This window comes from Ovis aries, chromosome 4 (assembly GCF_016772045.2).
Source record: "Ovis aries strain OAR_USU_Benz2616 breed Rambouillet chromosome 4, ARS-UI_Ramb_v3.0, whole genome shotgun sequence".
In the NCBI taxonomy this organism is placed as follows: Eukaryota; Metazoa; Chordata; class Mammalia; order Artiodactyla; family Bovidae; genus Ovis; species Ovis aries.
Window position 1 is genome coordinate 95,467,007 of NC_056057.1, and position 214,474 is coordinate 95,681,480.

At 40.5% G+C, this 214,474-nt stretch overlaps 4 protein-coding genes, 2 long non-coding RNA genes and 1 other non-coding gene across 12 annotated transcripts; 5 read left to right on the top strand and 2 right to left on the bottom strand.

Annotated features, from left to right (window-relative positions):
* Positions 1-33,078: 33,078 nt before the first annotated feature.
* Positions 33,079-48,738, bottom strand: ZC3HC1 (zinc finger C3HC-type containing 1). Its single transcript, XM_004008059.5, has 10 exons — positions 48,583-48,738; positions 46,615-46,726; positions 43,150-43,300; positions 42,524-42,607; positions 39,775-39,902; positions 38,319-38,473; positions 37,102-37,345; positions 36,560-36,772; positions 35,913-36,119; positions 33,079-33,518 (listed from the first exon to the last, which is right to left on the bottom strand). The coding sequence occupies exons 1-10, from the start codon at positions 48,726-48,728 to the stop codon at positions 33,450-33,452; spliced, it is 1,509 nt and encodes a 502-aa protein (XP_004008108.1). The 5' UTR covers positions 48,729-48,738; the 3' UTR covers positions 33,079-33,449.
* A 25,377-nt stretch (positions 48,739-74,115) lies between these two features.
* On the top strand, positions 74,116-135,504 carry KLHDC10 (kelch domain containing 10). Of its 3 annotated transcripts, XM_015095384.4 has the most exons (10): positions 74,116-74,336; positions 106,227-106,313; positions 121,581-121,802; positions 123,168-123,322; positions 124,460-124,608; positions 126,209-126,293; positions 127,097-127,163; positions 127,798-127,845; positions 129,647-129,786; positions 130,399-135,504. In XM_015095384.4, the coding sequence occupies exons 1-10, from the start codon at positions 74,171-74,173 to the stop codon at positions 130,606-130,608; spliced, it is 1,329 nt and encodes a 442-aa protein (XP_014950870.2). In that variant the 5' UTR covers positions 74,116-74,170; the 3' UTR covers positions 130,609-135,504. The 3 variants fall into 3 exon arrangements, with proteins under 3 accessions (XP_014950870.2, XP_042104759.1, XP_042104761.1); XM_042248825.2 differs by lacking the exon at positions 106,227-106,313; XM_042248827.2 differs by lacking the exon at positions 74,116-74,336 and having other exon boundaries at positions 106,263-114,359.
* A 3,189-nt stretch (positions 135,505-138,693) lies between these two features.
* Positions 138,694-143,331, top strand: LOC114114613 (uncharacterized). The gene is made up of 2 exons (XR_003589246.3): positions 138,694-138,750; positions 139,137-143,331. It is a non-coding gene; the product is annotated as an uncharacterized LOC114114613 (long non-coding RNA).
* On the top strand, positions 142,887-142,993 carry LOC114114685 (U6 spliceosomal RNA). Its single transcript, XR_003589302.1, has one exon. It is a non-coding gene; the product is annotated as a U6 spliceosomal RNA (small nuclear RNA).
* A 15,600-nt stretch (positions 143,332-158,931) lies between the features above and the next one.
* Positions 158,932-186,361, bottom strand: TMEM209 (transmembrane protein 209). 4 transcript variants are annotated; one of them, XM_012177137.4, is made up of 16 exons: positions 186,331-186,361; positions 185,685-185,744; positions 185,236-185,372; positions 185,037-185,095; positions 184,079-184,210; positions 183,187-183,425; positions 181,929-182,130; positions 174,784-174,959; positions 173,911-173,982; positions 171,676-171,772; positions 168,909-169,034; positions 167,036-167,133; positions 165,883-165,997; positions 165,683-165,780; positions 164,006-164,079; positions 158,932-160,674 (listed from the first exon to the last, which is right to left on the bottom strand). In XM_012177137.4, the coding sequence occupies exons 3-16, from the start codon at positions 185,370-185,372 to the stop codon at positions 160,614-160,616; spliced, it is 1,686 nt and encodes a 561-aa protein (XP_012032527.1). In that variant the 5' UTR covers positions 185,685-185,744; positions 186,331-186,361; the 3' UTR covers positions 158,932-160,613. The 4 variants fall into 4 exon arrangements, with proteins under 4 accessions (XP_012032527.1, XP_012032528.1, XP_004008110.1 ...); XM_012177138.4 differs by lacking the exon at positions 186,331-186,361 and adding an exon at positions 186,167-186,198; XM_004008061.5 differs by lacking the exon at positions 185,685-185,744.
* Positions 160,672-167,042, top strand: LOC132659705 (uncharacterized). Its single transcript, XR_009600434.1, has 2 exons — positions 160,672-160,980; positions 166,792-167,042. It is a non-coding gene; the product is annotated as an uncharacterized LOC132659705 (long non-coding RNA).
* Positions 186,362-188,902: 2,541 nt separating the features above from the next.
* SSMEM1 (serine rich single-pass membrane protein 1) lies at positions 188,903-196,324 on the top strand. The gene is made up of 3 exons (XM_004008062.3): positions 188,903-189,085; positions 193,375-193,429; positions 195,837-196,324. Exons 1-3 carry the CDS (start codon positions 188,903-188,905, stop codon positions 196,322-196,324), a joined length of 726 nt encoding a protein of 241 aa, XP_004008111.2.
* Positions 196,325-214,474: the final 18,150 nt, after the last annotated feature.

Below are 214,474 nucleotides of genomic sequence, written 5' to 3' on the forward strand. Positions count from 1 at the left end.
TAAAAGACGCTTACTCCTTGGAAGAAAAGTTATGACCAAGCTAGATAGTATATTCAAAAGCAGAGACATTACTTTACCGACTAAGGTCCGTCTAGCAAAGGCTATGGTTTTTCCTGTGGTCATGCATGGATGTGAGAGTTGGACTGTGAAGAAGGCTGAGCGCTGAAGAATAGATGCTTTTGAACTGTGGTGTTGGAGAAGACTCTTGAGAGTCCCTTGGACTGCAAGGAGATCCAACCAGTCCATTCTGAAGGAGATCAGCCCTGGGATTTCTTTGGAAGGAATGATGCTAAAGCTGAAGCTCCAGTACTTTGGCCACCTCATGCGAAGAGTTGACTCATTGGAAAAGACTCTGATGCTGAGAGAGATTGGGGGCAGGAGGAGAAGGGGATGACCGAGGATGAGATGGCTGGATGGCATCACTGACTCGATGGACATGAGTCTGAGTGAACTCCGGGAGTTGGTGATGGACAGGGAGGCCTGGCATGCTGCGATTCATGGGGTCCCAAAGAGTCAGACACGACTGAGCGACTGAACTGAATGAACTGATTGTATGGTGGCCAGTTTTGCGCTCCTACCAACAATACTGCCACAAACATCCCTGCACACATCTTCTGCAAGCACATGAGTTTCTTTGGGAGCACACCTAGGAGAGGGATTGCTGGGCCACAGGATACGGACACACCCAACTTGATGAAGTAAGGTTAATTTCCAAAGTGGCCGCAGCAATGTGACAATGGGACTTTACCTTTTTTATTCTGTGTATGACTGCTTTATGCTCACTGTTTAAGAAAGAGAATATAAAGACATTTTATTAGTGAAAAAAAGAAAAACAGCAGATGAAGCAGGCAGAGAGACGACACCAGACGTCCCTTCCAGCCTGACATCTGTGAGGCCATGCCTTTTGCCTGATGCTGGATGCACAGCCCTGAGTTCTGAGAGACTGGGGTCTGCTCCCCACACTCTCCCCTGCTCCCTGCCTAGGCAGAAGTGATGTGAATGAGACGGAGGGGGATGTGAACAGCTGGCACATGAAATTTACCTTCCTGGAGGACCAGCACACACATTTCTCAAAGGACCCAAGCATATGCCTTTTTCTCCTTCAAACTCTGCAAATTCTCCTCCAGTAGGAAAGCTCAAAACTCCAGGTCCTCACCCACAAGGATCCTTGGACTGGCTTCCATTTTTGGAGTTTTCCCATCCTCCTTGGAAGAAAACACCCATGCGGTTTTTACTGGGCTTTCTGCTCTTGTGACATCAGAGACAATAGCCAGAATGCAGTCCACCCCAGTGATGACTCAGGCACGTGGTGATAATCTTCATTCAACTCCCTCTTCAGGTAGATAGACTGAGGCAGAAAGGGAGGAGAGGAGGGAAGGGAAGGTCTTGCTGGAGGTAGTGCAATCCTACTTCTTACCGCTGCTGGAACACAGCCAGCTTATTTACACTCCCAGGCCTCTGCAGTCCCTTTCAGAGTTCCGATGCTCTGAATCCTGGGTTTTGCTGCTGGCTCCTTCCTTTCAACTGGAAATCAGCTGACACATCTTCTCAGAGAGGCCTCGCCCGACCTCCTGGTCTAACCCTGTCACCTTCAACCCTTACCTCCATCGCTGTTTATCACATCAGGCTGCTTTTGGGGCTTTCCCGATGGTCCAGTGGTTGAGAATCCAGCTTGCAATTCAGGAGACGTGGGTTTGATCCCTGATGGGGGAACTAGGATCTCAGATGCTGTAGAGCAGTAACTAAGCCCATGCACCAAAACTAGAGACTCCGAGTGCCAAAACAAAAAGTCCCACATGACGCCAGGAAGATCCTGAGTGCCTCAACCAAGGCTCGATGAAGTCAAGTAAATAATAAAGGAATAAAAATGTTAGAAAAGTCTGCTCTCCTTTTCTGCAGAGCACTTCGTAGCAGGCACTGCTAACTACCTCCCCAAGGCTTATTTCTCCTTCCACCTTGCCCACAGAGCTCTGACTTGTTCAGGTGATAATTCCTGCCCTCACTCTCATCTCAGACTTGTGTTCACGTGTGTTCAGTCATGTCTGATTCTTTGCGACCCCATGGACTGCAAGGATCCTCTGTCCATGAGATTTTCCAGGCAAGGATATTGGAGTGGGTTGCCATTTCCTTCTCTAGGGGATCTTCCCCACCCAGGGATCGAACCTGAGTCTTCTGAATCTCCTGCATTGGCATGCAGATTCTTTACCACTGATCCGCTTAGGAAGCCCTCTCATCTCAGGAGTAAATCCTAATTCATCTAAGCCAATTACACTGCTTCCCATCCCATTGCCAGTGCTTGGTTTGGGACTGAGCACAGGATGACATTCTGGCCAATGAAATGTGAGGGGCGTCTACAGGGAGCTGCTGGAAAATGCTTTATTTTTCTGCAGGGGAGACACATGGCTTGGAAGAGTTTCTCTTTCCTTCCGGGGAGTGTTGTCCTGAGTGTGATGCCTGGAAATTTACCAGCCAGCTTACAACCCTGTGAGGAGCTGAGGGCCAGGCAGAGAGACAGAGCTGAAGGATGAAAGGGATAAAGGCTCTGAGCCCCTGCATTTTTCAAGCCCGAAGCTGTCTGACCTCAGCTGCTCTTGTTGGGTGGGTGTATTAGTCTGTCAGGGCTGCCATAATAAAGTAACACAGACTGGGTGGCTTAAACAAATGGGAATTTATTTTCTCACAGCTCTGGAGGCTTGAAGCCTGAGATCAAAGTGTCAGCAGGGTTGGTCCTTCTGAGGCCTCTCTCCTTGACTTGCAGACAGTGCCTTGTCTCTGTGTCCTCACGTGGGCTTCCCCTGCACTTGTCTGTCCCAATCTCCTCCACTGATAAAGACACCAGTCACATGGGATCAGGACCTGCCCCAGAGACCTCATTTTAGCTCAGTCAGTCATCTCTTTAAAGGCCTTACCTCTAAATACAGTCACATTCTGAGGTGCTGGGGGTTAGGATTTGGGGCAGGGGCCAATTCAGTCCCTAACAGTAGGGTAAGAAGGCACCCTTATTTTTTTTTTTTAAGATTTTTTAATGTGGATTGTTTTTCAAGTCTTTATCAAGTTGGTTACAATACTGTTTCTATTTTATGTTTTTGGTTTTTTGGCCACAAGGCATGTGGTATCTTAGCCCTTCAACAGGGATCGAGCCCCACCCTCTGCATTAGAAGGTGAAGTCTTCCCCTCCAGGGAAGTTCCAGAAATCACCCTTATTGTTTAAGCCCGGTCCTTTGAGATGGTCCTTTGGGATCTTCTGTTACTTATGCTGGAGAACAACCTGATTTAATGATTGCCTGACATTATCTTGCTTACGTATTTGCTCATTTATTATTGACTGTCTCTCTCACTAGGATGTCAGCTTCATGAGGGTAGGGACCCAGCCTGGCCTGTTCAATGCTGGATCCCTGGTTCATAGAATCATGTCTGGCTTAGAAAAGCCTCTCAAGCTACACTCATGGTACACGTGAATCAGACAAGGCCACCTCTCCTGACTCTGTCACTCTTGTCAATCACCCTCATGTTTTATATTTAAAAAGTAGAGTCTGATATGCAGGAAATGCCAGTCCTAGGCAATCAGGAAGTTCTTCATGTTGGAGACCTGGTGTCTGCACAATCTCAACAGAAAACCTTACTTTTTAGAGAGGCAGAAATCATATGTGGGTCCAGTCAGGGGTTTCCAGTTTCAGTCAAACAAGGAAGTGAGGATCAAAGAGAACCTGATGGATGCAGGCACTGACTCTGGTGTGAATCAGAATCACCTGGAACCTTGTTTCAATAATTCAGACGCCTGGCTCCACCGCTGAGACTCTGATTTAATGGGTTAACCATGGGGCCCAGGCCTCTGAATTGTTAACAAGCCACCCAAGTGATTTTAACAAGCCACCTGTGTTTTGAGAACGACCTGCCTTGGACCTGTGGGAGGAGTCTGAATTGAGGAAGATGGCTAGATTCAACTGCCCTGAGGCCTGGAGCCGGGAGGGACAGAGGCCTGGGAGATGGTGGCCAGTCTCTGTTCAGGTACAGTTGCACCAGATCAAGCATGAAGAGCAAGCAGTCAGGCTTCACCGGTAGCTCAGTGGTAAAGAATCCACCTCCCGCTGCAGGAGACATGGGTTCCATCCCTGATCTGGAAAGATCCCACAGGCCTCGGAGCAACTAAGCCTCAGCACCACAACTACTGAATCCGTTCTCTAGAGCCCGGGAGCCGTGACTGCTGAAACCCTCTTGCCCAGAGCCCATGCTCTGCCAGCAAGAGGAACCACCGCAGTGAGAAGCCCCTGAACGGCAACAAAGAGTAGCCCCCGCTCTCCCGCAGCTAGAGTAGAGCACTTGCAGCAACGAAGGCCCAGCACAGCCAAAAATAAATAAAATTACTAAAAGAAAAAAGAGGAAACCATCACCGCAGTTTAGGACCCGCACCCTCCAAGAGGAAGCTGAACATTTGACCTTTCACCCTGGGCTGTGACCTTTATGGTCATTTCTGGTCATTTCTGGGAGAAAAGATGGCTGTGCTGTGAACTTTACGGTCATTTCTGGGAGAAAAGATGGACGTGGCCTGAGTTGCTATAAGTTCTGCTGTGGCTGGGGAGAATGTTCAGAAAAGGAGATAGTCTGGCCTACTGCAAGTGTCTAAAAATAGAGCCAAGCCATTGAGAAGCCACCTGGTTAGGGACCCAGAGGCCCTTCCAGGTGATGGAGAGGCCTCTGAGGCATTGCAGAGACAACAGAGAGGCCTTGGAGGCAAGGAGTCCTCTGGAAGTCACAGCTCCCTTTCCACACTGCCTCTGGCAGTGCCCATCACGTCAGGCAGCTTCACCACTTGACCCCAAGAAAAAGCCACTCTCCTCCAGAGCAGCCAGCCAGGCTGGCAGGGTTCGGTCTCACTGCTGTGAGTTGGGCCCCAGTGGTCCTTGGGAGGGTCCCCTGGCACACCAGGAGGGCTTTGTTTTCAGTCCTAATAGGATGGGCCCCATGGAATAGCTGAAGCAAGTGCTTAAAACAGAGGGCCCTGTTTCCTGCTCCCACGCTGCCCCTGGCTCACCCTGCTTTCAGCCCCACCTGCTGTCGGCCTGCCAGGGAGCAGACAGCTGACTGCACCTGGGCAGAAGGGGAGACATCATTGCAGCGAAAGTACCCGAGACGGAAGGAGCTTAAGTAGATGTGTATGTCAGAAAACAGAGTTCTTGGAGGCGTGGCTGTGAGTGTGTGTGTATGCACGCATACATGCACTTTATCCTGGAGTAAGTTTTTATTGAGTGTGTACCACGTTGATGAGGAGGAAATGGCAACCCACTCCAGTATTCTTGCCTGGAAAATCCCATGGACAGAGGAGCCTGATGGGCTACAGTCCATGGGGTTTCAAAGAGTTGAACATGACAGCATGCACACACACACTATGTTGATAGTTCCACGCTAGGAACCATTTGAGTCCTCAAAGAGCATGCCTGGTCCCTACTCCTGAAGAACTAACAACGGAAATCACCCGTTCACTTACTGAGCCTGACTGTGTGCCAGGCACCATTCTCAGTGTCTGACAATGTCCTAACTCATTTCTTTTTCACAGCTATCTTCTGCAGTGGTTACAAGGTAGTCTCAATTATTATTACTCCTATTCTAAAGATGACACTGGGGTAGAGAGAGACTAAGCTATTTGCCCTGGGTCACAACTTGCAAGGGATTGAGCTGGGATTTGAACTGGCACCTGGGCCTGGGCCATCACCCTGGCACTAAATTGTCCTCAAGGTGGTTGCCACAGCCTGGGGGCTAGGAAGATGCTGCTTAAGGCCCCTTCCTCCTCCTGGGAGTTCATGAAGTAATGAGATTGGTTTTGGTATAAAAATAGAGCCATAGGCTCTCAAGTTTAAAGGGAACTCAAATGTTGCGGCATGGACGACCCAGCCATTCTCTGAAGCTTCGTGTCCAAGTAAGTCTCACCCTTTCCCCTTTGGAAGCGATGCTGTCATGGCTCCAAACATTCTTGGCTTTCCAGTTTTGGAGTTGCTTCCAGATGCAGTTTTTGAGCATGACAAGAAGTCTCCAGAGAGTTATATTAAAAAAAAACAAAACAAAACAAAAAATTTTTTTTTCCTCAAACACAGCGTTATTCCCTACTTTATCGTACAAATTATTTCCCAGACTTAACTCTGAATACCTTTGAACTATCTCTGAAAGTCAGATCTGCTGTAAACTGTTCAGGGCTTTGCCACCACTGAGGTTACTCAAAAGAAGACACCAGAGGCTCTAAAAGCTATTTCATGGGAAAAGTTAAACAAAATCAAACCCTCTGAGCAGTGGCAGCTTGGTTAGAGGTGGGCAGGAAGGTATCGTCTCCTGCTGGGACCGTTGGAGGAGGTCTGGATGCCTCAAATACCCTTGCTGGTTAGAAAATCAATCTCACTGCCTTATGGTCATCTTTCGTCCACTCCTAGCAGACTAGGTTGTCTGCTCTGTAGGCACATGTCCATTTTGCCCACTAGTGTTGTTCCAGCACCTAGCACAATGCCTGATATACAGTAGATAATCAATAAATGCTTGTCAGATGAATGAATGAATTGATGCACCAAGTAATAATAGGAGTTGGGCTTCCCTGGTGGCTCAGAGGTTAAAGCGTCTGCCTCCAATGTGGGAGACCCGGGTTTGATCCCTGGGTCGGGAAGATCCCTTGGAGAAGGAAATGGCAATCCACTCCAGTATTCTTGCCTGGAGAATTCCATGGACGGAGAAGCCTAGTAGGTTACAGTCCATGGGGTCGCAAAGAGTCGGACACGACTGAGCGACTTCACCTCCACCTCACCTAACCAGCAAGCAAGATTGTAGGCAGTGTATGTCTGTCGGGTATCATCAGAATTTGGAGATGGTTACCTTCCCAGAGAAATGAAAAAGAACACACTTGCCAGATGCAAAAGTATTTCCCCTCAAAGTGGCTTCAGGGGTTCAGTGTGTTGCTGATGAAGATTCGGGAAGCCCTGAGGGCCATTCAAGGGTGTACTATCAGATTTAGAACTAAAAGGGCTTATAAGTGAATTAATAATTTTGTAATTTGGTTAAGGGCTTCCCAGGTGGCTCAGTGGTGGAAATGTGGGTTTGATCCCTGGGTCAGAAAGATCCCCTGGAGAAGAAAACAGAAACCCACTTCAGTATTCTTGCCTGGGAAATCTCATGGACAGAGGAGCCCAGTGCGCTACAGTCCACGGAGTCACAAAAGAGTCAGACATGACTTAGCGACTAAAGAACGATGATAACTTGGCTAAAGACAGAATGGGCAACAGAGTGCAGGTGTGGGGAAATCCACCTGCAATTTGGAAAACAAAGGCAGTTGAAGGGCAAAAAACTAGTTGGTGTGATCTCTAGTGAAGGATCCCAGGGAAATTGTTTTTCAAGGAGGCTTTCTGAGCATGTGCATCTGACAGTCTAGTTGAGTTTCTAGGGCATTGACTTGACGAGTCTATTTTCCTAAGCATGATCAACTCCAGAGGCATTGATAATGTCATACTATTGGATCCATGTGGTCCAGCCATGGTGAGCTCCAAACTGTTGCCACCTTCTCGCTTTGACATCTGTTAAGTTTTAACAAAGGCAGAAATATGAGAGATAATATTTATTTATTAACATTTATTTATTATTATAAATGTTAACAGCTAACAAATGTTAAGCATTTATATATGCCAAGTATTGTTCTAAGCATTTGGGAAGGGCTAAATTGTGGTAAAATACACATAAAATAAAATTTTCCATTTTAACCATTTTTAAGTTTACAATTTAGTGCTTCCCAGGTGGCGCTAGTGGTAAAGACCCCACCTGCCAATGCAGGAGACGTAAGAGACGTGGGTTCAATCCCTGGGTTGGGAAGATCCTCTGGAAAAGGTCATGGCAACCCACTCCAGTATCCTTGCCTAGAGAAGCCCATAGACCAAGGAGCCTGGCGAGCTACACAGTCCATGGGATCTCGAAGAGTCGGACATGACTGAAGCGACTTACCATGCGCCATTAATTACTTTCACAGTGTTGTTCCCTATTCATTTTCAAAAGTTTTTCATCTTCCCAAACAGAAATTCTATGTCCGTTAAATAGTAACTCCCCGTTTCTCCTTCCTGGAATCTCTATTCTACTTTTCCATCTCTGCAAATTTGCCTGGTCCAGGTACCTCCCATAAGAGGAATCATACAATATTTTTCCTTTTGTATCTATGTCTTTCACTTAGCATAATTTTTTGAGGTTTATACATATTATAAGAATTTCAGTCCTTTTTAAGGCTGAATAATATTCCATTGTATGTGATATCATATTTTGTCTATCCATTCATTAACCGAAGGATGTTTGGGTTGTTCCAACCTTTCGATCACCGTGAGAATGCTGCTACAGACTTTGATGTGCAGGTATCTGTTCAAGTCCCTGCCTTTAATTCTTTTGGGTACACATCTAGAAATAGATTTGCTGGATCATATAGCCATGCTATGTTTATAAGTACTTATTTATTTACCGGCTGTGCTGCAAGGCATGCAGGATTTTAGTTCCCTGACCAGGGATCAAAGCCGTGACCCCAGGAGTGGAAGTGCCAAGTCTTTACCACTGGACCATCAGGGAAGTCCTACTTTTTACCTAGTGAAGTAAAGTGAAAGTCACTCAGTCATGTTTGACTCTTTGTGACCCCATGGACTATAGAGGCCATGGAATTCTCCAGGCCAGAATATTGGAGTGGGTAGCCTTTCCCTTCTCCAGGGATCTTCCCAACCCAGGGATCAAACCCAGGTCTCCCGCAATGCAGACAGATTCTTTACCAGCTGAGCCACCAGGGAAGCCCAAGAATACTGGAGTGGGTATCCTATCCCTTCTCCAGCAGATCTTCCTGACCCAAGAATTGAACCAGGGTCGCCTGCATTGCAGGTGGATTTTTTACCAACTGAGCTATCAGGGAAGCCCACTTTTTACATAATAAGTCAATTACTCATCACATCAAATCCTATAAAGTGAATCATATTAATATCTTCATCTGATGGATGGAGGCACAGAGAAGTTGGGTAACTTACTCAAGGTCAAACAGCTAAGAAATGGTAGTCAGGATTTCAACTAGGGGTGCTCTAGATTTTGTGCTCTAGAGCCCACATTCTTTTTTTTTTTTTTTTCCCTCCATAGTTCACATTCTTAATTACTTTGGCAGAGCCAAGATGTTGCAAGATGATAAGTGAGCAAGAAATAAATAAGCACATTGCAGGCAGAGAATACCATAGAATACCATAGGAGTCCAGAGCCGGTGAGGTTTGTGAGCTGAATGAATTTACAAAGGTTGTTGATGCCGGACTGAGAAAACCCTAGTCCCATTACCTAATGGTGAGTTGTTGAAGAATATTGAGAATGACAGTGGCTTGATAAAAGCAATTTGGAGTGATTCATCTGGCAACAATGTGTGCAAGACGAGTTAGGCCTGGTAAAGTCTGGAGGCAGAGCTGTTCTGAACAGCAATCTAGACAGGATGCCAAGAGGGCCTGGGCCAGGGGAGGGCAGTATGCGTGGGAAGGAAACCTGGGGGGCTGTGAGAGATGCAGGAAGAACGAGACAACAGGGTTTGGGGACTGATCAACAGTGATGAGAGAGAAGGAGATACCAAACATCAAAGGTGACTCAGGTTTCCAGCCCGAGTGACGGGGATAATTATGATGACACTGTTGGAACACCGGAAATGACCTTGTTCATGTGAGGTTTAAGGTGACAACAGGACATCCAAATGGAAACGTCCCGGCGGCTGTTGGAAATGAAGGCAAAGAGCAGAGCAAAATGTCTGTGCTAGCGAAAGAAAAATTGGGGAAAAAATCTTCCTATAAAGCAAACAAAGAGGAGCTTGTCAGGGGAGGATCTCTGGGGCCCCCACTCGCAGCTCCAAAGCTCTCTGGCCCCTGTTTGCCAGATTCTCACATGCTGTCAGCCAGTTGCGGGGTTGAGCCCTCCCTGGCCTGACAGGTTGCAAAAATTTTCCTTTTCTCTTTAGTTCAGAAGGACAAGGTTCAATTTTTTATACCAAACACTTCGTAAGATGGTGGTTATACAGCGGTCCCCAACCTTTTTGGCACCAGGGACCAATTTCATGAAAGACGATTTTCCCACGAACTGGAGGGTGGGGTGGGAGGGATGGTTTTGAGATGATTCAAGCGCATTACATTTACTGGCCACTTTATTTCTAATTTAATGCTGCTGCTGAATGGACAGGAGATACCGGTTTGCAGCCCAAAGATTAGGGACCCCTAGGTTAGAAGGTTTGGAGCCACATCTATCCAAAACACAAACAAAAACTAACCCTTGTCATAGTAAAAACTGGTTCAGGCAAGAATGGTCATGGATGCTAAACAGGGGAGGGGCTTTGATAAGACACATATGGATACTTATATGTCGCAAACTATGTTCCCACTATCGTTTAGTCGCTAAGCTCTGTCTTGTTTAGTTGTATAGTCACTAAGTTCTGTCTGACTCTTTTGCAACCCCATGGACGATAGCCTACCAGGCCTCTCTGTCCATGGGGTTTCCTAGGCAAGAGTACTAGAGTGGGTTGCCATTTCCTTCTCCACTAATTACATATTAATTACAAAAGATTATTACAAAATTAATAACCATTGGGTAGAGAAACCATATGACACCTTAACCAAGTGATCAAAACTAGGGGCAAAAAGGTATCATGGCTTCCCTGTGGTACCCTGAGAAGGATACCTCATCATATATAAATATTTAATGTCACATATAATTCCAGTCATAAATATATTGCTGTTGTTCAGTTGTTAAGCTGTGTCTCGCTCTGTGACCCTATGAACTGCAGCACCCCCTATGAAGACAAGCACACCTCGTCCTTCACTATCTTCCTGGAGTTTGCGTAAACTTATGTCCGTTGTGTTGATGATGCCATCCAACCATCTCATCCTCTGTTGTCCCCGTCTCCTCCTGCCTTCAATCTTTCCCAGCATCAAGGTCTTTTCTGATGAGTCTGCTCTTCACATCAGGTGGCCAAAGTATTGGAGCTTCAGCATCTGTCCTTCCAATGAATATTCAGGGTTGATTTCCTTTAGGGTGGACTGGTGTGATCTCTTTTCAGTCCAAGGGGCTTTCAAGAGTCTTCCCCAGCACCACAATTCGAAAGTGTCAGTTCTTCGGTGCTCAGCCTTCTTTATGGTCCAACTCTCACATCCACACATGACTACTGGAAAAAACAGTCTGAGTCTAATCATGAGAAAACATTCAGTTCAGTTCAGAATCAGGAGGAAACACTAGACAAACCAAATTGAGGGACATTCTATAAAATAACTAGTCTGTTAAAAAGGGCAATGACATCATGAAAGATTTTTAAAAGCTGAGAAATCAAAATTAAAAAAGATTGAACATATGACAGTTATTCATCCTGAATTAGATCTTGTGCTAGGAAAAAAAGAAAATAAACTTTAAAGGACATCATTGAGACTATTGACAAAATTAGGATATGGACTGTGGCATAAATAAAAGTATTGTATCAGTGTAAATACCCCTGAATTTGATAACGGGACCATGAACAAGAATATGCATGTTCTTAGGAAATACACTGACAAAGTAGAGGTCTAAAGTATAAAGGGACGTGAATACGTGGTCCATTTTACTATAATCCAGAAAACAAGTGTGTGCATGCACACACACAAAAACGTTTAAAAATTAGTGACCGAAAGTAGATAGATGTTTTCTTTACTAATACTGCAACTTTCCTGAAGGTAATCATATCTCAAAATAAAGTCAAAACAACAGCCACGCCTGACTTGAGCCGGCTTAAACAAGAAGGTAGTTTACCATCTCAGGTAACAGCAGGTCCTGTGGTAGGGCAGGCTGCAGGTTAGTGGTCCAGGGACCCCACCCATCAGAGCATTTTGGTGCTTCTTGTCTCTCCATCCTGCAGCCTTCAGCACAGACTTTGTCCTCAGGTGGCCGCAAATGGTCGCAGCAGCTCTGGGACTAACCAGCTGTCTGCAGCAAGGAAAGAGCTGGTTCCTCACTATGGCTCTCTTTCACTCGCTCACTATTCCCTCCTTTCTACTCAAACACCTTGCAACAGTACTTAACTCTACCCCTTTTGTAGCACCCTTTCCATTGTCAGTTTTTCCACCCCTACTGGATTATTTCTATCAGCAAAAAGACTTTTGATAATATCTTTTTCTTGCAACAAAACACAAGCAGAGTTCCTATCTGGCTACCACTCCAATACTCTATAGCAAAACCCCATCATGGTGTTGCACGAGTGCGTGTGTGCTAAGTCACTGTCGTATCCAACTCTTTGCGACCCTACGGACTGTAGCCCCACCAGGCTCCTCTGTCCATGGGATTCTCCAAGCAAGGATACTGAAGTGGGTTTCCATGCCCTCCTCTAGGGGATCTTCCCGACCCAGATATTGAACCGGCATCTCTCACATCTCCTGCGTTGGTAGGTGGGTTCTTTACCACTAGCGCCACCTGGGAAGCCTCATTATGGCGCTACCTATCGCTGTCTCCATTTCTCATCTCCCCCAGTGTTCTTTCTCCTCCCTTCTAATCAGGATTTTGCCCCCATCACTCTGCTGAAACCACAACCTCCAGCTTGCCAAAGCCATGACCAATTCTTGGTCCGCATCTTATTCAAATGGTCAGGAGCACCCAACCCTGTTGATCATTCCCTCCTTAAAACTCCCCCATCACCTGTCTTTCAGGACACACTCTCTTGAAGTCTGTGTCTCGTCCCCTCTTATCTCTTGACTTTTAAACAATCAGAGTTCCCAGAGCTCAATTCCATGATTCTTCTAGGTGACTTCCTTCAGGCCCATGATTAAATACCAAGTGTACTGTGATGACCTCCAAGTTTACAACCTCTTGTAAAAGGTTTCCAGCTCTTCCTGGAGTTCCAGATTCCTGTGATGAATTTTTTTCTTTTTTTTATTATTATGGAATAATGCAAATATGTAGAACAGTGAACCCCATGGTCCTCAGTGCTCTCATACTGTCTTGCTATGGATTTCTAATGAGCATCTCAAAGTTATCTATGATCAAATGAAAACTCTTGGGAATTCCCTGACAGTCCAGGGATTAGAGTTCCAGTCTTTCACTGCTGGGGGCATGGGTTCGATTCCTGGTTGGGGAATTCAGATCCCACATGCCATGGGATGTGGCAACAACAACAACAGCAACAACCCTGACTTTCCCCCAGATATGCTCCTTTATCAGTCTTCTCCTCTCTGTGAGCTCAGACCCAAATCATGATTGTCATCTTTGTTGAATGAAGGGTAAGCAAAGACCATAAAGAATTCTCAGATACCCACCTTGTAAAATCTCAGCCCTGAAGCCAATCAGGGCTGCACACACAGCTCTGCCCACAGGATAAGTACACACCCTCCATAGACTTGAGGCTGTAGAGCCCTGACCTTCCAATGCTGGGGGCGGACGCACAAGCCAAGCCCCGGATCCACGAAAAGCTGAGACCTTTTGGGAAGGAAGAAGGGAAATAGGTGCTGGGTGGATGATGACTAGTCCGCTATTCCCCAATGAAACAAAATAAGAACAGAGGGCAAAAAATCAGTTCTAGTTTTTATATCTATCTTTATCTTTAGATATGGGGCTTCCCTGGTGGCTCAGTGGTAAAGAAACTGCCTGCCACTGCAAGAGACACGGGTTCAATCCTTGGATCAGGAAAATCCCCTGGAGAAGGGAATGGCATTCCTACTCCGGTGTTCTTGCCTGGGAAATCCCAAGGATGGAGAAGCCTGGCGGACTACAGTTCATGGGGTCACAAAAGAGTCAGACACAACTTATCGACAAAACAACAACAATATCTATAGATATATACATACACATACATATCGGGGCAAGTCTTTATCTGTAAAACAACATTCATATAATATCTTAACTCAAATCTCATAACACTGTGATAAAGGTGAAAGCACAATTAACGTCTGAATTTTATAGATGTAGAAACTGAATTTCAGAGAGGCAAAATGATATGCCTACTGTGGCAAAGCTAATAGGGGCAGAATTGGAACTAAACCCCAGATTTTGCGAATTCACATCTGTTGCTCCCCTCCCCCGTACCCTGAAATATATACCAGTTGGGCGGGTTGTTCACCGTATAAACAGTTCACGGTCTGCTAGAAAGACTTCATATGGACCAGCAGTAGCCCTGGCCCTATGCTGTATTATTATAACTAAAAAAATTTTTATGTATATATAAAGCTTTATGTTTTACAAGGAGTTTTTAAAATGAATTTTTTTAAAATTCCCTGTTGTAGTGTTGTAATATAAAGAATGCAAAGTAAAACACATATGGTAGAAAAAGTGTAGCGCTCTGAGTTGAACAGGCCCTGGTTGGAGTCTTCACTCCCTTTCCTGACTCTGAAGTTCTCACTTTTCTTATCTGTAAAAGGAAGGTGAGACTACATATAAATTCTATGGAGGTTTTGGAGGGTCAGATGAGACAGCTGTACATGTTAGGGTTTTGTGAATGGTAAAACTCATTACAAGGTTAGTTACCCTTATTTTAATTAAAAAAAAAAAAAAAACACTTGCACATAAATTCTCTCACTTGCCTGTGCCATGTTGAGACCATGAGAAGCTATAGAAGTGTACCTGTGTGCTCAGTCATGCCCGAGTCTTTGCGATCCCATGGACTGTAATCCACCAGGCTCCTCTGTCCATGGAATTTTCCAGGGTGCCATTTCCTACTCCAGGAGATATTCCTGAGCCGGGGATTGAACCCACATCTCTACACTGGCAGGCGGATTCTTTACCACTGCGCTACCTGGGAAGCCCTGATTGCAGAAGTGTATGTTATATCAAAAATTTTCATAATGTTACCAAAGTCAGGCCATATACTTGCTGGGACGCATGGTTCCCCTCTTCATTTCTCAGCCTAAACGTAGCCCCAAATTTCCCCTTTCCAGTGCTCAGGTAATTTTCCCTTCCACTTCCTAGATGCCTCTGTCCTCTTCTCATCAGCAGAAGGGGAAATCTTGTCTTCAGACCCCTTCCAAAGGACCGGAAGGGGACCTCTCAATCCTACACCAGGGCTGCAATACAAAGTTCTGCCTTCAAACACCAACGCCAACCGCAAAGTCCATTTACACAGTAAATCCTTCCTGAGCACTTTGTGTCAGTCCCTGGGGATAAACACTGGGGAAGAGCCATGGGGCAGAGGGTAGGTGAAGCTGCTGAGAAGTTCTGAGAGACCTGCGTGATCTTCTACGTGGTTTCACATCTTTCAACACTCAACACACGCCTTGTCTTGTCTATCCCTCCTGCCCTTACATAATGTTGAGCCCTATTGCAACTCAGTCCTGAGATTTTTCAGAGCCCAGGGGAAAAATCAAAACCAATTTCTCGCTGGAAAGCTATTCCTGTATACGTTGAGGGCACCATTTTTTGTTTCAGAAAAAAGCACTAAAATTAATCCTACAGGGTCTTCTCTGGTAGTCCAGTGGCTAAGATGTCACACTCCTAATGCAGGGAGCGAGGGTTCGATCCCTGAGTTCGCATGCCACAACTAAGATCCAGCATAGCAAAAGAAGGAAAAAGAAATTGAATTTGATCTTTCAGAAATAGAAACATTAAGAACAACTTCTGAAATGGAGCTGTTTTGTGTCCTGATTCCAGGAAGCTACAATGGGCTTTGGGTGCTAAAGGAAGAGGTCGGAGGGAGGATCCCAGCAGAGAGAAGGCGGGCTGACAGGTGGGTGTCCCTCCCTACGATCCTTGGTCTAGGATTAGGCCCTCGTGGTTGGAGAGAGAGAACCAGAAGCTAACCAAACCGATAACAAAGGGTGTTAAGACTGGACCACGCGCTGCAGCTTCAGGGTGTACCGACAATGTTGGGGAGACACAGAGACAAGGAACCCAGCCTCTCGGGGTGCCCGAAGCATGGCAGCTTTGGCTCCCTCAAGTGACTTTGAGCTGTGTGAGGTCGGCTGGCGGCAGCCGAAGCCAGAGACACAGAGCTTGATGGAAGATGCCCTGGGACAGACTGGCTCGTGGACATGTGTGAAGCACTCTCTTGGGATACCCCAAAAGATCTGAGGATTCTGGGTGTCACTAATTTCCGGCTTGGGCAATCAACAGGGCCAAACATCAGAATTCCCTCAGAGGCTTGTCTTACTTGGCCGAGGATGGGCCCAAAACCTGGACTCGGTGAGCTGTTCCACAGAGTTGGCGTCAAGTCTGGCTTTCATGGCGGTCTGTCGGCCTCTGTGGCTTGCTTCTGGCTCAGCGAGCAGCGGCTCCAAGGCCCGCATGGCCTGGGAGCCCAGCCATCGTGTTCCTCAGTTGGCAGGCCCAGCACTGACTGCAGGCCTGCGGGCCTCCAGAAGCTGCAGGGAGAGAATGATCCCTACCCAGGGCACCACCTGACTCTCTTCTCTCTTCCAACCCGCAGCCCCAGAGCTGCACAGCCTCAGAGCTGCACAGCCCCAGAGCTGTTTCTCAGGGCTCTCCTCTGGTCCTTGACTTTGCACCATCATCTCTCACTTCTGCTCTTCCCCTGTTCTTGATGCAGCTGTCCCCCACCTGCTGTCCCCTACCCCTCCGGTGGTAGCACTTCCGATCCCCAAATCAAGTCCTTATGTAACCCTCCAGACTCCTTTGTCTATGGGATTTCCAAGGCAAGAATACTGGAGTGGGTTGCCATTTCCTACTCCAGGGATCGAACTCACGTCTCCTGTGTCTCCTGCATTGGCAGGTGGATTCTTTACCACCGAGCCAGTCAGGAAGCCTTTCATTTTCTAAGAAACTTGCAACTAGTCGATGTAAAAATTCTGGAGATCTAATGCACAGTGTAATGATTATAGTCAATAATACTGTGTTATATACTTAAAACTGCTGAGAGACTAGATCTTAATTATTATTAGTTATTCTCACCACATAAAAAGAAATGATAATTAATTACATGAAGGGAGGGAAGGTGTTAACTAACTCAAATGTGGTAACTGTTTCACAGCATATAAATGTATCAAATCAACACAGTGTACTCCTTAAACTTCCACAGTGTTACATGTCAATTATTTATCAATTTAAAAAGTATATTGGATTTGATAAAGCTGATAATTATTGACTAAGATTTGATGGAAATAAAGTATGAAGAAAAGAAAAAATACATAGATCAAAATTTTTTGAGGATTAAGACATAGTTCATGATCCTTTAATTCTTAAGAATTCATAATTCTTTAGAAGAGTCAGTATACATTAAAATTTTGGACATATCAGAGAGAAGAAATAGAAAAGTTACTTAATGAGATTTCAGAGGAAATTAAGGATCTATGTGAAGGAAATAGTTTTGAACAGCAAAATAAAGATATGTGAACCTGAGTTGAACAAGAGAAGTGAGTTTCAGTGTAGCATACAAGTCTCAATTTGAAAAAGAAATGGAATGTGAGCACACATGGACTCACCCACACATAGAATGGGGAGAGGAGGAATTTACAGTGTATTCTACATAGCCCTTAGCATTTCAAATGTTTAATTACAGTTTTTAATTTTTATATAGTTTCAAGTATCTAAAAAGCTGTAATAAAATCAATAATACCACACATTTTAAATAACGGAGGACATGTCAAGGTATGTTCTCCAATTTAAAGCTGCTGGAGACCATTGCTACAGTACCATGTGCTGCCAGTTTAATATTTTTGAAGAGGACACCTTGTGGAAAATCTCTCCGCATACCTTGTTAAATTGAAGCATATTCTAAAATTGCAAGTTGAATTGTTAATAAAAAGAAAATAAAACTGCTATCATTTGAAACTAAAAAAGAGAAGAGAAAGAAAAAAGAAAGAAGATGGAGGTTGGTATTTGTTTGGTCTTTACACATATTTATTTATGGGGAAGGATACAATGGCCTGATATATCTGGAGCCCCATAGCTATAGGGACACTTCTTTCAACATGCTGGAACATGTATGACTTTTCCTCAAGATTTGCGAGATATAATAGGATAACCCCAATAGCATACATGCGTGCGTGCTCGGTCATGTCCCCTCTCTGCGACCCCATGGACCCCACCAGGCTCCTCTGTCCATAGGACTCTTCAGGTGAAAATACTGGAGTGGGTTGCCATGCCCTCCTCCAGGGGATCTTCCTAACCCAAGGTTTGACCCTGCATCTCCTGCATTGCAGGCAGGTTCTTTACCACTGAGCCACCAGGGAAGCCCAACCACAATAACATTCCAAGAGTATCAAATAAATTTAAATCTATTGACAATGTTACCCATCTCCCAAAGACATGGGACTATGAAAGAAATGGTAAGAAGGGCATACCATGGCTAGAAAATTCCTTTGTATACATTATTCCGGGCCAGATGTATTACCTTTTCCAAGGTCCTGAGGCCAAAGTCTTTGGGAACAATTTTTATTCTTATTGACTCAATTTTGTTTCTTTTGGACATAGACCGTCACTGGCTCCAACTCTAATTTTGAATAGACAACTCCTGACCCGGATTCTTAATCATAGATGTCCTGTTTGGCATCTGATCTTTAAAAAGTTAGTGAATGAGCCGTGAGTTCAATGTTTGTTCTGTAATGGGATAGGTAAAATAAGAGACTCATCTGCTTCTCCAATAATAAAATAAAATTTAAAATAGAGACTCACCTGATTTTTTTTTAAATTCTATTTGAACTAAAAGAACAAAACAAAAGTGTGCCTATTTGTCTCCCCCCTTCCCCAACCTCCACCTCCGGCAACCACCAATCTGTTCCCTGTATCTGTGAACTTAGTTTTTTACTTTATTTATTTAGATTCCACATGTAAGAGTAATAATATGGTATTTGTCTTTCTCTGTCTGACTTACTTCACTTTTAGCATAGCGCCCTCAAGATCCATCCATGCTATCACTAATGGCAAGATTTCATTCATTTTAATGGCTGAATAATATTCTATTGTATATGAAAAAATATATATATATACTACAATTTCTTTATCTATTCATCCATCTATGGACACAGGTGGCTTCCATATTTTGACTATTGCTGCAATGAACGTGGTGTGGCAGGGGTATATATCTTTTCAAATTGGTGTTTTTGTTTTCTTCGGATAAATACCCAGAACTGGAACTGCTGGATAGTATAGTAGCCCTATTTCTAATTTTTATGAGGAAACTCCCTACTATTTTCCATATTGTCCATAGTGGCTGCATCAATTTACATTCCCACCAACAGTATACAAATGTTCCCTTTTCTCCACATCCTTGCCAATACTTGCTATTTCTTATCTTTTTGATAACAGCCATTCTGACAGTGTGAGGTGGTATCTCACTGTGATTTTGATTGGCATTTTCCTGATGATTAATGATGTAGAGCATCGGTTCATGTACATGCTGACCATCTGTATGTCTTCTTTGGAAAAATGTCTATTCAGACCTACTGTCCAATTTTTTAATTGGATTATTTAAGTGTTTTGCTATTGAGTTGTAAGTGTTTTGAATATTCATCTCTTCTCAGAAACATGATTTGCACATTTTTTTTTCCCATTCAGTAGGCTGCCTTGGAAGAATGCGGACTAAGCTGATGGTATTCAAGCCTGAGTTCTGTCCTTGAGTTTCTTGTTCCTGTTTGAACTCTCACAGGTGATTCCATTGTACTCCTTTACCTCCAGGAAGTTGGCCTCGCTTCTCTCTCTCATGTGCTGTGCTGTGCTTAGTTGCTGCCGTGTCCGACTCTTTGCAACCTCATAGCCCGCCAGGCTCCTCTGTTCATGGCAATTTGCCGGGCAAGAATACTAGAATGAGTTGCCATGCCCTCCTCCAGGGGATCTTCCCGACCCAGGGATCGAACCCAGGTCTTCCGCATTGCAGGCGGATACTTTACCATCTGAACCACCAGGGAAGCACACTGACCCAACCCCCCCCCCACCCCCACTGCCTCTCTCTCTCATACCTTTGTTCTAATTGAAGAATTCACTTACACCCTTAACCTTTAATGTTTTCATTCCAGAGAAGTTGACAAGGGAGGCGTAGCATTTTAAGAGATGTCCTCAAATTGTTTGACATTCTTCTCTTTGAAAGGTGGGGATCCTTGTCTTTGGATTTGAATTGACCTTCATCACTTGCTGGTAGCCCACACATTACAGAGGAAGTGATTCTGGATAACATGAAGCTGGTTCAGAACAGACCATGCGGCTTCCGCTCGGTTTTCTGGCTCTGGGGAAGGCCACGATATTCTTTATAAGGCTGTCGAAAAGGTCAGGGCTGGGAGTCACCCCAAGTTGGTAGGCTAACCAGAAAGCCAGTTATTAGAATTGAGTCTTCCCTTCCCACCGGTCTCTCCCTTCCCTCAGGAGACAGTCTGTCACCAGCCTCACTTCCCACAAAACTAGAAAGATGAGGGGCAGTGGGCGGGCAACAGAAATGGAGAAGCTTTAAGGGTTCACAGTTTGCACAGCACGGTGTGTCACTGCCAAGCCTCCAGTTTCCTGGGGGAGCTACAGGAGCAGAGGGGCCCCAGCAACAGCTGCAGCTGTGGGGAGCGAGCCTGACGGAGTCCCCATCTCAGGTCCCCGCAGGCCCAGGGAAGCTGGCATCCTGACCAGCTCTTCGGTTCATGGGGCTTTTTAGCTCTTTCCCGGAGGAGAGCCGCGTTCCTGGGCCGATGAGATTTACTGTCTGGGGGCCTTTTCAGGCTCCTCTTCCCTGGCTGTGCCACAGAGGGTCCCCTCCTCCCCGGCTATGGAAATCACCTCAAGGCAGTAAACTTCTTCCTCCTGGGGCCTCCCGCACACCTTTTCTCTTCCGTCAGCCCTTGTTTCCCTCACCCATTGAGTCAGAGAGAGAACAGGGGAGTTTCATCCTTATTTATTAAATCTTTTGAAAAATATTTTCTAATTCTATTGTAATTTTAAAACTGTGTGTGTGTGTGTGTGTGTGTGTGTGTGTGTGTGAAATACAGTCCCTATTTTATTTCTCATCTTACTTTGGAGAAAACCCAGACCGAACTCATGGGAGGTGACTCAGATCACTGCACAATCTGCGGGGGTGGCCTGGGCAGTGTTGGGGTTTGGCAAACGTGCCTGCCACCCATCTCAGGGCCAGGGACGCCAAGAAGTGGCTCAGTGGTGTTGGGGGTGATGCAGAGGCGAGGAGGAAGCTGCCGCCCCATCTCAGTTTCATCTCAGATCCCTGGAAGCGTTTTTCTGCAGATTCTGGAGCCTCAGCTCTGGTTCTGCTCACCCCAGGACGGGCCCTGGAGTTTTGGCCTGTTGTCAAGCCCCTGTCTAGGCTCTTCAGTCAGTTTGGAGCTGTGTCTCAACTTGCTTTCTGAGGAGAGAACAAGCAGAAAGTGCTGGCACTCGCCAGGGCAGCACGCAGGAGGTGTTCCAGACTCCTGGCAGCCTGCTGGTCCAGCTCCAAGCCCAGGTGGCTACAGGTTACAGGCTGGATGACTCAGGTGAGCTGTGCTGGACAAACAAGCCCGTGTTCTTACCCTGGCAGGACGACGGCTGTAATGAGCTCTCCTGTCATCACTGCACCACCGCCTTCTGAGAGTGGGCTTGCCAGGCCTGGAGCCAGGACCCGAGGAGGCTGGCAGGAATGTGGCTTTCTGGCTCTGTGTCTTCTTGCCCAAGAAGATCCCTGATGCTTCTAGAGCTGGGCTTGGAGCTGAGTCACCAGCACCTGCACTGTCTGATGACGTCACAGAGGCTGCTAGGCTAAGAGCCCTACTCAGAGCACAGACAGTGTGCTGCAGAGACTCCGGTCAGTCTCTTCCTCCTGACCCAATACCTGCTGTTTCAGTGCTCTCTTCCCTGACGAGACCCCAGGTGAACTGGAGGAACTTGGCCAGGTGTTGAGCTGAAGCCAATGGGATGGCTGAGTGGCTGGATATGCAGCTAAGTGCTGTCATAACTGGCTTCCCAGGTGGTGCTACTGGTAAAGAACCCACCTTCCAGTGTAGGAGATGTAAGAGATGCAGGTTCGATCCCTGGGTTGAGACAGTCCCCTGGAGGAGAGCATGGCAACCCACTCCAGTACTCTCGACTGGAAAATCCCATGGACAGAGGAACCTGGTGGGCTATGGTACATGGGGTCACAAAGAGTCAGACACAACTGAAGCAACTTAGCACACACACATGCGTTATCATACCTGCCTTATTTAAATAATACTGGAAAAAAAAAAAAACTAGTATACCTAGCACTTACTACATGCCAGACACTATTCTAAGGACTTCACATATCTCACTTAATTCTCAGACATCCCTGTGACATAGCTACTAGCGTTATCACCTTTTTACAGATGAAGAAACTGAGGAACGGGGTCTTGGCTCAGAAGCACACAGGTAACCAGGGGATCTAGGGTTTGAACCCAGGCTATGGGATCTGCAGGCCGTGCTCTTACCCCCTCTTCTACTTACTGCCTCTTCCCCCGACAGAGGGGCTGTAGCGGGAGAGGACTGATAATGGAGCCTCGAGATTTCTGGTGCAGCCACAATACCCTATATGCAACCTTGGCCCTCTCTCCCCCAACTCTGGCCTTCAGATTCCTCATCGTAGAAGCAGCCGGTGAGGGCAAATAGTCAGCAACTTGCTGTTGTTTTACATGGCACTGTAGAGTTTTAACAGAGACGGAGGTTTGTGACATTGTACAGCAGACAGGGATCAAGACCATCCCCATGGAAAAGAAATGCAAAAAAGCAAAATGGCTGTCTGGGGAGGCCTTACAAATAGCTGTGAAAAGGAGAAAAGCGAAAAGCAAAAGAGAAAAGGAAAGATATTCCCATTTGAATGCAGAGTTCCAAAGAATAGCAAGAAGAGGTAAGAAAGCCTTCCTCAGTGATCAATGCAAAGAAATAGAGGAAAAGAACAGAATGGGAAAGAAGTACAGATCTCATCAAAAAAATTAGAGATACCAAGGGAACATTTCATGCAAAGATGGGCTCAATAAAGGACAGACATGGTATGGACCTAACAGAAGCAGAAGATATTAAGAAGAGGTGGGAAGAATACTCAGAAGAACTGTACAAAAAAGAGCTTCATGACCCAGACAATCACGATGGTGTGATCACTCACCTAGAGCCAGACATCCTGGAATGTGAAGTCAAATGGGCCTTAAAAAGCATCACTACGAACAAAGCTAGTGGAGGTGATGGAATTCCAGTGGAGCTATTTCAAATCCTGAAAGATGATGCTGTGAAAGTGCTGCACTCAATATGCCAGCAAATTTGGAAAACTCAGCAGTGGCCACAGGACTGGAAAAGGTCAGTTTTCATTTCAATCCCAAAGAAAGGCAATGCCAAAGAGTGCTCAAACTACTGCACAATTGTACTCATCTCACACGCTAGTAAGGTAATGCTCAAAATTCTCCAAGCCAGGCTTCAGCAGTATGTGAACCGTGAAATTCTAGATGTTCAAGCTGGTTTTAGAAAAGGCAGAGGAACCAGAGATCAAATTGCCAACATCTGCTGGATCATCAAAAAAGCAAGAGAGTTCCAGAAAAACATCTATTTCTGCTTTATTGACTATGCCAGGGCTTTGACTGTGTGGATCACAATAAACTGTGGAAAATTCTGAAAGAGATGGGAATACAGACCACCTGACCTGCCTCTTGAGAAAGCTATATGCAGGTCAGGAAGCAATAGTTAGAACTGGACATGGAACAACAGACTGGTTCCAAATAGGAAAAGGAGTAGGTCAAGGCTGTATATTGTCACCCTGCTTATTTAACTTCTATGCAGAGTACATCATGAGAAACGCTGGGCTGGAAGAAGCACAAGCTGGAATCAAGGTTGCCAGGAGAAATACCAAAAACCTCAGATATGCAGATGACACCACCCTTATGGCAGAAAGTGAAGAAGAACTAAAGAGCCTCTTGATGAAAGTGAAAGAGGAGAGTGAAAAACTTGGCTTAAAGCTCAACATTCAGAAAACTAAGATCATGGCATCTGGTCCCATCACTTCATGGAAAATAGATGGGGAAACAGTGGAAACAGTGTCAGACTTTATTTTTGGGGGCTCCAAAATCACTGCAGATGGTGATTGCAGCCATGAAGTTAAAAGACACTCCTTGGAAGGAAAGTTATGACAAACCTAGATAGCATATTGAAAAGCAGAGATATTACTTTGCCAAAAAGGTCCATCTAGTCAAGGTTATGGTTTTTTCTGTGGTCATGTATGGATGTGAGAGTTGGACTGTGTAGAAAGCTGAGCGATGAAGAATTGCTGCTTTTGAACTGTGGTGTTGGAGAAGACTCTTGAGGATCCCTTGGACTGCAAGGAGGTCCAACCAGTCCATCCTAAAGGAGATCAGTCCTAGGAGTTAAAGTACTGATGCTGAAGCTGAACTCCAATACTTTGGCCACCTCATGCAGAAGAGTTGACTCATTGGAAAAGACCTTGATGCTGGGAGGGATTGGGGGAGGAGGAGAAGGGGACGACAGAGGATGAGATGGCTGGATGGCATCACCGACTTGATGGACATGAGTTTGAGTGAACTCCAGCAATTGGTGATGGACAGGGAGGCCTGGCATGCTGTGATTCATGGGGTCGCAGAGTCAGACATGACTGAGCGATTGAATTGAACTGAACTGTAGAGTTTTACGGCTCTACCCTACAAGGAACTAGCACAAATTAAACATTCCCCCCCCACCCCACCTCCCCTTCTTCCTCTGGACCCCCCTCTTGGGAAGTGTTTGCTCCTGATTTTCAAGGGCAGCTTCACGGGTGTTTGCAGCTTCAGGGCCTGTTGCCACTCTTGGAGCAAAGCTGCTTCCCCACTCCATTCCTCAGTTTCCCCACTCAGTTGGGCGGAGACAATAACCTTGTTGTGCTCAGTGCTACAGTGAGTCAGGGTTAATTAGCATGAGTCACAGACCTTGGAATCCTCACAAGAAAAGGGTCATCTGCTGGGTTCAGGCTGCTCTGTGGCCCTGGTGACATAGTACTCTGGCCTGTGCTTCTAAGAACACCTCCTCAAAGCTTCATGAGTGGCTTGCCTAACTTTGTGGGCTGGCCCTTGGGTGACCCAGCCCTGAGTCCTGGTGCTGAGATGGAGCACAGAAGGGCTGCCTCATGAGTGCCAATGTTCCCCACCAACGGCTTTATCTTCCCCTGGGTTTCCTCTTGCAGCTGAATTCCCACTCAGTCAGCTTCTTGTCCTTGTTACTTGTCCCCCTAATCCTGGACACAGGGTCCTAACCCTGACCTTAAACTTTTTCACTTCTGTGGCTCCATTTTCTCCCTCTATCTCTGTCTCAGCGCTTTCACTCTGTATTAGCCTACAGTAGAAACAAGATAGCTTCTGCCTTCAAGAAGTTTGGTTAGGAGAAGACCTGTAACAAAATAAGAACAAAGTAGGAATGATGCTGAAAATGAGACTAAGCCGTTTGGAAAAGTAAATGCTGACTGTCCGCCACTGTTTTTCTGCTAGTGATTAGCCATCAAGTACTGAGGCCAGGTCCACGCGGCAGGGAAGTCGGGGTGGACCATGGGCGCCACCTAGTGGCTCCGGAAGGTACTGCTGCATTGCTGCTCAACATCCATGATCTGGACTCTATGTAGATGTCTTCCTGGTCTGATAATTAGGGAAGAGAGATATCCCTTAGTCACTTAGTATCTGACAAGCCGCCTTTCACTTGACATCTAATTTTTTTGTATGTACAGAATAAAGTTTTCACATCGGGTTTCACACCCATTTTTTTCCCATATTAAAGAAGCAGCCACTTCAAGCACACGGATAATCAAGGACATGGCCCAGCTGAAGAGCCTCAGAGCAAAGATGCACCCAGACATGCCAGTGGAAGGAAAGGGGATGATGGACAAAGCTGCCCAAGCCTAGACTGGAAGGATGAAGGAAACAGGGTTCAAGTTGTGATCCTGCTCTGTATACAGAAAAGGTTGGGGGTGGTAGAAGTGGCCATTTCTTTTTAATGTAGTTTTAAAATAATAAAATTTACCATCTGAACCATTTTTGAGAGTAAGAAGTAGTGTTAACTACATGCATATTGTACTGCGTAGATCTTTAGAACTGTTTCTTTTTGCGAAACTAAAATTCTAAACCCTCTGGACAACTCCGTATTTCCCCCTCTCTCCCAGCAGCTGGTCACCATGTTCTGTTTTGTGTTTCTAGGAGTCTGACTCCTTTAGCTGTCTCTTTTAGATGTAGATGGAATCAAGCAGTATTTGTCTTTTTGCAACTGGCTTACTTCTCTTAGGAGAATGTACAAGACTCCTCTATGCTGTAGCGTATGACAGGATTTCCTTCTTTTAAATTTTTATTTATGCTGAAGGTTCCATTACCTATTTTCCACATTTTCTTTATTGATTCATCCTCTGTGGACATTTAGGCTTCCACCTCTTCACTATGGTGAATAATGCTTCGATGAATATGGGTGTGTATCCATTTCCTTTTTAACAGCTATGAAGATACTCAGCTCAGAGAGGATTTGACTAGATTGTGCGCTCAAGTGAAGGCGGGTTGAAGGTGAATAGAGGAAGGCAGGAAAGGAGGGCCCAGCTCCTCTGTTCTTACTACTCTATGATATAGAACAGGTAGCTTTCCTGTTCAGTCTATAAACTGTGTAGAATGATATCCAGTATGAGCCAGTAAATTACCAAGAATCGTTCTTTTTTACATGCTTACAGATAAAATATAAACCAAAACTAGGCAATGTATGTGGCAGCTTTCAAGCTAACACTTCATTGCGTTCTATCTTAATGTTTTCACAATGCTATTAATCGCTTTTATTGTTTCTCACCTACTCTATATCAAATGCAAACAAAAAGTACAGGAGAAACAAAATATAAAAACTTTTATCTATGGCTTAAGAAAAGAACATAAAGTTTACCAGAAATCTTTGCTAGGCCACAGACTACTGGTTACAGAATTATAAAGATGTATTCATTTATTATTTCAAGTCGCTCAGTCATGTCCGACTCTTTGCAACCCCATGGACTATACAGTCCATGGAATTCTCTAGGCCAGAATATCAGAGTGGGTAGCCTATCCCTTCTCCAGCAGGTCTTCCCGACCCAGGAACTGAACCAGGGTCTCCTGCATTGCAGGTGGATTCTTTACTAACTGAGCTATGAGGAAACGGAAACAAACAAAATTTCATTGCACAAACAGTATGTGTGACAAAAAGAATCCAAAGAAAATTATATAATTCTATTTTAATACTTTGACTTTTGATTTTTTCAAGTTTTCTTCTAGACATGGGTATATAAATCACAGTGGAGATATAAGACCTGGCATTATTTTTCATGGATACTGCAAACAACTTTCTATACCAACAGAATAATTACAACTAACATTTTAATAGCTTGAATTATATTCCACAGATTTATACTCTATGTAATCATTCTCCAACTGTTAGATGTTTAGGTTATTGTCAGCTTCTTATTGTAAGTAAGCATGTGTTGAACACCTTTCATATATGTAATTTCTGCTCTTTTGAGCTAGGCTCCTGGTTAGGAGACAAACAGTAGTGTTAGGAACATAGGCTTCGAAGGCTGAGTTAGAAAAGTGCTCGGTTAAACACTAAGCAGAGTTTAGTATGTTTCTGGAGTAACAGCTCTCTGTCGTAGTAGGAAAATCAATTTTCAGAGGCTCTCCTGCTCTAGACTGTTCTTGCCTCCTCTTTCAAGTCTAAGATGCAGCCTCTAGCTACAGTATTTACTTCACTATCACTTCAAAATGGCTCAAAATCCATCCTGCCACCCAAGACTTGTCTCCTCCTATGGTTTTGTTAAGCTGGACAAGATTGGCTAGGAAATGGAGCTGGAGGCTAAAAGTGATTTTGCCTCTGTGATGCTGGCTTCCTCGTGAGAATGGTGAAGGCCCTGAAGATACATCTAGAATTCCTTCCAAATCTACTATTTTATGCTCTAACTTTTACCCTCTGGAGGGCTATTACTGACCTACCTGGAAAACAGTCCATTTTTTTCCTCCCATATCTCACTCTATTGCTAGGTAGCTGACAGAAGTGAGGACAAAAAGCTTAAGAGTATATTAAGGTGGTCTGAATCTTTGGATAATTTTTGGATATACCACCAGTCTCCATGACCTACCAGTCCTCCTCAGAGACTTTCCTACAGGTTCCCCTTTTCCTCTCATCCTAGGCGGCTTTAGTGACATGACAGTCAATTCAAACAGAAGCACTATGAAAAGAAAAACAGTAACCACCACCAACACTTCAGCCAGGAAGCAATGAGAGAAAAGAGAGCATGGGATAAAGATGGAATGATGGCCTTTAATTGAAGGGCTTGGGTGCAGCATTCATTTCCAAAGGTATGGGTCACCCAATCCAGATAACAGCTACACAAAGCCAAAGAAAATCTAAAATAGGAATAAAACTAAAAATAGCAAGGAAAACTGAGGAGGAAGAAGTGTTTGTACTTTTGCCCTTGGTCAAGTTGTACAAGCAGCTGTTTCTGTTCTAAGATGGAACAGGGTGGAAGGGATTTAAAAGCTGGCTCCAATGTAGCCACAACTGGTATAAGAGTTTGATGAGTAAATGAGGAAAGCCCCCAAAGAGAATGTTCCACCTGCTAAGTCTATGCAAGTTGGCTAAAATCTAACAGCCAGGTGACAAATGCGTTTTGGTACTGGTATCCCATTAGTGATTTTAAGATTCTTCTTTCCCCTGTGAGAGTAGGTCTTGATGCTCAGAAAAGGAAAATCTTAAGACTCACTGAGCTGAAAGGTATTCTGAGCTGTGTCATAGTGCAAAGAACAGAGGCTGGGGGACATGGGTTTAAGTGGGGGCTCTGTCACACTCTGTGTTTCCCAGGAGGCACTAGTGGTAAGAACCCACCTGCCAATGCAGGAAATGCAAGACATGTGTGTCCTATCCCTGGATCTGGAAGATCCCCTGGAGGAAGGCGGAGCAGCCCACTCCAGTATTCTTACTTGGAAAATTCCATGGACAGAAGAGCCTGGCAGGCCACAGTCCATAGGGCTGCAAAGAGTCAGACATGACTGAAGCGACTTAGCACACACACACTGTCGCATTCTAGCTGTTCGACAGAGCAAGACATTATTCAATGTCTGAGCGCCAATCTTAACCTGTGAAAAAAACATAATCTACTCAGATGGGAAATGCAACTTGTGTTAGAACAAAACACAGAATCCTAGAGGCCTCAGTGGAGAAAAATAATATAAGGAGAATCTGAAGGCTGGCAGGACTGGCCAAACTAGGAAGTCTGAATAGACTTGAACAGCTGAGGGTCTTCAAGGTACCATCTGCCTTGACCACTGGGACCCAGACTGTAAAAGGTTCTGACCTGGGAGGGAGAGAAGAAGGTATTGGTAGTTCTATTTACCCATGAGAAAGCCAGCAGTAGATAACACAGAGATTATATAGTACCTCTGTAAGCTACCTAGTTTGGCTAGGTATAAGTGGGGAAATTCTTTATAATGATGATTTATAATGCTACCTTTAAGACAGGAAAGTAGCAAAATTGAAAATTTAGGCAATTTCCATCTTTAAAAGGGTTTGCCAAGTGAAATAAATTTTTTTTTTCAAATAAAGAACCAAATAAGGAAAAATGGGTTACCAGAAAGGTCAAACCAAACACTTCTAGAGGAGATTCTTGAGAGTCCCTTGGACTGCAAGGAGATCTAACCAGTCCATCCTGAAGGAGATCAGCCCTGGGATTTCTTTGGAAGGAATGATGCTAAAGCTGAAAACTCCAGTACTTTGGCCACCTCATGAGAAGAGTTGACTCATTGGAAAAGACCCTGAAGCTGGGAGGGATTGGGGGCAGGAGGAGAAGGGGACGACAGAGGATGGAATGGCTGGATGGCATCACTGACTCGATGGACGTGTCTGAGTGAACTCCGGGAGTTGGTGATGGACAGGGAGGCCTGGCGTGCTGCGATTCATGGGGTTGCAAAGAGTCGGATACAACTGACTGACTGACTGAACTGAACTGAACTGAACTGAACCCACAAGAATGAATAATAACTTGAAGTGGTGTCCTAGTGTGTGGAAGAAATAAAATGCTTTGGAAGATGAAGCTTGTAAGTTCACGCTCATCTGTATCAGTCAGCAGTCTCCAGAGAAAAGAGAACCAATAGGATACATATAAAGAAAGAATTACTATGGGATGTGGCTCACATGATCACAGAGACTGAGAAATCCTATTACCAACCACATGCAAGCTTGGAAGCCCAGGAAAGCCAGTGGTGGAGTCCCCAGTCCAGCTCCAAAGGCCCATGAACCAGGAGCCCCAATGTTCCAGCCACAAAGAGAGCAAATTCGCCTTTCCTTAGCCTTTTTGTTCTGCTCAGGCTCTCAGTGGGTGATGCCCACTTGCACTGGTAAGGGTGATCTTCTTTACTGCATTTACCAACTCAAATGCTAATCTATTTTGCAAACACCCTCACAGGCTGATAATATAATATTATCGGAAAATAATATTATTTTTGGCTGTGCTGGATCTTCACTGCGGCGCGTGGGCTCAGTAGCTGTGGTACTTTGGCTTAGTTGCACACATGGTATGTGGGACCTCAGTTCCCCAATCAGATATTGGAACGCTGTCCTCCGCTTGGAAGGCAGATTTGTAACCAGTGGATCACCAAGGAAGTCCCCAGAGATAATGTTTTACCAGCTATCCATTAACTAAACTGACACATAAAATTAATCATCACCCCATCTGAGACCACATACTATTTGAAAGTATACTCATCCAGTCTGGTAGCATATTCACCAGAAACTTGACAGGCAGCCTCAAGCCCTCAGGCATAGGCACACCGTTAAACCAGCTGGCACTGAGTTCCCTGGTGGCCTAGTGGTGAGGTTTCCGGGCTTGCAATGCCATGGCCTGGGCTCAATCCTAACTGGAGAACTGAGATCTCAGTTGGCGATGTGGCACAAACAAGACAAACAAACAGGCTGGCATTAAGGCCCTTGTGAGGTGGTAACGGTGACAGCATCGCTCTCTGCGGCTTTAGAGTCTGCACATTCTGAGCATTTGAAACAATGATCCTTGACTAGCACACTGAATTCTCCTGACCTCTAGAACACCATTTCCAGACAGGTATTTTTACGTAACTGAACTCACAATGTTTAAAAATAAAGCAATTGTCTTCCCTCCGCACCTGAGCTCTCTGCCTTGATCGGGCAGGCCGCAAACCTCAGGGCCACCCATGACTCCTCCCATCTTCTTCCCTCCAAAGGCTGAAGTCACCACTGACATTTCTATCCAAGCACCCATTCCTGTCTCCCTTAGTGCGCGCGCTACACACTCCAGGATTGTCCTCCTAAGCAAACGTCACTTCCCTGCTCAAAACATTCTCCCACAGCTTCTCTCTCCCCGCAGAACTGCCTCAGTGTAACATGAGACTTCAGACTGGCCCAGACTGCATTCTTTCAGCCATTCTCTACTCAGTGCAGAGGTCTTGTCACGGCAGAACACCTGCTCTTTCAGGAACTTAGAAATTCTGCTCCTTTGTTCAATGTTCCTTCAGCCTCAAATATCCTTTTTTCATTAAGCGTCTACCATGTGCAGGGCAGCTTTAAATGTTGAGATGATAAAACAAGACAGACAAGGTCCCTGTTCTCATAGAGCCTACATCTCCAACTCAGCCCAAATCCACACCTTCCCCCAATTTCTCTCCAATTCCATATATTCCATAGATGAGAATTAACTTATTTTATACTGTTTATCACTCTTTGTCTTGTATAACATTTATGTACACATATATCTTCCAGGCTGGACTTGGAAGGTGGAACTTCTTGAGGGTGGAAACCAGGTGATCATGCTTGTGTTATATAAGGGCTTGGACAGTGCCACACACGAGACTTAATGTTTCTTAAATGATATCAAGTCTATCCCAATTTGCTTCCATTTATAATTTTAAAAAATCCCACAAAGCCAAAAATAGTATGGAACTCTATTTTAAAGAAGAGTAAAAACCTTTTTTGGTGGGAGGTATAAATTAAAATTATAATATAAAGACTCAAAAGAAAAACCCAATTATAATCTGAAACTTAGGCTTGTAGTCCATTTGAATACCTTGTGTTAATGACTCAACACTACTCCTTAAGAAATTGTGACCTAGAAGCGATGACCTTCTAGTGAGCAGACTTTTACATAGTCACTAGTTAGCAGATGGCTTCCCATCCTAAGCCAGAAGTCTCATTACTAGAACATTACAAAGCTACCTGTTAACCAGCCTCTAAGGGGACCATGGAGACTGCAGAATGAACCGTCAAGCCATTCATCAGCGCCAAAAGCAAAGGAGTGCCCCTAGGAAAATAACTTGGAGGCAATGTCTACGAGTCTTACCCACTGATGGACGCCTGATTTAAGAGCAAATTCAACACTATGTACCCTCTTTAAAAAGTCAGGATTGAGAAAAATAAGATTTAAAATCTGACATACATGAAAAAAAGGGGGCTGTCCTTTAGACTAAAGAGATTTATGCAACCCATTACTTTTTGAATTGGATACTGCTGTGGACAAATCAAACGTAAAGGACATTTTGGGAACAACTGGGAATTTTGTATATGGACTGAGTATTAGATATTAAGGGTTTATTTTATTGGGTGCAATACATAGAAAAAATTTTTTTGAGAGATATAAAGTTTAGCATGGGTGGAGTATTATATTACATACTATGTTCCTAGAATACTGCAGTATAAAAGAAGTGAGGTATAAAACCAACCTACTGCAGCTACTGAAAGAAAATACGACATTTGGCAGAATACCTAGCTTCCTTCTTGGTCGTTCTCTCTGTGGGTAGTCTATTTAGTTGGGGCAGGTCAGGGTCAACTTCTCCACCTTGGAGACAATGCCCCACCAGCAGTGAAAGAGCCCTGGGGAGCCCCACTCAGGGGAGCCTTGCATGGAGGGGTCTCTTCTGAAGAGCCTGCCTCCCTTTGGCAGCTCTCATTCTTGTTATTATCAAGTGAAGGGAGAAAACCATTAGCTTACCATTCACTATAACGCATGAGGAGGTCTGGTGATGCAGAGAACATTGTCTTGTCTCTGTTCAGGAATACCTCTTCGACTAGAATCACAGATAAACTCCAGGCTTTGCAGCCAATCTGAAAACTAAAATTTTGACTTTGTTTACTGCTCCACTGTAGTAGTTTTCTCAGCTTCAGCTTCCTTTATATCAGCCCATTAGACAAGGAGGAAAATAGCTCTCCAACTGTAAGAATCTTAACAAATGCTTTATTAACACACACTGACATATTCCTGGGACATAAGAGTCTCCAAAACACTGCCCCGACCTCAGACACGAAAACTGCTCAAGGCTGGGGTCCTCTCTGGAGTTTTGGAATCAGGCACTCCTTCACCAGGGCCAGGCTTGCCCTGCCTCTCCTGCCCACATCCCTATGCTGCAAGTAAGTCTCCTCTTGTCAGACGCAGGCGGTGACACACATGTCTTTGCAAGGGCAGGGGCTCCTTGTGATTAAACCAGAAAGGAGAAAACCTTAGCATCAGCTGCTCAAAAAGGAATTTAGGCTTTATTTTTCAAAGCCACTCATTCCACTTCTCTGCAGGAAGGGCTGGGATATCTTCAGGATGAGCACAGAGATTCCCACTGCCGGAATATTCGGAATACCTTTCTTGATTTCTCAGAGAGACTCTGTAGATAGAAAAGTTCATTATTAGAGATTAAATTCCTTTACAGAGACAAAGGGTAATAGCTTTAAGATGCGGTCTGTAGATTTCTCCCACAAAGATCTAGATATGCCTGGGAGTAAATAAAACAAGTTAATTGTATACTGTGCTATACATAAAGTGAAAGTGAAAATCGCTCAGTCATGTCTGACTCTTTGCGACCCCATGCACTATACAGTCCATGGTATTCTCTAGGCCAGAATATCGGAGTGGGTAGCCTTTCCCTTCTCCAAGGGATCTTCCCAATCTAAGGGTCAAACCCAGGTCTCCCGCATTCAAAGCAGATTCTTTACCAGCTGAGCCACAAGGGAAGCCTAAGAATACTGGAGTGGGTAGCTAAAAGCCAGACTAAGAATCAAGAAGCTTGAGTCTGCTGTGACACCACTGCTAACACACTCGGCGCCTCTACAATACGGCTTATGTCCTCCTCCAAGCATCTGTGTGTGTCCTCATCTTTGTCTGAGAGAGAGGATGACACGTGTGACCCGCCATCAGTGCAGCACCACACACTTTGCACTGACTTCTCATCTGCGATGCTGAACCGGCCCTGTGAACAAGGATTCAGATTCATAAGATGCCTAGCTGGTATTCACGAAATAGTCTAAGGCTGAGGAATGAAACAAAGTTAGATGACTCTGAAGAGTTTAAGCTATGACCTTGGCCTTCTCAGCTTCCTGTTTTAGCCAGCAGAGCTAATAATAGGAAGAATCTCACTGCCACTTGATCATGCCTGCGAAGTGATCTGAGATTCTGAGAAATGGTGTTACAGGGAGACAAAACAGTTCACTGAAAGATAAAAGTTCTCAGGGAAGCAGAACACTTGGTTCCCTCTGCCTTGGAGAGTCACAGATGAGCACAGGGTCTCGGTGAGAGCACAAACACATCTAACGAGATAACCCACAAAGTTCCCTCCAGCGTCTGACAGAAGATGACATTTTCACTGTTTCCTTATCCTCTTTGTGGCTGAATGTCTTAATAAAGCTCTAGGAGGGCAAAGTTTGAACTCTTACTCGTGACTGAGGGCAATTTAGTTAATACAGTGACAAAATGGAAAGAAATTTAAGTTGGAAAACAGTGCAAACTTTTTTTCTAGCTTCAAGACCCTTTATAGGAGAGACTCTTAAATTTTGTAATTCCCAGTCACACAGCTGTGGGGAATCTTCGCAGACAAGTTGCAAAAACAGATCTTCAAACTCCTGGAACTCAGGGCCACTTATGAGGCCAAATTTTCCCACTACCAAAAAAAAAAAAAAAAAAAAAAGCCCTGTGGGGTTTCCAGTTAGCATGACAGTGACAGAGGGGAGTTACTTAGAACTGCCATACATTTTTTCATGAGGACCCAGGCAGAGAGAACTCATGTGCAAAGATAGACCTAATCTCTCCCATTTGCAAGGTGGGCCAAAACATTTGTCTTCAGGTAGCTTAACGTATTTCCAAGATTTTAAACTGGAAAAATGCAGGGTTTTTTTTTTTTTTTTGGTAAAAACTTGGAAAACCATCATCTGCATATTTACTAAGGGTAAATGAATGTACATTCTTGAGCTTTTAGCATCACAGCAGCTCCCTCCAGTGGAATCCTGTAACCCTACAAAATCATGAATCTGGGAATGCTTCTGATAAACAGCTGCTGGCAAGTATTATTTTACTTTGTCCTTGGAGGGAACAGAAGTCAGAAATTACTATATTTATATCAAGCAGGTGACATGGCAAATTTGGAAATGAGCCAGCAAAGGAAAGAGAATGCAGTTTTCATGATTCCTTAATGCCCACCGTCCTCTCGCTTCCATCCGTGGCATAGAGCAAATGCTTGAGTTGCTTTCTCAGCTTTCGTGACTGGTTTGCTTTACCCACAAGTGGAACCAGCAGCAGTCATTCGTGTGATGGCAGCTGAGAGTCAGTACACAAGCCTGGGGTCTCGGAACACAGCAAAATAACGCGCCCGCCATGAGGAATGAAGCTGTGCTCGTGGCAGCAGAGCACAGAGCTCCATGCAGACAGCTACTCTAACTGGCCAGGGCTCCAAGTCCAAGAGACAGCAACTCAGACGGAAAAAGCAGCTGCTCTACAACACGAGGCTGAAGCAGCGGCCTGTTACCTCTTGCTGTTTCTCTATCCCTTTTCTACTTCGAGTCATCTAAGTTGAGAAGACAAAGAATTTATCAGAATTTGGTGGAATGCCACATGCTAAACTGCAGAAGGACTGAGCCAGTCCCGTGTTTGTTCTCTAGGATGAACCCAGACTGAGTCCATCTTGACTTGTGAAAAGTGTGGGCAGGCAGGGTCCTAATTATAGGAACAGCCTCTCCTCATCTCATAAACAGCAAGTGCTGCACATGATCAGGGCAACGGCTTATCTCACCGTGGAGTCGGTTTCAGCGGGCTGGTTAGACTGTTTGTGGGCCAAGAGGATGTTCAGCACTGCCTTCCAGCCTGGCTCTGCCGGAGTGCTGGCATCCACCTCCGTGCCACCATTCTCCCTGGTTTCTTTGCTGAGTGTGATGTTTACCCAAGGGCACCAGTCTCTGTGCTGAGACGTGGGATCAAAGAAGCTTCGGGAAGAGGCGTCCTGAGGAAGGAGGCAGAGCAGTCAGTGTTAATGAAGGGCAGACACTGTAAGTCGTCAAATTCAGAATCTCATGATGCTCAAATTTCTAGTTTTATGTTCTCCTTTAAACTCTGCCCATCTACTTCCCTCTCGTAAAAATTCCTTCACTCCCTTTCTGTTAAACCACAACTTACCAGGTCTGTTCCCCTTTGTCACTACTGTCCCTTGGGCTAGACAAATTTATCATGTCTCCAGTAGCCATCCCAAAGAAACAAAAGGCAAAACCCTTAATTTTCACCCCCCTTCTAGTCACCCAACTGTCCCATCTTTAAACTTATTCCCACAGCCTCCTATACCCACAGGAGCAGGCTCAGCTCATGCCTGCTTCTCCACGCTGTATACACGGTGAGGGCTCGCATGCTGCCATGCTCAGGGACCTGCAAGCATGTGGGTGGGCTCACCAAGCTGCTGGAAGAGCAGAGGCGAGCCCGTTTGGCTTTTCGAAGAGGACTAGATGGCACTTCCAGGCCGGCGCTGTCTCCTGTTCCCATACTTCGGGTCACTGGGCGGGTTCTGGTGGCGGGGCCAGCAGCCTCCGGCTCGGGACGGTCCACAGGACTGGAGGAGTCCCCACTCCGAGTTCTAGAGACGATGGGACCTGGGCTCTTTTCAGCCTGGAGGAAAGGGGAGATGTTGGACAATGACATTAATGACTATGGTCTGGAGAAATATTTCTAGAAGTATGTGAAAGCTAACATTTATCTTTTTAACATTTTAAAAACTATAAAAATTTAGTTTCTGAACTGTGTAACTGAACTCTTCAAAAATAACAGATTTCCATACAAAATAATGAATTTAGCATCTCCACTGCAACTAATGAATAAAACCATTCTATGGTATTCTGATCAATCAACCTAAGTTAATTTCCAATTTTCCACCAAGATTTTTGTTAAGAATGATGTTTTTAAAAAGTCCACCCCACACAAGCCAAAGGAGTCTATACCTGCTCTGAGCCTGGGGAAAAGATGGTGTCCTGGCTCCGAGTCACCATCCTGCGAGGAGACTCAGGCACCAGAGGGGAGCGCTCTGGCCGGCCCTCAGATCCCGGGACAGGGGAGCTGGTCAGGCCCAAGGAAGCGTCCAGGTCGGTCATGGATGACTCAATCTGCTGGAAGCCCCAGAGCCCCACCTTCCTCATACACTGTGAACAAGTTATCAGGGAGAGCTGCATGGGTTCCAACAAAGAACTAAGAAAAGAAAAGAAAAGAGAGTGGGTTTTCTCAGAAGGTAATACTGCCAAGGGACTAAACATAATGATTTGTGAGCATGCTTCATCTCATCAAATCTCTGGGCAGTCCAATGGCCTAGGGACCACCTCCTCTCAGGGCCCCTATTCTCCAGTCTCAGGACCTAACTTCATCACCTCTTACGAATTTCCTATAGAAAGATCTAGGGGTCTTAGTGTGCCAACTATGGCAAGATTATTTTAAAGATCAAAGTGTTAAGTCACTCAGTTGTGTCTGACTCTCTGTGATGCCATGGATTGTAACCTGCCAGGCTCCTCTGTCCAAGGGATTCTCCAGGCAAGAATACTGGAATGGATAGGCATTCCCTTCTCCAGGGGATCTTCCCGACCCAGGGATCAAATCCAGATCTTCGGTGTTACAGGCAGATTTTTTACTGTCTGAACCACCAGGGAAGCCCCACTTTAAAGGTATGTTTTATAAATTTCTCATGTCCCTTTTAAAAGTTTTTCCCTATAAAAGAATAGTCCTTAATGTACCAAAGAAAGTATATTTAAAGTAAATCAAAATTGGTCTTAGTCTTCTATCTCAGAAGGATTCTGTGCCAAACTGAGCAGCTGGAATGGAAACACCAAGTTGGGGTCTAGAGGATTCAGCTGGTGCTTCCTTGGTAGATTTCATCAATTAAACTGCTTTTTCCTTTCTAAAACTAGAAAGGAGCTTCACTGCTTACAGGAACACAAATTTCCTACTGGGAAGTGACAGTAAAAGAAACAGTTCAGGTGTGTTCACGAATTCCTGAGTTCTAATTCTGGTTTTGTTGCTAATTCTTACTATCCCTCTTCCGCCCACTTAGGTTTTCTCTGTCACTGCCTTTCTTATACAAATACCACGTGATCTAGAAATGCTAAGAGAAACTGATACACATAGGTATATAGTGTCACCACGGTTTATGTCCCCAGGCACATTCGCTAACCTACACGCCCAGCCACACACGGAGAGAATACAGGCAGTGACATGCACTTGGATGTCTGAGCCTAATTTTGTTGCAGTTTTTCTCTCATCGGTCTGGTGATCCAGTTCATCTTCAAGCAGGTGCAGGAGAAGACTGATCTTGTCTTCTGTCAAGCACTGCAAAGGAACCAACATGAAAGGCTTACACGGATCTCCAACACCATGAACAGAAGCCATAAGGATGCATCTGGATGGTACAAGGCAAAAATCACGGAAAAAATGATAAACACAAAGACAGTTCTCTTCACTCAAGTAGACTTACTTCCAGCAGAGGCTAAGGTATCCACAGGCACTTCCTGACCTGCCCGGGATCTGCTGTGAGAAAGGGAACAGTTTTCCTGGAACTACCTCATCTTCTCTTAGTACCAACTTGTTTTCAAATCACCAACTCCATATTTTCTCTGAAATCTGTAAACTTCAAAACCAAATAATGACTACCACCTATATCTTGTATCTTGTGCTGACACTGCATTTACTTTATTTTTGGATGTGCTGGGTCTTCGTTGCTGCCTGGCCTTCTGTCTAGCTGCTCACTGTGGTGGCTTCTCTTGCTGTGGAGCACGGGCTCCAGGCACGTGGGCTTCAGCTGTTAAGGCATGCAGCCTCACATAGTCGTGGCTCCTGGGTTCTACAGCACAGGCTCAATAGTTGTGGCGCATGGGCTTAACTACTGCACATCATCTGAGATCTCCCTGGACCAGGGATCAAACCTGTGTCTCTTGCATTAGCAGGTGGATTCTTTCCCTCTGAGCCACCAAGGAAGCCCTGAATTTGCTTCTGATACAACAAAAGAGCTTGCCAGAATCTTTACTTTTGTTCTAAGAATAATGCAGAACTATGACAGGGTGAAGAAAACTTGCCTTGGCTAGGGACAAGTGGACATTTATAATAGGCATCAGACGTTCATAGTCTGATGCTAAAATATATAATAGTTTCTCAATTGAAGAAGCAAAATAATAGCTTCTATTTCCTACAGTTACAGTCTGTCTTGATAGAATAATCACAGGATGACAAACGGGACAGTAAATGTTCAGTTTCAAAGTACAGATGGGCCAAAGCATTTCAAAATTTCTATTTACAAGGGAGAAGGGAGTTTATAACTTCTCTAACACTTTTTTTTGGAAAATGGTATGCAATAAGCCATATGAAGCCACATTTCAGTATCTCCTGTTAAGTAGTTTAAGTACAAATTGAGATAAAATTGAATTTATGCCACTTAGAGCATCATATCTAAAAGTGCAAATAGAACTCATTTATTTAAACCCTCAAGTCACCTTTCCAGTAGAGATTGGAAAAGGTCAGTTGAGAGACAAACAAGCAGTTCTCTTCTTAGCTATCTTCATCCTCTGGTCATTAAAGGAAATGCTGCATGCTGGTGACAACTGAAGGCCACTGTATGCTAGCCAAGAAAAACTCACCATAGTTTTTAAGTCCTCTGGCCTCAAGGAAGGAAGCTGGAGGTCCAAGTGACAAAGGCTTTGAAAACGATCTAGGAATTCACTAACAAGAACAGTGGGCTCATCCAATGGCAACATCCCAAATCGATCTGTGGAAACAGTAAACTGAAGATGATATTGGTGCAAATTACTTTTAAAAAGAAAGCATGCATAGAGCAGCAGGGGAAATGTAAAACAGATGATATCTGATGATATTAAGAAACCACCGATTTTTTTTTGGATAGGGCTGTGATGATACTTTTGTGATTGTTTTATTTTTTGGCTGCACTGTGGGGCATGTGGGATCTTAGTTCCCTGACCAGGGATTGAACCTGTACCCCCTGCATTGGGAGTGTGGGGTCTTAACCACTGGACCACCAGGGAAGTCCCTGTGATTATATTTAGAAAGCAGAGTCTCAGGAAAGGTTTCTCAGAAGCAGTCAGGTCTAAGCTGAACTGGAAAGACCAACAACAATGTGTAAAAGTAAAGCCCTAAGGGACAGCATATGTGGGGAATTTTAAACAGTTTCTCAGGCTTGGAACACACTATTCCTGTGGGGAGCCGAGTCGAAGAGAAGGTCAAAGTATAGACAGCAGTCAGGCCATAATTTTATTAATGTATGTTGATGAGAAACTACTGGAAGATTTTTTTAAAGGAAAAATATATTATAGAATATATGCACTAGTTTAGAGACTAAGGGGTTAGCCTAGATGCAAAGAAATAAGCATAGCAGACAGTGGGGTGATCTGAAGTAGTAATCCCTCTAAGATATCAGTGGCACAAGGATGGAGAGAAGGAACATCCATGTGGAATGAAGGAAAATGAACAGAGGCCTGCGGGATCCGATCAAGCACACCAACAGCTGCATAATGGGAGACCCAGAAGAGAGGGAAAGGGGCAGAAACAACATTTGAAGAAATATGACCTGAAAACTTCCCAAATTTGATTAAAAACATTAACCCGTACATCCAAAAGCTCAAAATCTGTGTAAGCAGAGAAAGAGCCACTATGCTAGAGTAAGTAGGAAGTGTACCAAGAATGCAAGCTTGATTAACACCTGTGATGACACGTAACTTGGTGAGAAGGGTGTTCAAGTTACAGTCACACAACAATAATGTAGAAAGAGGGTCTGACAGGAGGCTCTAAAATGAATAAGCCAGTGTTCCCAAAGGGAGAATCAACTAGATAAACACTATTCCTCAGCTCTCAGATTAAAATTAGATGGTTCTACCAATTATAAAGCTTCAAGCCTGCTACATATGACAATATGGATTAATTTCAAAAAAGCTGACTCCCCCTATGAAGGATAGGTTGCAGAATATATACAGAATGACAACATTTATAGAAAAATGTAAAACAAATAAATAGTACCATATATACTGCCTCTAGATACTTGAAAATGTTGTAGATACAGAAACCATGTAAACAAATCATGGTCACTAAATTCACGATAGTGGTTACTGCAGGACAGGGAAGCAGGGAATGAGGCTGGGGAGGACTACACAGCTGTACTTGTAATTCTTCCTGATTAACAGAAAGAATGTAAGGTGAGTGTTTACAAGGGTAGCAAAATGTTAGTGAGGTTGGGTGGTAGATATAGAGATGCTTCTTATATTACTATTTACATTTTTTTTTATACTTGAAACACTAAAATTTTAGAAGTTACTTAAAAAGTTAAAAATAAAACAAAGAGACACTTTCTATCCAAAGAGTTTTGTCTCTGGTCTTGTGAGCCCCCAGAAGGCTGTGCTCAAGGCTTTACTCAATATGCCTCCGAGACCAGCAAAATATAAACAAGTACCACTTGAGACTACGTTTTGGGCTCCTTTGTTCTGAAGAGCTTTGTGCACACACGAGTGGTTTCTGATTGGAGAGAAAGGGCGTACTGCCACAGCTCTTCCACGGGAAGCTCAAGAGGAGCCTGCACCTGGCCTCTCCAAACTCCCTACGGCGTGGGCATCCTTGGCTGACAGCCTTTATTGTTATTGTTTGGTCACCAAGTCACGTCCGACTCTTTTGTGACCCACAGACTGTAGCCTACCAGGTTCCTCTGTTCATGGGATTTTTCTAGGCAAGAATATGGGAGTGACTTGCCATTTCCTCCTCCAGGGGATCTTCCCAACCCAGGGCTTGTCTCTGGAATCTCCTGCATGCAGGTGGGTTCTTTACCACTGGACCACCTGGGAAGCCCCTGTGATACCTTCACTTCAATGCTACCGGTATGCTGTGCTGTTTTACTGTCATAAACTGTAGATTGGTAGTCACTCTCATGTGCAGTCCTGTGAGGCTTCCTTAGCAACTGAACCCTGTTTAACTGCCACCATTAATGCCATTAGTGTACCAGGAAGCCTGGGCAGAACATGGTTTGCTACGGTAAGAAAGGCAGAGAGTTTGAAATCAGATAAAACCACGGTTATGGCTCCTCACTAGTTGGTTTTAAGATCTCTGATTCTCAGTTTCCCTACCTAAGAATCAGATTGATACTCTCTACCTCCCAGGGCCCCTGAAAGGATTAAACAGGATAATGCATGCATGGTTTAATCTCTGTCATGTCAAATGCATTTAATAAAATAATGACATAAGAATAAATTAATGTCAGTGCTTCTTGTAAAGCACAAATAGAAAGGAGAAAAAAGAAACTTTAAAGACTAGATTTTTACAAAGAAATAGACAATACTAGAAATGCAATGACCAAAGAGATGACAATTGGGAAATGCTGGGAATAAGTACCTGGAGAGGGGCTGTCTGGCCAGAAACAGAACTTCTCATGGGCAGTACATAAGGCTTTCTTCAGCTCAGCACATCGTTCCTTATCTGAAACCCACATAGGTAACAATGCCTTAAAAAACACTATTACAGATTCAACATCCAATGGCCAAGAGCCTTTAAGAGTATAGATACAACTAAAAATAAAAATAACTAAGGCAATTTTTAAAGATATGAAATATTAGTAACTGCATCATCTTAATATTTGTCACAAAACAAGTTTTAAATCAAGATTCTAAGACCAGTTAACAAGGAGCTATTATGTATCTTTATAAGGCAGAGCATTCCAAAATGTGAGCCTTCATTAACACCCTGTGTTTCTTAGCCTAAAGTATAAATTTCAGAATCCTAATATAAACATACTGCTGTTTAGTTTCCCAGAATGCATACAGACAGGTTCACTCTAAAGTAGCTGAGCTTTAAAAAAAAGAAATGACTGAAGCTAATAATTAGGGTGAAGAAAATCACAAATTGACCTTGTTATATATAGGACACATTCTTTGATCAAACACAAGTGGCTAGTCTTCAGAAAAGCTAGCATAGATATCTTTTGAACTTGGAGAAAAATGTAATTTGTACTTTATACTTACATCTGTCAAAATCAAAAGCTGGTTGTAAAGTGGCACAGAGGAAAGCCTGACAGCTGGAGCACTTCAGCATATCACACTCAACTGTGACCCAGCCGTATTTTGCACAGACCAGTGGAGACAGCTCAGAGGGCTTGCCTGCCCATTTCAGAGAGTATTCATGTTAAGAAAAACATGAGTACATTAAAATGAACAAGTCAGAAATGAAAACTTTAATTCACTCTTAGTATAGTTAGGAATAAACACATTCAGAGGAAAAGCTATGGGAAGCCCTATATATTTTATATGCTTAAATGTTTTTTATTACCAGTTGTGGGATAGAGTAGAGAAGCCATTCTATTTTGCTTAATATGAAATACTAGGGACTGCCTTGGTGGTCTAGTGTTTGGGAGTCTACCTGCCAATGATGGGGACACAGGTTCGACCCCTGGTCCAAGATCTCACATGCTGTAGAGCAACTAAGCCTGGTCCACAACTACTGAAGCCCGAGTACCCAAGAGCCGATGCTCTGCAATGGAAGCCACCACAATGAAAAGCCTGTGCGCTGCAATGAAGAGTAGCCCCTGCTTGCTACAGCTAGAGAAAGCCTGCATACAGCAGTGAAGACCCAGTGCAGCCACAAATAAATACAATACAATAAAAAAAATGCTAAGGATTTGAAAACACAGTGAAAGTACCCAGATTTGCCTGAGCAATAGGGGATGGTGAAGGTCAAACAACAGAAATATTTATCACTCCTCTGTGCTGCCCTACTTTTACCTTCTGAAAAATAAAGTCAGTAAAATTATTCATTATTCATCCTTGCCCTAAATTTGACTGTTATATACTAATGTGTGTAGGTGGTATGTGTGTCTGAAATAGGCTGAGAGCATTAAGAGCATCTACAAGTATGGGGAAAATAAAATCATTTATTGATCTGTAACATTCAACACTTTTTTTTCTGTTTACCTACAGAGCTCTTGTTTTACAGAGCATATACACACAAAAAGGATAAAACACGAAAGTTGCAGCAAAGTTCTGTATTTTTACAAGGGATATTGGAATTTGAAAACATTTTAATAGCAGCAAAAGAACTGAAGGATAGAAATAGAATCTAGATATAAATGCTAAAGGAGTTTGAATTCTGTAGAATAAAAGAAGGAAACAACAAAATTCTGTGAAGCAATTATTCTTCAATTAAAAACTAAACAAAAATTTTTTTTTTAAGTGAGAGAATCACTTAACTAGCTTAGGTCAAATAAATTATTATCGTATCAAAGTAGTAATCAAATTAAATTCACTGAGAACAAAAAATAACAAAATGAAATAATTTTTAAATGCTGTATCAATATTAGGAATTAATCCAAGGAACAGCAGTACAAGGATGGTTAAAATACTTTCTCTTGCCTGAACAATTCAGTCCTAAAGCCACCAGGGGGTGCAAGGCAGAGGAATAAGCCAGGAGGGTGAGGGGGACAGCTCAGGGCAAGGCGTCAAAGCCGAAGTAAAGAGGGAGTCCACATAGAGGGGGATGTTGGAGCACCCTGGGGTGCTGTAACCAAGTGAGGTGTAAAGAGTATCTACATGGGCCTCCCACTCACCAAATCAGGGGGCACCAGGAATTTCAAAATATATAATAATAGTAATGGATTAAAATCCATTGAATAAAAAAGGAAATCAGGAGACCAAGCTACTACAAACAAGTAAGTTACACACAGTTTGATGAGGAATTATATTTACGTAGTTTCAAAGCATAGTCCCACAAAACAGCTTAATTACAAAGGAGGAAAAAGTTATTTTACAACAGTAAACACCCACTTAATCAACTGACCAAAATGATCATCCAGGTAAAGGGGCATATCAAAAGCATGCGCCACCTGACAGGATGCAACGAGAACACAGCATCACAACTTGCATCTCATCATAACCAAACATCAGACAAATCCAAACTGAGATACGCTCTATAAAATAACTGGCCTATCATTTCCAAAAGTATCAAGGTCATGAAATTCAAAGAAAAACTGAAGATTTTAACTGGATCTTCTTAAGAAGGTTATGATGACTGATGGAATGATTATGATGTGAGGGTTAGACAGTAGTAATTTATTATGTGAATTTCCCAATTTTGATGATTTCATTGTGGTTATGTAAAAGAAAGTCATTGTTTGTGGGAAATATTTGGGAGTCATGAGGTGTCACTTTGGCAACTTACTTTCAAGTACTCAAAAGAAGGTTCTTTGTAACCTGTACAACTTTTCTATTAAGTCTGTAATTGCTTTTAGATTAAAAACACTCTAGCAAATAGAAAGAGAAGGCAATGGCACCCCACTCCATTACTCTTGCCTGGAAAATCCCACGGACTGAGAAGCCTGGTAGGCTGCAGTCCATGGGGTCACTAAGAGTCGGACACGACTGAGCAACTTCACTTTCACTTTTCACTTTCACGCACTGGAGATGGAAATGGCAACCCACTCCAGTGTTCTTGCCTGGAGAAGCCCAGGGACAGCGGAGCCTGGTGGGAGGCCGTCTATGGGGTCGCACAGAGTCAGACATGACTGAAGCAACTTAGCAGCAGCAGCAAATAGAAAACATCAAAAGTGATGTGATGTTGCTTGAGACTAGGTTATAAAAATAATCTAGCTTCTATCTTGCTCTCTCTTGCTTGCTCCCTCTGACTGAAGTCTGCTGCCATGTTGTAACTATTCCTGTGAGAGGCCCATGTAGCTCCAGTCAAAGCCAGTAAAGAACCGAAACCCTCAGTCCAATAGACATGAGGAAATTAATCTTGCCAACAACCACATGAGTGAGCTTAGAAGTAGATCCTTTACTAGTCTAGCCCTGGCCAACACTTTGATGACAGTCTGAGAGAGGCCCTGAACCATAGGACTCAGCTAAGCTGTGCCTAGATTCCTGATCCACAGAAAACGTGAGATAATAAGTGTTTGTGGTTTTAAGCTACTAAGTCTGAGGATAATCTGTTGTGCAACCATGTATAACTTTCAGAGGAAAATCTTGAAAGAGACAGGAAATGTACTGTAGTCTAAAATAATATTAGGTTTGAGCACTAACAGCCTTACACCATAATTCCAGTTCTACCAGTTACTAGTAAATTGACTTTGGGTAAATCAAATAATCTACCTGAACTGTTTCCTCTTTGCAAAAATGAGATTAAGAATACTTATTTTCAGATGTTTAAGATGAAGCTCAAATGTGATAATAAACATGAAAACACTATATACAACATCAGTTATTCCTTTTTCTCTCAAGCTATTAGTTTTCTCTTCTGTGGGGGCGGGGGGGGGAAGATTAGCAGTCAAATGTCCCTTAATATTTTATGATGTTAATTTTCCTAAAAAAATTTTTTTACCAAGTTTAATTCTAAAAATTAAAACATCAGAGTAAGTGGTCTTATTCCTGGGGCGGGGGGGTGGCGGGGGGGGGGTAGATTCAGCAGCAGAACATGCAACTCACACGAACCTAAAAGGATATAGAATACGTTTCCACTCTGCTAAAGAAGGCTTCTTTGCTTGTAGATTCCAACGGAGGTTCTTCTGCTTGGGGTGATCCATTAACTGACTGGAATGTGGCAGATGTGTCCTTCCTAAAATAAAGCGGCAGAACTACTGGTAATCCTTTCAAGGCATCACTTTGCCTAAACATTTTGTATCCGGCTTCTCTGTACATCATAATATCACTCACACCACTCTAGATTTTAAACTTTCTAAATTTCACTTCTCTACTTAACATTTTCAGTAGTTCCACAGAATCCAAATTCTTCAGTCTGGCATTCAAATCTCTTTACAGTTTGGCCATAACTACGTTTCAAGCAATTTCTACTTTACCATGCTCTGCTAATCCTGTACTGGTAAACTGTTTTATCTCACTCTCTGGTCTCTGACAGCACTTTGCATAACTTTTGTAAACACAAAACAAGACTCAAGGCTTCTATCATCAATTATACAACTTGAACCACCTTACAAATTCAACTCTTTTTAACAGCAGAAAATAAGTTTTTATATTTCTACCTAGATTGATACTTGATACCCACTTTTCCCCCAAAGGAACTAATTTGAAAATTTAAATCTAAGTAAAGATTTTTAGGCTATTTCATGAAAAAATTCAAGGAGAAAAAAACAGCAAAACAATTCTTTTATAGTCAATGAAAGGCACTTCAACAGAGCCTGGATAGGGTAAAGGGAGGAACTGCATTAGAAAAAAATAATTTTAATAAAAGTTAAGATTACATCAGGGCATCCCTGGTGGCTCAGCTGGTAAAGAATCCGCCTGCAATGTGGGAGACCTGGGTTCCACCCCTGGGTTGGGAAGATACCCTGGAGAAGGGAACGGCTCCCACTCCAATATTCTGGCCTGGAGAATTCCATGGATGGTATAGTCCATGGGGTCCCAAAGAGTTGGGCATGACTGAACAACTTTCACTTTCAAGATTACATCAATCATTATAACTCAAAGTAATTTATTCTAAGAATCCTTCTGAGAGTCACAGAGAGCCTCAGGGAGGTTGGATCTAGGAAAAAATTCAGAGGATTCAGAAATTTGGATAGAAAAAAGTGACATTTATTTTAGTAACCTCTAACTCCTGGGTTTTTCATTGGAAGGACTGATGCTAAAGCTGAAACTCCAATACTCTGGCCACCTCATGCAAAGAGTTGACTCATTGGAAAAGACTCTGATGCTGGGAGGGATTGAGAGCAGGAGAAGAGAGTCGCAGAGTCGGACACGACTGAGCGACTGAACTGAACTGAACTGAAATGCAGCACTTCTTTCCATTACGAATGAAGATAATTTAAAAAACCACAGTAGCATCAGCAGTATTTGTAAACTTGTCACCATGGAAGTTACAGATATTTTGTCCCCACATTATGGTTATTGCGTATGTTTTGAAATACCGTTTATGCTTAACACTACATCAAAATCACAGTAGACAACATATTTACTACTAAATAATTAAGCGTTTTACTAATGAAGCGTTTTACTGCATCACATTTAAATCTTTTACTTTCTGATAAACCGCATTCCAAAGAAAGTGGTATCCTTTATAACCCTATGCATTTACTTCATGCATTGAAAAATATAACTTTCTGAGGTGTTCATAAACTTTACCAGGCCGCAAAAAGTGTCTAGGACTTTTAAAAGGTTAAGAAGTCCAACCAAGAGAAATTGGGTGCGCATTTTTAGTTAGCGGTCCTCTTTTTTTCCTCCCGCCCCGCTTAAAAAAAAAAAAAAAAAGTCTGCTTAAGGCAAAATTGCGCCCGCGGTGTGGGATCCAGTATCTCCTGAGTACAAGATTAAAGGCGACAAGGCGAAGTAATCCCAGTCTCTTCAAGACCCGGGTCGAAGCCGCCCCCACCGCCTGAGTTACAGACCCAGGTATCCCCTCTGCTCCGAGTCCCCTAAACCCTTTTCAATTTGCCGTCGCCAGACACAGGCTGCACTCACGCTTCGGCGCCTCCCTCTTCTGGGGCAATTCCCTCATCTATCAGCTGCCGGACTTTCTGGGGAGTCCCTTCTGGAGAGCGAACAACCGCACCCCAATTCTTTTCGACCCCCGCAGCAAAGGCAGTCCCCTCACTGGGCGCCGCCATCTTGGTCCGTGTCAGAGTTACTTCCCCGCGGGTGTGAAGGCTCAGGAACTTCCGTTCTGGGCGGTTAAGATCTTTCTTTGGCTTCCCGCTTGTTAGCCCGAGAGACCTGTGGGGCCTCACCGCGGGGCCCAGCGCTTCTTGGCCACATTAGAAGGAAGCAAATTCTCGTTTTAGAGCGAGCTAGGGACTTCTCTGGAGGTCCAGTGGTTAGGACTACGTGTTTCCATCGAAGGGGGCGGGTTCAGATCCCCTGGTCGCAGGAACTAAGATCCCGCGTGATGTGCAGCGTGGCCCGCCCCGCAAAAAAACACGAGATAGACCCTTGCGGAAGGGCTCTGGTTAATCACGAAGTTTAATCGTTTCTTTTATGTACCAGCCGACCTGGGTTGATAGGTTTTTAGAGTTCAACAGGGGTGAGGTACTCAATTTAGTCTTTAGAAAATTAACTGATAAGGTTTAAAAGTTTTAACTCATAGGTTTAAAAAGGTTTAACTCAAGGTTTAAAAGATTTAACTCAAAAGGTTTAAAGTTGTATCTTTTTACCTGTGACAGAATGGCGACTTGAGAGTAAATAATTTCGAATTCTTCTTAGAAACAGTGTTATGGGTGGATTTAGAAGTTTCCAGTATTTGCCATCATTGAACACTTCTTCCCTGCTTTGTCCAAAAAAATATTTAGTGAGGGTGTTCTCCTGACGCTGTCCTCAGCGATGGCAATGACAGCAGTGAATAAAGGAGACATCGTTCTTAGTGGAGTTAGACATTAAAAAAAAAAAAGTTATCGTGAACTTTTGAAATTAAAAGTGCTTCAAAGAAATACCAAGGGTATAAAGGACTTAATTCAGTCCGCAGATTCTTCTGAGAGCATCAGTGCCGGAATTAAAATAGATGAGATGGTGGGAAAGAGAAATACACAGACTCTTAAGAGGAAAAAAAAGACTGATATGACTGAGCAATAGGCAAAGTTGAAAGTGGAACCACTCCGACCCTTCTAGCTCACTTTCTGTGGGCTCCTAACTCCGATAACGTTTCCACCCTCCAGGACTTTCGCCTATGGCTCTAAGTCTTTCCACTGATCGTAACTCCAACACCTGTCGTATTTCTTCTCTCCTTAGCCAGCCACTTCATTGCCAATCATTATTATCATTCCTTTGCAAAATTTGAATGTGGACTGATAGTTAATATTAAAAACTTCTTGTTCCTTTTGTTATATGTGATAGTAGCATTGTGATTTATGGTTTTCAAAAGTCCTTAGGTACATTTGGAGGTATTTAGGGGTGAACTAGAATGATGTCCGGAATTTACTTTAAAATTCTGGATGAAAAGGAAATGTAAGAATAGATGAAAAAAGATGGCAAAATGTTTTGTTTTGTTTTGTTTTCCAAAATGCTTTGAATTGTTGTCTTTGGGTGATAGATGAGGGCTTATTATTCTTTATATTATTGGGTATTTTTGACAATGTCATAGTAAAAAGCAAAATATATAAGTTAAAAAGCATACATTCCCTTGAATGTACTCTCAATTTCTTTGAACCTTTCTTGATTTGTAGTTCTCATTTGGCCAAACCTCAATCACAATAGAATTCAGTGTTCCACCACTCTGCTCTTGAACTCTGTTAGCTGACTATGGTTAAAGAAAAATGAATGACATGCTGATTTGTCTCTCTATTTTCGACCTCAAGTGGGCCCTTAATTTTGCCCAGTAATCATTCTACATTTCCCTAGTGTACCTCCTCGCCTGCCTTCATAGGTGATTTTCACATCTCTTCAAATCCATCCTCCCTGTCTGCTGATGTCCTTATTTCCTATTTCACTAAAAAAACTTAAGCAATCAGAAGAAAACTTTCACAAATTTCCACTCCACATCTACCCACTAGCATATAGAGTACTGAGAATTTTTTTAAGTTCCCGTATTCTCATGGTAGTAGGCTCCCCTGGTGGCTCAGATGGTAAATAATCTGCCTGAAATGCAGGAGATCTGGTCAGGGAAGAGCCCCTGGAGAAGGGAATGGCTACCTACTCCAGTATTCTTACCTGTAGAATTCCAAAGATGGAGGAGCCTGGTGGAATACAGTGCATGAGATCGCAAAAATTCAGATAGGACTGAGCGACTAACATTTTCACTTTTTTTTTCTTTTTTCATTCTCATGGTAGTAGCCAGAAATCAGAACCAGTTTTAAGTTCAATCAATTGATAACTCATCCCAGTGAAGGAGCTTTTGCAAACCTAAAGACAACCCATTGATTCCGAAAATCAGCTAATCACAGGCTCACTTCAATAAACAAGCCACCAAATGCCAACCAATCAATAACAGTCTCACCCAAGTTATCACTTGTAGGGAGAATGTCAACACCCTTAGACCTCTGAAAGGTCACCAATCCCTGAACTCCCCACTTGCTCAAAATCCAGTATAAGAGTAGCAGTTTGTTTTTTTTCTGAGCTTGTGCCACATTGCTTATCAGTTCAGTTCAGTCACTCATTCGTGTCCCACTCTTTGTGACCCCATGAATTGCAGCATGCCAGGCCTCCCTGTCCATCACCAACTCCCGGAGTTCACCCAAAGTTATGTGCATTGAGTTGGTGATGCCATCAAGCCATCTCATCCTCTGTCGTCCCCTTCTCCTCCTGCTCCCAATCCCTCCCAGCACCAGGGTCTTTTCCAATGAGTCAACTCTTCGCATGAGGTGGCCAAAATATTGGAGTTTCAGCTTTAGCATCAGTCTTTCCAATGAACACCCGGGGCTGGTCTCTTTTAGGATGGACTGGTTGGATCTCCTTGCAGTCCAAGGAACTCTCAAGAGTCTTCTCCAACACCACATTTAAAAGCATCAATTCTTTTGCGCTCAGCTTTCTTTATAGTCCAACTCTCATATTCATATATGACTACTGGAAAACCATAGTCTTGACTAGATGAACCTTTGTTGACAAAGTAATGTCTCTGTTTTTTAACATGCTGTCTAGGTTCGCCATAACTTTCCTTCCAAGGAGTAAGCATCTTTTAATTTCATGGCTGCAATCACCATCTGCAGTGATTTTGGAGCCCCCCAAAATAAAGTCAGCCACTGTTTCCACTGTTTCCTCATCTATGTGCCTTGAAGTGATGGGACCGGATGCCATGATCTTAGTTTTCTGAATGTTGAGCTTTAAGCCAACTTTTTCACTCTCCTCTTTCACTTTCATCAAGAGGCTCTTTAGTTCTTCTTCACTTTCTGCCATAAGGATGGTGTCATCTGCATATCTGAGGTTTTTGATATTTCTCCTGGCAATCTTGATTCCAGCTTGTGCTTCATTCAGCCCAGTGTTTCTCATGATGTACTCTGCATATAAGTTAAATAAGCAGGGTGACAGTATACAGCCTTGATGTAATCCTTTTCCTATTTGGAACCAGTCTGTTCCATGTCTAGTTCTAACTTTCTTCCCGACCTGCAAACAGGTTTCTCAAGAGGCTGGTCAGGTGGTCTGGTATTCCCATCTCTTTCAGAATTTTCCACAGTTTATTGTGATCCACACAGTTAAAGGCTCTGGCATAGTCAATAAAGCAGAAATAGATGTTTTTCTGGAACTCTCTTGCTTTTTCATGATCCAGTGGATGTTGGCAATTTGATCTCTGGTTCCTCTGCCTTTTCTAAAACCAGCTTGAACATCTGGAAGTTTACGGTTCATGTATTGCTGAAGCCTGGCTTGGAGAATTTTGAGCATTACTTTACTAGCATGTGAGATGAGTACAATTGTGCGGTAGTTTGAGCATTCTTTGGTATTGCCTTTCTTTGGGATTGTAATGAAAACTGACCTTTTCCAGTCCTGTGGCCACTGCTGAGTTTTCCAAATTTGCTGGCATATTGAGTGCAGCACTTTCACAGCATCATCTTTCAGGATTTGAAATAGCTCCACTGGAATTCCATCACCTCCACTAGCTTTGTTTGTAGTGATGCCTCCTAAGGCCCACTTGACTTGGCATTCCAGGTGTCTGGCTCTAGGTGAGTGATCACACCATCATAATTATCTGGGTTGTGAAGACCCAAAGTGTGTCTGACTCTTTGCGACCCCATGAACTGTAGCCTGCCAGGCTCCTCTGTCCATGAAATTCTCCAGGTAAGAATACTGGAGTGGGTAGCTGTTTCTTTCTCCATGTGATTTTCCCAATCCAGGGATCAAACCCAGGTCTCCCACATTGCAGGCGGATTTTTTACCATCTGAGCCACCAGGGAAGCCCATTTCTACATAAGACCAACCTTATATACTCAACCTAATACTCCTTCCCAAGGGCATCCTGAATCCAGAAATTAGCCAAGACAGATGTTTAAAAGGCCTAACCTCTTCCTAACTCTGGATGATGCTGAAGGGCCATAAGTGTTAGAGTTGTCTGTAGCGGCCCCTGGGGCCTCCCTTAAGACTGGATCCCAGTCCTGCCTCTCCGCCTGCCACCCTGCTTCCTCCCACTCCTTTCCATAGTGTTGTTTCCATGTGCTCTCCCCCAAAACTTGCATCATGCTAATCACCCTCTCAGGGTCAGCTTATCCATTTTTTATGTCCCTGTGAAGTTAACAACTCTGCTGATAGCTCCAGCTGTCACACTGTCTTTGCTGTGGGTTTTTTGGGTGGTGAGAATATACAAAAAATGTATGTGGACAAGCCTATTCTGCTATGTAGGACCTCTCCTCTCAGGGATATGTCAAACATACTACGTTTGCTCATATCATTCTTTCATGAAGTAGAAAAATATACCAAACAGCAAAATTTATATTTTTATTGAAAATTTAGTTTCTATAAAACATGATACTTAATAGGCTTTTAAGTGGGCACACATTTATCAAACATTTTGATGCCTTATGTTGTTGTTCAATTACTAAGCCCGACTCTTTGTGACTTTTTGTCCGATTCTTTGAGACCCCATGGACTGCAGTATGCCAGGCTTCCCTGTCCTTCTCCTCCTGCCCTCAGTCTTTCTCAGCATCAGGGTCTTTTCCAATGAGTCGGCTCTTTGAATCAGGTGGTGATTTCTTATGAGCTACTTTTTATTATTATATAACTAAAAACAAGATTCCCCCTTTAATAAAGTGTACATGTCAGCAGTTTTAAGTGTATTTACATGGTTGTGCAACCATCATCACTATCTGATTCCAGAACATTTCATTACTCCAAAAAGAAACCCTATCCATCTCTATCCATACCCAACAGCAGTTACTTTCCATTTCTCCCTTCCCCCTGTTGCTGCTGGTGCTAAGTCACTTCAGTCGTGTCCGACTCTGTGCTACCCCATAGACGGCAGCCCACCAGGCTCCCCCGTCCCTGGGATTCTCCCAGCCCTTGGCAATCACTGATGAGTCACTATGAGTTTGCCTGTTCTGGACTTTTCATACAAATGAAGTCATACAATATGTTGCTTTTTGTGTCTGGCTTTGTTCACTGAGCATGTTTTCAATGTTCGTCTATGTTATATCATGTATTAGTACTTCATTCTTTTTTATGGCTGAATGATATTGCATTGTAAAGATATATCATATTTTGTTTTTATCTGTTGATAGACATTTGGGTTTGTTTACTCTTTGGGGCTGTTGTGAATAATGCTGCTATGAATATGTACAAGTTTTTGTGTAGATATGTTTTCATTTCTCTTAAATAGAAATCAAGGAGTGAAATTTTGGGGTCATATGTTTAACTGAAAAATATAAGTGGTGGTACCATTTTATAATCCCATTAGCAATGTATGAGTGTTCTAATTTCTCTGCATCCTCCCTGACATTTATTCTTGTCTCTCTTTCTGATTTTAGCTCTCCTTGGGAATGTGGAGTGGTATCTCAGGTGGTTTTGATTTGCATTTCCCTAACAACTAATGATGTTGAGCATCTTTTCATGTTCTTATTGGCCATTTGTGTATCTCCTTTGGAGAAATGTCTATTCAAATCCTTTGCCCATTTTAAAAATTGGGTTGTCTTTTTGTTGTTGAGTTTTAGGAGTGCTTTATGTATTCTTGATATTAAACCCCTATTATGATTTGCAAACATCAATTATTTTCTCCTATTCTGTAGGTTGTCTCTTCACTTTTCTGATAATGTCCTTTGACACATAAACATTTTTAAGTTTTGATGAAATCCTATTTAACTATTTTTTCTTTTATTGCTTATGTTTTGGTGTCATATCTGAGAATGAAGATTCACCTCTGTTTTCTTCTAATAGTTTCATGGTTTTAGCACTTATATGTAGGTCATTGATCCACTGAGGATTAATTTTTGTATATGGTGTGAGTTAAGGGTCTAGCTTGATTCCTTTGCCTGTGGAAATCCAGTTACTGCAGCACCATTTGTTGAAGAGATTATTATTTCCCCTTTGAATGCACTTGACACTCTTGTCAAAAGTTAATTGCCCATAAATGCATAGTTCCCTGCCTCTTTCTAACAGGTATGTTGGCTAGTGTTTTTAATCTCATTTTTACATGGCAATTGTAGTTTGTTTTTATCCAAGGAGACTTTGGTAACATTTTTCTTATATTAAAAGAATTAAACATGACTATATTTTTTCTTTGAGAGAGATTTTTCAGGTTAATCTGAAACTTCACAGATGTATAAAATCAGGAGTCTTACTCCTCTTGCTGTCCAGGTCCCTTTGTCTTTAGGCTGTTGAAATTATCCAAGGTTGAATTCAGGAGAAATTATCTAAAAAGTTGCCAGTGCTTAGAATCAATACCATCATTATTTCTTTATTAACTTTTTATTCTTAAAGTAATATAATCATATTTTAGAACATTCTGAAAGTAGAGATAAGAAGAAAAAATTCCATAATTTCACTCTCCAATACGATAATCATTAGAATTTTCCATCATTTCTCTCTTGCAAACATAGTGTTGATTCCATTTAAGCTAGGGAGTCTGTGAACTTGAATGGTACACTGGGTTGAATAGTGTCCCCCCAAAATTTATGTCCACCTCTAACGTCTGAATGTGACCTTATTTGGAAATGGAATTTTTGCAGGTGGACTTAGTAAAGATGATATCACCCTAGATTTGGGTGTGCCCTCAATCCTATATGGCTGTCCTTACGGATATCCTTATAAGAAGAGGGAAATTTGGACATAGACGCACAGAAAGAGCATCATGTAGCGATGAAGGCAGAGCCTAGAGAGGCACAGCTGCAAGCCGAGGAAGGCAAGGGATTGCCAGCAACCCCACCCGAATGCAGGAGAGAGGCTCAGAACAGGTATTCCTCCAGAGCCTCCAGAAGGAACTGATCCTGTTGATAGCTTGATATCAGATTTCTAGCCTCCAGTGCTTCAGCATTTTGTTCCTCTCCACCACCCTCCCCTCCCGGCACTGCTTGGAAATGCTTGATCTCAGTTCTCCCTCTAGGGGTCGAACCTTTGCCCCATGCAGTGGAACTGCGGAATCTTTACCACTGGACTGCCAGAGAAGTCCCAGGCTTCTAGCCTCCAGAACTGTGAGAAAAAATTAATTTTTGTGTTTTAAGTCCTCTAGTATGTGTTATTTTGTTATGGAGCCTATCAAATTAATATACCAAAAAAACTAATATAGATAGGGCAAAAATACCATTATTTTAAAAATTCTCTAACTGAAAGTTAGCATTTACATCAATTATGTTGTTGTTGTCCAGTCACTAAGTCGAATCTGACTCTTTGCGACCCCATGGACTGCAGCATGTCAGGCCTTCCTGTCCTTCACTATCTCCCAAAGTTTGCTCAAACTCACATCCATTGAGTCACATCCATCTCATCCTCTGTCGTGCCCTTCTCCTCCTGCCTTCAATCTTTCCCAGCATCAGGGTCTTTTCTAATGAGTCAGCTCTTCGCATCACGTGGCCAAAGTGTTGGAGCTTCAGCTTCAGCATCAGTCCTTCCAATGAATATTCAGGGTTGATTTCCTTAAGGATAGACTGGTTTGATTTCCTTGCAGACCAAGGGACTCTCAAGAGTCTTTTCTAGCACTGCAGTTCAAAACCATCAATTCTTCAGTGCTTAGCCCTCTTTATGGTCCAACTCTCATATCTATATTTGACTGCTGGAAAAATCATAGCTTTGACTATACTGACCTCCGTCGGCAAAGTGATGTCTCTGCTTTTTAATGTGCTGTCTAGGTTTGTCATAGCTTTTCTTCCAAGGAGGAAGCATCTTTTAATTTTGTGGCTGCAGTCATCACCTGCAGTGATTTTGGAGCTCAAAAAAATAAAATCTGCCACTGTTTCTACTTTTCCCCCATCTTTTTGCCATGAAGTGATCTGGTCCCATCTATCAATTATAAATGTAAGCAACAAACTACAGTGGTATTAACTGTACTCTGACTTTGTCACCATTACACTTACTGCAAACATCTTGAAGTATTGTTATGCTCTATTTTAAATTATAGTAGTTATTAGATTCCCATTTGACCTTGTTATTTAATGTGTTGATAGGGAGGTACAGGAACTGCTATATCACAAATTTAATTCTTTTAATATTTTGATAGCTACATTTTAGTATAATTGGTTTCTTTGGTCAGAAATTTTGTTTTATGCATTAAAAATATTATTCTATAAAAGTATCCACAGACATCACCAGACTGAAAAAGGTTCAAAACCCCCGATGTAAGTGAAATTTGCAGGGAGAAACCAGAATATTGTCCTGTGAACAAGTCTTTCAGGGAAATGAAAGTCAGTGGGGCTTTTCAACCTACTGTGCAATGCAGTCAACAAGGGTATTCCCAGATCCTCTGAGATCTTGAAAGCTATGTTACTCATTTGGAGAAATTCGCCCTCCCAACCCCTAATATTTTTTTTGAAGAAGAAGAAAAAGATTTTTCAGGTGCTGAAGGCAACTCTAACTTTGCTTGGATTTGTTTGGAATCCTTGGATTTCTTTAACACCTTCTTGTTTGTTTTTGCTGTGTTTGTAAACTTACATTCCAAAAGACAGTGTGCTGATTTGGGGCTTGAAGGTCTTGGCTGTTTTTTTTTTTTCCCACCAAAGGGGACAGAAGAATGGCTGCAGGTTTTAAAAAAAGAATGACCTGTTAATGAATACAAATGTATCCAATATACCCAAGACATTTTGTATAAAAAGAACAAAAGCCATGCAGAAGACATTCTGTAAGGTCCCATTTATGTAAGGAGCTAAAACTAAGGTCTGTCTAGTCAAGGCTATGGTTTTTCCTGTGGTCATGTATGGATGTGAGAGTTGGACTGTGAAGAAGGCTGAGTGCCGAAGAATTGATGCTTTTGAACTGTGGTGTTGGAGAAGACTCTTGAGAGTCCCCTGGACTGCAAGGAGATCCAACCAGTCCATTCTGAAGGAGATCAGCCCTGGGATTTCTTTGGAAGGAATGATGCTAAAGCTGAAGCTCCAGTACTTTGGCCACCTCATGCGAAGAGATGATTCATTGGACAAGACTCTGATGCTGGGAGGGATTGGGGGCAGGAGGAGAAGGGGACGACCCAGGATGAGATGGCATCACTGACTCGATGGATGTGAGTCTGAGTGAACTCCGGGAGTTGGTGATGGACAGGGAGGCCTGGCGTGCTACGATTCATGGGGTCGCAAAGAGTCGGACACGACTGAGCGACTGAACTGAACTGAAAATAGAATAGATGCCAGGGTCCACATGTGCATATATGTCAATACATAGAAAAAAACCTGGAAGGCTAGACATTGAGCTGTTAACAGTCTTTTGGAGTAGGGAGTAGGATTGAGTGGAGGGTAAAGCGAGAGTTTCATATTTTTTATGTCTTCTTCCATTTATTGAAGATTATACAATAAGTTTATATTCATTATTTAAAAATTTTAAGTTTAATTTAAAGACACAGTATAGTTATCCATATAGCTCTTGGGCAATATAGCTATCTTAGAAGTATCTACAACTTCTTATATTTATTATCTTATTTTGCCTCTCTTCAGTTTAGTTCAGTCGCTCAGTCACGTCCGACCTTTGCAACCCCAGGGACTGTAGCACACCAGGCCTCCCTGTCTAACAACAACTCCCAGAGCTTGCTCATACTCATGTCCATTGAGTCGGTGATGCCATTCAACCGTCTCATCTCTGTTGTCCCCTTCTCCTCCCGCCTTCAATCTTTCCCAGCATCAGGGTCTTTTCCGAGTCAGTACTTCACATCAGGTGGCCAAAGTATTGGAGTTTTCAGCTTAAGCATCAGTCCGTCCGATGAATATTCAGGACTGATTTCCTTTAGCATGGACTAACTGACTGGATCTCCTTGCAGTCCAAGGGACTCTCAAGAGTCTTCTCCAACACGACAGGTCAAAAGCATCAATTCTTCAGTGCTCAGCTTTCTTTGTAGTCCAACTCTCACATCTATACATGACTACTGAGAAAACCATAGCTTTGACTAGACAGACCTTTGTTGGCAAAGTGATGTCTCTGCTTTTTAATATGCTGTCTAGGTTGGTCATAGCTTTTCTTCCAAGGAGCAAGCGTCTTTTAATTTCACGGCTGCAGTCACCATTTTAAGTGATTTTGGAGGCCCCCAAAATAAAGTCTGTCACTGTTTCTATTGTTTCCCCATCTATTTGCTATGAAGTGATGGGACTGGATGCCATGAAATTCGTTTTTTGAATATTGAGTTTTAAGCCAGGTTTTTCACTCTCCTCTTTCACTTTCTTCAAGAGGTTCTTTAGTTCTTCTTTGCTTTCTGCCATAAAGGTGGTGTCATCTGTGTATCTGAGGTTATTGATATTTCTCCTGGCAATCTTGATTCCAGCTTGTGCTTCATCCAGCCCAGCATTTCTCATGATGTACTCGGCATATAAGTTAAATAAGCAGGGTAACAATATACAGCCTTGATGTACTCCTTTCCTGATTTGGAACCAGTCTGTTGTTCCATGTCCAGCTCTAACTGTTGCTTCCTGACCTGCATACAGATTTTTCAAGAAGCAGATCAGATGGTCTGGTATTTCCATTTCTTGAAGAATTTTCCACGGTTTATTGTGATCCACACAGTTAAAGGCTTTGGCATAGTCAATAAAGCAGAAGTAGATGTTCTGCTGGAACTCTCTTGCATTTTCAATGATCCAGCAGATGTTGGCAATTTGATCTCTGGTTCCTCTGCCTTTTCTAAAACCAGCTTAAACTTCTGGAATTTCATGGTTCACGTACTGTTGAAACCTGGCTTGGAGAATTTGGGCATTACTTTGCTAGCATGTGAGATGAGTGCAATTGTGTGGTAGTTTGAACATTCTTTGGCATTGCCTTTCTTTGGGATTGGAATGAAAACTGACCTTTTCCAGTCCTGTGGCCACTGCTGAGTTTTCCAAATTTGCTGGCATATTGAGTGCAGCATTTTCACAGCAGCATCTTTTAGGATTTGAAATAGCTCAACTGGAATTCCATCACCTCCACTAGCTTTGTGTGTAGTGATACTTCCCAAAGCCCACTTGACTTGTCATTCCAGGATGTCTGCTCTAGGTGGGTGATCACACCACTGTGGTTATCTGGGTCATGAAGATCTTTTTTGTACTGTCCTTCTGTGTATTCTTGCCACCTCTTCTTAGTATCTTCTGCTTCTATTAGCTCCATACCATTTCTGTCCCATCTTTGTATGAAATGTTGCCTTGGTATCTCTAATTTTCTTGAAGAGATCTCTAGTCTTTCCCATTCTATTGTTTTCCTCTATTTCTTTGCATTGATCACTGAGGAAGGCTTTCTTATCTCTCCTTGCTATTCTTTGGAACTCTGCATTCAAATGGGTATATCTTCCTTTTCTCCTTTGCTTTTCATGTCTCTTCTTTTCACAACTATTTGTAAGGCCTTCTCAGACAACCACTTTGCCTTTTTGAATTTCTTTTTCTTGGGGATGGTCTTGATCACTGCCTTCTGTATAATGTCATGAACCTCTGTCCATAGTTTCTCAGTCACTATCTAGCACATGCAAGCCCTTGAATCTATTTCTCACTTCCACTGTATAATCGTAAGGGATTTGATTTAGGTCATACTTGAATGGTTTAGTGGTTTTCCCTACTTTCTTCAATTTCAGTCTGAATTTGGCAATAAGGAGTTCATGATCTGAGCCACGTTCAGCTCCCAGTCTTGTTCTTGCTAATTGTATAGAGCATGTCCATCTTTGGCTACAAAGAATATAATCAATCTGATTTGGGTATTAACCATGGTGATGGTTTCTGGTGATGACCATGTGTAGAGTCTTCTCTTGTGTTGTTGGAAGAGGGTGTCTACTATGACCAGTGCATTCTCTTGGCAAAACTCTATTAGCCTTCACCCTGCTTCACTTTGTACTCCAAGGCCAATTGCCTGTTACTTCCAGTGTCTCTTGAATTCTTACTTTTGCATTCCAGTCCTCTATGTTGAAAAAGACATCTTTTTTTGGGTGTCAGTTCTAGGTCTCATAAGTCTTCATAGAACCGTTCAACCTCAGCTTCTTCAGCATTACCGGTCGGGGTATAGACTTGGATTACTGTGATATTGAATAGCTTGCTTTGGAAATGAACAGTGATCATTCTGTTGTTTTTGAGATTGCATCTAAGTACTGCATTTTGGACTCTTTTGTTGGCTGTGATAGCTACTCCATTTATTCTATGGGATTCTTGCCCACAGTAGTAGATATAATGGTCATCTGAGTTAAATTCATCCATTCCAGTCCATTTTAGTTCACTGATTCCTAAAATGTCATCTTGCCATCTCCTGTTTGACCACATCCAATTTACCTTGCTTCATGGACCTAACATTCCAGGTTCCTATGCAGTGTTGTTCTAGAAACTAAGATGGTGGAGTAAAAGGATGTGTGCTCATCTTCTCCTGTGAGAACTCCAAAATTCCAACTTGCTGCTGAACAACCATCGACAGGAGAATGCAAGATCCCACCAAAAAAAGATACCCCACATCAAAGGGCAAAGGAGAAACCCCAGCAAGATGGTAGGAGGGGCAAAATCATGTTTAGAATCAAAATTCATACCCTCCAGAGATGCTTGGAGGGCTCAAACCAAACCTTGTGTGCACCAGGTCCCAGAGACCCCACAGAGACTGAGCCAGAACTGTGTTTGAGTGCCTCCTGTGGAGGTACTCATCAGCAGTAGCCTGCTGCAGGGGCAGCAGCTCTGAGTGCAGAAGACCTGGAGACACTGCCTGTGACATAAGCCCTCTTGGAGGAGGTCGTCATTAACCTCACCATAGAGCTGCTGAGCAGATGACCCCCAAACTGCAGAACAATTATACCAAAGAAATGCTCACACTGTTAAGAAAGTTCTAGGACCCACAACAGATTTCCCAAGCTGGGGATCTGGGAAAGGGATTGAGAACCCTTAGGGAATTTGACTTCAGCAGCCAGTGGGATTTGATTACAGAACTTATACATGACTGGAGAAACAGACTCTTGGAGGGCACAAACAAAACCTTGTGTGTACCAGGACCCAGGAGTAAGGAGCAGTGACCCCACAAAAGACTGACCCAGACTTGCCTGTAAGTGTCCAGGAGTCTCCGGTGGAGGTGTGGGTCTGCGGTGGCCTGCTGCAGGGTTGGAGACACTGAGTGTGGCAGTGCATTCATGGGACCTTTTGAGGGAGGTTGCCATAATCTTCATCACCTCCACCATAGTTTGGTCTCAGGTCAAACAACAGTTAGGGAACACAGCCCTGGCCATCAACAGAAAATTGGATTAAACATTTACCGAGAATGGCCTCACCCATCAGAACAAGACCCAGTTTCCCCCACAGTCAGTCTCTCCCATCAGGAAGTTTCCATAAGCTTCTTATCCTTATCCATCAGAGGGCAGACAGAATGAAAACCACAATCACGGAAAAAATTAAGCTGTTCACATGGACCACAGCCTTGTCTAACTCAATGAAACAATGAGCCATGCTGTGTAGGGCCACCCAAGATGGACAGGTCATGGTGGAGAGTTCTGACAAAACATGGTCCACTGGAGAAGGGAATGGCAAACCACTTCAGTGTTCTTGCCTTGAGAACCCCATGAACAGTATGAAGAGGCAAAAAGATATGACACTGAAAGATGAACTCCCCAGGTTGGTAGGTGCCCAATATGCTACTGGAGATAAGTGGAGAAATAACTCCAGAAAGAATGAAGGGATGGAGCCAAAGCAAAAACAACACCCAGTTGTAGATGTGACCAGTGATGGAAGTAAAGTTCGATGCTGTAACGAATAATATTTGCCTCTCTTAGCTGGCCAACTAAAAAGCATTTCTTAATCTACTTTGTGTAGTAAATATCTCATATCTGTTGTTTACTTTATCGTTTGCATCCATTTCTCACAACTCTAGCGACAGTGTATTAATTAGGATTTTACTGACTTCAGGTAACAAACCTAATTTAACTTGAGAAGGAAAATTTGGTAGAACAGTATTTCTTAAAATTGAGTAATGTTCAGTCCATGTTTTTTGTTCTTGTTTCAAACAGAGAAAAAGTCCCCTCCTCAACTTATTGACCAGTTATTTTTATCAGAATGTTACTTAAACACATAAATTATTTAAAGTTCCTTATGCTTATAGTTGTAGAAGGAAATGGCAATGCACTCCAGTACTATTGCCTGGAAAATCCCATGGACAGAGGATGGTAGGCTACAGTCCCTGGGGTTGCAGAGTCGGCGTACTTATAAAATCAGAATACAAATGTAAAGTAAATAGCCATAAACTCAAAACAGTTCATATCGATGAAATGACTCTGATGAATGATGTTGCTTTGCTGAACTACAATCACCAACATTGGAGAAAAGTAGAAAAATATGTCCCAGTGTAGGTTCTCTATTTAATTTGCTTGTATAATTTAGTTTGACTGATATTAACACATGCAGAGAGTGCTTGTTCATGCAAGCCTGTCACATCAAAAATACAAAATGATATTAATAATTTCAATGCTTTGTTTACTTGTTCAGGATCATCTGACTCGATACTTCAGAAATCTGTGCCAGGCAGCATTCCTCAAAGGTCAATTTAATGAGATGTCAGTTCACATCTTTGTAAAAGTGTCTTGTTCCCTTGTAGTCGAGTTAGTGTTTTTTAAATCTGCATTAAATGAGTATATAAGGCAACTGTTCTGGAACTGGGAACAGGAAGTAATATCTGGACTTCAAGTTCAATATTGCCGATGTTAGAAAAAATTGTCCAGTTTTAGCCCAGAACTTTGTATTAGATTATTGAAGGAAGTAAACACTCAAATGACTCATTTGCATAATTAAGAATGATTGACTCTTCAGTTTTTTTAAAAATAATCTTCTACTTTTTATTGGACTTGACTTGCTTTGGGGCTGTGATGTCAGATAGTTAAGAGTGAACATTTACATGTTATATATCAGCCGTGTCCTCATTAGCCTGCAACAATTAAAGTAAGATATTACTGCATTACATTGGGCTTCTCTGGTGGCTCAGATGGTAAAGAATCCACCTGCAATGCAGAAGACCTGGGTTTGATCCCTGGACTAGGAAGATCCCCTGGAGGAGGGCATGCAACCCACTCCTGTATTCTTGCCTGGAGAATCCCCATGGACAGAGGAGCCTGGTGGGCTACAGTCCATGGGGTCACAAAGAGTTGGACACGACTGAGCGACTAAGCACAGCAGAGCATTACAGTATGTCATTTTCCTGATGACAAGTAAAAAACCCAATTTTAAATAACGAATTTTAATTCTGTTCAGCTTTCAGTTACAGAACACCACTACAAAAATATTGTCTTCATAATTCAAGGTTATAAGACCTTGAGGCTCAGCGTTAGAACACTACTGCATTTAAATCATAGCCTAAACAAGAATTCCAATCTCTAGTTATATTGCTTGCAGACATGCATAATGTAAGCTGATAGATCTTTAGTGAGGCAGGTAGAAGATATTTGGGAGTAGAGGTCTTTTCCCTGAGGCTGCTGCCTATAGGCAGGTGCACCTGTAGGGGTAGACCGTCTCCAGGATAAATCCTCAACCCAATTCACTGGAGTGATCTTTGAAAACATAAATCTGATCATGTCACCTCTCTGCTTAAAACCTTCAGTGGCTTCCTGCTCCATTAGGATTCAGTCTAAGCGCTTGGATGAGGCTTACCTTTCCAATGTCATCTCAAGTAGAATTGTTTAACTCCTTCCCCAGTCCAGAAAGAAATCTTGGTTTTACCTTTGCAAAGCCCAACGTAGTTTTTCCAAACCTCAATGGCAAATTCAGGCTTTTACCCACAGAGCTACACAAAGAAACATGAGAGCTTTGAAATTCATTTTGTTTCCTTGTTTTGTTTTAAGTGGGTGTAGGAGAGGGACAAAGAGTCGCCTTCACAATTTGCAGATTGATTTCTGAGACAGGGCTTCTGAGAACCTAAAACTTCGCTAAACATATTAGTTGCCACCTCTAATGTTGATCAAATACCTGCCTGAGAATCATGAGAGGGGAAGGTAAGAGCTGTAGAGTCTACCTGTTCTTCCCCAACAGGCTCTTCAAATGAGAATACTTATAGATAAGGTGTTTTCTTCAACCTCTCCGCATAGCATGTGGGATCCCAGTTCCTGGACCAGAGATCAAACCGGTGGCCTTTGCATTGAAAGTGCAGAGTCTTAACCTCTGGACTGCCAGGGAAGTCCCTTTGTTGTTCACTCACTCAGTCCTGTCTGACTCTTTGTGACCACATGGACTGCAGCACGCCAAACTTCCTTGTCCTTCACCATCTCCCAGTGCTTGCTCAAACTCATGTCCATTGAGTCGGTGATGCCATCCAACTGTCTCATCCTCTGTTGTCCCCTTCTCTTCCTGCCTTCAATCTTTCTCTTCTCTTCCTGCCTTCAATCTTTCTCATCATCAGGGTCTTTTCAAATGAGTCGGCTCTTCACATCAGGGGCCCAAAGTATTGGAGCTTCAGCTTTAGCATCAGTCCTTCCAATGAATATTCAGGATTGATTTCCTTTAGGATGGACTGGTTGGATCTCCTTGCAGTCCAAGGGACTCTCAAGAGTCTTCTGCAACACCACAGTTCAAAAGCATCAGTTCTTCGGTGCTCAGCCTTCCTTATGGTCCAACTCTCACATCCATACATGACTACTGGGAAAATCATAGCTTTGACTATATGGACCTTTGTTGGCAAAGTAATATCTCTGCTTTTTAATATGCTATCTAGGTTTGTCATAGTTTTTCTTCCAAGGAGCAAAGGAAGTCCCTAGATAAGGTGTTTTAAGATTTCCTGGGTCCTTTTCTCCTGTTCATATTTTTATTCTTCTTTTTCCACTGTATTTCATGTAAGACATTCTGGTCATGCGTCATGAAATGTACAGTGTGGGCAATATAGTCAATCACTGTAATATCTTTGAATGGTGACTTATAGTTGTAAAAAAAGAAGTTACTGGTCATAACCCACTAAACTAATTTCATGACTTAATGTCTCAAAAAATACTATAATGATAATACACAAAAGTACTTAGTTCACAAAAGGTGGCCAACAATCGGAAACCCTCTTCTTTCTTTCCCTAGGGCAGTCTTAGCTATAATTTGTACTTGGTTGGGACTTCCCTGGTGGTCCAGTGGCTAAGACTCTGAGCTCCCAGTGTCAGGGAGCTAGATCCCACATGCTACAACTAAGACCCAAAGCAGCCAAATAAATAAATAAAAATTTAAAAAATTTGTACTTTGTGTTTCTATGACATCTATACAATTATGATGTATGTGTGTGTGACCCTTGTATGTGTGCATGCATGCTCTGTCACTCAGCTATGTCTGACTCCTTGCGACCCCATGGACTGTGGCTTGCCAGACTTCTCTGTCCATGGAATTTCCCAGGCAAGAATACTGTAATGGGTTGCCATTTCCTACTCCAGCTTGTATGTGTAAATGCTTATAATTTTTCATAATTAAGTAAACTAAGACTCATTACTTTGGGCTTCTTAGTATCAATGCCCCATTTGATCCCAGGTGGCACAGTGGTAAAGAATCCACCTGCCAGTGCAGGAGATGCAGGTTTGATCCCTGGGTCTGGAAGGTCCCCTGGAGGAAGAAATGAGAACCCACTCCAGTGTTCTTGCCTGGAGAATCCCATGGAGAGAGGAGCCTGGCGGGCTACAGTCCATGGGGTCACGAAAGAGTCAGACACAACTGAACACGCAGTGCATGGTACAATGATGGGTGGTTAGTCACCTTTGCCTATTCACCAAAGAATTCATATGATCCGGCATTATATTTAATCTATGACAATAACCAACAATCCAAGAAGTAAACATTTTTAAAGGATTGCTGTATCATGATTGTTAACGTGGTAATATGACTTTACATTCAGGTGAAACATACTTTTCCATGTACTTTCACATATGCTATTTCATTGATTTCTCACAATAACACTAAGATATTGCTAATACAGAAGATATTACTCTCATTTTGCATGTGATAAAACTGGGGTTCAAAGGATTGCATTTGTTTCCTCAACTCTGGCTGTAGATTAGTAAAATTCAGGGAACTTAAAAATATGGCCATTTACAAAGCAAAAATAGAGATACAGATGTAGAGAACAAATTTATGGATAACAAGAGAGGCGAGGGTGGGGTGAATTAGGAGGCTGGGATTGACACACATACACAATTGATGCAATGCATAAAATAGATAACTAATGAGGACCTACTGTATAGCACAGGGTGACCTACATGGGAAGGAAATACAAAAAAGAGGAGTTATATGTATATGTATAGGTATAGCTGATCCACTTTGCTGTACAGGGGAAGCTAACACAACATTGTAAAGCGACTATATTCCAATAAAAAATAAAATAAGTAACCAAAAAAAAAAAAGAAAAAAAATTTAAAAGTATGGCCAATGTTTGTGTTACAGAGATTCTGATCTAATTGGTCTGAATGGAACCTGAATATCAGTATTTTCCAAAATGGTCTAAGGTTAGTCCAAAATGCAGTCAGTGTTGACAGTCTTTGGGTTTCCCAGTGCAGTGTTGAGTTTAAGACCCCAATATGATAAATAAAACTAGATTTCATATATAGTAAGTACTTGTCACTACTTACCCAGTCCTTTGCTTCCTCACTACATCAAATGTTGTAGTTACGGAATCTCTGCTGGAAAATAATTCTGGAAATTTGTTTGAATCACTGTATGTATTTAACATTATAAAATAATTTTTTGGAAAGTGTTCTCAATGTAGATTTCTTGCTAATTCCGACTGACTTGTTTTCTGATTTGGAATCTGTTGCAAGTTCTTCCTGCATATCATGATCATGGGTAAGCCTCAGGTGAGTAGAGATGGTCCTGCTGCCTGAAGGCATAGAGATGTAATGACGTTGTTTGGTGCCTGAGTTGTGTCCGACTCTTTGCGACCCCATGGACTGTAGCACGCCAGACTTCCCTGTCCTTCACCATCTCCTGGAGTTTGCTCAAACTCATGTTCATTGAGTCTGTGATGTCATCCAACCATCTCATCCTCTGTCCCCACCTTCACTTCCTGCCCACAGTCTTTGCCAGCATCATGTTTTTCTTTTTTCTTTTTAATGAGTTGGCTCTTTGCATCAAGTGCCAAAGGGTTGGAGCTTCAGCTTCAGCATCAGTCCTTCCGATAAACATTCATGGTTGATTTCCTTTAGGATTGATTGTTTTGATCTTGCATACTGATAGTCCAGCCTTAAATGTTTTATTACACATGTCTAAAAAATAAAATAAAAAAATAAAGGAATATTCTTACAGCATCTTGATATCATTATCACACCTACCAAATGTAACATTAATACCCTAATATCCCAAGAAAAAGAAATGCAAAAGGCAAAATGGTTGTCTGAGGAGGTCTTACAAATAGCTATGAAAAGAAGAAAGCAAAAAGCAAAGGAGAAAAGGAAAGATATAAGCATCTGAATGCAGAATTCCAAAGAAAAGCAAGAAGAGATAAGAAAGCCTTCCTCAGTGAACAATGCAAAGACATAGATGAAAACAATAGAATGGGAAAGACTAGAGATCTCTTCAAGAAAATTAGAGATACCAAGGCAACATTTCATACAAAGATGGGCACAATAAAGGACAGAAATGGTATGGACCTAACAGAAGCAGAAGATATTAAGAAGAGGTGGCAAGAATACACAGAAGAACAGTACAAAATAGATCTTCATGACCCAGATAACCACAATGGTGTGATCACCCACCTAGAGCCAGACATCCTGGAATGCCAAGTCAAGTAGGCTTTAGGAAGCATCACTACAAACAAAGCTAGTGGAAGTGATGGAATTCCTGTTGAGCTATTTCAAATCCTAAAAGATACTGCTGTGAAAGTGCTGCACTCATTATGCCAGCAAATTTGGAAAACTCAGCAGTGGCCACAGGACTGGAAAAGGTCAGTTTTCATTCCAATCCCAAAGAAAGGCAATGCCAAAGAATGTTCAAACTACCACACAATTGCACTCATCTCACATGCTAGCAAAGTAATGCCCAAATTCTCCAAGCCAGGTTTCAACAGTACGTGAACCATGAAATTCCAATGTTCAAGCTGGTTTTAGAAAAGGCAGAGGAACCAGAGATCAAATTGCCAACATCTGTTGGATCATTGAAAATGCAAGAGAGTTCCAGAAAAACATCTACTTCTGCTTTATTAACTATGCCAAAGCCTTTAACTGTGTGGATCACAATAAACTGTGGAAAATTCTGAAAGAGATGGAGATACCAAACCACCTGACCTGCCTCTTGAGAAATCTGTATGCAGGTCAGGAAGCAACAGTTAGAGCTGGACATGGAACAACAGACTGGTTCCAAATCAGGAAAGGAGTACATCAAGGCTGTATATTGTCATCCTACTTATTTAACTTATATGATGAGTACATCATGAGAAACGCTGGGCTGGATGAAGCACAAGCTGGAATCAAGATTGCCAGGAGAAATATCAATAACCTCAGATATGCAGATGACACCACCCTTATGGCAGAAAGTGAAGAAGAATGAAAGAGCCTCTTGAGGAGGGTGAAAGAGGAGAGTAAAAAAGTTGGCTCAAAATTCACCATTCAGAAAACTAAAATCATGGCATCTGGTCCTGTCACTTCAAGGCAAACAGATGGGAAACAATGGAAACAGTGAGAGACTTTATTTTGGGGGGCTCCAAAATCACTGGCAGATGGTGACTGCAGCCATGAAATTAAAAGACACTTGCTCCTTGGAAGAAAAGCTATGACCAACCTAGACAGCATATTAAAAAGCAGAGACATCACTTTGGCAACAAAGGTCTGTCTAGTCAAAGCTATGGTTTTCTCAGTAGTCATGTATGGATGTGAGAGTTGGACGATAAAGAAAGCTGAGTGCTGTAGAACTGGTGCTTTTGACCTGTCGTGTTGGAGAAGACTTTTGAGAGTCCCTTGGACAGCAAGGAGATCCAACCAGTGCATCCTAAAGAAAATCAGTCCTGAATATTCATTGGAAGGACTAATGCTGAAGCTGAAACTTCAATACTTTGGCCACTTGATGGGAAGAACTGACTCATTTGAAAAGACCCTGATGCTGGGAAAGACTGAGGGCAGGAGGAGATGGGGATGACAGAGGATGAGATGGTAGGATGGTTTCACCGACTCAATGGACGTCAGTTTGAGTAAACTCCAGGAGTTGGTGATGGACAGGGAGGCCTGGTGTGCTGCAGTCCATGGGGTTGCAAAGAGTCATACACAACTGAATTGAAGCCTCTAATAATCTTTCCAAATCCCAATTTTTCTAGCTGTCCCCCCACTAGTTTTTTAAGGTTGATTTGTTCAAGAGGACCACATACATTTTGTTGTAAATTTCCTTTAATCTGGAATTGTCCTTTGAAGAACTATTTTTTAAAAACCATTTCACAACGGAAAAATTCAAATATACAAAACAAAACAAAACAAAAATGAGAGAATAGTGGGATGAACTCCAAGTACCCATCACCTAGCAACACTCATCCACTCATGGACGGTCTTGTTTAACCTTCATTTGCATCCTCTTTCCCATGCCCCACTTCCTGGCTTATTTTGAAGCAAATCCTAGACATCATAGCATTTTACCTGTACATATTTCAGTCTGCTTCTACAAAAGTTGAGTTACTAAAAAAAAGAGAAACTACAGTACCTAAAAAAAAATATTAACAATGATTCCTGAACATAATCCAATGCCCAAGCATATTTTCCCTTTAAAAATAGTTGGCTTATTCTAATCAAAATGCAAATAAGGCTCAAACACTGCATTTGGCTGATATGTCTCTTTGTTGTTGTTGTTTAATTGCTAAGTTGTGTCTGACTCTTATGATTCCATGGACTGTAGCCTGGCAGTCTCCTCTGTCCATGGGATATTTCCCAGGCAAGAATACTGGAGTGGGTTGCTGTGCCCTCCTCCAGGGGATCTTCCCAACCAGGATCCAACCGAGGTCTCCCGGGTCACTGGCAAATTCTTTACGGTCTGAGCCACCAGGTAGTTAGAGCTAAAACTTTTTATTTTATTCAGTTTTTTTTTTTGGTACAAATATTCACCAACATAATGTCTTGTTTATTTTTGTTATGCTAGCAGCCACTGGTTATCATTGAGTAGGACTATTATAAGGGGTTACCATCCTCTCATTTTTTTTTTATGTTGTTTTTCGTGACATTGACTTACAGACAAGATCAGTCTAGATATTATGGAGACTGTCTCCTTGGATTTATTACATCATTTCACATGCCATTTAACTTGTTACTTTGACCCTTGAAAGTTCCTGTAAACTGGATCAGTTCAGTTCAGTCACTCAGTTGTGTCTGACTCTTTGTGACCCCATGAATCACAGCATGCCAGGCCTCCCTGTCCATCACTAACTCCTAGAGTTCACTCAGACTCACATCCATCGAGTCGGTGATGCCATCCAGCTATCTCATCCTCTGTCATCCCCTTCTCCTCCTGCCCATAGTAGCAGTTAAATCTTCATTAATTCAAGTTAATGTTTTTGGAATGATTACTTCATAAGTGATTTTGTGTACTTCATAGTACATCATTTGAGCAGGTACATATTATTTAGATGCACTTATTTTGAAGGCCCCTCTCCAAATCATGTCTGTATTCATCAGTGTATCCATATTCTACATTAAAAAATTAAACCATAACCATTTTTAAAGACTTTTAAATCAATTTCATAATTTTAAATTTAGTTCAGAATAAAATTTTCATTTTGTTACTGGAATTTTAAATTGATTATTTATGTAACTATATGAGATGGTTTTCAGTTGATTGGTTAATATCACCTTATTTTTGAAGATTCTTTTTTTCCTTTTTATTATGAAGAATTTTAATATATACAAAGATGGGCCAGCTCCCCATCCACTTCTCCCTTCTTGTATTATTAAATTTTTAAGAATGAGATAAAACTCACATACCAGAAAACTCACCCTTTTCAAATGTACAGTTCAGTGGTTTTTAATATATTCACAAAGTTGTGCAGCCAATACCAGTGATTTTTAATATACTAGAGTTATATAACAATCACAAATCTCTTTTTAGTTTATAGGTTTTTTCCCTGCATATCTCTCTTTATTGCTTTCTTTAAAAAATTTTATGTATTTAATTTTTGGCTGCACTGGGTCTTTGCTGCTGTGTGAGAGCTAATCTCTAGTTGTGGTGCGAGGACAGGCTCTAGGTGTCGGGGCTTCAGCAGTTGCAGGGTGTGGGTTTGGTAGGGCAATTGGGCTTAGTTGCCCAGAGGCATGTGGAATCTTACAGAGTAGGGACTGAACCATGTCTGATGCATTGGAAGGCAGATTCTTAACCACAGATTACCAGGGGAATCTCCAAATCTTTTTCCTTTGTAATTTTTGTTGAAGAAATTGCTTTTTTATCCTGTAGAATATTCATAGTCTAGATTTTGCTTTTTGCATCCCTATAGTATTTTTTTTAATGTTTCTCTGGCCTCCATATTTCTTATAAATTGGTAGTTAGATATAGATGTCTGATGGGATTCCAGTTCAATTTTTTTTCTACAAGAGTACAGTCATGTTTCCATTCTAGAGGCATATGTCTCAGCTTTTTGTGATAATGTAGTTGATGCTCAATGGCTTGATCTCTCAGTTCATTAGAAGTTACAAAATGGTGATAGTCTTATCACTCATCATTTATTTCTTGGAATACTCCTATAAAAAGAAAATTTTCTTCTTCTGCTACTTGGTTACTCAGTGGTACAGATTCTTTATAAATATTAACATTTTGTTAATTTTAATATTTTAGAGCCATAGACTTTTCCCCCTCAGATCTCAAACATTTTCATAAGTAGTGCTATCTAATGCTTCATGGGAAAAATTATCTGTCCACGGGGCCTGAAAATGACAAAAGGAGGCGGGGACAGTGAAACTCCAAACATGCACCAAGAGGATACACATCCTCAGATCCAGCAGATTTTCTTTTTTCTCCGCATCAGGTAAGGGTCTCCTGTATGAAAAAAAAAAAAAAAAGTCACCTGATCTAAAAATCTTGAAAAGTTTTGTTTCTCTTGAGGAATTCATATGGTTTTCTCTTACCATTCATAAACATCAGTGAACAATCTATTTTCCTACTTTGCACTGTGCCCAGTTAAGTTCAAAGTCAAAATTTCCATTTAATTTTGGAACAGTAGAATTCCTGACCTCTGTATCTACATTTTTCTTTGATCTTCATCCTCTGTACCTGTTCCTGTCTTCCAGCTGGTTCGAATTTTCTACGAGCAAAAAGGAGTTTGAGCAAAAACATTTACAGTGCCGTCAGTCATCTACTAAAGAACCTTTTTCTTGGCACTCTAATTCTCTGCTGGATGTTATTTAAGAAATCTAACGTAATAAGCTTGAAATGGTTTCTCACTGGGATCTCAATTTGTATTTCTACAGTTATTGGTGAGCTCGAACATCTTCCCACATTTGTTAACCAGGTTTAAAATTGTTCGTTTGCGTGAGACGTGGCTTGTATTGAATTAGGGAGGAATTCGCCAGTGGACTGAAAGACAGGACAAATGAGATCTCATTCTTACATTTAAGCTTTGACTCTGCCTCTTTTCCCCGCGCGCCCCCCCCCCCCCACCCCGTCCCGGTCGAAGAGAGCTCTTTGCAGAACACTGTATTGCCTCAAAATATGTGTATTTCGTCAGCGTCCTGTTTCTGGCTTCAGTGTCTATGGGGGAAGAGCTCCTGAGTCCTGAACACGCCTGGATTCCCGGCTATCGTCGGGACTCTTTCTGCAGGTGTGGCCTCTCTCACTCGGCCTTCGATTGGCCCGCCTGACCCCTCAGGAGTCACCGCGCCGCCGGTTTGCTTAGCGTGGTGGATTCGAGTGATGAGTGGCTGCTTCTGCCTTTCTCCAACCCCCCCCAACTTTTTTCTTTTTTTTAAGCCATAGCTATGGTTACCACGTCTCTCCCCGCCTCCCTCCACCTACCAAGAAGACGACTGGCCATTGGCTATCTGTCACCAAGTTACTCAGTCATTGGCTGCTGATGAGACTGGGCGCTCCCCCTTCCCCGGTCTCCCGGGTCTCTTGAGGAGCCCAGGAAGGAGGCTCCGCTAGTGCCGCCGGGCCACGGGCTGCCGTGACCAGGCTGCGGCAGTCGTTAGCCGGTCATGTCGGCCGCCCAGGGCTGGGACAGGAACCGCCGGAGGGGAGGAGGCGCAGCCGGCGGTGGCGGCGGAGGTAGCGGGGCCGGCGGGGGCAGTGGGGGCAACGGGGGTCGGGGGACTGGTCAGCTCAACCGCTTCGTGCAACTCTCCGGGCGGCCGCACCTGCCAGGTGAGTGGTGGGGCACGGTCCTGACAGCTCGCAGGCGGGGTGGGAAGGTGACTGCTCCCTTTTCTTTTCTCCCTGCCTTTCTTTTCCTTGGGAGGAGCAAAGGCAGGCCCCACGCACAGCAGAACGATGGGGGGCTTAGAGAAAAGGAAAGGTGTCTTTGAGGTCACGGAGGGAACAGGAGCACGGCGGAAAAAAAAAGTATTTTTGGTCTATTGAAAGCTCTGTGCTGAAAGTTGTTGTGTTTTCTTTTCAAAGGAGAGGCCGTCGTCTCATTGACATTCCCAAATGTTTCGCTTACTCGGTTCCCAGTCTCGTCCTCTTCCGCAGTTTGATCTTGTAAAAGAAAGACATTGGCGCCTAGCTGTGGGAAATTATTTTTAAAGAAAGAAAGAGGGAAGAGCATTCCAAGGAATGATTTTTGTAAAAACCACCTCGAGTGTGTAAGATTTAGGCATTCTGAAGCAAGAAAGGAGAAGAAGGGGGTGGGAGGGAGGTGGGTAGGAAACAGAACCAAGAGAATTAGGGAAACTAGTTGAATTATTAATATTTTGGAATATAAATAGAATGGATAGCGTGTATGGATTTTAACGGGAAAAAATGAAAATCAAGAATATCGTTAGTGACAAAATTATGCTGTGTCTACCATATGAAATTCCATGGACAGAGGAACCTGGCAGGCTACAGTCCAGGGGGTCGTGAAAGAGTCGGACCCTACTTGGCGACTAAACACACACCCCCATATGAAAACAGCTTATTGAGAACTGGAAAATGTACCCAGTGTGAATATTTAACGTTTTTGTGTAAATTTACTATCCCTGTGTTCCGATGCCTTGAAAGACAAATCAAATCGATGTGTGTGTGCAGCAAATTTTAAAGAGCTACATTTGTAGGTGAATATTCAGTGTAGAGAATGAAGGTGTACTGCCTAGAATGTCAAATATTATGTTGGGCAAGCTTATTTTTACCATGAAGAGAACTATCAAGAATGTGTGTTAATCATTCACTATGTTTTTTTGTGAATAAGATTGAAGTTGATTTTATCAGTGATTTTGTATTTGTTTAGCTGATGAGTTTTGAGAATGAGGGTGTTTACTACCATGCCTTGTACTAAGTAATAAAAAAAATTATTTGATTAATTTGAAGAGAAAGGGGATTTTGCATACTGAGTGCGACACTTGCTTATGGTTGTGATAAGGTTATTGATTTATGCTAGAAATGCACATTAATCCGTTTATATGCACCATTAAAATTAACTGTGAAGCTGTTTTAGTCAAATATATAATACACCAGGAGTTGGGTTTGAGATGATCATATCAGACTGGGTATTCTAAAACTGCTAAATATGTACTCTTTAACATCAAAAAGGAAAAAGAAATCTTTTTTTTAACCCCAAAGTAATAGCAAAAACTTTCATTTTTGTATATTGACAGGTTAGAAGATACCGAAGACTGTAACTAGTTTGTCCTCTATTACTGCAATCTTAAATCTTTGAGCTTAGATTAATTATACCATAGTTTTCATATTGGCATTCCCAGGCTCCAAGAAACTGGTTGGTGCACTTCCTCACTGCCACCACTTGATGGCAGTGGAAGCCTTGGTTTCTGAAAAGGGGCTTCAGTGTGGAGCTATTTCTGCATTCTCTTTGCACACAAGACCAGTAACAGCCATTTGTCCAGAGGTAAAGATAAACGTGTTTAAACTGTGAAAATTCATGCAATGGGGCCATCAGCTCTTTTTTCTGCTTTCTTTCCCCCTTGACTGGTGTTTCATTCTTTCTTCCCCAAGCAGAAAGCCTCAGTCTTCTCTTGACTCTCAAAAATTGGAAACATCTGATATTTCAATATATACTTTGAAATTCTTTCACACCAATTATTTTTTTTTCTCCCCAAGCATTTCATTTTAAGCCTTACCTCTCCCCTTGATTGAAAGGTTTTATTTTGAGATATTCAACAAGATATTAAGTGAAAGGGAGGGGTAGAAACATCTAGGCTTTTTTATGGCTGACCCTGGAGATTAAAAAATAATAGTAATAATACATCTTTGTAGGTAACTTTCCCCCACTTTTGATTTCTAATCCCATTTAACATTTTTCCTCCTGCTCTACCAAGATTTTCAGGTACCAGGCACTGAGCAACCCTTCTTACTTTTTCGCATATCTACCCTCTATCCAGGGAGCTCTGGTGGCTCAGAGGTAAAGAATCTGCCTGCCAATGCAGGAGATGAGGGTTCAATCCCTGGGTCAGGAAGATCCCCTGGAGGAGGAAATAGCAACCCACTCCAGTGTTCTTGCCTGAAAAATGCCATGAACAAAGGAGCTTGGCGGGCTCCAATTCCATAGGGTCAAAGAATCGTACTCGACTGAGCATGCACACAATACACCCTCCTCCATCCACCAATGAAACAAAAACAGAGCTATCTGGTCTTGGGGTTGTCTCTCTTTCACCGATAGCATCTTTATCCCTGCAGTTATGCAAGCCTGAAACTTGGGCGTCCTCCTTAACGGTTTCCTCTTCCTTGCATTTCTGGTGTAATCAGTCACCAAGTCCTATTTATTTTATTTGTGCCAGTCAATGCAGCCATCATCCCTGCCGTAGGTCTCCTACACTAGCTTTCTAAGCAGTGTTCCTGCTTATACTCTTGCCCTCCAGTTTGTACAACACACTAATCTTTTGCAAGCACAAGTCTGTTTTCATCTCAGCTTACAACCCCTTACTAGCTTTTCATTCCTCTTAAAATAAGGCAGAAATCCTCAACGTGGCCTAAAAGCCACTGAGTTGTCTGGCCCCTCTCTAGCTCTCCAGATAACCCTATATCATGTTGTCTTGTTCTTTGATCTTTTCCCACGATCTTTAGATTGTGCTCACTTCTGCCACAGGACCATTGTACTTGCTATTCCGTCATCTAGCAACCCTCTTAATCCTCATTCTGTTCTCTCTCTCTCTTTTTAAACTTCTCTCCCATTGGATCTCAGCTTGATCACACTGTTTTTCAGAAAAGTCATCTCTGACCTTTTATTTGTTTTCTCCATACACACTAGTAGCCCCATGTGGTTCCATTTGTATGTAATTCTTTGATATGCATGATTTGCTATTTTTTTACATACATTTACACACACATACATCAAATGTATATGTGTATATACATGTATTCATATACAGACACACATATGTATTTTAAAACTCTAATACATTGGCATTATGTGTAAACAGTTAAATTCTTGTGAATGTGATTAATTAGTGTGGTTCAGTTCCGTATTGCCCCATTGACTCTGGACAAATGGATACAATCAGTTTCTTGAACATAAAGATAGTGGACTAGACTTTGCATCTGTGGTAGCAGCACAAATAATGTTTCGTGAAACCTTGTTTGAGCAGCTTCTCATCTTTTTTCTGTCTCCTAAATACAGTAGTGGTTATACATTTGCCCCATAGGCCAAGAAATTCATAGCTTCTTAGACCTGGGTTTCTCCCTACTCATAATCTTTCCATGTGTGCAGTAAAGAACAGGGACAGTGCTCTCACAGTCATAGAGCTCAGGGGCATGGAGATCATGGGGACAGTGGAACCCACGTTATTATTGTGATTTAAGTGTGTAAATTTGAGTGAATGCCATGTGTTACCTAGGGAAACAGTTAAACAATGTTGCTAATATGGGGACTGGAAAACTGACAAAGAAAAAGGAGGAAAAACGTAACAATTGGTAAAGCTGGGTAAAAATAATACTGAAAATATTAACTGAGAATTTTTCTTGTGATATATGTTTATGAATAAGGCACAAATGGTAAAAGGCAAATTTTCCTTCTTCCTTTGACCAATAATTGGCTTCTTTCTCTTGAAGCAACTGATTTTGTATGTATCTTTTCTAGAAAAGTGTGTGAGTGTGTGTGTTGGAGGGAAGAAAAATGGTAGCATTTCTTTGTTTGGATGGGCATTTAAGATGTTTACAGTCTTACTAACACAAAGGATGATACCGTTAATATTTTTGTATGTATATAATTTTGCACATTAGTGAGTCTGTCTTTAGAATAAATTCCTAGAAGTACAATTGCTGGGTGAAAGGATATGTGCTATTTAAATTTTGATAGATATTGTCAATTGCCTTTCATAGAGGTTGTGCCAGATTGTGTTCATTGGTGTTGGAGTTCTGGCTTCCCGTAGCTTTGGTAACAGAGTGGGTTATTAAACTTTTTTTATGTTGCTAATTTAAAAAGGTATATTTTTCTTCATCTTTTCAATAGGTATAAAAACCATACAGCCGTATTTGTTTCCTTTATTTATAACATCTGCTTATATTTCCTATTTACCTGGTTATATTTTTTTCTCTGTTGGAATGTTTAATATTGTTCGTAGGAGCTCTGTTTTACAGAAATTTGTTCCCTGTCTCAGTTATGTGTTGCAGATGCTTGTCACAGTTTCATTTAGCTTTTGACTTTGTTTACAATATATTTTTCAGCAGAAATTAAAATATTTGTGTAGTTTAATTATTAATCTTTTTTTGATTTTAGGTTTTTTGGATCATAAGAAAGGCCTTTCCTATTTCAATATTATTGATATTTCCAATTAAAAGTAAAATTCTTGTTTTTTTTCTTGGTAACTTTATAATTTATTTTTAAGTTAAATGCACTTATTGGTGCAAAATTTAGTTATGTAAAGTATTTAGGTAGGATTTAACTTCACTTTTCTTCTAGGTGGCTACCCAGTTATCACAGTATTGAAATATTATCTATAGGTGTGCTTAGTTTCTATATATAATTTGGTATTTTTACTAGACTTTTATTCTGTTTCATTGATCAGATTACCTATTTACACCTAATGATATCATTCTTTGATTATAATTCTTTCATTCTACTTCTTGGAGTTTTCCTGGATACTCTTTGTTTGTTCTGTATAACACTTAGTTTATTGAGCTCCCTCCCCACATCTTTTGGTATTTTTGTTGATCCTGCATTATATTTGAAGATTGAGTTAGAGATGACTGACTTCTTTTTGAGGTTCAGTCTCCTGTTCAGGAAGAGGGTGTACATTCATTTCTTGTTTTTCAAATTTGTTCTTGTATCCCTTGACAACAATTTAAAGTTTTTTTCATGGAGACCTTTTACATTTCTTTTGTATGTATTCCTGGTATTTTACCTTTTTTTGTTACTATTGTAAATGGGGCTTTTATTGCTGTTATACTTTTATCTTGCTCTTTGAACATGGTAATGCTATTAATTTCTGAGTATTAATTTTGTACTTGGCCACCTTTGGAATCCCAGTACTATCTGTTATGGTTCCCCAGTTGTTTTTCTAAGGTTTTGCAGTTAAATAATATCATTGGGCTTCCCAGGTGGCTCAGAGGTAAAGAATCCACCTGCCAATGCAGGAGACGCAGGTTAGATCTCTAGGTTGGGAAGATCCCCGGGAGGAAGAAATGGCAACCCACTCCAGTATTCTTGCCTGGAAAATTCCATGGGCAGAGGAACTTGGCGGGCTACCATCCACGGGGTCACACAGAGTCAGACATGACTGAGTGATTGCACACAATATTGTTAGCAAATAAAGATAACTTTATCTGCTCTTTTCCAGTTTTTATACTTCTTTCTTTCTTTTGGCAAATCAATTTGGTTAGTACTTTCCAAAAATATTAAACAGTAAAATAGTGGATTTTTGTCTTCCTGACTTAAATGCTAGTTTTTTCATGCTTTCCTATGAAGCCTGACTTTAGGTTAAAGTGTACATACTATGTTAAAGTAGTCAGCTCTTACCATTTTACAAAGATTTTTTAAAATATGGAAGTTAAAAGTTTAGCCTCTGTGGGAATTATGTGATTTTTCTCCTTTGTTTACTATTGTGGTGAGTTGTCCTAATAGATTTACTGTGACTGGACCATCCTTGCTTTCCTAAATCAATTCACTTTGTTATTGTGTATTATTTTATATGTGCTATTGGGTTCTATTTCCTAAACTTTATTTAGAAATTTTGCATCACTCCTCTTAAGCTAAATTGCTTTGTAGTTTTCTTTTATGTATTTTATCTTTATTGGATTATGCCACTTTCATAAAAATAATTTCAAACTTTTATTTTTCTATGCTTTTTTCTCCTCTCTGGTTAAATGGCCTTCGAGTTAAATGTTTGGTTGAATTGCCTGTGAGATTATTGGACCTTGAGTATTTTGGGAGGAGGCTAGCTCTTTGACAGTTATCTCTTTACTTCTATGATAATTTGACTGCTTATCATTTATATCTTTGTGAGGAAGCTTTGCCAATTTGTATTATCCTACAAAACAATCTGAGTCACCCACTTTTTCAAATTATTTGGGTAACATGAGCAAGGTACTCTTTTATGATTAAAAAAAAAATTTCCTGTGTCTGTGACTACGCTGTCATTTTACTCATTATCACTTCTTGTTTAGTATATGTGAGGCCTTGCCCTTTTGTTGTTTGCAACCAAGTCTTGGATTTTTAAAAAAATTAGTTCTATTATTTTCTCTTTTCTTACTTATATTTTTCTCTCACTGTTTTAAATCCTTCCTTTAGTTTTTGTTATGTTTATTTTGTGGCTGTTTTCCTGTCTTCTTCTGTGGAATCCTTAATGTTCTTTTCATTCTTGTGTTGTGTATGTTTGTGTGTGGGCTTAGTCATATCTGACTCTTTGTGACCCCATAGACTGTAGCCCGCCAGGATTCTCTGTCCACAGAGAATCCAGGATTTTCCAGGCAAGAATACTGGAGTGGGTTGCCATTTCCTTCCCCAGGGGAATCTCCCTGACCCAGGGATTGAACCTTCATCTCCTGCATTGGCAGGCAGATTCTTTACCGCTGCATCACCTGGGTGTTAAATTTTGAGTTTTCTTCTGAACAGTACTTGAGATGTGTCTTGTAAGTTATAGGTTTCTTGTGTTTACTTTCTGAATATTTTTGTAGTTCAATTTTTGATTTATTTTCTTTAGCACAAGAGTAGTTAATCCTCTTAAACGTTAACATATCCATTTATATGGCTTTAGTAGTGTTATTGAGATTTAATTCACATACTGTACAGTTCACTATTTAAAGTGTGCAATTCAGTGATTTTTAGTATACTCAGACTTGTGGAATTATTACCACAGTCAATTTTAGAACATTTTCATCCCCTCAAGAAGAAGCCCTATGTCCCTTAAGTCGTCCCTCCCTCATCTTCCTGCTCCTCTTCTCCCCCACTCACTAAGTAACCATAATCTACTTTCTTTCTCTGTATATTTCCCTGTTACGGACTTCTTCCTATGAGTGGAACCATAGTCTTTTTGACTGTCATCTTTCACTTTCCATACTGTTTTAAGTTTATTAATTTGATGCAGATATCAGCACTTCATTCCTTTTTCTGGCTAAATAATATTCCACTGTATGACTAGATCACATTTTGTTTATCCATTAATTGACATATAGATTGTTTTTCACTTTTTGGCTGTTGTAAATAAACATTTGTGTGTAGATCTCTGTGTGGACATATGTTTGCATTTCTCTTAGGTACATGCCTAAGTAGGATTTCCCTGGTGGTGCAGTGATAAAGGGAGAAGGCGATGGCACCCACTCCAGCACTCTCGCCTGGAAAATCCCATGGACGGAGGAGCCTGGTGGGCTGCAGTCCATGGGGTCTCGAAGAGTCGGACACGACTGAGTGGCTTCACTTTCACTTTTCACTTTCATGCATTGGAGAAGGAAATGGCAACCCACTCCAGTGTTCTTGCCTGGAGAATCCCAGGGACGTGGGAGCCTGGTGGGCTGCCGTCTATGGGGTCGCACAGAGTTGGACATGACTGAAGCGACTTAGCAGCAGCAGCAGCAGTGGGTATGAAGTGGCATCTCATTGTACTTTTTGACTTGCATTTCCCTCAGGACTAATGATGTCGAGCATCTTTCCTTGTTTTTCCCTTTTCTCTCCTCATTTCTAGTTTTTTTTCTTTTAAGGTATGATTGACATTGTTTATCTTTTCATATACTTGTTGGCTAATTGTATGTCTTTGGAGAAATGTCTATTAGATCCTTTGCTCAGTTTTTAATTGGATTGTCTTTATTATTGAATGGTAAGAACTCTTTATACATTTTAGCTCTCTCTACATTCCAACACCCCCGCCAGGTAGGCCTAACATAATCTCAAAGTTCCTTTATTTATTTATTTATTTTTACTTTACAATATTGTATTGGTTTTGCCATACATCAACATGAATCTGCCATGGGTGTACACGTGTTCCCTATCCTGAACCCCCCTCCCACCTCCCTCCCCATACCATCCCTTTGGGTCATCCCCGTGCACCAGCCCGGAGGATCCTGTATCATGTGTCGAACCTGGACTGACAGTTTGTTTCACATATATTATACATGTTTCAATGCCATTCTCCCAAATCATCCCACTCTCGCCCTCTCCCACAGAGTCCAAAAGACTGTTCTATACATTGTGTCTCTTTTGCTGTCTTGCATACAGTGTTATCCTTACCATCTTTCTAATTTCCATGTATATGCATTAGTATTGCATATACTAATCCTGTATTGGTGTTTTTCTTTCTGGCTTACTTCCCTCTGATAATAGGCTCCAGTTTCATCCACCTCATTAGAACTGATTCAAATGTATTCTTTTTAATGGCTGAGTAATACTCCATTGTGTATATGTACCACAGCCTCTCTCTACATTTTATATTTTATGTATTTCAAGTCCTTTGTCAGATATATGATCTGCAAATATTTTCCCTGTTCTGTGGTTGTCTTATCAGTTTCTTAATTGTGCTCTTTGAAGCATAAAAGTTTTAAATTTTGGTGAAGACCTGTTTATCTTACTGTTGTTATTTATTTATTTGCTTTTGCTTTTGTTGTCATGTCTAAGAATCTTTTACCAAATCCAGGGTCGTGAAGACCTGTGTTTTTTCTAAGAATTTTATAGTTTTGCTCTAACATTAATGCATGTGGTAAAGGTTATCTTAATTGACTGTCCTGTTGAAAAGACTGTGCTTTCCGCCATTGAATAGTCTTGGCATTCTTGTTGAAAACCAGTCAACCTTAAACATATATAGGCTTATTTATGGACTTTTAATTCTATTCCATTAATCTATGTGTCTGTCCTTGTGCCAGTGCCATAGTGCCTCAATTACTGCTGCTTTGGACCTAGTTTTGAAATCAGAAAATGTGAGTTCTCCTGCTTTTTTTTTTTTCAGGTTTGTTTTGGCTATTTTGGGTCCCTGCAATTCCATATAAATTTGAGAATCAACTTGTCAATTTGTAGGAAGAACTCAGCTGGGGTTCTCATAGGGATTGCCATCTGCACATCAGTTTGAAGATGTCATCATCTTTTAATGTTGTATTCTAATCCCTGAACATGGGATATTTTCCCATTTATTTGGATCTTCTTTAATTCTTTCAACAGTGTGTTGTGGTTTCCAGAGTTTGTTTATATTGATGTCTCGCTTGCCTTTCCAGAGTTTGTTTCTATTGATGCCTCGCTTGCCTTTCTCAAGCAAGGAAGTGCAGTCCGGTGCTTCACTTTACTTTCAGCAGTGTCTGTGCTCCTCTGTATTAGTTACAGGGAAGAGTTCATTTCTGCATTGGTTTCATTTTTGTTCCTTCCATTTCTTTTCTGTTCTCTGCCTGCTGATATTTTGTCTCTGTTATCTTGTCTTCTTCAAGTTAGAATTACTTGTCTTTTCTGCCCCTGAGGCAGCATTAATTTTGGTAAAGCTTATTGTCTTCTATTTCCTACCACCACTGTAAAAGGAATACAAGCTCTCATAGTGGCATTATTATAAAAGCCAGTATATGGAAACAGCTTAAGTGTCCATCAACAGATTAATAAATAAAGAAGATGTGGTGTATATATACAATGGAATACTATTCAGTCATAAAAAAGAATGAGGTTTGGCTATTTGCAGTGACATGGGTGGACTTGGAAGGCACTTTGCTAGGTGAAATAAGTCAGACAAAGACAAATACTGTATGATATTGCTTACATGTGGAATCTAAAAACACAACAATCTAGTGAATAGAGCAAAAAAAAAGAAGCAAGCTCACGGACATAGAGAACAAGCTGGTAGTTACCCGTGGGGTGAAGGAGTAGGGAGGGGCAACACAGGGATAGGAGACTAAGAGGCACAAAATATTAGGTAGAAAATAAGCTGCAAGGATATATTATACAACCTATGGAATATAACAAACTGTAAATGAAATATAATCTTTAAAATTGTAGATCACTATATTATACATCTGTAAAATACAAAATACTGTATATCAGCTATACTTCAATTTTTAAAAAAGGAATACAGCTCATTATTAAAATTTGGAAAATATTAAAAACTTGAAGCAAGGAGAAAATCATCTATAGTAATTCCATTTGATACTTGTGTCCGCATTTTGATATTTTGCTTTTTTAGTTCTTTATCAGTGAATTGTGTTTTATTTAATATTGTGTAAATCATTACATACTACTAGTGGCAACTTGGGATTCTGTTAAACCTGTTCTGTATTTAAATGTTTTCTCTTATTTTACCAAGTAGACTCTGTTTCTCCTCAATTTATCATACAAATAACTGTTTAGATTTTTTTCTAGCTGATGTACTATTTTACTTCTTTTCTTCACAGCCAAGGTTTTGGAAGAAAAGACTCAATTGTTTCTTTTTTTCCTCTTCAGTCTATTGCATGTCTCACTTCTGCCCCCATTGTTCTACTCAAGTCTTCTTGCTAAGGTAATAATTCATTAACCGCCAAATTCATTAGCTATCTCTTAGTCTTCATCCTACCCAGTTGCTCTAGATTTTGATTTTGACTAGCCCCTTTACTAAAGCCTGGGAATATATAACTAGACACAGTCTGTATTCCTAAAGAGCTCTTAGTTACCCTTTTTATCGCTTGAATTTCTCATTAGTTTTTCTTTATCTAGTGCTTAATATTGATATCCAAGAGTATATCTGTTTGTTTCCCTCCTCATTCTTATATTTTCCCCTGGGTGATATCATTAATATCCTGACAACATATAAATCTATCTCTAGACCAGAGCTCTTTTCCTGGCCTGTTTGCCAGTGGCTACTAGACAGTGCCACTCAGGTGACTAATGAGTGCCTTAAATTCAGCTTGTCTGAAAACAATTTCATTATCTTTCCTGCCAAACCTGTCTTGCTTCTATGTTCCTTATTCTGATTAATTCAATGGCTACCTCATCAATTTAGTGAATCAGGCCAGAAATCTGAGAATCACATTAGATTCCTTTCTTATGCTCACCCCTTGTACAGTTGGTCACAAAGTCTTGCCAATTTTTCCTCTTTACTCTAATAATTTTTCTGACCTTTTCTACCACTACAGCCTCACCACTTATGTCTTTCATTTTATATTTCAGCAATAGAACTATTTGCAGTTAGTTGCTTTAAATTCTTAGAAGTTAGGTTGGGAGGGAGAAATTTTTTAAGTTGCAATTTCTTGCAGTACCACACTGTGTCATGATTCTGCACATAACCATTTTTTTCTTAGACTGCCATTTCCTAAATCCCTTCTAAGACCCACCCAAGTATACGTTACATAGCTTTTTTTCTGTTCGCTCTTTTAATACAAATAGATTACTTATATACTGGGTAGTTACTGTGTGTCTGGCTCTGTTCAGGGTGTTTTACAAATATTAATTCATTTAATCCTCATAACTTTCTCATTCCCTTCTGTGATGAAGAACTGAGGCTTATAGAGAAGCTGCAGAACCTGCACGAAAGGCATATAGCTAATGAATGTCAGAGGTGGGGTTCAGACCGTCTCTTAGACTCAGAGTCCATGCTGTTGTGCCTCTTCTTTGTGCCATCACCTTCTTTTGTTTATACAAAGGATCACAGTACTTATATTGAATTACTTTGCAAGTATTTGTTTTCGAACTTATCTAACTATGGGCTTTTTTTTAAAAATTGGAAGACAATTGCTTTGCAATATTGTATTAGCTTCTGCCTTACAATGTGGATCAGCTGTTAGTATACATACATATATCTCCTCCCTCTTGAGCCTCCTTGCCACCCCCTCCTCATCCTACCCCTCTATATTGTCACAAAGCACTGGGGACTGAGCTCCCTGTGTAACTATGGGCTTCTTAAAGGGAAAAATAATGTCTTATTCTCTGTCACCTTCCAGAGGACGAGAACACTGCCCCATTTATAGCAGACTTTTCATAAATATTTATTGAATGAATTAGTAATTGTCAATATCTATAGTTACTCAGGCAGAGAGTTGAGTTTAGGTTATTTTACATTACATAAGGCTAAATAAACTTTTTAACCTAGGAATTTAGCACATACAGCTTTTGTATGGCTTTTCCAAGTACAGTTTTATGTCTAATCTTATCAGTGGTTGTTATATCCTTCTGTCTTTTCCTCGATTCCACCCCTTCCTGCCTTTTCAGACTTTTCAGAATATTTACATTTCTACCACTTATCTGTCTTCTGACCCTTTCTGTTGATCAAGTCATCCCTTTAGCATTTGACCTTGCTCAAGTTTTTTTTTTTTTTCTTTTAGTTCTACCAGTTTATTGCTACCAACCTGTCACCCTCCACCCTCATGCACACATGCTCAGGCCTGTGACCCCATGGACTGTAGCCCGCCAGGCTCCTCTGTCCGTGGAATTCTGCAGGCAAGAATACTGGAGTGGGTTGCCATTTCCTTCTCCAGACCTTACTCAAGTTTTATCTTTCTGGTCTTCAGAGCCAAGTTCATGAAAATATTGACTAGAGTTGAGGTCTTCATTGCCACATCTCCCCCTCTTTTTTTTGAAGTAGCTCTTGTTAAAGTCACAGGTGACTTACGTGTTATCAATCAAGTGATGTTTTTCAGTTTCCACCTTACCTGATCTCTCTTGATTTTGAAACATTCTTTTTCCTTTGCTTCTCTGGCATCAGCTCTGGTTTTCTTTTTGTGTCCGGCCTCTCATACTAAGTCTTATTGTTGATCCTTCTTCTACCAGGCCTTTAAGGAATTGGAGTTCTCAAGTCTTGGTCCCATGCCTCTGCCCTTCTTTTTTCAAATTATTTTAGGTATTTTTTCCCCCAAATCCATGGTGTTCATTTTTCAGTTATATATGAAGAAATCAGGCCACTTTGTAATTCTGCCTAAATCACTCTTGAGGGCCAAATACCTGCCTTCGTCATGTCTCCACTTACATGGCATTTACCCCTCAAGTTCAGCATGTCTAAAACGGAATTTGTGACGTTCCTTTATTCTAAGCAGGGGAACTATTGGACAGTTTTAAGCAAGGCAGTATGTGATGTGATTTACAATTTTTTGTGTATGTGTGATTTACATTTTTTAAAGCTTCCTGTAACTGTCAGGTGGAGAATGGATTGTGGGAAATGGTAAAAGTGAAGCATAAAGGCTATTTAGAAAAATACTGCAATAGTCTCCTAAAAAGATGGTAGTGGCTTGGAGCAAGATATAGTTGTATAAGTGGTGAGAAAAATTAAGTATGAGATATATTTTGAAAATAGTATGAACAGGATTTATTGTGAGATATGAAGGAAAGAGAAGAATCAGGATGACTTCAAAGTTTTTGTCTTAAGCAACTGGATGGATGATGGTGTCATTAAATGTGATGGAGCAGACTGAGACAAGAAGGATTGTGGAAGTCAGTCGAGAGTTCTCTTTTGGCTGTGTTAAGCTTGACATGCCTATTTGACATCGAAGTAGAGGATATAAGGTAAACAATCCCCATATATAATCAAATCAAGGGAGAGGTAGAGGCTCAGGATATAAATTTTGGAATTATTAGCATGCAGATGGTACTTACAGTCACTGTGGAAAATTCTAAAAGAGATGGGAATACCAGACCACCTTACCTCTCTTCTGAGAAACCTGTATGCAACAGTTAGAACCGGACATGAACAAAAAAAAAAAAAAAAAGCCAGACATGGAACAATGGACTTGTTCAAAATTGGAAATGGAGTACGTCAAGGCTGTATATTGTCACCCTGCTTATTTAACTTATTTGCAGAGTACATCATGCAAAACGCCAGGCTGGATGAAGCATAAGCTGGAATCAAGATTACCAGGAGAAATATCAACAACCTCAGATATGCAAGATATGCAAGTGATACCACTTCAGTGGCAGACAGTGAAGAGAAACTAAAGAGTCTCTTGATGAAGGTGAAACAGGAGAGTAAAAAAGCTGGCTTAAAACTCAACATTCAAAAAATTAAGATCATGGCATCTGGTCACATCACTTCATGGCAAATAGATGGAGAAAACAATGGAAACAGTGACAGATTTTATTTACTTGGGCTCCAAAATCACTGAACAATGACTGCAGCCTTGAAATTAAAGACTCTTGTTCCTTTGAAGAAAAGCTATGACAAACCTAGACAGTGCATTAAAAAGCAGAGACATCACTTTGCTAACAAAGATCTGTACACCCAAAGCTGTGGTTTTTCTGGTAGTCATATACAGATGTGAGAGCTGGACCATAAGGAAGGCTGGGCATTAAAGAATTAGCTTTTGAATTGTGGTGCTGGAGAAGACCGTTGAGAGTCCCTTGGACAGCAAGGAGATCAAACCAGTCATTCCTAAAGGAAATCAGTCCTGAATATTCATTGGAAGGACTGATGCTGAAGCTGAAGCTCCAACACTTTGGCCACGTGATGCTAAGAGCCGACTCATTAGAAAAGACTCTGATGCTGGGAAAGACTGAAGGCAGGAGGAGAAGGGGGCAACAGAGGATGAGATAGTTGGATGACATTACCTACTCAGTGGACATGAATTTGAGCAAACTCCGGGAGATAGTGAAGGATAGGGAAGCCTGGCATGCCGCAGTCCATGAGTCGCAGGGAGTCAGACATGAGTTATCGACCAAACAACAGATGCGGTTGAAGGTTCAGTTTGTATATTGACCTTGAGCTTTTTTAAGATCTTTTTTTTTAAACAAAACAAAACAGTCTTTAGTGTTTTTGAACACCCAGATCATTAGACTGTTACCAGTATCTATACTGGGCAAACTTGTAGAACACATAAAAAAGTTATGCTCACTTACATATGTAAATATGATTTCTTATTATTGAACTCAACCTTACCTGCCTGTCATTTTTTAAAAATTATTTTTGTTAAACTGAAAAACACTCTATAAGCCTGATAAAATAGTATACAAGGGAGACCAAATCTCCCTTCTCCTTAGATCACTAATTCTCCAGTTTCTCCCCAGAGGTATCACATCTGTTAGTTTTTAGTGTATCTTTCCAGAATTAAAATTTACATATGTATACATATAGGTATGGGGTTTCCCTGATAGCTCAGTAGATAAAGAATGCACCTGCAATCAGGAGACCCTGGTTCCATTCCTGGGTCAGGAAGATCCGCTGGGCAAGGGATAGGCTCCCTACTGTAATATTCTTGGGCTTCCCTTGTAGCTCAGCTGGTAAAGAATCTGCTTGCAATGCGGGAGACCTGGGTTCGATCCCTGGGTTGGGAAGATCCCCTGGAGAAGGAAAAGGCTACCCACTCCAGTATTCTGGCCTGGAGAATTCCATGCAGTGTATAGTCCATGAGGTTGCAAAGAGTCGGACATGGCTGAGTGACTTTCACTTTCACTTCACATATAGACATGTTATCTTTATTTTTGGACAAATTAGAGTCAATACATAAAGAATACCTGGAGTACATATTCTTTCTGTACCTGTCTTTTTAAATTTTTACTAAAAATATGTTGTAGGAATTGTTCTATATTAGCATATTTAGATTGATCTGATTCTTCTTCATGGCTGAAAGTATTGCATTGTATGGATGTATGGTAATTTACCAGCTACACAGTTTTTTTAAAGAAAATTTACTGGAGTATAGTTGATTTTCAATGTTGTGTTAGTTTCAAGGTATACAGCAAAGTGCCAGCCACACAATTGATAGATATTTACATTTTTCTGGTCTTTTACTCTTTAAAAAGATTGTGTAATGCATGTGGTAAATATTGCTGACTTGCCCTTCACTATCTGTGTTTTTAAAGTTTTCTTTAAAGTTATAGAATTTTAAAACTCACACTGATAGTTACCTCTTTACCTTACTCAACTTTCTCATCCAGCTAGTCTTAGCCCTTGTGTTTTATCCACATATAGTAACTATTATTAGCTAAGAATTTTTATAAACATTTACTCATAACCTAATGAGGAATAGGTAGTGTCACTGTTCCCTTTGCATAGAGAAAGAAACTGAGGCCCAGAGGGTAACACCTTTTCTAAGGCCATATAATTCACAAGGGACAGAACCCTTATGATTTGGATACAGGCAATGTGGTTCCAGTGTCCATGTTTTTAACTACTGTGCTGTCCTCGTCTCTGTTGCCTGTCTTTCCCAGTAGTGCCATAGTTCAGCTGTTGATTGCCTCAAATGTGACTTTATTAAGACAGGGAAAGGCTTCCCTAGTGGCTCAGTGGTAAAGAATCTGACTGCCAAGCAGGAGATGCAGGTACAGTCTATGTGTTGAGAAGATCTCCTGGAGAAGGAAATGGCAACCCACTCCAGTGTTCTTGCCTGGGAAATATGGACAGAGGAGCCTGGTAGGCTGCGGTCTCTGGGGTCGCTAAAGAGTTGGACACAACTTAGCAACTAAGAAAACAAATAGACAAAACAAATACAGGTATTCCCCACTTTTCCAAGTTTACTATACACCACTTTTAAGAAAGTCCTATGTTAGTGTCTGTTTTCACTAACTGAAAGAAATTGGAAGAGGATTGTCACTTTTATGATAAAGTAAAAATATGGGTTCAACATTTGTTTTGCAGTGAGCTGGTACAGAGGCAGCACACACCCCAAGCAGTGTGAGTGGCCCTTCCAGGCTCCTTCCCTGGAAACTACACTCAGCATCTCAGCATCAAGACACCATAGCTTTGCACTGTGTCTGTGAGCATCTGGGTTTTATCAGGATTTATTTTGTACCTCAGTTAGCACAGAGGTAATTAAGGTAATTGCTTCTTCACATAACACCATTTTGCTTAGGAAAGGTTTCATTGGGAACACTCTACTTTAGGATAACAGGGGAAACCTGTAATGTTTTTGTCACTCTCAGTCTTCCTTTTCTATTTCATTCTACATACTGAAACAAGATTAATCTCCCCAAAGCGTAACTTTGATTATTGCTTCCCAGATCAAAATCCTTAGTAGCTTCCTGCTGCATTTAAAATTCAGCTCTAGCTCATGCTCTTCTTTTTCATATGTGCTATACTGTCAGTCAGTTTTCTCCAAGCCTTATCTAAGGTGTGATTGTTGAGTTGTCTAAAGACTCCAATGAAATTAGAAGTAATTAAGCCAAAAAAAAAAAAAAAAAAAAAAGATGAGGTAAACAGTCATTGGAGTTGAATGGTGCTTTTTTAGAAAAGTTGTTTCCCTTTTTACTCAGTGTCTCTTGCCATATGGTTTCTCCAGCAAACTATCAACCCAGTTAATTTGAATCAGATGTGTAATTGATCAAACCAAGGCTTAGCTGCAAACATCTTGGTGTCACATAAAATAATTTCCTTAAAACACACAGAAGTACGCAAACTTGATGCAGGAATGTGAATTTTCTAATGTGAATTGAAAAGGACAGAGGAGAAGCCCCAGCAAGACGGTAGGAGGGGCAAAATTGTGTTTAGAATCAAACCCCAGGCCCACCAGAGACTCTCAGAGGGCTCTAACAAAACCTGGTGCACACAGGGAGACCCCACAGAGCCTGAGCCAGAGCTGCTTGTGAGTGAGTGAGTGTCTCCTGTGGAGGTATGGGTCAGCAGTGGCCTGCCGCAGGGGCAGGGATGCTGAGTGCACCAGACCTGGGTGTGGCAGGAGCCCTCTTGGGTGAGGTCGCCATTAACCCCATCATAGAGCCACCAGAACTTACGCAGGACTGGGGAAACAGACTCTTGGAGGGCACAAACAGAACCTTGTGTGCACCAGGACCTGGGAGACGGGAGTAGTGACCCCATAAGAGACTGACCCGGACTTTCCTGTAAGTGTCTAGGAGTCTCCCTTGGAGGCGTTGGTCTGCGGTGGCCTCCTGCAGTGTTGGAGGCCTGCTGCAAGGTTGAGTGTGGCAGTGCATGCATGGGACCTTTTGGAGGAGGTCACTATTATCTTCATTATCTCCACCATAGTTTGGTCTCAGGTCAAACAACAGTTAGGAAACACAGCCCTGCCCATCAACAGAAAATTGGATTAAACATTTATTGAGAATGGCCCCACCCTTCAGAACAAGACCCATTTTCCCCCAGGTCTCTCCCAACAGGAAGCTTCCATAAGCTTCTTATCCTTATCCATCAGAGGGCAGACAGAATGAAAACCACAATCACAGAAAACTAATCGAACTGCTCATGTGGACCACACCCCTGTCTAACTCAATGAAACAATCAGCCATGCTGTGTAGTGCCACCCAAGATGGACAGGTCATGGTGGAGAGTTCTGACAAAATGTGGTCCACCAACGAAGGGAATGGCAAACCACTTCAGTATTCTTGCCTCGAGAACCCCATGAACAGTAAGAAAAGGCAAAAAATATGACACTGAAAGATGAACTCCCCAGGTAGGTAGGTGCCCAGTATGCTGCGGGAGAAAAATGGAGAAATAACTCCAGAAAGAATGAAGAGATGGAGCCAAAGCAAAAACAACGCCCAGTTGTAGATGGGACTGGTGATGGAAGTAAAGTCTGATGCTGTAAAGAACAATATTGCATACAAACCTGGAATCAAGGTAAATTGGAAGTGGTCAAATAGGAGACGGCAAGAGTAAACATTGACATTTTAGGAATCAGTGAACTAAAATGGACTGGAATGGATGAATTTAACTCAGATGACCTTTATATCTGCTACTGTGGGCAAGAATCCCTTAGAAGAAATGGAGTAGCCTTAATAGTCAACAAAAGTCCAAAATGCAGTACTTGGATGCAATCTCAAAAATGACGGAGTGATCTCTGTTCGTTTCCAAGGCAAACCATTCATTATCACAATAATCCAAGTCTGTGCCCCAACCAGTAATGCTGAAGAAGCTGAAGTTGAACAGTTCTGTGAAGACCTACAAGACCTTCTAGAACTAACACCCAAAAAAGATGTTCTTTTCATTAGAGGGGACTGGAATGCAAAAGTAGGAAGTCAAGAGATAATCGGGAATAACAGGCAAATTTGGCCTTGGAGTACAAAATGAAGCAGGGCGAAGGCTAACAGAGTTTTGCCAAGAACGCACTGGTCATAGCAAACACCCTCTTCTAACAACACAAGAGAAGATCCTACACATGGACATCACCAGATGGTCAGTGCCAAAATCAGATTGATTATGTTCTTTGCAGCCAAAGATGGAGAAGCTCTATACGGTCAGCAAAAACAAGACTGGGACCTGACTGTGGCTCAGATAATGAACTCCTTATTACAAAATTCAGACTTAAATTGAAGAAAGTAGGGAAAACTACTAGACCATCCAGGTATGACCTAAATCAAATCTCTTACAATTTTACAGTGCAAGTGACAAATAGACTCAAGAGATTAGATCTGATAGACAGAATGCCTGAAGAACTGTGGACAGAGGTTCATGTCATTGTACAGAAGGCAGTGATCAAGACCATCCCCAAGAAAAAGAAATTCAAAAAGGTCAAATGGTTGTCTGAGGAGGCCTTACAAATAGCTGTGAAAAGAAGAGAGGCTAAAGGCAAAGGAGAAAATGAAAGATATACCAGAGTTCCAAAGAATAGCAGGGAGAGATAAGAAAGCCTTCCTCAGTGATCAGTGCAAAGACATAGAGGAAAACAATAGAATGGGAAAGACTAGAGATCTCTTCAAGGAAATTAGAGATACCAAGGCAACATTTCATACAAAGATGGGCACAATAAAGGACAGAAATGGTATGGACCTAACAGAAGCAGAAGATATTAAGAAGAGGTGGCAAGAATACACAGAAGAACTGTACAAAAAAGAGTTTCATGACCCAGATAACCACAATGGTGTGATTACCTACCTAGAGCCAGACATCCTGGAATGCCAAGACAAGTGGGCCTTAGGAAGCATCACTACACACAAAGCTAGTGGAGGTGATGGAATTCCTGTTGAGCTATTTCAAATCCTAAAAGATGATGCTGTGAAAGTGCTACACTCAATATGCCAGCAAATTTGGAAAACTCAGCAGTGGCCACAGGACTGGAAAAGGTCAGTTTTCATTCCAATCGCAGAAAAAGGCAATGCCAAAGAATGTTCAAACTACCACACAATTGCACTCATCTCACACGCTAGCAAAGTAATGCCCCAATTCTCCAAGCTAGGCTTCAACAGTATGTAAACCATGAACTTCCAGATGTTCAAGCTGGATTTAGAAAAGGCAGGGACACCAGAGATCAAATTGCTAACATCCATTGGATCATTGAAAAAGCAAGAGAGTTCCAGCAAAACATCTACTTCTGCCTTATTGGCTACTTCCAAAGCCTTTGACTGTGTGGATCACAACAAACTGTGGAAAATTCTTCAACAGATGGGTATACCAGACCACCTGACTTGCCTCCTGAGAAATCTGTATGCAGGTCAAGAAGCAACAGTTAGAACTGAACATGGAACAACAGACTGGTTCCAAATTGGGAAAGGAGTACATCAAGGCTGAATATTGTCACCCTGCTTATTTAACTTATATGCAGAATATATCATGCGAAATGCTGGGCTGGATGAAGCACAAGCTGGAATCAAGATTGCTGGGAGAAATATCAATTATCTCAGATATGCAGATGACACCACCCTTATGGCAGAAAGCTAAGAAGAACTAAAGAGCCTCTTGATGAGAGTGAAAGAGGAGAGTGAAAAAGCTGGCTTAAAACTCAACATTCAGAAAATGAAGATCATGGCATCCAGTCCCATCACTTCATGGCAAATAGATGGGGAAACAATGGAAACAGAGAGCCTCACTGTTTTGGTCTCCAAAATCACTGCAGATGGTGACTGCAGCCATGAAATTAAAAGATGCTTGCTCCTTGGAAGAAAAGCTATGACCAACCTAGACAGCATGTTAAAAAGTGGAGACATTACTTTGCCGTCTGTCTAGTCAAAGCTATGGTTTTTCCAGTGGTCATGTATGGATGTGAGAGTTGGACTATAAAGAAAGCTGAGCACTGATGAATTGATGCTTTTGAATTGTGGTGTTGGAGAAGACTCTTGAGAGTCCCTTGGACTGCAAGGAGATCCAACCAGTCCATCCTAAAGGAAATCAGTCCTGAATATTCATTGGAAGGACTGATGCTTAAGCTGAAACTCCAGTACTTTGGCCACCTGATGCAAAGAACTGACTCATTGGAGAAGACCCTGATGCTGGAAAAGACTGAAGACAGGAGGAGAAGGGGACGACAGAGGATGAGATGGTTGAATGGCATCACCGACTCAGTGGACGTGAGTTTGAGCAAGCTCTGAGGGTTGGTGATGGACAGGAAGCCTGGTCTGCTGCAGTCCATGAGGTCGCAAGGAGTCAGGATACGACTGAGTGACTGAAATGAATGTGAATTGGGTACCTTAGAAAGAGGTAATGTCTTTAGCTTTAAATACTATGCATATACAAAGGAAAACATTGAGGAAAGCATTCAAGGAGAAAAATAACTTCTCAAAGCTGTAACAAAATCTTTTCTATTCAGTTTTGATTTTAAGTCCAAAATTTATCTGTGCATTTTTAGAAAGAATACTTAAGTGCAAGTGTTCTTGTGAAATGTTACTTTTTGTAATTTTTGTTTCTAAGAAAAGAATATATTTCTGAATATAATGCTTCATGCAAATATCTTATTAGAAATCATGTATTTTGGCCATATTCATATCTGGTATTTTTTTAGTGTTGCATTTAAGATATTGGCTCTCTGCTTATTACATAACAGGATTATTACCAATTTTTCAGATAGTTTGTTTCTAAATATCAAATTTTAAGTTTTTAAAAAATCCAGTGTTAAAAAATTAATTATTTAATGAATATTTTGTTGCTTTTGGCCAGATTTAGTCCACCACAAGCTCTCATTGCCATTGGTCACTCTAGATCTTTTCTTGGAAGACACTGCATTTACCAATAGAAAATGGTGACTTGAGAGAAAGCAAAGTTAATTCATAGAAAACAGTGTGTCTTCACTTTCAAAACTGATCACTTTTCTAGTTTTAATCAAACAATGAATAGCAAAAATAATAAATGGCATTTCTGGGTACACTTGTTTGACTGTTGGAATTTCTGAATTTCCTTCTCCTTAGGAGTTCCTCAGCTTCACTTGAGAAATAGCATGGACTCTGTGTCTGTAAGGAGCTACCCGTCTTCAGTGTTCCTTAAAGGAGGGAGGTTGCAAAAGTTTAGGTCAGCAGGCTTTGTCAAAATGATTTGATTTAAAAATCTGGTTTTCATATTTAGTCTGCTAACATCTATACTCATAGAGTACGTAGTCTTTTTTCTCTCTCTCTCTCAGAAATGTTTTTAGGGAAAGAGGTTATTCTCTGTAAATTCAAGTTACAGAGTACAAGAAATCCAGGAGCAAGTAAAGACCAAACAGTGTAGTCTAGCTCTTGGGTGAATTATTACTATAAATTTTCATTTCAGTATAATTAGGATTCAGATATGTAGTTGTTAGCAAAGAAGCTAATCAGATTATTTTTTAGGGTTGTAGAAAAATATTTGATATGCTTGATACAGATCCTTTTGCTATAGACAGGCACACATCAACACGACTTTGTAAATCAACTATACTTTAATTAAAAAAAAGCCACATTAACATAGATAAGGAATAAAAAAAAGTTTTAAAATGACTTTTAATTTTTCCCTTTTCCCCTACTCTAAAACGCCTTAGAATCATAAAATATTAAAATTGAAAAAGACCTTGGAAGTCATCTTGCTTTATCTTCTATCCAGTGTGGAAACCTTTTCACAATAGCTCTAATTTTTTTTTAAAAAAATCTCTATTTAAAGAGATCTGCTTATTTTGATCTCTTCAGTTAATGGGTTCCCTATTTGCAGAGAGAGCTGTCAGATTATATGTTGTCTTTAACTGTTACAGAGATTTGCCTTAAATTCAGCTGCAACTTTGAGTTTCTCCCAGTTATGTTTTCTGGTAGAATACTACCCTTTGAAGACAGTTATAATATTCTGCGTCTAAAGTTTTTCAGTTGTATCTTCTGGTAGAATATGGAATAAATCCATTCCTTCTTCCTTTAACTACCCTTTGAAAACAATTGTAACTTTCTGGGTCTAAATTCTTTTTAATTTTTTAACTTGGGGGGTCTATACATTCACAAGTCTGTGGATAGTCTTCAGAGGATTATATCATATGTAAAGTTGTGAACATATATGTGCATTTTCCTGGGAAGAGCCATAATTTTTATTAGTCTCAGTGGAACCCAATTCCCTACCAAAGTTAATGTACCAGACCTACTGGAATGGACCTGGTAATCTGCTTTTTGTTTTTATATTTTTTAATAAGCTTGCAGTGAACCATCTAGTCCAGCATCTCAGGAACCATTGCACTGGGTAAGTTCTAAGATTAAAGCCTTTCTGATTCTGTTGAAAATGGTAGAATCTTTAGAGCTTTGGAGATCATCTAGTATACATATAGTTGGTGATGTGCTTATAGTTATATCTTTCCTATCAAAAGATTAAACTGGTCCAAAAGGGTGGGTTTTTATTTAAAACTTTATTTCAAAGTCTTGGGAGCCTGTGATGATGTTATTTTAAATTAGAAGTGTTCCTAGAATTTTTGTTTGTTAGATCCGGGTATAGTATTTCAATCTAACAGAAGTTTATGAATTACGGTACTTTGTGATTAATTTTTAATCTGTAAAAATTTTAGCCTCTTTTATTTTTACTATTTCTAAGGAAGGATAGTATCATTTATGAACACTGGTTTCATGGCTACCTTTTGGAACAGTTTAGTTACAGCTCCCCCTGTGCTCCCTCCCTCCTCTGAAGACAAAACTACTCATCCAACGAGCCCAATTTTTTTCAGTAAAGTAGTACTTGAATAACTAATAATATAAACTGAAATGACAAAGAATAGCTTAAGATTTGAAGATTTCTCTCAGTGTGCTGTGATTATTTTTATAGAATAAAATAAATCTATGATAGGCCTACCTTTTGCTACATGTGTTAGAGGGGTAATGTCAGAAGAGCAAAGAGACTAAAGTGAAAGCAAACAGAAAAATGAAGCATGGCAAGGGAAATGAGTATGTTTTAATGACCAATAGAAATGGCAAGCAACGAAAAGGCGAGAACCAGCAATTTTCATTCATTTACCATTTATTTATAGAGTTGGCTTATAAGCAGATACATGTGAAAATGGGAGCATTTAAAATAAATAAGGAATGTGGTTAAAAGACAGCAGATATAACATCTGATGTCTGGGGGAACAAATAGATGCTTTTGCCTCAATATTGTTAGCTCCCTAAAGATACATTTCCTTTGCCTGTATCTGGGAAGTTCACTAGAAACCAGCAAGCAGTCAACAGCTGCTTGCACGCTGCTTGAAGGCCCAAAAAGAGTCAGAGTGAGCTGCAAGTTGCCAGCACAGTTGCTCTTCACAGTGTTTGACTCCCAAAACCTAACGGATGGAAAGTATTAACAGTTACTCCAGTAGTTGGGAATGGCTTGCCATGGTTTTATTCTTAATTAAGTGGCAGTATAATGATGCAGTTAGCTTTCTCTATCCATGAGTTCCACATCCATGGATTCAGCCAACCTCGGATCAAAAATATTTGGGGAAAATAAAAAGTTCGAAATAGCAAACACTGAATCTGCTTCACTCTGGCAACTATTTACAGATAATTTACATTGTAAAACTACTTACATAGCATTTACATTGTATTAGGTATTATCAATCTAGAGAGGATTTGAAGTATACAGGAAGATGTGTGAGTAGGTTGTATGCCTACTTAAGCCTTAACCATTTTATAGAATAAGGGAGTTGAACATCCTTGGATTTTGGTATCTGTAAGGGGTCCTGGAACCAATCCCCAGTTGATATTGAGGAATGACTATATAATGGAGAATCTTGGGAGAGGAGAGTAACTTGTTTAAGGAGTTGGGAGAGTGTACCTTTGGTTGAGAATTACTGCCTCAGTATTCATTCATTCATTTAACAAGTATTTATCAAGTGCCTCTATTACACATACTTTTTTCAGGTGCCAAGTTGAATTGTGGTTATGAGCATTATTGACTGCATGGGTTTGAATCCCGGAGTTTTTACTTACTTACTTAGCTAAGTGACCTTGGGCAAATTACTTAATCTCTCTGTGTCTTAGTTTCCTCATCTGTAAATTTGGGATCATAATTTTTGTCTGTCTCTGAGTTGTGGTAAGGACTAAATGAGTTCTTGGAAGAGTATTTTTATTAAGGAATACAGTTGTTTTCACACACACACACACACACAGACATATATACACACACATAATGCATGACTAAACCGGAACACAGCACAGGATAGCACTGTAACTCATAGTTTGGTTTGTATTAATTTATACACTGCTTTGTTTCAAAAAGGATTTGAGGCAGAACCAAAGCCTCCTAAGAAATACTCTGTACCCAGGCAGCACAGCAGAATCGATACACGTTCAGATCTTATTTTGAAAGGCAAAGACAGATGTTTAAAATTGAATGTATGTACATGCTGGGAATAGAGTGTATACTCAGTAAATGTCATTTCTGTTACGTTTAAAAGGAAGTAATTTACTTAACAAGTTGGTCACTGTCAGCCCAAAGTGTACCACGGCACAGGTAGACATAGTTCTGTGAGTACCTTAGGAGTAGAGTGCAGGCTGAACTTTAGCTCCCATTTATCCACTTGGCATGGAGTTCTCATGCAGTAAGCAGTCTGCACAACCATGCAGTGATTCTGAATACTGTATTAATTTGCTTCTCTTTTGAAATTCGTTATAAATATTGAATTGTATGAGGCAGTAGGACCATATCATCTAAACTAGAATTCTTAGATCGAGTTCTCTGTCAATAGTTCTGATTGTTAAAATATTCATTCTTGTTTCTGATATGTCATTTTGAATGCAGTCTGCTCCATATCAACATAGTTAGGTTTTTCTTCTTCATTCTGGTTTTTATTTTTCATACTTTTTACCTTGGAATATTGTAAATTTGCATGCAGTTGTAAGGAATAATTCAGAGAGATCCATATACCCTTCATCCAGTTTCCCAGATGATAATATCTTGTTGCTATCACATAGTAACACAACCAGGAAATTGACATTGATACCATCAACTCACTTCACTCAGATTTCCTTAGTTTTACATGCACTAATTCATGTGTGTGTCTATGCACGTGCTTTGAGTTCTGTGTAATTTTGTCACGTGTGGATTTTCATGGCCACCTAGTCAAGATACGGCACAGATCCATTTACAAGGGCCCCTCATGTACAGGCACAGCCACCTTTCCTGGCAAACCTCTGGCACCCACTAGTCTGTCCTCCATCTCTGTATAGTTTCATCATTTCAGTTATGTTATAGAAGTGGAATCATGTAACCTTTTTTTTTCCCATGTATCCTTTTGATGCTGGCTTTTTTTATTCAGCATAATTCCCTTGAGAGCCATCCAAGTTGTTGCCCCCATCAATAGTTGATTGGTACTGAGTAGTCTGCCATGGTATAGACAGAACCACAGTTTGTTTACCCATTCTGATTCATTGGAAAGTTGGTCAGGTTTTGATCTGTGAACATTTATGGACAAGTTTTTGTGTAAGCGTAAGTTATTTTTTTTCTCCCAGTTTGCTTGGTGTTTAATTTTATCAAATGCTTTTTCTGCATTTATTGAGATGATTGTATAGTTTTTCCTCTTTATTCTGTTTTTGTGGTAAATTATACTGATTTTTGAATTTTTTATCGGTCTCACATTTTGGGGACAAATTTCACTTAGTCATGATGTGTTATCCTCTGTATGTAATTTTGATTTGATAATATTTTGTTTAGAATTTTTGTGCCTGTGTTTCTAAAAGATGTTGACCTTAATGATTCTTAATATCTTTATCAGACTTTGATATGAGGGTTCTACTAGTCTCATAAATGAGATTCTCTATTCTCTATACGCATTTGTGTCTGCCTTAAATGTTTGGAATGAAGCCATCTTAAAATTTTTACATAATACTTAAGTTTATATTTTTCATCAATATCTATATTAGTCACCCTCTGTATCTTTTTTTTTTTAACCATTCATGAACTTACCCTTCTCCCAACCCTTCTTTTTACCCTTACAGTTATTTCTGTCAGTATCACCTGAGAGTATACTTTTGAATGTTAGTAAGCTTTTGTTTTACTAAAACACTTATTTAGTAAGTCAGTACTTCTCTGCTTACTCTTTTCTTTTACTTTGATGATTATTACTGAATTTTTAAAAAATTCTAGATATATATCTTTGAGTAATTCTTTCACTAGAACTCTTGAGAGAAGCAAAAATTTTGTGTCTTTGTGCATTCAAAAATGTCTTGGGAGGGACTTCCCTGGTGGTCCTTAAACCTCCATGTTTCCTCTGCATGTGTTATGGGTCTGATCCCTGGTTGGGGAACTAAGATCCCACAAGATATGTGGTACAGCCAAAAAAAATAATAAAAAAATTTTAAGAATGTCTTAATTTCACTCTCACAATTGAGTGAGAGTTTGAGTTGATACAGATTTCTAGTTTTGAAAGTATATCTAGTTGTCCCAGGACCATTTGTTGAAAAGATCATGCTTTTCTCATTGAGTAATCTTGTCACCCTTGTCAAGTCAATTGACCAGATGTATATGGATTTACTTGTAGACTCTTTTAATTCTGTCCCATTAATACACATGTCTATCCTTATGCCAGTACTACAGTTTTGAATACTATGTCTTTGCAGTAAGCTTTGACTCCAGGAAGTATGTCTGCCAGTTCATTTCTTTTTCAAGATTGTTTTGGTTTTATGAGTTCCTTGTGTTTCCATATGAAGTTTCATATTAGCTTGTCTGTTTCTGCAAAAAAAAGCAGGTGGAATTTTTATAATAATTGCTCAATTTCCTTTTATATCTTATTAAAATGCTTCCCACCTCTTTTTGCTTCTATACTGTATTCAGGTGAATTTCTTTGGCTCCATCTTTTAAACTAGTAACTTAATTTGTTCTTTTTTTTATCCTTAATTAATTTTTTTGTTAGTTAAATGATCAAAATTTAATTTCTAAAAGTTCCAATTTATCTCTTCTTAAATAAATGTATTGCTGTCTGATATATCTCAGGATAGTAATTTTACCTAATCTAAGGTCTTACTCTGTTTAATTTGTTAGCTCTTTCTTTGGGTGTGAGTTCTTTTTGTAACATTAATACCTTTTTCATGTTTGAGTCTTGGTTTTGTGCTCACTCATCTTTCTTTGAGAGTCCTTGTTAGCCTTCCTGTGAATGTTACATCTGTTCACTGCAGCGAGTCTCCACTGACTGTGGGTAGAGATGGAATACACAATTGCCAGTCTTCTCCAATGTCTGTCCCCTTTTTCCTAGGATTTAATATCCACCCAGAGCTCTGTCCTGTCTTTTTGATCCAAGTGTTTGCATACTCATTGTTCCTACCTGGGGAGTGACACCTTTCTAGTTTGATGCCATTGTTCTCATCTGGAAGCAACGACTCCTAACCAGTTATGCTGAAATTCTGTAAATTATTTCTGTTCTTTCTGCTTTCACCTTTGGGCTTATTTAGTTAACTCTGAGGGCTGTTCAGATCACTTGCAATAGCCCTCTACTCTGGGTGTGTAGGACTGTGATAAACCTCCTTTAAGCTGATTCTATCCCTTTTTCATTTTTCAGTGATTGACTAAGACCATTTCTTGTTCTTTTTTGATTATGTATTTTTTTAAATGGCTTTTGTGTTATTTGTGAGGTTTTGGGGAGAGGGGAGTTGCTTGCAATGTGCTCAGCCTACTGTCTTGATTATTGATGACTACATCATATTTATTGTACAATAAATAAACAGGAAAAACTTAAAAGCTAGCCAAAAATAAAATCTTGATGAAATGATTGGAAAATTATGGTTTTTGTTTTGAAGAGTAGAAGCAATCACAAATGAAGATTGACACTCATATATATAAAAATTAAAGCTTCAATGAACAAAATTTCAGGAATATGTTTACTTGAAATCGGAAAGATATATTTGGTATGTTGCTGACTTCTCATTTTATCTGCTCTTTGGCTAAAGGAAGAAAACAAGGCTTCTGAAGTTAGTGCCTACTTCGCCTGAATAACCCTCTGCAGAGTCAATATTAGCCTGTACCTTTGACAGACTTATGTTGGTTGCTGACAGAGAAGCACGCCAAAGATGTATGACAAATTCTGAAAAAACATCAAAAAGAATTTTTGATTACAACTTTGGTTCAGTAATTTTCAGTATTACTCCCTCACTGTTATCTAAATTTGTTTTATATTTTTCCACTATAAAATAATGTATGTCTTAGAAGTTTGGGATAATACAAAAGGAGTGATAATCCTCAACCTGAATCATAACCACTGTTAGCACTTTGATATGTTTCTTTATGGTATTTTCTTACTGCTTCAGAAAAAATTAGTAATATGGTATTGTTTTTCTTCTAGTCCAAAAGTAATACCTACTCAATGAGAAAGCTTGGAAAATAGAGACAGCACTAGGAAAAGAAAACAAAATTGCTCTTAATAACTGCCCAAAGATAACCACAATTAAAATCTGATGTATATCCTGCCTGAATTTTTCATGACTATATATACTTTTTTCTTTGTTAATATGGTATAATACGCTACTGCTATTTTGTACCTGTACCTTTCATTTGCGATATATTGTGAATGTCTTCTCATGTTAGTAAATACTCTTGTATGTATTTTTTAGTGGTGCGTAGAATGTGAATATATTTAAGTATGTTTACTTAGCATACTTACTTAACCATCTCCCTATGATTGGAATCTGAAAGTGTTTCAGATTTTTTACCATTATAAATAATACCGTAGTATCTTTGTCCATACATCTTTCCATGCATATATAATTGTTTCTTTAGGAATAAATTCCTAGAAGTGGAATAGCTGGGTCAAAGGGTATGTACATTTCAATGCTTTTGATACATAAAGATGTCAAATTTTAAGCTAATCACTTGTTACATTTTGTCTCGTATTGCTATCTAATTGTTTTATGTGTTTGTCTTGTCTCCCTAATTAGAATATAAGCTCCTTGAGGGCAAGGGAAGTTTCTTATGCATCTTATGTATCCTTTGATAGTGTGGTTTTACAATGTTGGACTTATGAGTGATCGACAAGTATTGTATTGATTTAAAGCTGTGGTTCTCCAATCTTTGGATGCCATAAACCTATAACTTTAAAAATATGTATCTATTTGGGGATACAAACAGGCTTGCAAAATTTCTGTTTTTCCAAGAAAGAATATTAAAAAACAAAATCAGCTACCATTTTTTATCACCTTCATCTCACAAAAGAATATTTAATAACAAGTTGCTAATTTCTGAAAAAAGGATAGATTTTTAAATGGAACATTTTAGCATTTAAAAAACTCACTGCCTTGTCCATATTTTTCTTATTTTGTGTTGTTCTGGTAAATCTTTACCTTAGCCCAGCAGTGGTCCATAGGCCAACATTTGGGAACTACTGATTTAAAAGACTTAGAGGATTAACAGATAAACTCTGCAAAATAAATAATTATTTCCTTTGCCCACACGTCTGTTTCCTCCACAATATTAAGTATATATGTACAGGTAATGCCATTTCATTACGCAGAATTTGTATATCTCTACATACAAGTGCTGCATCTAAGATATTTCCAGCTGCCAAAATAAAAAACTATATGCTTTCTAAGGAATTTGAGACAGGTTAAGTGTGATGAGGTAGAAAGAAGGCATGTATTAAGAGTCAGACTGCCCAGGCTTGACTCCTGGCTTTGGCATTAAGTCACTTATTGTTGTTTTTTTTTTTAGCTTCCTTACTTATAAATTAAAATGATAATGTCTACCTTGAAGTGTTTTTATTGCCCCTGTTATAGCAGTTACCTCACTGTAATGTAATTATTTGTTTAGGCATCTGCCTTCCTCAGAAGACCCTGAGTTCTTGAGGCTAGGAGTCATAGCCTCCTCTGGCTGCTGTGGAGCCTAGCCTGGGGCTCACAGCAGAGCAGGTGCTTAATGAAATGACTGTTGAATCCGTACAGGCTTATTGTGGGGATCAAATGAGATAACATGTATAGGAGCTCTTTGTAAACTTTAAATTCAATACTAATGTTAATTGTTTTTATTGCCTATAAGAGCTATCTTTGGGACCTATCAAAACTTTGAGAAGAGACAAAATTATCCCATTAACACTTTGCATTTTCTTCTATATTATAAGAAAACAAGTTTTAATCGGGATTAATGTGCAGTTAATTTGCTTCCTGTGAAGATAGAAAATTTTCCTTATTTTTCTCCCCCCACAGTGGAATGGTCAAATGTTAAATGTTTGTTTTATTCGTTTGCTATCATAAAATTTTAATTTAGCGAGTTCAGCTTATTTCATATTTAAAGAATGATGCCCATTGCTTTATCCTGTTAACCATAAAACTGATAAAAGAATTACCAAACCCAGAAGAGAACAGGAGCCTACGTTATATCAAATTAGTTTTAGTAAGAGCTCCCTTTTTAACATTAACTGACTTTTAAAAATGTCATCGTTTCTGATCTGTTTATAAAGCTCCTGGTAAATTTTTGCCACAAGATGGCATTGGTGATTATTGAATGCATGTTCTATTGAGCCAGAATTTTGAAAAATGGTGCACATAATTGTTCATATTCTTTTTGGGATGAATTGAAAACCTTCATCACTGCTTATATATTAATTTGATTTTGTTTTGACTTCCAAAACAGGGTTAAATGCTACTTTACATCATTTCTTTGTATTCAAGTATTGTTTTGTTTCCTGTTTTTCTGTCTTTTTAACTACAGTTGCTATGTATTATTTGCCATGTGTTATATGTGTCTGACTTATTGCTGATAATTGTGGTAACAGGTAAGAAGAAAATACGATGGGACCCAGTTAGGAGGCGCTTCATTCAGTCCTGTCCCATCATAAGGATCCCTAACAGGTTTTTGAGAGGTGGGTGATAACTAGCAAGAGATATGTGCTTCGTATGGGTTAAAGGGAGCTTTGAATTTTTTAAACTCAAAACTCTGATTTTTAAAAATTGTCTGAACAGCTAAAATTGGATTAAGGAAAGTCTAGAATTTTAATTTTAAACCTGTATTTCATATTGAGCACTGTTGGAATTGTAATTATAAGTTTTGGGAAGTTAGAATCACTTCATGTGTATTAGATGGTAGAAATAAAATCATCTCACTGATATCAGTGTTATTCCCCTGTAAATATATTAAAAAGAACTTTGAATAATTTATAAAATAAGGGTATGGGAAATACTTTTCTAAATATGATTTTAAGGAAGAAATACAATTTATATGACTGTTAATTTGTATGTCAGAAGCCATTAATAAAAAGATAAAAGGGGGAAATATTTGTAACAAATGGTTAGTATCATGAATATATAAAGAGCTCTTACAAATCAATAGTTTAAAAACAAATACCCATTGGAAAAATAGGCAAAAGAACATGAACAATTAATAAAAAATAATAAAAAGCTCAATAAATATGAGCAGATGTTTCACTATTGTTATAAACATAACTGAAATAATAAGATTTTTTGCCTGTTAGGTCAGCGAAGACTAAAAATAAAAGTACTCAGTGTTGCAATGGTATGGGGAAATCCAAACTCATATACTGAAGGAAGTACAAATTTAACACCGCCTTTCTGGATTTAATTTGGCAGTATGTATCAAAAGCCTTAAAAATGTTCACATCCTTTGACCTAGTAACCTTACTTTTAGGTTTCATTCTTTCTGGTTTTTTTTTTTCAATAAAACATATTCCTGCTGAAAAAAAGAAAATCTCAGAAGAGGGTTGAAAACTCTGGTTCACACTGTTTTTCTAGATATAACAAAATTCTCAGACAAACATTCTTAATATTATAATTTAGACCTTATTTAAAAGCCAATTTATCTAGTTTTGACTAAAGAGGTTATTTTTAAAAAAAGTCTAGAAAAAAGTCCTGCGGCAGCTAAAGATGTTTCCTGTTTCTAGTGCCTAATCTATTTTTAGCAGCCAAGCTCCAGATCATGAAAAAATAAATAGGTCAAGATAAGATACGGAGGGTGCTATGCTACCTTTTTTAAGAATTCTCTTTTTCTTTTCTTTTGTTTTTTGGCTGCACTGCATGGCTTGTGGGATTTTAGTTCCCCGACCAGGGATTGAACCTGGGCCATGGAAGTGAAGGCACCTAGTCATAACCACTGGACCACCAGGGAATTCCTGCTATGCTATCTTCTAGCAAAAATAATTGTATTAATAGAAACTAAGAAGTAATTTTAGTGTTATGTGACCCCAAAAAACCCACAAAAAACCATTGTGTACATGTGGCCAAGCAGTACATCTAATTCTATAACATAATTTTTCTTTTTCCTATTTAAAAGATTAAAATGCTAATTTATTGATTTATAATGAGAAAGCTAACTTGGGCTGACTAAACTTAAGTATAATTAAGCAATTATGTAATTAGGATATAAAATTCAATATAATATTAATTTTGTACAAATATAAACATAAAAAAACAGAGGAAATGGTGAAATAACATTTTGTCTGGTTGGCGGGATTTTATTTTCTTTCGTATATTCTCTCTTTTCCAATGTTTTAATCACAGAAAAAAGAGATTAGTACAGGTAAGTTTCATACCTTTGGTTATTTTTGTAAGCCGTAAATTGCCTCAAAAAATGGCTGAGGAAGATGGACTGACTGTGCTGAGAAGATTGAGGGGACTAAACTCAGCACCAGCAACATCAGGACCCCCCAGTGGCCGCCCCTGACGCAGGGCCTTGTCTTATTTCTCACCTTTGACCTGTTTGTAGTGTTTGATCTGTTGACCACCTGCACCTTCTTAAATTTTTCTCTCTTTTTGGGGTTATACTTTGATGTACAATCTGAGATGTTTTCTTCCAACCTCTTTGATTGTTCATTCCGTTTCCTATACTAGCTTCTTCTCTTCCTGCTCACTAAAGATCGGTATTACTCCAACGTTCTGTCCTCTCCATTATCTCCTTCTGTTATCTCATCAGATTTCACAGACTTAACTAACCTTGTTCGTTCATTCATGCTTTCATTCTTTCAGTATTTTTTGATTGCCTCCTGGGTAACAGGTTCTGTGCTATCTCAGTCATCTAGATACTAGAGAATCAGGTAAAGACATAATTACAGAATAATTTGAACGTGTAATTCTTTGTGGTAAATGTCCTGATGAGGTAGTATGGTGTGGGAGCGCAAGAAGAGGTACCTGACTGAACATGTGGGAAGGACAGAGGAAGGGAAGTCATCAGGATGCCTTTTCAGAAGAGATACACGAGCAGTCTGAGTAGGTGTTAACAGGGCAGGGTTGGAACATCTCACCTCATGGGGACCAAGCAGCTTGAGTAGAGGCAGTTAGGCAGAACAGAGTACGGTCTTTCAGAGGAACTGTAGGAAGTTGAGCAGAGTGGGAAAGAGTGTGGATAGAAGCTGGAGAGGGTCCAGATCAAGTTGGGCACCGTCCCTGAGGAGTTTTTAGGATCAGTTTATTTAACTAGCAAAGAGATTTAATTGGAAGATCAGTTACAAGGTTGCTAGAGTTATCAAGGTGAGAAATGATGGAGATTTCAACTAAGGTAGTTATATATAGTAGGACTAGAGAGTAGGTAATGGATTTAAAATGTAATGAAGTGGAATTAGATGAGCTTTAGTGACCACTTGAAGAGGAGGAGGGAAAAGCCAAGAAAGCGTCAGCTTTCTGTGTGGACCATTTTCTCTTTACCAGGTGTTGTATTAGATGGATGGAAGGGCAGGTTGAGGGAAAGGATAATAAATTCAGTTTAAACTTCCCAAACCAATAAAAGCATGTCCTTGGACACTCAGTCTAAGAGTTATTTCTAGGGAAACCTCTTTGGAAGCCTGCCTCTTTGTTTTGATTGCACCCTCTGTGTAGCTGCCTGTATCATAATACTGATCACACTGAGTTACAGTCATGTGTTTACTTGTTTTGTGCCTGCCGTAGACTGTAAGCTCTGTAAGGGCAGGGACAGTGGAACACTGCCTTTCATTTCTTTATCTTCAGTTTGTAGCACAGTGCATGTGGTAGGTGTATCACGTGTATTTGAGTTGAATTTGTTATTTGTAAAGCTGCTGTCAAGAGAATAGGATGGGACTAAAATTTTAGTACATTTTTTACTTCCTTCTGGTGATAGTGACAGCAAACTAATGAGTTGCTGAGAATATGAAAATGCAGTTTAGTGTTTCCTTAGTTTTTTTTTTTTTTTTTTAAGTTATCTATACTCTTGAAATTGCCACTTTTAAGCCTCTCATTTTGGGACTCCTACACATTACCTCTTTTGATTCTGATGAAACAGTTTTATGGTACTCATTTTCTGTCACTAGATTCCTTCACTAGATCCTGTATCTTTTCTAAAAGATATTTTCTACCCATGTAAAAAGTAGTGTGAAAACAATATCAGTGTAGTGAAGACTGTGTTTTCATTGCAAAATGATGGTCTGATTATACCCATGTCCTCTCCCATACTTCTGACATATTACTGAAAATTATAAAACAGACATATAAAAAAGAATGAATCATAATTGTATTGAAAAACAGTAAAGGGAGGCTTTGAAGCCAGATTACTCTTGTCTGAATCCAGGCTCTGGCTTTTACCAACTGTGTGACTTTGGGCAAGTTGCTTATTCTTTCTTCTTTTTTTAACCTCAATTTCCTCATCTGCAAAATTAGGATGATGATAATGATACCAGCTTCCTAGGGTTGCTGTGAGTATCAAGAGAGGTAATATGTGCAAAGCACTCAAGAGCTTTTACGTTCAGCCAGTATCGACTTAATGGTAGCTGCTGTCATTCTTGCTATTGTTATAATACCAGAAAATTGGTGGAATTTCAGGGTAATAGAAAACAGTTGGAATTATAATGATTGAGAAACCAGAACAGAATAAAATGTAACCCCAAGTAGGTACTCCTGCTGCATGCTGAAAGAGAATTGCTTAATGGAACTTCTTTCCTGAAACTCTAAGCCTAGAACCAGCAGGTGTAGGAGGAAGGAGAAGGTTGGGGGAAAATGGAACATCAGGGCAAATAATTAAGAGACTGCCTTCAAAACTTTTATTTCCTCTACTTCTTCTCTCCCTCCCTGGCAATGGCTTTGTTATTGTTGTTGTTTAGTCACATAACTAAACATAACTCTTTGCCACCCCGTGGACTATAGCCTGCCAGGTTCTTCTGTCCATGGGATTTCCCAAGAAAAAAATACTGGAGTGGGTTGCCATTTCCTTTTCCAGGGGACCTTCCCCACCCTGGGATCAAACCGGCACCTCCTGCATTGGCAGGCAGATTCTTTACCATTGAGCCAGCGAGGAAGAGCAGTGGCTTTTGCTCTGAGGACAGTTCTTCAAGCAAAGTAGGGGGTTTGTTGGAGAGGGGATTGAGCAGACAGTGGACCTGGGATTGGAGAGTGTGAACGCAAAGCAGAGCTTTAGGTAGTGGATCTCCACAACAGATTGGATGAGGTGGATGGAATGTGGGAGAAGAAAGTGAGCACCACTGAAGACTGAGGTATGTTAAATGACTGTACCATCAAAATATTTTGGAAAAACTGTTTTTTTTTCCTCCACTTCTAAAGAGAAACCTGTCTGTGAGTATACCACGTACCTGCAGAGACCCACAGTCAAACATCTCCCATTTGGAAGTTTGGAGACAGAGTAATACAACTGTAGAAGAAATCTGTTATTTTGAAGAGCAGACTCATTGGAAAAGACCCTGATGCTGAGAAAGATGTAGAAGGCAAAAGGAGAAGGGGGTGGCAGAGGATGAGATGGGTAGATAGCATCACCAACTCAATGGACATGAATTTGAGCAAACTCTGGGAAATAGTAGAGGGCAGAGGAACCTGGAGCGCTGCTGAACCTGGGATGCTCAGTTGGGTCACAAAGAGTCAGACACTACTGAGCGACTGGACAACAACAAAACCTGAAAAAAGATTAGTAAGCTGAATAAATGAAACAGCTGACTGTGGAAATAGAGATACCAAGGAAACAGAATGGAACTTGAGGAAGTTCTGATCACAGCAAGTTCCCTCAGAATCAAGAGAAAATTGGGTTTACAAATAAAAATATAACTGCTGTGCAGAAAAAAAGGAGTGGTTAAAGATTTAGCTCCAATTGAAATTTGATTGCTGAAATAAAATGCAGTTAGTTAAATAGTACACAGCTGCTGCTGCTGCTAAGTCACTTCAGTTGTGTCTGACTCTGTGTGACCCCATAGACGGCAGCCCACCAGGCTCCCCCGTCCCTGGGATTCTCCAGGCAAGAACACTGGAGTGGGTTGCCATTTCTTTCTCCAATGCATGAAACTGAAAAGTGAAAGTGAGGTCGTTCAGTTGTGTCCAACTCAAATAGTACACAGACTTAAGACCAATTTTTACAAAACTAAAGTAGGGGAAATTTACAGACCGTAAAGCAACAGGACAAAAAGAGAAAGTACATGAGGAAAATTATGCTATTAGGATAGATCTAAGTGATCCAGTATTCATTTTATAGAGGTACATATGGAAAGACAGTGAAAGAGAAAATATAAAGAATTAAAGAATATTTCCCTATGCTGAAGAAAGACTGAATCTTCAAGTATAAAGAGCCTACCAGGGAACAAGCTAGAGAAATGTAAAAGCGAAAAGCATCTATCTGTACATTACTGAGCTACTTATGATTCCAAAGATGGAAAACAGGCTACATAGAAAGACTTAAGATTAAGAATCAGACTGGTTTGGGATATAATATAGTTTTCTAGAAAATTAGTGCCTTCAGTGTTCTGAGGGAAAATTATTTTGAACACAGAACTGTACCCAGCCTCACTAATATTTGAATGTTTAAATAGGGGTCAAAATACTCTGAAAGTATGGGAAACACCTTTTTTGAGAAAATTACTTGAAGAGGTATTCCCAGTAAAATGGAAAACAAATCCAAGAAAGGGGAAGATTTGGGCACAAGAAGTGGTGATGTGCAAAAAACACAGTAAAACTTTAGAGTTACATTGAAATACAGGGACTGTGAAACCTGGTATAATTGATAACAAAAGATTTCTAAATATACAGAATAATAAAAAATATATATGCATGTGTATGTATGTATGTGTGTGTGTGTGTGTATATATATATGAAATATTCTCTAACATTTCAGATGATTTAAATAAACTAGGGAGAAAGTAAAACTGTACTAAAGATCTTATAATTTTTTGTTTTAGGATTTATAGGTATAATGTATGCTTATTAAAATTTAATATGGAAATATATAGGGTGAAAAATGAATGTCCGTATCTCAAGCATATATAACAAATTTGTACAAATCAATCAGAAAAAGACATCTCAGTACAAGAATGTATAAAAGGCTGGAGCAGGCACTTCCTGAAAGGATTAATCCAGTTGGCCAGTAAACAAGAAAAGGTGCTCTACCTCATTAGTAATGAGATAAATGCATATTAAAACCATGGTGAATTAGGTCTACAAGAATGCTAAATTTAAAAGACTGAAGACATTAATACTAAATAATTTGTAAACAGGCCTTATCTAGTAAAGATTTTCGTAGCTTATGACTTCAGAAATTCCATTTCTACATTTACAGCCAACAAATATAGATCTCTATACACCTGAAAACATGTACGGAAGTGTTTATAGCAACATTAAGAACCACTGATTTGAACAAGCCAAATGTCCATTCACGCAACATAGACTGGGTAAATTGTGGTATGTATTCATACAAAGACATACACTATTTGGCAGTGGAAATGAACAGACCACCTCTAAGCCCAGCAACATGGATGTATCTCAGAAACACAATAGTGAATGAAAGATCCCAGAAAGAAAACATGCTGTATTATTCTATACAAATACACATTAAAACTAGGCCAAAATAAACAGGACTGTTTAGAGGTTCATACTTAGGTATAATCAGGCTGTTAAAAGAAAGCAAGTTTTATGATTGCTGTAAAATGTTAGGAAATAGATTTTCTCTAAAAGTGAAGCCAGTGGGATGGAGAGAGTTGTAATCAAAAGGGGCAGGTAAGGGGGGCATCTGTGTGCTGGCAATATTCTATTTTTGGACCTAGATGATGGTTCCATGTTACCTTTCTGATAAATTTGTTAAACTATACATTTATAATTATGTATGTCTTATATTTGACATGTCTATACATGTCTTTTATTTCTCAATAAAAGAACTTAAAAAAGCAAGATGCCATTTCACATCTTTACTCCTCACCTTATTCCCCTTCCCAGAAGTAACCACCGTTAATAGCCAAGTTTCTTTCCAGGCCTCGTTTACTCTTAGTATTGTTATAGAAATACAAACTCATGGGTTTTTAAAGAATATTAGGGGGTAATAGTATGTAGCTCAACTGAGGAAAAAAGAAACCTTGATTATTTCAGTAAGATTAGGTAAGTGGGAAAATGGAACAGTAAGAAAGAATGACAGATTTTTAAAAAACTGTGTGTATATATATATATGTATGTATATATGTATATAAGATGGCAGGGGTAATATAAAGAAAATCAAGATCAAATTGGGTTTATCTGTGGAACATAGTACTTTAAAAGGTTAAAAGAAACAATTTGATTTTTCTGTTAATCAACACATTTAATAAAATTTGATACTCTGTATTCATTTTATTAAAATCCATCAAACTATACTCTCATGATATCTGCCCTTTTCTATATATACATTTTAATAATGACTATTTTAAATCATACTCATTCCTGGTTATGATATCTGCCCTTTTCTATATATACATTTTAATAAGACTTTTAAATCAAAAAAATCTGTAGACATCCAGGAATAAAAGAAAGTTTGTTTTATTGATAGACTATATAAGAAACCAATTGCAAATTTCATATATAATGGTGAAACATTACCAGTATCCTCTGAAAAAGTGAAAACCAAGACAGAAGTGCCCATTGTCATCTCCACCATTCAACCTTGTTCTGAAGGTTTCAGCCAATACAATAAAAGATGGAGGGAAAAAAAGGTATGTATATTAGAAAGAGCTGCAAATTGCCATTAATAACAGGATGATTATCTACTATAAAATTCAAGATAATTAATGATAACTAATACTAGAATTTAGAAAATTAGTTAGATAAAATTTAGACTTTAAAGATGAATTACTTTCTTGTATATTAACAATTGCCTGAGGGCTTTCCTGGTGGCTCAGACAGTAAAGAATCCACCTGAAATGTGGGAGACCTGGGTTCTATCCCTGGGTTGGGAAGATCCCCTGGAGAAGGAAATAGCAACCCACTCCAGTATTCTTGCCTGGGAAATCCCATGGACAGAGGAGCCTGGTGGGCTACAGACCATATATTAACCAATTAAAAAATCAAACCAGTCAATCCTAAAGGCAATCAGTCCTGAATACTCATTGGAAGGACTGATGCTGAAGCTGAAGCTCTAATACTTTGGCCACCTGATGTGAAGAACTCACTGGAAAAGACCCTGATGCTGGGCAAGATCGAAGCAGGAGGAGAAGGGGATGACAGGATGAGATGGTTGGATGGCATCACCAACTCAATGGACATGAGTTTGAGCAAGCTCCCGGAGTTGGTGATGGACAGAGGAGCCTGGTGTGCTGCAGTTCTTGAGGTTGCAGAGTCGGACATGACTGAGCAACTGAACTGAATTAAAAAATAGAAGATGTCTATTTACAGTTGTACAGAAAATTTTAACATACGTAGGAAAGAAAACAAGAAAACAATGAAAACATACTGATGATACAAAAAGATGAGGATAAATGGCTAGAGATTATATTCTTTTTATATAATTTCAGACTTACAGAACAGTTAAAAGAATGATAAAGTTTTCCTGTATTCTTTACCTGGATCCCGCAGATGTTAACATTTGATCACATTTGCTTTATCCTGCTCCCTCTTTCTTTTTCTTCTCTCTTCTCCCCTCTCTATCTGTAATACATATGTATATACATTTTGTTTTTCTGTTTGAATCATTTGAGATTGAGCTGCAGACACAATACTCCTTTACCCCTAAATATTTTGGTGTCTGTTCCTGGAAAACAGATACTCTCTTATGTAATTGCAGAACAAGTATTAAAACTGAGAAATTAACACTATAAATAATGGGCTGAATTAACACTATTATCAGATTTACAGACCTCATTTTGGATTTTGTCAGTTCTTCCAAAAATGTCCTTTATAGTAAAATAAAATCCCCGATCACGTGTTGCATTCAGTTCTCATGTATCTTTAGCCTTAATGTTGATATTCTTGAACAGTACAGGCTAGTCATATTGTAATATGTCCTTCAGTTTGGGTTTCTCTCGTATTTTTTCATGATTACATTCAGCGTATACATTTGGGGCTGAAATACCAACTGAAGTAATATTGTGTTCATTTCATTGCATGTGGTGTTAATTTATCCCATTACTGGTGATCACCTGGATACGATGGTATCTGCCCAAGGGGCCTCACAGATTTTAACATACTGATTCTAAAACCCAGTGTAAGAGTACATGGAGAAAAGTAGCTGAGAAGTTTTGAAAAAGAGTAACAGCAGGGAATTTGTCCCATTAGATGTTAAGATACTTCAGAGTTGTCGTAATTAAAACAGTGTAGTAATGGTACAGGTATTAATAAATAGCAGGACTGAACAGAGCCCAGAAACCCAGGCCAGTATGTAGTGACAGCTATCACAAGTACGCTTTGCTCAGCACTTGAAACGAACTCATGGCAGCACCAGTGTCTATCAGACCAAGTTTTTTATTGCTGCCAATTTAGACTTAAGATTACTCTGCTCTTAGAGGCCAGATCTTATATATAAGTCTTACACAGGGTATGGAAGCCCTGCAGTACGAGACACTTACATAACCAAGAATACTGTGTGCTGCTGTTAATGGATGGCCTTTGCCTGAGCAGTTTGGACTCTGGGAGTAGTAAAAAGGCCTGCCTACCAGTCAGGGGTGGGAGCCAGCTGGCACAGTCCAGGCTTCCAAGTGTACAACAGAAGACCCGTCTTCTCAGATAAAGGTAATGGTAGGCTTTATATTTGGAAAGAAGTAACCAGTTAAATTGGTTGGATGTCATCACGGACTCAATGGACATGAGTTTGAGCAAGCTCTGGGAGATGGTGAAGGACAGGGAAGCCTGGTGTGCTGCAGTCCATGGTGTCATAAAGAGTTGGACACGACTGAACACAACTGCAACCAGTTAAACTGAATTCATCCTTTAAGCTATATATTTATAACTAGTTAATGCTTTTAGAAGTAAAGGTCTTAATTTTTTTTTTAATGACTTTACCACAAATGTTTCATAGCACATCAAGAGGTGGCTTCATCTTGTAAGTGATAGGCTTATTAAGCTAAAATATTATATTCTGTTTACAAGTTTTTGCATTTAAGAGTGTGTGGAGTCTTTATGTTGATTGTATGCATTCTTAAAGAGCAATAGATTTTGTGTCCATGGTGATTAGACCTGGATATTGAGATTTTCCTAATTCTACTCTAGAACTTGTCAGTGTAGTATTCAATAAAGACTAAGGGTAATGGTACAGTTGGACATTACTGAAGTGACTTGGCATGCACACACTACTCTAGCTTCAAAGACAGCTTTTCAGTTCAGTGTTGGAGGGATAGCTTTCCATAAGGGGTTCAGGGACAACAGCCTATCCATTTTGTGAGAAATATTAGTGCCCTACCTCATAAAATATACAAAAATATGTTTTGAATGTATTCAGGTTCTGAATATGAAAAACCAAAACTAAAAAATTATTAGAAATGAAAATAGTAATCTTATAATTATGCTTTCCAGGTAGCACAGTAGTAAAAGAATCCTGCCTGCCAGTGCAAGAGATGCAGGTTTAATCCCTGGCTCAAGAAGATCCCTGGAGTAGGAAATGGCAACCCACTCCAGTATTCTTGCCTGGAAAATTCCACGGACAGAGGAGCCTGGTGGGCTACAGTCCATGGGATCGTAAAGAGTCAGATGCGACTCGACAGGAGCACAAGGGCACGAGGAATCTTACAATGTAAGATGTAAAGCAAATGAGCCTTTTGTTGCTGTTGTTGCAAAGGAGGAGCCTTAAAAGATTGAGAGATTCAATTGTACAAAAACTTCCATATGTTAAAAAATACCATAAACAAAATTAAAAGACCAGAGTAGGCTGAAAGAAAGAAATAGAATAAATAATTTCTGCAAATCTGTGAGAAGACAATACAGTAGATAAGAAAGTAGACAAAGGATATATGATCAGGCAGTTCCCCAAAGAAGAAGTACAAATGGGCTGATAATCAGGGAAATGCAAACTGGTCTGATACCCATCAGATTGGGCTTCCCTGGTGGCTTAGAGGGTAAAGTGTCTGCCCGCAATGCGGGAGACCCGGGTTCAGTCCCTGAGTCGGGAGGATCCCCTGGAGAAGGAAATGGCACCCCACTCCAGTACTCTTGCCTGGAAAATCCCATGGATGGAGGAGCCTGGGAGGATGCAGTCCACGGGGGTCACAAAGAGTCGGAACCGACTGGGCGACTTCACTTTCACCCATCAGATTGGCACAAACTAAAAAGGTTGAAGAGGGCATGAAGAAATAAGCACTTCTATACACTATTGCTGGGTGTATACATTGTTTCAGTCTTGAAAAGCAGTTGTAACCCTGTTGTAACCCAGTTGTAACCCTGTTGCATCTGTGACAACTTCAAGTGTATAGTTCCTTTGACCCCAGACCCAAAGTAATCTTTAGTTACTGACTAGAGAGAAAGAATAGTTAGCTCCTCACTCCCAACCCTAGGACTTCTTGAGGGGATGTTTAATGTTTATCAAACATCGATCAGATGTTCCTAACTCAGCAGTTTAGTTTGCATAGATAATGGCATTATTCACAGAAGCCAGCAATTGAACTAGACCAGTGCTTTTGATATAAATATTACGTGAGCCACGAAATTTTAATTTTTCTAGTAGCCTTATGAAAAAAGTAAAAAACAGGTGACATTAATCTTAATTTTTATTTGATCAGGAGATCAAAAATATCACTTAACCTATATTCAGATATAAAAATTAGTAACTTTACATTCATTTTTGGATACTAAGTCTGTTAAATCCAGGGAGTATTTGACAGTTAAAACATAACTCAGTCTGGACTAGCCTCATTTCAGATGCTTGACAGTCGTATGTGGCTAGTGGGCACCGTGTTGGACAGCACAGGGCTAACTCTGAGCCCAGAGGACAGAAAGGAACGATCTTACCATTGTATCCTTAGCACCTAGTGCAGTAACTGCCATATAGCAGGCGCCCAATAATATTTTTGGCTCAATGAATACATGGAAAAATATAAAGTCATCTTTTCATTGACTTCTCAACCTTTAATCATATAAGTTATATTTGTCTCAAAAATAGTTGGCAGTAAACATAAAATGGAATGACTTCTCTACTGTGCATTTAGAGAAAATCCTGGAATATACTATATGTCTTTTCATATCTGCTCAAAAGCAGTTTCACAAATTTCTGTTGGTTCCAGGTAATCAAGCAAATGACACTATAGAGAATCTTAGAGTTCCTATCTGTTGACCGTAGTAACTCTGTTGAGTTTTTTTTCATTAAATTTTTCTTGCTAATTCTTATAAGCATTTATGTTTTAAGAAGACCATTGCATAATCCAATCCCTCTCCCCTAAATTGAATCTCATTCTAAGTAAAGTATCAAAGTCCTCTGAGAGCTGTATGCTGTTCTGATCAACCCTGTTACTGTTAACTTTGACCTGAAGTTAATATCAATGAGATGTCCAGTGTCTGTTATACATCTCTGTTTTAGATGTTGTGGTGATACAGAAATAATTGCTATATGTGATTTTTGCCCTTTATTTGGAGAAGAAAAATAAATATTAATGAAATGAATAGAGAAAATTTAAAATTTGTAAATTTGTTCAGTAGTGCCTGTGTTCCTTAGGCCTGGTAATAGAAAGGTAAATACAAATACGTTCTGTTTCCCTCAAATAGTTTATTGCCTCCTGCTGCTGCTGCTGCTGCTAAGTCACTTCAGTCGTGTCTGACTCTGTGCGACCCCATAGACAGAAGCCCAACAGGCTCCCTTGTCTCTGGGATTCTTCAGGCAAGAACTCTGGAGTGGGTTGCCATTTCCTGCTCCAATGCATGAAAGTGAAAAGTGAAAGTGAAGCCGCTCAGTCATGTCTAACTCTTAGCGACCCCATGGACTGCAGCCTACCAGGCTCCTCCATCCATGGGATTTTCCAGGCAAAAGATTGCCTCCTAGGAAGATACATATATTAACCAATAAACATAGTTTAACAAAATAGCAAGTATAATCTGTGAAGTACAGAAATAATATTCCTTCATACAAAAGCAGGCTGAGACTCAGTGAGGGCCAGTGACTTGCTCAAGGAAGTAGTTAGAACCTGGATTCAAATCTAGATATTTATAGAAGTTATCGCTTTTCCTTCCACACCACATTTTCTGCTTCAAGATTTTTAGAAATAGAAATTTAGCTCTTGAGATAAATCATAGCTCATGAGTAAACTCCAAACTGACTATAGTTTGTGTAATATTATATTTATTATGTACTTACCTAGTTACGGTGTAGTCATCTTATTAATTGTCCACGTCTATCCTGATATTTGAGTGGTGTGGTACTGAACAGTAAGGGCCACAAGTTTTCTTTTTTTTGACCGTGCCACACAGCTTGCAGTATCTCAGTTTCCTGACCAGGGATTGAACCTGGGCCATGGCAGTGAAAGCCCAGGATCTTAACCACTAGGCCACCAGGGAACTCCCAGGGCCATAGAGTTTTATTGATGAGAGAGCTGTATGGACTGAGCCCTGAGGTCTTGCCACACCAGACATTGAAGGCTAGGTAGACCAGGTCAAGGGCTAAAGGAAGGACTCGGCTTTCCAAGCAGAGAGCAGACTTAAATAGGCAGGAGTGTGAAGGAGCATGGAAGGCTCTGAATTGCTGTTTGAGAACTTCTCAGGACCTACAGGTTGGACTTGAGTGATTCGATGACGTGGTTTGTTCATTTGGCTTTTAGTTTTTCTAGATCTGTGCAGTTTCATTTCAGTTCTTGTTTCAAAGCATACCATAGGAAGTAGGATTTTGATTAAAAAAAAAAATGTGAGGCCTGTACTAGGCTGGTAATGTTTATATAACAGTGTTTATTAGATGTCTAGCATTGTCATAAATACTAATGTTATACTAGTATCCATTCGTAATATATAAAAGTAGATAAGTCTTTAGGATAACAGACAACCTAGTACCTTACTCCATCCAGTGTGTATTTAATCATCTTTGGTTCTATAGCTATGTAAGGATTTGTGTAGACTGGTACAAAAATTGTAAGGATAGAAGAAATAATATAAATTTGGGGTTTTTTTACTCTAAAATAATCGAAGTAACTTCTAGTGAACTAGTTGATAATTTAAACTTCAGAGAGCTTGCAAATACAGATTGTAGAAACAGATTTTTTTTTTTTTTTTGCATGGTTTGTGGGATCTTAGTTTCCCAGTTAGGGATGGAACCTGGGGCCCCGGCAGTGAAAGTACTGAATCCAGACCACTGGACCACCAGGGAATTCCCTGAAATAGCTTTTCCTAATAAAGTTCTTAATAGGGTGAAAGATGCTCTTTAAGATAAGTACAGGGATATTCTTTGTTAACTACCATAATATCTGGAGTGGTGTTTAAATTCTAAACTTTGCTATAACTCTTTGAAAGCCAGTTTTCTTTTTAAGTGTATAATTATATATTGTAGAAAAATCACAGGTTTTATGTATGTGTATTTTTATTTATACATGACTCATTCACATTTGTGATTATATTTATGTAGTTCTCTAATACTTCCAGTTTAATTTAGTTGGCCTGTGTTTTTCCTCCTCTAAGAAAATAGAAAATTCGTCCTTTTAGCTTTTGTATTTTTAAACCTTTCCTCCTCCTTTTCTTGAAAAATTCCGTTACCAGCCATTTTCTCAAGTTTATGATGCTGTTTTGCCTCCCATGGGAAAAATCCTTTTACAGTTATCAAAATTTGAAAATAGTTCTATGAAATAGAAATGGAGACTAGCTCCTTAAAATCCTAAGTAGTATGTGTGAACATAAAAAATAACCTAGTTTAAAAAAAGTGCATCCACATCATAAATTTTCCCTGATTACCTTTTAAAGATCAAATGCTTGTTACCAAATTTTGTGTGTGCTTTTAATCTGCTGGGCCACCTGTGGAAAACTGTCCTCTTCTCTCCTAGGCCACAGACCTCCACCAGCACGAAGTGGACATCGTTGTGTGGCAGATAATACCAATCTGTATGTGTTTGGAGGTTATAACCCAGATTATGATGAATCAGGAGGGCCAGATAATGAAGACTATCCTCTCTTCAGGGAGCTTTGGAGGTATCATTTTGCTACAGGAGTATGGCACCAGATGGGCACAGATGGCTACATGCCCCGAGAATTGGCATCTATGTCACGTGAGTGCAAGCAGTTCTGAACTTTGGGCTTTATGAAATATCCAAGAGGTCTGGTTCAATGTTAGGTGTTTTTCTTGTTCATGATTTTTAAGAATATTAAATCATAATAGTAATATGATTAAGCCCTGTTAATGGGTAGACTCACTATGATAACACTATAGCATTGTATTCAGAATAAATTGTGAGTTGGATCATCCTGAGTTTGAATTTAGCTGTATGTCACGTACTTGCCTAATGATTTTTCGCTTCTAGTTCCTTACCCATAAAATGGGATTAATATCTCAGAGGGTACAACATAAAGTATCATATATCAGCTTGGCAAAATGTAGTAGAAGATCAACAAATGGGGTTTACAGCTGTTGAGCAAAGTGCTTCACACATGGTATCTGTTTAGTCCTCACAGCATCTTTATGGTGCCAACACTGGAATTCTTGCCATTGTACAGATGAGGAGATTGAGGCTTTAGAGAGGCCCTGAGGACAGTGGCTGTGAGTGTAGGGTCTGGAGCCAGACTGCCTGGGATTGAACCCTAGCTTGGCAAGGTTCTTTTTAGAAAACCTTCAACAAGTATTTAAACCTTTCACCACTTTCTATTTCATCATCTATAAAAATGAAGAAGAGAATAATAGTTCCTACCTCATAGGGTTGTTGGAAAGATTAATTTAAAAAGATTAAATAACTTTCCTGAGGTCACATGAGACTTAAAACCCAGCTTTCACTGTCTCTAGAGCTCCTGCTGTTGACTCTAACACTATCAATTGAAGAACTGGTTTAAAAAAAAAAAATCATTGAAATGATACAGTAGCTGTATTTTCAGAATATTTGCCATAAGAGAAAGAATATACAAGTGTATTTGATGACAGGAACAGAAAGTTGCCAGCAGGATATTCATGTTCTTTTTATCAGGTGTAGGATTAAGATGACAGAAACTATAATTTAACATGTAGAGATCATTCCCCTGGAAAAAAACAGAATGATCCTTTTATCCCTTCATCCTGAGTCCCACTGGGTCTTTGCTAAGGCAAAGATGAGCCTTCATTTTCTTCTGCTCTACTGTGTACTTGAACTGTGTTAAGCAGCAGTGGTGGATTGTAGTTCATATCATTCTGTATTGTTATATACAATGTTTCATGAATTCCACAACTGTGCATTGAATACATGTCACGTATCAGAGTGAGCCATGTGATGTAGTGTGAATTAGAGCTTTTTCTGTAGAACTTACAGTAGTTATATGTCAGTGGTTTGAGCTATTTTCTGAAAGCATTAAAGCAGACATTTTTTAGTTTTTCCGATATCCTGGGTTAATGTGGGAGTACCATGCAAGTAGCCAGTACGGAAATGAAATTCATGCTTCTTCTTTCCCAGTTGTGCTGCATGGAAACAACCTATTAGTGTTTGGAGGTACTGGCATCCCATTTGGTGAGAGCAATGGCAATGACGTCCACGTCTGCAACGTGAAATATAAGAGATGGGCTTTGCTCAGCTGTCGGGGGAAGAAACCCAGTCGTATATATGGACAGGTACCAATCTATGGCCAGTCATGGTGGATGAGTTTGTTCAGGTTCTTTCGTTCCAGGAACAACGTCAGAATATTTATATTACCACCAACTTTTTAAACAGAAAATAAATCCATTGTTACTATTTGATTTTTCAGTTCCAGTGTGAAGTTTTAAATCTGGTTGCTTGCCGCCTTCTTTCCGTTCTTTTACCCCCTCTTTTTTCTTTTTTTTTCCCTACTCCAACTTTTAGGATCAATGATCTAGACCTATATGGAAGTTTCCTAAATGTCAGGACCTCACTTACCCTCAGTGAGAGATTGGGCTATATATATAGTCCAAGTCCTGTCGTCTTTACAGTGATTTGATGCTTTGAAGAGCTTTCTAACCTAAGTTTAGAGTAGATGATCCCTGCACTTGGTTAAGAGACTTTTATACAGATCTTGGCTAAAACACATATTACACAGAAATTAGCTTCCAGTTAGGTTCTAGTACTTCAGACCTTAGGTTTGAAAAGTTATATACAAAAAGGTAGGAAGCAACTCATCATACATCAGAGACCCTTTGAGAATAATGGGCTAAGCTTAAAACAGCCAAAGCAATGGCTTCTTTCTCAACTAGCTGGCATTGATATTGATATGTAGCTTCTGGACTGTGTGTAGAAGCACATACTGGATGACTGTATCCCACCACAGGTTTAAACGCTAAGAAGTGACTATAGCAAAAGCCAAACTTACATTGAGAAGAGTCTGGTGGAACATGTCAAGTTTTGAGAACTTTCTTACTTTAGGGATCCTGGGGTCTTATTTTCATATCTGCTCCTTTTTCTTAAAGACATTTTTCTCTAGACTGCTTAAAAAGTGAAGCAGCTTTCAGTGGAAATGCTCATGTCCGTGATCTGTAAATTCTTTGGTTAGCTAAGACCCCTAAGGAGCCCTTTGCCCATCTAGACAGAACTTGCTTTCCAGTTGAGCAAAAGTTATTTTTCTAAAAACAATCTCTGTGTTTTCTAAAATTTTTAATCCTTTAAGGGTCTGATTTTTAGAAGATTAAAAAGTACAAGAAAACTTCATAAAACTTGATTTGGGGGTATCTAATAAGTTTACATTCTTTAATCATGTGTTAACGAGGCAGTCTTGTGCACATCTCCTCATTATCCAGGCTATGGCTATCATCAATGGTTCCCTTTATGTATTTGGAGGGACAACTGGCTATATTTACAGCACAGACCTGCACAAATTAGATCTCAATACCAGAGAGTGGACACAATTGAAACCAAACAACCTATCCTGTGATCTACCAGAAGAGAGGTGAGATTCTAGAATTGAAGCATATTCTTTCTTGCTAAGATTTTACTTTTTTTTAGAATATTGGCAGTATGGTTTGAAGAAGCCCTTTGCCCTGGTTGAAATAGCTGACTGGCTATTAGATCCCTGTTCAGCATTAAAGAAGGGTTTTCTGGTGAGGAAATGATGTTTCCCTCTGAACTATAGCATTTTTTTCACGTTATTTCCTTTTATGCTTCAGTTTTCCTGCATTAAGAAAGTAGTAGCCCTTAAAAAAAAAAAAAACCCAGTGGTAACAGTTGTAACTAAATTTCATATTACCAAAACAACAGTTACTTTCTAGTTACTTTTTGATTTGCCTTCTTAACTTGCATATTAGGATTCTTTGGCTCCCTTGCTTAATAACCTGTCCCCAGGAAGGACACAGTGCCTTGCTCATGTGGTACTCAGTGAATGTTGATTGAATGGGTGGTTGGATGGATGGAAGAAAGGGAGGGAAGATTGGGTATTTTAAGTGCTCTATTAAACACTCAGACATCACATGATTCTCTTTAGTTACCTTTTAGTAGCAGTCCTAAATAAACTATCTTTCATTTTTCCTTCCTAACAGCAATTGCCTGTTCTTAGAAATAAACTCACCAGAAAACTTAAAGAGGTGGTTTTCTTTTTCCCTCTCTAGTTTAAAAGCAAAGACAGTAAATAATTTTTTATTTACTGTTAGACTATTTGTTGGCTTTTTAAAAATGGCATATGGGTGCTAAGGAAGATTTATCTCTGTTGTAGTATCTTAGTGCTCTGATCATTGCAGAACTACCACAGGAGGACGTGGGAGGTGGCTTGGTACAGGGAATAATTTTGATGTAATATATTTTATCAGCACCAAGGCCTCAGGAAAGGAGAAACTAGATTAAGTTTTCAAAGTATTTTCACATAGTTGCCTTCTTTGAGTAATTTTATGGATATATTATAAATTGTTTCAGCTTTTAGCTAAACTATTTGGATGAAAGTTCTGGTAGATGTTTCATATTATATTCACAGCTTTATGTAGCATGATTTTTCCTGATAATCTGTGTATCTCTTAAATAAGCAACTTAATTTGAAAACCCATAGTCTAGACTTTCTGATTAAATGTAGGCAGATCACTTTTTAAAACTCTGTAATATTTTCCCCCCTTATACAGTTACCACAAAAAGATTATAGAAAATCTAGAAGATACAAATAAGCAAAATGAAGAAAATAAAAAAATAAAATCTAAACTCAGGGATAACTAGGGTTAACATTTTACGTGTATCCTTATAGTCATTTTTCTGAGCATTATTTGTATATCTATAAATTTTTAGTAGGCTTATAACCTATCTGCTCTTATCTAACTGATTTTTTTCAGTCAATGACGTGAAAAGAAGTTTTCAGATATTAACATTCTCTGTGTCTGCATTCTTATTGGTTGCATACTAATCCATTTTTTATATTGTATAATTTATTTAACCAATTCATTATTATTAGACACTTGAGTCATTTCCAGTAATTTATTATTATAAATAATGATGCAGTAAAAGTCTTGCAGCCAATTCTTATGTAGGTCATTTCCCCCTTAATTATAAATGTATTTATTGTATATTTTCAGGTACAGACATGAAATTGCACATGATGGGCAGAGGATTTACATCTTGGGAGGTGGTACTTCTTGGACAGCTTATTCCTTAAACAAGGTACATTAAAAAGGAGAGAGAGAGGAAGAGGGCCAGAGGAAAGGCATTGTTACACTGAGCATAATAAGTAACAGTCCTGTTATGGTAGACATTTTAATTTTCAAGCAGGTTGTTTATGAAGACCTATTTGTGTTGGATGCTCTTTATAATATAAGGTTGAACTCTGTGCCCCTAATATGCTTTCCCATTGACAGTTGTGTAACCACAACCACAACCAGTTGCTCAAATGGAGCAACTAATTAGAATTGGAATCAGGATTCTCAGAATGTCACATTGCTCTCATTGTCAGTACTGTGTATCTAAAATGAACAGGCATGTTTAGGACGACACATCACTAACCTTAGAAAGCTGAGCTCTGAAGGGCTTCTGTTCATCCATCCCTGTGGCATTTCTAAATCCACATGTCCCAGAGGAAGTCTATAGGCCTCAGAGCTCCTGGTCTGCTTTGGAATCTTAATGGTCCTTTCCAAGTTTTGTCAAAACTGTGTTCTCATATTTATTTACAAACAGTTGCTTTTTTCTGTTATAAAAATGATATATGTTTATCACAGAAAATGTGGAAGCAGCGGAATTCCAACTTTCTTCCTCATTTTTTTCTATGACTTAAAAATAATAAAATTATGTGTGTGCTTAACTTTCAACTGCTTCACCTAATGTTTTGCTTTATATTAGAATTAGGAGAGATCAGAGAATAGCAAAGGAGAAGCAGCATTTTCAACCAGGAATATGTTTGTACAGGCTTGTGAAAAATCCAGTTTTCGGGCTAAAGTTATTTGTGTGTCTTCTTATTTTCTGTCTCCAAGATTCATGCATACAACCTTGAAACGAATGCATGGGAGGAAATTGCAACAAAACCCCATGAAAAAATAGGTAAATTTAAAATATTGATTCATTTATCTTTAACAAATGTACTTTACAGTTGGTTCTGAAAGTGAAATAGTGATTTTATTGCATTATATGACAAGAAAAATATCTGTTGAACTGGTATTAGAGATTACTTATGGGACTTCCCTGGCAGTTCAGTGGTTAAGACTCGTGTTTTCACTGCAGGGGACATGAGTTTGATCCCTGGTTGGGGAACTAAGAAAAAGAAAGAAAGAAATTACTTGTATTCCTTAGCCCAATTATTCTTCCTCAGCAGCTGAGCAAAGACTTTTAATGGGGATTGCTGAATTCTGTGGCAGAGGGAAATCTGGGTAGGATAAGAAGTAGGCACTTAAATCAAGATGTACCTGTCTTTTTGTGGGTAAAAGGGCTTGAGACCCACTAGTAACTGGTAACTGTTGCCCACTGCCACCTCACTTTATTTTGCTGACGTCTTAACATTATATCATTATGATGGAACTTCTGATGGCTTTATTTGAGTGTGAAATAAGGGAGGATTGGAAAGACTAGTCAGTGTTTGCTTAATGCAACAAAGGGATTGTTTTAAATAACTTATTCATAGTTTGTCTTTTGCTGTATCTTATGAATAATGGAATTTCCATGTTTATATGTTTGGCAGGTTTTCCTGCAGCCCGGAGATGTCACAGTTGTGTTCAAATAAAAAATGGTAAGGATTTCAAATAGCATGCTGGTTCCATTTTTGTAATTGTATATTCTGAGAATATCTTATTTCTTAATGATAACCCTAAAAGAGTCATAGCATACCTTTGGGGAGAGTCTATTTCTTGTAGTTTATACTTAAAGGGAAATCCATAAAGTTATGCTTCTCTTAGGAATTTTCATAAAGTAAACTAATGTGCTTAGGTTCCTTCTTATCAGAGAACTCAAAAATAAGCGATAAGTAAGCTTTTCTATACCACCTAATCTTTCAGCACTGTACCTTAACAGATGTCTGTGGTTATTATGAGTAACACTAATAATCCTGACATACAATAGAGACCTTGGTAGACATTGTATTAACATTGTAATAACTCCTTCAGAGTGTTATTTCTTAAAGTTTATTCTGTTCTCTGTCTGATGCCAAATAGAACTCTTAGCTCATTCTTTGGCCATATTACAACACAGGCATTGTATGGCTTCAGAAAGCAGCTGCAGCTACTTTATCTAAGTGTGATAAATGACTCTTCTTTGGACAACCTTCCTGTCTTTTAATTTACAGTTTATTTTATAGTTGGTTATACTGCCTTAAAGTTTTGGAGAGGAAGAAGGTGTGTATAAATGAGTTTGATAGCCTATATCCTTTTAGCAACTTAGTTCAGATTTTACTAGGATTATGCTGCCATCTCTAGTACAGAGGTGCTTTTTATTATGCTTTTGCTCTTTGGGCAAGATTTATAGATAGTGGCATTGTTCAGCTTTGCCTCTCTAAAAATGGAACCATACTTTTTTTTGAATCCTAGCCAAAAATGTTTCTAGTGTATTTTATAGTTTAATTAGGTATTGGCTTAAACTTGATCTAGACCTGAGTTAAGACAAGGGTTCATTTGGTTCTTTGAATCCAGGCACCATAGAAGCTGAACTCAGCTGTAGTTCTGAGCATTTAGTTTGAAGTTTCACATAGCCTTTGTTACATGTTGTATACTTGGTTATAACTGATTTTACAAAAACAAACAGAAAAATAACAGCGATTTAAAAAAATTTTTTTTTGGGGGGGGGAAGGTTTTTTTCCTGACATTAATAACTAGCACAGATCAACATGGGCTTCAGACTGTTCTCTTTGGGCTGAAGAAAGCTTGGAAAAACCTCTGTGCCCCAAACTGAACATTGCAGGCTAGTTGTCTACATAGAGAATGTTTGTCTCTATGGGCAGATAAATGTCCGTCCTTTTAGGGACATTATTTAAAAGAAGGGTTTGCAAACTGGTAGCCTGCAGTTGTGTTTTGTTTGGCTCATGTGTGTATTACAGTTTTTGAATTAGTGGCCAATACTTAAAAATCAAGAAGTATTGTTTTTCAAAAAAAATCTGAATTTCCAACTTCTCTTACAAAATTGGAAGGTCTGGCCATGACTGACCTTAAGTCCTGCGTAGCTCCATCAGCTGGAGCTGCATCACCATCTTCCCCATTAGAGCAAGTGCACTCCTGTTTGTTACCTGGCTTATCTATTTTCCCTGAACCTTCTTGCTCATTCACTTCCTATGCCTGGCACCTGAACGTGTTTGAATTGAAGAACCTGGACATGAAGCATCCTCAGAGGCTTGCATCCTTAGCCCTAGAAAAAATCCAAACACTGAGTTCAGACTCTAGTGAGGGACAATGCAGCAGAATGAGCAGCCCACCAGCTGAAGTTCCCTATGGTATGGGAACTGGACTGGCCCCATGTCAGCTAGCCATGAGAGCTATGATAGGACATGCTGTCACCGTGGCTTTTTTCCTTTGCCTGATTTTGGTTTTCTCTTCCACTGATAGATGTGTTTATTTGTGGGGGCTATAATGGAGAAGTGATCCTGGGAGATATCTGGAAGCTGAATCTGCAGACTTTTCAATGGGTTAAGCTCCCAGCTACCATGCCGGAGCCAGTTTACTTTCACTGTGCAGCTGTTACACCAGTAAGTTTTCATTTTCTTATCTTCTTTATGTAGTTGCAGATGATAAGGAAATACTTTTAGGGATAGAGCAAGAAAAAAAGATGTCTGATATTAGCAAAGCTTGGATTAAGAATGTGCTTTTAAAACCTTTCTTCCAAAGCTAGTTCTTCCTCTGAGAAAAAGGGAGAAAATCCATCATGTACCAGCTTAAAAGAGCTGCATAAAATGTAAAAGAAATGCTGCATGTGGTATTCAGGCCCTGACAGTAATATCAAAGATGTTTCCTGGGAGGGCAGAATAATTTTACCCCAAAAATGCTGTGTTATTGAAGATTCTCCTAGCTTCTTGAATGCTAAGAGCTTTATTTTAATCTCTGTATTTTTATCTTTGGCATGATGGGTACTTAATATAATCTTAGTTTAACGATGTCAAAGTTGTTGAAGTAAAAGTAATCTCTAGTTTTTCCCTTAGTAACTCATTCATTATATAAATCTTTCTTGATCTCTGCACTGTGTTGGTATCAGTGAGAAATTTTTGATTTCACTTCATTCAGTTCAGCTATGAAATTTTTTTGCCGAATTTTCAGCTTAAGTATCTGTCATTTATCCTCTTTTGACTGCCATTTGTTCATAGGCTGGTTGCATGTACATTCATGGAGGAGTGGTGAACATCCACGAAAATAAACGGACTGGGTCATTGTTTAAGATCTGGCTGGTGGTTCCTAGCCTGCTGGAACTGGCGTGGGAGAAGCTGCTTGCGGCCTTCCCCAACCTAGCAAACCTCTCCCGAACACAGCTTCTGCACCTTGGACTCACACAGGGACTCATCGAGCGCTTGAAATGAGGATTACTGGACTGTTCATTGATACTGGAAATGTTAATTTAAAGAGACTCCTTTATTTATGGGCAGTGTAGAATGTGCTACAGAGAGAATTGGTTACCCTGATCAAGGCCTTATTCAGAAAATACATCAGATGCCTTTCTGTAAATTGTTTTAAGTTTATGGAATCTCACTTTCCCTTGTGCTTTTTTCTTTGCTTCTCTCCCTTCTGCCCCAGTACACACGCATACTCACATACTCCCTCTTCCCTGATGGAAGTTGAGGGAGAGTCTGAAAGTACCTTCATAACATTATGAATCAAGATAAGATAAAAAAAATGTTAAAGGAACTCTCAACATATGACCATGTCAGGCATTGCCCTATAAATTAAGTCAACATCGTCAATAAAAACAAAAATTAAAAAAAGTAAATCCAGCAACAATGAGAAGCAGCATTGGGGATAGAACAAGAAGGCTAACCTTGAGAATCCTGCAGATTATAGGGAAAGCTCAGTGTTTAACTTGCTGTTTTCAAAGGTACATCTAATTGAGTAGCTGGATCTAATGGCAGCAGTGGTTGGTATCTTGCAGCCTAGATACCCAAACGTATCCTTTAACTTACTTTAGAGGATAGTTAAGCAGCTCATAACCCATCTTTTAACTTGCTTTAGAGGAAAGTTAAGCAGCTCAACAACTCTCAATCAGTGATTTCTTTTCTTATCCTTCTGGTGCCAGCAGTGGTTAGAGTTGACTTGTCTAAAGACTTCATCGTGTGTGGTGGTTGTGCTGTTTGTTGTTGCTCTTAGAAATTATGGCATGAGAACATTTCAAATCAAGAAACTTGTGGTCAAAGTTCTTCATTCTGGGCAGTTTTTAAATTCTCTGCCTGTTAATGGTTTCAGGTATCTTTTTGACTCCATCATGGGGAACTGCAGACCCTAAACATATAAAGTTCACGAGAGGCCAGAGAAGAGTAGGGCAGGGAGGGCTTCTGCTCTTGGGCTGTGAGCTTTGGCTGTCATGCTGGCCATTTCCTTTTAGAATGTTTCTTTTCTCACTCTGGGCCATGCACTTACCATATTCTCAGGCAATGGGTTCTATCTCTAGAAAACCAATCGGCCCTTGATTTTTCTCTTAGCTTTTTGCCTCGTTTTCTGTCTGCTTTAATGTGCATGGTGCTGTAATTGCCTATTAATTGGATAAAAGGTCTTGGGGAAAAGCCACAAGTCATTCTTCCTGAAGACCTAAGTATCATTTTAAAAACTAGCATGCGGAAGAAAAGGAACTGAGAATCATTCACTTCTTTGGTGTGAAGTTTTAGTTCTGGTTTGTTTTATATTGTATTTTAATTTTAAAACAGAAATGACTTAAATTTTCACTTGCTTTGCCATCAGTGACCTACTGAGACACAAGCAGTTGGAAGTCCTTATGTGCATGAAAGGTGCTAAAGGTGTGCAGGCGGGCACAGTGCTGATCATCCCGTTGGTTACATCACAACAGGAGACTCAGACAGACTGGGGACATATTTTTCCTTTAAGTGCCTCTTTTTCACTTAGCTTTTAAGATTATTCTTGTTTTTCCTTCATCTCAGAAGGGAATCTCTTAGGCTCATGTGTGGATTTAAAATCACCTTTGAGTTGTAGCTGAAAAGTTACTATCTATTGTTTGGTTCTGGGAAAGAGAAAAATATGGCCTCTGGACTTGGACTCCTAACTTCTAGGCCTTATTATAATCTCCCAACCATGTGGGATTGAGTTCATGGAGCCTGTGTTCTGAAGGGTCTTATCATCTTTCATCTGTGAGTTTGGGTCCTTTTCGGGGTTGAAGGGGTAGGGGAGAGGAGGAAAGGAGCGATTCCTCTGGAGGCCTCACCCCCACATTGCCATGACCGGTCTGGCCTTTTAACCTCTTACCACCCACTGGTAGGCTTGTTCCTGTGAGGAGCTCTCTCCAGACCAAGTCAGTCTGAGCAGCTCTGTTAGTTCAAAACAAAGCTTTGTTGCATGATTCCAGTCTAGTCTCTGGATATTTGGCTGGGGGGAGACTATCCATAAATAAGTCACACTACTCAGGGTGGCAGAAAGATCTTTGTCATGGATTCATAGGGACCAAAGACTGAATGCTCAGCCTCTGTGCTTATCCTTCCATAGTCTTGGGATATAAGCAGGTCTCTACTTCTGCGACACCAGAGAGCTAAAAGAGAGACTGGTTCAATCCACACTTGCTAGCCTCCTTTTTAAAGCCTTCTGAAGGCAGTCTTCTTTGATGTGGACTTCGGGGGCCTGACAGCCAAGACCTTGTGTGTGACATTTTCATAAAAGTACATACCCTTGGTCTAAAGTGTCTTCTTTTAATATAACACTAGTGAAAATGATGTAGTATGATCAGCTCTGAGCGCTATAGAACCACACAGGTGCACATGTTCTGGATGCCAAATGAGACTGTGTGTATGATGACTTAAATGTAGATGACTAGAGTTTTATATAGGGGATCACCAGGCGTTTAGTATATCTATAACCAGCACTCTGAATGCCTGACACTGTTACTTGATTTAGGAAAATTTATGCCTGCTGCTTCTCTGCCTCTTTGAGGTACTCCCAGCCATCTTACTGCAGTCCTATGAGTTTAAGTGCAATATATAGAAACACATATGGATATATACAGATTATATATAGGGTGTGACTGTAAAGCAGGTAGACTACTTTTTTGTATCTGTCTTGGGGAAGCCAGCTTACTACATTAGAGTTAAAATTATACCAGAAATTTGAGATGTGATTGGCTGACTTAGGCCAACTCTTGGCAAACCTGGATTTCAAGTCCAGTGTCTCCTTACTCCAGCTATTAGAGATTTACTGTTTCTTGGTCTTATTAGCACTGAGACTTTTCCCCAGTCATCTTTGTACTCAATCTCATGTTTGCATATCTTCTTAAATTTCCTTGCCCAGGAACAAGGACGTCTACCTGTAATAAGTTTTTTAAATGGAGAATTAAAACCTAATATTTAATACTATCAGTTCTCCCATGTATATACTAATTTATCTGTGAATGTAATACTTTATTACATGAAGAAAATGATGACTTTCTTCATGTAATAAAGTATTTTCCATATTCTGGAAAATCTATAAACCAATATAGAATAGATTGAAATTTTAACTGTTTTTCAGGAGCCAAACTGAAACCCTTTCTACTGGCAGAATCTTCTTTTTTCAGGGCCCTGGAACATGATATAAAAATTTGCTCTAAACTATTCATGTCCAATACGTAACTAATTTAAAAATATAATAATAAACATTAACATTTCTAAGCAAAAGGTATATTAACAGTGACCTTTGGTTACCCAGAGTAACCAGATTAAAGCACAGATAATTGAAATCCATAGATAATCAGTGTTTCAACTTTCCTATCAAACAATTGATTCATTTATAGTTCTTCCTTCTCCCTACCCCTTTCCCATAAGTACCTCATTTTCAGTGGAGTAGGGCTAATGTGTAGTTAGAAATGGAAAAGCAGGAATCCCAGAGGGGCTAGAAACCAGCGAACATGAAAACAGCTTGATTAGCTGTAATTGGTCAACAAGATGACAGCTGTTAATACTGAGTTTAGATATCACTCTTTGCTCTTCTGCTTTGGCATAGTCTCCTGCCCTGAGTTCTAGGCTGTCTCTCCTGTAACCACCAAAGAACTCTTAGCACATATTAGAAGAAAAAGCTGTGTATGATGCACAAGAAATCCCATCATTTGAATACATTTCTTTGGCTCTCTTTGCAAACACTTGCTTTTCCACTGTTCTTGAAGGAAACTTCATTTTCCTTAGGAGATACCTTTTCCAGCCATTCAGCTTGGCTTGTAGGGAAGGTTAAATTACCCTTTAAGACTATGTTGGTCTTAATTCTCTAAAACCAGTTTGTTTTTATGTGTCTTACAGATGTTTTTAGAAGGCGGAATAGGTTATTGAATTGTCTACCTTCCAGCACTCTGATGTAGCACAATAAGCCATTTTCCTTCTTCTTCATTGTTCTAGCATTGAGCTCCAGGATGGATGAGGGTTTATGGTCCTAAGATCATAAGCTTCCAAAACCAGTCACCATTGGCTTCAATTGCTTAAGTTCCCCAAATGCCTTGGGGCTCCAGGGCCTTGGCAGGGCCTGAGGTAGGTTTGGTAGAGTTCCGTGACCTCTGTGCGTCGCCGCCAGCTCATGCCCAGCAGTGGTGTTTCCCCTCTAAGGTCATTAGATTCGTTGGAAAGTGACTTCTTCCCTCATCTGCTGTTAAGAAAAAAAGTTTTGAATTGTGCTTCAAAAAGTGGTACCATCTTTTTAGTATAATTTAAATGTTTTTATCTTTTTTTCTTCTTTACTTTTTTAAGTTTTGAAAAGGACCTGCTTAGTCACTGTACAGGGTGAGTCAGAGGCAGTTTCACCAAGCTGTAGTAATTGCTGTTTTAATAGTTGCACATTTAGAATACAAAGGAGGCATCAGAAACACACTGACTTTCTCTAAAGCCACTTCCTTGTACACAGAGTCTGAGCAGGGACAGCACCAGGCATCTCCCTCTAGTGGCACTTGCCAGTGAGGCTTTCAGTGGAAGGACATGGGCACAAAAGGGAACCCCCCACTCAGCAGTCTCGAGAACGAGCCTGGGCTTGGCTCTTGGTACAGGGTATGCTTAGGCCACACACGATGCTCGCCTTACCTTAAAGCTATTTGCCACAGTCCTGTTAAATAGTGTGGAAGTCCTTTTGCAGTCTGGTGTGCATGCCATGTGATCAGGACAGCTTTTCCACCTTACCTGGTTTCCTAAGAGCAGGTAGGAAATATAGTGAATTTACCCTAAAATGTCCAATCTGTATTTATGTATCTTGTCAGTGTTTTGCTGTTGGTTTTCTAAAACAATCTGATCAATAAATCTTACCCAGATCTATTTGGTTCAAGGCCACCTTGATTGTCTGATGGTAATGTGATGCTCTGATGGTAATATGATTGTCTGATGGTAATGTGAGCTCACCTGTATAACCTAAGCATCAGTCCCACCTGCCGCCACCACGTCCTTTGCCACCCACAGGGACAGCTTTTCTCTGTAATATCTGTGTGTCTTCCCCCTTTCATGCCCACAGGCACTGTGTGTGCCTTCTCTCTGCCCCTGTTCTCGAACTCCTGGACACACATAGTCCCTTCAACACGACTCGGCTCCCTCCAGGACATCAGCAAGGGAGTGACTGCGGGGCAAATCATATTCCCTTTTACTGTCTCATCCCATATATTCCCCAGATCACTGCTAGACAAGTTTATATGGATGTACCAAGACTTTTGAAGGGTTGGAGAAGCTACAGGGAATTCAGAGGAAAAATGTGCATCTTTATGTACAGTCACAACTGTCTTTATGTTTCAAGGGAAAAACCACTGGTTTCTAAGCATGAGGCATGACTGGTAAAAACAGAGATTCCTAGGTCCAAATCCCAAAGATTGTTTTTGTAGGTGAGTTACTTTAACAAACTCCTTAGTTGATTGCATTTTAGCTGATCAGCGACATTTGGGGATCCCTGTCCCACAGCTGAGCTAACTGCCTGGTGCTGGCTGAGATGACCAGGAGACTGCTGTACCTTACTTGCCACCATCACGCTTATTTGCCCAACAAGGAACTAGAGCAAAGACCAGAATGAATGCTTCCGAAAACTTTCCCTGTTAGAACTGAGTGCACAGGTGGCAGATTGGCCACCCACGTTTATCTCCTCTCCCTCTTGGTAAACCACTAGTGATAATAGTAAAATAGTCCTAGTTTTCTTTTCCCTAAGATGGGGCTAATAACTATAACCCATCTCTTGATATTACTGTGTGGCTTAAACCTGTGTGTAAAGTGCTCAGAATGATGTTCGGCACATAATAAGCATTATTAGGTTACTCTCTAGAGATGATGGAATAAGAAGTAAAGGTGAAGTACCTTTACTTATTAAAATTATAAAGATAACCCAGTAAAGAAACTAAATAGAGGAAGCTGAGGTAGTAGAGAGAGTAAGTGTTGGAAGAGAGAGAAATCCTCATTTTCCATGTCAGGAAGGAAATACATAGAAAAGCTAAAAATAATCAGGGAAGCATATTAGAAATGTAAAGAAGAAACGGGGCTTCCCTGGTGGCTCAGTGGTAAAGAATATGCCTGCCAATGCAGGAGACACGGGTTCAATCCCATGGGAAGATCCTACATGCTGCAAAGCAACTAAGCCCATGTACTACAACTCCTAAGCCTGTGCTGTAGAGCTGGGGAGCCACAACTGCTGAAGTCCTTGAACTCTAGAGTTCATGCTCCACAGAAGAAAGCCACTACAGTGAGAAGCCCTATGCCCCACACCTAGAGAAAATGCTGTGCAGCAACCAAGACCCAGCACAGCCTAAATAAATAAATTTTAAAAAAGAAGAAACGGAGGGAAAAAACAGATGAACGAGCTAGCAACTGTAAGAGAGTTTGGGAGATAAGATGGGCTGCAGAGGGAGCTGCTGTTTCCTTAAGTGTGTGTTCTTGGTTTTTGGTGTTTTTTTTTTTTTCTTCTTTATAATGCAGAATCCTGTGCAGCTCTTTCAATTTAGTTCTTCAAGATACTGTAACTCTGGGTCCCTTCTGGCCAAGTCTGTTTGTAAATGACTGGATGATTGAAAGGATGGAGAAGTCTTACCCCCCTTTCACAGACTGTGAAACCAAGACAAGCCAACTTATGTGATTTGCCAAGAGAGTTACCCAGACCTGCAAAGCCCAGAAAAAGGGCGCCCTGCCTACAGTTCCGAGAGGTTTTCTGTAAGAACTGTCATCCACCAGGCAGGGCCTGGCTGCAGACAGCAGGTCATGACCAAGAAAATCCTAGCGGAAGGGCATCTGGAGAACCATTTCCCCCCACCCCCACCTCCTGGGGGTGGGCCGTTTGGGGCCGTGAAGCCCTGGCACTGGAGTTACACCTCAGGATGCAGGATAACCCACATGCCCCCTCCACTCCAGGACTGAGATTCCAGCCGCCCTGCCATCCTGGCTTTTCCCCATTGGGCAGGGTTGGGGATGCCCGCTGCACACACACTGGGCAGTGTTACTCTGTGAGCAGCAAGATGGCCTGGTGGGGACTTCCCTGGTGGTCCAATGGTTAAGACTCCGAGCTTCCAATGCAGGGGGTACAGATTCAGTCCCAAGTTGGGGAATTGAGACGCTGCAACCCAATGCTGCGGCCAAAAAAAATTAAAGGTGGCCTGGTGCTCAACTCGGGCATCCTGAAGAGCTGTCTGGGTGGCTCCCCTGCCAATTACCCCCTCTTCCCCTCAGCAGAAACGAAGCCAACGGAGCTCCCCTAGAGGAGGCAATCGCCTCCTGGTGAGCCATGCAGTAGAGAATATGGCCCTGCCTTCAGGGAGCTTCCATCTGGGGTGGGTGGAATGGGGCTGATGTAAATATGAACTATTTTACGTTTTACATAGAAAAGCTAGATAAAACCTAGGAACCTACTGAATGTTCAGGAAGCTAGAAAGCGCCAGTGAGGACGAATGTTATTATAACGGACCAGAGCGTATCAAATGTTGTTATAACGAACCTGACACGGACAAAACCCACCTTCTGGAGTCTTCTAGAAGGAAGGAACAAGGGGAACCTGGAAGCAGAGGTGCGGAATGCGAGAAAGGAGAGCCAGGTGAGGCAGATCAAGAGGAGCTGGGCAAATAGTTTGGCTTTTATTTAAGAGCAAGTGAGACGCTTTTAAGCCAGGGGGATGCTTCTGGCTTCCCCAGGGAGGGCGCGAAAGGAAGCAGTACTCTGTTGGGAGGTCACGGCACTGGTCCATGCAGGGTAAGGACGCTTCCGGCGGCCAGGGCAGGCACACCGGTCAGGGCTGGATTTCAGTTCTCCTCCCTTCCTACCCTCAGCAGGGCGCCCCTATCTAGCTCTGATCAGAGGCCGGGGAGGCCGGGGAGAGGAGCCTCGGACCCTCTCCACTAACGCTACCGGAAGGCCCAGAGTTTACCAACGCAGCCCACCAGGCCTGGCCGAGCGGCTCCCGGGATTGGAAAGGGGCGGGGGAGAGGGAGTGGGGACCACTCTGAACCGGAATGATCTGGTTTAGAGCAGGCTGGCTTTCTCTCCTCCCTCCGCCCTCCCTCCCCTTCCGCCGCAGGCTGGTTTTTGCCGCAGTCCCTTACCAAGGTAAACAGAGAGGAGGGGAGGCGGGAGGAATGCTCTGTTTCCATGGCAACCCTGAGGGCCGTCGATAATGGCGCTCTCGGGTATGTGAGCGTGACTTCTGGGGGAAGGAAAGGCTCACTAGAAAAGCCACGGGGAGGAAGGCCGGCTCCACCACGCACCCGGTTGGGGTGGGGGGGATTGTTCTGGAACGTGGTGTGGGCCTGGAGGAGGGGAGGAGAAGAGGCAGGAGTTGGGCCCTCTCGGGGGGAAGAGGCAGATAAGCCAGAGGGCAGGGGACACACACAGCTATGGCGCTGTCACGCATCCTCACACCCAGAGCTGAACAGAAAACAGCTGCCAGAGCTCTCCTAGCCTCCCCGGATTCACACTTCGCTATTCCTTTCCAGAAAGAGCCTTTCGTGGGGCAGCTCAGCAGAGGGGCAGTCACAGATGCGATCGCAGGCCCAAAGACAAGAGTTTGTCTGAAACGAACAGCCTGAGCGGGAGAGCTAGGGGGACAGACACTGCGTTCCCTGCCCTGCTCCCCTCAGAAGCTTTCCTGGGCTCTTCCTGTCCCTCCTTCAGACCCCGGGAAGGATTTAATGCCTCAATGTGGCGTCATGACTGGAAAAGTCATCCTTTTGTTGAAGGGGTGAGAGTAATGAAATAACAGGCTAACTTCCACACAGGACTTCGGGTGTGGGGGTCACAGAGGAGTGCCCCCCTCTCCCCTCAGGCCTCCAGAGGACGGGGACTGCCTTTCACCGTGCCTCGCTCCAGCTGCTGACCGGAGCCCGCCCTCACAGTGTTCCGCCCTCAGGAGCAACGTGAGGGCATCCTTAACCGCTTCGCCTTCACCAGAGGAGTCGGCCCAGCAGCTCCTGGGAACGGACTTTCTTATCTCGCACCTGCATGCGCAGGGATGGGAGAAAAATCCCCGACAGAGGGAGCTTGTAGGTGGTAAACTGCCTGCCCCAGTGAAGCAGAAGGAACCTGCTCAGAGGCGAGGCCTGCCCTAGTGACACTACAGGGGGAGCCGCAGGGAGAGGCCCTCTAACCTCAGTTTCCTCAGGTACATGGAGAATCCTGGCAGCGGGGCTTCAGAGCCCAGGAAACGCTGCTCCCCTCGCCCGTCCCCTCATGCTCTCCAGCCCAAACCCTTTTCTTAGCCTGGGCTGTGGTCTGCCTGCCGATAGACACCTTCAGGGCAGGCCAGAACCCCAGGGGACCACGGGAACAAGACGGAGATGCTTTCTTCCTTTAAACACCCGAGTGGCAAGTTTACTCAGCTCTTTCCATGGCCCGTGGATTCCAGACTTCTCTGACTCAACTCCTGCCACCCTCTTCCAGCCACAGCACCTCCTTGCTGTTCCTCGACCAGTCAGGCATGCTCCTGTGTCAGGGCCTTGGCACTGGAAGTTTCCCCTCTGCTTGGAAGGCTCTTCCTTCCAGTTTCCACATGGCTCAGCCTCTCACCTCCTTCGGTTCTTTATTCAAATGTCATCTTCTAATTAAAACTGTAGACTGCCACCCACACTAGTAGTCCCTATCCTCTTCTGAAAGCATGGAACACCATCTTACTTAGTATTTATCTTATTTATTGTCCAACTTCTCTATTAAGGGTATCATCTCTGGATACGGATACTGGCAGGAATCATCTCTGCCATGTTCTTGTTCTGTTTCCCCCAACAGCCTAGAGCAGAGCCTTACATGCAGTAGGTTACTCAATATACACTGATGGATGGATGGATGGGCTGATGGATGAATAAATGAGGCCACAGGTTCAGCGTGCTCAGTTGTGTCCAACTCTTTGAGACCCTATGGACTGTAGCCTGCCAAGCTCCTCCGTCCATGGGATTCTCCAGGCAAGAATACTGGAGTGGGTTGCCATTCCCTTCTCCAGGGGATTCTCAACCCAGGGATCGAACCTGCGTCTCTTGTGTCTCCTGCATTGGCAGGTGGATTCTTTGCCACTGGTAAAGAAGTGGGAAGCCTGATACAGGTTCAGTGTGTTTTGTCTTTCAGCTGTTCTCAAAACAAGTAAAAGTTGTTTTGCATGCAGCCTGAGAAGGGACTGGCAATGTGACGTCTAACACTCTCCTGGTAAGGCACATATGGGATGCTCAGGATTTACTACAAAAAAGAAGGAAAACTAGCTTTTAAAAAAAATTGAAGATTGACACTGCTATTTCTACCAGGCCTGAGAGCCTCTGCAGGCTTTAAAATTCCTTCTGTGGGGCAGCGTTGATGGAACCTGGAGTCCAGGAGCCTGCCCACTGGGTGGAGTAAAGCATGGTGGAGGGCAGTAGCTAAGGTGTGCTCTCTGCTCCCTCCCCAGGCCTAGGAGTTTTGGGGATTGCTCAGGGTGGGCAGCCATGAGGCAGCTCTCTGTGGGCTTTGAGCCCAAATGGGACACCAAGAAACTCAGCGGGTGCACTGAGAGAAAATGCAAGAAAGGCGGTGGAGGGGGTGAGGAGAGTGGGGGGAGCGACCACTCTTAGAACACTAGTTCTTCTCTCCTGCTGGAGCCCTGACACCTGCAACTGTGGGTTCCACATGTCCCTCTGGTTCATGAGGCTGCCTGTGTACTGCTCACTGACTCACTGATGCCAAGTCCCCTGATGGTAACCAGCAACAGAAGGTTCTAACAATCCATCAGTCAAACTCCCACTTGTGGCGTGAGTCACCTTCAATTTCCTGCTGCCCGCCTCTTTCCTGATTGACCTGATAAATTCGGGACAGCTTTTATTGCTTTCGGCAAAAAACAAAAAAACTGCTATTAAGATTTACAGAGCCAAAAGCTGGTACAATGTAATCTTCAGAGTAATTTACACAGTGAGTTTCAGAAGACGAGAAGTTAGCATTTCAGAGGTAATTTCATAAAGAGGATGATCAGATTAATCACTGTGTCAATTTAATAGTGGTGTCTAAAATAATTAATTAGCTTTCTTGGAGTCAGCAGTGCGAAAAGGGACTCTAAAAGATATAAAAACGTCTGTGTCAGACAGTAAGTGTGTTTTGGGCAATAGATCTTGAGAAAATTCTCACTGGTGGAATGTCTGGCATGGCTTCTGTGCAAGAGAGACAGATGGGAAAGAGAAAAGCTCTGAGAGTGCCCGGGTTCCCTGAAACCCTCTGGTGGAGAATTGTCTGTGCTTGTTGAATGCAGGCTGACCTGCCACGTGTAGAACTGTCCAGTGACACCTGGAAAATGCGTCTCACCACGCTGCAGGTTGACAGGCTGCTCTGATGGGAGAGCAGGTGTGAGTGGCAGTCTGCTTGTGAAATTACCTGTGAGACTCTGAGATGGAATAAAATCCGCTTGGCCGGGGCTAGTTATAAACACTGTCTGAATGGCTCCATAGCAACGTAGCACTCAACCAGCTGCCACATGTTGGAGCAAGGCTGTGTCCTCAGCAGGCATTATGGGTTGCACTGTGGCTCCGAAAAAAAAGATATGTTGCAGTCCTAACTTGTAGTACCTCAGAAAGTGACCATATTCAATGATAGGGTCTTTACAGAGGTAAATTAAAATGAAATCATTAGGATGGGTCCTACCTAATCCAACATGACTGGTGTGTTTAGAAAAAGGGGAAATTTGAATGGACACACGGAGAACAGCATGTGAATGTGAAGGCAGAAACAGGAGATACATCTGCAAGCTAAGGAACACCAAAGATTACCAGCCAACCACCAGAGCTAGGAGAGAGGTATGAACCCTGTCAAATCTTGATCCAGAACGGGTAGCCTCCAGAGCTATGTGAAAATTTCTGTTGAAGTCACCAGGTTTGAGGTATGTTGTTATGACTGACCTACAGAACTACTTCCATGGGGGCACTGTAGAGGCTTTGTGTCATCAAGACTTAGGTGTTATTGTCCTTAATGTTTCTGTGCTTTTTGTTTTTTACAAGATTATCTTTTTTTTTGGAGCAGTTTAAGGTTTACAGCAAAACAGAGAAAGGTACAGAGATTTTCCATATACTCCCTGCCTCTACACAGCCACAGCTTCTTCCGCTATTAACGTCCCCCACCAGAGGGGTACTTTTGTTGCAAAGGATGACACGTCACAAGCAGGCATAATTCAGTTTTCCTTAGGGTTCACTCTTGTATGTATTTTATTAAATAATACTTTTTAAAAATTAAAGATACATATTACAGTGCTTGCTTCAGCAGCACATATACTAAAATTTGAATGATGCTGAGACTATTAGCATGGCCCCTGCTCAAGGATGACATGCAAATTTGTGAAGTGTTTCATATTAAAAAAAAAGATACATGTTACATGTATCTATCATCACAGTATCATACAAAATAATGTCACTGCCCTAAAAATCTTTTGTGCATTACCAATGCACCTCCCCTTCCCTCATCCCCTGGCAACCACTGATATTTTCACTGTCTACATGGTTTTGCTTTTCCAGAATGTCATAGTTGGGGTAATGCAGAATGTAGCCTTTTCAGATTGGCTTCTTTCACTTGGTTTCCTCCATGTCTTTTCATAGTGTGATGGCTCATTTAAGTGCTGAATAATACTCCTCTATCTGGATATACTACAGTTTATCTATTATGTTTTTTCTTAAAAAAATTTTTTTTCAACACCAACTCAGGGCTGAGTAGTAGGTATTGGACAAATCTGAGTAATAAGTATAAGAGTATTCTCTATACTTTCTCTTAAAGGATTAAAAAAGACGACTCAGTGTCTTTTTACTGGCATGGGGAGTGCTGAGCCTTGGGTCATGTGATTTCCTCCTGTGGAGAGCCTGCCCTGAAAAGGACAAGCTAGCGGCTGAGTGGGCCCTGACGCCCTGGTTGCACCTGGACCCAGCTGGCCAGGCCCCGGGGGTTAGTTATATGAGCTTTAAACCAAACATGACTTTGAGTCTTCATGATTCTATTTAGAATGTGATCTTCCGGACCTTGCTTTCCTCCTCTCTGAAATGAGAGAAACTGCCCTCCAAAGGTTATGAGACCCTAGCCCAAGAAGGAAAAAGAGTGACCTGTAAAGTGCCAGTGTCAGCAGGTATCTGATTAGATTCTTCCTGGGTGGTTGATGTCATACTTTACAGCCTGGGAGGAGCTCTGGTCCCAGCCTCAGGAGCCGCACCATCTACCCAGCTGCCGCCCCATTCCCACCTCAAGCCCTTGCTGACCTCATGAGGCTCTCTCTCCGGGGTTTGCTTCTCATGCTTCAGGAAGCAAGCTCTTCCTCACCACCACTTCTTCCCACCACAGTCAGGCCACCCCAACCTCTGTAGCTCAAGCTGCTCCCTGGGAGGATGACTGACGGTCAGTTCCTTCAGAAAGGGCATGAGTGGCCGGGACGCTGACAACCTCCAGGGCCGGCTTGTGGTGTCCTACCAGTCAAAGGCGGCAAAGCTTCCAGGGCTGAAGAAAGGAGTCTGAGGGGCAGTGAGGTGAGAGGGCAAGCTGGCCAAGCGGCGCAAGGCTGCAGTGTGTCCTTCAGTGGGGAGATGTCCCCCAGACTGCCGTATCACCTACAACTCTTTTGGGAGAGAAGAGCCCAGCCCCTTCCTTACGGTAGTGCTTCCAAGAGCAGAGCCTGAGCCTCAGCCGGAGTTTCAATCCTGCCTTCTTCCTGCTCCCCTAGCCTCTTCTTTCCAGGGACAAGGTGGGGCAGGGGCTAGTCAGCCATAGCTGAGGTTTGGGGTTGGGGGGGCATGGGAGTTTAGGGGCGGCCTCCCAGTCTCCAAATTCAGGCTTCCTGTCAGTGGTTCCTCAAAAAAGGAACACTCCTTCCTGCTCCTGCCTCGACGGTCACCACTGGGAAGATTGTTCTTTCCTTCACAGATTTAGCTGTAAGTTCCCCCAATGACAGCAGGATGACCTCTAGAAGAGGCCTGGGAAATCCTGGACTTGGACTTGAGGAAAAAATTCACCCCTTTTCTTGTCTTTTCAACCAGTGTTGTTGACTTCCTGCTTTTTAAGACTTTTCCACATTTCTTCCCTGGGAGCCCTCCTGTGGTGCCATAAGCCCTTCCCAAAGATGCCATGTTGGAACTGTGGACCTGGAACAGGGCATGGAGGAGGGCTGGGGTGGGGTGGGGGCAGTGGGGTACAGGACGCAGATGATACTTTAGATATAAGCTGTTTGGGACCATAGCTTATCTTTGGGTAAACTTGGATCCTAAAGTGTTGCAGTCACTCACTTTTCCCCGGGAGGGAAGTCAAACTCAGATTGTGCCATCCATTTCCCTCACATTCTGGCAAGGTCACTGGAAGGGCCAGCTGGCAGCTTTCTTGTTATTGTAACTATTTAACTCTTAAACGTTCTACTGATTAAAGTCATTAAATCTCAAGATACCAGATAGAAGCCAAGTAATAGAGCCCTTCTGGTTTCCTTTTCATGAGGTCAGGATTGGGAGAGGACTCAGATAGGACAGATGATGGAGACGCTGTTGGCTAGGTGCCCTGGTGTTCGTTGTCCAGAGGGCTTGGTGAGCCATGAATGACTTTCACAGCTCTTCCCTGTAGGGAGTGTTGTCAGTCTCTATTTTCCAGAAAGCTCTCATAATAGTTTCTGTATGACTTTGGGCTTCACAGGCTTCAGTTAAAAATCTGACTCGGTTAAGAAACCTGCCCAAGGCCACTTAGCTGGTAAGCAGGGGAGTTGGAGCTCTGAATGCAAAACCTAAATGCTTTTGCTATAACGTGAGTTAATCTCCAGCTGAAGCTGAAGTTCCAATACTTTGGCCACCTGATGCAAAGAGCTGACTCATTGGAAAAGACCCTGATGCTGGGAAGGATTGAAGACAGGAGGAGAGGCGACGACAGAGGATGAGATGGTTGAATGGCATCAGTCACTGACTCAATGGACAGGAGCTTGAGCAAGCTTGGGGAGATGGTGAAGGCCACGGAAACCTGACGTGCTGTAGTCCATGGGGTCACAGAGTCAGATACAACTAAGTGACTAAACAACAACAGATTGGGGAGAGGGAGGCTAAGAGCCTGTCAAGACACTTGACCCTGAAAACCTCGAATTCCTCCTGCTCTCCCAGAGGGTTGCCTGGCATATAATCCTGGAGGGGGGCACTGAGGCTGTGCTGCACCCTCCCCCAAATCCTGCTACCTGGGGGTCTAATGGTGGGGTGCAGCTTCAGGTCCTGCTCCCTGCAGAAGAGCTCCTGGCAGCCCACCAGCAGTGGGCGTGCCGAACCCTGCTCTCCACCCAGGGTGTGTCGCCTAAGGATGGCCACCTGCTGCCCTGCCCCAGCTGCATCCACATCTGCTCTAGGTCTGTCAGGAGTTGCTTCCTCTCCAACATTCATCTAATGAAGAGGGTTGGGGGGCGCAGACCAAGGTGCTGAGGGGACAGCACAGGGAAGAGGACCCCCATGGCCTCTTAAGAGTCTCTCCTGCCCTCTTTTTATTTCATAAACGGTTTAGTACTAGCTGTGTACACAGTCCCACATTAGACACACATGCCACACCACAGAAAAGTTACACACCACACCACACACACCCCTCTACATACACCACATGAAATACATACCCCCTACAGATCCCAGATATACTAGGGTCCTAGATATACTAGGACCATTCACCCCTGTCCCAGCCTCTAATCCAAGCCACACACCACACCACACACACCTCTCCACATATACCACACAAAATACACAACACATACATACCACATATACTAGGGCACGCACATGAACACACACACACCCCAAATATACCAGGGACACACATACACACCCCCCTAAATATACCAGGGGGACACACACACATTCACACACACACTCCAAATATACCAGGGACACACACCCCAAATACACCAGGGGCACACACACCTCACATATACGAAGGACTGACACAGGGAGACAGCCAGCCAGCTGCACACACATACACACACACACACACGGACCGACACAGGGAGACAGCCAGCCACACACACACACACACAAGGACCGACACAGGGAGACACACACACACACACACACACACACACGTGCGCGCGCGCCATTCCCCCCTGTCCCGGCCTCTGGGCGAGGCTGGGGAGTTGGCCCCCCCACGCCGGTGACGCACGAGGCAGCAGCACGAGGCCCGCTCGGCGGCTCGCTCGCTCTGTCTTTGGAGAGAAAGCACGTCACTGTCTGGAGCGGCGGGCCTGTTGTTCCGTCCCAAGCTAAGCCTTGGGAGGGCCTCTTACCTCACAGCCGAGATGTATTGATCTCATTTTGCAGACAGAGAAAATGGAGGCGGGGAATGTGAGCGGAAGGTGAAAGCAGCTTCAGAAGCCCCAGCCTCAGAACGGTCCATGCCTCCGCGAGGGACGCGGAAGGAGGGAGAGGACACGCAGGGCCGCGTGCGGGGTCGAGCCCGGGACAGAGTCCGGCCCTCGCCTCCTCCTCCTGGACGCCCACCCCACCCCCACCCCTCCTCAGCAAGGGCAGAGAAGCTTCTGGCAGCAGAGGGGCGAGCATCAGTGACCAGGCCAGGGTGTGAAGAACTCCCTGGTCCTCGAGGAGACATTGGCACGGCTTCAGAAGTGCGCTCGGCCCTGCGTTTCTGAACAGCCCCTCCCCGTGGGCTCCCTGTCCCCCACCGCCCCCCCCCCGCCCCGGCCTCAGCTCTCCATGCTCCCCAACTTTGATGAGCCCCCATAAGCAGAGCCCGGGGGGCGGGGCCATCGGCTCTTAAAAGGGAATTCTAGAAACCGGGCCGCACGACGTTCATCTTCAGGGGCTGTGGGGACCCGGGAACCGGGCGATGAGGGGCCACTCACAGCTCTGCAGCCTCCGGGGAAGAGCAATAGTGGGGTTTCTTTACCGCAACTCCCCAGGGCGCCAGAAACCTAGTGGACACAGGCCTAGCAGTCGTGGAGAGGCGGGGTCTGCCCGCGGTGATGTGGCCACGATCACCAGCACCTCGGTGTGTGTTAGACCTGGATGCTCTCTCCTTCACCCACGGGGTGCAGATTCTGTCCTCTGGGCCAGAGTGGTGCTGGGAGGGAGCCTCGGGGGGAGTTCTGCCTCCCTCGAGCTCTTCAGAAACCCCGAATCCTTAAAGTGTGGAGGGGAAGGGGGCGCGGGGGAGGGACATCAGGCCTGCTCACTGGGACGGTGTCTGAGGCCAGCGAGGACGCCCAGAGGCAAAGATGCCCGCGGACTCTGGATCCCAGCCAGGAGCCAGGTGGCCATCAGACCCCAGGCTCCAGGCCCCACCTCGCGAGGCCCCGCAGGAAGCCTGGCACCTCTCCCGGAGCCTGCTGGGCTGCCTGCCACCACGTCTGCACCCGGGAGAGCCCGCAGCCTGCACACGCTGCCCTGGGGACTGGACGCGTGACTCAATCCCTGCTTTGCTAATCACTCCACTCTCCTCCCTCTCGCGTCTCGCACAGCCTTCCTTCCCCTGGAGAAAAGCGTGCCCATCTGATAACTCGCGCGCCTGCTCTCCGTGACGCACTCATCTGTCCCTGCCCCTGCTTCTGCTCTGCGCAGCCCCCACGCTGCCCTCCCCAGCTTGCTGCCTCCTGCTCCAGCCTCCGCCAGGATGACTGTCTGTCTGCCCATACCTCACCCCGGCGAGTGTCCGTCAGGGTGGGCCCTCTGCTGTGTCAGGCAGCCCTCCTGTAACCTCTCTGCCCACTTAGAGGGGCACAGACCCACCGCCAGGGGATATCTGAGGAGGGAGTCTGGGAGCGCAGTGGCCAAGCTCTTCCTTCTCAGGCCAGCCACTCAGCCTTTCCATGACTAGCAGTACTTCCCTAAAGGGAATCAAGAACAAGGTGACTTTCTGGTTGATTTTTTTCTCTGCTTTGACCAGAGGTGGGAAGAGGAGTCTAGCCCAAGTAAGCAATGGGAGGTCTCAAGACTGTCCAGTGTGCCTGTGACCTGACACCACAGAGCCTGCCTGATGGGAAAAGTGACCCCCTCCCGCAATGCAGTCAGGGCTCCCAGGGGACACAGTGTGGGGGGGCAGACTTCTAGAGTGGACTCTGGTACCAGCACCCAGCCGCACCCCAGGCACTCACAGATCCTTTCTGAAAGTAGTAAAAGTGAAAGTCAGACTCTTTGCAACCCTATGGACAGTCCATGGAATTCTCCAGGCCAGAACACTGGAGTGGGTAGCCTTTCCCTTCTCCAGGGGATCTTCCCAACCCAGGGATTGAACCCAGGTCTCCTGCATTGCAGGCGGATTCTTTACCAACTGAGCTATAAGGGAAGCCCCAAGATCCTCTCTGGGCTTCTGTAAAATCAAACAGTCCAACTGTTTGATTCCCAGGGCCGTTTCAGAGCCATGACAAAGGAAAAAAAAAAAACCTCCCCTAAAAGCTGAAGCAGGCTGAAAAGCCAACATTACTTGCCTCTGGGTTTCATGATATATAACAACTCCTTTCTTTTGTTAAAGGCTAAATACAGAAATGACTTCACAGGCCTGTGACCTGGGTAGTCATACAGAACCCCACACTTTGAACAGCCCTGTGTTGGGTTTAATGCTCTGTTGTGGCTGTCTTAAAAGTCTTGATAAGTTTTGTGCAAGGGCCCCATATTTTTATTTTACACTGGATCCAGCAATTGTGATGCTGATGTGGCTACACATACTTAGAATGTTGGTCAAGGAGAACCATGGACAAGTCTGCAGTGTTTTTTGTTTTATAGAATTGTGGCATCTGGAATACAGAAATGTTGGACAGTTCCTCATTTTCAGTTCCCCGAGCAAGGTGGAGAGGGTGAGGCAATTAAGGAAGCACTTGATGAGAGTTAAATTGTTCAAGGGAACCAGGAGTTCTGCATCCACAGTTACTGTTCTTGGAGTTAGGTGCAGCCAGGGCTCTGGAGATTGATTCAGACATCTCCTGCAGGGAAAGACTACTACTGTTGTCTGATACCCATTATCTGCTTCTTCTGTAGTGCTAGGATTATTAGCTGGCCATGGCCAGGAAAAAAAAATAACTTTCCCCAGATTCTTTTGCAGTTAGTTATGTTTGTGTGATGTTTTTTGTGGTCATGCCATGCAGCATATGGGATTTTAGTTTCCCAACGAGAGATTAAACCTGTGCCCCCTGTATTGGAAGCACGGAGTCCCAACCACTGGGCCTCCAGGGAAGTCCTGTCCATGTGATTAAGTGCTGGTCAGTGCGATGTGTGTGCGACCACCCCACTGGTATGTGTTTTTACTTCTGTAACATCGCAGAAAAGCTTGAAACTTTTAGACTAGGATCTGAAGAAAAAACACATGCTATTAGTTGTTATCATTTCACAGTAGAAATTTATTTAGGAGTGAATTGATAAATGTGGTGTGTGCTCAGTTGCTCAGTCATGTCTAAATCTTCTCAACTCCAAGGACTGTAGCCTGTCAGACTCCTCTGTCCATGAGAATTCTGAGACAAGAATACTGGAGTGGGTTGCCATTTCCTACTCCAGGGGATCTTCCTGACCCAGAGATCCAACTTGCATCTCCTGCATTGGCAGGCAGATTCTTTACCACTGCACCACCTGGGAAGCCTAACTGATACATAGGTGCCCTTTAGTATATAGTTCCTCAAACAGGAAGATGAGACTAGCATTCCATCTCTAAGAGGATGCTAGTGGGGGGAGCAGATAATAAGTAAAATCTCAGGTATGTGCAATGAAGAAGAACTGAGCATGTGGGGTATGGGGATGGTAAGTGCCAGGGATGTAATTTCAAGGGTAACATGAAAGGGTCTGAGGAGGTGATTTTTGAGGAGAGGGCTTAGTGAAGACAGGGACGAGCTGTTACAGATAGCTGGGATAAGAACATTTGAGGGAAAGGGATACAGTCATATTGTTCTGCCAAACGTGGAAGTCTCTTGAGAATCAGACTTGTATTTCCAACTATCGGTTGTCATCTCCATCTCGATGTCCCATTAACATCTCAGACTCAACATGTTTAAGATTTCTCTTCTGCTCCAAACCAGTTCCTCTTCCTCTGTTTCTGTTGGTGCCACTATCTTCATATCATAATAACCTAAACTGAAATGTTGGCATTGTGTGCCTCAGATTACCAAGTTGTGACCATTTTTCTTCTACAAATGCTCTCCAGTCTTCTCTGCCACCCCTGGCATCCAGACCCTAGCTTACTGCAGCAGCCTCCTCGCAGGTCTCCGTGCCTGTAGTTGCTCCAGCTTCTGTCCATCCTCAAGACTGTGCTCAGTCATCTTCCTGCAGCACCACCTTGGCTTCCTCTGCTCAGAAAGCTTCAGAATCTCTACAAATAAAGTCCTCAGTCCTTAGCCTAGTAACTAGGGTCCACCTTTCCTTCGGGTCCCATCTTCCCATGCTCTTCTAAGTACATCTTTATTTGGATTCTTTGCAGTTTTCCAAAGACAGCCCTTCCTCTCCTGTCTTCATGTCTTGATTCCTTCTGCTTCTTCCTCCTCCTGGAATTCGATTGCCACCTTTCTCATGAAGCCTTTCCTCAGCTCCTTGCTCAGCAGAGCTTTTTCATCCTTTGACCTACAGGATCCTCTTTGTGTCACTTTTTTTCTCGGGACTTTTGTGATTGTAAAAGGAATACAACATTGAGAAAAGTTCTGAAAATGGAAAAACAATCATCCATATTCCTATTTTGACAAGTTGATTTCACATTTGGCTATTTTTTCTAGTTCTGGTGATCTGCATGCATATTTTTACAAAATTGTAATCATAGTAGACATACAATTCTGATTTGTTTTCACTTCCACCCAACATTCCCCCTATCTTTCCACAGTCTTTCCAAAGTTGTAGGAGTTTTAAAAAGAGGTCAAAATAAGTCTGTAAGTGTCTTGGAGAAGGGAATCGCAACCTACTCCAGTATTCTTGCCTGGAAAACCCCATGGACAGAGGAGCCTGGTGGGCTACAGTCCATGGGGTCGCAAAAGTTGGACACAGCTTAGTGACTAAACCACCACCTCCAAGTGTCTTACAGAGTTGATGTACTATAATTTGTAAGACCATCTATCACTGACATTTGATGGGTTTTGTTATAGCCGAGTTAGTAATAGACTAGAAAGCTATTTCAAAGTAAAAAGGAAATCTTAAGGCTTCTATTCCTAGCACCTAGCTAACTACTTCAATCAGTATTTATTGGGTGGATGGATAAATAAACAAATGCACACAGTGAACATCCTTAGACATAACTTTTTTTTCTGTTGAATATTTTCCCAGCCAAAGAGTGCTAAAAGAGCATTAACATCTTATATAAAATATTTTAATACAAAATCAACATTTTGGGGGGCTTTGCACATTGTGAAGTGAAAGTATTAGTTGCTCAGTCATATTCAACTCTTTGCGACCCCATGGACTGTAGCCCACCAGGCTCCTCTGTCCTTGGGATTTTCTAGGCAAGAATATTGGAGTGGGTTGCTATTCCCCTCTCCAGGGGATCTTCCTGACCCAGGTCTCCTGCATTGCAGGCAGATTCTTTACCGTTTGAGCTACCTGGGAAGCCCTTGCACATTGTGGCAGATTGTATTTTTCAAAAATGGTCATATCGATATATGTCCCATCCCACATGCTATGATGTGGGATATCCTTCCATTGAGAGGTGGAATCTATTTTCTTGCCCTTTAAAACCATTCATTTTTTTTTATACCTGTGTTAATTAACAGAATCAGTTCAGTTCAGTTGCTCAGTTATGTCAGACTCTTTGCAACCCCATGGACTACAGCACTCCAGACTTCCCTGTCCATCACCAACTCATGGAGCCTACTCAAACTCATGTTCATCATGTCAGTGATACCATCCAACAATCTCATCAACAGAGTACAGTGGAAGAAACACGGAACTTTCAAGCCCAGGTTATAATAATAGGCTCTGTCTCTATCTCCCCCTCTTTCTTAAGACACTTGCTCTTGGAATTCATCCACTATGTTATAAGGAAACCCAAGCCACATGTAGAGGCCACATGTGGGCTTTGTGCCTGCATTCCCAGTGATGTCCCCAGTCAATACCCAGAATCAACCACTGAACGTGGGAGTGAGCAGCCTTCAGATGATTCAGTCATCCAGCCCCATACACTGTGGAGAAGAGAGAAACCATCCCCATTGTACCCTATCTGAATTCCTGATCCACAGAGAGAGCTACCAATGATTATTGTTTGGGGGTAATTTGTTATGCAGCAGAAGTGGCTGAAACACACACATAGTTAATCCCATGTTGTTCTGAAAGATTTGTAGTAATTTGCATGTTCACCATAACCTCATGAGCCCCAATGTGTGGCCTCTTTGTGGGCATTGATCTCAAAGTCTGCAAATCTCCTCTCTGGTTCTCATCTGTAGGCTCCTTGAGGGGATACATCACTGCATTTTTATTCTCAGTTCTTAGCAGGCACTTGGTAAATGTTTATCCATTTGTACATTTGTTAGAAGTATACGTAACTAGGGTATGCATTGTCCTGGCCAGGAAGCACAGAGTCTGATGGTGTAGTAGACTGAAGCTATCTTGGTTTCCTCATTAGAGAAAGCAGATTCCAGAGAAGCAGCTCAGAGAACACATGCTGCGGTCCAATTACACACAGGCTTGGAGGAAACTATACAGTGTGTCAGGGAACGGGATAATGGTATCCACTCTGATAATGGATCGGAGTGTTCCCAGCCCTGAAACCTTACAGCCACTCCCAATACAGCTCCAGCTGTAAGGGATTGCACGATGCCACCAATTTTGCTTTCTAATGAGAAACTACTATCTGTGTAACTAGATAAATATCTGGATGGTATTTCTCCCACCGCCATGCCTACTCTTTACTACTGAATCAATTTTCATAGAGCCCAGCACAAAGGAATGCATGGAAATGTAGAGCTGGCCCTCCGCCTTTCCTTCTACAAGTTTAGATCCACTGCCAGTTGCCAGGTTCTTGCTTCCTTTCTTCTCTGCCATACTTTGACTCTCCGGCCAGAGAGCTCTCCCTACGTCCTCTCCCTTGAAACTGTTCAGTTGTACCTATGTTGATCGACAGAATGCAGTGGAAGAAACACAGAACTTTCAAGCCCAGACTGTAAAAAGTAATATGCTCTGCCTCTACCTACTCCCCTTTTTCTCAGGATACTTGCCCTTGGCATTCAGCCACTGTGTTATGAGGAAGCCCAGGTCACATGTAGAGGCCACATGTGGGCCTTCTGCCCGCATTCCCAATGATGGTCTTTAGCATAGAAAGCACACTCATAAAAAAATTCTAGTTGAAAAAAAAAAGATTGCTTTTCAAGTGAATTCTGTCTACTTAACCTGTGTTAATTCAACAAATATTTACTGAACACCTGACGTGCACCTGCCCTCAAGAACGATAAGGAAGTCACAGTCTAACAGAAGCTTCATCATTCATAGGAGTTCTGTCCAATCAATATTTTCCTTGAGTACTTGTTCTAGCATAGCCCCACTATTACAGGAGCCAGGTCAGGGTCAAGAGGTCAAGTCAGCCTGGGATTGGTTGAGTGGAGAGGTAGGATGTGTGGGAAAATAAGATTTGTGAGGTGGGAAAAAGAGGACAGTGAAAAAAACTTGATTCAAACTCAACATTCAAAAAGCTAAGATCATGGCATCCGGTCCCATCACTTCATGGTGAATAGATGGGGAAACAATGGAAACTGACAGGCTATTTTCTTGGGCTCCAAGATCTCTGTGGATGGTGACTACAGTCATGAGATTAAAAGACACTTGCTCCTTGGAAGAAAAACAATGACAGACCTAGACAATGTATTAAAAAGCAGAGACATTACTTTGCCTACAAAGGTCCATATAGTCAAAGTTATGATTTTTTTTCCAGTAGTCATGTATGGATATGAAAGCTGGAAATGAGCTCTTTGACGCATATGAGCAACAAATAATTGATGCCTTCAAACTGTGGTGCTGGAGAAAACTCTTGAGAGTCCCCTTGAACAGCACAGAGATCAAACCAGTCAATCCTAAAGAAAATCAACCCTGAATATTCACTGGAAGGACTGATGATGAAGCCAAAGCTCCAGTACTTTGGCCACCTGATGCAAAGAGCTAACTCATTGGAAAAGACCCTGATGCTGGGAAAGATTGAAGGCAGGAGGAGAAGGGGAAAACAGAGGATGAGATGGTTGGATGGCATCACTGACTCAATGGACATGAATTTGAGCAGGGAGATGGTGATAGACTGGGAAGCCAGGTGTGCTGGAGTCCCTGGGGTCGCAAAGAGTTGGACACAACTGAGAGACTGAACAACAGTGAGGTGGGAAAAAGTAGCAACTTACATACAGTAGTTTCAATGAAAAATCATTTCTCTGGCTACACAGAAAAAAAAACCCTAGTGTTTTATTGAAGAGACACTGTATTTTAGGATGTGGACTTTGCCTCCAGGTTCTATCCAAGGCACTTGGTCTAAGTGGAGTCTAACCACCACTTTAAGGCAATGAACTCCAGGAATTCTCTAGATGGCGTAAAAAAACTTTAAAGAATTCATGCAGAGCATTTAACTGGAAGCAGAGCATTGTAGTGAATTTATTTTTAATGTTGGTTAACTAACTTGAGATGGAAGCCGTAAAACACCTTTTCAAACCACCAGGTCTGGGGACTGATGGCTTTAGTACAGACTCCCTTCTGCCAAGTCTCACTTTGACAAGTTAACGGGACTACTCCTCTGCCCCTCAGGGTGTCCAGTGGATGATACCCTCCCCATTAGGAACAAAAGGGGCCTTTCTTTGGAGTTGCAGCTCAGCCAGTTAATGCTTATATTCCCGGCCAAAACTATCACAGAGCTCCTGGTTCCAGTCTACACACCATGTGTTTGAGGAAGAATCATGCCTGGCTTTGACTCCTGAAAAAACAAATTTTGCCCCCAACAGAGCAGATTGCCACCTTCTGACTTTCCTCCTGTGGGATGCAGTTCATGAAAGCAGAGTCTGATTCAGGGTTGTTTTTTTTTCCTTCTAGTTTAGAAATGGTAAAGGAGGGAGACAGTGTTTTCTTGGTAGACCAGAAACCCCAACCTTCAAGATACAAGGGCAGTACTGTCTCTGATTGGGGAATGGCCAGGTCTGGGGTCAGGGAAGAAAATAGGAAGTAGGAGGCAGATACGGCTGGGCTAGGAGAGTAGGGGTGGGTGTGAGTGTGTCAAGGCATGAAGATCTATATACATTTCAGCACAGTCCAAGAATGAGAGGGTTGCTTTACAATGCCAAAGAGCCGTTTCCTAGTTTTATATTAACGTTATTCTGAAAGACTTATTTAAAACAAAAACAAACTTATTTGGCCATGCCAGGTCTTAGTTGAGGAATGTGGGATCTTCTATCTTCATTGCAGCATGTGGGATCTAGTGCCCTGACTAGGGATTGAACTCGGGCTCCCTGCATTGGGAGCATGGAGTCTCAGCCACTGGACCACCAGGAAGTCCCCTGAAAGGCTTTTTAAGTCCATTTTTTCCCTTACCCTAAAGCACACTGTCATCCATTATTTTCATTCAGCTTCTCAGTGATCACTGAGGTATGAATATCTTTCTTATGCCCAGAAATCAGTGTAAAAGGTTAACTGCCCTGCCCCAACAGTGACAGAGCTCAGTCCTCCCAAGTCTCAGCTGGTTCAAGCCAGTGGCTCTTCTAGCCAGATGGACTGTGGAATATTCAGTTTGCTTTGGGGGCATGAAAGGATTTAGTTATAACTACATTTCATCCTTAGCAGTGGCTGCGATTGTTTGCATGTTGACTTTGCTGTGTAATATCTCTGGGGTCACTGCTGTCTGGGGTAAACAGGATTCTGGGCACACATGAGGTTCTCCATACCTATACTGCCATACTGGACTCTTCTTCCTAAGGCCGACTGAGGTGCCACCCTCCATAGAATCCATAACCTATTCCCTGGGCCAGCACAGTTCATTTGGTGTGGAAATGGAATTACTGATAACCATTCAGGGATCAAATTAGAGACATGGCTCAGAGCTAATGCCTAACAATCCTGCAGTCTCAGCACAAAGCCACTGGCATACACAGTGAGACGTGGCAATGTCACTGGGGCCTAGGAAGCACAGGTGCTGATTGTGCAACCTGCTCTCACTCCAAGTGGCCAACCACCGGTTCCCTCTGCCCCTTCCCAGATCCTTCCCAAAAGGCTTTTTGCTAGAGATCCCAGCCCTCTGCTGCTTGGCCGTCTCTATAACCTGAGGAGTGCTGTGACTGAAGCCACCTGGACAGATGGTTGGGCCAGCTGACCTCTCCCAGCTCCTCACAGTGGACCCTGTAGCATCTGGGCCAATATGCTGCTGCTAAGTGCATCGACCTCACCCCAGGTCATTAAGGAAGATTCCCAAGAGTACAAGGAATTGGCTGTGTATTTTCCTAACGCCTACACTTTTTAGGCAGTGTCCCCGCTGCAGCTCTTCAGGCCTGGGAAATGTTTCCTCCTTCTTAGTGTTACAGGCTTCCCTGGTGGCTGAAATGGTAAGAGTCCACCTGCAATGCAGGAGACTGTGGGTTTGATCCCTGGGTCAGGAAGATCCCTTGGAGAAGAAAATGGCAACCCACTCCAGTATTCTTGCCTGGAGAATTCCATGGACAGAAGAGCCTAGCAGGCTACAGTCTAGCTGCAAAAGGAAAGCCAGTGATTCTTGCTGCTCAAAAGACATCCTTTAAAAAGAACTCAAGCCTTTCCCAAAAGGTAGCTTTAGCCATCGTCAAACTCTTCCTTAACAGCAGCACAGCTCAGACTAGTAGAACACTAGTCTTTCATGAGAATGAAACAAGCTATGAGAACCCACCAACACTATAAGTCACTTCTGGATTCACTTATATGGCTGCTGAGTGCCAAAAAAAGGGGGGAAGACCTAATCACTTTGGAGGAGAAATTAATGCCAGCTGCAGTGGTCAGGATCAACTCCCCAAAATAGTGGGTTTAATTAGAGCAAAGTTTCAAGGGAAGGGCAGAGGGGGAGGAGACATCCCCAGAGATCAGGAAGAGGAGGTACATGTGCAGAGAGCCCAGCAAGGAGCAGCCTACACTGGCTAAAGCCAAGGATCCAGGTGGATAAGGCTAGCCTGGGGCCATATTGTGGAGGGCTTTAAATGTCAGGCCAAGCAATTTACCGGAACGAAACCGATCAAACAAGTGTTTTAGGAAGATGAATTTGAAGAGGACGTGCAGGATAAATTGGAAAATCTGGAAGCATGGCAACAATTAGGAAGCTGTAAGATTAATTAGGCTGTTGTAGTAGTCCTATGTGAGTTGATAAGGATATAAATGAGCATAGTGGCAGCAGAGATGGAAAGAGACAGCTGCAAGAGACATTGTTAAGAAAGAATGGATGAGATTGCTGCCTGATTGGACCGGGGACCCAGGGAGCTCAAGGAATCAAGATGAAAGCAGAGTTTTGAGCATGGGCGACTGGTAGGACAATGAACAAAGAAAGGGATGTGAGAAGAGGGAGCTGTTTCAGTACATATGAATCCAGTGCCACACATGAAGAATGTGCAGGATATCCAAGTGGAAATGTCTAACAGGTCACAGGAAATTTAACACTAGAGCTCAGGAGAGACAGTTATGGTTGGTGATGAACTTGGGAATCAAGTGCAGAGTAAGTCATAGAATGAATGAGACCTTTAAGGAAAAGCATAAACAGTGAGACAGAGGACCAAAGCCTGACCTTTAAGGAATGTCCGCATTCAAAGGATTTATATATATATATTTTACAAAGCTGAGTTTAGAAGTGTCAACTATATACATGCTGCTTGTCTTCACCACTGAAATATCAGTTCAAAGTGTGTATCTGTTTGAGAAAGCCAAGCAACACAGTATTTTTATGTCACAGTAGGAACTAAATTATAAACACCTAAACATGCTTCTAAAACAAATCTGGCTGAAGAAAAGGCTGATATTCATAAAGAAGAAAGAATGATACAGTGAACATAATCTAAAAGATTAGTGTATTTGACCCCATAAGGATGAGTCAAGTGAAGAAAAATTTGTGAGAAATATACTATAAATAACATTTAGAGAAAAGATTATTTACTCATTTTAACAGAAGTACCAAAAAATTTACCGCATTTGCAATGCAGTGTCTTCTTGAAGTGTGAGGTCAAACTAATTCATTAAAATATTTTTAATAAAAGCTATAGTAAGTATATGTTGGCTGAAACATTTGTGAAGACAAATTAATATATGAAAGCTACCCAGAGTATAGTAACCCATACCACCCTTAGTAGGCAAACAAAATCTTTCCTTTTTTAAAAGTACCATTACTTTATGTGAAATATTTACTGTATGTTGCATTTTTGACACATAAACTTTAATATAAGAAATGACATATTATCTTTTATTTTTTATAATTGTGAAGTAGATACACAAACTTTTGAAGTGGTAGACTTAGATTGTAAAATGTTCTTATATTTAACATGCTTAATTGGTATTTTATCCTAACAAATTTAGCACATATCAAAAGCAGTTATAAGATAGAAACCTCCTTTCTTTTGGACATCTGACTTTTTAAAAACAGGAACAAGATTTACAAATTATACAAAAGCAGCAGCATATATAACACCGACATGGAGTTTTTGAGAAGATACTGGTTTCCCAGGTAAAGCAGTCTCTAATATGTCAACCCAGAAAACATATACAGATGCTAGCTAGCCTTAGATATACTACTTATACATTTAAAAAAAAAAGATGGAGAGTCAAGCAAAACTTACAAATTTGGTAATTTCCTACTTTCCAGATATTTTGAACACATCTAAGAAATTTAAACAGATAAGATAGAATATGATCTTAAAGAAGGGAACTCAATATTAGGGAATAGTGAAACTGAGTTATTAAAACCAAGGCAATTGTTTTCTTGATGTCTTCAGTCTCTTCACTAAGACCTAAATAGTTTAATTCTATCAGCTAAATTTAACCCAAGTTGACTTTTTATTTTTCTGTTTAGTTTACGGTCTTTTAGTCACATCAAGTCTTTGATGTAATTTTACGCTCACAGCACATTACAATTCAGACAAGGTGTGTTTCAAGTGCTTAATAGCCTTCGGTGGCTGCTGTAATTGAACAGCTCAGGTGTAAAGAGACATAAAGAGATACATGTGCACATGTGATTTCAAACCACTTCTTGGTGATAAGAAGCTAAGTTGACAGGTACCAGGAGAGGTAACAGTCAGAGGGTCTGGGGGACTTGGGTGGCGGTGGTGGGAATGGAAAGGGGATGGGGAGGGGATAGTCCCCTGGGAAAGCAACGTTTAGGCAGAACTTAGAAGGGTGCTGAGGAGGGTCAGAAAGACCAAGGGTGGGGCAGGAATGTCTCAGGCAGTGGGAGTGCGTGGGAGCCACTGAGAGGGCCAGTCTGGCTGGGGCAGGGAAGGAGAGAGGCAAGGCAAGACTAGAGTGGAAGGGGTTGAGGGCATCACAGAGAAGACCATGCAGCATTTTTCAATCCATGTTCAAAAACTGTGAACTTCATAGAGAGCTGACCTTTTAAACATTAATACCATCAAATCTCTTTCAATAATATTTTAAAAATACACATGAATTAACATTATTTAGAAGTTTATCTCATTTCTTTACATCTGGGCCTTGGGCTGATTTGCCAAACACTGGGGAAATATAGACATTAAAAAAAATGAGCAATTTGCTTGTTTCTTTTTAATTATTTATACTAAATAATTCAATTGAAAAAACAATTTTGTGGGGAACAATACGGTGAATGATTCTTATTTGGCGGTTACAATGAAGAAGGACTCAAATTAATTAAGGGGTAACCACACTGTTTTGTGTCAACAAAAATCTGAAGGGTTGTAGTTTTTTCTGAAATGATAAAAAATTGAAGGTAATTTTTCTTGGTGTAGAATATGTTTCACACTAGCTATTTTCTGTTACATCTAAAGAGTTTGTAACATACACATAGTATCTTATTTCAGAAGAGGCAGTGACTCAGATGCTTAGATTCAACTTCTGATTCAGTCAAATGAAGTCCAAATGTTTGGAATTAAATTATCCACTCTCTCCAAAAATCCACAAAATATTCACACCAGAGAGGCCAAGATTAACTCTCCTAAAAAAAGAAAAAAAAAAAAAATTAGTGAAATTGATTGCCAAGCATTTAAGGTATTCCCCCCCCCCGCCCCAAATAACAGGAGTCTTTACAAGGAATACAAGTTTAATTGACATTTAGTGCTTTTCTGCAATCAGTTATGTTATACATGGTTTATCAGATGAATTCTAGTAACAGTTATTACTTTCTTACCTGTGCTTAAAACCCAAATTTAGAACAAATGGTTTATGGAGTGTTGAAAATTAATTCTTCAGTGGAACTCAAGAACTACTATAACAGATGGAGTTAACAGGACAATTTTAGCAAGTAAGTAAAAGTGTCAATTAAATTTTTAAAAATGGAGATTTAGAGATGCTAGGCCTTTTAGAGAACTTTACATATTTGATTTCAATTAGGAGTTTTCTAATTATTTGGGATGCTTCAGTAAATACAGGTATTACTAATATAGCTTAAATTAAGCCTTACTGCATATAATATAAAGAAAAATCTACTCCCTAGAGTAATACAACTGTATTCAAAGTAAGAGGGAAGGAGAAGAGCGCCAAAAGAGAACAGTGACTCATCCAACAGGATGACAAAGGAGAACTACACATCTCCACTATCTGGAGCTAGAAGAGTTTTAAGTGGTTGCTTTTGGGAGGTGGGCTTGGGGAATACTGGGAATGCCTTATTTCTGTCATGAAATTTTAGCACACTGTGACTTTTAAAATTATGAGTTTGTATTACTTTTAATAAAAAAAATTTTAAATATACCAAAAATGCCCTTCAAAAAGGGTAATTTCATCAACTGTGTTTTTTCTCCATACCCTCAACAACATGGCAAATGAGAAATTTCAGTATGATAGGGGAAAAAAAAAATTACAATTATAATGCTTTGTCTCAGTTTGTCACTTAGTTTCAAACTTTATGGTGTCTTTTGCTAAACAGGACACTTTACTGTGCAGTCAATTCTGTCTAGATTTTTTTCCTTCTTGGAAGTAAAACATTCATATCATTCTAGCAACTGCACAAATACATGGCACTGAATTGGTAATGCATTTGTATCAATCTGCTGTATTATGGGCATGATTCCAAGTGGACTATATTTGAGCCACTTGCTTATTTCCTTTATGACACAGGAGGGCAGTTTTTAACATTTGGTTGTTCTACAATGTATTAAAAAGATCAATCATATTTTAAAAGCTAGTAATTTCAGTTTTTTCCCCCTGGATTAAAAAAAATCAAATAAATAAAAAACAGATTTAGTTTAAAATGTTTCACTTATGTTTCCATATATAAGGGGCTCATTCAGAGAAAATAAGCACTTTAAGAACTGTATCAATTCTTTTGGGCCTCTGAGTAAATCACTGTCCCACTAAGTACTTTAAACTATGGCATTCAACACAAACTTGTATCAGTTATCAATTTAGATTTTTAGAGGAAAAGATAAATTTTCAGTTAAAATATTCACTATTTAAAATACTGCTAAATTAATTCCCCACTTCAAAAGAGCCTTCCAGAAACACTTTTAAATGAAGAATTACAAAGCCATAGCACATCCCATCTTTCTAATATATGTGTATCTATAACCAAATGCTGCTAGAAAATTTAGGGAAAAAAGTCTATTTATTGACACAGAAAAATATCCAAGCTACACCATAAGATTAAAAGGCAGCTCACAAGGTAATATGTTTGGGTACAATATATTTTTAAACAATATGAAAAAGAAAAACAGAATCAACTTTCCCCATAAAGTAACTGGAAAAACATACACTTCAAACTGAACCCAGTGGATACCTTGAAGGAGTGGCATTGAGAGAGAGTTGATCAGAGGGGAGTTTTCAATTTCTAGTTTATACACTGCTGTACTGTTTAAATATTTCTATATTGAGCATGCATTATTTTTGTAATTAAAAAATAAAAGAACCATGGTAGCAGAGATGCCTGACAAAAGTGAGTTTCCTATTTAATCTTTCTTACATTAAAAAAATACATGCTATAGGAAGCTGATAAATTTCTTAGAAAGCTGTTTATCAATTTCAGTTTATGTCCTAAAATCTTTGCATCTAATATGTTAAATTAAAGATAGGAAAAAAAAAAAAAAGATAGGAATTTGTCTTTCTCCAGTGCAGTGCTGTCCAACAGAAAGATTAATATATAACCTTAAAAACTAAACAGTAAAAAGAAACAGGTGAAAATAATTTTATACTTCATTTAACTCAGTATATCCAACATATTATTTCAACATGTAATCAATACACAAAATTATTAAAGAGATATTTCACTTTATGATTTGATACTAGGTCTTTAAATTCTAGTCTACATATTTCACACTGTAGTGCGTGTGCACATGCTCAGCTGTGTCTGACTCTTCGCAACCCCATGGACTGCTGCCCTCCAGGCACCTCTGTCCATGAAATTTCCCAGCAAGAATACTGGAGTGGGTTGCCATTTCCTCCTCCAGGGGACCTTTTACATTGACAGCCCATGTCAGTCTAGACTAGTCATGTTTCAAATGCTCAATGCCACACACATGTGGCTGGTGGCTGCTGTGTGGGACAGTGCCGTTCTAAACCTGTATTAAATAGGACACATAAATAGAACTGAACAGAAACACGCAGATCAGAGCTGAACAGACTGATGCTTTCTACTCAGCTCTTTCCTTGTCATTTTTTTTAGCCTCAGGTTACTTAGTGCAGGCAGAGATGCACCCAGAACCCAGATTCTCAGACTTCCAGCCCATGCATTACCAGATTTACCCAGCATTAGCTGGGGTCCATTTACTTCACATACTGTTTTAAAGCGCTGAAATTTCAAATCACCAAAATGACAAGACAGCAATTTTGAGTTTACTGTAACAGTATGTGATCTTCATTACTAAGTATTTAGAAGACACAAAGTAAATAATTTCAACTGACCATTTTTCCATTCCAATTAACAGTATTATGGAATGGGTGCTGACTCAGTCTCTTTGGAAGTGTAAATATTTTGTAGAAGGCTCTGTGTCTGAAATGGGATAGCCTGAACAAACAGGACTCCAGTTGGTTTGTTTGTTTTTTTAATTTTAAAGTGGCGAGAGCCTGATATATCTGAATTGTCCCTCTGGGGGAACACCACTGTAAAAGCCAATAATGTGGTCGAATTATCTTTTTATCAATAGGGAAATGGATTAATGGACTTGCTCAAGATGGCAGAAATGGTTAGTGAAAGCGCTGAGCCAGTACTAGAAGCCATATCTTGTATTGTTTAGTCCACAAATCTTTTCACTATATGACGCTGCCTTCTGCACAATCCGAACGTAAGAAAAATCGTATAAAATAAGTACTTGTATTTTTAAAGCATTAATACCTACCCAAGCATTCCTGACTCTTTGGTTTTTATAATGTAGAGGAACATCAACAGTGTATGAAACATATTATTTCGGCCCTGGAACAAAGAAAAAAAAACCCACCAAGATTTAAACCAAACTAGGACAAAAATTCAGTCTGAGTGCTAAGTGTGGATCCTATCAATTTATATTCTACTAATTCAGAATTCCATGTAATTCAGGCTTTCATTCATTCATTAAACAAAGTACCTACTTTTGTGCTATACGTGGGACTTCTGTGGTGAATAAAACAGAGAGGATCCATGTAATCAAGGAGCTTAAAGTCTAGCAGAAGGAAAAGGCAGACAGGAAACTCAGAACTAACGTGTGATGAATGTTATGAGAGAGGAGGAGGTGCAGGGTGCCATGGGAACAAATACATAAAAACTAGAGCAGTGAAGCAATGCCTCCCTGAGAAGAGATATTTTTAAGTTGAGACCTGAAAGATAAGCAGAAATAAACACACTGGGAAGTTCCCACACGAGGGGAGCAGCATTTACGAAGGACTGGATGGGAGATACTCTGAAGCTGGTACCTCTGTATCCTACACACAAAAGCAACAGTTTAAACAAAAGTTTTGAGATTAAAAAACCTTTAATCACACATTAAAATACATTATGATATATAACAGTATAAGTAATATATTAAATGTAAATTTATTTTATCTACAAGGGACAAGGCAGTATTTTGCTAGCACTAAACTCAAACTATTGATAGCTCCTGATCGAGATTTTCAGTTTACTGATTAACTTATACCTGTCCACTCTGATTTAAGTGTTTTGCCTAAAATATCTTTAGGATATATGATTTTTAAAGACAGTGTTTCTTTAAATGGCCCAAATTATTTATACTTACAAAGCTGAAATATTAAACTAAAAAAAAAATGAAATATTCTCTCCTGGGTATCTGACAGAATGAAGAATATAATTTATGATTTAGTCTATGTAAAATTTCTTTAGTAAAGATGCTGGTAACAAAATAACCACAAAGGTCATGAACAGAACTGACGTTTATAATTAAGAGTAAAATGCCTGGATAGAAGTATAAACTGGTACAATAAATTTTTTCATATAGTAATTTAATAATATATTTTAACAGCCTTGAAAATATTCTATTACCTAGAATTCCATTTTTTGACTTTGAGCTAAAAAATTACCCAAAATATAGACAGTTATATGCATAAAGGTATTTACGACAATGAAGAATTAGAAACATCCAAAATGTCCAACTGTAGGGAGTGTTGCATAAATTATATCTTTATTATGAAGTTTTAAAATAGTCATTAAAAAGTGTTTTTATGAAGACTTTTAAAGTCATGGAAAATTATGTTATAATGTTAATTTTTTAAAGGATATAGAACTATACAAATATGATTTCAACCCATAAAAAAGTACAGAGAAAACCAAAATGAAAAAAAAAAAAACACCAAACAGTAATAGCTTCCTCTAAATAATGGAATGAATTTTTCTTCCTTTTCTTCATACTTTTCCAAATTAAGTATATATTACTTTCAGAATTTTTTTTAAAAAGGGATATAAAAATAGCACTTCCCCCCTAACTTAAGAAGTTTACCTATTTCATAAAGAGAATCTAATTTTAAAAGAAATATCAAAGTAAGTCATCCATGCCATCAGTAATAGCAACTGCTCTATTTAGAAGCACCTTTGGAAGATTGTAGACATGGCGCTGGTAGGTGAGCTCATAATGGGGAGGGTTGACAGCACTCTGATAAATGCAGAAAACGTTCTCATTTGTCACATCTGTAAAGGAAATAGGCTACATTAAAAACCAAACGAAAAGCCCCCACTACATTATTTTACGTGAAAAGCTCAACTCATTCTTTTAGGAGAGGTTGTTTATACCTGGTTTATTTGGTGTCTGAACAAAGTGCTGAGAAGTAAATGTTTTTCCATCAGGATATTTAGGATGCGGAGGTAATCTGGAATCAAGGTAGGTGCAAAATACATGCATGACGATCTGAAGACAAAGAAATAATTTTTCAAAGTCAGCATGAAAACCTATGTGTGGTACTTTTCAAACATCTGTTTATAATGATTGCAATTTTTAAACTGTTCCCCAGAGAAAGAATTAGCAAAAATGCTTTTAAGTGGTTATATTTGTAAGATGAAATCTATAAAATGAAAAGATAAAAGACATTCCTAATGTTGTGTTAAGTGGATTATTCACCCTCATATAGTTAATTAACAGCAAAATCAAGATAAAATACACATATATTTAATTCTTGAATATCAGCATTTAAAACTTCATTTTCACATGCAACAGTCATTTTAAGAAAACAAACATAATTCTGAGAAACTATTAAATGCTCAAAACTTTACAGTCTTTGATCTCATAAATCTAATTCTAGGAATGTTTCTTAAAGTCATAACCCCAAATTAGAAGGAAACATGCATTATGTTACTCCCGACAGTATTTAAGATAGAAAAACAAAAATCCTGCCCCCTGCCCCCTGCCCCCGCCACTACATATTTCCAAAACTTTTAGGTCAGTTAAATGACAGTGAGTAATAATGCAAATACTTAAACACTGAAAAGTGAAAGAAAGCAGGACACAAATTTTACAATTACATCTATGATTAAAAAAACATTAAAAATAGCACAATCTAAGTAAAGAAAAAATAAGAAAATACTAACAGTGGTTGGGTTAAGATGCCAGTACAATTTTAATTTTTTATTTCTACTTAATTTCTAAAGTTTTTTTATTAAAAAAAAAAAATTTTTTTTTTCTTTTTTTCTTTTTTTCTTTTTCAGCCATGGCATGCAGCTTGCAGGATCTTAGTTCCCTGACCAGGGATTGAACCTGGGCTTACAGCAGTGAAAGCAGTGAGTCCTAACCACTGGACCACCAAGGAATTCCCTCTATGTTCTTTTAATGCTTATTTTATAATGGAAAAATAAACCCATAACAAAAGTGTCAAACTGAGAAAAATAAAAATAAATAAATAATAAAACAAAAATAAAATAAGTAAAAATAAAAATAAAACTGAGGACTTACAGCAGAATCTGTGGGCAGGTCTGTATCCCACTTGCGACCTTTAAAGTCTCCACCTCTATTCCATCGAAACGAGCTCATACAGCCTCCCTGAGAAAGTTCTGTAGCAACATAGGTGAAATTTAAAAAGCTAAGAATGTATAAGAAAGAAGAAACAGGCTAAGGGGTTACAACAAGGAAAGTGTGTGTATGTATATATAGAGAGAATCAAATATGGTGAAAGGATGGTAATTGTTCAATCTAGAAGCCCCATCTAAATGTTCACTGTGTTTTTTAGACATTTTTATACTCGACATATACAACTTTATATATATATGTATACACACTCTGTATATATGTGCACACACACAGCTTTTTTTGGATGTATAACTATCCTGTTAACTATGAGGCAAAGTGAAGAGTTAGTCACTCAGTTGTGCCCAGCTCTTTGCAACCCCATGGACTATAGCCTGTCGGACTTCTTCATCCATGGGGTTTTCCAGGCAAGAATACTGGAGTGGGTTGCCATTTTCTCCTCCAGGGGATCTTCCCGAACCAGGGATCAAAGCTGGGTCTCCCGGCATTGGCAGGTGGATTCTTTATCTCTGCACCACCTGGCTATGTATATAAGCTCTATTTTTCATAATATAAAAGTATGAGGTGTGATCACTGTGTTTGTGGTTCTCTTTTTAAAAGGCCTTATCCTCTTCTACAGATACATATCAAAATCCTTGCAGATCTGATGATGACATACAGAAGTGGCCTCTAAGAATGCAGGAAGGGAGGAGGCAGATGGGACTATGGAAAGGGTGAGGGCTGCGCAGGGACTGACGGCTGCTAGAACTGGGTGCTAGGTAGAAGGCTGAGCAGACTCTCGTGTCTAGTTTTAAGTATGTTTGGATTCTCCTTATACAGAACATTCCTGGGGAGGAGAGGGTGGGGTGAATGAGGGAGTAGCACTGACATACACTGCCACGTGTCAAGCAGCTGGCCAGCGGGAAGCCGCAGCACAGCGCAGGAAGCTCAGCTCGGAGCTCTGTGACGACCCACGTGGGTGAGACCTGCGGGCAGTGGTACCAGGGAGGCTCACAAGGGAAGGGAGGACATATGTATGGCAGAAACTTACACATTATAAAGCAATTATACTCAAAAAAAAGTCATGATACATTATACTCAATAAATAATTTGAGTATACATTATACTCAAAAAATAGTCATGATACAGAAGGGGCAACATAACACTTGCAAATTAAGATTTATGATAAACCTAAAAAGTGAAATAATATTTCTAAAACTTGTTTTAGTGATGAGACCATTTTACAGAGTCTATCCAAACAAATGTAGGGAGCCATAAACAGAGTATGTGGGGGTATCAGGGAGGCTAAATATCCTGATTCTCAAGTCAGTCTCCTGAGAAGATTGTGTACGTGTGTATACATGCACACTCTCTGTCACTCAGTCATGTCTGACTCTTTTGAGACTTCACAGACTGCAGCCCGCCCAGGCTCCTTTGTCTATGGGATTTTACAGGCGGGAATACTGGAGTGGGTTGCCATTCTCTTCTCCAGAGGATCTTCCCAACCCAGGAAAATAACCAGGGTTATTTTCCCCAAATAACCAGGATATAACAGAAATATAAAGAAGCAACATATTATACATGACCTATCAAAACTGAAAGAAATAAGATCAGCATACTAACATTATAAAGAATGTCACTGCGGCATCCACTCTTGGTGGTTTAAGAATAGAAAATGAATGAAATATTCACGTGAACCCATTCAGCTCATATTTAAGTTTCCCTATATAGGACAAAATTATTACTGTATTCAAGGATAACTACATTATTTTGACCATTTTTAAGAGCTCTCATTTTTTTCCCTCTTCAAATCAATAATTACCTTTGATCCTGTCAAACAAGTATTCCTGATTTGGAGTGAGGTCTAGATACTGCACGATTGTATTCAGAGTTGGAATGAGTGGAGCTTTGACTAAAGCAGCCTGTTTCAAGCTAGTAATACTAGCCTCTGTTAAAATTAAAACACACAGGACACACAGGTTATTCTTCATGTCGACCTTCAAAAGAACTTCAAATGCTCTTCCCTGAATAGACGTTGAAGGAATAAATAAAAGCAACGATAGTTTATCTTAACAACCTGCGTTATCTATTTTACCTACAATTTACTTGACCATTTCTGGCAAGGTGGCAGCTATATAAACAACTAATACACAGGAGATTCTTGTGGGGTGTATATATTAATAAAAAGATACACAATAGCTTTCAAAATCAGATTGAATTAAAAGATGTCTATATGCCACTGACAAGTGAAAACTTTATGACAGTGATTTCTCTCTTCATTTCATGAAAGACTACTATCCAAAGAAATTAATAAACCAACAGAAAGTTTCAAAATGTCCAACCTTATTATACAATGTTGGGAAAAGAGGCTTTCTTATAGGTGACATTATTGCTAGAATATAAATTCATTTTAAGCTTTTTGACGGATTATGTACAAAGGCTTAATACATTTATACCTATTGAACTTACAACTTTACCTCTCAGAAATTATTGTAAAGAAGTAATTATAAATGTACACAAATATTTAAGTAAAAGGACAGTTACTCACAGCACTATTAGTAAGGGGAAAATCTTCTATTAAATAACAAAGATCAGTTAAATACAATATATTACATCCACAGAAAAGAAATATAAACTAGCCATAAAAATAGTACTGGAAAATACTTAACAAAAGGAAAAAGTGGAGGGAAAAAAGGAGGTATGACTTTAATTCAATTAAAAATATATACACATACATACTATTTGCTCAACTCCCAAATACATACTTTCCACATGTTAATGTTCTTAAATTATAACATACAACTGATATATACAGTATCATAGTATCTTTCTCCAAAAAAAGAATATACAATTGTAACTAAAACTGACTGATTCTCCATGTTTTTTTTAAATTTATTTTTAAATTGATGGACAATTGCTTTAAAGAATTTTACTGCTTTCTGCCAAATAAAAACATGAATCAGCCATAGGTATACATATGTCCCCTCCTTCTTGAAAGATCTTTCTACGAAAACTAAAACTGAACAGTTTTCATGATTAAAGTAAAAAACAAAACAAAAAACCAACTGACCGATTGTGGTTCTCTCCTGAAGTACAATCACAGGTAATATTCTTTGTGTATTTCTATGTTGTTGCTGTTTAGTCGCTGAGTTGTGTCCAACTCTTTTGTGACCCCATGGACTACAGCCCACCAGACTCCTCTGTCCATGGGATTTCCCAGGCAAGAATACTGGAGTGGGTTGCCATTTCCTTCTCCAGGGGATGTTCCCAAACCAGGGATTGAACCTACACTGGCAGGTGGATTCTTTACCACCAGGAAAGCCCACTTTCCAAATTTTCTACAATGAACATACACATGTTGTTTTTGCAGTCATAAAACAATGCTGTTCTTTTCTAAAAAGCACATCACACTGGTAAAATGTGAAAGATACTTATTTTTATAGCTTATAAAAAAACTCAAAAAAGGTAACTGTAAGTTCAAATAATAGTACCAAGACCTAGGAAGTAACCCTTCTAACTTTGGAGTCAGAGAGCTCTGGCCTCAAATCACTGCTCTGTGACACTGGGCTAGTTACTTTACCTCTCTGAGTCCTAGCGGCCTGTTCCATAGAATAGGCACTAAAAGCTAGCTTTCAAGGTTAATGTAAATGTTGTGTACATTACATATAAAACATCTGGGGACTTCCGCAATGCAGGGGGCCCAGGTTTGATCCCTGGTCAGGGAACTAGATCCCACATGCTGCAACTAAGTAAGACCCAGCACAGCCAAATAAATAAATAAACAAACTGGGGTACTCAGCAAATGTTGTTGTTCAGTCGCTCAGTTGTGTCTGACTCTTTGTGACCCCTTGACTGCGGCACGTCAAGCTTTCCTGTCCTTCACTATCTCCCAGAGTTTGCTCAAACTCATGTCCACTGAGTCAATGATGCCAGTACTTTAGCAATGTACAATTCTATACTTAACCCAGAGAATAAAGACGGATGAAAAGATACCCAAAGCAAATGGAAAGTGTTAATTGCAATCCAAAGCTTTTACATATTTCAAAGAGAAATCCATTCTCTAGAAAGATCTGGTTGACTAAAATACTCCTTGTATTTTTGAAACTTCACTACTTAGCACTAAGTAAGTTATAGTATATATACTTTAGGCAAATTATATTATACTAAACTTTAACAGTTTTATTTTTAGCAGATAAATTGAAAATTGAGGACTTTAAATTAGCATTGTTATACATTTTTTATGCTTTGTACAATTTTGTAATTAATATCTAATAAGCTACTTGTATAAATAAAGAACTTGAATAAATAAAGAACATCTACAACTCAATAATAAAGACAACTCAATTTAAAAATGGGTAAAGGGGAAAAAAAAATGGGTAAAAGATCTGAAAAGGTATTTCTCCTAAGATGATATACAAATGGCCCAGCACATGAATAGATGCTCAGTATTATTAGCCATCAGGAAAATATAAAAAAAAAAAGAAAAAAAGGTAACAAAGGATGCTGTTAAATAGCCCATTACAAGAAGAAATTTTCCACTTGGCAGATTCACTGAAGGAACTCAAATGCTGGGCTCTGTTCTCACATACCTCCTATTTGCAGCTCTGGACAACCCATTCGCCTCATCTGCGTGCTGACAGACTCAATCTCTTGCACAAGCGGCACTAATATTGTCTCGTTGATCCACTAGGGAGAAATGAGATGAACAATTTTACACACATAATTTTAAAGCATTTCTCAAAAGATTTTCATGAAAGTTTTTTTTACTGTCTTGTACACTAATATTAATAGAGTACATAGTGAAAGAGAATGGAAGTAACAGCACCCAAAGCCTACAGAGTTAAGTAAATATGCTAACAGAATGTAAGTTAATGAAGTTATACTCTTAAATCAGATATGCCTGTTTGCCTGTTTTTTGAAGATATAAAATTTACAGTTACATGTTAAGTTTTTCTTACATTCTTCTTTCTATGATTATATATTAATACTTAGCTAAAAGGATCATCTTTAGTTTATATTTCTAGGGTAATCAGTCACATATTTATGCATGTAGCATTTTTTACTGGTTTGTGATTAGTATAATAGTTTTTAAAACAAGCATAACTGATTCTCTCTCAGCAGGCTCCCTCAATTCCCTAACCATGTGGAAAACTGATGTTATTATATTAAAACTAGTTTGTGAATATTATACTATTCACTTTAGGATGAGGAATTTCAAACACCACTTTGCATGGCTGGTATCAAACTCATGCCGGTATGTGAGAAGACTGTTCAAAGAATCCATACCCAACCTGGTTTGTGTGTTATGGGTTTCGGGTGTGTGTTCAACACCAACTTCAACTACCCTTTCTGCTTCCACATTTCTGTTTAACCATAAAGCAGAAGGATGAGAAAAAGTTTCAGATCAAATACAAGTTAAACAATTCTTAATAAAATTTTTGAATTAAAAAACCTCTGAAAATGATGTTTTTATAATTTAGTTAGCAAGAAAATTTGATATATTGGCAAGACCTGAATTGAATTCCTATGAAACTATTTTTAGACTTTATCTTACTCAGCATGATTGCTCATGTTTTGCTGCAAACAATAATGTGGTTGATTACTGAGTACTAAAAAGATCCTGCTAGTGTATTATAAAATATATGGTATATGTATACACTGCTTTTCAAAAGAAACTACACAAAATCCTCTAAATTTCAGACCGTTGTAGCCTAAGGAATTCAGACCAAGGATTGTGTTTGCATTTCTTCCAAGCTAATACTCCTGACCAAGACTTTGTCTTTTAAATATATTAGCATTTTTAGATAAGCCTATAAGTGGAAATAAAAGGAAATACAGTTCTAGGAAATCATTTCACTTGTTCATTCTTCCAACATTTATTAAATGTATCCTACTTGGCAGCCGAATTTAGGCTGCAACAAAATTGTTTGAGATGCAGGAGGGAGATCCAGGCCTCACTCCTAGAAGGCCTCACTGAGTAGTTCTAGGGCTGGCTCTGGAATTTTTATTCAAAAAAGCCAACCAGGCTTCTGGTTCAATAAAGTAGCCTACTATTTTCACCATACCCTCTCTTGACACCCTATGTAAATTATAGCAAAAGAACAAAAAATGAGTACAAACGACTTCAATATATAATATTTCCAGAAGATGGGGAGTCAGTGAGTAAATGGTGGAGGATGAAACAGTGGAAGAAGCTTCTACAGAGTCTAAGTGGAGCATCCCGTAGTGGAGGAGGGGCCAATTTACCCCCTAGACCGGGGACATGTGGGTACCACAGAGAGCAATAGAATGAGGTAGGGTTGAAACCAGGGAACTCACTCACTCTGTATGTGGGAGAGCTGGCTTTTGCCAACCTCTAGGCCAAAGATTAGAACGCTCTTCTCATGAAAAACTGAAGAAAAGGATGCAATCTGAAGTAGCTTCAAGGATATGTTATGGTCTTTAACACTGAAGTTTTCAGAGAATAATGACCTCATTTTTGCTTCCCTCACATGTCTAGACACACAACAGGCTCTGATAGGAAAGCTCTCTGAAAAGCAAAACTGAGATGTTGGGAAAGGGAAGATCTTAATAACTAAATACACTGTTCCTTTATCCACTCAAAATACGGTGATTTGCTAAGTATTGAGGGGGAAAAAGGCCCAAGAATGCAGATACCATGTGGTAAACGTCATGTTTATCCTTACGTGCGTCACCCATAGGGCAGTTTTAGTAATATTTAATTCTGATAGTCTAATAACTAACACCTCTAACTGATATGCTAATAACATACTTTGTATATGAAGAGGCACTAATACTGTCCACAGAGTAATGTCAAAACTCACATTTCTGAACTTAGCTGTCCATGAATCCATATGATCAAGAAGTTGTCTATTCATAGTTACTCTTGCCCAAACCTGTTAAAAAAAAACATGTTTAGAATCAGTGAGGAAAAGTCTTGCCAGGTTATCAGTCATCCCTTCCCCCAACCTCAGAAATATTTTGAATACTTTGGAAAAAACTTCATGATCATCAATACTGACCTGATTAACATGTAGTAGTTGCTATTCATGCACATACATTTAAAATTCCTTACACTGGTATGTTTAAATATTCTTTTTAAGGAGAAAATTCAAAATCCTTTATTTGCTACTAAACTGATGAAACTACAAAATATTCTGTATCAAATGTATATTCTAGTCAAATGTTCTAATCTAAATGTTATTTTAAGAGCAAGAATCTTATATATGTTAAGTACAAATAGATACCTGAGATATCTTTTTATGAATGAGTGCCACAAAATTTGTTTTCGGTAGGACACTAATGTTAACTCTGTGTTGTAAAGAGTAAAATGTAGACTATAATTCAAGTTTCAGTACACAGGTTAGCTAGGGGTCTTTCTAGTGTTTGAGAAAGTTGACAGTGAAGTCGCTCAGTTGTGTCCGACTCTTTGAGACGCTATGGACTGTAGTGGTTTGCCATTCCCTTCTCCAGAGGATCTTGTGACCCAGGGATTGAATCCAGGTCTCCCACACTACGGGTGGACTCTCTACCATCTGAGCCACCAGGAAAGCCCCTTTCTAGTGTATAACATGTGCCAGATTTACAGTTCTAGCCAGTAAAAGCGGATGTTACAGAAAACAACTTCCAGAAGTAGAAAAGAAGACTTGAACAATCTGTAAATCACAAACATCAAGTCACTTTCATTTTCCACTTACCTCCTCTGCAGCTTGTTTAGAGCTGAGATCGGCTTCATCTTTGTTAGCACATGGCGCCTGAGACCTACAGGCAAGCTGATACTGAAACTTCTTCAAAGTCTGTGCATAATCCCCCACAGAACGATTGTAGTTCCAGAAAGTAGGACTGGTGGACGGCGACGTAGAATCTGGGCTTCCTACAACGATGCATGTAAGGAGTATCAGTGTGCTGTACTGATTTTGATATCAGGGGCTGGTATATGAGCTCTGGGTATCTAGGAACCTATGCAATGGCAACCCAAGACAAAGCCTTCTCTCCTCCCAACATTATCTTTAGAGAAATGGAGTGCTTGTGCTAAATATTAAAAAGAACTTTTCCTGAGCAGTATCACTTTAACAGCCATAAGATTTCTAAGTGGTTGAAAGTGTCTGCTTATTTTTGTTGTAAAATTAAGCTTGTTTCATTCTCTAAGACTTTCCGATGATTCAGAGAGAAACAAAAGACAAATTTCATCAGGAAATAAATAGGCTAAGTTCTTGCTTGAATTTTTAGAAGCTCTTTCTAAATGGGATAACTACAGCCTCCTATTAATATACTAGTCTTTTGGCTAGCAGCTAAACTTAACTCTTCCCAGCACTACACTGTGGTCTATTTATAGTCTGTAGTAATTCTTGTGTTGTATTAAAAGAGACCGTCTGCTGATTACACTTCTAAGTTTATCATTTTACTTTTAGGAAACATAAACAGTCACATTTAGGGACTTTACCACAGTACTTAACCACACTTTAAGGTTTATCTCCTTTCCCAAACAAAATCTGAGCTCCTTGAGGGCAGGGAGTATTTTTTTCCCTAGTTTTATCTAGCACATGTGTGCTCAATTGTGTCTGACTCTTTATAACCCCATGCACTATAGCCCACCAGGCTCCTCTGTCCATGGAATTTTCCAGGCAAGAATACTAGAGTGGGTTGCCATTTCCTATTACAGGGGAATCTTCCCAACCCAGGGACTGAACCGACGTCTTTTGCACCAGCAGGCGGGTTCTTTACCTCTGTGCCACCTGGGAAGCCCAGCATCTAGCACAATTCCTTAGTAAACAGCAAATTTTCAAGACAATCATATGATACTTTGTTGCCGTTCAGTCACTCAATCCTATCTGACTCAGTCATGTCCGACTCTTAGTGGCCCCATGGACTGCAGCACCCCAGGGATCCCTGTCCTTTACCATCTCCCAGAGCTTGGTCAAACTCACGTTCATTGATACTTAGGAAGAGTTTTTTTTTTTCAAAGTTTAACTGATGTCAAAATATCAATTGATATTTCATACCCTCACAGAGAAATCACAAACAGAGACTAGCTTTTTTAATCTTAGCAGTATTTTTAAAAGGCATGACTGTAAAATAATAAAACTGGTTTTCTTTTGATGTTTAGAGGCATGGAGGAGGAGAAATCATGAAAGGGACATGTGGCAGTGTTTCAAGTCACAGCATCAAAACCTTGGAGGCGAGCCAGTCTTATGCTGGTAGTACTGGTGAAAGTATGCTCCATACTGGCATAAAAATAATAGCTATATATAATAAAGAAACATCACACCTGGTATGATATTTTCCAAGTAGAACTTCTGGCAACATTGACTTAGAGGAATGAATTAATGTCAAGAAAAGTTTTAAACAAGTACAACGACTGAATAAATAGGGAATAAAAAAGGAAGAGACATGGGGTCATGATAAGAGCAAACAGTTTACCCTATTTTGACTAATTGTTTTGACTGTTAACTTTAAAAATGGTAATCAAGTTTTCTGAGGGCAAAGCTGAACTTAAGGAAAATTTCAAAGAAGATTGGCTTTAGATGACAAAATACATTTGCAGATGACAGAAATACATTTTTATATCTGTTGTACATGAGCTAAAGTACAAGGCAAAGATATAGCAAGAAGTGACACAATAGGGCCTCTCTGTAATGACCATCACCACCAAAACAGCACAAAATCTGTAGCTGAACAATCCCAAAGACGTAAGAATAATAAAATATATAATTTAAATGAATAATGGAGCTTGCAGATATGTAACGGGAATAGCCACTAAAAATGAAGAGGGAATTGAAAATCAGAGTGGCCAGTGGTCTGTGTGTGAAGTGATACTGCAGTTGCTCTGGAGAATTTTGTAGGCTTTGGGAAACCTATCAGTGTGGATTTCAGTGCCTGGGAACTGGAAATGTGCATAAGGTATCGGGCTAGACTGAGACCTCCTTCCCACCTCTATTCCCTGCACCTGGCACACAGCTGACGACCTCAAGGGGCTGTATTCTCAGTGGATAAGGAAGAGAACATCTGTTCACTGACATCAGGAGGTAACAAGGAAGCCTGTCTCTCTTAGGTTGTTTTTAAAAAGAAATCCTCGGAGATTTAAAAATTACAGATCTGCCTTCATGTGGGTTTACAGCACCCATTTACATTCCCTGTAAGGTCCAGGAACCTCCGAGCCCAGAAATTACTTAAATTAACTCAGGATCAATGATATTCCTCAATCACCAGAAAGAGGCAAATATGAAACTGCTAGGAGGAAACAAGAGGCTTCCATCCAGCCTGCCTAGGACAAAAAAAGCACAGATGAAACTCTACCGAAGACGAGCTTACCAAAAGTGAAAAATGCGTAAAACACAAAGAAACCTATCTCCAAGCAAGTGCATCAACAAGAAAAAAAAATGTGAGTATGTAACCAAGAACTTTAGATAATGGAATTTTAAAGTATGCTTAAAGTGACTGAGATAAGAAAAAGAATGGAAAACATATGAACAAAGCAAGGTACTCTAAAATAAATCAGGCATATATCAAAGAGAAGCAAATAAAATGTTGAAACCAGGAAAAAAAAAAAATTTAAAAACTCAGTGAGTTAAACAGCAGTTTAAAGTTTAAATTAAAAAGACAGAACCATTGGTCCTAACTGGATAAAACAAATTGTGGGGTGAGGAGTAAAACAGAATGCTCTTCTTTATAGCAGAATGCCAAACTACTAAATATACACTGAAGAAATGGAAATATAGAAAGTCTCCATTTGCAACTACTACTGTAGTAACTCACTGGATCATCAATGGATGCTAAAACTGCTGGAGTAAAAGACTGCTTAAGGGAACGGGACAGTCATAAGTCTCAAAAGCATCATACTATAGATTGTTTATAAATTGGAGAAGGGAAAAGCTACTGTGAACAAACTGCCATCACTATGACCAGGAGATCCAATTTAACTTTGCCAATAGAGGGACAAATGATATCATGTATCCTCTGATGTGATGCACTGAAAGGAACATACCACCAGCTAAGTTTTATTCTTGCCAAAAAATATTTAAGATGAATCTAACAATGAGAAAACCATCACACAAATACAAATATACAAAACTGGCCTTGTATCTTCAAAATGTAAACGTCATAAAAGACAAAAAAGAGAACACACACTCATAAATGGTCCAGATGAAAAAAGACTAAAGAAGCCTGACAGTTAAATGAAATATGTGGTCCCTGACTGGATCCTCCATCAATAAAAGAGCTACCAAGGTCATTATTGGGTCCACTGGAGGAAATGTAAATATAAAGAACAGTAGTAACTTAAATATGAAAATCATATGGTAGTCAGAAAGGAAAATGTCCTTGTTCTTAGGAGATGCATGTGAACTACCTTCTGAGAAACCTGTGTACAGGTCAAGAAGCAACAGTTTAGAACCAGATATGGAACAACAGATTGGTTCCAAATTGCAAAAGGAATCCGGCAAGGCTATATATTGTCACCCTGCTTATTTAACTTCTATGGAGAGTACATCATGTGAAATGATGGGCTAGATGAAGCACAAGCTGGAATCAAGATTGCCAGGAGAAATATCAACAACCTCGTAAATGCTGATGACACCACTCTAATGGCAGAAAATGAAGAGGAACTACAGAGCCTCTTGATGAGGGTGAAAGAGGAAAGTGAAAATGTTAGCTGAAAACTCAACATTCAAAAAGTGAAGATCATGGCATCTGGTTTCATCACTTCATGGCAAACAGAAGGGGAAAAAGTGGAAGCAGTGACAGACTTTATTTTCTTGGGCTCCAAAATCACTGCAGATGGTGACTGCAGCCATGAAATTAAAAGATGCTCCTTGCAAGGAAAGCTATGACAAACCCAGACAGTGTATCAAAAGGCAGAGACGTCACTTTGACAACAAAGGTGTGTATAAGTCAAAGCTGTGGTTTTTCCAGTAGTCAGGTATGGATGTGAGAGCTCGATGATAAAGCCGGCTGAGCGCTGAAGAACAGATGCTTTTGAACTGTTGGTGTTGGAGAGGACTCCTGGGAGGCCCCTAGATTACAAGGAAATCAAACCAGTCAATCCTAAAGGAAATCAACCCTGAATATTCAGTGGAAGGACTGATGCTGAAGCTGAGGCTTCAATACCTTGGCCACCTCATGCAAAGAATTATCTCAACGGCAAAGACTGATGCTGGGCAAGACAGAAGGCAAAAGGAGAAGGTGACGACAGAGGATGAGATGGTCAGATAGCATCACTGACTCAACAGACATGAATTTGAGCAAGCTCTAGGAGATAGTGAAAGACAGAGAAGTCTGCCGTGCTGCAGTGAGTGTCCATTTTCTCGTTATTGGAGAAAGGAGTTATAAATATGTAAAGGAAGGAGGCTAAGACAAACCCTGTATAGTTGGACTGGAATTGGAGGTATCATAGGAATTCATGGTTTTAATATAGATAGATGGATTCCCTGGTGGCTCAGACATTAAAGAGTCTGCTTGCAATGTGGGAGAGCTGGGTTTGATCCCTGGGTCGGGAAGATCTCCTGGAGAAGGAAATGGCAACCCACTCCAATATTCTTGCCTGGAAAATCCCATGGACGGAGGACCCTGGTAGGCTACAGTCTGTAGGGGTGCAAGGAGTTGGACACAACTGACCAACTTCACTTTCACGGATGGATGGAGAAATATACAAGTGTGTGTGTGTGAGTGTGTTTCCATATGTTTCCTAACTGTCTTGCTCAGTGGACTTAAGATTAACCATGGCATATCCAGTGCACAGACATTAATTATGAGATAGCTTTCTCCACTAGAAGCAAACATGACCCCCTGGAAAAACAGACTAATTCCAAAGCTAGTTACTAGAGAAAGAAGAGCCTGGAATATCTTATGGGAGGTGGGCTGGGGGTAGGGTTGGGGGAAGGGGGAGGAGTGTTCAAAGAATGATACCAGAAGAACACAGAAGCTAGACAATCATACTAGCCAAATCTGAGACAATCTAAGCATCAAAACAAATAACCTAACTGGAGAAAAGAAGCTCTACCTTACAGGAGAATACTAACAAATATAGATATTTAACAAGTGGCTGCACAACAAACTGAATGTACATAATGCTAAATGATACACTTAAGATGTTTAAAATGGAAACTCTTTGTAAATTTAACCACACACACAACAAAAAAGGGATAAATAAAGGAATGAAAAAAATTAGAGAAGTACCATGACAACCAGTAATAATTAACTTTGAAAAGAATCTTAAAAGGGTATTAAAGCCATTAAGTGAAAATCTGATAAGGAAAAGGACATTTATAGTCTCAAAGTAGTTTTCCACAAAATATTAATACAGATTAATTCATACAAAATACTTAATTACCTAAAACCTATGGGCCCAGAAGGCTTAAAAGTATACAGATGGACATAGATACACAGGCAAATAACACCCAGAAGAAAATCAGTATAGCTGTTAATGTCAGACACAATAGACTCAAAGGCAAAAAGCCTAAGAGATAAAGATAAAAGGAGTAACTGACTAGAAGGATATTCTGAATTTACATGCACATAACATAATCTCATAAATAATTAGCAAATTTGACAGTTACAGGGAGACATTTATTGGGAAACAATCAGTGGGTGCATTTAGCACACTTTCTTAGTAACAAATTAAGCAGATCAAAATTAATAAAGAATTTAAGAATACCATTATGAAGCTTGACTCAATGAACAAACATGAAGCCCAATATTTGTAGACTATGCATTCTTTTCAACACACTAAGATCCACTCACAAAAAGTGGTCATAAGTAGCAGGCCTAGGTACAAGTTTCAAAAACTATGAAAAAATTAATAGGGTACAGACCAAAATCTCTAGTCACTGTACAATTAACTTAGGAGAGGGGAAAAAAAAAGATAACGAAGGCTTCCATTTCCCATATTTGGAAATTCAAAGCAACACCAATCACCCATCATACTTCCCAACAGTATTGCTAAATAACTTGTATAGGTCAAAGAAGAAATAAAAATGGAAGCCAGAAAACATCTGGCTGTGACAAAGGCAATGTAGAGGGTACACAGGGTTCTTTGAATTTTACTCTATAATTTTCGGTTTCCTTGAAATATTTCCAAATTTAAAAAGAAGAAAAAGCATGTATCGACAAATAACAAGGTAATATTGATTTGTTTCTTTGACATCTGTGGCACTTTCAGGCACAATTAAATTAAAAATCAATAGAGAGACTTCGAGTGACACAAAGAGCCATGGCCCAATAACTGGCTTCCTCACTGCGGCCGTGCTTTAGCACCGAGGGCGCTTTCTGTGCAAGTTCCTGAGGGGGAAAAATCATTACTTGGCTCGATAACCTAATTTGGTTTCAAATAATTGACTTTGTAATAATCAAATCCACCCCAAAGAGATTAAGATTTGCTAACATTGTTTCCCAAGGTAAACGAGAGACAAGTTAAAAACTGTTCTGAAGAACAGCAGCATGTCTGGTGGAAACCCATGCTCCCTCCATTCTCCCTGCTACACCGACCTTCGCAAGAACTACCCCAAAGAGACGACCCTCACTTCACCACGCCCTGCCAGACACCATTCAAAAACATTTTATAACCCCAACTTTTGAACAAATTATAAATTACGTTATACGAAAAAGCTTTTAATCGTAAATGAAAGGTTTAAGATTTCTGCTAGCTCAGTTCTATTTTACGTCTTAAATTTTGGTGAACTTGATTCTAACAGCACAAAATACAAAAACAAAATAAATTCCTCTGCTAAGCTACACAAGGTGTATTAGTAAAAAGACTTAAAACATGCATGGGACCAAAGTAAGAAAAATAATAGATGAACAACAGCACAACACCTCAAATATGTATATTTGTAAAATATATTCATACCCAGCTTAACTCTATGCTGTTTTTCTTCTTCACTTCTAAGGAAAGTATCCAAGGTTCGCAGGTCGGTCATGTAGTCTTCTTTGTCAGTAGGGGAGTTGTAGACGGTGGGTGAGGAACGGTAGCGAGATCTCAATCCACTGCTCTCCACTGGACCAACAGTGGTAGGATATGGAGAAGAAGGAGAGGGACTATAGCTTGCCAGCTGAACAAAGTAAAAGAACTTGATTTTATTTCTCTTTAATTGATATGTCTTTGTTTTGGTTTTTGAACTTTCAAAAAGTAACACACCAACTAGAATGGTCAAAATCCAGAGCACTGACAACATCAAACGCTGGCAAGGATGTAGAGTAACAGGAACTTGGATTCATTGCTGGTAAGAATGCAAAACAGTAGTCATTTTGGAAGACAGTTTGGCACTTTCATACAAAACTAAACCATACAATAGCAAACATCCTGCTCCCTCGCATTTACCCAAAAAAGCTGCAAGTTTATATCCATACAAAGACTTGCACACAGGTCTTGTTTTCATTGCCAGACACTCCTCATTTAACAAGAGATATTAGGGAACCATCACCCCACATGCCATGCTGTATGCCCCCAAATAAAATTAAACAAATAAATAAATAAAGAGTCTGCAGAAAAATCCTAGATGGTTACCCTCAGTACATTGTCTTTTGCAAAAGCTAAATCTTTTTTTTTTTTTTTTTTTTGAGGATTCTTTTAAGATGTGATATAAAGAACTTCTAACTGAGTTCTATTCTTGGCTCTTTTTTAAATTTTTGGCTGTGCTGGGTCTTCACTGCTGTTCGAGCAGGTTTTTCTCTAGCTGTGGAGAGTGGAGGCTTCTCTCTCCTGTGTGGGCTTCTCATTGCAGTTGTTTCTCTTATTAAGCAGTGGCTGCACATGGGCAGTAGCTGTGCCCCCAGGTTCTGGAGGGCAGGCTCAGGAACTGCAGTGCAAGGTTTAGTTGTCTCATGGCAATCTTCCCAGACTAGGGATCAAACCCATGTCTCCTGTACTGGCTGGCAGATTCTTCACCACTGAGTCACCAGGGAAGCCCTATTCTTGGCTCTTAAATAGGCAAATTTGGGCAAGTCAATTACCCACTGGTTCTGGGTTTCTTCATTGATTAAAAAAAAAAAAGGAGTTTTGATTCACTAGGTGATTTTCAATTCAAACCTCCCACTTCTAAAATAGTAATCAAAATGTAAGTAGTAAGAGAAGCAGTAAGTAAAATAGTAGGAGATAAGAGTCCTACCTTGTTATAACCACTGATGGGTGAGTAGGTCACTCCGGGGCTGTAAGAACCACTGCCACCTGACGACAGACCCTGCAGCTGAGGGCTATATCCAGTTATACAGCTGGTGGTGAACTTGGGGCTGGTACTGGGTGAGCGAGATGGGCTATAACTTAACACACTCTGACCCTGAATTGAAGAAGGTGGAGAGGGGGGGATTTGGGCTGCTGCCAGATCACGTGGAGGAGTAGTCTGTACAACTAGAAGGAACAAATAACTGTGTGTAAGTATACCGCCTGCCAAGGCAGGAGACACAAGAGATGAGAGTTCGACCCCTGGGTTAGGAAGATCCCCTGGAGGAGGAAATGGCAACCCACTCCCCAGACAGAGGAGCCCCAAGGGCCACAGTCCATAGATCAAAAATTTTACCAGTGAGTTTCAAAGAGTTGGAAAGAATCCACGACTGAGCAACTGAGCACACATACAGTAAATAAAGTTTCTATGAAAACAAATGCAGTGAACTGAATCTTTTTTTGGTCAGGGAAATGGCAAGTAAGTGTGACTTGGTTGTTAAATTATATAAAGTAGTATTACCAAAATATCACAAAAGGTTGTGTACCATTTTCCATCAAGTTAAAAATAAGAAACTGGCTTTAATGCAGCAAAAATTAATCACTTAATTTTAACTGTAATTAAACAATGGAACAAACTTCCATGAGGCTATGAATGTTATTTAATTTATATAAATAGGAATATAATCATTGATCTTAAGACAATTTATTGTAAAACTGTTTAATAGAGTTGAATCAGATGGCATTAGAAATCCCTTCTAGCTGAGTTTATGAGAAAATTAAATTGAGAGATTTACTGCCAAACTTTCCCCTCACCTTTGCAAAAGGTATAAAACACTTACCAGCTGTTTTCAACCCTAAAAGTGTTTGCTGTCCAGGGCTAACAACCAGACTTGTTGGTGCCACAGTGTATTTGAAATACCTCCAAAAGTCAAATAAGGCGTTTAGACTGAAGAGAGACGCAAGGGCAAGCTCTGGAAGAGAACAATTTATTTTTTAAAAGGGGAGTGGAACATTTAAATGGGGGAAACAAAACCATGCATACTTTAGCAAATTATCAACAAAAAAATTAAAAACTATATTCTTATTCCTCATTAACAGTTAACATTTAATGAATGTCTATTATGTGTAGGGCATTTACCAGCGAGTTTCAAAATATTATCATTAATCCTTTTACAATTAACATTTTCACCTTTATTTTAAAGTTCTGCCAACAGTTGTAAAGAAGTCAGGTGACTTTTGCAATAGCACACAGCTAGTTACTGAAGCCATGATTCTAACTCAGGTATATAGAAACTCTTGCTCTTCCACTTGCCCCATCACTTCCCTATCACAGACTTTAATGTATGTATTAGACTTTGGAATTTATTTTAATGGCCACAAAGATTCTTTATACCTAAGGACTACTGAAGAACAGAGAGAGGAAGGAATGAGGAAACTGAGGAAGGTATCAATGGGAAAAAAATCTGGTTGGTCTTGAAAGGTGAAAACGTAGAGAAGTAAGGAAGGCAATTCAGGGAGAATAACAAATACAAATCTTACCAGCTCCACAGTTTATTTTTCTTCACAGAACTCATGATTACCTGAAATTGTACTGTTTATTAACTTGATTGTCTCTTCTACTAGAGTATTCCTCCCATGAGAGTACGGACCTTGTTCCCTTCCTGGTGTATTCCCAGTTTTGGGAACATAGCAGGCATTCAAATATGTGTTGAATTAAGGAATGAATACTAAGTTGAATTCAACTTGAGTGCAGTTTTTCATTGGGAGTAACTCTAAATCACAGTGAAAATTACTTACCTATATACCAGAGGGGCCAATATGTCACATTATAATAAGAACTAATCAATTTTCCAGTCCTGAAAAAAATCAGAAAGGCTTTTTAATATTAAGACACAGATACACACATCCCAAAAATCAGAACACAAAACCTGTGGAACCAACTGTTGGCTTCTTCAATTTTTACTTTTTTCCCATTTTTTTTGGCTAATTAACTTACATTTCAGTATATATCATTCCAGCCATAGACACATTTAGGAGTCCCCAGGCTAAAACCACTTTCCTAGCTTCTGTTTCTCTTCTCATCTTGATGGTTCTGTCAATAAGGGAAGCACTTGGGTTTGGCTCCCCTTGCATCTGTTCAAAATAAAAAAGCTTAGGAATTAATCAAAAGGAACTACTGCTCTAAGTAAGAAATCAAACTTGTGTCTATTATAGTTGTTCAGTCGCCCAGTGGGTAACTTAAAATTGCACATACTTTTTCCTCATCTTTCAAATGTTTTTCCAAGTTGTTTTTGCCCTTTAATGTTAGTTAATACCCTTTATTAATACCCTTTAATATGAAAAACAAACCCTAAATGACAGCTTCATTGGCATCACAGTGTACTCAATAGAGAACTGGGTGGTCCCTTCAGAGAATAACATTTCCAATAAAGAAAACCGTCTTACTTTGCAATTCAAGGGTTAGTGTTGTATTTTTGGAATGTGCAACAAGGACCAGGCCAAGACCTATAAGAAATCCAAAATACCAAGTTTGGTGAGAAAATATTCCAAATAAAATATGTCATTATTCTCCTGCTACATGCTTGTGCAGAAATCATTAACTGCCTACGATCTTTACCAACTCTGCATCCAGGCCATCTTTGTGTTGCTAATAAAAGTATAAGGATTTAAGTTTTAGAAGGGCGAGTACTCGCGGTGTGAAGGGAGTAAAGGTGAGTGGGGACAGTGAGCAGTTTTGGTCCACATTGGGATGTATACTTCGTCTGTTTCGCTAGGGCCAATCTTTTGCAGACAAGTGTTAAGGTCTGTTCCTGCTCTAAGGAGTCATATCCCATTAAGTACAGACCAGTACCCTTCCTGCCACCCTGACCAGGAGCCAATATTCCCCAGTGCAGAAAGCTTCCCTCCCTGGCTGTCCCAGTACAAACTTTAGCAACTCCTATGGCTTCTTTCCTCCCTTCCACTACGGGCAGTAGGTGGTCTGGCCACATTCCCCTTTGGCTGAACCCTCCCCAGGTCCGCAGGCGCGAAACTCCTACGGGCCGCGCGGACTCCTACTCCAGGAAGCACAAAGATGACCCCGAAAACGCACCGTGTTCTTCGGCCGGAAGCGGCGGGTTCGCGCCACTCTCCACTGCACATGCGCGAAAGCAAGCGCGACAGCGAAACCGACCCACTCGTGCGTCTACAGTTACCGGAAGGACGGGACTGTCTCTTCTCGCGGGAAGAAGAGGAGGGGCGGGGGAAAGGAGGCTAGGAGCGTTACCAGGGAAACAGCCTCCGCATCTGTGGCTCCCACTTTGCTGCGGGGAGAAAGCTGAGCAGCAAAAATTCAGACCAGGTTCTGAACCCACAGTTAAAAAGTAATAACTATAACAAGCTGATTTTCTATATATTAATATCATTTTAGCTTCCTTTGGGTGTTTATGGACTCATATTTTTGAGCAGATTTTATTAAGCAATGTGGGTAATTGTAGGATGCAGAGTACTTGGTAATGTGTCCAGACACCGTCAGCAATGAGAAAGAATTTTTCACACCTCTGTGTTAAAAAAAATTATGTGTCCTGACCCCATGTAAAATTTTAAATATCCGTGTAATGAGGTTGCAGTAGTAACAAGAAAAACCAAATTGTGTTTTGTTAAAGTTGTTAGTGGTTTTGAGGTTTTACAAAGAAACAGTCTTTACTTTTCATGCATATTCTTTGGAAGAACTTCTAATCCTGAGGAAAAGGTTCATCAGGGAGTTCAGTTTGCTTTTATTTAGCAAATACAATGTGCCGCTGAACCGCACGCGGATAATGTGAAAGTAAAACTTTCCCTGGTTTCTGCCTGGAGTAGCTCAGAGAGGGGATTGGGGTGGAATGGGGAGGCGGGAAGGTGAGCCCCAAGGAAGCGTGGCGGGCCCAGCCAGAGATCCCCGAAAGCTTCCTGGAGGAGGGGACGCCGGCCTGAAACAGTCAAGGTCCAGGATGCACAAGGTCTGGAGACTTGCTTGTGGGGATGCAGAGAAGCGTGCCTCTAATAAAAACATCACACTGTGTCCTGATAAGCTAGTGGATTGTCACAGCACGTCTCAATGGCCAGAAATTTTCCTAAAATGCTGCTAAGGTCCAACAGAAGAAAATGAAGTTTTCTTGTGGTATTGCATGTTAATGAAAATCTGCAGGTATGCTATGCTCTTAAAGATCTAACCAATTTTTTTAAAGTGGAGTTTTTATAATTTTTAGATTGCCTTAGCAGCAACCGTGCTTTGCTCTAGTTTTAGATTTAGGGATGAACTAACTTGAAAATTGTTCAAATGTTCAAAATTAGAATGGAGAAGGAAATGGCAACCCACTCCAGTGTTCTTGCCCAGAGAATCCCATGGACAGAGGAGCCTGGTGGGCTATAGTCCATGGGATCGAGAAGAAGAGTCGGACACAACTGAAAAACTAACACACACACAAAATTGGAATACCAGTTTCCTCCCCAACACATGTCTGAAAGAAACTGTACATGTTTGATGTAACTCACAACAGACACATCTATGTTTTCCCTCTTAATGTAATCTGTGAATTACTGTGCATTTATTCAAGGCTTAGAAAGGAACACTGCTGCTAAGTCACTTCAGTCGTGTCCGACTCTGTGCGACCCCATAGACAGCAGCCCAACAGGCTCCCCTGTCCCTGGGATTCTCCAGGCAAGAACACTGGAATGGGTTGCCATTTCCTTCTCCAATGCATGAAAGTGAAAAGTGAAAGTGAAGTCACTCAGTCGTATCCGACCCTCAGCGACCCCATGGACTGCAACCTACCAGGCTCCTCCATCCATGGGATTTTCCAGGCAAGATTACTGGAGTGGGTGCCATGGCCTTCTCCAGAAAGGAACACTACTACTACCTAATTTAGATACATTGTTGGCATTATGTATGAGTTTTCCAGGGTTGCCATAGGAAAATACCACAGACTGCATCGCTTAAACAGTAGGAATCAATTCTTTTCACAGTTGTAGATGTTGGAAATCTAAGACCAAGGTGCTAGCAGGATTGATTTCTCCTGAGCCTGTGTCCTTTGGCTTGCAGATGGCTCTCTTCTGTGTCCTCACATAGCCTTTTCTTTTTTTCCCCTGTGCTTGCACATTCTTGATGTCTCTTCCTTTTCTCATAAGAACACCAGTCATTTTGGACTAGGGCCCCATCCTTATGACTTCATTTAACCGTAATTATCTCTTTTTAGGCTCTATCTACAATTATAGTCAAATCAGGGCTTGAGGTTTCAACATAGGCTTTTTGGGGACCACAGTTCAGTCTACAACACGTTAGAACTATGTATGTTAAATTACAGTGGTATGATATATATCACAGAGACTGAAAAATGAAACTAGAAACTTAGAGACTTAGATTTACGTAAAGAAAATACCATGTATACAAGTTTCAAGACACACAAAAAGATTAAGGCAGAATGCACCATATTGAGGTATGGGGAATTACCTTAAATTTTCATAGATGTGACTTACACAAACCTTCCAAAAATTTAGCAATCCAAGAAATGTTTGTCAGTTCCTGTCACAATTAATGAAGTGTATATGTCATAATAGGTTGCCAAGGAAGTTGTCATACACCTCAAGTACTTCCTAGTCATCTTCATCCCTATGAGCATGTTTTGTTTTCAAAGCAAGAAGTCATCATGGGAGATCTTTTTTCTTTATTTTGGGAGGTGGATCCTCCCGCCATTCCTATAAGTTTTACCATTCCAAATCAAGATTATGAATGCCGGAAGGATGACTCTTGTGGGGTAATAGGGAACTTCCTGCTTTGGTATTTTGTCATTATACTGGTCCTGATGTTCTTCTCTCGGGCTTCTATCTGGGTAGGATATGATTTTTCATTTTAAATAATATATATTTAAATAAATTTACTGTATACTAGGGAATTTCCATAAAATAAATTTTACAGTGGTGAAACTAGTTTTTCCAAGTTTGTTTTCTAGTTTTGAAAATAATGCAGTATCATTCTAGAGGATCCAAAAATATAGAAAAGGATGAAGAAAATTTATCTACTGTTTCTTATTTCCTAGAGATAACCACTGTTAACATTTTGGAGTATGTTCTTCTAGTTCTTTTTTTTTTTGTATCATAGTATGTCTCTCTTCATATCTATTTTTTATCTTAGATGGTTTGCATTATGTTGTATAGATTTTCATATCTTGCTTTTATAAACTTAACATTATGTTGTAATACTTCATCAAATTATTTTCACACAGAAGAAGCACTCTTAATAACTGAATAATTTTGTCTTATGGTTGCACCATAGCAGATCTGCAGTTTTGAGACATTTAGATTGTTCTCAGTTGCTAAGTTCTCCACATGCTAAGTAAGCTGGGATAAAACTTCCCTGCTGGTTAATGACCTCCAAATTCCCTTTGTTACCATGTAATTCTAATCAAAGATTCCAAAGTTGTCATATTTATAGGATACATGTTGTGGGAATGAGGCAGTACATTATTCACACAGAATAAGATCCAGAACTAAACTAAACAGAGCTAAAGCCACCCCTCTGGACCACTACTAGGAGAAGAAAATGCCATCTTGGCCTTCTCTGTGGCTCAGATGGTAACGAATCTTCCTATAATGCGGGAGACCTGGTTTTGATCCCCAGGTTGGGAAGATTGCCTGGAGATGGAAATGGCAACGTACTCCAGTACTCTTGCCTGGAAAATCCTATGGATGGAGGAGCCTGGTAGGCTACAGTTCATGGGGTTGTAAAGAGTCGGACACAACTGAGTGACTTATACTGTCTTTCTTTCTTTCTTTCACCCGCTCCAGTATTCTTACCTGAAGAATTCCATGGACAGAGGAGCCTGGCAGGCTATTGTCCATGGTGTCACAGAGAGCTGGACGTGACTGAACAACTTTCACACACACACACAGGAGTGAGATAGTCCACTTAATCAGAGTTCTGATGCTCCCATATATTATGAGTAACCGAGGTCTTATAAGTCACTGATATGGAATCCTTGCTGGCTATTATTACCAGGCTGATGATTAATAAACCCACTACCATTTAGCCTTACAGCCAGAGCACTGGTCTGGCAATGGTCAGCTAGACTGAGTGCTATATCAGCTCTAGATGGATGGAGAGGAGGAGGCATATTTTGTCTGTGCCAGCTAGATTCCATTATAATAATCAAAGACTATTCTCCACCTCCTCCCCGTAAAAAGAAGTTTTATCTACAGTCTATATGCTTAAGGTAGATATTTTGCCAAAAGAATATTCAGAATACTGATAACTTATACAGGTCTTAGACTCTCTAGCTAACTACATTGAATTTGTCTAGACTGACAAGAAAAGCTACTTTAGAAAATTAATAAAAAATTGAAAATGACTCTTGACAGTTTCATCATGAAGACCATTTGAGAGGTCTAAGCTATTTCTCTGCTCCCATACTTGCACCAGCTTTTCGGAGTCATAGAGCAGTGAGCTTCAAGGACCTCAAATGAGCATATGGTCCAGCCTCCTCTTTGTAGGCAAGGAAGATATCAGTATCCTTCCTTTGTTTGTTTGTTGTTGTTGTTTTTTTCCATCGATAAAGCCCAAAGAGATTAAGTGACTTGTCCAATGTCATGAGTGGTTATGACAGAATAGACCCAGGTTTCCTGCCATATCATTTGTTTGTTTCATGGCATAGTTGAAATGTTGAATTATATCTATTCAGTGCTGATTAAAGTCCATGGGGTCGAAAAGAGTCGGATATGATTGAGCGATTGAACTGAACTAAGTGCTGATTAAAACCTTAATTATCTTAGAGGTTTTGTCTTTCTCTTTATACCCTTATGGCAGCTATAATCCATTCAACTGCTTCTTTTAAAGGGTCCCAGATTTGAAATCTGAGAACCACATGCGAGCTAGTCAAAAAGGATGAAATTTTTCCTTCACTTTGAACTTAATTTTCTCTGCTAAATTATGAACCTTTATTTACAAACCTTGAAGTAATGGTAAAATCATGATGGAAATGTGGTGACAATTATCCTCCAACATAAAGCACTCTGATCTCCTCTGGATTTGCCACCTTTTAAGACACAGGGACGAGGGAGCCTGGTGGGCTGCCGTCTATGGGGTCGTACAGTCAGACACGACTGAAGCGACTTAGCAGCAGCAAGACACATTTACCCTTTGGCTTTCATAGACTATATATGCTATATTTAGTTTATATGTTTAGTGTTTATTCGGACAGTGCTGGTATTTTTCCAAACAGTACCAGTCCCAGTCCAAGCTCCTCTTTTTGCATATGTGGAAGTGGAGCTTAGAAGGGGTTAAGTGGCTTGGTAAAATCCCAGTGGTAGAAAGGCAGAGCCATAGCCCAGAGCTCCCCACCGTCCTACCCTCCCCTTTGGGGCAGGCACTTCTGCTGTTTTCACTCAACTGAGTCACACCCAGAGACACTTAATAAAATACTTTTGGTAACCATAGTTCATATGATTCCACTTAGCTTGATGTAAAATCTTTCTTTTGATTTTGTGATTGTATTTTGATTTGACATCAACTCAAATATGGAAGCTTTCCATGAAAAGAATATAAACCTAACTTTTTAAAGTTCATAAACTTCTAATATCTTCATAATCATCTCTAAACATTTTACATTTAAAATAAGCCCACCCAAAAACATTCTTCAAAAGGTATCCTTAAAGAGGATTCCACTCAAAATTCTCAGAAAATTATTTCAGTAACTCAAAAAACAAAGAGGTACCTCATTAGAGAAACTTACCAAACTTTGTGAAGATGGAGTATTAAGAAAAGAATGGGCCAAAGATCTCAGACTGCAGTTATAAATACCCAAGTATGGTACTTTTCAATCCAAAGGTAGTTTGGCTTTCTACACAAATTCATTTTTCCCCTAACTGTAGACAGTTTGAAGGATTAGATGGAAAAGAAAAATCAGTTTCAACTCTCAAAGCCGCTATTGCTAACTCTTGTGTGCATTCCTTGGCAGTTCTTCTTTTCATCTTTTTAGCTAAGTTGTGATCATACTGCATATACAAATTTGCATCTTGATTTTAGATTAATATTATAACATTTATTTCCTCATGTTATGACATAGCCTTATTATAATAATTTTTATAACTAGACATGATATGATTATATCATAATTTAACTATTTCTACTTTTGAATCTTGTATTTATATTATCCTAATTACATTGGGAGAATATGTCTATACACTAAACTTTCTTTTGGAGTTTATTTCTCAGTGATAAAGTCCCAGAATTATTATGTGCCAAAAGTGTTATGAGTATTTCTAAAGTACTTGATATATTCTGAAAGAGTTGCTTTGTGTGTGTATTTTTTGGCAAAACAATTTTTAGCATCAAAAAGTGGAATCTTGATCTGAAAAATGGGACAAATATATTTATGGAGTATTGGGGCAGAATATTTGAAATTGGAATTATTCAAAGAAATCAATTTCTGCTGGTTGCCATTTTCACAAGTAATATATTATGCTTGCATTTTGGAGGAATGTTTCTGAAGGATTTAGGAGATAGTAAGTCTATAAATTCATATAAAGATCTTAAAGAATTATCATAATGTGACCTGTAAAATGTCCTTTAAAAAGTAATTTAAAACTAATCCTAGTACTATCATTTTTTTAAGATTGTGTTTTGTGTTAGTTGCTCAGTCGTGTCTGACTGTTTGCAACCCCATAGACTGTAGCCTTCCAGGCTCCTCTGTCCGTGGAATTCTCTAGATGAGAATACTGGAGTGGGTAGCCATTCCCTTCTCCAGGAGATCTTCCCAACCCAGGGATGAACCCAAGTCTCCCACATTGCAGGCAGATTCTTTACTGTCTGAGTCATTTTTAAATGACATTTAAACAGTATTTCTCTATAATGTCAGTGAGTTCAGGAAAACTTTATAACTTATAGGTTGTCATTGGTCTTATTTTCTCTCAATCTTTTTTCCATTTTGCTGTTCAAAACATTTTGGTAGATCATGCTGTCAAAGCATGGTGTTCTTAATGGGCTGCAGAAGTAGGATCACTATAATAGGAACTCAATAAGTATTTATTGGACCGCACTGACTGCTTAAAATTAGACTGTCAAAGCAAAAATGAGTGAAAAACGACCAACTGAGATCACTATTACTAATCTGTATTTCTGAAATAGATGTCTGAGAAGAAAAAGGATGAAGACAATGGGACAAGTACTTCACCAAGTAAAGGTAAGAGCCAGTACTTATTTGATGTTGGACTATGATGAAAAAAAAAATATGTGTTGGGTGTGGAAAGCAGACAACAGAGATAAACAGTCAAGAGCATTATAGAGCCTCCCCAGACCTCTGGTGGCCCATGAATGAGCACTTTGCTTTGGTGCAGAAGGACAGCTTAGCTACTTCAGCAGAGCTGCTAGAGGCTATGCATTACTGGTAGGTAGAGCTCGAGCTGTCTTTTCATTTCTCAGCATTCTCCCATCACACAGCTTGCCTTTCACACATAATTATTGCTAGTGTTTCTGGAAGACTACGAGCTATACATGACATCTTTTTGAATAACTTATAAGCAGTGGTGGAGAAGGAAATGGCAACCCACTCCAGTACTCTTGCCTGGAAAATCCCATGGACAGAGGAGCCTGGTAGGCTACAGTCCATGGGGTCGCAAAGAGTCAGGCACGACTGAGCGACTTCACTTCACTCACTTCATACTTTCTCACTGGAGAAGGAAATGGCAACCCACTCCAGTGTTCTTGCCTGGAGAATCCCATGGACAGAGGAGCCTGGCAGGCCACAGTCTGTGGGGTCGAAGAGAGTCAGACACAACTGGAGTGACTAAGCACGCACAAGCAGTGGTGTGCTGATAAGTCTTTAACAACTGGCTCTCCAAAAATGTGTGTGGTATATATCATTCAAAATTTTACTAGTATAAAGTATGTATATCAGATAATTTACAAATAATAAAATATATAATATACTTTATGGTAAATTCCATATAGACCACTGATTCTCACAAAGTACTTCTTTGATTTTGGCCACTTTCAGCCTTAGCCAACCTATAGTTACAACAGATAAATGGGTTTAGTCCCAATATGACTAAGGAATAGGACAAAAGAAACAGAAAGAGGTATGTTGGAACTTAACTTGGTTGTTAATGATGTGAGTGACTTCTTTGCTGAGCTAGATAATAGTTTTAGAATACTCTGGAAGAATATTTCCTCATTTTTGGTGCTGTTCACATTATAGCAGCTGCAGGCATGATACTTTTAAATGTTATCTGCATCAGTAACATATTCTCCACTACTTTGCATTGTGTGCCAAGTTGCTTCAGTCGTGTCCGACTCTTTGTGACCCCATGGACTGTAGCCCACCAGGCTCCTCTATCCATTGGATTCTCCAGGCAAGAATACCAGAGTGGGCTGCCATTTCCTCCTCCAGGGGATCTTCCCAACCCAGGGATTGAACCTAGGTCTCTTAAATCGCCTGCATTGGTAGGCAGGTTCTTTACCACTAGTGCCACCTGGGAAGCCTGTCTAGACGATCTACAGAACCTGTCTAGACAAATCTACATAAATGAAGACCTGATTCTTAGTGCTTGTTGATTTTTATCCCATCAAAACTACTTTCAGGTTACCAACATAATGTCTGGAGAAGGAAATGGCAACCCACTCCAGTATTCTTGCCTGGAGAATCCCAGGGATGGGGGAGCCCGGTCGGCTGCCGTCTATGGGGTCGCACAGAGTTGGACACGACTGAAGTGACTTAGCAGCAGCAGCAGCAGCAGCAGCAGCAGCAGCAGCAGCAGCAACATAATGTCACTGAACATGGGAGTTAGGAAGAGATGTATACCAGCGCATCATTACATAGTATTTTTAATATCCAGAAAGAACAGACATAAACAGTAGCTTCAAGAGCAAACCTCATAATGAAGTGTAGTAAAATAATTAAGGAAGTGATGAGTTTTGAGTATTTACTATATTTATTTGTAGCAAATTGATTTAGTGGTAAGCATGTATAATTTAATTTTTACTAATGGCTACATTTAACAGCCGTCTCGCAAAGTTCTGGAAAGTTTATCATTTCTTGTGAGCTGGCTGGTATGAGCCAAGTCCAGTACACCAGTGTATACAGAGAAAATCCTTTTTCATTTTCTGCTACCCAAATCACATTCATATACACACTTCAATCTGTCCAGTGGCTAGGACTCTGATCTTTCAATACGAGGGTCCTTGGTTTGATCCCTGGTTGGGGAACTAGATCCCACCTGCCACAACTAAGACCCTGTGCAGCCAAATAAGTAAATAAAAATATATTAAAAAAAAAAAACCATCAAGGCAAAAGTTAAAAGGGTCCTCCTCAGAAAGGTTTGGAGACCTTTCCGTTGATATTATTTCAAGGGTCCATGAAACTTCAAAGGTAATATGTCAAGCATCTGTTTGATCCTTTTGGTTTTTAGGAGTTTGGGTATGGCACTGGAAAATGAAGTCAGCTGCCAACACTTGCAAATGAGTGGGGAAAAGTGGTGGCTTGGCAAATGGCAGCAAAGAGTGAGCCACACCATAGGCTTCCTTTTTAGTTAAGATGAGGTTATAGTAACCAAAAATGTGCCTAACTTGTTGATTTCTTTCATTGTTGTTAGAAAGCAAAGATATTTCCAATAAGCGGCGAGGCAAAGAGGGTGCCTGGGATTCTTTGCAAATGATGAAAAAACCAAAGCAGAGCCAACTTACCCCTGTAACTGACTCAGAAGTGGCTTTGGTCAATGCCTGTCTTGAACAAAGACGAGCAAGGCGCTATTCTGAATTCGGTCAAGTGAATCGGACCCAACATGACAGTGATACAACTGAGTGTGACAGTGAAGAATCTAACTCTGGAGCCTCCTCATGGAAGGAGAGTGAAAGTGAACCCCACCCATCACCAGCCAGTATTAAGAAGAGAAAAACAACTCAGAGGCAAAGGAATATGGGAGGTTACCAAATCAGGGAAAGGCCCTGCCTCCACTGCAAAGCCATGAGAACCAATGAATGGCTAACTCGCCATTTCCTTCAAAATGCTTCAGTAACAAGCTCAATGAAGGGAGATGAAAATTTTGGACTTGATATTAAGACAAAATTCAGTAAATTTTGATTTTATCAAGTCCTTACCTCACTTGAAGCCAAATGAAAGAGATGAATAAAACATGAAAAGTCACCAGAGGTCTAGATGAGGAGGCTTTTACAATAAAGTCTCTCTACTAACAACAAAAACATTCTTGGAACCCAAGAGGTAAAATTTCAGATAATTCTTTGTCCAAAAACAGGCCAGTGAATTTGTTTATGGCACCGCTGAAGCATCAGAGATCTGTATCCACTATGATTTTTTTTATGCAAAAGAGCACAAGACAGATATTTTATGCCTTGAGTGTATGTATTTTGTTAATGTCTGTAATACAAATAAGGAAGGTCTTTGAAAATATATTTATGTTTAGAAACCACTTAAATTTATTCATATGTTTTGATTATCCAGTTGACTGAATGAATTAGGGAATGTTGGTTGGAATAGAATTGGCCCCAATTCCCCAGATCCATATTTACAGGTGAGTCTACCTGAGTTGTATATTTTTTTGGCAGCGCAGCTTGTAGATCAGTTCCCCGACTGGGGATTGGACCTGGGCCCTCAGCAGTGAGAGCATGGCATCCTAACCATAGAGTCCTAACCACTGGACCACCAGGGAATTCCCTACATGAGCTGTATTGTTGCATATGTGTCAGCTTGGGGCTGGTGACAAGGAGCTGGAATGAGGCCTGATTCCTACAGTAGACCAGAAGGACAGCTGAGCCATGGGCTATCCTCGCTTATTGCAACTGGGGAGAGAAATCAAGCTCAACTCCAAATCAGCAAATTCAAGTGGGGGTTTGTAGCCAAGGGAAGAGTATCAGTGGATGGGATAGAAAATTCCTACAAGGAACCACCAGAGGTAGGAGAATTTGTGCTAAACTGACCTAGCATGATTCTTGCAAAAGGCAGACCAAGGACTTATACATCAAAAGTGGAGGATGAGGAACTGATCAGATGTCAAGGGTGATCAGACATCAAGGGTGGGAAACACTAAATTTACTTAACAGAATTCTTGCAAAAACTGGTCTGGGCAGCCAAAGGCAGGATGGGCACCAAGGGTGAGATCAGGGTAAGAAGAAGGCTCAGAGGAGACTAACTAGAATTTGTCAAAGAAAGAGTCTTTACTGAAAGTGAGTCTCAATCCAGATATACTTGGGCTAAGTTTTCCAGTTAGGTGGGGACCCCAGTGTGGGGCCGGGAATTCAAGCAGAGATGGTAGATAGTTGGCCATTCGGGAGGATGGCAGAACTCCAACTGGGATACAAAATAAGACCCAGATCCCAGAGAAGAGTCTGGCAAAGACAAGCCACAAGGGCTCTGCTCACTTAAGAAGGGCTTAAGTGTTCAGGAAAGATTTGGATACCACATTGATAAAGACTGCAGCTTAATACCAAGAACTGAGCCTTTTATGGGGTATTGGGAGAGATACAACAGAGCTATGACTGTGGACTTGGAGGTTACTCCTGATGACTTCAGGTTCCTTAACTGATGCCAACAAGGAGACCAGGGAGGCGATGTGGGAGCCCCAGCCATTGGAGCTAGGCCCCTGGAATCCAGGACATGGGGTGTCATTTCTGAGCTTTTTTGTAGAGACTGTCTTAACCATATTTCCTCAGGGTTCGAATTGGTCTGAGGCTGCAAGTGAAAAGCAGGACAGCTTCAAGATTTGACCTGGGCATCAACCTTTTCCACAAAGACTTCCTTTACTTCTTGATATCGTCCTCCACTTTGTCCCCTCAGGTGTAACCTGTGCCCTCCCTTATGCTCCAACGTACCTTGAAATGTTCTCTATCTCAGCACCTGTAACATTTTTTTTTTTTAAGGGAAATTGGGGGCTCTTAGGTAATGAGGTTTTAAATTTTTTTAAAATTTATTTTTGGCTGTGCTGAGTCTTTGTTGCTATGTGTGGGCTTTTCTCTAGTTGCAGCGAGTGGGGGCTATTCTCTAGTTGTGGTGCATGGGTTTCCCCTGGTGGCTTCTCTTACCGCAGAGCACAGTCTCTCAGGCATGCAGGCTTTAGTAGTTGTGGCTCACAGGCTTAGTTGCCTTGTGGCACGTGGCATCTTTCTGGACCAGTGGTCGAATCTGTGTCCCCTGCATTGGTAGGTGGATTCTTAAGCAATGGACCACCAGGGAAGTTCATCACTCTTAGCATTTTAATGCCTGTATTTATTTGCAAGACCCTCTGTCATTTATATATATGTCCCTGGGTTGGGAAGATAAATATATATATATATATGACATATATATATATACACATATATACACACACACATACATATATATACACATATACATATATATATATATACATATACACACATATACATATACATGTACATATATATATATGTAACTTTAAAGGTACAGTCCATGACTTATCTTTGTATCTCTCTGACCCTGCACAGTGCCAAACAACATGATAGATAAATAATTTAGTTGAATTAATATGCAAAGGAATTCATGAATGCAAAAAAGAGAAACTGAGGAATGTAGAGGCAAAGAAAGCAGAGGAGCCAATACCTAAAATTTAGTGAATGATTCTGATATTTCTAACTTGATATGATCAAGATGCTTGTTACCTTGTTTATTTAAATAGCACCCAAATAATCAAACCCCAAGTACCAAAAACAAATGAAAAAATAAAAGGCTCAAAATATAGTAGTGAGTTGCGGGAGCAGGATTTAAATCTGAGTCATCTGACTTTGGAATTTGGGCTCTTAATTACTGTGGTCTTAACCACTATTCTCTGAAGCTGGAAAATCCTGATTTCAAGGTAAGTCAATTACCACCTCCTACACAGCCATAAGTGATTTTTAAAAAAAGCGTTAGTCACTCAGTTGTGTCTGACTCTTAGCGACCCATAGACTATAGCCTGCCAGGTTCCTCTGTCCATGGGTTTCTTCAGGCAAGAATACTGGACTGGGTTGCCATTCGCTTCCTAACCCAAGGATCGAACCCAGATCTCCTGCATTGCAGGTGGGTTTTTGACCAATCCGTCTGAGTTTCCCTGATAGCCCAGTTGGTAAAGAATCTGCTTGCAATGCAGGAGACTCCAGGTTGATTCCTGGGTTGGGAAGATCCCCTAGAGAAGGGATAGGCTACCCACTCCAGTATTCTTGGGCTTCCCTGTGACTCAGCTGGTAAAGAATCTGCCTGCAATACAGGAGACCTGGGTTCGATCCCTGGGTTGGGAGAGGCTACCCACTCCAGTATTCTGGCCTGGAGAATTCATAGTCCATGGGGTCTCAAGGAGTCAGACACGACTGAGAGACTTTCACTTCACTTTCACTGGGCCACCAGGGAAGCCCCATATCCAAGCTGATATAATCTCATCAGGAAAAGGAGGACAATGACAATTTTCCAGATAATAGAGTAAGTGACCATGCCCCAAATGTTTTGCTTGTGGATCCAAAAATATAACTGATGAACTACTATCCAAAAAGTCATTTATATCAAAGATTGCTACTTTTCATGGTCTCAGGTCAAAGTTGGGGGTGAGTGATGGCTGTATATTGGAAGAAGGAATCATGGACAAGTTAAATCAGGGGTTATAAATATGAAGGAGTTAGTCAGGATAGTTTGTAAGTACATTAAACCCAAAGCAGAGACCAAAAATAGCTGGAAGGACAGCCAAAGCCAAGGAGAGAAATACACTGAATCAAAGGAATAAGGCAAGGACAAGGACATGGAAGGGTGAGGAGCAAAAGCATGGCCAGGCTCACTGGAACTGTATTAATAAGTGAGGTATAGAACATGTGAAGTGGGAGAGAGTTCATGAAACTAAGGTTGCAAATACTAGTTTTGGCTTGGTGTTGATTGTACGCAGAGCCTGTGTGAGCTGTCAGGGTGTCCCTTGGGCTCTATAACAGTCCCTTCTTCAGTCTGTCCTTGCTGAATGGGATAAATTTAGCCACATCTGGTTTTTATGGTAGAAGGTTGTAACCTGTTCGGGTGGCTTGCTTGTGGGGAGGCATGGAATTCTTGGGCTTACTTCCTATCTGTTGCCCATCATTGCAACTAAATGACCAGAACTGACCTTTGTAGGAATGTCCACCTACATCAAGCATCACAACTCTTGTTAGGAACGGTGAAGGAGGGAACTAAGGGATTCATTGAAGATTCTAACTGGGATAGATATAGTGAAAAATGATAGCATACACACAGGAGATGTTTGGAGAGAGGTTGGGGAGTAGGGGAACTGGAAAGTATGGCTACACTAGGTAGTCTCAAACTCTGAACCTCTCTGTCTTTCAAAGACCGGATGTTGTGGTTTGGGTGGGAGGGGAAACAAGCCAGTAGGTTAAACCAATAATAACAGCAACAGTAATAATACTGATCACAGATGACATTTAGAGAGTGTTTGCTATATGGCAGGCATTAAGTAAGCATTTTATAAGGATTAGTTTACCCTTCACAAGCCTGCATCCAGTTTTATGGATGATATAACCGAGGTTCAGGGAAATCAAATGATATACCCAAGATCATGTAGCTGGTGAGTGTCTTGGATTTTGTCTGATCCCAAAGATTTTGTTTTTATGGTGGTGATAACATATTACCCATGTTCTTAATGGAGAGCAATTAGATAAGAACTTGAGAGACGAGACACCAAATACCAAACTGAGTCCAGAGACTAGAGAAGGACTGTTCATGGAAAATGGAGCCAAGAGCCAGAAATTGAGCTGAGACAGGAGCGATTAAGTGAAGCAGGATAGGGCTCACACTGTTGAGTGGAGAGGCCTGACAGCATCATCTTGTCTCACCTGCAGTGGGTAAGCCTGGATGACTATCAGTAGATCAGGCAAAAACTCAGGGTAGACTTTTGAAAAAAGAAGGGAAATAGAAACTTAGCTGGAAGGGTAGATGAAGGTAGGAATGAGCTTTTTAGTGAATGTTGAGAAACAGGAGGCAGTAGTGACTAGAGCAGCGAGGTTCATGGGCAAGGATTTGAGAGAAGAATGGGGGGAGAAAATCAGATAGCTACAGTTCCTTCTATTATTACTGACCCTCCTATCTCAGGTCCCCAAAAGGGTCCTCCTGCCTTGTGTCATTGGAACCAACAGAATGAGGCTGAGCTGGGTTCAGAAGTAGAGGGACGCTGTGCTCTCCCGTCAAAGAATGGAGAGGTGGCAACTCGTGCCTCTGGAGTCCACACACTTCCCAAGAGGCCCTGGGCGGGGCTGCACAGAGGGATCTTGTCAGCAGTGATGGGGCGGAGATCTTGCAGCGTGGGTACGGCTGCTGTGCGCCAAGCTCCAGGTTGCACTGCCGGGAGCAGGGGGTCTGCACACGGCCCACTCTGCCGCCATCTTGAATTGCAGTGTTGGGAGCAGAGCTTCTGCACAGGGCCAGCCAAGCTGAGGTTTCCGAACAGCCATTTTTCATAGAAACTCTCGGCTGAAGTGATGCGTGCGAGGCAGCACTCCATGAGCAAGTGAAACTAGACAAAGCACAAAGGAAAGGAAAGACGTGGGGGAAAAAAAGGTTACACTTTATTACCAAGATTTTATTTTTATTTTCTAGGAATTTTTAACGGGCTTTTCTGGTGACATCACCACTCACCCAGTTCTCTCACAAAAGAATACTATCTCCCAACAGATTCTAGGGTGCATGCGAGCTTCCTAAGTCGCTTTGGTCCTGTCTGACTCTTTGCGCCCCTATGAACCATATCCCGCCAGGCTCCTCTGTCCATGGGATTACCCCGGCAAGAATACTGGAGTCGGTTGCCATTTCCTCCTCCAGGGAATCTTCCCCACCCAGGGTTTGAACCCGTGTCTTTGATGTCTCCTGCATTGGCATGTGGGTTCTTTTCCACTAGTGCCACCAGATTCTAGGGTAGTGTTTCCAAAACAGTGACCCATTAATAGATTATGAAATTAATTTAGTTGGTAGTAACTAACGTTTATTAAAAAATAAACAAAATAAGGATAAGTATTGTTTTTGTTTCAGTGTGTGTACCAAGTTGCAATCACTGTAAAATGATTGGATATTTCTATCCTCTGGTAGGATAGAAAATAAAAGCCACCGCTCTGGAATAGTTTTTTTTTTTGGTCAATTTTCTGTATTTGCCAGCTATTCCACTAAGTCAGTGGAGGCAGGTGTCACTCTACGCATTCGTGGTTGTTGTATGCTAGTAATTAGTAAATCTTCACTTACCCTATAGGATGGACCGACTGTCTAGATTAGTGAAAAGCTTGAATTAAATTATACGACTTTGAAAGAACTTAAGATTTATTATTTTCAAATAGAGTAAGTGAAAGCAAGCTAACCAACTGTTGCTTGGTACACTGGGGTGGATTTTGCCTTGGTGAATAAACAGGAGTAATTTGTAATTGACATTTCAAAGAAGCCTTAGAAACAGGCCAGCCTTTGTTTAAATCATAATTACCCTGTTTGTATGTAAAAGGATACTTCTAAAGCTTTTCAAAACAACTGGTTCTTTTAAGTAGATAATTATTCCCTTTCCAATCTTGTTTATACTATTCAGAATTGCAGTGAACTCTTTTTTTTTTCCATAGATAGTACAAAGGTTAACTTCAGCCAGCCCTTCCTCAAATTATCACAAATTCCCAATTAGTGAATTCTAAACAGGGTTTCCCCTGTAACAATATACCAAAGACTTGTATGATGTGTTCTTTATTGCTTTGAATAACATCTGACAAGTTTCCAAGTACCAGGCCACCTGGATATTCTCTATCTGTCAGGAACATGTGGTCACAGAGGTGCACTGGAGGGTAAGAGGAAATACAAATCAGGCGCAAACATGCAGGGCAGTAAAGGAGACAAAAGGGAGAAAAGGCCCCTTCTCTCTGTCTATTTCTTTCCAGTATCTAATATATACCAACTGAAGTGTTCATTTGTAGGCACTTTATAGTGTAAAGAAGAGTTGCAATTTATATCTAAATTTAACAAAGCTACAGATGGAAATAGAAAACTAAACCTTTTTGTATGCATTCCGGCAGTTATTAGAGGGGGTTCAAGAGAAGCTGGCAGAGAAAGCACATATTACAAAAAAATTATACTTTTCTTTTTTTGTAAAACTTATCCCTCACTGCAGATTTCCACTTAGTGTGCAAAAGGAAATGCATGAAATACTTAAAATTTTTATAATCCCAGACAATCCGGTTTTCTAGTTCTTATCTTTTATCTTCTGAGCTTGGCCTCTTTCATAGGCAGATCCTCGGTCTGCCTGATTACAGGGGCCTGTTGTCTGTAATTGTCTTTGTTTATTAGGGCCCTCTGTCACCATGAAGTTTTCGTGTGTTCAAAATCTTGATTTAGCAGTGAGAACATCAGGCAGGGAGCCAACTCTGCTACTAATTAGTGTAAATCAAAAGGGGGAAGCAGGGAGATAAAAACCAGGTCCCCGTGGAAGGGGCTGCAGCCAGGGTTAGTAAGACTGATGTGGCAGGTCAGAGAGTTGAATGAGACAAAAGGGCTTAGAGAAATGAGACTTAGGGCCAGAGTCTTTTGTGTCTTTTCTTTGATTGCACCCCTTCAGATACAGCAAGAGTCTGTGGTAGCCTCCACTGATTGTTCTCCTTCTCCTTCTGTTAGCAGCTTCCCATTTTGTCCCTTTCTTCCCCTTCCCTCATAGGACTTAGGTCCCAGCTGGTCTAAGTCAATTAAGGTGGTTCCATTCCACTTGTCACCGAGTGGCGTGTGACCTAATTCTGGAAAGGGACACTTGCTAGTGGGGACATTCTGGGAAAAGCTTCTTTGGTCTTAGAAAAGGCAAAATGGTCCCTTTCTGTTTAGCAGATGAAATTGTCACTTCAACTGTGACAGCTACCTGTTTCCATAAGGACATTAGTCTAAACATATTGGAGTGAGACTATGGAAAACCTAGATCCTGAGCTGCTAAATTACATTCTGGAAACATCCTACTTTTGGACTTCTTGTTGGGCAAGAAATTTTCCCTTAAACATTTTAAGTTGGCTTTTCTTGCAGCTGTTTTGGAGTCTTAGTCATCTTTTTCCTCTATAACTTTTAGAACAACTCCTTTTGCCTATTATAAAGTGCTCAGACATTAAATAAATGCTAAATAAGACATGTACTCCTTTGATGGAGCCTGTGGTGGTGTTAGTAAGAGCAGTTAATAGCTGAGAAAAGATCTTTATAAATGTTGTGGGTTTTTTGAGTTGACTGTTTCATCCCTGTTCTTTTCCATCAGTTTCCTCCCACCCCCGCCCTGATTCTCATGCATGTTGTTACAGTGTGATCCTGCCTGTTTCCACCCCTTCATCTTACCCAGGTATTGATTTCAGTAGAACTTTCTTCCAACCAAAATTCCTTCCTGAGAATTTGGAATTGGGAACAGGAAAGAGATCAGTCTTTTTAGGTGACTGGACTTAGAGCAAGTTTTCACATTTCCCTTTATGTAGATTGGAAACCAGGGAAAGTAGGTTGCAACAAGAACAAAAGAATGACACAGAGAAGGGCAGAGAGATGCAATGGAAAGTTCTGATGGTTTTCAAGTCTCTGGTTCCAGTTAATTCCCAAGGTTCATCTGTTTGCCCACTTAGAGGCATCATGACACTTCACTAGCTGAATCTTATAAGTTCCCCTTTTTGCTTATGTTAACTTGAGTGAATTTCTTTTACTAGAGACTAAAAGAATCCTTAAAATAGTGGTATGCTGGTAAATGTTTAACAATTGTTTTTGTTAAAAGCCTTGATTTTGTAGCACTTGCTGATTTCTATGATATAAATACTCCCACTGTAGCTTATTTCAAATTACCTAGCCACCTTCCCACACTTGATTGCTCTGCCTGAAACACCAGTCACCAAGTCTTCAAATATTGGTCTCTTCAAATGTTGAAATGCCCCTCAATTTTAAGACCAATTTCAAAGCTCACTCCTCTAATATTTCCTGTGGATCTCCCAGGAAAGTTGGGTTCCCATAGTTGAGACCCCTATGTGTGTATGTATAGCCCATCTTGTTGTCATGAACCCCCAATCTTTCCTCTCATAGGTTTGATGTTCAAAAACTGGAATTTTTGGACAATGTGCATTGACACTCCTAAACCCCAGAACTTGGATTTTTGTACTTGAGCTCATGAAAGAACATTTCAGATGCATTGTTTAGGTTCAGTGATTTCAGTATCTTGGTGCACTGGTAATTTGTACACCTATTTGAATAGTTACTCCTTGACATTTATACATGAAAAAATGAATGTGTTGATGTTAGTGATAAGAAGAGTGTATCATAAATTTAGTTCATGAGACAAAGCTGGAAATCACTGGACACATTTGAAGGGGTATGTTTTAGCATCAGTTAGTCCAGTCTAGGGGTTAAGCCTGTTGACTTTGCTTATTTGTGGGAAAAAAAAAATCAGAATTAAAGAACACATATAAGGTGCTGGAAAATATATTCTTGAAGACTATATTCTGAAAGGTGATGTGATCTAATTCCTTATATGAGAATTGAGTCCAGATGGAACAAAATTGAAAGACAAAACAAGAAAACTACAAAAGTACTAGAAAAACACACCAATAAAAAGTTTCCTAATCTCAAGTAGGGAAGACTTTTCCAAGCACAATACAAAGTCTAGACGCCTTAAGACAGAAGACAGATACTTGGACTGAATAAACCTATTTAAACTTTCATAGAGAGAGAGAGAGAGAGAGAATTGGAAAAAAAGAAAAAAAAACTCAATAAATAAAATGAAAAGACAAACTGGGAAAATTTTTGTAAGAAAATTAGGGCAGATCTTAATATCCCAAATACATAAAGAGTTTTAAAAATAAGATAAAGTCAAACAAGTTAGTAGAAAAATGGTCAAAGTATATGAATAGAAAGTTCATAGATGAGGAATGCCAAATGACAAAAAAAAAGTACACAAAAAGTTGTTCAACCTCACAAATAACTAAAGAAATAAAAACTAAAACTGAAATATTTTTATTTCAGATTTGTGTAGATCTAATGTGTGATGATACTAATATTGGGAAGCTGTGGAAAGCAGGCCCTTTCGAAGCAATGTTGGTGGGAAAGAAAATTGGTATAATTTGTTTGGAGGACAACCTGGGAATATAAAAAATGATCATACTCTGTGACCTAGCAGTTCCACGATTAAGAATTGGTAACATCCTTTCAGATGTGAAAAAAAAAAAAAAATGTAGATACATACTTAAGAATATTCACTGAAGTATTATATACTTGCTTAGGTTGCCAGATTCCCAAAATCTACTTTTTAGAAATGACATTTTTATTATGTGCTTTCTGATTAGAAATACTCATGTGCATTGTATGAAATTCAAATAATGCAATTTTGTTAAAATGGAAAGAAAATTCTACCCTAAAGATGATAACTAACAGTTATGCTAACAGTTCAATGCATATTATTTCCAGGCCATTTTTGAACATAAACATATGTAATAAGTTGAACCCTTGCTTTCTCTAAACTTAGGAATGGGTTGGATTCAGATAAATATTTTGAGATGTATTTCTCCTCATCCCAACTCTTACGAGCTATCTGAAACTTACAAGCTGAATACATTCAGAAAGCTTAATATCCTTCACTATCTAAATTTACTAACCGAACTTTAATTTTTGCTGTCTAAATTCAGAAATAGATAAATTTAGATAGCCAGAGATAATTGTATGAATCTTTTTCCACAAAAGTTGAATTTTAATATATACTATTCAACAACTTGCTTTTTTTTTTTTTTGGCTTATAAATATACTTTTGACATCATTCCATCTAAGTTCATAAAGACCTATCTCATATCTTTTTCATGGTCACATAGCAGTCCATTGTTTAGTCACTCAGTTGTGTCTGACTCTTTTGTGATCCTGTGGGCTGTACCCCACCAGTCGCTTCTGTCCACAGGATTCTCCAGGCTAGAATACTGGAGTGGGTTGCCATTTCCTTCTTTAGGGGATCTTCCCCACTCAGGGATCGAACCTGCATCTCCTGCATTACAGGCAGATTCTTTATCACTAAGCCACAGGAGAAGCATTCTATTGCATAGCTCTATCCCTTGGACTGCAAGGAGCTCCAACCAGTCCATTCTGAAGGAGATCAGCCCTGGGATTTCTTTGGAAGGAATGATGCTAAAGCTGAAACTCCAGTACTTTGGACACCTCATGCGAAGAGTTGACTCATTGAAAAAGACTCTGATGCTGGGAAGGATTGGGGGCAGGAGGAGAAGGGGATGACAGAGGATGAGATGATTGGATGGCATCACTGACTCAATGGACGTGAATCTGAGTGAACTCCGGGAGTTGGTGATGGACAGGGAGGCCTGGTGTGCTGCAATTCATGGGGTCGCAAAGAGTCAGACACGACTGAGCAACTGAACTGAACTGAACTGATCATTTATTGAATGAGTTTCTTATTGATGAGCATTTTTTGGTAACCTTAGTTTATGTACTGACATAGAAAAGTGTCTAAGTGAGTTATACATGTGTATGTAGAATGTATATGTATTTCTTTTGTCTTTCCTTCCAGCTCTAAGAATTCATAAATATGTGTATTGGGGTTTTTTGGTTTGTTTTAAAATTTCAATCAGGTCCTATTTCTCTTAAACATGTGTGTGTGCCAAGTTGCTTCAGTAGTGTCAGATTCTGCAGCCCTATAGGCAGTAACCCACTAGGCTCCTCTGTCCATGGGATTCTTCAGGCAAGAATCCTGGAGTGGTTGCTATGCCTTCTTCCAAGAGATCTTCCTGACCCAGGGATTGAACCCTCATCTCTTATGTATCCTGTATTGGCAGGCAGGTTCTTTACCAGTAGTACCACCTGGGAAGCTCAAGAATGTATAACTTTTAGAGTTGCATGGTTTGGTTCTTAATTATAAGATATATTATAATTATACTTTTAATGTGTCCATGTTAGTTGCATCTCTCCATCTACAGTAAACTGTAGTCCTTTGAAATTGCAGGAATTGTCTTCACTTCTGTGTTTTCCAAAATGCCTATAAAAGTGTTCAGCACTCACTTTGGAAAACAGTTTGGCAGATCCTAAAAGAGTTAAACATAGAGTTACCCTCGGACCCAGAAATCCACTCTTTTACTTATTTAAATTTAAATCTGATTAACAATTCTATGTCTCTTTTACATCAACTATAGTTTTTTTTTTTTTAAACCTTTTGACCCCCTTTGCCCAAATAATACATTTTTTGAGCAAATCAGGTTTTTTTTTTTATTCTTCAAAAAAAGTTTCTTGGCATTTAAAATATAATCTTGATGAAGATCTTGAAAGAAAATTACTAACTGAAATAATGTCACTGACATCTTTTTAAAAATTTTAATTCTGTAAATGTTATATACAAATAAAGCAACTGCTAAATTCCACAGGTGTAAAAATTACATATCTATTGCCATTGTTTGACAATTTCATCAAGAGAGTATAGATGAGAGCTTAGCCTGAAAGTTAAAAACACGTCTTTTTTTATTTGGATTTTCTCAGGGGAAATAGCCTACAACAATGCATCTTCTGTTTGAGCATGTTTCAGGCTCTCCCCTGAGCCTGATCTTCTCCATATATGACGGGAAGAAGTGTGGAAAAGTAAATGTAACAAGTATTTGTTTTAGTGAAACCTTTAGAACCCATGTCTGAGCCTGGATTGGACACTAAGCCCAGGGATTTATAAAGGCCAAGCCTGCCCTCTGAGGTTTCAACCCTTGATATTCCCTATGCGTTGAGAAAAATAATGACTTCACCTTTGGTGGTTTTTTTTATCATTTTTAATTGAAGTATAGTTGATTTACAATATTACATTTATTTCATATGTACAGCATAGTGATTCAGTATTTTTGCAAATTATACTCCCTTATAAGTTATTACAACATAATATATAGTATATATATTATAGTAAATATATAGTATATATTTGTTGCTTAATTTATTTGAAGTTAAAAAGTTGGATAGTATATATAGTCTATCTAAAATTTTATAAAAGAAAAAAATAACCTGGTTAATATATACCTGGAAAATAATTCTGATAAAATGTATATAACCAACTGGTAAGATCCCTTGAATTAGGAAATGGCAACCCACTCCAATATTCTTGCTTGGGAAATCCCATGGACAGAGGAGCCTGGTGGGCTGTAGTCCATGGGGTTGCAAAGAGTCGGATGACTTAGCAACTAAACAACAACAACAATAATCATCAGAGGAAGACTGGGATAAGGTGGGTGACAACATAAGAGGTAGTCACTTTTTTGCTATAATTTCAGCAATATATGGATATTTTATTATAAGAATATTATTTTATGCATGGGGATGACCCAGAGAGATGTTATGGGGAGGGAGGTGGGAGGGGGGGTTCATATTTGGGAACGCATGTAAGAATTAAAGATTTTAAAATAATAAAAAAAGAATATTATTTTAGAAGCAGAAAAATATATAAAAAATATACAAATATAAGAGTGTTTCTTATGCTTTGAAATAGCAAAAAATTGGATGTCATAAATAAGGGATTGGTTAAATAAATTATATCCATATTATGGAATACAGTTTAGCTTTCCCCCAAATATAGTATCATCTCACACTTATACTGGAGAAGGCAATGGCACCCCACTCCAGTACCCTTGCCTGGAAAAATACCATGGGTGGAGGAGCCTGGTGGACTGCAGTCCATGGGGTCACGAAGAGTTGGACGCAACTGAGCGACTTCGCTTTCACTTTTCACTTTCATGCACTGGGGAAGGAAATGGCACCCCATTCCAGTGTTCTTGCCTAGAGAATCCCAGGGACAGGGGAGCCTGGTGGGCTGCCGTCTATGGGGTCGCACAGAGTTGGACATGACTGAAGTGACTTAGCAGCGGCAGCAGCACACTTATACAAAGAACCAATAATAATGATATGTTTCTATATAGCTCAAATTGTTAATTATATCTAGTTAAATATCTCAACTTTCTGAGTTATTTCTGTAATGTTTCAATTCTTAATGAGCAGCATGAATTACTTTTGCAATTGGAATAAAAGGTTATTATTCAATGCATATTGAAATTATGGATTTTATAATATTTTTTAGGTTTTGAGAATTAAACCATTACCCCACCATGTTATATCAGATAAGCCTATTGCTTAACTTTTATGTGTTAGACTTTTGTATACATTTCTAGGAACACATAATGTATTTTAGTTAGAGACTGTTTAGATATCACTTTCCTTTTTTCTCCAGATCAGTGCTATTCAATAGAAATTTAATGCAAGCCACCTATGTCATTTTAAATTATCTAGTAACTACATTTTTTAATGTAGTTTTTTAAAACTTTTTTTGTAAAAGGAAATGTGATTAATTTTAATAATATAATTTATTAATTCAATATATGTAAAATACTATCATTTTGACATGTAATGAATATAAAAATTATTAATAACATATTTTACATTCTAATTTTCATACTAAGTCTTTGAAATCTGGTGTGTACTTTATATTGCAGCATATCTTAACTTGGATGCTAAATTTTCAACAGTTAAAATATCCTACCAAAACATTACATTGTTTTTAAAGGAAGAATATTTTACACTCTGCTTCAGTTTTTAAACTTGAGTTAAAATTAATTAAAAATAAAAAATTCAGTTCCCTAGTCATACTAGTCATATTTCAAGTGGTCAATAGCTACATGTGGCTGGTGGCAACATACTTGAAACAGTGTGAATATAGATTTCCACTACTGCAGAAAGTTCTGCTGGACAGTGCTAGTCTAGACACTGAGCTCTTAACTGATAAAATCAGCTCATCTTCGGAGTCCTACTTATCAGTGCCTGTCACATAGTAGCTATTTCATAAATGAGGGATCCATTCATAAACCTGAGTTGGGGTGACCATAAATGGGAACCTGGTACAGACTGAGAAGACCTTCACAGTATGGAGTTGGGTGGTTATCTCCCAGCTGAAGAAAGACAAATAGTTACTGTATCGGAGGTTTTTTGAGCCTGGTGTTTGCAAACAGCAAATGATCTACCAATTTCTATTTGTTTTTCCTGACTTAATATAAACAAGAATTTGTGGAATGGACTTTTAGACCTAAGCAAGTGCAGAGGTTGTGTTTGGAAGGCCAGGGCTCAGTGTAAACTGGGTCCTACTGAGTTGACACAGTGGCTGTCTGTTGGTGGCAAGTGAGGGCAGCACAGACGGTGGTGAGCTCTGAGGAGTTCCGAAGTATGGGTAGATGGGAAATGGGAGAGTATTAAGGTGAACCCAAAGCAAGAACTTGCAGACCAAAAGGAAAGCCAAGTCTATAAAGCACAGTATCAGTAAGGATGGCAAACCCAGTTGGGACCAAGGTATAAGGAAAGACGCCAGGATCTGTTTCTTCCCATCCCAACTTAGAGGGAGGTTTGGTCTTTTTTTTTTTTTTTTTTTTAATGTAAATTATAAGCAAATTGAGAATTAAAGTTACTGTTAACCTCATAGAAGTATATAACCAAATCACTGGTTTAAATTTTGAGTGTATTTCCTTCCTATATAATCATTATTTTGAATGCATGTTTTATTTTATAAATGGATTTTAAAAAACACCTTAATATTCTGTAAACATCTTTCCATGTCTTTACATATTCTTCAGTTCAGTTCAGTTCAGTCGCTCAGTCGTGTCCAACTTTTTGTGACCCCCATGAATCTCAGCACACCAGGCCTCCCTGTCCGTCACCAACTCCCGGAGTTCACTCAGACTCATGTCCATCGAGTCAGTGATGCCATCCAGCCATCTCATCCTCGGTCATCCCCTTCTCCTCCTGCCCCCGATCCCTCCCAGCATCAGAGTCTTTTCCAATGAGTCAACTCTTCGCATGAGGTGGCCAAAGTACTGGAGTTTCAGCTTTAGCATCAGTCCTTCCAATGAACACCTAGGACTGATCTCCTTTAGAATGGACTGGTTGGATTGCCTTTCAGTCCAAGGGACTCTCAAGAGTTCTCCAACACCACAGTTCAAAAGCATCAATTCTTCGGTGCTCAGCTTTCTTCACAGTCCAACTCTCACATCCATACATGATCACTGGAAAAACCATAGCCTTGACTAGACAGACCTTAGTCGGCAAAGTAATGTCTCTGCTTTTGAATATGCTATCTAGGTTGGTCATAACTTTCCTTCTAAGGAATAAGCATCTTTTAATTTCATGGCTGCAATCACCATCTGCAGTGATTTTGGAGCCCCCCAAAATAAAGTCTGACACTGTTTCCACTATTTCCCCATCTATTTCCCATATATATTCTTAGTATTCTTTTATTTTTTAATTATCTATTTTATTTTTCGGCTGTGCTGGGTCTTCGTTGCTGCCTGCGGGCTTTCTCTAGCTGTGGCGAGCAGGGCAGGGGGCTACTCTCTAGTTGCCATATGAGGGCTTCTCATTGCATTCGCTTCTCCTATGGTGCAGTCTTTAGATAGTGGGCTCTAGAATGTGGGCTTCAGTAGTTGTGGCTTATAGGCTTAGTTGTTCCATGGCATGTAGAATCTTCCTGGACCAGGAATCGAACCCATGTCCCCTGCATTGGCAGGCAGATTTTCTATCACTGGACCACCAGGAAAGTCCTTTTCTTATTATTCTTATACACCATTTTTAATGGGCCCCTTATTTTTGGTTGGTGTGGATTTGTTCCGTTTGATTTAACCAACTGTCAGTTAGAAGCCACTAAGATTTTTCACCATTTGAAACAGTATAAATACTAGGTAAATCTTTGTGTATATTTGTGGTGATCTCTTTAGAATAAATTCCTAAAAGTAGAATGGTTAGGTGAGAGGTTAATATTTATAAGTTTTTGGATTTGAATTGCTAAATCCCTCTCTTGAAGCCTGTAACAATGTACACTCTTCCACGAACGCCTATTTCCCCAAACCCTCATCAATTCTGGGTAACATTAAAAACAAAGCAGCAACATCCACTATAGCCAAAAGCCCAACTTTGCTAACTTGACTGGTGAAAAAAGAAAATGGCACCTCAGTTTTTAAAACAGCATTTCTTTGGTTACTACAGATGTTGGACTAAACTAGCCATTTATTTGTATGTGTGTGAGATTGACCTGCCTATTTTTGTGACTGTCCATTTTCTACAAGATATTTACTTGGAGAGTTTTGTAAGTGCTGTCTACATAGTAAGGATAGTAAGCCTTAAAATATATGCTACAAATACTTCCCACTTGTACAGTATTTGCCTTTTCATTGTTTTCATATGTGGCTTCAACAGGTTTTTTTTTTTTTAATAAACCTTTAATTTTTGAGTAATTTTTAGAATAATTTAACTTTACCGAAAAGTTGCCAAGATAGTACAGAGAGTTCTTGCATACCTCTCACTCCACTTGCCCTAATGTGAACAGCTTACAGTAGTCCCCTCCTTACCTAGTGGACAGATGGCTAAAACCATAAATAGTACCAACCCCTTTATATAGTATGTGTTTTCTTACACATACATACCTATGATAAAGTTTAATTTATAAATTAGGCACAGTAAGAGATTAACAACAGTAATCAGTGAAATGGAACAATTATAACAACATACTGTAATGAAAGTTACGGGAATGTAGTCTTTCTCAAAATATCACTTTTACTTTTTCACCCAAAGGAAGACTCATCTGACTGCTTAGAACAGCACACAATTTAAAATTATGAATTGTTTATTTCCGTAAATTTCCATTTAATATTTTTGGGCCTCAGTTGACCTTGGGTAACTGAAACCTTGGAAAGCAAAACTGCAGATAAGGGTGAGCTACTGTATATAAGCATAGAATATTGGTCAAAACAAAGTTTAAAGTTTGGTTGATTAAAAATTGGAGCATACTTTTTTCAGACATTTGTGCATTTTCCATGCACGTCTATTAATCTATAACGTACTGAAACATATCATTAATAGTTTACTAATAGAGCTGTAGAACTTTTTTTTTTTTTTTTACTATGAATCATAATGTTTCTACGTGCAAAGGCACTCAGAGTTTTGATTTTGAAGTGCTTTGGAGTCTGGTAACTCTACTGAAGGATTTAATTTGCAGTCCTGTGTCCTATGGTTTCATTTAGTGTCTTACTCTCCCTACTATCAGGCTACTTACTTTCTAGGGTTAAAGGGCAAAAGTGAAAAGTGTGCCTAACATCATTCTTAATAAGAAGTAACATGCCATGAGGGCACTTTTCTAAAGACAGCTATCATCTTACTCTTTCTCAATTACAGCTTCCCCAGGGATGGGTTGATAAAGAGGTGTTTGGTCTAAAGTGGTGTTTTCCTAGAATTGAGTGGAAA

Coding starts and splice junctions, on each gene's coding strand:
- SSMEM1 (XM_004008062.3), top strand. CDS start 188,903: ATGGGAGATCTTTTTTCTTTATTTTGGGAGGTGGATCCTCCCGCCATT. Junction 189,086..193,374: donor TCTCTCGGGCTTCTATCTGG/GTAGGATATGAT, acceptor TTTCTGAAATAG/ATGTCTGAGAAGAAAAAGGA. Junction 193,430..195,836: donor AAGTACTTCACCAAGTAAAG/GTAAGAGCCAGT, acceptor CATTGTTGTTAG/AAAGCAAAGATATTTCCAAT.
- ZC3HC1 (XM_004008059.5), bottom strand. CDS start 48,728: ATGGCGGCGCCCAGTGAGGGGACTGCCTTTGCTGCGGGGGTCGAAAAG. Junction 39,903..42,523: donor GCCAGACAGCCCCTCTCCAG/GTACTTATTCCC, acceptor CTGTTTCCACAG/ATCGATTTGGGATGTTGCCA. Junction 37,346..38,318: donor GTGTGTGGCTGGGCGTGTAG/GTTAGCGAATGT, acceptor TTCTTTTCTTAG/TTCTTTGTTGGAACCCATGC.
- KLHDC10 (XM_015095384.4), top strand. CDS start 74,171: ATGTCGGCCGCCCAGGGCTGGGACAGGAACCGCCGGAGGGGAGGAGGC. Junction 106,314..121,580: donor CCCTAACAGGTTTTTGAGAG/GTGGGTGATAAC, acceptor CTTCTCTCCTAG/GCCACAGACCTCCACCAGCA. Junction 127,846..129,646: donor TTGTGTTCAAATAAAAAATG/GTAAGGATTTCA, acceptor TTCCACTGATAG/ATGTGTTTATTTGTGGGGGC.
- TMEM209 (XM_012177136.4), bottom strand. CDS start 186,229: ATGTGGCCAGACCACCTACTGCCCGTAGTGGAAGGGAGGAAAGAAGCC. Junction 169,035..171,675: donor TCCAGAGCTGCAAATAGGAG/GTATGTGAGAAC, acceptor TAATTTTAACAG/AGGCTAGTATTACTAGCTTG. Junction 160,675..164,005: donor AAAGAGTCAGGAATGCTTGG/GTAGGTATTAAT, acceptor TTCTTTTTTTAG/GAGAGTTAATCTTGGCCTCT.